General features: G+C 46.3%; 2 protein-coding genes and 1 non-coding gene across 5 annotated transcripts in view; 2 read left to right on the top strand and 1 right to left on the bottom strand.

Moving 5' to 3' along the window:
- Window positions 1–1,239, top strand: part of INPP5J (inositol polyphosphate-5-phosphatase J) — a 12,154-nt gene extending 10,915 nt beyond the window's left edge. Inside the window, exons 12-13 of the mRNA XM_038762584.1 lie at window positions 15–119; window positions 326–1,239. Of these exons, the coding sequence (XP_038618512.1) occupies window positions 15–119; window positions 326–892 (672 nt within the window). The 3' untranslated portion in view covers window positions 893–1,239. The remainder of the gene's footprint in view (window positions 1–14; window positions 120–325) is intronic.
- A 27,195-nt stretch (window positions 1,240–28,434) lies between these two features.
- RPH3A (rabphilin 3A) lies at window positions 28,435–166,624 on the bottom strand. Of its 3 annotated transcripts, XM_038762832.1 has the most exons (20): window positions 166,537–166,618; window positions 129,815–129,891; window positions 120,143–120,238; window positions 116,082–116,093; window positions 106,975–107,118; window positions 87,228–87,357; window positions 85,868–85,954; window positions 84,244–84,409; window positions 75,116–75,283; window positions 69,372–69,455; window positions 62,534–62,770; window positions 59,362–59,441; window positions 52,810–52,884; window positions 50,400–50,509; window positions 49,186–49,312; window positions 41,143–41,199; window positions 40,056–40,210; window positions 34,657–34,738; window positions 34,096–34,192; window positions 28,435–30,546 (listed from the first exon to the last, which is right to left on the bottom strand). In XM_038762832.1, exons 3-20 carry the CDS (start codon window positions 120,217–120,219, stop codon window positions 30,416–30,418), a joined length of 2,019 nt encoding a protein of 672 aa, XP_038618760.1. In that variant the 5' UTR covers window positions 120,220–120,238; window positions 129,815–129,891; window positions 166,537–166,618; the 3' UTR covers window positions 28,435–30,415. The 3 variants fall into 3 exon arrangements, with proteins under 3 accessions (XP_038618760.1, XP_038618761.1, XP_038618759.1); XM_038762833.1 differs by lacking the exon at window positions 129,815–129,891 and having other exon boundaries at window positions 40,056–40,207; window positions 166,537–166,624; XM_038762831.1 differs by lacking the exon at window positions 129,815–129,891 and having other exon boundaries at window positions 166,537–166,624.
- LOC119943128 lies at window positions 116,814–116,951 on the top strand. The gene has a single exon (XR_005455606.1). It is a non-coding gene; the product is annotated as a small nucleolar RNA SNORA7 (small nucleolar RNA).
- Window positions 166,625–288,358: the final 121,734 nt, after the last annotated feature.

Below are 288,358 nucleotides of genomic sequence, written 5' to 3' on the forward strand. Positions count from 1 at the left end.
ACTGGCACTTGCAGGTGACCTTCAGTGAGGAGTCTCTGCCCAAGGGCCGGGGCGAGTTCATCCTGGGCTACTACAGCCACAGCCACAACATCCTCATTGGCGTGACAGACCCCTTCCAGGTCAGGGGGAGGACCGGGGTTTGTCGGGGGGTGGGGGCACTATGAATGAGGAGGCACTCTTGGAGAGGGAGGAGCCAGGGTTTGGGATGAGCGGGTCCCAGAGGCAGGGCTGGGTGCAGAGGGGTCTGGGAAGGCTGGCAGCCCCTACCTGCACCCTGGTCCACTGGCCCCTGAGCCCAAATCAGCCACCGTCCCCTGACCCACAGATCTCCCTGCCCGCCTCAGAGGAGGGCAGCAGCCCCACGGACAGCTCTCGCACCAGCTCGGATGGGGAGGACAACAGCACCATGGAGCTCCTGGGCCCCAAGTCCCGCAGCCCCAGCCCCGGCAAGATGAAGAGGCAGCGGAGCCGCAGTCCGGGGCTCGCCAAGTTCCCCGGCCTCATCCTCCGGGCCTCCTCCCGGGAGCGGGGAGCCAGCCGTAGCCCCTCCCCACAGGGCCGCACAGGCCCTCTCAGGCCAGCCCGGGGCCAGGAGCGGGGCCAAACCGGCACCGCCTGCCAGGATGATGGAGCCGGTGGGCTTGAGACCCCACGCCCCTTGAACTTCTCTATCCCTGCCTCCCTCCCCCGCCCTGTTCCCCACAACCTAGGGCTGCTGCCCGCCTTGAGGCTGGAGACTGTGGGCCAGGTCATGGGCCAGTGGCGCGGTGAGAGCCCGGACCAAGACTGCCACATCAGTCCCAAGAGTCCTAATGCTCCGGCAGGTAGTCTGTCTCCCAGCCCCAAGGGCGGCTGGGGAAAAAGCTTGGGAAATGGAGGCTTGAGCCCTTAAGAGACCCTGGGGGTGCTGCCATCCTTCCTGTCAAGAGAGCTTGCTGTCTGCCTGCATCTCTGGAGCCTCCGCCTCCTCACCTCCGGGCACTTCCCTGGCTCTGCCCGGCCCCAGGCTCTCCCCAAAGGGCCTACAGCTGGCCTGCCTGTGTCACCTGTTGGCTGGATTCTAAATACGATTGACTGATTGCAGCCAGAGAGTGTCAGCCTGGCCCTTGGCAAGGGCTCTGCGGCCACCCCAGCCCCTGTGATAATCAGTCCCTTCTAGGAGACTGCAGTGGGGCTTGGGCAGAGGGGGAGCCTGCCATCTTGGTTGTTATTTATCAAGAATTAAACCCCTGAATCTCAGCCCCAGAGCTGACCTCTCTTCTTGCTGTCCAGCCCTGCGAGTGTGACAGGGAGAGACTCTGAACCAGAGGGGACCCTGAATGCTGCTGGATGCCATGGGGTTACCCCATATAGTCATCCCAGGGCAGGTCAAGCAGCTGGGTCTGGGGCCGTGAGGGGATTGAGAGGGAGGCAGGGGGAGGGAAGACAGGAACAGCTGAGCCTGGGCCGAGGTAGAAAAAGAAAGAGGCCGAGCAGCTGAGAGGGATCACTGGGAGGGGAGTGGGCTCTCCTGAAAGTCTAGTCCTCAGGGACCTCCTGTCCTTGGGGCTCCCAGTTCCCTGAGGCTCCAGACATCAGCTTGTTCCTGGCTCAGGCCAGGGGCTTGGGTGGGCAGTCGATAAAATTAGGAAAGTCATCCTTTCCTTTCCCCAAGCTCAGGTGGGGGCTACTGGTGCAGAGACCTGCCTGGAATAGACTGTCCTCCAGACTGTAAACTCATCCTCTACTCATTCATTCAATCGTATTTTTTGAGCGCTTACTATGTGCAGAGCACTGTACTAAGGGCTTGGGAGAGAACATTACAATAATAAACAGATACTTTCCCTGCCCACCACCAGCTTATAGTCTTGATGGGGGAGACAGACATTAATATAAATAAATTACAGGTATGTACATAAGTGCTGTGGGGCTGGGAGTGGGGAAGAACCAAGCGAGCAAGTCAGGGAGATTCAGAAGGGAGCGGGAGAAGAGGAAAGTGGACAGAGGAAAGGCTTAGTTAGGGAAGGCCTGTTGGAGGAGATGTGCCTTCAATAAGGCTTTGAAAGTGGGTAGATTAATTATCTGTAGGGTTTGAGGAGGGAGGGCTTTCCAGGCCAGAGGCAGGATGTAGGCGTGGGGTTGGCGGCGAGATTGGGGAGATCGAGGCAACTGTAAACTCACTCTCTCGAGCGCTTAGAACAGTGCTCTGTACACAGGAAACACTCAATCAATATGATTGACCGAGTACTGAGTAGAAGTCAGGGAGGCTGAAAAGTTTGAGGGCAAGGCAGGTCTCCAGAGAGAGAGGTACTGACTTGTGCTCTTGTGGGCAGGAGGAGAGAGGAAACTATGGAAAGTGAAGGAGACACTTTATTTGAGAAGCAGCATGCTCAGTGGAAAGAGCACGGGCTTGGGAGTCAGAGGTCATGTGTTCTAATCCCGACTCCGCCACTTATCGGCTGTGTGACTTTGGTCAAGTCACTTAACTTCTCTGTGCCTCAGTTACCTCATCTGTATAATGGGGATTAAGATTGTGAGCCCCACGTGGGACAACCTGATCACCTTGTATCCCCCCTGTGCTTAGAACAGTGCTTTCCACATAGTAAGTGCTTAACAAATACCATCGTTATTATTATTTGGGCATCTTGAACAGGGGTTGGCAGAGCTTCCCTGCCCAGGGCCACCTCTGCTCTCCCCATGCCCAATCATACAAAAACTCTAAAGCTCCCACGCTCACCATCCAGGAGAGTGATACTAATAAATTACCCACCCAGGGCCCTGCCTCTACCAAGGGCATTAAATATATATGCCCGGGAGTGGGGCAGGAATGGGACCTGGGCCCTGAGAGTGTGGAGTCTCGGTGCAGTTGGGGGGATTCAGGTTAAGACTCCTGCTGCCTACGGTCTCGGCTCAAGCCCGAGGCCTGGGGCTGGTGTCACGGGAGCGGTGGTGGCTGCAGCAGCAGGAGGGAGCAGGTGATGCATTCCCGAGAGCCGGAGTCCAGCTCCCAGGATCCAAACTGCCCAGGAGTTGGCCCTGGGGAAGGGGACTACCCATCCTATCCATGGTCACCTGGCTTTTCTGAGACCAAACACAACTGAGGGCAGCTTTCCAAGCTCTTTGTCTATGGCCTCTTCCCCTGGGCAGTATCACAGCCCCACCCCAGCTCCAGGTCAGACTGTGGGCCGAAGGCATTGACTAGGAGGTTGCTGCTCTTTCAGTAATGGCTGGCCTGTCCCGGGTGGGGGCCGGGGGCAGAAGAGGTGGAGCTATGGCTTTAATGGGGGCCCCCTGGGCCAGGCTGGGAGTCAGGGCTGCTTGCCACTTCCCCTGCCATCCTCCAGGCCTCGCCAGCCCCCACAGCTGACACCCTTTGTCTCAGAGGGGAACCCCCCCGTCTTGTGGCTACCATCTGCAGACATTTGTTGAACAACTTCCCTGGGACCTGGAGCTTTTGCTGCCGCCGCCGCCTCTTCTCCTTGGCCTTCTTCCACTCCAGGCTCTCTCCCTGAATGTGTGGTTGCTTCCTTCTCAGCTGCTGCAGGTGCCACGCGGGCATCAGGATGGCCAGGAGACTTTCACTGCAGCTGAGAGAGAGGGGAGAGATGCTACCATCAGGCTACCTGCCCTGCCCTGGTTCCCCAGAGCTCAGGCTTCCCCAATGCTCGGGCTTCCCCAGCCCTCAGACTTCCCCAGTCTCCAAGTCCTTCACTCCATGCCAATGCCCAGGCCCTGGTTCCCCTAGGTTCCCAGTTTCCAAGTCCTCCCAGGCCCCAGGTTCTGCCAACCTACTGGCAGGCTGGGAATGCTTGCTCTTAGGAGGGGACCACAAAAGGTCACCTGGTCCAGCCTCCTACCTCCAGGGAAGTGAGAGCTTAAACTGTGCAGGGTGGAATGTTTGTTTTTCAGAGACCTCAGGGATGGAGGCTCCCCTCCACACACCACAGCAGTCCATTCCAGTGCTTTTTTTAAAAAATATGGTGTTTGTTACACAATTACCAGGTGTCAAGCACTATACTAAGTGGTGGGGTCTGTATAAACTAATTAGGTTAGACACAGCCCATGTCCCACGTGGGGCTCACAGTCTTAATCCTTGCTTTATAGAAGAGGTGCCTGAGGCACAGAGAAGTTAGGTGACTTGCCCAAGGTCACACTGTGAGCAATAGTGGAGCTGGGATTAGAACCCAGGTCCACTGATTCCCTGGCTCATGCTTTATCCATTAGGCCATACTGCTTCTTGGTACTTTGTCCCTAGGATGGTCTAGCCTCCCTTCCCTATCTCCAACTGGAGCCAACTACCTTGCTTCACTTAAACACTTACAGGCCATCAACAAGTAATCCCTTAGCCTTCCCTTCTCCTGGCTGAAAAACACTACCGCTTTTCCGCACTTGGATTTGCACTCTTCATTCAACCCCTCCCTCAGCCCCACAGCACTTATGTACATACCCATAATTTATTTATTTATATTAACATTTGTCTCTCCCTCTAAATTGTAAGCTCACTGTGGGCAGGGAATGTGTCGATCAACTCTGTTACTCTCTGTGCCCTCCCAAGCGCTTAGTACAGTGTTCTGCACACAGTAAACGCTCAATAAATACAAGACTGTCTCTATATGTTGCCAACTTGTACTTCCCAAGCGCTTAGTACAGTGCTCTGCACACAGTAAGTGCTCAATAAATACGATTGAATGAATGAATGAATGAATTGATTGATTGATCCAATCGAAATTGCCCCAGGTTTTATTTGCCTCTGAGACAGTCTGCCCTCACAGGCAGGGAGCCACCCCCTTCCAATCAGGGACCCCTTCCACTCTTATAGCCTTCTCTTCCTTCCCTCAGCCTTCCCTTCTCCAGGCTCAACAGCCCTACTGCCTTTAATAATAATAATAATAATAATGATGGTATTTGTTAAGCACTTACTATGTGCAAAGCACTGTTCTAAGCACCGCGGGGATATAAGGTGATCAGATTGTCCCACGTGGGGCACACAGTCTTAATCCTCATTTTACAGAGGAAGGAACTGAGGCACAGAGAAGTTAAGTGACTTGCCCAAGGTCACACAGCTGACAATTGGCGGAGCTGGGATTTGAACCCCTGACCTCTGACTCCAAAGGCTTTAGCCTTTCTACCTACGTCCTGATAGCCTAGGAGCCCTAGCAGACAGTGGTATTTATTGAACACTTCCTCTACTCAGAACATTGTACTAAGCACTTACGAGAGTACAGTAGAGTTGCTAGATATGATCCCTGCCCACTAGGAGAGGAGTAGTCTACTGGGAAGACAGACGTTGAAATAAACACAGATTGGGGAAATGGCAGGGTACGAGATAGGTACAAAAGTGTAGTGGGGCTAAGGGTGGGGTGAATATCAAATATTTAAAGGGCATAGAGCTACACCCTCTCTTCTCCAAGGGTTCTCACCCAGGACAGGGGTCACCTAGGTAACAGCCCCTTCCTCCTGGTCCTCCATTTTCCCACCTTGTCCTCTGCTGTGCACCTTCCTCCCACGGCACCCTTGCTCCTGGCCCAGGGCTTGCTGGTGGGCGAGCCAGGTCTGAGGTTGTTGTGTCTCCAATTAGAGCAAGGCTGCCCCCACCACAGGTGGACCGGGGGCACCCGCAGGCCCTACGAGGATCAGAGCCGAGAAATGGGCAGGGGCCCAGCCTGGGTCTCGTGCTCACCCAGAGGCCAAGATTTCCTGAGCCCCCCAAGCTCACTCACCTACTGCCTGAGGCGCAGTCCTCTGCGGGCACCAACTCGAAGCAGGAGGTCGGAAGCAGGCCCCAGAGCCCATTAGACACTTCATTGAGGCCCTTGGACTTTCGCAGGAACCGTGCCAGGCTGCAGGGGCACATATGTGGATTATGTGGGCGGGGGTCCCAGTCCTCACAGCTACCCTCCATACTCTCCCTTCCTCTGCCCAGAGCCCTTACCCCCCCGTCCCCACTCCCCACTGACTGGCCCAACCCGATCAGGGCAGTCTGATCCTGGACTGCTGTCCCCGTGTCCGGCCTGGGCCCGGCCTGGGCCCACCCTCACCGGCGAGTACAGTTGCAGTGGTAGAGGGGATGGCTGTTTGGGTTGTGCAGCTGGAACTTGCTCTCCCTCGGCCTGATCCTGTTCTCACACTGGTCCAGGCGCTGATAGCAGTGGCAGCTCTTTTCTAGACCTTAATAATTGTGGTATTTGCTAAGTAAAACACTTAATAACAATTGAGGTATTTGTTAAGCGCTTACTACTACTACTACTACTAAAAATGATGGCATTAATTAAGCGCTTACTACGTGCCAAGCTCTGGGGAGGTTACAAGGTGATCAGGTTGTCCCACTCGGGGGCTCACAGTCTTCATCCCCATTTTACAGATGAGGGAACTGAGGCACAGAGAAGTGACTTGCCCAAAGTCACACAGCTGACAATTGGCAGAGCTGGGATTGGAACCTACGATCTCTAACTCCAAAGCCCAGGCTCTTTCCACTGAGCCACGTCACTATGTGCCAAGCACCATATTAAGCGCTGGGGTAGATGCAAGATCATCATGTTGTACACAGATCCTGTTCCTCACAAGACTCACAGTCTCAGGGGGAGTGAGAGCAAGTGTTGAATCCCCATTTTACAGATGAGGAAACTAAAGCCCAGTGAAGTTAAGTGATTTGTCCAGTGTCACTCAGCGGGCAAGTGTCAGAGCTGGGATTAGAGCCCGAGTTCCCTGATTTCCAAGCTCCTGCTCCTTCCATTAGGCCACACTGCTTTGAGACAGGGAAGGGCAGGGAGGGGACCATGTCCACCATCCATCAGCTCAAGCCTCCATAAGGGTACACAAATCCTCGCCCACCCTTGTCTGCCATATGTATTTAGTAAGGCATAAACCACAGACTTTCACTCCACACACAACCACACCCATACACAACAATCCTCACATTCATGGTCAGAGGCACATAAAGCAGCCCATCCCCCACCCTACCATCTCTGGTAGTGCCCTCACACTCATTGTGGCAGGTGGGCTCCACTCCAACCTCCCCTCCACCATCCTCCCCCAGGGTCTGCCCAGGGCCCTCACCCTGATGGTCCTTCCTCTTGCTGGGCAGGTGAGGTAGGGAAGTTGTGCTGTTGCTCCAGCTGGGGACCAGGGTCCCTGGCGCTCTGGGTCCTCCATCTTTGGAGCTCCCCTTGGCATGCTGCTGCTCCCCAGCTCTGTGGGGCACTCCATCTTTGTTCTTCTGGGGGTGCCAGCCTGTTGGCTCTTTGAGAGGGGCCATGCTCTCAGGAGGGGAGGGAGATCCTGCCCACCCAGGGGTGGGGGTGGAGGCTGGCCCAGAGGTTGGGTTGCTTGGAGGGGTAGGCAACGTGCCAACTTCCCACCTGTCCAGGGACCTGGGTGTTCCCTGGGCTGGCAGGGTAGGAGCCACACTCCCCACCTCAGTCTTCCCCAGAGGAAGGAGCGGCCGTTGCTTCCTGGACTCCTTCTTCCCGAGGGGCGTCTTCTGGCTCCGCTGCCCTTGAGGGCGTGGGCTCAACCGGTGATGGTAGCTCTTCTGAGGCCTCAGATGGGCCCGGGGTAGAGAGCCATACTTCTTACACCTGAGTAGGGCGAAGGCGGTCCGGATAAGGGCTGGGCCCAAACCCAGCACTGTTCGTGGGAGCTTGGGCTGGGCGTCACATAGACAGACCGGACAGCTGGTGGCTAGCAGAGGTGTGAGAGGAACCAGGGAGACGGGATGCTCACCACCCCCACGGCCCTTCCCGCAGCTTTTTCCACCCTGCCGAATGCTCCTGTTTCTGTTGTGCCAGACACTGCTTCTCCCTGGAGCATCTGCTACCCTCCACAACCAGCCCCGTGGCCCGCAGAGCCAGGCTGGGCCCCCTCCAGCAACCTTTGGCTTTCACTAACCCTTGTCATGACCTTAACAGGAGGGACGTGGGCAGTGGAGGGGCTGCCTAGGGGTTGGGCCCCAGGAGGTGGGACAAATAGATGAAGACAAATGACAAGCAGAAGGACAGGCAGATGGCCTTCCCTCTGGGAGCAGGGGGAAGGCAGAGGAGGTGGATTAGGCCACTCTGGGGTGAGGAGTGGTAGGCTCCCCCCCACCACCCTCCAAGGCCAGCTTCCCGTGAGGTCTGGAGAGGAGACTGGACAGGACCTCCGACTTGTAGGTTATGGACGCGGTGCTGGAGGCCCAGGTCACAAGCAGGCAGAGGAGAACATCCAGGACACTGGAGATTCCTAAGGGCCCTCCCCAAAGCCCACCTGGCCACCCTGGGGTCTAAGGAGCCAGACAGGGTGGGTCCCCACCACTGACCACAGCATCCCGCAGACCCTGAAAATGTAAGGTTGGATTTCTTGCACATACTCTCTTTCTCATGACCCTTGTTAAGCGCTTACTACACGCAAAGCACTGTACTAACCACTAGCGTAGATAGAAGATAATCAGGTTGGACGCTTTTCCTGCTCCACATGGGCCTAACAGCCTAAGGGAGAGAGTAGGAGTTTACAGATGAGGTAACTGGGGCACAGAGAAGATAAGGGCCTTGCTCAAGGTCAAAAGGCAACATGGTTTAGTGGCAAGACCACGGGATTGGGAGTCAGAGGATGTGGGTTCTAATCCCAACTCTGCCACTTCATCATCATCAATCGTATTTATTGAGCGCTTACTGTGTGCAGAGCACTGTACTAAGCGCTTGGGAAGTACAAATTGGCAACATATAGAGACAGTCCCTACCCAACAGTGGGCTCACAGTCTAAAAGGGGGAGACAGAGAACAAAACCAAACATACTAACAAAATAAAATAAATAGAATAGATATGTGCAAGTAAAATAAATAGAGTAATAAATATGTACAAACATATATACATATATACAGGTGCTGTGGGGAAGGGAAGGAGGTAAGATGGGGGGGATGGAGAGGGGGACGAGGGGGAGAGGAAGGAAGGGGCTCGTCCGCTGTGTGACCTTGGGCAAGTCACTTAACTTCTTTGTGCCTCAGTTACCTCATCTGAAAAATGGGAATAAGACTGTGAACCCCACGTGGGACGATCTGGTTACCTTGAATCTACCTCAGTGCTTAAAACAGTACTTGGCACACAGTAAGCGCTTAACAAATACCATGATAATTATTATTATACTAAAGACAAGCTGTGGAGCCAGGTTTGGAACCCAGGTCCTCTGACTCCCAGGCTTGAATTCTTTCCAGTGGGACACGTTTTTTCTCTGTCTCTAGGAATGGGCTTGGGAGGGGCAGGATGAGGGTGGGGCAGGGCAGTGTGGGCGGGATCTGGGGCTGGCTGAGCAGGCTCGGGGCGGCCAGCCTTACCCGCTCCACCAGTGCCACTCCACGCACTCCTCCTCCTTCTTGAGCACAAAGCAGGGGATCTGCAGCAGGTTGAAGAAGGTGACGCCCACGATGTCAGAGACAGAGTCCCGCAGCCTCTGCAGGCATCGCCTGAACCTGCGGCCCAACAACAACAACAACAACAACAACAACAACTGTGGTATCTGTTAAGCACTTACTGTGTGCCAAGCACTGCACTAAGCGCCGGGGTATACACAAGCAAATCGGGTTGGACACAGTCCCTGTCCTGGGTGGGGCTCACAGTCTAAATCCCCATTTTTCAGATGAGGGAACTGAGGCCCAGAGAAGTGAAGTGACTTGTCCAAGGTCACACAGCAGACATGTGGAGGAGGCTGATTAGAACCCTTGACCCTCTGAGTCCTGGGCCTGCGCTCTATCCACTACACCATGGCCAGGGGCAGACTTGGGAATGGGGAGAGGTGGGGAGGGTGATCCATAGGGGTGTGACCCAGTGGGGGAGGGACCCAAATTGGTGGGGGGTAGAAAGGAATCTAGAAAGGTAGAGCAGGTGCTCAGATCCCAGAGCCTTTAGGCACGCCATCCTGTCCACAGTCTCCAACCAACCCATTCTGTCATTCATTCATTCATTCAGTCGTATTTATTGAGCACTGACTGTGTGCAGAGCACTGTACTAAGCAGCGTGGCTCAGTGGAAAGAGCACGGGCTCTGGAGTCAGAGGTCAGGGGTTCGAATTCCGGCTCCACCACATGTCTGCTGTGCAAGACAATGGGCAAGTCACTTCACTTCTCTGTGCCTCAGTTCCCTCATCTGTATAATGGGGATTAAGACTGTGAGCCCCACATGGGACAACCTGATCACCTTGCATCCCCCCAGCGCTTAGAACAGTGCTTTGCACATAGTAAGCACTTAACAAATGCCATCATCATCATCATCATCACTTGGGAAAGTATGATACAGCAATAAAGAGATACAATCCCTGCCCACAGTGAGATCTACAGCCTCCAGACTCTTCATTCTGCCCACAGCCTCCAGACACCTTCCTGGGAAGTGGTGTTCCGGGGGTAAACTCCAAGGGGTGCGAGACCACTCAGGTGTCCATCCCTTGGTCCCTGCCTCCCTGACTCAAAGCTTCCATCCCCTGTCCCCGCTGGCCTCTGGCCCCCAACCTCTGTCCCCTCTAGCCCTCAGGACCGCCATGGCCCTCAGCCTCACCACAACCCTGGCCCCGCCGCTCCCCTGGGGCTGACCTGGTATCACAGTGGCAGTGGGAGATGGTGTGCAGGCGGTAGTTGCGGATTCCATAGTTGAACTGGAAAGGGCCAATATTCTGGGCGCAGTTGTCATGCTCCCGGCAGCACTGATCTGGGCCTTGGAAGAATCCTGTGGGCAGGAGGGAGGGGACACAAATGGAGCCCTCCCCACTTGTCCTTGGCCACGGTCCATGCCAGTTCCCTCTGACTAGTGTGGGTCTGAGGCCGCAGCAGCCTGGGCTCTCAAACCTTCCCCTTGCCCGTGCCCAGATGCTCTGGACTGGCCTACCTGAAGTGATCCTGGTGCCCAGTGCGCCCTCCTCCCTCTCCACACCCAACTCCGGTTCTTACCCAGATTGCTGGAGTTCTCTGCGGAGTCACCGAAGCCACACCAGAGCGTTCCTGGCAGAGTCCAGCCCCTTCTCGCCCGCCGGTGCCTATCCGCTGGTGCCACCACGTGGCCCTGGGACTTCTGGCTGAGAGGCTCTTCCCTCGTGCTCCGGATCACCCGTTTCCTTCTGGCTCCTGCCCAGAGCTCCCAGGTTCCACTGCAGGCTGGCCAGGATTCCTGGAGGGCTGACAGGGCTGCCAGCAGGGCAGGGTTTGGGGCACGGGCAAAGGGGCTACTGTTTCTGACCATCGCACTGGTCCCGCTGGTGGAGTTGTGGCCCAGCTCCTGGACACAGGTGGTGTGGTACAAGAAAGTGATGGAGGCTTGGTCCTGGCGGGCACACTCCAGCAGGCGCCCCTCCCCATCCCAACTGGCATGAAAGAGGCCCATTCCTGCAGGTCCCTGGCTCAGGAAGCTCAGATACCTGAGGCCAGCTGCCGGCCTGGCCCCGGGCACTGCCACATGACAGAAGGAGCTATCCCAGGTCAGGGGGTGCCAGGGCTCCGGGGGCTCTCCCGGCATCAGGGCCAGAGGGGTCAGTGCCCCCAGTAGACCCAGCAGCAGCAGCCGTGCTCTCTCCATCTCGCCCTCCCACAACAGGCTGGGCTGCTGGAGCCTGTCCTCTGGGCAGTGGGGCAGTGGCGGGGGTGGTGGAGGATGGAGTGTGAATGGAGTGACTGTGGACTGTAACCAAATCCTCCGGCGAGGCCGGGCCTTAGAGAGGCCCCTGATTGGCCTGGGAGTTTACAAACCCACCCAGAGTCCGCCTCTACTGGGCTACGTGCCCAGCACCGCCTGTTCTGCTTGCTCTCCTGGGGTGCGGTGGGGTGGCGTCACCCTGTGACCCTTGCCAGGGTCTCCCAGCCAGAGCCCGGAGAATCTCTGGCCCACTGGCCCTCTCAGGACCCACTCCAGCTGTCCACCTGGAAGCTGAGCCAAGCCCAGGGTAAATAGCACTCTCCTCCCTGGCACTTCCTCCCCGGCTCCCAGCCAGAGACACAGGGAGACCAGAGTAGGTGAACTGTGGGCTCAGGCTAGTAGTTGTAGCAGTAGTAAATAGTACTTACTCAGTGTTCCCTGTGTTGGGAAAAAAATACACAATAGGGAGTTGGACACCATTCCTGATCCTCAGGGGGAGAGAAGACTGGTGACAGACACATAGAGAGGTGACAGGCAATTACTCGCCCCCCACTTCAAAATCTTATCGAAGGCACTTCTCCTTCAAGAGATTTTCCCAGGCTAAGCCCCATTCTTCCTCATTTCTAGACTGTGAGCCCGTTGTTGGGTAGGGACCGTCTCTATGTGTTGCCAACTTGTACTTCCCAAGTGCTTAGTACAGTGCTCCGCACACAGTAAGCGCTCAATAAATGCGATTGAATGAATGAATGAATCTTCCACTCCCTTTTGCATCACCCTGACTTGCTCCCTTTGCTCTTTCCCCGGCTCCCAACCCCAAGCTCTTCCGTATATATCTGTAATTTTATTTATTTGTATTGATGTCTGTCTCCCCTTCTCTAGACTGTGAGCTCTTTGTGGGCAGAGAATATCACTGGTTAGCGATGTATTTTCCCAAGCGCTTAGTACAGTGCTCCGCACACAGTAAGTGCTTAAAACATACGATTGAATGAATGAATGAAACAAAACACTGAGACAACATAAAGACTGAAACCCCCATGATCTGGAAGGAGTTGTCTGGCTGGGGGTTTGAGGTAGCCTGGTATGGTTGGAGCTCCAAAATGCCCCAGTGTGACCAGTTGGCAGAGAAGTGTTTCACTGGCAGACCCTGCTTGTGCCCTTTCCCCTGCCCTGCCTCTTCCCCTCTTTCTTCTTGGCTAACCGGTAGTTTCCCTCCCCACCCTGTGAGGCTGAGCCAGGAACTCTTACCTGGAAAGCCAGAGCTGGCCTCTTTCCTGTGAAACACTTTCTGGGGTTCTGAGTCTTTTTCATTTTTTTTTATGGTAACTGTTAAGCACTTACTATTCGTCAAGTATTGTTCTAAGCACTGGGGTAGATACAAGTTAATCAGGTCATATACAGTCCCTGAACCACATGGGGGCCCACAGTTTAAATAGGAGGGAGAACAGGTATTTCATCCCCATTTTGCATTTGAGGAAACTGAGGCACAGAGAAGTTAAATTCAATTGTTCATTCGTATTTATTAAGTGCTTACTATGTGCAGAGCGCAGTACTAAGTGCTTGGGAAAGAACAATACAAAAATAAACTGACATTCCCTGCCAACAACAAGCTCACAGTTTGGGGTGGGGAGTGGGGGAGACTTGCCCAAAGTCACACAGCAGGCAAGTGGCAGAGCCAGGATTAAAAGTCAGGCCTGTGCTCTTTCCACCAGACCATGCTGCTTCCTAGGTTCCCGTGTGTTTTCCAGGTTGGCAGAGACCTGAGTGGGGAGCAGGACTGCCATGTATCTGGGATCTCTGAGAACTGTGGGCCCCTTTGATGGGAGACCCCAGTGTCCCCACCCTCGGACAGGGTGGTATGCCCACTTCACCCCTCATGCCCTCTTCTCCCATGTCCCAGGAAGAGCTGGCCACTGAGAAGCAGAGCTGACCATTGAGGGGCAGGACTGTGTGTGAAGATGAAAAGCAGCAGGGCCTAGTGGAAAGAACACAATCCTGGGATTCAGAGAGGACCTAGGTTCTAATCCTGAATCTGCCACTTGCCTGCTCCGGGCAAATCACTTAATTTCATTGAGCCTTAGTTTCCTCATAACAATAATGATGGCATTTATTAAGTGCAAAGCACAGTTCTAAGCACTGGAGAGGTTACAAGGTGATCAGGTTGTCCCACGGGGGGCTCACAGTCTTAATCCCCATTTTACAGATGAGGTAACTGAGGGCCAGAGAAGTTAAGTGACTTGTCCAAAGTCACACAGCTGACAATTGACGGAGCAGAGATTTGAATCCATGCCCTCTGACTTCAAAGCCCGTGCTCTTTCCACTGAGCCATGCTGCTTCTCTAATTCCCAACTAATTCCTCATCTATAAAATGGGGATGAAATACCTGCTCGCCCTCGTACTTAAATTTTGAGCTCCATGTGAGACAGGGACTATGTCTGACCTGATTCTATTGTATCTACCCCAGCTACTAGTACCAGTGCTTGACACATAGTTAGTGCATAAGAAGTACATAATAATAAAGAACAATATTATTATATTAATAATATTCCTCCCCCACCCCCACCCGGGGCTGCATGGACTGGGAGGCAGGAAGAAGACCTAGGCATCAAGTTCTTCACCCCCAGACAATGGAAGGGGAGGAGGAAGAAGAGGGGGTGAGGTAGATGAGAACCTGGGCAAGAAACAGCCAAAGTTCTTTAGCATCAGGCCCCAACATTTGGCAGTCACCCTTTTTTTTTTTTTTTTTTTTTTAATGGCATTTATTAAGCGCTTACTATGTGCAAAGCACTGTTCTAAGCGCTGAGCACTGTGGGGTTCTTTCCCAACAGTTGAAGATGGCGGGTGGGTGGCAGGGATCCTGAGCTCCCACTCAGATGACCTTCATGAAAGGGGGCGGGTTAGAAGGACCCAGATGAGCTGGGTGCCAGCCACCAGGACTCCTACGTAAGACCCAAGTCCTGCCAAGGCAGTGAGGTGAGCCCAACTCCTCTAGACTATAAGCTCATTGTGGGCAGGGAATGTGTTGTATTGTACTCTCCCAAGCACTTAGTACAGTGCTCTGCACACAGTAAATGCTCAATAAATATGATTGACAGACTGACTGACTCCTGGGTTTGCTGCCCAGACCCTCCAATGGTGGCCCCATGGGTACTGCCTGTCTCTGAGCTCAGTTGCCCCAGCTGAACAGAAAGAATAACTTCCCCCACAAACCAACCCCAGCCTAGGCCCCCGTGGACCCACCAGCAAGAACAGAGTTTGAGGGGCTCTTAGGCAGCCTCAGAGCTGTTGTGGCATCTCAATCCTGGGCCTTAGGCACCAGGGGACAGCAGCTTCTGGCTGCAGACAGTCTCTTTCCTCTTGGCTGTTCGGGCAGCCTGGGGTGCCCAGCCTTTCAGGGGCTACTGGGATGTCCTATAGGACCCTGGCCTGGACTCTCCCTTGGCGCTCCTGGCCTGGCCCTGGGGAAACACCGGACAGGTCCCTGGAAAAGGGCAGCAAGGAGGAGCGAGGTAAGAACCCTTCTATCTTGGAGTTATGGGTCCTGGACTGGGCAGGAGCTGGGAATTGGGGTGGTCAGTATGGGGCAGGGGGCTGCCCGTCTCTCAACCTTTTTCCTCCACTCCACTCCTCTCTGATCCTCTTGTATCTGCTGCAGAAGGACCCGATTTCTCAGCCAGGAGAAGTCGAGACTGAGAGGTGGGGTTGGTGGCTCAGGTCGGGGTCTGGGGGCTGTGCTCAGGGAGCATCCCATCTGCGAGTTGAGGGGTGAGTCCTGGGATAGCCCGCTGGCAGATCCCCCAATCAGTTCATCTCCCAAAAGAGCTGAGGGAGGAGGGGGAGGAGGCATTTTTTGTCCTGAGTGGTGTGGGCAGCCCTCCTTGCCCTTAAGGGTCACTCAGGCATCTGTCCTCAGTTCCTTTACCTCCCCCTCTTCCCTCCCTCACCTACCCCGGGGCTGTCATTGGCTGGGAGGCAGGTAGAAAATTTAGGCATCAAGTCTTCAGCCCAAGAAAATGGATGGAGAGAAGGATGTAGGGGAGGTGGAGAAGAGATGGATGGGAACGTGGAAGGGCAAGAAACAGCCAAAGTTATTATTATTGTTATAATAATAATAATAATAATATTTAAGTGCTTACTATGTGCCAAGCACCGTTCTAAGTGCTGGGGTAGATACAAGGTAATCAGATCGTCCCACGTGTGGCTCACAGTTTTAATCTCCATTTTCACGTGAGGTAACTGAGGCACAGAGAAGTTAAGTGGCTTGCCCAAGGTTACACAGCAGACTACTGGCAGAGCCGGAATTAGAACCCATGTCATCTTACCCCCAAGCTTGTCCTCTTTCCACTAAGCCATGCTGCTTCTCAAAATTCTCTATCCTCAGACAGCTGGCAGTCACCCTTTTCTCCCAGAGGTGCTCTGCTCTCCCTCAGGGTTCATTCATTCATTCAATCGCATTTATTGAGCACTTACTGTGTGCAGAGCCCTGTACTAAGCACTTAACTAACTAAGCACTGTACTAAGCTTGCAGGGTTGCTAGCGGGGGAGATCCTGGGTTCCCACACAGTGGAAAGTTGGGCTTTTCAGGGGAGAGCCAAGGCCCTCTAGGGCTTCAAGGCCCTACTGAGAGCTCACCTCCTCCAGGAGGCCTTCCCAGACCGAGCCCCCTCCTTCATCTCCCCCTTCCCCCACTCCCCATCCCCCCCGCCTTACCTCCTTCCCCTCCCCACAACACCTGTATATATGTATATATGTTTGTACGTACTTATTACTCTATTTTATTTGTACATGTTTATTCTATTTATTTTATTTTGTTAATATGTTTTGTTTTGTCCTCTGTCTCCCCCTTTTAGACTGTGAGCCCACTTTTGGGTAGGGACCGTCTCTATATGTTGCCAACTTGTGCTTCCCAAGAGCTTAGTACAGTGCTCTGCACACAGTAAGTGCTCAATAAATACGATTGAATGAATGAATGAATGAATGAATGAATGAATGAATGAATGAATGAGAAAAAGGAAGCTGAGGAACCTGGAAGAGGAGGTTGGGGTGGAGCCATTGGAGGTGCCCCTCTAGAGAAGTGCAGGAGAGTCCTGTTCTCAGAGAGCTATCTTCAGGATGACAGGCGGTGGGCAAGCCCCGGTGAGAGGGTGAGAACTTCAGGATCCTGCTGAGGAGGGGATAATTCTGACCCAGATAGGGGCAGGCTGGGACCTGTTCAGGCTGGGGGGAGAGGAGAGCAATTGGGGTGCTGCCAGCGGATCCAATGATGCAGGTTTTCCTTTCCCAAAATGCTCCAGTTAGGACAGAGACTGTGAGTCAATGGGGGAGGAGGTTTGAGGGTGGTGGAGGTGGGGAGACAGAGGTCTCGGTGACCCACTGCTCCAGGCCCCCTACCCCCAGGGAAAATACTCACCCCCATCTCAGGGCCCCAGGGGACAGCGCTTTGGATGTGGAGCCAGCAGGTACACTGTGTGGGAAACGGGAGCTGGAGGAACAGGTTGGTGATTGCCCTTGAATCTCCAGACGATACGGGGCCTGAGCCTGAGAATCCCAGGATGGGAAGGGGGCCAGGTCGGCTCCTAATCTGGGAGAGTCACTGGGAGAGGTTGCCAGGTTGGAGACCCCACATGGAGGAGCAGGTTGAACTAGTCAGGGGAGCTAGTGGAGCACTGCTTCAGCTCCCTGGGTCACAGGAGGCATCGGGTGGAGAGGGGACGGTGGGAGAATGACATGGGGGTTCTCCTTGTTGGGTTGGTAGGAGCTCACCCTCTGACACTGACTTGACTGTGAGGAGAGGGGAGCAGATATAAGGCCACACTCTAAGGGAGCAGGGCCACATCTGGGGAGGGAAGGCAGACGGGGGGATGTGGGTAGATCATGGTGACTCCCAACCTACCCTAAAACAATGGCACTGCTCAGGACACTCCAGGGTTCCCCGATGCACGGGGCCACTTAAAGAAGCCCAGGTTAGAGTCCAGGCAGGGTGGATCAGGGGAGGGGGACTGGCACCCGGGAGGAGCTCTGTGCTGCAGCAGCCAAACCTGGAGTACAGTCCTGGGTGAGCTGGTGGGTAGGGCTAATTCCCAGGGGCCTGGAGATCTACTGATCACCTGGCAACTCCCAGAGAAGCAGAGGCAGCATGGCAAAGTGGAAAGAGCACGGGCCGGGGGTCAGAAGGTAATGGGTTCTAATCCTGCCCTTGCCACTTGTCTGCTATGTGACCTGGGGCAAGTCACTTCTCTCTTCTGGGCCTCAGTTACCTCCTGTATAAAATGGGGATTGAGACTGTGAGCCCCACGTAGAACAAGAACTGTGTCCAACCCAATTCTTGTCTGCTGTGTGACCTTGGGCAAGTCACTTAACTTCTCTGTGTCTCAGTTTCTCCATCTGTAAAATGGGGATTAGGACTGCAAGACCCACATGGGACAACCTGATTACCTTTTATCTACGTCAGTACTTAGTGCTTGGCACATAGTAAGTGCTTAACAAATACCATTATTATGATTATAATTATTCACCCTAGCACTTAATATAGTGCCTGGCACATAGTAAGCACTTAACAAATACCATGATTATTGAATGAATATTATTATTATTATTATTATTCTCTGCCCTTCAGTGTGGGTAGAGCATGGGCCTGGAGGTCAGGAGGACCTGACTTCATCATCATCAATCGTATTTATTGAGCGCTTACAGTGTGCAGAGCACTGTACTAAGTGCTTGGGAAGTACAAGTTGGCAACATATAGAGACAGTCCCTACCCAACAGTGGGCTCACAGTCTAAAAGGGGGAGACAGAGAACAAAACCAAACATACTAACAAAATAAAATAGAATAGATATGTACAAGTAAAATAAATAAATAAATAGAGTAATAAATATGTACAAACCTGGCTCCTTCATGTGTCTGCAGTGTTACCTATGGCAAGCCAGTTAACTTCTCTAGGCCTCAGTTACCTCATCTGTGAAATGGGGATTAAGGCCGGGAGTCCCACGGGGGATCTGGACAGTGTCAAACCCGATTAGCTTATATCCACCCCAGTGCTTAATACAGTGCCTGGCACAAAGTAAGTGCACGATCAATAACAAATAAAAAGCCAAAAACCAAAACCCACCCTTCCTTCAGCCCCTGGGAAGCCTGCGGGGCTCAGCTCTCTCCTGAACAAACCTTTAGCTGTGGGTCAAGATTGGAACAGGACGAAGGGGACCTCGGCCCCTCCTGGCTCCGCTGGGGGAAGCCCAAAGCACAACCTTCTCTGGCAGCACAGAGAGGAGTTTGGGTTGGGGTTTGTGTGAGTGACAAGGGGAGATAAGGGTGAGATGAGGCCACCACCCCGCCCACAGACTCTGACCTTCAATCTTCCCTTCTGATCTTTGCCAAGCATTCAGCCCCACCCGCAGGACTCCCTTCGGCTTCTCAGAGTCCTTGGCAGACTGTGATTCCTTGAAGTGCCAAATCACTGCCAAGCAGCAACCTCAACCCTGAGTTCCTGGCATGCTCTCCTGTTCGTGCCCCACCCCTGTTGCCAGCTCCCCAAGCAGGCCATTCCCCTGCCCCAGTGAGAGGGGAATGAGACAGGGAAGTGCAGGCCAGTTTAATTCCCACCTGCTTAGGCTCCAGGCCAACTGAATGGAGGCGGTTTGAGTTGCCCTTGGGAGGAGAGGGAAGGTGGAGGGCTTAGTCAGGGAAGGCCCCTTGGAAGAGATATGCCCTCAGTAAGGCTTTGAAGGTGGGGAGAGTAATTGTCTGTTGGCTATAAATCACCTTGACCCCTCCTACCTCTCCTTGCTACTCTCTTATTACAATCCAGCCCCCACACTTCGGTCCTCAAATGCCAACCTTCTCACTGTACCTCCACCTCATCTATTTCGCCATTGACTCTCGCCCACGTCCTGCCTCTGGCCTATAACGCCCCCACCCCCACCTCTTTCATATCTGACATATAATTATTCTCCTCACCTTCAAAGTCTTATTGAACGCACATCTCCTCCAAGAGGCCTACCCTAAGCTTTCCTTTTCTCTTCTTTCATTCTCTCCTGAGCTGCCTTGACTTGCTCCCTTTATTCAACCCCCCTCCCAGGCCCACAACACATTATCTGTCATTTTATTTATTTTTATTAATGTCTGTCTCTCCCTCTAGATTTTAAACTTGCTGTGAGTAGAGAATGTGTCTGTTACACTGTTATATTGTACTCTCCCAAGGGCTTAGTACAGTGCTCTACACACAGTAAGCACTCAATAAAGTATGATTGATTGACTGAGGAGCAAGCGTTCAGAGAGACCTTTAGTGGTGGCTCTGGGACAGAAGGGAGGCAGCTCAGTTTCCTCCTCCAGCGACTTTCATCTCCACTCGGGGATCCCCCTGGCACTGCCCCAGATGACATGAGGCCCGGTTAGATCTCTTGGCCCAGAACCTTCCCTGCCCACCTTAGCCCCAGGTGGGCACATGGACCAACACTGCTCCTCACCTCCCCACACCTATCCCAAGTCTGACTGAAACAGCAAGTTCATCACTTAATCCTTTCCCTTCCCTCCTCCTTCCTCCTCTCCTAACCCTCCCACTTTCCTTCCCCTCCTCCTCACCTCCCTCTCTCCCCTTTCTTCTCTCTCCTTTCCTCTTGCTTCTCCTCTGTCCTTCCGTTTCCCTTCCTACCCACTCCTTTTGCCTTCTTCCCTCCCCTCCCCTTCCTGTTCATTCATTCAATTGTTTTTATTGAGCACTTACTGTCTTCTTTCTTACCCACTCCTGTTGCTTTCTCCTTCCCTTCCCTCCCCTTCCTGTTCATTCATTCAGTTGTATTTATTGGGCACTTCCTATGTGCAGAGCACTGTACTAAGTGCTTGGGAGAGTACAATACAGCAATAAATAGACACATTCCCTGCCTACCATGAGCTTACAGTCTGGGTTGTGTGTGTGTGTGTGTGGGGGGGGGGGGGGGCTGTTCAATCTATAACTCTAATTAATGCCTGTTTACTTATTTTGATGTGTAGCTCCCCTCTTATAGACTATGAGCCCATTGTGGGCAGAGATTGTCTCTCTTTGTTGCTGAATTGTACTTTCCAAGCGCTTACTGTACACAATAAGCGCTCAATAAATATGATTGAGTGAATGAATGAACCCCAATCCCATCCCCTGCCCCAAGATGATGGGGAGTAAAGAGTGTGAGAGAAAGAGAGAGAGAATGAGAATGTGAGAATGAGTGGATGAATGAAAATGTGCACATGCCTCACCCCAATCCAGTCCTGCTGCAGCCGTCCTGGCCCAGCTTTCAACTGGGAGGTTTTGAGGGAATCATGAACTCTGTGTGTCTGCAGTGGTGTTGGCTGGCCTCTCTTCACCCTCTGCCCCACCATCAGGTTTCCGAGGAAGATGGGATCCGACTGGGTCCGGTTCTCCGGAGCCTGGAGGAGCCGGGAACCAGGAGCCAGGAGCCGTGGGGTGGGCCTGGGCCTGGGCTTGGGCCTGGGTCTGGGCTCTGGCCTCGGCCGCCGCCTTATGAGCATCACTGCATCCCGCACCGCCTCCCATGGGCCTCCCTCCCAGCCCCCAGACACCTGAGCTACTTCCTCACTGCCCTCTCCAGGGGCCTCTGGTGAGCCAGCAATGAGGAGCCCCTGTGCAAAGAACAAAGGGACAGCAGGAAGGAGAAAGGGAAAGGAAGAGGGGGCAAAGTGGCAAGAAGAGGGCAGGGGAAAAGGGGTGAGGGGAGAGAGGGGCAAAGTGATGAGGGGAGGAATGGGGCAGAGGGGCAAGAGGAGGAGAGGGGAAAAGGGGTAGGGGGAGGAGAGGGGCCAAGTGGTGAGAAGAGAAGTGGGGTAAGGGGGTGCCGCCCCTGCCGCTGCTTCTGCCCTGTGGTGACGGAGGAGATGCAGTCAAGCTGGACCAGGCCCTCTGGGATCAGTGCTGCTGCTTCCTCCAGGCTGTGGGGAGGTGGTCCTGGCCCGGAGTCCTGGTCAGACCCAACCATATCTGCAGGGCTACTGTGCTGGCTCTGTCCCCCAGGAAAGATCTCGCTTTGCAGTGTACACAGCTTCGAAAGGCCTAAGGGCAGGGGTAAAACCCTCCCGCCCCCCTTCAAAGGGAGGGAAAGGGCAGCCGACCTGACCCCTCTCATCGTTGGGTTTCTGGGAAGGTCTGGAAGTGCTTAGAACAGTGTTCTACACACGGTAAATGCTCAGTAAATACAACTGAATGAATGAATGAATCTGAGATCAGGACCTCTGAGCGCCCTGGGAAGAAATCCCTCCCAAACACAGTAGCCATCAATCAGTGGTATCTATTGATCACTTAGTGTGTGCAGAGCAATGTACTAAGTGTTCTGAAGAGCACAATACAGTCAGCTGATTGATCCCTGCCTTCAGGGAGCTTTCAATATGGAATTGATTTCCAGGGTCCTTATTAGGGATGACCCACTACAGTTCTGGACTGCTCCAGCAGGCAGAATTGGCCAGGACAGCCCAGTTCTCCCACTTTGCCCGCTGGCTCAGCCCTCCTGGGTGGGTCATTCCCCCAGTACTCTTTCATCTCTAGCCAGCTTTCCTCATCTCGTTTTTTTTCTCAGATGGATTGGGTGCTCTGCCTGGAACACCCATCCTTTCAGCCCAGCCCGCGCCCTCCGCTCCTCTGCCACTAACCTCCTCACTGTATCTCGTTCTCGCCTGTCCCACCGTGGACACCCAGCCCACGTTCTCCCCCTGGCCTGGAATGCCCTCCCTCCACCCATCCACCAAGCTAGCTCTCTTCCTCCCTTCAAAGCCCTGCTGAGAGCTCACCTCCTCCAAGAGGCCTTCCCAGACTGAGCCCCCTTTTTCCTCTCCTCCTCCCCATCCCCCCTCCCTACCTCCTTCCCCTCCCTACAGCACCTGTATATATGTTTGTACAGATTTATTACTCTATTTACTTAACTTGTACATATTTACTATTCTATTTATTTTGTTAATGATGTGCATTTAGCTTTAATTCTGTTTGTTCTGACTACTTGACACCTGTCCACATGTTTTGTTTTGTCGTCTGTCTCCCCTTTCCAGATTGTGAGCCCGTTGTTGGGTAGGGATTGTCTCTATATGTTGCCAACTTGTACTTCCCAAGTGCTTAGTACAGTGCTCTGCACACAGTAAGCGCTCAATAAATACGATTGAATGAATGAATATCCAACTGACAATTATTCTTCCCTATTTTCGGATCTTTTTGAAGACATATCTCCTCCAAGAGGCCTTCCCTGAGCCCTCCTTTCCTCTTCTTCCACTCCCTCTGTGTTGCCCTGACTTGCTCCTTTTATTCAACACCCCTCCCAGCCCCACAGCACTTAGGTACATACCTGTAATTTCTTTATATTAAGCTGTCTCCTCTTCTAGACTGTAAGCTCGTTGTGGGCAGGGAATGCATCTGTCATATTGCTATATTGTACTCTCTCAAGCACTTAATACAGTTCTCTGCACATAGTAAACACTCCATAAATATGGTTAACTGACTGACTGCTCTGTGCTGCTCCAGTCGTGCTCCCTGAGGATGAAACCTCTTCCAACAGTGGAAGCTGAGACTCTAAGAAGCTCAAAGCCAGAGGTGCTGGTGCCCCATTCATTAATTCAATTGTATTTATTGAACACTTACTGTGTGCAGAGCACTATACTAAGTGCTTAGCACTGTACTAAGCTCTTAGTACTGTACTAAGCACTTACCCCCCCACCCTGATAATAATGAATAATTACGGTATTTGTTAAGCACTTACTATGTGCCAGGCACTGTGCTAAGCTCTGGGGTCAAGACGAGATAATTGGGTTGGACACAGTCCCTGTCCCACTTAGGGCTCACAGTCTTAATCTCCATGAGAAGCAGCATGGCCTAGTGGCAAGAGCCCAGCCGGGAGTCTGAGGACATGGGTTCTAATCCCGGCTCTGCCATTTTGTCTGCTGTGTGACCTTGGGCAAGTCACTTCACTTCTCTGGGCCTCAGCTACCTCATCTGTAAAATGGGGATTAAGACTGTGAGCCGCACGTGGGACGACCTGATTACCAGTATCTACCAGTGCTTAGAACAGTGCTTGGCATGTAGTAAGTGTTTAACAAATACCATTATTATCAGCACTTAAAGCAGTGCTTGGCGGATAGTGAGCTCTTAACAAATATCATCATCATCATTTTACAGATGAGGGAACTGAGGCCCAGAGAAGTTAAGTGACTTGCCCAAAGACACAGAGCAGACCAGTTGGGGAGTCAGAATTAGAACCCATGACCGTCTGATTCTCTGGCCTTTGCTCTATCCACTAGGCCACCCTGCTTCCCTAAGAAGCCACTGATATTTTCAATCTCTCTATATTGTAATCTCTCTCAATGAGTTGAGGCTCTTCCCTTGGGCAAGCAGTGGCACAGGTCACTCCCAGTGCTGCGATGGGTCCCTGGGATGTTAAAGAAGCAGTGTGGCCTTGTGGATAGAGCACGGGCCTGAGACTCAGAAGGACCTGAGTTCTAATCCTGGCTCCGCCACTTGTCTGCTGTGTGACCCTGGGCAAGTTGCTTAACTTCTCTGGGCCTCAGTTCCCTCATCTGTAAAATTAGAATAAAGATTGTGAGCCTCGAGTGGGACATGGATGGTGTTCAACTGATTAGCTTGTATCTACCCCAGCACTTAGTACAAGGCCTGGCACATAGTAAGCACTTAATAAATACCATAAAAAAAATCAGGCTGTGATACACGCTCTCTCTCTAGCCTCATCAGACAGCTGGCGGCACCAGGTTCCTGTTTTTTCAACAGAATGAAGATTCCATCCCAGTACTCTGCAGAGTGTAGAATCCCACTCCAACTTTAAAAATCACCCAGACTCCCCCTGATCCCCTTGTGGATAGGCCTTTCTTCTGAACTTCATTTTTGCCAAATTTTGTTGAGGCCCCAGACTCATTTTCTCCCCACCGCACTCTTCCTTCTCCTTCCCAGCTTTGATTTCTGCAATAGGGTGGAGATATTTTCAGCCACTCTTGGGAAAAGGACAAGTTGGCGTGGAGTGTTGGGATGAGGCAGATGAAGGCCGAGATGTGGCTGAGAACACTCACTTTTGTGTGGAGGCAGGAGGGCAGGTCAGCCTCTGGTGCTGGTGGTTGTTTATGGGACATTCGGGTCATGATTTAAAATCAGAAACACCAAGGCTGTTTGTGTTTATGGCTGAGAAGCCTGAAAGAAGGTGAGGAATAACAATAATTACTGTGTGCCAAACACTGTCTTAGGCTCTGGGCTAAGACACAAGATCGTTTGGATGCATTTTAGGCCCACAGTCTAAGGAGGGAGAAAAGGTGTTGAATCCCTGTTTTGCAGATGAGGGAATCAATGAATCAATCAATCATATTTATTGAGTGCTTACTGTGTGCAGAGCACTGTACTAAGCGCTTGGGAAGTACAAGTTGGCAACATATAGACAGTCCGTACCCAACAGTGGGCTCACAGTCTAAAAGAAAAGGGAACTGAGGTGCAGAGAAGTTAAGTGACTTGCCCAAAGTTCACAGTAGGAAAATGGAAGACCCAGGATTAGAACTCCTGTCCTCTGACTCTTAAGCCCGTGCTCTTTCCACTAGGCCATGCTGCTTCCCAGGTGTCACGCAGGAATGCAGATGGTGCATCCACACTACAACAGAAGCAAGTTTGGCCCTTTTGATTACATGACATCTCTTCCATTCTGACTCTGTGCCAGGTCTTACTGGCCTAGGTACTAATCGAGGCCTACTGTTGAAATAACTGGCATGGATTTGGGGGCCCATTTGTCCAGTTTTCAGCTGGTTTGTCTTCCTCTCAGGACCCAAGGGCTGTCTGGTACTCTCGAAGGCCATCAGTAGCCATCTTAACTGAAATGCCACTGAGGGAGTTGCGACTAAATTGGATTTAAAAATACAATTACAATCCAAACAGTGATTTTCTGGGAGGGTCTCAAGAAACAGAATGGGGTCACTTCTTCCCTCTTTCCCTACAAGAACAACTGCATGGCGGAGGCCGGGGGGGCTCCCCCTCTCCCAGAACCTCCCAGTCCAGCTCAGCTGCAGAGAGAAGGGAGCGGGACGGCAGTTTGGCAAGGCAACAAAGAGAAATGAAGAGCAGGGACTTCTGTGAGAGTTTAACTTTATTGGCTACATCACACAAAGAAGGGGAATGGTTCCATCTGCATGCAACGGAAGACGCAAGTATTTCTAGTTTGTGTGTTACAGGTTTCTTAAAATATTTGTAAACTGACAGTTGCTGTAAAATCACTGCATGCTAATTAGAATGCAATCACCGGGATACAAGGCTTTGCATCATTCCCAATCCATATGTGCATGCTTCTTCCTAAAGGAAAACTAAGGAGAGGTTCAAGTCACAGAATGCATACAGGTAGACCTAAGGAACTGGAGGAGGGCAATGTCCACTTGCTAAACTTGGATTACACGATACTTATAAAATGGGTTTGAAAATGACGTTTTGGGGCCAGTACATGGCTGGAGCTGGATATCATCCCATGTGGTGGTGAAGAGTGAGGTGAAAGGTCAGGGGAAGGTTTCAGCCTGGCGGTGATGTCAGGAGGGGTCTCGGAGAAGGACCCCTGGGAGAAATGAAGTTAAGCATGCTTTTCCTTGTTCCGAGTCTCTTGTGGGGCAGAGCCTGCTCTGGGGCCCGGGGTCCAGTACCTCTATTAGAAAGGCGGAGGGTCAGTCCCCTCCCCCTCCACCCGGTCAATCCCCAGTGCCAGCCTCCTTACGCTGAGAACGTGTAAGTGTGAGAGAGTCAAAGCTGCAGGCCCCACCAGGCTTGGTGTCCTGGGAGCCCTATGGATGGTTTGGGGAGCATGCCAGTGTGGCTTGGACCCTGAAGGCCTTAGTGTGCCTAATCTCTGAAAAGGGGCTGGGGGGAAAGGACAAACTGTACCGTGTCTGGATGGGAGCACACAAGATGTCCCGGCCACGAGCTCAGCAGCTGCCGAGGAGAAACCACCAAAGCCGCAAGAGACTTGAAGAGGGAGAAGTCTCTCATTTTGATGAATCATGATTCTGGACTCCATAGAGCTACCCTGGAGCCCTGGGCTGGTGGCATCAGTCAGCAGATGCTGGAAGAAGAGTCATCTTGCCCACCCTAACAGTGGATTTATTTCAAATACAAGAGGCAGAATCTTATGGTTTGAACCTTCTGAGGAAGAGGGATCCAGACACTATTATTTGAGTTGCAGGGCTCTGTCTATACAGAGAGGGGCCAGGGCACCAAAAACTGGCCCACTGACTCCTCTCCCAGTGACTGGCCAGTTTTCTGGTGGGACGGATTCCACAGGTGGCCACTTGAAGAGGAGTCGGAAGAGCAGAAGCTCCATCGCTGTGAGCTGCCTGCACTCTCATGCAGCTCTGGGGTGCCCATCTCACCCATTAGCCAGGGGCTCGGGCAAGTACTGCTTAGATGGACTAGTCCCTTATTTGCCCAAGCAGGGCCAGAGCAGCCTGAAGAGAGGAAGGGAAAGGAGATGGGAAGGGGAAGAGGTGGGAGGCCTGTGAAGGATCAGCGTTAGGGATCCGGGGACCCAGCATTCCTCATCATCAGGAGTCAGCTAGGGCCGGGAAGTACAGTTTTGGGCCAGTCCAGCAGCCACAAGAATGGGAGTAGTGGCCCTGTGTGCCCTGGGGTGCTCTGGGCTACTCCTCCCTCTCTCCCTCCTGTCTCTCAAGTGTATCTCCACACTCCAAGCAAGTATACTCCAGATTACTTTTAGTGAACTAGAATTGTACTCCAGAGTGGGGTGTCATCCAGAAGACACATTTATAATAATCATGGTATTTGTTAAGCACTTACTATGTGCCAGGCACTCTATTAACCACTGATTTGGAGGGGTAGAAGACTGGGATCTCAAGTGCCAATTCAGAAATACCTAGCTCTGGGGCCCCAGACTGCAGTTCTGAGGGCAAAGGACCTGGAGGACAGGCAATGCAGGTGGAGCAGGGCTATGGGCAGCTTTTCAGTGCCAAATGCTCCCTTGAGCCCAGCTTTAAAGAGCCCAGGATTTCTGGACCTCTCAGGGCATGGGAAAGTGTGGAAGGGCTAACATCTTCGTGTGTGTGTGTGTGTGGCGGGGGGGGGGGTGGTCCCCAGGGCAGGAGGACAATCCAGTGAATCAGTGAATCCATGGATCAATCGGAGGAATGTGCTTCCATATCCCTTGTTGCCAGGTTTTCCCAATGCCACTTCCGCACCTGGAAGAACAGCGGGCCACTGACTGGAGAGAACTGGTGGGCAAAAAGCTCCACCCATCCAGATAGAGAGAGATGCCTCCACCTCCCAACCCAGTTTCTGGCCAGGACACCCCAGACCCAAGGTGGCAGAGGGCATGGTACTCCAGGGCATTACTGGGCTTGGCAGCTTCCCCAGCACCCCCAAGCCTCCCACACCACCTAGCTCCTACCCCGTGCTCTGAGGGGAGTCAGGGGTCAGGGACAAGTGCAGAGGCAGCTGCTCTGGGCTGGAGTAGGGAGCAGTAGGAGATGGGGAGCAACTTCCAAAAAAGCCCCCTTTTGTCCCCCTCCTCCAGCCAGACATTACTGTGAGGTCCAGCAAGGTGGCCAAGGAACAGATAAAGCCCCAGGAGCTCCCTGACACAAGAAGAGACCATCACCTGCAAAGGGACCATGGGAGGCAGCATTGCCTAATGGAAAGAGCAGAGGGTCTGGGTTTTACTCCCAGTTCTGCCATCCACTTGCTTTGTGGTCTTGGGCAGGTCACTGGACTTCCTGAGCCTTAGTTTCCTCCTTTGTAAAATGGGAATTCAAAACTGTTCTTTCTCTCTTACTCTTGTGATGTGAGCCCCATATGGGATAAAGACTGTGTTGATCTGATTATCTTGTAAAGATTGTCTTGTATCTACCCCAGTGTTCAGTGTTCAGTACAGGGGTAGATACAAGTTCAGTTCAGCACTTACCAAATATCACAGTTACTATTACTATTAGTATTTATTATCCCTTGGTCCAGGCAGGCATGGAGGAGGGAGTACCACTCACCCAAACCCTCAAAGCTGAAAGGGACCCCACCCAGCACGAAACCAAAGGAGGGGTTCTGCTAGTCTTCTAGGGGGGCTAAGTTCTACAAAAGGTGAGGCCATTGAGCAGAAATGAGAAGGTCCTCACCATCAAGGGAAGAGGCCAGGCATGTATGGTGGGCTGGAATAGGCCTCAGGGTCACAAGGCTATTGGGTTCAGCAGAAGAGCAGAGACTAAGAACACAGCCTAGGGTTAAGCCACTGAAACCTTCACTGAGGACTGGGCAGACGCCCTCATGACCATGGAAGCTGCAGTGGATATGTGTGTGTCTGGCCCCAGAAGTGGGTAACACTCTGGATATCCACGTGAGAGGGAAAATAACGACCCCAAATCTAAAGCTATGGTTGGAGGGGAGGGAGGGCTTATCAAAGCAGAAGACACCATCACCATTACCATTGCACAAATGGGCTAGCTCACCAACAAAGCATGAAACAAGATACTACTTGAACGCACTAACTGCGTTCCCAAATGCTACTAGCTTGAGTCCAGCCATCTTGCTAGTCCTCAACCTGGAACATGGGCAGAGCAGTGGATGTACTGAAATGGCCCCAAAGGCTTAACATCAACTCTCCTTTGGCCGATGGGAAAAAAAAAATGTGATGGAGAGGCTGGGCATTGGCAGGAAATACTTTTCTGTCTGTCTGCCCAAGAAGAGCAGGAGAAACTGGAAGACCGTTGAGCATCCTAGATGTAACTAGGGTATATGGTGGGTTTCCTAGGAGAAGAGCTTTTGGAGCCCTGTTCACCTTGAGGCTAAGGGAGGGTGGCACACTGAGAAAGCATGAGACATAGTCTAAAAATCCACATGGGAAAGCAGACACAGTTGCTCGGTGAAACATATGTGGTAAGTACGTGTGCAGTGGCAGCCCATGGGCCACTTGTGAGTTTCTACAGTACAGGCTATTGGTGACTCTCTGAGGGAGTTTCCTTAACTGCCAGGCCTCCTTGGCTCTGGGAGGGGGGTTTACAGGCAGTAGGATCCAATGGGATCCTGGCAATAGCCTGGCCCCATTCTTAGGAGCTACCAGTCTCTCCTGGCAGCTCAACAAGTGTTCCCGGAATGGGTCCCATAAGTGGTTAGTGCTATTGGTGCTCAGCGATCTTGGGTGGGCTATAGGGCTCTGCCCACTTGGCTTGATCTGTCGGAAGGAGTCTCCCACCCAGTGCCAGGCAGCCTCAGTCCGGTCACAAAGACTGTTGTCTATGGGTGAAGGCCCAGGTGGGAGAGGGCGTCTGAATGCCAAGTTCAGCCAAATTTCACTCATTCCTCTGGCAGTATGATAAATTTGTCAGGTCCCCTCCCAAAGCACCAGACTGTGCCCTCAGAGGTTCCCCCCTGCTGCTGGAGGGTTGAGTTTGGCCTCAGAAATGAGCAGGCCTCAGTGGTCAGGATGCAGGGCAGATCAGTGAGGGACATGGGAGAAGGAAAGACAGGCTGGCAGGGGGTTCAACACCACCACCTTGGGCACATACACAGGAGAAGCCATTACAATGGCTGGGGGGTCAGAGATGTGGGTGTGTGGCAACCCGGCTAGTAGCCCAGACCCCATCCCCCAGGTGTGTGAGTGACCCTGGAGGTAATTCAAACTCTCAAATGAAAACCCAAAGAGGGTGGAATGGTGCAGATGTGGGTTGGCCATTGGGATGAGTTATGCCTGTCAAGGGTGCCAAGAGACCAGGCCGGTTTCAGAGAGGCTGAAGCAGGAGGGGGAGCAAGAGCTGCAGGTAGGAGGGAGCAGATTCAGGGTCAACAGGAGGGAGAATGGACATAGAAAAATTGACAGTGAATTGGTGCAGAATGGGGACTCCTTGGGGACTGTGGATCAATTCAGTCACTTGCCACATGGTTTTCATTTTGTAGATTGTGCCAGCGCTCGATTTTCTTATCCTTGTTCTTCAAGCATTCGTACCAGTGTTTCAAGCGCTCCCCCTTGGCTGTGATGCCCAGCTGACAACCACCTGCAAAAGAAAAATTGGATATTGAAGATAACCTTTCATTCATTCATTCATTCAGTCAGTCATTCAGTCATATTTACGGAGTGCTTACTGTGTGCAGAGTACTGTACTAAGTGCTTGGAAAGTACAATTCAGCAATAGAGACAATCCCTGTCCACAGTGGGCTTACAGTCTAGAAGGGGGGGAGACAGACATCAAAACAAGAAAACAGGCATCAATATAAATAAATAGAATTATAGATCTATACACATCAAAACAAACAGGCATTAATACAAGTAAATAGAATTATAGATATGTACTTATATATACAAGTGCTGTGGGGCAGGGAGGTGGAGTAGAGCAAAGGGAGTGAGTTGAGCTGACTCGGATGGAAGGGGAAACTGAGGTAAGGGGGGGACTTAGGCTGGGAAGACCTCTTGGAGGAGGTGAGCTTTCAGTAGGGCTTTGAAGGGGGGAAGCGTGATTTTTGGCGGATTTGGGGAGGAAGGGCATTCCATGTCAGAGGTAAGACACGAACCAAGGGTCGATGGTGGGACAGGAGAGAATGAGGCATATGTGAGAAGGTTAGCACCACAGAACTGGAGTGTGAGGGCTGGGATGTAGAAGGAGAGAAGGGAGGTGAGGTAGGAGGGGACAAGGTGATGGAGAGCTTCGAAGCCAAGAGTGAGGTGTTTCTGCTTGATATGGAGGTTGACAGGCAACCACTGGAGATTTTTGAAGAGGGTGTTGACTTGCCCAGAATGTTTCTGTAGAAAGACAACCTGGGCAGCAGAGTCAAGCATGGACTGAAGTGGGGAGAAACAAGAGGTTGGGAGGTCAGAAAGGAGGCTGATGCAGTAATCCAGTCGGGATAGAATGAGTGATTGTACTAATGTGGTAGCGGTTTGGATGGAGAGGAAAGGGTGGATCTTGGTGATGTTGTGACATGGACATGGAGTGGACATGGGAGTGGCTGGTAGAGAGAGGTTGGGTGATTCCTCTTCTTGGAAGGCTCAAAGAGAACTGTGAAGATGTATCTAAAGGCAGGGGACAGGACCAGATAGTTCTACAGATGCCTTCCAAGGTTGGGACTCTATGATGGAAGGCACCACCATTGTCCCGGGAAACCACGGACCACGGGAGTTTCTCCTTCTTAATCTAAAGTTCTGCTGCTGCTGTTGCTGCTGTTCTGGCCATCCCACTTGCCTATTTGCCCTCCTCTCCTCCTCTCCCTCCTTCCTTCCTTCAAAGGCGAGCCGGCCCACTGAGTTTAAAGCTCAGCTCCAGATGGACAGAAGTGGTTGGGGTTTTCAAACCAGCCCCGCTGTGCTGCCCAAGCAGAGCAACTGGGAGTGCAAAGGGGGCCTACGTGAGAACAATGGAAACAAGTATTTTCTCCTTTCGGGATTTATGGGAATCTGTTACGGATAAGGGGTTTGAAATTGCAACTGAAGCTCAAGAGGAGCATGATTGGAAAGGACTGGGAGGGCTGGCTGATCCAGCCAAGTGGAGACTACCTCCCCTGGCCCACGTCCTACCTCTGGCCTGGAATTCCCTCCCTCCTCAAATCTGCCCAACTAGCACACTTCCCCCTTTCAAAGCTCTACTGAAAGCTCACCTCCTTCAGGAGGCCTTCCTGGACTAAGCCCCCTTTTTCCTTTGCTCCCCTTCCCCTCTCCATTGCCCAAATCTCCAGTGGCTAGCAGTCAACCTACGCATCAGGCAAAAACTCCTCACTCTCGGCTTCAAGGCTGTCCATCACCTCGCCCCTCCTACCTCACCTCCCTTCTTTCCTTCTCCAGCCCAGCCCGCACCCTCCGCTCCTCTGCCACTAACCTCCTCACTGTGCCTCGTTCTCGTCCGTCCCGCCATCGACCCCCGGCCCATGTCATCCCCCTGGCCTGGAATGCCCTCCCTTCGCACATCCTCCAAGCTAGCTCTCTTCCTCCCTTCAAAGCCCTATTGAGAGCTCACCTCTTCCAGGAGGCCTTCCCAGACTGAGCCCCCTCCCTCCCCTCCCCCTCCCTCCCACCCTACCTTCTTTCCCTCCCCACAGCACCTGTATATATGTTTGTACAGATTTATTACTCTATTTATTTTACTTGTACATATTTACTATTCTATTTATTTTATTTTGTTAATACGTTTTGTTTTGTTGTCTGTCTCCCCCTTCTGGACTGTGAGTCTGCTGTTGGGTAGGGACCGTCTGTATATGTTGCCAACTTGTACTTCCCAAGCGCTTAGTACAGTGCTCTGCACACAGTAAGTGCTCAATACGATTGAATGAATGGATGAATGAATACTCCCCTCCCTGTCCCATAGCATTTGTGTATATATATACATATTTATAATTGTATCTATTTTATTAATGATGTGTATAGACCTATAGTTGTATTTACTTATGTTGATGCTATTGATGCTTGTTAACTTGTTTTGATGTCTGTCTCCCCTCTTCTAGGCTGTGAGCCTGTTGTGGGCAGGGATTGTTGCTGAATTGTTGCTGAATTGTACTTTACAAGCACTTAGTACAGTGCTCTGCACACAGTAAGTGCTCAATAAATACGATCGAATGAATGAATGAATGAATGAGACTGGGGTAATGGAAGATTCCAGCTTATCTGTGGGAGGCTTGTAGAGGCCATCTCTGGCCCAGTGATCCCTGACTGGGCCTTGGGTCTGCAGAGTCTGTCTGATGGCCATCTTAATGTATGTCCCTGATCACTGGTTCTGGTGACCCAGGAAGTCAAATTCCCATACATGAGGGCTCTTGTATACATGAGGATCCAAATGATGCTTGGTACAGTGCTCTGCACACAATAGGTGCTCAATAAATACCAGTGATTGATTGATTGATTGATTGATGAGGTTAAGTTTAGCCCAAAGGAAGGACCCATCGTAACAGGGGCAGAAACTAGATTTCAGAACCAGATGGCCAGAGTTCTTCTCTCCCTCTGCACCCCAGGGCTGGCTACCCAAAAGGAACATTCCCTCACAACTGAAGATGCAACAGCTTTTCCTAGGAAGTAGTCATTTGGGACTCAAATACCAGCTGAGGAAGGCTTCCCATCAGGAAGTACCATCATTGAGGCCTTGACTGGGAAGCCAAGAAGCAGCAGAGTCCTGCAAGAGTTCTCTGTCAATCGGTCAAGAGGGTGATTCTCCAGGGAGGCTGCCAGAGTCACTGGATAATTGCCAAGGCCCGTGGGTGGGAGTGAGGGTCATGCCAAAATTCCCAAGGCCTGGAGGCAAAGAGCCACAGAGTACCGTGGGACCCAAATCTGACCAGTTAGATAATAATAATAATAATAATGGCATTTATGAAGCGCTTACTACGTGCAAAGCACTGTTCTCCCAGTCTACATTCTCCCAGCTCCCCATTTTGAATGCCGACTCCCTTCCCGATAACTCTCGGATCCAAGGGGCTGGAAAAGGGTCCCATATTATCAGAAATGTTTCCCAGAACCACTTCACCCCTGCAGAGCTCAGAATGAGTCCAATGACTCTGAGTCCCAGCTTAAAGTCTTACCGGCCCTGGGCGTGTAGATCTCTAATGATAATGAAACAACCACTTACCGATATAGTCATTGGATTTTCCAATGTCATAATCCCAGACAGAGATGTCTAGCGACTTCTTAGCCAGATCGCTATGTTTTATGTCATAGAAAAACTCCTGCAGGGGAAGAAAATACAAACAGCCACACAATCACCTTCTGCTGCGGCTCTAGAAAAGCCGCCACAGTGAGTTCTGATTCATGTGATGCTGAGGGCCAGTTCCCACTGCTTAACTCTCCGGCTGACCTTTGGACCGACCGTCTCACAGACAGCTGCTTACAGGACAGAGGTTGGTCAAGGAATGGAGGCAGCCTTGGAGTCTAGTTGAGGAAGTCACTTTCCCATAGAGTCTTGCCCCTTCATAACTCAGCCCAGGTGGCACATCAACATTGTTCAGCAATGCTCTGACGAGTCTCAGCCCCAAGCTACTTCAGGAAATAACTCCAAGAAGGCTGGGGGACAAAAAGAAAACTTGTGCAATTGGTCACCATTTCCCCCACCTCTACTCTCAATTTTTCTTCTCAAAATTTTTGCTGAGCACAAGAAAAAAAAAACAAACTCCGAAGATTAGGCCTTCCTTACCTCGTTAAACTCAGGATTCAAGGTTTTCTTTTTAATCTGCGTCTTGTGCTTGGCTTTCTTCCCCATGTCTGGTTTCAGCCAACTGAAGGGCAAAACAAATGCCTTTGAAATGACAGCTCATTTAAATAGACATTGGCCCTGTAGGCATTCAGAATCCATACTGAGATTATAGGGGACCACAAGAAAGGCAAAACTCTTCCCAGAGCTGAAGATGATGGGCAGAGAAAAGCCTCCTCTCCACTCATGAATCTGGGCCTTAAAATTGAAGCTCCCTGGGGGCAAGGATCATGTCTACCAACACTATTTTATTGTACTTTCCCAAGTGCTTAGTCTAGCGCTCTGCACACAGTATATGCTCAATAAGGACCTTTGATTGATTGATCCCTGATGGGGAAGGCCCCTCTGCCCCTTTAACCGGTCCTCAGGGCTGTAAGATTACGGTGCTCATCCCATCTGGACGTCTCAACCCCTACTTCCAGGGCAAAGGAAGAGCTTTGAAATCAAACTGATTTTAATTGTCTGTAATGATCACTTGGATTTGCAGAGGGCTTCACCTTCTACCTGGTCCAAGTGCCCTCCCTGCTTCTCATTAATTTTGATTCCTACCTCAAGATGATCTCATTTGACCTTCTTAAGATCTCTTGCCATAGGAAGAGGCTGGTATTCTTATCCTCATATTGGTACAAGCAAAAGAATCTAAGACCATAAGCGATGCCGTTACTAAGTCAGCCTAGTATTCTGTCTCCGACAGAGGCAATGAGTTGCTTGGAGAAACCATGTGAAGTTTCCCTCAGTGACATTCAGGATGGCTGGATGTGCCCCCCCTCTGGGAGTCAGACTTTAGGTTGCCAATGGTGGCACCAGCTGGCCCTTTCTTGAAATTTGGGTTTTTCCATTTTCTGGCCTAATTCAACCCTGCTGGAGGCGAAATAAAACTTTTCTCTCCTGGCTTTCCACTCACACTTCTCAGGGAGACCAAGAAGGGACAGAGGAGGAGAGGAGGAAGAGAGAAGAGGAAAAGGGAGAGAAGAGAAGGAAGAGAGGAAGAGGGAAACTGCCTCCCAGTAGCCCCCCATTTAAGTTGCTTCCTTGTTCCTCTGCAACAGAGAGGGCAGCTGCCATGGTGAGGTGGCTATGGGTTCAGGGCCCCACAGGTGTCCTCATGGCAGGGATAGCACCAGGATAGGGAAGAAAAAAATTCATCCCAGTGGGTCCAGAATCAGCAGTCATCAAAAAGCAACAGAAAAAAATTAAAAAATGCCCATCTCAGAAAATACCTGCCTCAGCCTTCCAATATTACAAGCAGGTTCCTGGGTCAAAAGCGACCATCTTGGCAAGCTGAGCTGCACCCAAATCCTCTTGAGAGTCCAGTGTCCCAGCCCCACCACCATCCCACGTCTTAGGACAGTCCTGGCCAGGGAGGGTGTCCGATGCCAGCATGGAAAGACTTGGGCAGGCTGGGAAAGTATCACCTGCTCAGAATAGGCCTGATTTTCCTGTCACTGTAGACAGCACCACTATCCTTCCTGTCTCACAAGCCTGTAACCTTGGCATTATCCTTGACTCATCTTTCTCATTCAACCCATATATTCAATCTGTCACTAAATCCCGGGGATTCAAACTTCACATGGCGTAGTGGATAGAGCACGGGACAGGGAGTTAGAAGGTCATGGGTTGGGTTCTAATCCCAGCTCTGCCACTTGTTTGCTGTTTGATCTTGAGCAAGTCATTTAACTTCCCTGTGTCTCAGTTGCCTCATCTGTAAAATGGGGATTGAGACTGTGAGCCCCAGGTGGAACAGGGACTGTATTCAATACAATTTGCTTGTATCCACCCCAGTGCTTAGTCTATGATTGGCACATAGTAAGCCCTTAATAAATACAATTATTATTACTATTATTATGAATAAAATTCATCCTTACCTCTCATTCTAAACTGTTACCATGTTAAGCCAAGCACTTATCCTATCCCACCCTGATTACTGTATCAACTTCCTTGCTGACCTCCCAGCCTTCTGTCTCTCCCCACTCCAGTCCATACTTGACTCTGCTGTCCAGATCATTTTTCTATAAAGCTTTTCAGTCCTTTTTTCCCAACTCCTCAAGAACCCATCCACCTCTGCATCAAACAGAAACTCCTTTCCATAGGCTTTAAAGCACTCAGTCACCTTGCCCTCTCCTACCTCACCTTGCTAGCCTCCTATTACAATCCAGCCTGCTCACTTTGCTCCGCTACTGCCAATCTATTATTCACTGTACTTCGATCTCATCTATCTCATCACTGACTTCTCACCCACATCCCGCCCTCTGGTTTGGAATGCCCGCCCTCTTCATATCCAACAGACAATCACTCTCCCCATCTTCAAAGGCTCTTTGAAGGCATATCTCCTCCAAGAGGCCTTCCCTGGCTAAGCCCTCATTTCCTCTTCTCCAGTCCCTTCTGCATTGCCCTGATTTGCTCCCTTTATTCATCCCTCCCTCAGCCCCAGGGCACTTATTTACATTTCCATAATTTATTTATATTAATGTCTATCTCCCCTTCCACACTATGAGCTCATTGTGGGCAGGGAATGTGTCAATAGCTCTGTTACACTGTTATATTGTACTCTCCCAAGTGCTTAGTACAGTGCTCTGCACACAGTAAGCACTCAATAAATACTATTGATTGATTGAGCTGGGTGTTGTCCTGGACTCCGTGGGGTAGCCATGTGTGACCCTCTTCCCTGGACCCCCAGAAACACTCTAACCTCATGGGAAACTTGAGCCAGGAGTGCCAGATGTGGTTCCGAGCAGGGTCCCCTGGCTGACCCTTGTCCTCAGGCTCCCCATGCCCATTCTTGCCTTGTCCCAGTGGAGGTGACCTGCCAGGCTGTTTAGATCAGTTACAATTGCCCAGCCTCAGCCTCATCTATGGATAGCAGCAGTCAGTCATGCCTAGAATCGATTTCAAGCCTCTTATTTGGATGGTGTTATCTTTCGTTTATTATTCTTTGTAATTGATTGTGTTGCTAATGATTTATTTTTACTCTTTTATGTGTCCATTCCCCTGCACTTAGATTGCAAAACCCCTTTGGGTCAGGGACTGGATTTTAATAATTTCTCTTGAATTGACCCCAAGTGCTTAGTACCAGCTCTGGATACTAATTATATAATAGATACTTTGATGAACTGGACAGTATAAATACATGTGTTCAGAGAAGCAGCATGGCCTAGTGGATAAAGCCCAGGCCTTACAGTCAGTAGGTCCTGGATTCTAATCCTGGGTCTGCCACTTGTATGGGACCTTGTCTTGCTCTGGGACCTTGGGCAAGTCACTTGACTTCTCTATACCTTGGTTACCTCATTTATAAAACAAGGATTAAGACTACGAGCTCCCTATGGGACATGGATTGTGCCCAACCTGTATCTAGAGCTTAATACAGTACTTGGTGGGGGGGGGGGGGGGGGGGGGGGGCGGGAGAGACAGAGAGAGAGACAGAGAGAGAGAGACAGAGAGAGAGAGAGACAGACACACACACATTTATATTCAGTGATCCAAGGGGTTAACTCAGTGTTATTCAGGTGAATGAACTGTCTATCCCAACACTCAGAACAGAAGGAAAACAGTATCCTACAATTGCCACCCTCTACAAAGGGCCGCAGTATGGCTTGACAAAAAATTAATCTTCTTTTTCCCCTTCTGAGGGTTATTTTCTATTTCCTAACCTCCATAGCCAGCTGCTCAGCTCTACCTCCCAAGCCACACATTTAAAGGGTGAATATGTTACTACTGACTGACCTGTAAGGATTTAAGGGAAAAATATGAAAGAAAATCAATTTGCTCTTAGCCAGGATTTAATGAAGTGCAATCTGACATCCTGAAGAAGTTAATTTTTCTTGTACTTTATGGGGAAAAAATCACTAGTTTGATGGGAAATCACCTTGGAACTGGAGAGCTTATATTCATTAAACCTTCATTAAAAGTGAATTAGGGTGAAAATCTCCATAAAATTTTCAGACTCGGTGCTGGTTTACAAGGACCGTCTCGCTTGTTTCCCCACGGATGATTTCAGAACTTGACCACGGTAGGATGTTTTCATTGATGATGAAATAAAGAGCTATATGGCACAAAGGCCATGGGCCAAAAATCATTTCAAATTCGGGAGATAAATCTGAGTTTGGCCCTCGGCCTACAAATTTTTTTAGTTTCCTTCCCTCTAGAAATGAGGACCACCTGGAGTTGTTGGATCAGGGCTCCACCTCCCCCAGGGCCATCTGGTCAAGGGAACCCACAAGAACCAGAGAGCCCTTAGGCAGCTGGGGGTTGGTGGGCAGGATCAGGGTGTGCTGATTGCTGATCTGTTCGGGTTGCTCTTCCCATTGTGAAAAGAATCAGGTCTCAGCTTCCTTGGGTCTTCCCAGTCTCATTGCACACTCTCTCTGCACATCACAAACTCAGACCTAAGTTTTCCAGAATTCCAGTCCCCTTAAAAATTGGATTGGGTGGGGCGGGGCACCCAAAAGTGGGTGGAGACAGAGGGTACCAAGGAGAAGGTGGGAAATGAGAGAAAGAAAGAGGAGAGGGAGAAAGGAGGGAGAGTCAAGAGTGAAGCAGCATGGCTTAGTGGAAAGAGCATAGGCTGGGGAGTCCGAGGATCTGGGTTCTAATCCAACCTCTGCCACTTGTCTTTTGACCATGGGCAAGTCACTTAACTTCTTGGTGCCTCATTTACTTCATCTGCAAATGGAGAGTAAAACTGTGGGACACGGACTATGTCCAAACTGATTAGCTTGTATCTACCCCAGTGCTTAGTACAGTGTCTGGCACATAGTAAGCACTGAACAAATACCATTTTAAAAAAAGAAGAGAGGGTGAGAGGTAGAAAGTGGAGAGGATCCACACTCTCTGCCTCTTTGTCCTCTTTCACCGTCTCTGCCATCGCTGTGACCACCGAAGCGACAGCCCCCACTGTAGCCTGGCCCAGATTGGGCCAATTGGGCTGGTGTGTTTCTAGGGGCCCGCAGTTGTTATTGCTTCCATTTGGGTGGCAGTGGGGGGGAAGGGTGGAGGTTCTGGTTCAGTGAGAGCCAGGACCATGGAACCTGGGGGGCCTCGTCCTCTCTCTACTCTTCCTCTCCCTCACCCATCCAGGAAGGGAGAGTCATGCTGACCCTGGCTTGCATCTCCCTCCCTAGATCACCCCTGTTGGCTCAGAAGTTCTTGCACCTCAGTCAGCCATTTCGTTGTTTGTTTTTTTTTTAACCAGGTGGGGAGCTTTAGCTTTTTCAGGCAGGAGGGGCAGCTCTTTGGTTTCAGGGCTGGGCCTCTCCAAAATCAAGACAGGAAGGCCAGCTCAAGAAGGACCCTCTAAGATGCCTGCTGGGTGTCTCCTCCATCCTCCGGGGAGCTGTGATACTTACAGTTTGACAAATGGGTCCGAGTAGCCGTTGGCATCCATGGCAGCTAAGTGGACACAGCGCACAATGCCAACAATGAGGCCGCCCTGCTGGGTGCTGTACATGAGGGACACCAGGATCTTCCCTCGCTCCTCAATCTCACCCGCGCGGTCCACCTGCTTCAGAACAAACAGACTCGGGTGAGACGGGGAGGAGAGCCGGCTTCCCTGCCTTCAAGGAACCAAGTGGAGTGGGCTGGAGCCAAGCTCAGAGCTTGTGGGGAGTGGGAGGATCTTGTGGTGCAGCTGAGAGGAAAACGGAGGGCACCATAACAGTACAGGGATGGGTGGCGGGGGGCAGAGGGGTTCCAGTAGCTCAGCCACTCTAGCGAAGAGCCTGACAGTAAAGTGTGGCTAAGAGGAGGGAAAAACCAGGCCCCAGAGGAGTGTACCACACAAGCAGTGAGGTGGAAATTTGAGCATTGTGGTAGATTGGATCCTGGAGGGATTCCTCAGTGACTGTTAGATATTTAGGCCATGTAGAAAACGTAAGTATATTAGTGATATCCATATCAAATGAATAATTTAATTAGGCCCTATCTACACTGTACAAATAATCTGGATCATTTGTGAAACAATCCCAACTCTCTGGAATGGGCTACTTGAGAATGGGTTCCAAAGGATTCAGGCGCTTTGGGAGGATGGCAATTAGAGATAGAAAATTATGAGTTTTCTGGCTTGTGCCAGTGGCCCAGTGTACTTGTACTCCAGGCTGCCTCTGACAGTTTTATTGGCTTGGTGCCGTGGGGATCCAGAATTGGGAAGTGGATTCCGGTGCCATCCTCTCTATATTAGATGTAAGGGGGTTGAGCTGCAGCAACCTATCAAGCCAATCCGGGTCCAGAGCCAGATCCTGTGGCTTTGGTTCTCAGTGTGGGCACTGGGGAAGCGAGCCCCGCAGGTCGCCCTTCCAACTGCCTCTGGCCAAATGGCCATGACAAGTTTCAGGGGGAGGAGTAAGGAATGCTGGGAGTGCAGCCTTGCCCGGACGAGGCACGGTCTGAAGTAGTGGTGCCATGGCCTTCCTTGGGCAGTGCTGGGACGGATCTTACCTCCTCTTCGTACAGCGCCATTCCTCGGGCCGACCCTGTTGTCCCAGCTCTCTTCATCTTGGGACAGAAAGACAGCAGACATTTCCTTAGTGTGGTGGCTCGTGGTCCACGAGCCCTTGGGCTGGGTCACGAGACATAAAATCATCCCCGGGCGATTTGGGCCCAGACGCTCGATTGGTGCATTTCCCGGGTCCCTGGCTTCTTTCCCCTGTTGTTCTGTCGTGGGTCTGTCGCTGTCCCGCAGCGGCTACCAGACAGCAGAGCAGGGCCGAGTGAGCTTCAGAATTGCTAGCCAGCCCGGTGACAGAATGGGAGGTTTTGGGGGGCGATCGGGAGTGGGGAAGGTACGGCCGGGACCCCGTGGGGGCTGTGGACTGACTCGGATCCCCACCCTCCCTGGACGCCTGCCCCCCAGAACCAAGGCCAAGTTAAACAGCATGGCCTAGTGGATAGTGGATGGGCCTAGGAGCCAGAGGGACCTGGGTTATAATCTAACCTCCGCCACTCGTCCCCTGTGTAATCTTGGGCAGGTCACTTAACTTCTCTGTGCTCAGCTCCCTCAACTGTAAAATGGGGATTAAGTCTGTGAGCCTTATATGGGATGGCACTACCATCCTTCCCGTCTCACAAGCCCGCAACCTTGGTGTCATCCTCGACTCCGCTCTCTCATTCACCCCTCACATCCAAGCCGTGACCAAAACCTGCCGGTCTCAGCTCCGCAACATTGCCAAGATCCGCCCTTTCCTCTCCATCCCAACCGCTACCCTGCTCATTCAAGCTCTCATCCTATCCCGTCTGGACTACTGCATCAGCCTTCTCTCTGATCTCCCATCCTCGTGTCTCTCTCCACTTCAATCCATACTTCATGCTGCTTCCCGGATTATCTTTGTTCAGAAACACTCTGGGCATATCACTCCCCTCCTCAAAAATCTCCAGTGGCTACCAATCAATCTGCGCATCAGGCAGAAACTCCTCACCCTGGGCTTCAAGGCTGTCCATCACCTCGCCCCCTCCTACCTCACCTCCCTTCTCTCCTTCTACAGCCCAGTCCGCACCCTCCGCTCCTCCGCCGCTGATCTCCTCACTGTACCTCGCTCTCGCCTGTCCCGCCATCGACCCCCGGCCCACATCATCCCCCGGGCCTGGAATGCCCTCCCTCTGCCCCTCCGCCAAGCTAGCTCTCTTCCTCCCTTCAAGGCCCTGCTGAGAGCTCACCTCCTCCAGGAGGCCTTCCCAGACTGAGCCCCTTCCTTCCTCTCCCCCTCGTCCCCCTCTCCATCCCTCCATCTTACCTCCCTCCCTTCCCTACAGCACCTGTATATATGTATATATGTTTGTACATATTTTTTTACTCTATTTATTTATTTATTTGATTTATTTGTACACATCTATTCTATTTATTTTATTTTGTTAGTATGTTTGGTTTTGTTCTCTGTCTCCCCCTTTTAGACTGTGAGCCCACTGTTGGGTAGGGACTGTCTCTATATGTTGCCAATTTGTACTTCCCAAGCGCTTAGTACAGTGCTCTGCACATAGTAAGCGCTCAATAAATACGATTGATGATGATGATGATGATGACAGGGACTGTGCTCTACCTTGCATCTAGTCCAGAGCTTAGAACAGTGCTGGCACATAATAAATGCTTAACAAATACCACAATTTTTATTATTAGAGCAAGGGCCAGGGAGTCAGAAGGGAATCTGACTAATTCTGGCTCCGCCACTTGTCTGCTGTGTCATCTTGGGCAAGTCACTTAACCTCTCTGTGCCTCAGTTACCTCATCTGTAAAATGGGGATTAATAATAATGATGGCATTTGTTAAGCTCTTATTAAGTGCCAAGCACTGTTCTAAGCACCGGGGGCCATGCAAGGTAATCAGATTGTCCCACTTGGGGTTCACAGTCTTAATCCCCATTTTACAGATAAGGTAACTGAGGCACAGAGAAGTTAAGTGACTTGCCCAAAGTCACACAGCTAAGTGAAGGAGCCGGGATTTGAACCCTCGACCTCTGACTCCCAAGCCTGTGCTCTTTCCACTGAGCTCCAAGTAGGACATGGACTGTGTCCAAACTTGTATCTGTCATTATCATCATCATCAACATCATCATCAATCGTATTTATTGAGCGCTTACTGTGTGCAGAGCACTGTACTAAGCGCTTGGGAAGTACAAGTTGGCAACATATAGAGACAGTCCCTACCCAACAGTGGGCTCACGGTCTAAAAGGGGGAGACAGAGAACAAAACCAAACATACTAACAAAATAAAATAAATAGAATAGATATGTACAAGTAAAATAAATAGAGTAATAAATATGTACAAACATATATACATATATACAGGTTCCCAGCCCTTAGTATAGTGCCTGGCACATAGTAAACACTTAAATACACACACACACACACACAAAGGTGGACACTTGAGGCTTGCTGCAGGAGGGAAACTAAGGTGGGATTGTTGAGTCTCCCCTTGTCTCTCCCTCCTCCATCCTCTGTTGGCTATATCCCTCAATCCCAGAGCTGACAGCTGCTCTGTGAGAGAGAGGGGGGAAGCAGAGTCAGCATGGACCCAGAAGGGGAGTGAGGGCCAGGAGAGTGAGGTAGCAGAGAAAAGAGAGCAGGAGGAGCGTCACCTTTGCCAGCCCCGGGTCAATTTATTGAGCACTTGCTAGGTGCAGGGCACCATACTAAGCACTTAGGAGGGTACAATACAACAGAAATAGCAGACATGTTCCCTGCCCATAATGATTTTACAATCTACAGCGTTGCCCCCAATCTGTGCCCCTTCCTCTTCTCCCAACACTGACAGGGAAGGAGCATCTGGGCACATGACTGGGTGTAATACTGCAGGCTGGCCACAGACTCCTCACCCTGGGCTTCAAGGCTGTCCATCACCTCACCCCCTCCTACCTCACCTCCCTTCTCTCCTTCTACAGCCCAGTCCGCACCCTCCGCTCCTCCACCGCTGATCTCCTCACCGTACCTCGCTCTCGCCTGTCCCGCCATCGACCCCCGGCCCACGTCATCCCCCGGGCCTGGAATGCCCTCCCTCTGCCCATCCACCAAGCTAGCTCTCTTCCTCCCTTCAAGGCCCTGCTGAGAGCTCACCTCCTCCAGGAGGCCTTCCCAGACTGAGCCCCTTCCTTCCTCTCCCCCTCGTCCCCCACTCCATCCCCCCATCTTACCTCCTTCCCTTCTCCACAGCACCTGTATATATGTATATATGTTTGTACATGTTTTTTACTCTATTTATTTATTTATTTATTTTATTTGTACATATCTATTCTATTTATTTTATTTTGTTAGTATGTTTGGTTTTGTTCTCTGTCTCCCCCTTTTAGACTGTGAGCCCACTGTTGGGTAGGGACTGTCTCTATATGTTGCCAATTTGTACTTCCCAAGTGCTTAGTACAGTGCTCCGCACATAGTAAGCGCTCAATAAATACGATTGATGATGATGATGATGATGATGACTCCCAAGTCACCCGCTGGCTGGTAGCAACCCCCTCCTCTTCTCCCCTGTTCTCTGCCCTTGTGCCCCTTTCCCAGGCGGGGGCTGTGCTGCTCTGGGCCCTGGCTCCACTTACTCCCGGAAAAGCCATGAGAGGAGCAGGATGGTGCCAGTGGAGGAGAATGCATGTATACTGGCACCTCTGCCTTGGGAATGAAATGTTCTCAGCCAGCCACTGGATGGCCACATTGGGATGCACATTTCCTTTGTGATGCAGAAGTCCTGTAGTGGTGTCGATTGCTCATTCCTCCTCTCAGTGGCCAACTTGGCTCTGACCCAGCTTCTAGGCAGGCTGAACACAAGCTCTTCTCAGAGGAGTGGGGACCAACAGCCAGTGGATGAGGTCTTGAGTCCTGCCACGGTCCTCCCTTAGACATGATCTGAAACCCCTCCAGGGCTGGAACCTGAATGGTCTCCTCGGGAGAAGGGGCAGGGTCCTGGGGACCTGGTCCTGCATCACTTTGTTGGCCTTTACCAACTAGATTCTAGACTGTGAACTCATTGTGGGCAGGAAATGTGTCTGTTTATTGTCATACTGTACTCTCCCAAGTGCTTAATTTAGTGCTTGCACACAGTAAACCCTCAATAAATACGATTGACTGACGGACTGACTTTGCCAGTTTGGCCAAGAGGATAGAGCACGGGTCTGGGAATAAGAAGGACCTGGATTCTAATCCCAGCTTTGCCACTTGCTTGCTGTGTGACCTTGGGCAAGTCACTTCACTATTCTGTGCCTCAGTTCCCTCTTCTGTAAAATAGGGATAAAGACTGTGAGCCCCACGTGGGACAGCCTGATTACTTTGTATCTACCCCAACTGAAGGGCCATAGAGCAATTCTTGCATTCAACTGCATGTGCCAACTTGCACATGGCAGCATGGCATAGTGGACAGAGCAAAGGCTTGGGAGTCAGAGGGTCATGGGTTCTAATCCTGGCTCTACCACTTATCAGCTGTGTGACTTTGGGCAAGTCAATTAACTTCTCTGTGCCTCAGTTACCTCATCTGGAAAATGGGGATTAAGACTGTGAGCCCCATGTGGGACAATCTGATTACTTTGTTCCCTCCCCAAGGCTTAGAACAATGCTTGGCATATAGTAAGTGCTTAACAGATGCCATCATTATTACTATTATTACCCCAGTGCTTAGAATAGTGCTTGGCACATAGTAAGCACTTAGCAAATACCATTATGACTATTAACTGCTTAACAAATACCATTATCATTATTAGTATTATTATTAATTAATAAACAGTGGCCCAGCCCTGGAAGTGCCACCTTCGTATATACACAGCTGGCCAGGCATGTCAGCAGTAGAAGTATTGATATTATTAAGCACTTACTATGCACAAAGCACTGTACTAAGTACCGGGAAAAAAATACACCAGTGGGAAGTTATCCAGAGAGGGCTTTTGGTTCCAGGATCTGGACCGCTGTTGGCTTCTGTCCAGGATGTCATTAGGGAGTTAATTCTAAACCTTTCCCAGAATTGCTGGGCTTGGGGTTGTGGTTTATTAAATAACTTAAGTTTCACAAAGTGATTTCTCTTCCCAAAGCACAAAGGGCCCCAGTTGGAAAGTAACTTTTGCTTCAATGTGTGCCCTCTTCAGAGAATAAAATTAAATGAAAAGCAGGTGTGAAACCAGCAATTATCTTGCAAAAATACATGTAAGAACATATAATTCCCTTGACTTTCGGTAATTATTTGTTTTGAGGTCTGTGGCATTCGGTGTTATTTTTCCCTGCAATTTTCCTTGTTTTGTCTGCTTCTGTTGGCCTGTGTTATAAAAATATTATGCCGTGCACACAAATAATCCATCTTGAGCAGACCATCTGGTAGGAGGAGGCTGTGGCCCAGGCCCATCCTACCTCAGTGCAGGCTTCCCAACAAGGAGACAGTGAGCGGCTGAGCGGGAAAGGTTGGAATAGTATGGGCAGGAGCAGGAAGCTGGTCTTATGGAGGAGGGAATCTCGGGTCACAGCCTACTGGTTCTCCTTCCCCCATAGACTGTGAGCCCCATGTGGGACAGGGACTGTATCTTATCTGATACAGTGTGTGTCTGCCCCAGTGCTTAGCATAGTGCTTGGGGCAGAGTAAATGCCTAACAAATGCTGCAATTATTATCATTATTTTTGATTGTTGTTATCTGGCCAATTCACCTGCTTCTACCAAAGGGAGCAACTACCCATTCTAAATAGGTGGGCCTCTTGATTTCTCTTCCCTCAAAACTATCCCAGACTGTTTCCTTCCCAGGAGGGGTTTAGCCAAAGGAAGAGGGAAAACTCCCTGCTGGGAAGCAGTGCCTACCTCCCAAGCGTGCTTAAGTACACATTGATTTTCCCAAAATCCCAGCCCTGGATTTCACCTTGAGTTGGACTGATTGGCTGATCACCTTCTCCCCACAACCAGCCCACCCCTAGAAGCCAGGGATCAGGGCAGAAGAGCCTCTTATTAAGACAAAATGGTGAAATGTTGTCCTGCAGTTCATTTTCATTAGGGGAACAGGTGGCTGACCGGACACTCTGGGCAGGAACTGTCTCTGTGGGTCAAAGCATGACACTGTGGCCAGCCTGGAACTCCGAGTTGTGTCGCAGGGTCCAGGCGAGCAGGTGGTGGGCACTAGGGTACTTCTCGGCAGATCCATCAACAAGGGACGGCCCAGTGGTTAGAGGCAAGCCAGCTGGGGAAGGGTCACTGGATATTCCATGCCTCAGGCTCAAGCCAGGCCCTAGGATGGATCTGGGAGAACGGAGACCTGTGGTAGGAACCTTTGGGGCCGATTCAATCAGATATTCACCCTCACTCCGCTAGATAGCTAAGATCTTACCAACAGCAGAGTCATCTTCAAAACCAAAGGGTAGATATAAATACATTTACAGGGTTTGGGGCCTGGCAGAAAGAAATTCAAAATGACCTTTTGGTCTCCAAACAATTATTAGCACACCACAGGTTCCCCCAGCCCCAGGAAGGTTCTACCTTCTTCCTGGCTCCAATTTGCAATTCCCAGGACTCAACAAAGGTGGACTTGGTTCACCTAATAATAATAATAATGTTGATATTTGTTAAGCACTTACTATGTGCCAAGCACTGTTCTAAGCTCTGGGGGGATACAAGGTAATCAATGTTGTCCCACGTGGGGTTCACAGTCTTAATCCCCATTTTACAGATGAGGGAACTGAGGCACAGAGAAGTTAAGTGACTTGCCCAAATTCACACAGCTGACAAGTGCCGGAGCTGGAATTAGAACCCATGACATCTGAACCCCAAGTCCGTGCTCTTTCCACTGAACCACGCTGCTGACCACTGCTGGATGGGCTCTGCCTCTGCCCATTTTAGTTTGTTGGTTGTTCTCTCAATACTCTCTGACTGGATGGCTGTGTTTGCTCAGTACACTTTTTTTAATGATGCTTGCTAAGTGCTTACTGTGTGTTAGGCACTGTACTAAACGTTGGGGCAGATACAAGATAATCAGCTTGGACAAAGTCCCTCTTCGACAAGGGACTCAGCCTTAATTCCCATTTTACAGATGAGGTAACTGAGGCGCAAAGAAGTGAAGTGACTGCCCAAGGTCACACAGCTGACAAGTGGTGAAGCTGGGATTAGAGCCCAGGTCCTCTGGCTCCCAGGTCTGCCCATTAGGCCACGTTGTTCCTTACATCTGGGGTGAAGAGGACAGCCTGCTCACCATCCCTGACTTTTCAATCTTTCTGGTAGTCCCCCTCCTCCCTTCTTTGCCAGCTCCATATGGGTGTGTTTCTGGCCCCACCCTATGCTCCCCACTCTTCCAGCTGCTATATTGACAGCTTTAGCTGGGCAGTGGAGAATAGCATTGGGGGAGGGAGGGAGGGAGCAAGGACGGGGACCTGTTTGGAGTGCCCTGATTGCATCCTCTTCTCCCCTTTTCGTGGTGTGTAATGCTCTACCTACTGCATCCTTACCTCAAAGTGGATTTTTTGAGGTCTTGTTGATCCAGTGGTCTCCACTGCCTGGAGTCCCTCCGCTAGTGGCCCCTGGTTCGTTTTGGCCATGCAGATGTGGCCCCTTGGGAAGTCTCAGGCAATAGCAAAATAGGTCTTAGTTCGGCTGTAGGCTCCCTCTCTCAAATATCTCCTTTTCCTCGCCCCTCTGCCATCATCAGGGAAGGGAAGGGAGAAGAAGAGGACTGAAGAAAGGAGGGGAGAAGCAGGGGGCCACTCTTACACTTCACTGTGGTAGCTCTGACTGTGCTGTGGCTGCAGCCTCTTGCCATTACCAACTAGTTCTGTTGCAGGAGCTATCACTACAGTTGCGGCTGCTTTGGTGCAGTGGAAACAGGCTGAACACCAGCCCAGCAGGGGGATTCACCATCTTCATGTAGTCCTGCCATGGCTTCAGCTTTGTCTCCTTCCTCCTCCTTTCCCTCCCCTGACCCCTGCCATTTTCTTCTGCTATATAGGCGATTCTCCAGCACCTCAGGTCTCATGGACGAGGGCCTCCATTTAAAAACATTTAAGCTAATTAGTTTAATGGCACCAAGTCTCGAGAATGAGGAAACTCACCGGAATGACTCTCTCCAGGCAGATGTTGAAGTTCTTTTTCTGGTTGGGTTTCAGTTTCTTCAAGGAGAATCTTGTTTCACCGATAAATTCATTGTGGCCAAACTTGTCTTCGTCACAGACAGAGATCCTGTGCACAAGAGGAAGCATACATCTCAGCTGGGGAATAGGACTGGGGGCTTTCTTAGCTTCGTGCCAGGAGAACAAACTAATAGAAATCCCCCCTTCGAGATGCCTGGGGATTCTCAGGACATCACATATGTCTGTTCTCATAGATTGTGAGCCCATGGAGGGACAGGGTCCTAGTCTAATTCCACCTGTCTACTCTTTCCCAGCACTTAGTACAGGGCTATGCACACAGTAAGTGATTAATAAATACTATTGCTACTATTCTCCCCATCTCTTACACTGTGAATCCCATTGGGGACAGGGACTGTGCCCAATTTGATTATCTCGTAGCCACCCCACACTTGGCTCAGAGCACTGTGGAAGTGAGGAAAGAAGCATATCATATAATAAGAATAATACTGATGGAAACATCATCTTACTAAGGGAAGATAACTACCCCTTGGGGATAATGGGGAGGTGCCCTGACTTCTGTAGGCTTGATGGGTGCCATTTGGTGCTCAGGAATATGAATTAATCATTAAATAGGAGTCCATTGGCCTGCAAGATTTGATGTCACCACTGTCTCCTCTGCCCTTCTCCCTGCCCACCACTCTTGTTCTGGAGCATACGGTGGCAGCAAACAGGTCCATTTTACCTTCAGAGGGGCAGTCTCTCTTCAGAAACTCTGGTGTATATCCTTACAGGCCTCTAGACTGTAAACTCCCTTTGGGCATGGGACATACCTATCATTTCTGCTGTACTGTACTCTCCCAAGTAATTAGTACAGTACTTTGCACCTAGTACATGCTCAGTAAATATCACTGATTGATTGAGCCAGTCACAAGCTACTCATTAAGCCCCCAGTGTCATTGCTGAGGTGCTAAGCATTGTACCAGAGTAAATCCAGAAGCTTATAGTCTCTAGGCACTAGCCTTGAAAGAGCCATCTCTGGTCCAGAATCCAAGGATGAGCATTCCCGAGCCTCCACTGAGAAGTCTGAATTTACCAGACCCTAATCCCAGCAGATGTGGGTAGCTCTGCTTCCTCCTCTCCTTCCTCTTCCTCCTCCTCCTCCCCTTCCTCCCCCCAACCTCTTCCACACACCACACCTCAGGGTTTTCCTCTGCATGTCCTCATCGGTAATACCGTGGTAGATCAAGGTTTCATTCCAGACAGGGTTCCGTGTGTTCCTCAAGGTCTTCGTTCTCAGTTTGTTGGACTGTTAATGATAAAAAAGAAAAACTCAACCACTGGACCCTGAGCTGAGCCTACATTTCATAGAACCAACTCTCACGGTTGGTTTCTTTAACAGGCCTGAATGGCTTCCTGATAAGAATCGTTCAAGAGATCCCAGGCTCCTATCTCTTCCAGAAGGAGCTATGCTGGCAGCACAGGCACTACCCAAATTATTGTTACTAACATCTATGAAGCATTTTCAGTGTGCCAAGCACTGTGCCAAGCTGGGTGATTTCAAGAAAATCAAGGCATCTGGGCTGCCCCTCAAGGTGTTCACAATCTAAGCACAATCTGGGAGGACAGAGAGAACAAAAGGCTAGAAGGCAAAGAAAGCAAAATACAATTCAACAATAAAAACAATTAACTGTGAAAAATGGTGGCTGGTAAACTCTACTCTGGAGGTTGCAACATGTGGGTGCCTCATGGCTCCAGGGAAGTGGTCCTTGCTTATGTTTGGAAAGTTGGAAGGGCAGGTAGGTCTCCGTTTGTGCCAGGAGTGAGTGGAGGGAAGACTGTCCTCTGTCCTGGGTGGCTTCTGCCCACCCTGAATGCCACCAGGGGTGTCGTCAGGTCCTGTGGTATCGGGGGAAGGTAACTGAGGAGCTTAGAGGGCTGGGAATGCCCAAGAAATTACCTCAAGCAGGGGCCTCACATGTATCTCTAACCTCAGAAGTTTCAGTTTTTCACATCTTCAGCAGAATCTAAGAAGAAGAGCCAAGGTTTCTTTAAGAAATACCTCTCAACTAGGACTAAGGAGGCAGAGATGAAGAACCAAAACCACCAGGGAAAGAGAGGAGAGGAAATGTGTGTGTTTATATTATCAGTGTGTTTATATGTGTGTGCCTTCTTCTGGTCACCCCTTTTCAGGACAATAAGCTGTCACCCCAACCTGACTGCTCTGACCAACACCATGATTGGTGAGTTTCCATTCCCAATCTAAATTGGAATTCCAGTCATTTACACTCTCAGTGATTTGATAAGAGACAAAGTCTGAAAGCCCCAAGATATAAAGTCGGGAGGACCCTGGGCTGCACCGTGACAAGGGTTCATATGGAAAACTGACTCTTTGCTATATTTTGTCTGGATTGCCAGAGATGGAGATTAGAGACATTTTTTTTTTGTGGCCACAAAGTAAATAGGAAGCCCTCTCAGAACTGGTAAATATTTTTCCCAGCTTTAATTAGAACATGGAGAGCCTTCAAAGCAAATTGATCTTTCAGATGTTTGTGATAATGAGATTGAACATCAGCTGCTTCGAGTGGCATTGGCAATGTCACCTCTGCAGCTCCTCTCGGCTGCCGACTCAATTTCAAGATGACCTGCCTGATGTAATTATTCAGGGCTAGAACAGACTCTGTTACTGCCAGGTGGAAGGGCTGGAAAAGAATTCCATTTCTCTGAGGAGAGAGCACATCATTTCGTACCAAGGTCATTTCTTTTGAACATCCAGAGGTTTGAACCTACTGCCATCCAACATGGGGCCAGTTCCCTGAGCATCGGTGTCAGGGAGAATTATCCAAAAGCCTCTTGGGTAATCTGTGGGGTGAGGACATGTTCACCAACCCAACCCGTTGAAGACAGCCATAAAATAAGCACTGGCCCACAAGCCCAGGGCTTTAATCAATCAGGCGGGAGGCTTCAAAGAAATTTAGTAAAGTAGGCTCTACCTCTCCTTTCGGTTCTCCTTGTGTTTGAGGGATTCAGTGTTTGCTGCAGGCAGGTGTTTGTAGTCCTGGGGCCCAGAGAAGTGGGGAGCTGCAGGAGGAATATGGGATGTCTAGGAGGGGGAAGGGCTGGCCAAGGGATCATAGGGGCGGGACTAGTGCCAGCTTTCAAGAGAAAAGCCTCCTCCACAGGCTCATGAGCTGCAAGGTGGATTGGCCTCACTGTGAGTCAAGGAGAGAGCAGCTTGGACTCCAAGAGTAGGCTGTGCTACCCACGCTTCAGGATATGGCTTTCCAGTTGACACACATTCATTAGCCTCTTCCAGCTGGAGACTCAGGAGCTAAAGCCTCAGGAGCCAGAACCTGGCCTTTACAGTCCTTCCTGACCACCCCTCAATAGGGTGGTCAAAACCGTACTTGAATTCCCCATCCGGTCAGAGATCCAGACCAGACAGGGCTAGCCTCTGTCCCTGCAGGACAGCTTCCCACTGAACCCGGTACAGTGATATCTGGGAACGCAGGAGCTCACACATGGAAACCCCAAATCAGCAGTAATTTGATCTGCAGCCCTCACCCGTCGGCCAGAGAGGTCTGAACATGATACCCAAGGATACGTTACCTTGCTGGCTCCTGGTAAGAGATGCAGCTTCACATAGGGATCAGCCAAACCATTGGAATCCATCGGCTTTAACCCCTGTAAGAGAAGCCAGGGGAGCACATGAGAACCACGACTCTTCCATTCGGTCTCCCTAGTTGGGGAGTAACCTTTCTGTGGGCAGAGACTGTGTCTTTTTGCTATTCTGCACTTCCCAAGTGCCTAGTACAGTGCACCACCACAAGTGCTCAATAAATGTTACAGCTACTACTTCCTGCTTTAGAGAAGGATGTTTAGCAAAACTCACTCCAGACAGAAACATAGAGCAATCCCCTCCTGCAGGCCCCCCCTGGAGGATGTCCCTTTCTCCCCCTGTCCCTCCTTCAGCTCCACATAGAGGGAAGGATGCACACAGATCTGGTCCATCTTACCTCCTTCCCTTCCCCACACCACCTGTATATATGTATATATGTTTGTACATATTTATTACTCTATTTATTTATTTTACTTGTACATATCTATCCTATTTATTTTATTTTGTATGTTTGGTTTTGTTCTCTGTCTCCCCCTTTTAGACTGTGAGCCCACTGTTGGGTAGGGACTGTCTCTAGATGTTGCCAATTTGTACTTCCCAAGTGCTTAGTACAGTGCTCTGCACATAGTAAGCGCTCAATAAATACGATTGATGATGATGATGATGGTCCAGCTGAACTGGGAGAACCCCATGTCACCCCCACCTCCCCAACCCTACTCCAGGAAGAAGCTCTGGGCCTGCCTAGGTGCTATGAGGTGCCGTGCTTGCTATGCTGCAAGCTGTCCCTTAGGCTGTGAGCCCCAGGTGCACAGGGACTGTGTCCAATCTGCTTATATTGTATCTACCCCATCGCTTAATACAGTGCTTGGCAAATAGTAAGTGCTTAACAACGAACATTATGAGAAGTAATGTGACAATGGAAAGAGTGGAAAGGGCTGGGAGTCAGAAGGACCTGGGTTCTAATCCCAACTCTACCACATGTCTGCTGAGTGACCTTGGGCAAGTCACTTAACTTCTCTGTGCCTCCATTCCCTCATCTGTAAAATGAGGATCAAGATTGTGAGCCCCATGTGGGACAGGGACTATATCCAGCCTGATTACCTTGTAACTACCTCAGTGCTTAGAACAGTGCTGGACATATAGTAAGAGATTAACAAATATCACAATTATTATTATTAATAAGGACATGGGTTCTAATCGTAACTTTGCCACTTGTATGCTGTGGCCTTGGGCAAGTGACTTGATTTCTCTGTGCCTCAGTGACCTCTTCTGTAAAATGGGGATTAAGACTGAGCCTCATGTGGGAAATGGACTGTGTCCAACCTGATTAGCTTGTATCTACCACAGTGCTTCATACAGCGCCTGGCACATAGTACACACTTAACAAATACCATTAATAGGCAGGGGGCTAGCCGCACAGAGCCTGGATAATGGGGAGCAAGAAAACACTCCCCTCCCCTTCCGCAGAGGATCTGGGCCTGCTCTAAGGTGCAGCAGATCGGCCGGGATGATTCCCAGCTGTTGACTTGTCCTGGAGAGCAGGGCTTCTGGACTGTGCTGCAGGGGAGGAGGGGGGCACTAGCCTTTCTCAAGTGGCATGTGTTTTTGAAAACGTTTTAAAGACATGGTAAAATAAAGCCTCAGACAATATTGTATCTCAGCTGAAAACTGGGAGTTAATCCCTGACGATGGATCAGGGTGGCTCACTGCCATCATGAAAATAGGTTAAAGAAGTCTCCTTGCCAATCTGGGATTTAATTTGAGCCACAGTGGGAGGTTTTGAAGAGTTTCAAGAGGATTATTGTTAGATTTTTTTTTGCTATCTTCCCCAGGTGTTATGTGGTAGGGGACTAGGCAGAATCCCCATGGAGGGTTTTGAGCACCCCCTTTTAAAGGGTAATCCATTTTAAGGGATAGTGGCCAAATTGTATTTTCCAAGTGCATAGTACAGTGCTCTGCACAAAGTAAGTGCTCAATAAATATGATTGAATGAATGAAAGGAATAGCTCTCTTCAAGGAAAAGCTTGGTAAGGAAAGAGGCACTGGAAGTTGGAAGACCTGGGTTCTAATCTCAGTTCTGCCACTTGTCTGCTGTGTGACCTGGGGCAAGTCCCTTAACTTCTCTGTGCCTCTGTTACCTCCCCTGTAAAATGGGGATTAAGGCTGTGAGTCCCACATGGGACAGGGACTCTTGACTGTAAGCTTATGGTGGGCAGGTAATTTGTCTGCATATTGTTGTATTGTACTCTCCCATAAGCTTAGTACTGTGCTTTGCAATACTGTAAGTGCTCAATAAATAGGATTGACTGAATGAATGAACATGGACTGTGTCCAACCTGATTCTTGATCAACTTCAATCTACAACAGAGCTTAGTAGAGTGCCTGGCACATAGTAAGCACTTAACGAACACCATTAAAAACACCAAACATAAAAAACAAAACACCAGTGCCAGGGGCTGAAAACATTAAGCATAACAATATAAGAGACAGCCTTTTTGTGTGCACAATGAGGCTGGGACTTGGGTCCTGCATTGGCCTTCCCAGCCACATAAACAGTCAGAGGTGCATTTCAGCATAACTGGGGTCTTCAAAGGACAACTTTATATAGTATTATTTAGGTTTCTACATTTTCTAGCAATCCTTGAATCCTTTGAACACAGGTAAACATTTTTCTGCTTCTGACCTTGGTCCTCCACCCCCAGGGATGCTCACCCTACCCCACAATCTAGGAATGCCCTAAGGAGATCATGCAACCCAGCCATCATTTCTTCTTTTGCTCTCCATTACCCCAACACTGGAGAAGTAGGGAGCCTGGTAACATTAGGGGCTTCTGGTACAAGGAAGCCCCTGATCACGCACTCCCTACCTCAAAAGCAAATACCAGGGTAGCCTTTGCCCCTTTGGGATCAATCAATCAGTGGTATTTATTGAATGTTTACTGTGCTCAGAGCACTGTACTAAGTGCTTGGGAGAGTACACTAACAATCAATCAATATCAATCAATCATATTTACTGAGGACTTGTGTGCAGAACAATGTATTAGGCATTTGGGAGAGTAAAAAAATAACAGATGATAGACACTCTCTAGACTGTAAGCTCAGTGTAGGCAGGGAATGTTTCTGTTATATAGTACTCTCCCAAGTGCTTAGTTTTGTGCTCTGAACACAGTAATTGTTCAATAAATATGATTGACTGACTGTTCACAAGGAGCTCACAATTTAGAGAAGGAGCATGGCTTAGTGGATAGAGCAGGGGCCTGGAAATCAGAAGGACCTGAGTTCTAATCCCAGTTCCGCCACTCATCTGCTTGTGTGACCTTGGACAAGTCACTTCATCTTTCTGTACCTCGTTTACCTCATCCATAAATTGGGGATTAAGATTCTGAGTCCCATGTTGGAGACGGACTGTGTTCAGCCTGATTAGCCTGTATCTACTCAGTATTTAGTACTTACGGTGGCACATAGTAAGTGTTTAATGAATTCCATTAGAAAAAAAAAAGAAGATAGAAGAGGCCGGCAGAGTCCTAAGGGTTTTAGAAATGCTTCTCCTTCCTCTCCCCTTTCTCCCCAACTCACCTGCCCAGGTTGCAGCCCCAGCCAGAGACATCTCTTTTCCTCTGGGAGGGATGGAAGACATATCCTCTGGGCCTGACGGTCTCACACTCCCCCTGCAGCCAGGGGTACCCCGGAGTCCCATCTGGGCTCAGCCCCTTCCTCGGCATGCTCATTCTCCTCCTCTCCTTTTCCCACCTGCAGCCTCTGAAGCCACGACTGGCAGCTGTTCTGCTTCTCTTTCTACTAACAGCTGTAGGGCAGGGAGACTGCAGCAGAGACAGTATCTCACACAGCCAATCCTGCCCTGGGCAGCAGCTGGGGGCCCCATGGCCACATCCATAGGGGCTGGCCCTGTGCAAAAACACTCTCCCCCAAAATCAACCCTTGCTTTGTGGCTTGGCCCCTATTTCCAGCGCAGCCTAGTCCCCGCTGAGCACAGCTTGCACGGCTGGAATACTGGCAAAATCCTGCAGCCTCTTCATCCATCCTCAAAGCAATTTGTAAACCCCAGCAGGGTAAGCAGGCAGCTCTCTGTGGACACAGGCAGAGCCTGGAGGTGATAGCAGGTGAGAAGATCATGGGAGAAATGCAAATCAGTTTCCCAGGGGAAGTCTGGGCTTGAAAATTCCCCAGAGAAGTGGTTCTTTGCCCCTCACCCCTGCTACCACCTGCTCCCTCCACCCCCATGTTGTTGTAGGAACAAAAACTGTGTCATAAAGCCCAGAGCTGTTAAGGTGGTGCTTTTGGCACCTTGGTGAGAACCCTCTAGATGTTGTGGGCAGAAAATGTGCATGTTTATTGTTCTAGTGTACTCTTCCAAGTGCTTAGTACAGTGCTCTGCACACAGTAAGTGCTCAAAAAATATGACTGAATTGAATGAATAAACTGTTGCCACTGTTCTCTCTGGAATCCCTAGCCAAGATCACCACCCAAACAAGCTGGGCTTTCTGTTGCTTATAGCACATTTTTTGAACTCCAGATTTAGAAGTTTCTCCCTGTATTTGCTGCCTCTTTTTCAGCCTCCTCTTCCTCCTTGGCCAATCTCTTGTCCTCTCCACAGTACTGTGAAGAGTCCAGTTTCTCTGCATGGGGGGATCCAAGGGACCAGGGGATCTCCAGGCCGCCCTCCGTGAGAGTCACAATGCAGGTGTTTCTGGCTCACACCTCCCCTCTTGACTATAAGCTCGTTGTGGGCAGGGAACATGTCTGCCAATTCTGTTTTATTGCACTCTCCCAAATGCTTAGTACAGTGCTCTGAACACAGTACAGGGCCATGGTCCACTAGCTTCTATTCATTCATTCATATTTATTGAGCTTTAACTCTGTGCAGAGCACTGTACTAAGCGCTTGGAAAATACAATTTGGCAACAGGTAAAGACAATCCCTTGCCCAACAATGGGCTCACAGTCTAGAAGGGGGAGACAGACAACAAAACAAACAGGCATCAATAGCATCAAAATAAATAAATAGAATTATAGATATATACACATCATTAACTTTGGGAAAGGTGCAGCGGGTTAAGCAGGGATGTTTGGCAACTGATGTTGCTAAAAGCCCAAACCCTGGAAATGGCTTTTTCCCTGTCAGACCTGGGGCCTTGGCCTGAGGCTGGAAGAGATCCCCAGGGAGGGGGCTGCAACACTGCAGCAACACAACAAGGTAGTTGATGCTGAGAAAGAACTAGAGGACAAGGTTGCTAACCAAAGAAATGCATTTGCTCCTACTCTCAGGCAAAAACAAAGAATAAAACCCTGGGGACTTTTCTTATCAGATTCAAACAAATGGATCTCCAGATCCAATCAAGGTAATTCTGAATGTCTCCCTTAACAAGCCCACTGAGACCAATCGGGGAGGAATCAGCTTTTAATAATTTTCCTTCCTAGCCCCTCAGAACTCCAGACCAATTACTCCTGCTCCTGGTGGGGAATCAAAAACTCTGATCATCAAAGCTCTGCTCCCAGGAGAGAAGCAGCAAGGCCTAATGGAAAGAGCCTGGGCCTGAGTAGGAGGTTCTAGGTTCTAATCCTGTCTCTGCCACTTGTCTGCTGTGTGACCTTGTGCAGATCACTTAACTTCTCTCTGCCTCCATTTCCTCTCCTGTAAAATGGGGATGAAATGCCTCTTCTTCCTAGTTCTTAGACTGTGAGCCCCATCAGGGAGGACTGTATCTGACCTGACAGTGCTTGGCACATAGTAAGTGCCTAACAAATGTCATCATTATTGTTATTATCACCATCATCATAGATGGCTGGAAAGAATCTATCCTAGAGGGTAATTAGACTGTAAGCCCCGCCAAGGGACAGGGACCATGTCTAATTCCCACTTGTGAATTCTCTCCCAGAGCTTAGTACAGTGTTCTGCACACAGTAAGTGCTTAATAAATACTAACACTACGTAAGCTCAGTTTGGTCAGGGAATGTGTCTGTTTAGTGTTATATTGTACCCTCCCAGTGCACAGAGTAAGGGCTCAATAAATACGATTGAATAGATACTAATAATTAGAGATTGTCAGGAGGGCCCCTAAACTCTCTTCCAGTAGGATTCAGGTCTGCTCAGTCCAAACTTGCCTCCCGTTAGAGTTGGGTCACCAGAACCCCAGCTGCAAACCCCCCCGGAGAGAGCGTCGTGGCCAACTCTGAGTTAAACAACCCGTGTCTGAGGCAGGACAGCCGCTAAACACCTCCTTGCTGAGCAACCCCCAGGGAAATAAACAACAAAGATTCAATTTGGTCATGCCTTGCTCCACGCATATGAATCCCATCATCTCACTGAATTTCTATCAGATGGGAAATGACAAGTCAGATAATAGGGCTGGCTTTCCTTTCCCCACTCATCTATAAACTGCAGGCCTGCTCAATGTCCCAAGGTGAACCTGACGAGAGAGATAGCTTTGTCATCTTGGCTGAGAAAATCCCTCCCCATGTTGATGGCTCAGACGCCCACCCTCTGCTGCAGAGCTAAAGACTGCAGCTGGTGGGGACCCCTTACCTTGGCCTTGATGATGGTGCACTGCAGGGAGCTGTTATCCTGGTCATAGAGAAGGCTGAATTCCAGGGCTCCCAGAGTAGCTAATAGAGGCAAGAGATGATAATCAAAAGCAAGTAAACAACACTTGGCCGGAAAATCCCTGCCCTGCCCCAGGTTAAGCTTAGGGCCCCATACTTCATGCCAGAAACCTAGTTATCATCATCATCATCAATCGTATTTATTGAGCACTTACTATGTGCACAGCACTGTACTAAGCGCTTGGGAAGTACAAATTGGCAACATATAGAGACAGTCCCTACCCAACAGTGGGCTCACAGTCTAAAAGGGGGAGACAGAGAACGAAACCAAACATACTAACAAAATAAAATAAATAGGATAGATATGTACAAGTAAAATAAATAAATAGAGTAATAAATATGTACAACCATATATACATATATACAGGTGCTGTGGGGAAGGGAAGGAGGTAAGACGGGGGGGATGGAGAGGGGGACGAGGGGGTGAGACACTAGTTTTTACTAGTGTCTGGGGTTAGGACAGTGGGAGAGCAGTCATAGAGCTCTGGCATATTGACACCAAAGCCTCAGTCCCCAGGGCATTTTCCCAATCTCCAAAGCTCAAGTCATCATTTTATCAATAAATATTTCACAATTCACAAACACCCCTTCCGAATCAACTTGCACTGTGGTTTTATCCAAAGGACGACAAAACACCTGCCCCATACCTCCCCCACGGCAACACCCCAGTGAAAGAGCCTTAAACTGTCCTGGCTGCCAAGGCCACAGAGGTCACAGAGCTCAGAGGTCACCAGATAATAATAATAACAATAATAAAAATGATGGCATTTATTAAGCGCCTACTGTGTGCAAAGCACTGTTCTAAGCACTGGGGAGGTTACAAGGTGATCAGGTTGTCCCACGGGGGGCTTACATTCTTCATCCCCATTTGACAGATGAGGGAACTGAGGCCCAGAGAAGTTAAGTGACTTGCCTAAAGTCACAGAGCTGACAATTGGCGAAGCTGGCATTTGAACCCATGACCTCTGACTCCAAAGCCCGTGCTCTTTTCCACTGAGCCACACTGCTTCTCCTGCACAATTCCTTCCAAGACTGAGTCTTTGAACCAAGGAAAGTTTCTGTCTCTATGTGGTCTTTTTTTTAATTGTATTTGTTAAGAGCTTACTGTGTGCCAGGCACTGTCTTAAGCACTGGGGAAGGTAGAAACTAATCAGGTTGGACACAGTCCACATCCCACATGGGACTCACAGTCTTAATCTCCATTTTACAGAGGAGAGAACTGAGGTACAGAGAAGTTAAGTGATTTGCCCAAGTTCAAACAGCGGACAAGGGGTGAAACTGTGATTAAAACCCAGCTCCCTCAGACTCCCAGTCCCACGCTCTGTTCACTAGGCAACACTGCTTCTCTTGGGACCTAGGCAGCCATTCTGGGCGATGTCATAGGGATGCACAGATTAAGCATGTGCTTAGTAACCCGGCTCCACTTCTTGCCAGTTGCGTGACCTTGAGTAAGTCACCTAACTTCTCTGCGCCACAGTTTCCTTATCTGTAAAACTGGGATGAAATACCTGCTCTCCCTCCCACAAAGTCCGTGATCCCCATTTGGGGCAGGAACTGTGCCTGATGTGATTGTCCTATATCTACCCCAGTAATAATAGTGGATTTTAGTAGTAATTTTGGTGTTTATAATAAAATATCCCAGTGCTTAGCAGTGCTTGGCACATAGTAAGCACTTGACAAATACAACAATTACCATGGTGTGGTTGAGACTGTGGGCCTTTCATAATCCTTTTTAGTCACACATCCAGTGCCCAGAAGGTAACTTCACCACCCGTGGTATCTTCTTCTAATGAGAGATCAAGCTATGAGTGTATTTACACACACACACCCACACACACCACACACACACACACCCAGCAGCAGCAACCAAATGCACTCCACAAGCCACTCAAAAACTGCTTTTGGTGCTTCCCATCTTCCACTTTTGCTAGTGTTTGAGATTCTGCTGCTCTCTAATATCAAATTTGTCCTTAGGAACATTCAACTTTGGAGTCAAAAGGGTCAAGCAGCCTCAAAGTGACTTTCAGTGCTTGTGGATTAGAGGGTACCAAGCCCATCTCTCCCCTCTGAAGGCTGGAGTTGAGATAGCTCTGACACAGTGAATACCTCTCTGCCCTTCAACTGCTCCACCCAGACAGACACATATGCCTGACTGTTGCAAAGTGCTGTTGGAATCGCTGCAGGCTGGAGGCTGGATCTAGTGGAATTCACGTCTGAGGAACCTGCTTTGCTTGGGCCTGAGCAGAACTGGGATGTGGGTTCCAGTGGTTTCCCGTATCTGAACCTCTTATGCCCCTTTCTGCCCTGCCCACACTTCCTGCTGGGTCCGAGGGGCCCTGGCTTTCTCTGAATTTCTCTTCTTAAAGTTTGGAGAAAGTTACATTTAAAGGCTAAATAATTCAGGGTGGCCAAAACTGGGTTGTGCTTTCAGGTTTATTATTTACAGATGAAGAGAAATGGCATCTTCACTCAGCCCAATTCCTTCCCTGATTACTTATTTAGTGGGTGCTAAAAGCACTTAGAATCTGGAGAACATGACATGGGCCTCAGTGGAATGATGCTCGGGTCCTTGACTGCGGGCAGGACTAATTCCACCGATTCCCTCCTGGATAACCTAGGGTTGCTTCTAGTTAAAGTAAAAACACAGAGCTCCTTACAAGACACCCCAGCCTCTGTGTACATGTTACACACACTCAACCCCACACAAAAACACACACACACTTCCACACATACCCTTTCCCATAAGAAGCTGAGCAAATCATGGCATGTGGAATGCTTACCTTTATGTTCTTTGGGCCATACGGTGGAGCTTTGCTTTCAACTAACCCAATCTTGGGGTGTCCACTCAATTCAACATCCTTGAGAATGGTATTCACCAACTCCAGTGCCTCCCCCGCCAGAGGTCAGGGTATGGTGAGGCTGAATCTAGCCTGCTGCTACAATAGCCCTGGGGACCAAACCCGACAGATCTCGAGGCACGAGGGCAATGACCCTCCCCCCTGCATTTTTTGTGGGCATCTCTTTCTGCTATCACATGTCCATCAGTGCCACTTCCTAAATCTGATCCAGACCCGGATGGCACTGGCACTACCTACTTGCTTCGTCAGAGTCATAGCTGTTGGCCTCCTCTTCCTCTTCATCCGGGGGCAGCGGCTGCTGTCGGGCAGGGGCCACCATGGCGGGGGGAGCTGCAGCTTGTGAGTAGGGTCCTGGCTGGCGGACCACCCTTTCCTCCTTGACCCCAGGCCCGAAGTAGGTTCCTGATCCCCCTGCTCGCTCTCCTCGGGGAATGGTTGGATAGTCAGGGTCTGCCGGGACTGCATCTGCTGGGGCTAAAGAAAAAAGTGGAACATGACATTAGGGACTGTGGTGACGGGAGGGCAGAGGAGGAAATAGATGAGAAACAGAAAGTGGTCTCAATGTTGAGGAAGAAAGGAGACGACCAGACTTCCAGCTGCTTCTCTTCCACCCAAGAACACTGGACAGCTGGCCTCTGTTAGAAAGTGATTTCCTGTAGTATGGACCAGGCTCAGAAAAGCCCCCCAGAGATGACTAGAGCAAGTCAAGTGGATCTCTCCCTATGCCAGTGGGATTACTTCCCATCCTCAGGGTAGGGGCAGGAAAGCCTCTGGTTTACTGGGAGACCCTGGGGCTGAACCGTCATCATCATCATCATCAATCGTATTTATTGAGCGCTTACTGTGTGCAGAGCACTGTACTAAGCGCTTGGGAAGTACAAGTTGACAACATATAGAGACAGTCCCTACCCAACAGTGGGCTCACAGTCTAAAAGGGGGAGACAGTGAACAAAACCAAACATACTAACAAAATAAAATAAATAGAATAGATATGTACAAGTAAAATAAATACATAAATAAATAGAGTAATAAATATGTACAAACATATATACATATATACAGGTGGGAGGAGAGTCCTTGGGGAGCCCCTCAATCTGAGCTAGGCCACTTTCAGACCTCAGGGCTTCAGAGGAAAGCAGATCAGTCTTGAGTTCAATCAGCCATCAAATGAACTACATTTACCTCCCTGTTGGGCAGTGCCAGGGAGTTTCCTATCACCTCATTATCAAGGCCAGTTTCTGGCTGAGCTCTGACAGGGAGGGCCCAGAGGGTCTGCTCCCACTGACATACCCCTGCATCAAATCCATTTGACCCACCATGTTGTCTCATGGTTGATCAGAAAGAGGCATGAGGCCTAAACCTAGAGTTAAATCACTAGTAGTTGTAAGTCAGTCAATTGTATTTATTGAGCACTTACTGTGTTCAGAGCACTGTACTAAGCACCTGGGAGAATACAATATAAAAATACAACAGATGCATTCCCTGCCCAAAAAGAGTTTATGGTCTAGAGAGGAAGACAGACATTAATATAAATAAATAAAATTACAAATAAGTACATAAGTGCTGCGGGGCTGGGATGGCATGGCTTAGTGGAAAGAGCATGGGCTTGGAAGTCAGAAGACATGGGTTCTAATCCCAGCTCTGCCACTTGTCTGCTGTGAGACCTTGGGCAAGCTGCTTAACTTCTCTGTGCCTCTGTTACCTCATCTGTAAAATGGGGATTAAAACTGTGAGCCCCCCATGGGACAACTTGATTACCTTACGGCTATCCCAGTACTTAGAACAGTGCTTGGCACATAGTAAGCACCTAACAGATACCATAATCATTATTATTATTATTGGGGATGAATAAAGGGAGCAAGTCCAGGAAGTTCAGCAGGGAGCGGGAGAAAAGAAAAGGAGGGCTTAGTCAGGGGAGGCCTCTTGGAGGAGATGCGTCTTTAGTAGTTTAGTAGTAATAGTAGTTGTAATAATACGAAGTAAGTGCTTACTGTGTGCAGAACATTGCTCTAAGCACTCACACACCTGCTCCAGTTTGGTGCCAACCTGGTGATACTTGTAAATTCTGTGGGGAGAGTTTCAGGGTTTGCATAATGAAACAGCTCCAAGCATAGTCTCTCTGAAAACTGTTGTTGTGACTAGAACAATATACCAAAATTGGGAACCGCCAAAGCATCGCAACATTTCATGATGCTCCAAGACTATTGCCAGAGCCAAGTCCAGTGCTTAGAACAGTGCTTGACATATAGAAAGTGCTTAACAAATACCCTAAAAATAGGTCAACTTTTCACCAATGCTACGTGTTGAGAACTAGCAGAGATTTGTGGTGTGAATAGCAACCCAGGGACTGAGCAGAAGGAAAGAGCCAGACCCACCTTGCTCCATCCCAGTGGGCAGAACAGAAGCAGCAGTAGGAATATTTATGCCTCTATAAAATGCAGAATTTTGGGAAGGTCGCAGCCATGGCGGTAGCTGTGGTTATGACTTGTAGACAAAGCCGCAAGGAGTCTGTAACTCTGCTCTTCTAGCCGCAGATCCCTATGGTTTTTACTTTCTTTTTGTATTTATCCCCTCCTTAGTCTTCTACATTGTTTTTGTGTTCTTATTGTTTTGTCTTTCCTTATGTTTCTGTCGCCAGTGCCCTTTCCATCTCAATTCTCAGACTGTGAGCCCAATTCTCTGTCATGAATTCTTTCCCATTGCTTAGTTCTCCTTAATAAATATTCCTACTAAAACAGAAATAGGGAGCCAGACTCCCTAAGGCTCTGCACTCTTTGCCAAACTTATTTGTTCTTCTGAAACAGATATAGTGGCATATCATCACTAATGGCAGGACCTTAAGTTGGAGCACTATCTGCCACTGTTATATATGTGGGTCAGTAAAGATGCAACTGCTACCAGAAGGCTGAGCATTAAAACAAATCCAGGGCATTAAAACAAACTGTGCCTCAGTTTCCTCATCTGCATAATGGGGATTCAATAACTCTTCTCTCTCTACTTAGGCTGTAAGCCCCATGTAGGACAGCAACTGTATCTGGCCTGATTAACTTGCATCTACTATAACACTTAGAACAGTGCTTGACAGTAAGCACTTAATAAAGATCATAAAAAAAATCCAAGGCAGAACTGGTTAATCTGGCCTGATTAATTTGTATCTATCCCAACACTTTAGAACAACGCTTGACACATAGTAAATACTTAACAAATATCATTAAAAAATCAGGACAGAACTGGGCGCTTGGGGATGGGTACGGAAAGGTAAGATTTTCCTTTTCCAGTAGGTGTGTCTTTGGCAGAGGGCAGAACTGAACTACATGGGGGAACAAACCTGCTGAGAAAACCAACACCGCTTGCCAATTTGGTAGTAACAAAAAAGAAAACAGCAGGAGATACTCCAACTACACAATTACACAAAGGCAGAGGGAGACTGGATCTGCTTGCCATCATGAACCCACCTCCCGTCCCCCATTCTCTGTCCTGCGGAAACACCAAATGAATGCTCCTTTTGGGCAGGGAACATGTCTACCACCTCTGTCATACTTTAATCCTCAAAGCTTGGATTCTATTTTGGAACAATGACACCCTCAACCCATTGTATAGGCCAATCTCAGTTGGGTTCCCCCTGCCCTACCACTAAGGCACTATGGGAAAATTATTGGTGCTTGACCAGACTCGGTGGAAGACACACCCCCGGCTTGAATTCTGGCTTTAGGAGTGTGAACATGCCAGGCTCACCACGATCCTGGCAGTAGCCCCACAAGATCTTTCTCTTTTATAGGATTCTTACAATGTCAGTTCTCACCCCAGGGCTGGAGATGCTACTGAGCCCAAGTAGACACAGCCTCTTCCAGAGAAGACTAGATAAGTCCGAGGCCAAGGGCAAGGGCATGGACTGCTGGGGGCTGAAGCTAACTACCCCAATACCCAAAGCATCTGGAGATGGCTGAGGTTAGGCAGGACTCCAGGGACTGAGAGAGTTAGAGACCAGGCCAGGCTAATGGATGAAATAATCCACTCAACTGATTTGGCAATAAAGACTGAAAAAGGAGGAGCCATCCAGGGCTCGGGACCCAGAGGCAGGGGCATCTGAATTGTCCTAAGATAGTGATAAGAACAAACAGATGCTCTGGCAAAGGAAGAGATGGAGAGTTATCTGACTGTGGATCAGGAAACTTGCCATCTGGTCCTGACTTACCTCTACCTGTGGCACCTACAGGCCAACAAGACAGAAATTTTATGGTTTACAGTAGGGATGGGTGAAACAGCCACTTGCTTCAGAGCTTGAAAGTCACCCAGAGCAGGTCACTTGGAGATCTCCCTCCATTCTCTGACCTGGGGCTGTTTGCTCTTTTACCTTTCTTCAGGTACCATTGATGGTAATATCAACATCCACTTCAACCACATACAATTCACCTTCAGAAATTATTTTTATTCTGTTAGACTGTAAATTCCCTCTAGACTTTAAACTCATTATGGGTAGGGAAATGTCTGCTAATTCTGTGGTATTGTACTCTCCCAACTGCTTAGTATAGTGTTGTACACATAGTAAGCACTCAATAAAGACACTGAATAAAAATTGCATGGATCCAGCAAGGATTCCAAGTTAGTGCTTCTCTCTCTCTCTCTCTCTCTCTCACACACACACACACACACACACACACACACACACACACACACACACACACACACACACACACACACACACACACACACACACACACACACACACACACACACACACACACACACACACACACACACACACACACACACACACACACACACACACACACACACCCCCCCCCCCCCCCCCCCCCCCCCCGGCACTGGGCCTTGGGCCTCCTTCCTGAGGAAATAAACTCAAGCAGGATCTCCAGACAAAGCAACATGTCTTGGGGGTCTAATCCAGGCATCCAACAGGCACAGAGTTATAGTGTCCTGGGATCATCCGGATGCATTGCTGACAAAGAAATTGTGTGTAATAGTGAAGAAACTCAATAATGGGGAGGTTTGCTGAGTATTGGAAAGATGAGAAGAAAAGGAGTCAAGTGATCCAATCTAACCCATCAGTATCAAACCTGAAAGAAAAGACAATATGCCCTTGAAAATTAAATGCTCAAATTCAAAGGAAACATTCTTTTTATTCATTCATTCAATGGTATTATTGAGGGCTTACTGTATGCAGAGCACTGTACTATGCACTTGGGAGAGTACAGTACATTACTTCATCATCCCCCTCCTCCTTCTCCTTCCAAAGTTGACTAATTGGATGTTATTGGATACGGATCACGGGTGTCAATGGAGGCTATTGTTTCCAGTTTTTTTGAACTGGAATCCCAGCCTTGCTCATTTCTGATCTCTGACAAAACCAGAGTATTTCCAAAATGGTAACATTTTGTCTGCTAGTTCTTTGAAGTTTACCATTCCCACCCCTGTTAAAATCCTTGTCCCTTTTTCACTCACAGTGAAAAGTTAACACCTGTGATATGGGCCATTTTCACCTCATTATTTTTGAGGATGAACAAATCATTTTCTGCTCTTCTGACAAACACCTTTTTCACTTCTTTAGTTCATATCTTGATCTTGGAAGTTAAGCAAGTTTGACACCCATTAAACAGTGTCACTGTCACAAGTTCTAGGTACGGAGGTGATTTGACATCCCATTTCCTGTGGCCAGTGGAATAAAGTGGGGTCATATAATAGGTCCAGTCTTACCATACAACATGCCATCTTTGAATAAAAAGGACTTCTGACCATTGGCTTCAAGGCACTCAATCAGCTCACTCCCCACTTTTTATCCTTGCCCCTCTCCCACTACACACCAGCACACAATCTTTACTCCTCTCAGGCCAACTCATTCCCTGTGCCTCATTTCTGCCTTTCTCAGCCAACTTCTCACTCATACCTTGGCTCCTATTTGTAATTTCCTCCCCCTTCACATCTGGCTCTCTCAATCTTCAAAGCCCTTCTGGGATCACTTCTTCTCCAGGGGGCCTTCCCATATTAATCTCTCAACTCCCAACCTTATTTCACCCTCTTCTGCCACTTCAGTGCATCCATTCATTCACTCAGTTGTATTTATTGAGGGCTTACTGTGTGCAGAGCACTGTACTATACAATACAACAATAAACAGACACATTCATTGCCCACAATGAGCATATGTCACTTAAGCACTTGGGGAATTCACTTCTCCCAGGCCCTCACCTCCCCTTTCCCGCTGTGAAGTACTTATATATGTATCGTTAAACTCTGCTGTTTCTTTCTACCTGTAACTTATTTTGGTATGTCTCCTTGATGGATTGTAAAATCCTTCATTCATTTATTCATTCCATCATATTTATTGAGTGCAGAGTACTGTACTAAGTGCTTGGAAGCATACAATATAACAATAAACAGACACATTCCCTGTCCACAATCAATCAATCAATCGTATTTATTGAGCGCTTATTATGTGCAGAGCACTGTACTAAGCGCTTGGGAAGCACAAATTGGCAACATATAGAGACAGTCCCTACCCAACAGTGGGAGGGACTTGAGATCCTTGAGATGGGGGTTTATGCCTACCAACTCTAATGGACTACACCCACCCAAGTGCTTAGTAGAGTGTGATGCACAGAGTAAGTGTTCATAAATTTTGTAAGTGTTTGAGAAACAGCATGGCATAGTGGATAGAGCACAGGCTTGGGAATCAGAAGATCATGGATTCTAATCCCAGCTCCTCCACGTGTCTGCTGTGTGACCTTGGGCAAGTCACCTCACTTCCTCTGTGCCTCAGTTCCCTCATCTGTAAAGTGGGGATGAAGACTGTGAGCCCCATGTGGGACAGGGACTGTATCTAACCCGATTTGCTTGTATCCACCCCAGGACTTAGTTCATTGCTTGGCACGTAGTAGGCACTTAACAAATACCACAATTATTATTATAAGTATTACTGATTGATTGATTGATTGATTGGTCATTTAAAAATACCTCGACCTCTTGGACCAAGACACTGACATGCCCAGATTTGGGTTAGGAAGTTGGTCTGATTTCTTCCCAAAGAAACAGAGCCGAATTCCGGAACCAGAACCATACCTCGCTGAGCCGGCTGGACCATGGCACCTTGGCTTGATGCCGGAGGAGGCCTGGAAGCCTGGACTGAATTAGCACGTCTCAAACCTCGAAGGAAGAAAGGAGAAAATGAGAAATGGAGGGTCCTGGTGAGGCCTTAGGCTTACCACAGGTTTAAATGTTGATACGGAGATGCAGAGGTCAGTGTATCCTTAGAGATAAAAGGCAGCTTGACAGTGCCTGAGAAGGGGTGTAGGGGAGGAATCCAGGTGGAGAGAATGAGAAGCAACCGTTTAGGACTAACCCCAGACATAATGCTCAGAGGATTTTTTGAAACAGCCTGTCAGGGATATTTATTGTGGGCTCTTACTATGTTCAGAACACTAAGTGCTTTGGAGAGTACAGTGATCCAACTGGATCTTTAGGGATTAGAGTCCATGTTCAAAACAGAGGATTAGATACAGATTAGACTAGGGATTAGAACCAGAGACAGGGACCTTGCTTAAAATGACTCTGCCAGTGAATGCCTGCTAAGGGAGTCATAAGCCCATTATCCTCTATCTCTGTGTATTCTTTCCCAGCACTTAGTCCAGGGCTTTGTACACAGTAGGCTCTTAGTAAATACTTTGAGGAAGATGACTACTAATTCTAGTATTACTACAACTATTACAACAACAACATGGGTTTTCCTTAAAGTAATCTCATCTCATCTGATCGTGACGACATTACAAAAGGTAGGAGAGAAGCAGGAGCCCATACGTCAGAAGCCAGTTAGGGTAGGATGTGAAAGAAGCTCTGATCTGACACCTCTCTTTATTTTATTCCTTTAGTAAGTAATAAGAATAATAATAAATAAATAATAGCACTTACTATGTGCCAAGCACTATAGTAAGCATTGGGGTAGATCTAAAATAATCAACTTGGACACAGTCTGTGTCCCACATAAGGTTCACAGACTTAATCCCCATTTTACAGAGAAGGTTACTGAGGCCCAGAGAAGTTAAGAAACTTGCCCAAGGACATGCAACAGACAAGAGGCAAGCAGTTTAGAACCATCTCCTCTTTTGATGGGCATAGGGGAAAAGGTAAGGAAACATTCCGTAAATCACCACAGGGGCTGAAGTTGCATGCCGTAGTGGAAAGAGCATGGGCCTGAACATCTGCGTGGCTCAGCGGAAAGAGCCCAGGCTTTGAAGTCAGAGGTCATCGGTTCAAATCCCGGCTCTGCCACTTGTCAGCTGTGTGACTTTGGGCAAGTCACTTCACTTCTCTGGGCCTCTGTTACCTCCTTTGTAAAATGGAGATTAAGACTGGGAGCCCCATGTGGGACAACCTGATCACTTTGTAAATTCCCCAGTGCTTAGAACAGTGCTTTGCATATAGTAAGCACTTAATAAAATGCCATTATTATTATTATTATTATTATTATTATTATTATTATTATTATCTGAAGACCTGGGTTCTAATCTCAGCTTTGCCAATTGCTTGCTGTGTGACCTCAGGCAAGTCATCGTGCCTCTGTTCTCTCAAATGTAAAATGAGGATTTAATAATTGTTCTCCTTCCTACTTAGACTGTGAGCCCCATGCAGGATGGGGACTGTGTCCATCCTAACTAACTTGTACCTAAACCAGTGCTTAACAAGTGCCATAAAAAGGGGGAGAGGGGAAAAGGTCATCCTTCACCCTCAAGAAGGTTTGACTAAAAATTTATGTCATCACAGTCATACAAACTAATGATTGAACAATTATAAGATACAGGAATCAATTCTTTCCAAGATAATTGTCAGGCCCTTTGGGTGGGATGAGACACTCCTTCCTGGAGTTTGTGCATTGGCACAATAACTTGTTCTCCTGAGTGCAGAAATAAGGCTCCAACATGCTCAATGTACATCCCCGGTGGAGGTGACTGCCTGACAAAATTTAAGCTCTAGTATATGTGAATAAATGGTTGTAGTGCCTCATTGCTGCTACCGATGCACTTGCAGGCTGGCAGTGTCTTCCCTTACTAACCCAGGGATTATTAAATAGATAATGGACCTGCACAATCATTTAATGTGGAACAGAATGTTCAAAAGTCATAACTCATCCACAGCCTCTTCAAATGTATTTAGCCTAAGGATTACTCCATTTCATTATACATGGCTTATGATGCACGACTCCTACTTCTATAGTAGAACAAGTCATCCCCATAACTCTTCCTTGTTAAATCCATGTTTCCTCCAAGAGGTCTTCCCTAATTAGGCCTTCCCTGATTAAGCCCTCCTTTCCTCTTCTCCCACTCCCTTCTGCATCACCCTGACTTGCTCCCTTTATTCATCCTCCCTCCCAGCCCCCACACATGTACATATCTGTAATTTTTTTATTTATATTAATGTCTTTCTCCCTCTCTAGACTGTAAGCTCATTGTGGTTAGAGAATATCTGTTGATCATTATATTGTACTCTCCCAAGCACTAAGTACAGGGTTCTGCATACAATAAACACTCAACAAATATGATTGAATGAATGAATAAATTTCTTCACTGGCAGAACTGGAAAAACTGGCATTGTCCTTCCTGGAAATGTCCAACCAAGAGTTGGAGTGGGAGCAGTAGAAATATCGTAGGGATGGTCTGGCCCACCTTCAAAGCCTCACTGAAGGCACAGCTCCTCCAAGAGGCCTTCCCTGACTAAACCCTCCTCTCCTCATAAGCCCTCCTGTGCTGCCTTGACTTGCTCCTTTTATTCATCCCCCCTTCCAGCCTCATAGCACGTATGTACATATCTGTAATTTTATTTATTTATATTAATGTCTGTCTCCCCCTCTAGACTGCAAGCTCATTGTGAGCAGGGAATGTGTCTGTTATATTGTTATATATTCTCCCAAGTGCATAGTACAGTGCTCTGCACAAAGTAAGCACTCAATAAACATGTTTGACTGACTGATTGAAAGGATGCTATCCAGTGATAACCCAGACTCAGGCCTGCTGGTATAACCCAGGAGATATTCAGATGCCTGCCTGGTGGCTGAAGGAACAACCTTCAATGTTTGCACTTTCCTAAAGTAGAGTTCTGCTCCTAACTCTGCCTCTTAGTGATGTCCTGTAGGAGGTCATCAAAATCCCAGAAGCCCTCTGCCTGGATGCTGGGAATCACTGCAACTTGCCTGGCCTACTTAATGCGGGAAATTTGTTCCAATCTGAGAAACAAAGGGCAGCAGAGCTCAGGAAAAACATGGCAGACGAGCCCAAGCAGTGGAGGATTATAGTCAGAGGATGAAGAGTTCATGGAGGTTTTAGAAGAAAGCAGGGGTCCTCACTAGGATTTTCTTAAGTGATAAAGCAGTTACAGGAGCTGTGGCATATTTGCGTGTAACCAAACCCTCTTGTTTCTTTCTCAGCCTGCTATTGCCAACTCGGATGCCTGGTACCCACTTAGGCATTTTTGGCTGAGCCAGTCAGATGCCAGAACTGAGAAAGGATGAAGAAGCTGAGGCTTCCCTAGATGTTCCTGCTGGGCTCTAACAGTCCCAAGACCCCGACAGGGAGAACAGAGAAGGAAGTTGAAGAAAATGCAGAGTGAAGAGAAGATTTCAAAGCCAAGGCAGTAAAATCATAGATAAATTTATAGGAAACCAGAAGGATACCCAACCCCCGGGAAATTAAAACTTCCCAAGACACAATCTACAGGACCACTTGAGGAACAACTGGAAAGGGCCGGGTGTCCTCAAATAATAATAATTATGGTGTTCGTTAAGAACTTACTATGTGTCAGGCCCTGTTCTAAGCATTGGATCCCGAACCAGGGGTCAGGGTCCAGGTGGCTGGACTCACATCCTATTTGTGTCCATAAAGAAGCAGTCAGGGGAGTCTTGGTAGCTACCACGAGGACCTCCTCAGAATATTCCAGAATGTAGCTTTAAAAAGATTTGACCTTTGACTTTGAGTTGGAGGTTTTGCGTCTTTTCTGATCTTAGTTGTTTTCATAAAACAATGGAGGGGAGACAAAAACACACACTAAAGCATCTGGGGCTTGATCTCTGCCTCTCTGCCAAATCAATATGGAAAAGAGGCTCAGAGGCAGCATGTGGGAAATACACCTTTGGTGTGAAAGGAAGGAGGGCAGGGTCCTAAAAGACGTATCAACAAAACCATGATAGAAAGAGAGAAGGAAAGTAATTGAGGCAGAGGCCCATCACACTGTTAAATTATTGAGAAAGGATGGAAGTTGATGGGATAGAGGGTGAAAGCAGAATTGAATGGACAGGGACAGACCAGAAGACCCTGAGATTGCTACTGAGTCTTCATATTCAGCCTGTCAGATTCTTATGTGAACTCATTTCAACACAAAATAGAAAGCTGAGCTTCCATCTGGAGTGAGACAAGAGCCCTGTGTGATGAATCTCTCCAGGAGCCTTCTATTAACTATTCCTTTCATATTCAGGGATTAAAGATGACTCGGATGCTTCGTCGGCAGCTAGGCTCTCTCGCCGAGGAAACACACCAATTCAGCAACCAGCTGAAGCTCTGGGGCCAGAGCTTCCCGTCAGTCAGGATGGGAAGAGGGGCTAGAGTCTGGCTTGGCTGTCTATGAGCGGACAACTCCCTGTCGCCCTGAGCACTGTGATGAAAGGACCTGGAACTGAAAGTCGCCTGTTGCTGTAGCGAACCAAACTTGGTAAGGTCTGTTGGGGGTGTCTTGGCAGGTTCCTACTGGGTCAGGAGAGCAGAGCAGCCAATGTGAGGGCTCAAGAGAAGACTCTAGGAAACAGGCCTGGTCCGTTCACAGTTGGTTTTTTTAATGACATTTGTTCAGTGCTTATTATGTGCCAAACACTGTACTAAGCACTGGAGTAGAAACAAGTTAATCAGGTTGGACACAGTCCATGTCCCACATGGGACTCATGGTATTAATCCCCATTTTACAGATGAGGTAACTGAGGCACAGAGAAATTAAGAGACATGTCCAAGGTTTCACAACAGATGTGTGGTGGAGCTGGGATTAGAAACTCAGTCCTTCTGACTCCCAAGCCATTGCTTTATCCATAAGACCACGCTCTCTCTCCCCAGGTATGTCCCATGGGAAAGTGCATCGTGGGAGTGAAAAGCAAAGTCACCACTTGCAAGTTGTCCTTTCCCCCTTCCTGGAATGCCCTCTTCAATCCTTTCTGCCTCCACCACTGGGAAGCTTTTCTGGATTATCTCTACCGTTCCATTCCAATCGCAAAGGTAAACCCTGCTCACTTCCCCCTTTTCTCCCCTCCCCATCCCTTAAGTCATTATCATCTCCTCATCCCCAGATGTTTAGCCTGTCTAGTGTATATAACCCCTTACCATGGAAGTTGATTATTTACTGTTTGTGTTTCTTTCCAGCCTCCTGATGTTCTGCTCAGACTTTCAGGGAAAAATTTTAAGAGTGCAACCAGGAATCCTTTTGGTCCGAGATAACCCACCCTTTCTCTTCCAAGGGGGAATGTTTGCCTCAATAAGGAGGAGAACAGTAGCCCAGTCGTGTAGCCAGTTTGGAAGAAATGCTTCCTGGAGGAGAAAATCGAATACTGTAGGAAAATATTCTCCCTAGGAATTCAGCTCAGATCTGGGAGGCTGTCTTTCCCCTCCCTGTCTACTCTCCAGAAGCTTATCTTTGGAGGTTGCCATTTTCCCTCTACAGTGCCCCATTTCCCTCTCATCCAAACCCAACATTCGCCTCACAGAATGTCACTGTTAGGAAGGGGAAGTTCTCTGATATCAAGTCCTGAGCCCTCTCCCCAGTCCCGGAGTCTCCCTCACCTGCAGGACCCCGGCCGGAGTCGCTGGGGAGCCCTCCCTGGGCAGAGTCCCAGTGTTGTGCGTCCCCGCTGGGATAGTCACTGCCGCTTGGAGCCATACGAGCTTCTGAAGCCCGGCGCACAGGGGGGCCATAGCTTCCCCTGCCAGGAGCCGCAGCCAGCTCTGGACCTGAAAAGGAAAGTCAAATTAAAAGGAAGAAGACAGAAGGGAAGGAAGCAGTAATAATAATAATAATGGCATTTGTTAAGCATTTACTATGTACAAAGCACTGTTCTAAGTGCTGGGGAGGATACAAGGTGATCAGGTTGTCCCATGTGGGGCTCACAGTCTTAATCCCCATTTTACAGATGAGGGAACTGAGGCACAGAGAAGTTAAGTGACTTGCCCAAAGTCACACAGCTGACAAGTGGTAGAGCTTGGATTAGAACCCATGAGCTCTGACTCCCAAGCCCAGGCTCTTTCCACTGGGCCACGCTGCTTCTCTATGCTCTCCCATTCAATTATAAGCTCCCTGAAGGCAGGGACTTTTACTTCTATTGTACTCTCTCAAGCACTGAGTACAGTGCTCTGCAAACAGAAGGTGTTCAGGAAGTACTGATGAATGACTGAGTGATGAACACTAGGGAAAAAAACTTACCATGTGGAAAGGGTTATATCTTGAATGTAAGCTTGTTGTGGGCAGGGAACATGTCTGCCATATTTTTGTGTTGTACTCTTCCAAGTGCTTAGTAGTAATAATAATAGTAATAATAATGGTATTTGTTAAGCACTTAACTATATGCCAGGCACTGTACTAAGCACTGGAGTTGATACAAGCAAATCGGGTTGGACACAGTCCCTGTCCCATGTGGGGCTCACAGTCTCAATCCTCATTTTACAGATGAGGTAACTGAGGTCCAGAGAAGTGAAGTGACTTTCCCAAGGTCATACAGCAGACAAGTGGTACAGTGCTCTAGATTGTAAATTCATTGTGGGCAGGGACTATGTCTGTTTTTTGCTATACTGTACTCTCCTAAGTGCTTAGTACAGTACTCTGCACACAGTAAGCTCTCAATAAATATGATTGAATGAATGTGTCTGGTGTTTTTAGTTTTGAAAGCTCTTTCAAGCTACTTAGCTCATTTTGTCCTCACCACATCCCTGAGGGTAGGGGATTATCATCCCCATTTCATAGATAAGGATATTGAGGCTCAGAGAAGCTAAGAGAGAGTTTGAGGTCCCATAGCAGACCAGTGGCAGAGCTGGGACTGCAACCCATATCTTTTTACTGTCAGACCCATGCCCTTTCCAGGGTTTAAAGGACTCTGAAAAAGCCTTCTAGGATAGCAGTTTTACTGTTTCTAACAATCATGTTTATGAAGCTACTGTTGTAGCTTTATCGGCAGCTCTGAAAATCCTCCTTTAAAAGCTGGGAAGTGAGAGGATGGAGAATTGCAGATACCATGGAAAGAAAATCTGGAACTAGCTAAAAGAAGAAAAAACAAACCAGTTAGTCTGTTCCAACCAGATTCAAACATGAAGACTCAAGGGAAGGCTCACAGCATCCTCAGAGCATAATCAGAGTAAAACCCCAATTTGCTGAGAAGATTTTTTTAAAGTTCAGTACTAGACCCAGCCAACTGTCAATTGCCCAGGGAACACCCACCATCTGGTCTGTGGATTATTTAGCACCTGGCTTCCCCTGATTCACCTTCTTTGGGACTTTCACTGCTTTTAATCCCCTCCACAAGAGCTAGGTGGGAACAGAAGGAAAAGGGGAAATCCTCATCAGACAACTGAGGTTGTGGTCAAACTTGGTGGGGCAGAACGATGGAACTATTGGCTTAAAGGTGGATTGCAATTATGCAGATAATCTTTGACCTCTAATTGCCTCAAACAATCCAGAGTTGTTCACGGCCAATGCTGCTACCAAACCCACCATGTTAAACAGTGCTCAAGCAGCTCCCTATTTCTTCATCTTCCTCATCAAAACAGAGCTGAAGATTATGCAATTAGTGGATTCATACCCAACTTCCCAAATGGTATGATTAAACGCAAGCCACCTTTACTTGAATCATCTAGTTGGGACAATGAGGCTGGATACAAGTTCATCTGACATGATCGTGCGAATGTCTACTTTGCTTGGGCAATTGAGTTTCCACAGCCAGGTTCCAAGAACAATGTTTAAGAGAATAAAATGGCCTTTAGGCTGAACACATCTGCCTCTAGGACAAAGTTCCATCGGTCAAAATGCAGGAAATTTAATTGAGTTCACTGCCTAAATCCAGACCGGTGGTTTAGACATGCATTTTGTCGCTTTATTAGACAGAGATAGCCAGAAATTAGACAACTCTAAAAAGAATAACAGCTGGATAAGAGTCTTACTTTACTTTCTTATGACATTGCTTAAAAGAAAAAATTGAGGTAGCAATCCCTAACCTGTTCCTGTTATCTCTAATTTATTGAACCATTAGTTCTACAACACAGGGGTAATGGTCTTGAAGAACGTTACATGGAGGAATCCTGGAGTGCTAGTATGCATGCCTTGACTAATGTCTTATATCAAGGTTATTTTTTTGGACATTGTACTATGTCCCTTCCTTTAAACACGGGTCCTGTTGTTTGGCAATAGTGGCTAGCCAAACTAGGCTGGAAAGCACAAATAATATGAGAACTGACCACATTAGGAGTGGCTCCAAACTAATTATACAAGGAAATACCCAAAACACCAATGACAAAGAAACCATACACAAAGGCCAAATATGAAGCGGGTGTAAATCTGACAATTTGTCGATTAAAGATAAACCATACTACTGTCAGTGTTACAGCTATCACCAAATTCTTCTCCCCATGCAGCATACCATCCAATAATGCACTCATAGGAAAAGAAGTAGGGATGGAAGCACTTATTAATAATAATAATAATAATATTTGTAAAGTGCTTACTACGTGCCAAGCACTGTTCTAAGCACTGGGGTAGATACAAGGTAATCAGGTTGTCCCATGTGGGGCTCACAGTCTTAATCCCCATTTTACAGATGAGGGAACTGAGGCACAGAGAAGTGAAGTGGCTTACCCAAGGTCACACAGCAGGCAAGCGGCAGAGGTGGGATTAGAAACTACATCCTCTGATTCCACAAATTGCATGATTTGGGGCAGAAGACTTATTAGAAACTATGTCCTCTGATTCCGTGAACTACATGATTTGGGGCAGAAGAGTTCCATGATCTCCTGATTCATTCATTCAGTCGCATTTATTGAGCACTTACTGTGTGCAGAGCACTGTACTAAGTGCTTGTGTTTGGCTCCTGATGACCACAGAGCCCTTGATTAACCTTGCTGGAGACTCTCCCTGAGGTTGCAACTGAAAACTAGCAGGGCAACTAATGGACACAACTTTGCCACTGAAAATGCTGGTGACCTCACCAACTGACTCTGTCACCCTTTTTGACCCTTGATCCCTCGGCACTTTAACAAATTCAAATGCCATAACTTCACCCAGGATTTAAGCACGTGAATATTCCTGTGGCCAGTGGGAGGGTCTCCCAATAAGAGAAGGGGGAACAGTTTCCTTGCACTGCCCCCTACTCTGCCTTTCGGGTACTTCCATTTCCCAGGCTTGGGAAAGACAGGGGATCTCCCTCTCTCTGTCTTCCAGTTATTACGTGAGAGATAACATGGCCTAATGAATAGAGCACGGGAATGGGAGTCAGAAAACTTGGGTTCTAGTAGCAGTTCTACCACCTATGGCCTGGCAAGTTCCTTAACTTTTCTGTGGCTCACTTTCCTCACCTGTAAAATGGGAATAAAATGCTTATCCTCACTTTCTCGTAGACTGTGAGCCCCACTTGGAACCAGGGACTGTGCCTGATCTGATTATCTTTCATCTACAGGGGTCAGATGACTCAGTACAGTGTTTGGCATTTAAGTGCTTAACAAATGCCACAGTTATTATTATTATTTTCTAACATTTTCCTGGACTGATAAATAACATATATACCTTGAGGAGAAATGACGCCTCCAGCTGCTTCCTCTTGGGGACCCTTGCCCTTCAACCCCTTGAGGTACCAGAGTGTGAGGGGGCAAAGTGTGACCAGCAAGTCAGAAAGAGCAATTCACTCCAATGCCCGCCCTACATTTTCCTTTTAAATAGGAACTCAGCCTTAGGAACTAATAATTCAGTTCATGATTACAGGCCTCAGAAAATAGTATGTTCCTAGAAAAAAATTTCCCTCCCACAGGCAAGTGGCATGCTATGCTTTTCACTCATCAGAAAAATGATTAACCACTCTCCTAGATGGCTTTGAGGTTCACTGACTTAGCATTCACTCTGGCCTAGAAAAAGAGAAGGCTAGAACTCCAAGAGCTTTCTTTAGATAAGAGGGGGGAAAAGTCAAGGGAACTGGTAATCACAAATCTCAGCCCAAAGTGGCCAATTTATTAGGATGAGAAGAAAGAAGTAATGTGACGAGGAAGTACCTCCAGCCGATGAGTGATAACAAACATTGGTGCACAGGTAGCCAATAGCAACCACCTGAGAACAAGCAGAAAAGTAGGCAGCCAGCTGAGTTTGGAGGAGAAAGTGTGCAAGCTTTGCATACAGAAGAGGGACAGGGGCTCTCTTCTGGTTATGGTAACTTACTGTCATGGAGTGGGTAGGTAAGGAGGGTGCAGGAGAGAAGGGAAATGAACCAGTAGTTTAGGAACCAACTTGATTTCCTCCCCTCTGCCTTCTTCTCAGTCACATGTAGGGGAAATGGAAATGGCAACATATGTGTGTAAGTGTTCCGTGTTTGTGTGTGTGTGTTCGTTGTGGGGGCAGCCACGGCCCACCATGAAGGGGATAACAAAGGCATAGCAAAAGGGTCCTGCAGTTCCTCCTGAGTCCCATGGAACTCAGGAGGGGACAAGGGCTTATTGGGCGGGCGCGAGGCAACCATCAGTACTGGCCTTGGGTCTCTAATAATAATAATCAATAATAGTGGTATTTAAGTGCTTATTGTGTGCCAGGCATTGTACTAAACATGTGGGTGGATACAAGCTAATTGGGTTGGACAAAGTCCCTGTCCCACATGGGGCTCACAATCTTCCTTCCCATTTACAGATGAGGTAACTGAGGCACAGAGAAGTGAAATGACTTGCCTGAGGTCACACAGCAGTTAATTAAGAGAGTCTGGATTAGAACCTATGAACTTCTGACTCCCAGTCCTGTGCTTTATCCACTCCAACATGCAGCCCCTCTTCCCAAGCCCTGTAGCCCAGGAAATCCCCACCAGCCCTCGATACGCCCTCCCGCACTCAGTCCCCAGGGAGCAGCCCTGGCCTCTGGGGACCCTCCTACCCCACTGGGAGTGAGGAAGCAGACCAAGGCTCATTCCCAATGAATCTACCTGCTACCCACCAATCTGTCTGCTGCCCTTGTACACCCAGCAGATGGGACCCTGGTCATGGTTTGTATGAGCCATTGAGTAGTGGCTGGATCTTGACAGTCCATGGATTCCCTCCCCGGCCCGAAATCCCACTCTAGCTTATCATTTCAACCTCTTAACCAGCAAACCTTTTAAAAGCAACAAAGCCACCTCATTTGATCTCCCCAGTTTCCCTGGCAGAGAGATTATTGAGTAGCGAAATGGCCACATGTAGGAGGGCATGAATAAAGTGAAACCGCGAGTGGTGGACCCTGGCTGGGCGCTGACTCTGCTGCCATGAGAGGAAATCTCTTTATCTCCAAGCTAGAAGGCTTAACTGAGCTCGGGACAATTACCTCCCTAGACTCCCTGAGAAGTGACCCTGCAAAAATGTGCCTTTTTGACCACAAAAGGGGTTTCAGATGGCATCCCAGATACATACAAATGAGAGAAACTCAATAATGAGGGAATTTGGCAGGGAGGGGATGTGCCGGGGAGACCCTCACTCCATCTCTTCTGCCACAGTAGTATCATTCTTTTCCTTTGTTCTCGGCTCTCCATATTCTGGATAAAAGATGTTGTTGGTCCTGGGAAATGCCCTTGGCAGCCCCCCAAGGGGAGGGAAACCAGGGTTAATAATAATAATAGGGAAAGCAGCATGGCATAGTGGATAGAGCAGGGGCCTGGCAGTTTGAAGGTCATAGGTTCTAATCCCAGCTCCACCACTTGTCTGCTGTGTGTCCTTGGGCCAGTCACTTCACTTCTCTGTGTCTCACTCATCTGTAAAATGGGGATTGAAACTGTGAGCCCCACGTGGGACAGGGACTGTGCCCAACCCAATTTGCTTGTATCCACCATAGTGCTTAGTACAGTGGCTGGCACATTGTAAGCACTTACCAAATACCATAATAAATAAATGAATAATAATAATAATAATTGTGGAATTTGTTAAGTGCTTACTATGTGCCAGACACTGTACTAAGTCCTAAATTAATCAGCTTGGACACAGTCCCTGTCCCATATGGGGCTCACAGCCTTAACCCCCATTTTACAAATGAGGAAACTGAGGCACAAAGAAGTTAAGTGACTTGCAGACAAGTGGTGGAGTCAGGATTAGGACCCAGGTCCTTCTGACTCCCAGGACCATGCTCTATCCACTAGGCCATGTGAGAGGGAACCGGGTGAGATGGGAGAGTGCATCACCACTGCAGAGTCAGAAAAGGTTTTTGACTTTGCTGTGGGAGAGGCTGCTTTACTCCTGGGGGTGTCATGGTGGGGATGAAGGGAGTGCTCACTTCTGCCACTCTTCTTTTAGCACCCCAGTTAATGAGGTCAAAAACCTACAGACCAAGGGAGAGGGCAGGGAGAAAGAGCAGATGAAGACGACAATAGAATGCTGGGGCTGAGAACGAGGGTCAGCTGTCAAACTATAAGCCAAGGCTTCCCTGGACATTACGTGTTGCAAACCACCTGCAGCAGGCTGGGCAACAAGGGGGTCTTGCCAGCACTTTCTGAAACCTGTTGCTCTCTCACTGTCTGCATTTTGGTCTCCAGCCAGCACAGCCTCTACTAAGAAGCCTAGTGAATGAGCCATAAGGATGGAGGAAACCATCGTCTTCTAAAAATGGCAACCTTAACTCTGTTGTTCCTCAAACCCAGGAGAAGCCTGATTCCAGTCAGGCCCCAGGTCAGCAGGAGCCCAGCCTCTGTTAGGTTGGAGGGATGGATGGACCTGCAGCAAAAGGTCATGAGAAGCTTTACTGCAGCTTTGTAAAGAGAAGTTCCATGAAGTGGTCAGTCCCCAAATCATTCGGCCAACCCAACCTCCCTCAGGGGGAGCAAAATTCAACAAAATCCCAATATTTCTCCTCTGCACTCCCCTTCCCCACAGGCCCAGAAATGGGATGCGGCGTTGCTGAGACAATAAATATAAATATTTAAATAATTAAAAAAAGAGCAGGGCAAGGGTGAACGGAGAGGAAAGGAGACTTATGTGGCAGTGAAGGTGGAGCAAAGACTACTGGAGTTTATTCTAGACTGTGAGTCCGTTGTGGGCAGGGAATGTTCCTACCAATTCTGTTGTACTCTCCAAAGAGCGCAGTACACAATAAGTGCTCAATAAATGATTGATTGATTCCATTCCTCCAGAAAAAGCATAAAATTGGAAACAGTTTGGCCCCAGCCCACTCTGTTGGGTTAGAATTTGCTTCTCTGCAGTATCAGCACTTCCCGAGTCTCTTCCTTGGTGGGTGCTGGATGCAAGCCTGTTCTAAAAGGAGTGCAGGTGTGTGTGTCATGCTGTTTGTTAGAGAGGCCCAGGCCCTTAGTGGTCTTTGGTGGAAGTTGCCTGCCCCTGCCTGACTGGGAGAATTGTGTGGGAAGAGGCAGGGGCAGTGAGAGTGGTCTGGGCTGGTTATTCAGCCTTATTGCAGCCTGGATTTAGCACAGATGCACAGGGTGGATTTGGAGTTTATAGTAAAACCAACTGAAGGCTTTGAAAAAAATCTATTTTAATCCCTCTCAGTTCTGGGGGAAAAAGTAGACTAAAATGTTTTCTCATGAAAGCACAAACCAGGAAGCGGGTGGGTTGAATTAGCACTCCTTAACTCATAAACTAACCCAATAGAATGCCCCCACTCCCTCTCAATTATCCAATGTGTGCTTCTTCTGGTCCCATGTCTGGGCTGGGACAGCAGATGTTTCAGGAGCTGCGTCAGAGGCTGGGATTCCTTTCAAACTCTTTTAAGGAAAGTTGCTGGCAGCTTTAACCAGGAGGGGGGAATGATGGCACATCCTAATGCAGGAAGTACCCAGGGGGAATCCAGAAAGGACCTGCCAACAGCCACAAGCCCTCCACAGGTCCATGGCTCCTTGCTCTCTGGGCCAATTCCATCTTGATGCTTCCCCACACCTGTGACCCTGTCACTGAATGACTTGGATCAGTCCGGAGGGGGCGACAGGGAGGGAGGTAAGAAAAAGGGAGAAGGGAAGGAGGGAAGGAGGGAAGGGAGAGGATAGAACTGCCAAACAGGAGCTCATTGAACCAGTCTAGGAGTCTGCTGCCACCCACTGCTACCCACCTGTGGTTGCATGGCTGATCCTCCACCGGAGAAAATGAGCATTTTTTTAAACCCCTTGTATTTCTCTGGCCCCTTCTGCCTAAGAACTCAAATCTCTCCTACATAATAATAAGAATAACTGGTATTTTTTAAGTGCTTACTGTATGCCAGGCACTGTACTAAGCACTGGGGTGGATACAAGGAAATCGAGTTGGAAACAGTCTGAGTCCCACATGGGGTTCACAATCTTAAATCCCCATTTTACAGATGAGGGAACTGAGGCACAGAGGAAGCGAAATGACTTGCCCAAGGTCACACAGCAGAGAAGTGGCAGAGCCGGCATTAGAACCGATGACCTTCTGCATCCATTCTCTCGTCTCATCAGGAGGCAAGCAAAGGCTGGGGCTATCACCCCATTTTATGGATGGAGAAAGTGAGGCTCGGCGAGGTGTCACACAGCAAACCCATTGAAAGTCTAGGACTAGGAAACTTCTCTCCTGACTCCTGGACCACTGCTTTCTACTCTGCCATTACGGCCCATCTGACCCATCAGGTGCATAGGGAGTCTGGAGGTCAGGAGTCAGCCCAGTGTGGTCTGCGTAGCCTGGATGAAGCATAGTTCCCCTCAGGAACCGGGATGGGGAGAGAGCCGTGGCCACCCCCGACCTTGGGACTGCCCTACCTCGGCTGGCGGTTCTGGAGTGATGTTTAGGCTCCGGGGCCGGGGGCTCGGGTGTGGCGGGCTGGCTGGGAGCCGTCTGGGGCTTGGTCTTTCTCACTGGCATGGGTTGAGGGAGCACCTGCTTCGGCAGGCCCTTGAAGAACCAGGCTCCAGATCGCTTCCAGACCTGAGGAAAGCCGAACAGTGAGATGCTGCTTCTCTTCCGGAGGCACGGCTTCCCTCTCCTGCCTTCGGGACTGGGCTCCCAGATTCATGTGGAACGTAGTCCCTGCCCCAGCAGCTGGGCCCCCCAACCATACCCCGCCCTGTCCTATGTTCAGGCAGATGACCACAGCCCAGTGGACTTGGTCAATTCCCATAATGTGACCTGGTGGAGTCTCCCTGGGCCAGAACTTTCAGGAGTTGGGAGCACCTGTGGATAAGTTGTGCTACAGCAAGTCCCCAGGGGTGAGGCCATGGGGAGCTATAGCAACATCTGGGCTCCTCTCTGCCTCCCCATGGAAGGTGGACTTCCCTAGTAGCAGCAGTGCATGTGCTGCAGGCCATGCAGCAACAGCAGTGGATTTAGCAAGTTCTAGCATTTCTGCTAGAGAAATGCTGGCTCGCTTCAGACCCAGCACCTGTCTATCACCTTATGCTGACACGCACAGAGGCCCTGGGCTCATTGGGGATCGGAGAGGGCTGACTAAGATGAGACTTCTCAGGATTCTGGACTTCAGTTTTTCTTTCTGCAGGACAAGGGTCTCAGCCGCAGAGAGTTGGAGAAAGGGTTCATAGGAAGGGGAGTTGACATCACTAGGATAGGATGTGAGAGAATGGGAATGGCAGCCTTCTATTGCCTCTCAGGATTGTACCTGGAGAGTTTCCAGCCTCAGCTATAGGAGGGAGGCATGTCCATTCCATTCCTACCTTAGGCAGTGGCTAGGGAGTGGAAGGCAATCTGCTACAAGTCAAAACTCACCTGTGCTGGGCAGCAGTGGCATGGGAGAGAGTTGAGGGCGGATACTCAAGTTTACAGAAGAAGGAAATGGTAAACCACTTCTGTATTTTTACCAAGAAAACTCTAAGGATACATTACCAGAACTATTGCAGATAGAGGTGGGGACCCCAGGGAGAGATGTGCCAGTGGTGTCACTATGGTTGGCGACGACTCAATGGCATAAGATAAGACAATGTGACTATTCAGGGCCAAAGTTCTGCCCTAATTAACCCCATCTGCTCCCTGATTTAGTCTCCAGAACAGAGGCCGGCAACTTACGGCTCTAGAGCCATAACTGGCTCTTCTTGTAACTAAATGTGACTCTCCAGTAGGGTCTTGGGTTAAGGGAAGGCCCTGGATGGCCACCAGCAGTGCTGATCCATCACTCCTCTCCTCTGCTCCCCCTTTCTCTCCTCCCTCCCTCTCCCCTTCTCTCCTTTCTCCCTTTCCCTTTCCCTCACCCATCCCTTCTCCTTTCCCCCTTGTGGGCAGGGAATGAATCTACCAACTCTGTAATGTACTCTCCCAAGCACTTAGTACTGTGATCTGCACAAAGTAAGTGCTCACTAAATTCCATTGATTACAATTGTTAATTGATTTTCCCATACGCGGTGGCAGATATGAGAGAGAGAGACCATCACTCACCTCCCTCTGTTCACTGCAGATTTTGCAAAGCCAGATGGGATGGGGTCGACTGTTGGAGGACTCGATGCCACATTTGGTGCAGACGTTCTGTAAAACAAAACAAAACCTGGGCTTAGGGCCAGGGAGCCACTGGACAAACTCAGAGGGGAGTAAGGGAGGCCAGGATCCCCAAGGAAGTGGGTCAGATAAGGCTAGGGTCCTGAAGGGATTGTGAATGGCAGGAGGCCAGAGTCAGCTTGGCTGCAGGAGGGCCTTGGGTGGGATGTGGGGACTGAGGAGGAATCAGGGGCCAGCTGGGCACAAAACCCCCTTGTCCAATCAGGCCGCTGGAGGAGAGTTAGGACACCCAAGACAATTATTTTCCTGCTGACTGTAAACTGAGAAGCAGTGTTGCCTAGTTGTTAAAGCACAGGCCTGGGAATCAGGAGGACCTGGGTTCTAATACCGGTTCTGCCACTTGTCTGCTGTGTGACCCTGGGCAAGTCACTTCACTTCCTCAGTTACCTCATCTGTAAAATGGGGATGAAGACTGTGAGCCCCACTTGTGACATGGACTGTGTCCAACCCGATTACCTTGTATCTACCCCGGTGCTCAGACTTGTCATAGTGTAAGCGCTTAACAAATTATTAAAAGGAGCGATTCTGCCAAGCGGAGTCTAACGGTGGCTCAACCCACGGACATCTCCCCACAATGGCGGGAGCCTGTTGACCGGATCTGGAGCAGGAGCTTGGCCTGGCTTGGCTTTGTTAGGGAGGTCATGGCTGCAGAGTGCCAGTGTCTAGAGCATGCGCTTTCTCCCTCTAAGGGCTCTTTTCCCACCCCAGCCAGCAGAGCCTCAGCAGTCACCTCACACAGACCCAACTGGCTGGCATCACTGACTCCATCCACTGGGCACGAGGGGAGCAAGCCCTGCACTACCCTGGCCCAATCCCCATTCTCTAGGGCTTTGAGGAAGCAGAGGCTGTGGGCCACGCAGCAACAGCAGTGGATTTAGCAAGTTCAACCTCTTGCCATGTTTTAAGGAGGTGTGGAAATGGGATTTGTTTTTTTCCTTAAAAGAAAAATAAAATATTCCTTCTGAACTTTGTATTTTAATTTTCCATTGCACCTCAGCTTCTTCCTTCCTGACTGCCTTGCAGCCAGGCAGAGTGAGGAAAGTGGAGAATAAACAGGAGAAACGTTTTTACCAAGTGTGAGCATTCGAGGGAAGGAAGGAGGCATTCTACTGGCCCAGTAGGTGAAGAGGGGGTTGTCCCCACCCGGCCCCTATCTGCAGTGCCCGCTTGCCGGGGTGTGGATGGAGAGGCGAGAGCCTTCCCGCCCCTGCCCAGCTCGTCCCAGCTGGAGGATGAGCCTTACCTTCTTGCAGTCCTCACACACCACGCAGTTGGAGCCGAGCAGCCCCAGCTGTTCCCCGCAGAGGATGCAGCGGTTCACCCCGTCCCCAGCCACGTTCTTGCGCATGGTCTCCAAGCGGTCCACCAGGCGCCTGGAAACCAGAGATGATGCGGGAGGGTCATGCAGCGGGCCTGGGGCCAAGAGGCTGGGAGGACCAGGCCCAGAGCCTGCTGAACTCACCGTGTCCTCCTCCCCAACAACTAGGGCAGCTTCGCCTTGTCCTATTGCAGAATCACAGCTTCTACACATCGGGCTGTCCTGAGCACCACAGACCTCAGCTGACTCCAGACAGTCACACAAGCATGGGTGCCCTTTTTCCCACCCACTGGCTGCTCCTGTCCTTCCAGAGGGATTGGAGAAGCTGTTGCTGCTGCTGCCTGAAACCCTCCTATTCCTGGTGCTTATAGGGGCTCCCAGTGGTGGGCAGCAACTGGAGTTTTCTGCTAGCCCTCTACCCCTCCCGTGCCCCAACCAGATTCCGGTGTGCCCCCCTCTAGGCTCCAACACCTCTCCAGGAACCCACTCCCTGCCTGAGGTATGGGCTTGGCCTCCATGGCCTTGGGCCAACTGGCCACACCATCTCCCTCCATTTACACCGGCCCAGATCAGCATTGGTCTAGGCCCCCATCTGAACTCATCATACAGTCGATAGGATAGCCCCAGTGGGATGAGGTGCTCTGTATGGCCACAGGGATTTGAGGCAGAGTGGCCATTTCTGTAGAAAATGGCAGAGTTCTGGAGAAAGGGAATCTGAACTATCAGATACCCCAAATGTTGATGGAAAAATAGGTCTGGAGGCCATGTGGATTCAAAATGTCTCAGGAAGTGCAGCATGGTCTAGTGGATAGGGCAGGAAATCAGAAAGACCTGGATTCGAATCCCAGCTCCACCACTTATCTGCTGTGTGACCTTGGGAAAGTCACTTCACTTCTCTGGGCCTCAGTTACCTCATCTGTAAAATGGGGATCAAGACTGTGAACCCCTTGTGGGACATGGACCATGTCCAGCCTGATAAACTTGTATTAACCCCAGTGCTTAGTACAGTGCCTGGCACATTGTGAGCACTTAAATACTGTAAAAAAGGCAAGCCCAACTACCTTCTAAAAGTACAGCAGGCACCAGGAGTGAGCAACACTATATTTAGGCTGGGGTCGCACCTCAGGCCTGTGGAGTGCCACTCAATGGCTTCTGAAGCTGGAAGGGATTCTTGAAGAACAAGTCAGTCCCTTGTTCCAGCCAGGGCTATTCTGAGAGTTTGGTGAACTAGAAATATGGCCCAAGTCTCTCGCTTTGTTCTGGAAGTTGGAGTGGTGGGGGGGGGGGTGTGTGGCTCTCTCTTTGGCCACCTGCTTCCAACTGTGCAGCTCCACTTGCCCTGAGAACAGCCAGAGCCGCCCCCAAACCTCTGTTTTCCCCCCATACACCATCCCTGACCTCAACCCTCCTGTTCCCTCCCCAAAGGGAAAGATGCAATCCTCTTCCTTCCCTCTCCTGGTCTTCTCTTTCCATGTCCTCCTGGTCTGCCTAGCCTCCCTTTGGCCCCGGGCTAGTCAGGGATTTGACTGCTCTATTTTTAAAGTCATCCAGTAACTTCAGAGATTTCACAGCCTCACTTGCAGCTAGTGTGTTTTTGTGTGTCTGACCATCTGCCTGGCCCATTTTCTCCTCTCACTCTGGTGATGTGTACCACCCCTCCAAAGGCACTTTCCATTAACCTGAAATATTCTTTCTTCCATAATTAACAGCTCTTAATCAACCCTTTGTCCCATCTTCAGGAAACAGCCTCAGACAGAGCACAGCCATGGCCCCACTTCTATTGGAGGATGTGTCCAACTGTGGAAGGTACAGCTGGCTGGGAAAAATCACAGCAAGAAGTTTAACAAAGCTAGGCAGAGGAGCATCCCCTAATTGAGCATCAGTACGTCAATGCTGCTGCATCTGCCAACAACCATTTTCCCCCCACCCACAGCCCCCTGACTACCGCAGGCATGATTTAGCTTTAAAGCTAAAAATAACATGAGGACACTTTTTCTTTCCATTCAAAAGAAACCTATTTCCGCTGGGAAGAATTTCTGAAACTCAGACCTGTGTGCTCTCTGTACAGTCCACCATGACCCAAATCTGACAGAACTCCTTAAGGCGGTGTGATGGAGCGATGACAGCTCTCCCTACCCACGCCCCTGCCCCCAGCTCCTCTCTGCCCACATTGCTGTGCAATGATTGCAGTTTGCCAAAGGAGACTCACTTGTTCTATCTGCATCCAAGTTCAGGCCCCTCGTTTGCATTAGGCCAAAAGCCCCAGATGAGACTCACAAAGGAGTTCAGCTAATACCACAGCACGAGACATGTTTATATAATAATAATAATGATAGCATTTATTAAGCACTTACTATGTGTAAAGCACTGTTCTAAGCACTGGAAAGGTTACAAGGTAATGAGGTTGTCCCACGTGGGCCTCACAGTCTTAATCCCCATTTTACAGATGAGGGAACTGAGGTCCAGAGAAGTTAAGTGATTTGCCCAAAGTCACACAGCTGACAAGTGGCGGAGCATGGATTTGAACCCATGACCTCTGACTCCAAAGCCCGTGCTCTTTCCACTCAGCCACGCTGCTTTGGCCTTAATTCATATGTGAAGTGCCTAGATCCTTTCCCAAAACACCCTCCTTCTCAGTCACTTGGAGGCAAGGCACTGGAAAAGATGAACTACTTAGCTTTCAGTTCTGTAACCCCTGAAACTCTGCATGCCCCTAGGGATGCTTCTTCAATAAACCAGACTGAGGCAGCCCTTTCAAATTTGAGCCTCCCTGGATCTGAGAGAGGTGTGGGAGCAGGTACTGTGTGGCCTCTGGTAAACTGGGTTAGAGAGTGTGCTGCAGCTCAGCTGTTTGTGTACAAACCATAGAAATCTCTAGGTACCTGCTGGGACTACTCGTCTCAGCAATTCCTGGGAAACACTGTATTTACCATATGCTTTGCCTGGATGTGTGTTCTTCCCTCCCTTTTCTCCCTTCACAAGAATTTGGGTAGGGTCTGGGTAATTGCCAGATTATTACAGACCCCACACTTCTGGGCTTAGGTAGGACAGGGCTTCAGATTTTCCACCCCAGGAAAGACTTGCCAAAATTTTCTGCAGGCAAAGTCTTATTGAAGGCAAATCTCTTCCAAGAGGCCTTCCCAGACTATCATCATCATCATCATCATCATCAATCGTATTTATTGAGCGCTTACTATGTGCAGAGCACTGTACTAAGCGCTTGGGAAGTACAAATTGGCAACACTATCCCCACTTTTCCTCATCTCCCACTCCCTTCTGTGTCACCCTGACTTGCTCCCTTTGCTCTCCATCCTAGCCCCACAGCACTTATGCATATTTCTGTAATTTTATTTATTTCTATTGATGTCTGTCTCCCCCCCGCTAGATTGCGAGCTCATTGTGGACAGGGAATGTCACTGTTTATTGTTGTATTTTACCAAGTGCTTAGTACAGTGCTCTGCACACAGTAAGTGCTTAGTAAATATGATTGAAAGAATGAATGAATGAATCCTGCCAGATATGGGCATTTTAGAAACCACGTGTGTCTGTGGATGGAGAGTGGATACCGTGATCCGGGACCTATTCATTTTCCTGACATTCTGCGATTGTGCCCTACTCCCATAGCCTGGAGGGTGCACTTAATTCCAAATACTCATGTACATATTTTAAATAATTTAAAGAGGAAATATAATTTCCACATGCACTAGAAACCAGTTCTCATACAACTCCATGCAACCCTGCAGATAAACAACGGCAAACTAGGTGTTTTGACAAGGGGCGGTTCAAAGTGCAATAGTACCCTAATTAAATTTGGCCCTAAGCAGTAATTTTGCTCTCCACTTTGTAGCTGGGATGAGCTTCTTTTGGGAAAAGATGGTCGGAAGGGATGTCCAAGGATTCCTCCGGTAATCTTTGGCTGGGAAAACAAGGCAGGGTTCAAGTGTGTCAGACCACACAAGAAGCAATGAACTAATGAACTTCACAGGCTGGAGAGAAGAAGCACTACCCCAAGTCTGGCTTCATTAAGTGAGATTAAAACCTTGCAGTTTGTCAGTACCTTTTCCCATGAGCGAAGTTCCAGAAGAAGGAAACACATGAGAGAAAGGGAGTAAATGGATGGGAAAACCATTTATATTCATCTGCTTCCAGCCCTGGGCTCTGAACAGTATTGCCAGGGGACTGTGAGGCTCAAGGTAACCTATGAGTTGCTGTGTTATGAGAGCTGTAAGTCTTCGTTCAGAAGCCTCAGTGCCCATTAAATTTAATTACTCTTCAGTTTGCATAATACTGGGACAACTGCTGAATGAGAACTGTTGTTCAACTCTATCTCCACCAGTGTGTGACTAAAGAAATGGGCACATAAATGCCCTGAGTCTGGGAAATTTAAGTCTTGTTTCCCCATCTGTAAAACAGTAATAATTCCAGCATATTGGATTGATATTTTGCTTTCTTCTAAGGAGCTCCATGTCCTTCTCCATCATCAACCCAATCTCAGTAGAGTGGAAAGAGGAATAGTGGTGAAACCAAATTCCCAAGAAGTTGAGGATTTGCTCCAGATCAATTAATCAATCAAATAATGGTATTAACTGAGGGCTTACTATGTGAAGAACACTGTACTAAGTGCTTGAGAGAATACAACACAATAGAGTTGGCAGCCAAGATCCCTGCCCACAAGGAGCTTACAGTGTAGTTGGGGAGACGGGCATTACAATAAATTTCAAGTAGGGGAAATGACAGGGTATAAGGATACGTAGATATGTGCTGTGGAGCTGAAGGGGAGGTGAATATCAAGTGCTTAAAGGGTATAAATCCAAGTGCATAGGTGATGCACAAGGGAGAGGGGGTAGGGGAAATGAGGGCTTAATCAGGAAAGGCCTCTTGGAGGGGGTGGTGATTTTAGGATGGCTTTTGAAGGTGGGGAGAGTGGTGGTCTGTCAGATATGAAGGGGAAGGGAGTTCCAGGCCAGAGGGAGATTTGGGCAAGGGGTTGGCAGTGAGATGGATGAGATGGAGGTTCAGTGAGTAGGTTGATGTTAGAGAGCAATCACCTAATGAATCAGTGATGGATCCAGGCCTGGGATTCATTTTTCATTTCAAAGTACTGAATTTCCTATTGGGTCCCCTGCCTTCCAGCCTACCACACACCAAGCAGTGGGCACAGGAATGACTGTTCTGCAACAAGGGGGCTAATCGGTTTGGTAACTGAAGTTCTTTTCTCTGCCCAAGTCATAATGGGCCCTCCTCCTTCACAAGCCAGAGAGACTAGCAGCAATTCTCCTACAAATTCACCCCATAGCTGCTGTGTGCTGAGGCACATTCTAAATTTAGGCAGGGCCCTCTAACACATATACGATTCCAGGACTAGCTCATTAGTTTCCCGATTGGAGGCAAATGGAATTTAAACTTGGGCAAAAGATAATTATTCAGATGTCTTAACTGTGGGACTTTCTAATTACATCTCTTCCCCGGCTGATCAAGATACGGGCTGATGTCAGGGGGAAGATTTCTTTTGTCCAGGATTGAAAGTGAACATAGGCAGTCCCCTGCCGCAGTTCAGGCTGCTTCCTTGCTGAAGAAGGACAAAGTCCCCATGCAGTCTCTGATAACGGGTGGTAGTGAGAGAGTGACTTTAGTAACTCCCCAACATTCCCAGAACCCTCTCCTTTTGCTCCATCCAAATGGCCACCATGCTGAATTAGGGGCTTATATCCTGACTTGATTACTGCATCACCACCTTGCTGACCTCCCTCACTGTCTCTCCAGTCCATGCTTCACTCTGCTCACTAAGTGCTCAAAAACACCATTGATTAATTGATTGCCCCCGGGGCATTTTCTGAACAACGCTCTCCGAATTGCAAAATCTTCAAACGGCTGCCAATTCCTCTATACATTAAGCAAAGGTTCTCTTTCTCTCTCACTAAAAGTTCTCTCCCTCCTATTTATTCACTTTCTTCTCACACTACAGCTCAGTTTCTGACATGCCCTGGACCTACAGGCTCACAAAGGATTTCAACTTTAACAGCCTCTACAAATTTCAGAACATTGGCAAACACTGTGGCTTTGACTGGCCTCCAGACCATTGAGTGGTAGCACCCTGAAGCCCTTCCCTGTTGTCCCCCTTTACCACCAGTCAGTCAATAGTATTTATTGAGTGCTTACTGTGTGCAGATCACTGTACTAAGCACTTGGGAATGTAAAATATAACAATACTATGGACACAGTCTCTGCCCACAGCGAGCTCACGGTCTAAAAGGGGAAACCAACATTAATACAAATAAATTACAGATATGTACGTAAGGGCTGTGGGGCTGAATAAAGGGAACAAGTCAGGGTGACACAGAAGGGAGTGAGAGAAGAGGGAAGGAGGGCTTAATCAGGGAAGACCTCTTGGAGGAGCTGTGCATCCAAAAAGACTTTGAAGGCGGGGAGAGGAATTGTCTGTTGGATATGAAGAGGGAGGGTGCTCTAGGAGGAACACCCATCCCGTCTGAGAAAGAACTAGGCAAGAAAAGCTGGATGGATGGAAGACTGCTGGGAGAATGACTACTGGAGGGCACGACAGACAGGCGGGACCAGAGGGCAAAGCAGAAGAGCAGGGCCACCCTGCCCCATCCTGATAGACTCAATCTTTGTTTTTTATGTTGATTTTTAATTTATATTATTTCATCTTTCTGTCACCAAACACTTTCCCACTTTATTCTTAGATTGTGAGCCCTTGGAGGGTCAGGAGCTGTGTCTAATTTTTGTCTGCGTATATTTTTTTCCTGGGGCTTAGTAGAGGGCTCTGTACAGAGTAGGTAACTAATAAGTAGGTATTTAATCAAATAATCACATTTCTTCCAGGAGGCCTTCCCCGATTCATTCTAATCTCCCAGGCACAGCCCTGGGAATCAGAGGACCTGGGGTCTAATCACAGCTCAGTCAATTGCCTGCTGTGTGACCTGGGCTAGTCACTTGACTCCTTTGTGCCTCTGTTCCCTCATCTATAAAAGGGGGATTCAAGGCTTGTTCTCCCTCCTACTAAAACTGTGAGCTCCATGTGGGACAGGGACTGTATCGAATCTGATTAATTTGTATGTATTCCAGTGTTTAAAACACTACCAGAATGATTGCAGAGAAGTAGCATGGCTTAGTGAAAAAAACCCAGGCTTAAGAGTCAGAGGTCATGGGTTCTAATCCCTCCTCTGCCACTTGTCAGCTGTGTGACTTTGGGCGAGTCACTTCAGTTCTCTGTGCCTCAGTTACCTCACCTGTAAAGTGGGAATTAAGACTGTGAGCCCCATGTGGGACAACCTGATTACCTTTTACCTACCCTAGGGCTTAGAACAGTGCTTGGCACATAGTAAGCGCTTAGTAAAAACCATCACTATTATTATAATTATTAGTGCAGATGGAGGTGGAGCATTCTGAGAGAGATGTGTCCATGGTGTCGCTATGGGTCGAAGGCAACTCGACGGCATAAGACAAGAAAAGTACTTAATAAGTGGTGTTCTTATTATTACCCTCTTACCTTCCTTCCTTCTCTTAGGAGGCTACTAGGAGGATTAATGAGACTCTATTAGTCATGTGTTTTTAGTACTCTGCAAGAACAATCAGATTGTTAGAGTGTCTTTTTCTTATTATAAAAAACAAAACAACAACACCCACTAGCTAAAGCAATCGGGCACTCTGCCAGGACCAAGATCAACAAACAAGAGCCCAGAGGGAAAGTCTGCTTCTCCTCCTGGTGCTGTAATGAGTCAACTCTGGAATTGAACAACCCATCTCTTGCTCAGCCCTGAAGGAGAACATAATAGTGGACGTAAGGTCTTCTCGGTGTTGCAGACATGGCTTGTCTCTCCAATTTCTCCAGCCCACATAAATTAATCACCCAGTGAATCAACTGGTATTAAGTGTTTCTCGCACTGTAGCCACCGATCTGTGCATTTAAATGCCTGGTTAGTTTTATGATTAGCAATCCCATTTAGCCCTGTAGGATCACGTAAGCTTGTTACGTCTTGGGCTCTGGGGAATCTGCTCATTGGCTCATGGGTAAAGATGGTATTTTCCACTCATCCATCCCTCCCTGCTTCTGATGCCGTTGGCACTAGGGAAGGTCTCTTCCTAACTGGAGATGGCATGTAGGAGGTTTGTAACTAATAATAATAACTGTGGTATTTGTTAAGCATTTACTATGTGCCTAGCAACTGTACTAAGCGTTGAGGTAGATGCAAGATGGTCAGGTCCTACTTGGGGTTCACAGTCTAAATAGGAAGGAGAAGGGGTGTTGAATCTCCATTTTGCAGATGAGGGAACTGAGGCACAGAGAAGTTAAGTGATTTGCCCAAGGACACACAGCAGGTAAGTGGTAGACCAGGGATTAGAACCCAGGTCCTTTGACTCCCAGGCACAGGCTCTTTCCACACTGCCACACTGCTTCTTAGCCTTTCCTTTGTCAGTGGTGGAGCTTGAGCTGGGAGTGGAGAGAATGTGAGAATGGTGTGAGGAAAAGCATTTAACCCCAGAGAAATGATTTTTCGGTTACACCATGGGAGTTCTCATCATCAGTCATTCCTATTTCTATCACACATTCCTCACTGGCTCTTTGTACTAAGCCTTTTCCATCCTTCCATCCCATCTGACCCTGAATGGATAGTCAGTAATTTGAGAGTTTGGTTCTGAACCCCTACTTAGCATCCAGCTTTGGATGTCCTCACTGGCCTCTTCCATTGTTCCTGGAAGACTTGCATTTGTGGCTTTAAGATGTTCCTGTTGACAAGGGGAATCCATCCCTTTGTCTGCTGTGACTGGCGGGGCCAGAGAACAGGAAAGACTCCTTCACCAGGGGGAGGGGTAGTACAAGATGGACACTTCTGTTGCTACAGTTCTGGTGGAAAGGCAGCTAGAAACCAGACAGAGGGTAAGGAGAGGAATTTTGATCATCCACTTTCCTCCATCGATACACAAATGTATCTAGAAAGGTAGTTGACCAATTTCAAGATTCATTTCTTGTGAAGAATGTGTGACCTTGGATAAGTCACTATCTGTACCTCAGTTACCTCATCTGGAAAATGGGGATTTAGACTGTAAGCCCCACGTGGGACACGGACTGTGTCTAACCTGATTAATTTGTATCTATCTCAGCACTTAGTTCCTGGCACATAGTAAGTGCTTAACAAATACCATTAAAAAAAAAAGACCTCTCCACTTCTTTCTAGACCAAAAATACTTGGCATTTTGCCTATCATGTACTCTGCCTGCTGATCCATCTCCCTCTGCCCTCTCTGTGTTTTGCAGCAGGTAGCAGCAAGTCCAAATACATAAGAGCAATTGCACACCCAAGCAACCTCCTTTACCAAATTACTTTTTTGTCCAGAAAAGGCTGTCAGCACCAAGAGGAAAATCCAGTCACCTTTTATTAAGTGCTGAAGAGAGTTGGCATCAAAATATTCTTGCAAAAGTTTGTGAGTGTTTAAATATTTATTGCAGCTTTACAAAAATGAATTATGAAAAAAAGCCTAATAGGTGGAAAGGCAGCAATGAGAAGGAGGTTTAATGCAGCATACAGCATAAACTGAAGTAAAAAAAATGGAATTGCCAAAGATAATGGTTCTGTGCCCAGCCTCATGAATGAACAGGGACAATAATAATAATAATAATGATGGCTTTTATTGAGCGCTTACTATGTACAAAGCACTGTTCTAAGCACTGGGGAGATTACAAGGTTACCAGGTTGTCCCACTGCAGGGCTCACAGTCTTAATCCCCATTTTACAGAAGAGCTAATGGAGGCACAGAGAAGTTAAGTGACTTGCCCAAAGTCACACAGCTGACAATTGACAGAGCAGGGAGTTGAACCCATGACCTCTGACTCCAAAGCCTGTGCTCTTTCCACTGAGCTACGCTGCTTCTCAATGGCTGACAATGGCTGAGATGTTACATCTTTCCTCGATAGGTGAATTACGATGCTGTGGTGGAGACTTCAGAAAAGGGGTTGAGTACTGATTATGTAAATTCATAAAAAGGGCAGTCGATAGTATTTACTGAATGCTCATTCCATGCAAAGCACCATACTACGTGCAAGTAAGAGTACGGTAGAGTCAGTAGACATAATTCCTTGCCTCAAGGACTTTACACTCAACCTGGGGAGACAGACTAAAATAAATTCCAGGCAGGAGGAAGCAGTAGAGTATAAAGATCTGCACACAAATGCAATACTTAAGTTATGCAGAAGTGCTGAAGAGGCAGTTAGGGAAGAAATACAGTGGGAAGCCGGGAAATTAATCAGGGAAGCCCTCCTAGAGGAGTCGTGATTTACATTCATTCATTCATTCATTCATTCATCAATTCTATTGCATTTATTGAGCACTTACTATGTGCAGAGCACTGCACTATGGGCTTGGGAGAGAACAATGTAACAATAAACAGACACATTCATTGCCCATAGTGAGCTTACAGCCTAGAAGGGGCAGGATCTTGAAGGATCTTGAAGATATCCTTTAGAGCAAGGGTCTGTTTGAAGCAGTGTGGCCCAATGGAAAGAACACAGGATGGGGATGTCAGGAGATTTGGATTCTATTCTTGTATCTGTCACTTGCCTGCTGTGTGACCTTGGGCAAGCCACATAACTTACTTGGACTTCAGTTTCCTCATCTGTAATATAGGGACAAAATAATCGTTCTCTCTGCTACATAGACTGTGAACCTCATTTGGGTCAAGGACTCTGTCCAACCTGACTATTTTGTATCTACCCCCAGGGCTTAGTACAGTGCTTGGCACCTAGTCAGCACTTAACAAATTCCACCATTAGAAGGGAGTTACTGGTAGAAAAAAGTAAGTGAGCGAGCTAGGGTTAGGGTTAAGGTTAGACGGAATTAAAAGAAGGATTGCTGGGGTCAGAGGGCAGAGTGGAGAGCCTCTAGTCATGGGCAGGGAATGTGTCTAGTATATTGTTATATTGTACTCTCCCAAGTGCTTAGTACAGTGCCCTGTACACAGTAAGCGCTCACTAAACACGATTGATTGACTGCTTAACTCCAGTCTCTGGGATCAGGTTGTGTCTGGAAATGGGGCTGCTTCTGACCAGTCAGGCCAGTCCTGGACACCTGTGGGGAACTCGGAGGTGACCTGTTCCCCTAGTCACATCAGCCACCATACTGGAATCTATTGGAAGTCGGCCCTGGACCCAAGAATCAGATTGTAGGAAGTCAGGTTCATTTTACCCTGCTGTAGAGGGGTGGTAGAATGACATTCTTCCTCCACTTCCCCCAACCTATTCTCTTTCATCCTTCACCAAAACTGATGGAAGAAAAATAATCAGGGAGATTTTAATCAACAAGAAATCTTTCTCCCTCTCTCGGTCCTGTCACCAAGCCTGGTCAACAAGGTTAATGACTTCATTTCCATTGATTTTCCGCCATCTGCCATGGTGCTATTTGCATGTGACCGCGTGCAATTGGGTCACTGAACCCAAACGTGATCCGCCAAGGTTGTCTGTGTTTTGGGGGAACAAATTTATAACAATTTCCTCAGTGAGGTCCTGGCAATAGAGCTGGCTACCGGAAGGAAGGGATCCTTAGAAGTAGGAAGGATTTATTATTATTATTATTATTATTATTATTATTACTATCATCATCATCATCATTATTACTACTACTACTACTACAAATAATAATAACAATAGCATTTGTTAAGTGCTTACTATGTGCAAAGCACTGTTCTAAACACTGGGGAGGATACGATGTGATCACGTTGTCCCACGGCGGGGCTCACGGTCTTAATCACCACTTTACAGATGAGGTAACTGAGGCTCAGAGAAGTTAAGTGACGTGTCCAAGGTCATACAACAGACATGTGGGGGAGCTGGGATTAGAACCCATGACCTCTGACACCCAAGCCCGTGCTCTTTCCACTGAGCCATGCTGTTTCTAATGAGCCTATGCCATAAGGAGAGAAAAGCATGTAAATCTTTCTAAGTCAGAGTTCAGATTTATAATTTAGAGTATTATTGTGAAAAGTAGGAAAAAGTCTGAAAGAGGAAGCTGGCACCTCGCAAGGCCTAATAGAGCACTTGGAAAGGCAGTGGAACTTAAACAGTTAGCTCATTTTAGTGATCTTTTCTCTTTCTGGACTATAAGCTTGTTGTGGGCAGGGAATGTGTTGAACAATTCTCCCAAGTACTTAGTAGAGTGCTCTGTATACAGCAAGTGCTCAATAAGTACCATTTATTGGTTGATTTTGAACTCACTCTCAGCTTCAAGGCTGTCCATCACCTCGCCCCCTCCTACCTCACCTCCCTTCCCTCCTTCTACAGCCCAGCCCGCACCCTCCGCTCCTCTGCTGCTAACTTCCTCACTGTGCCTCATTCTTGCCTGTCCCGCCGTTGACCCCTGGCCACATCCTTCCCCTGGCCTGGAATGCCCTCCCTTCACACATCCCCCAAACGAGCTCTCTTCTTCCCTTCAAAGCCCTACTGAGAGCTCACCTCTTCCAGGAGGCCTTCCCAGACTGAGCCCCCTTTTTCTTCTCCCCCTCCCCATCACCCCAGCCCTACCTCCTTCCCCTCCCCACAAAACTTGTATATATTTGTACAGATGTATTACTCTACTTATTTTACTTGTATATATTTACTATTCTATTTATTTTGTTAATGATGTGCACATAGCTATAATTCTATTTATTCTGGCAGTTTTGACACTTGCTTACATGTTTTGTTTTGTTGTCTGTCTCCCCCTTCTAGATTGTGAGCCCATTGTTGGGTAGGGGCCCTCTCTAAATGTTCCCAACTTGTACTTCCACAGCGCTTAGTACAGTGCTCTGCACACAGCAAGCACTCAATAAATACGATTGAATGAATGAATGATTTCTGGTCACAAACACACTTGAAAAGTCTGCAACCAGAAAGTTACACTCCTCTTCTGGCTGGAAGAGTCAATTATTAAACAAAATTAAGTTGAGACAGGGACTGAGCACCTGGTAGCCTGGACCACTGGAAGCTTTTCTAGGATCAGAAGACACTCCTTTCTGGTAGGCAGGATGGGTGGAGAGAAGCAGCATGACTTAGTGGCAAGAGCCTGGACTTGGGAGACAGGGGTCATGGCTTCTAATCCCAGCTCCACCACTTATCAGCTGTGTGACTCTAGGCAAGTCACTTAACTTCTCTGTGCCTCAGTTAACTCATCTGTAAAATGGGGTTTAAGACTGTGAGCCCCATGCGGGACAACCTTGATTGCCTTGTATCTACTGTAGCGCTTAAAACAGTGCTTGGTTCATAGTAATTGCTTAACAAATACCATCATTATTAAATATATCAAGCTGGGAAGCCAGGGTGAGGCAGAGACTGAAAGGAGATAATTGTTTTTCCTTTCTGAGCATTCTCAGGGCAGTCTAGGTACATTTTGTCCCTCTACTGTTGGTTTCATCTCCCTGGCCACTGACCTCTTGTTCACACCCTCCTTTCTGCCTGAAACTTCCTTCCCCTTTCAATCTGACAGACCACTGTTCTTCTCATCTTCAAAGCCCTTCTGAAATCACATCTCCTCCAGGAGGTCTTCCCTGATTAATAATAATAATAATGGCATTTGTCAAGCACTTACTATGTACAAAGCACTGTTCTAAATGCTGGGGAGGATTTAAGGTGATCAGGTTGTCCCACGTGGGGCTCACAGTCTTATTCCCCATTTTAGAGATGAGTTAAATGACTTGCCCAAAGTCACACAGCTGATAAGCAGCAAAGCTGGGATTTCAACCCAAGACCCCTGACTCCCAAGCACATGCTCTTTCCACTGAGCCACATTAATCTCTCTGCCCTGTATCCTTCAGCACTTCCATGTCCCCTACATAGCTTGGAAAACAGCATGGCCTACTGGAAAGACCACAGGCTTGGGAGTCAGAGCCCTGGGGTTCTAATCCTGGCTCTGTCACTTGACTGCTGTGTGGCATTAGACAAGGTGCTTAATGTCTCAGTGTTTTGGTTACCTCGTCTGTAAAATGGGGATTCAATACCTGTTCCCCCTCCTATTTAGACTGTGCCCAGGGTACTTCTTGTCAGAAGGAACCCTCATGGACTGCTGCTTCTTATGTGGATAGTGATTGAAGAGGAGAGCGCTGAATCAGATCATTATGACTCTTTGGTCTGGTGGTGGTATGAGGAAGCCCAGAGAAATTGTCATTTAACCCAGCCACCTGAGGGAGTCAAGGTCAGCTCCCAAACAATCAATCAATCAATCATTCAATCATATTTATCGAGTGCTCAGTATGTGCAGAGCACTGTACTAAGTGCTTAGGAGAGTACAATACAACTGAATTATCAGACACATTCCCTGCCCATAACAAACTTACACTCTAGAGGAAAGAAAGATGGAAAGAAAGAAGAAGAAAAGAAGGAAAGAAAGGAAAGAAGGAAGGGAAGAATAAAGAAAAAAGAAGGAAAGAAAAGAAGAAAAAGAGAAAAAAGAAGGAAAGAAAGGAAGGAAAAAAGAAACAAATTTTAAAAAAGAAGAAGAAAGGAAGGAAAGAAAGGAATACCCAGATTGCTCTCCCGCTGCCCCCTCTCTGGGGGCTGTGGTGACCTCTCTCCACAGAGCATTTCTTGAATCTCGGTTTGAAGCATTCAATTTGCTCCACCTGTCTGTTGGTTTCTGAATCAATTTGAAGGCATTTGTGTTGGAAATCTATTAATGTTCTGTTTTTTTCAGGCTCTAACGTACTCAAGAAAATCACTTGTTCTATGTGCCTCTTCTTTTCCATGTAGGATCCGACAGGAAAATCAATGGGCATCCCATTAAGGATCAGAGGGACAATCAGGTTGTTCGGCATAAGAGAAACAGGAAAACCAAACCCACACTAAGCTTAGTGGAAAACCTGCAACTGGCGTTCATGCCCCACTCCATGCTCTGCATGCAGTAATCACTCAGTAAATATAATTGATTGAGTTCAGTAGAAACTCCAGCTGAAATTCCTTCCTCATCTCCCCTTTCTGACCACCCCCTGGCCCGGACGGTTTTCAGGCCAGAGATGAAAACTATCTCTTTGAAATGAACCAAAATCCAGGGTCTTTCCAAGGCAGAATCTTTTCTTCCAGGACACTGTCATTGTCACATCTCTGACCAGTTGCCAAGCCTGCTACCTCTTCCCAGGTCAGTTATTCAGGAGGAGGATGGAGAGCAGCAGGCGGAGGTGGGAAAGAGTGCATCTTTGATTAATGAGATGCTTGGGGAGACATCATCCTCAGCTTTCCCAATTCACATTGACACTAAGTCCTCTGCAGCCTGTGCTACTGTCCAGTCTGCATGTCCGTTTATTGTTGTAGTCTACTCTCCCAAGTGCTTAGCACAGTGCTGTGCACACAGTAAGTGCTCAAAAAATACAAATGAATGAATAGGTCTCTGCCAGAAGGGGATTCAGTCACATGACACAGGCAGCCTCGTAGTACTAATAGTAATAACAATAATGATAATAAGGTAGGAAGATAGTTATTTCCAGCTATATTTTTTAATGGTTTTGTTAAGCGCTTACTGTGTGCCCGTGCTGGGGTGGATACAAGTTAATCAGGTTGAACACAATCCCTGTCCCACATGGGGTTCACAGATTCAATCCCCATTTTACAGTTGAGGCACCTCAGGCCCAGAGAAGTGAAGTGACTTGCCCGAGGTCACACAGCAGGCAAATGGCAGAGCCAGGTTTAGAACCCATGACCTTCTGACTCCCAAATCCGTGCTCTATCCACAATTCCATGCTGCTTCTCATGGTCACCCTCTCCTACCTCATGAAGAAACAAGCCGTACAGTCTTCAAAACTATAGGGACTGACCCAGGTAGGAGACCCCTTTAATAATGATGGTGTTTGTTAAGCGCTTACTATATACGAAGCACTGTTCTAAGCGATGGGAGGGGTACAAGGTGATCAGGTTGTCCCATGTGGGGCTTACAGTCTTAATCCCCATTTTAAAGATGAGGTAACTGAGGCCCAGAAAAGTGAAGTGACTTGCCCAAAGTCACACAGCTGACAAGTGGCGGAGCTGGGATTAGAACCCACGACCTCTGACTCCCAAGTCTGGGCTCTTTTCACTGAGCCACGCTGCTTTAGTCATATATAGAATTCCATGGAGAAGCAGCGTGGTCTAGTGGAAAGAGCACAAGCCTGGCAGTCACAGGATCTGTGTTCTAATCCTGACTCCACCACTTATCTGCTGTGTGACCTTGGGTATGTCACTTAACTTCTCTTTGCCTCAGTTACCTCATCTGTAAAATGCGGATTAAGACTGTGAGCACCATGCGAGACATGGACTGTGTCTAATCTGATTACGTTGTATCTACTCCAGTGTTTAGTACAGTGCCTGGTGCATAGCACTTAACAAAGAACATTAAAAAAATATGGCTGGAAATGACTATCTTCCTACCTCCAGGGAGGACCCTCATTAACCAACCCAGACCACTGAGAGCTTACACCATTTATAAAGGTCCTTTAGGCAGAGTGCTTCACACCCCTTGTTAGAAATCCATTCCACTGTTAAAAGTTTTCCCTTTTTGAGACCATTCCCTCTTGCTCATTTCTTAGCAACCCATCATCCTCAAACTCCTTTACATAGTATTCCTGAAGGGGACTTCTAAATCTTCCACAGACTTCTCTATCAGTCCAGGCTCAACAATTTCACTCCCCTTCACTTTTCCCCTTAAATCCAGTTTCCCAGCCCTTGCACTGATTCCTTTGTTCTCTTCAGCACCTCAGGTTCCTGAGGGAGAACCAAAGTATTCCTTCCAGTACTGAGAGTGTCCGTTTCGGGGAGCACTGTCTATTGACTGATGTGGCAGGAGCATGTAGGGGTGAGTAGCTTCTGGGTCCCAGGGAACCAGAAATGAAATAATCTCTGAGGTGTTTGGGTCCTGGGTGGGCCCTGAATGTCTGCTCCCCTGGAGGCTTTTGACTTTTTCCTAGTTGAATGTCAGACCTGCAAATGTAACAGCTCTATTGCAACTCACTTTTGTTTTCTGGTTCCACCCCAGGATCTAATTTTGGCGGTCCTACAGGCATTCACCCCATCTATTTCCAATGAAGTTTAAAACCATGCCCAAACACACGCCATCAATCAATAGTATTTATTGAGCATATTGTTATTGTTACATATTATATTATATAACATCCACTACATTTTAATAATGTATTATATTATATTGTATTGTTATTATTGCAGAAGCAACATGGATAGAGCACGGGCCTGGGAATAAGAAGGTCATGGATTCTAATCCTAGCTCCACCACTTGTCTGCTGTGACCTTGGGCAAGTCATTTCACTTTCCTGTGCCTCAGTTAACTCATCTGTAAAATGGGGACTGAGACTGTGAGCCCCACGTGGGACAGGGACTATATCCAACCTGATTTGCTTGTATCCACCCCTATGCTTAGATAAGTGCCTGGTACATAGTAAGCACTTATAATTATTATTATTATTATTACTTTCATATTATTATATTTGTTAAGTGCTTACTAAGCCCTATTCTAAGTGCTGGGGTAGATACAAGTTAATCAAGTTGGACACAGTCCCTGTCTAAGTAGGAGGGAGAAAATCCCCACTTTACAGTAGAGGAAACTGAGGCAAAGATAAGTTAAGTGATTTGACCAAGATCACACAGCAAGCAACTGGCAGAGCCAGAATTAGAACTCAGGTCCTCTGTCTCCTAGGCCTGGGCTCTTTCCACTAGGCCACATTCCTTCTGCAGCTTCTCCAGCTCTACTGTGTGCAAAGTACCATACTAAATGCTTAGGAAAGCACATTACAACAGAGAAGGTAGACATGATCCCTGCCCACCAGGAGCTTACAGACCAGTGGACATCGCCTCCCCCACAAAACACCTACAGACATAGTTCCTCTCCCTTCGGCCTTTGGGTTTTGAATCACTTTCTGACCTGCCCTGTTAGAACCTATTTGCCTGGAGAATTTGGTGGAGGAGAAAAGCATTCATAGGAGCAACAAACAGGTTAAGATTTATCAGTTTCTGGAAACCTAGGGGGTCTGTTGACTGTTAAATTGTCCACAGGAACACAAATCAAACATTTCCCCTTCCTGTTTATTAATAACATTATTTTCCGTTATTCAATGCCTCATTAGCCACTAGCCACAGTATTCCTGCCACAGTGAACGAGCGATCAGGGCGCTCTGATGAAGAACGTGTGCACCAATCATAAGCAAATCACAGCAAGAGTTAACAAGCCAGAGTCAAGCAATCCAGAGGGAAAGGCTGAGGTTTGAGCTGATCTGTATTCTCCTGGGAAATGAAGCAGGGGCTACACATCACGAGAAGTCACAGATCAACAACAACAATAATAATAATTATTATTATTATTGGATTCACTAAGCACTAACTATGTGTCAAATTCTATTCTAAGTGCTAGGGTAGATACAAGATAATCAGGTTGGACCCAGTTTCTGTCTCACATGGGGCCTGTCATCTACATAAGAGGGAATAGGATTTAATTCCCATTTTACTGATGAGAAAACTGAGAGACTGAGAAGTTAAGTGACTTGCCCAAGATCACATAGCAGGCAAGTAGCAGAGCTGAGATTAGAATCCAGTTCTCAGGCCCACACTCTTTCCAGTAGACCACGCTGCTTCAGAAGGGGAGAGATGGGCAACTGAAGCACGATCAAGTCGATAAAGTGAAAGACATCCTCACCCCATCCTTCCATTCACTACTCTCTTTGCCCTGATATCTCCTTCTCTCCCCACCAAGATCCACAGCCAGTATAAGATTTCCCTCAGGCTCATTTAATTTCCCTGTGTCCTGGTAGAAACACTGCAGTGCAGTAGCTGCTGGCTGGAAAACTAGTGAAGCAAAACCTCACGGCTCCTCTTCGCTTGCTTTCTCTCTCAGCTTGCTCAGCCTGTGGCAATTCTTTGTGACTGGGTCACCAGACTGCATTTTGAGTTTTAGGCCTGTACTCCATAAGACTAGGCCCTGCACTCCGTGAGACCAAGGCCTGTACGCCCCGAGACCTAACCCTGCACCTCATGAGACCTACCTCTGAACCCCCGAGATCTAGCCTGGCACCCCAGTAGACCTAGGCCTGTACCCCTGGAGATTAAGTCCTCTACACCATAACATCTACTAGGCCTGTACCCCACAAGACTTAACCCTACACCCCAAGAGACATAGGCCTGCACCTCTCCAAACACAACATCATCAATCATATTTATTGAGCACTTACTGTGTGCAGAGCACTGTACTAAATGCTTGGGAAGTACAAATTGGCAACATATAGAGACAGTCCCTACCCAACAGTGGGCTCACAGTCTAAAAGGGGGAGACAAAACCAAACATAACACTAATATATAATAAAAAAACCCCACATACACACAGCTCCCTTGCAGGGAGATTGAAGTGAGTTATCCCATTCCCTCTGCTTAGGATTCCTGGGACAGGAGCACAAGAGCTCAGAATTCTTGGCGACTGTGCCAAGATTCCCCAGTTCCAAAGCCAACACCCCCTAGTTGTTGTAAAACTTTCCTTTCTGGACCTTTTGATCCTTTTCTTGAAATCCCAGTTCAGCCCAGTTTTCCTCTTCGGAAAGTCATAAAGAGCAGAAAACACCAACAGTCTTTGTTCTATCCTACCCAGTAGCTCCTGCTAAAAGCCACATGAGGGCTTTTATTCACATCTCGTGGGTTAATAAACTGATTAAAAGTGTCATTTCCTTACCCGATGCGTTCCTGCTCCATTTCTTCCATTTTCTCTGCTCGAGCTATTACTCTGTTGATAATCTCCTTCTCTTCATCTGTCAACTCTTCGTTCTTCCTTTGTCTCGCTGGCTGGTTTGGGTGGACTGACCATTCTGCAGGGAGTCTGAAAGGCAGGTGCATAAGCCATTAAGTAAGCGGACAATATCAATCAATCAATCAATCAGTGATATTGATATTGAGAAGCAGCATGGTGTAGTGGATAGAGCACTGGCTTGGGAGTCAGAAGGTCATGGGTTCTAATCCTGACTCTGCCATTTGTCTGCTGTGAGACCTGGGGCAAGTCACTTTACTTCTCTGGGCCTCAATTACCTCATCTGCAAAATGGGGATCAAGACTGTGGGCCCCGCGTGGGTCAAGGACTGGATTTGCTTGTATCCATCCCAGCGCTTAGTACAGTGCTCTGCACACAGTAAGTGCTCAATAAATACGATTGAATGAATGTAGTAAGCACTTAATAAATATGATCATTATTATAGAGAAGCAGTGTGGCTCAGTAGAAAGAGCACAGGCCTTGGAGTCAGAGGTCATGGGTTCAAATCCCAGCTCCGCCAACTGTCAGCTGTGTGACTTTGGGCAAGTCATGTAACTTCTCTGTGTCTCAGTTACCTCGTCTGTAAAATAGGGATTAAAACTGTGAGCCCTCCGTGGGACAACCAGATCACCTTATAATCTCCCCAGCGCTTAGAACAGTGCTTTGCACATAGTAAGTGCTTAACAAATACCATTATTATTATTATTATTATTATTAATCCTGGCTCTGCCACTTATCATCTGTGTGACTTTGGGCAAGTCACTTAACTTCTCTGAGCCTCAGTTACCTCATCTGTAAAATGGGGATTAAGACTGTGCACCCCATGTGGGACAACCTGATTACCTTCTATCTACCCCAGCACTTAGAACAGTGCTTGGTAGATAGTAAGTGCTTAACAAATGCTATTATTATTATTATTATGCCCTTAGAGCACTGTATTAAGCACCTGGGCGACTACAATACAGTAGCGTTGGTAGACATGCTCTCTGCCCACAAGGAGTTTACAGACTACAGGATGGGGTGATAAGGGAGAGTTCTCAGGCACCAAAAAGGGAAAAACCTTCTTGAAAAATCTTCTTTAAAATTACTGAAAGACAGAACTGGTTTTCCAGGTGGTTTTAAGGTTTAGTTTGTTGTCCAATACCCAGTCTCTGGCCAAAAAAAAAAAAAGCAGAGAATTGTGGAAGTTGTCAGAGTAATTCTGACGAAGAGCCTCCTTTTGCTCAACCCAGTAAGTGTTCAAGAATCCCCATGGTAGTCTGGGTCATTGAAAGGTATTCAGAGATGGGTCCCATTGACTCCTGGAGTTTATGGTGAAAAAGAACTCCTTGCTCTTTGAAAGAGACTGATAGGTATTTTTTCAGTGGCTTGCTTCCTTGAAACAAAATAAATCAAATCTGTAAATAGCTCTTCTCCAAGAGTTACAGCACCATTATTAGCTGACAGCATTTATCTTTTCCACACGTTAAATTGGACCAGCAGGCATGAAATTGGCTTTTGGCCCCTGAAATCAGAAAATCAGCATCATGCCTCCTCCCCAGCTCCCCCTTGCCCCTCTACCTTTCATGCCCCATCTTCTTCCTCAAAAGCCTGGTACTGGGCTCGACACCAGGTAGGGGTTCAGTGAATCCTGAGACTCTCTCTTTTTCTCTCAGCTGGGATGAGGCACTTCAGGAAGGGCAGAGAATTGTCCAGGCAATGGCTCAGAATGTCAAAGACCTCAAGGAGAATCCTTCAGCTGAAACCCAGCCCATCAAGAGGTGGGTTTCTCCTCTCCGGTCCTTGCCTTGCTTTCACACCCACACAGGAAACACTAAACTGCTGTGATAGTAGATTAAGCCCTTCCCACAGGATGCTAAATGATGGTCTTATTTCCGAACCTCCCCAGTACACCCCTGTCAAGAGGACTGCACAGCTGGATTACAGTCTCTAGACTGTAAACTCACTGAGGGAAGGGAACGTGTCTACCCATCTGTTATATTGTATTCCCCCCAAGTGCTTAGTACAGTGCTCTCCACTCGGTAAGCACTTAATAAATACGACTGATTGAGGGGGTGAGCTGATTGAGTGCTCTGCACATTATGATTGATGATTGATTGATTATAGATGGGTCCCACCCCCATCCTAAGAGATTGCTCCATCTTCTAAGAAGCCTAGACTGAGGAACCACCAGAATCTTGGGCTTCTCATTCCTCTTCAGCAGAGAATGACCTGTCAGCTGTACTTGGAGGAGATTACCTACCATCCAAGGAGCTCTGAAAATGGTTGATAGTGTCCATCACCATCAACAGCAGAATTTCTTTTCTGACATCAACCAGTTTCAGGCAATGGAGACCATCACTTCAATCCAGTCAGTGACATTTCTACTAGATTCAATCCCCAACCAAACATGCCTCTGCCTTTCCCCTTGAGCTCAGAATCCAGATATTACTAACAATGTTATAGGATGCACAGTTTGTGTTTTTGCCAATAGAAAGACATTAAGCTTCTCTGTGACCAGATTAATGATGATGTTGCACTTATCATTCAAGTGCTTGCAAGCTCAGGTTTCCAATTATATTTTCTGATTATTTTCTAAGTGCAACAGGGTGGATAAAAGCCTGTTCCCTTCATTAGTCATCTCCAGCCCGTTGAGTGGTCACTCTCATGCTCCCGGCCTTACCTCCCAGGAGCAGGAGAAAGAGGACAGAGAAGCAGAAAGACCTAGTGGATAGAGAATGATCCAGGGAGTCACAAAGTAATGGGATCTAATCCTGGCTCTGCCACTTGTTTGCTGTGTGACCTTGGGCAAGTCACTTCGCTTCTCTGGGCCTCAGTTCCCTCATCTGTAAAATGGGGATTAAGACTGTGAGCCCCGTGTGGGACAGGGACTGTGTCCAACCTGATTACCTTGTATCTACCGCAGCACTTAGAACAGTGCCTGGCACATAGTAAGCACTTGACAAATACTATAATTATTGGGTAGGGACTATCTCTATATGTTGCCAACTTGTACTTCCCAAGTGCTTAGTACAGTGTTCTGCACACAGTAAGCGCTCAATAAATACGATTGAATGAATGAATTATTATTATTATCATTACCCTCTGGGGACTTTTAAACAGATGAGGCAATCTCACCATGGTCAGAGCCAAACCAATCTAGGACACAAATGATTCTCAGCAAATCAATCACCCAGTGGTTTTTATTGAGCACTTGCAGTGTGCAGAGCACTATTCTAAGTGCTCGGTAGCGTCCAGTACAGTAGAGTTGGTAGACACAATCCCTGTCCACAATCAGTTGACAGCCTATACAACTCCAACAACTCTGCAAGTCTGTGTAACAGTGTCTCCTGGTCAGGGTTGCCCCTCCCTCCTGGAGAATGAGCTTCTGAGAACAACTCCCACTGCTGAGTGCTGTGTTTTCAGAAATGCAGAAAATTGGCAGCGTGGGAGTGGATGCTGCAGTATTTTACACTGTTCCCAGCCCCAACCAAGGATTCCCTGGGATTGGTCTCCCAGCCAATGGATGCTTTCTTTACCCATGTGACAGAACAACCCTCTGTACTTGGGTAAATGTCCAAAACGTTACAAGGGAGCCAAACTAATGGCCCTGTTGGCTCTGGCATGATCCTCATTAAAAAGAAAAAGGGTGAGAGAGTTGAAAAAAACTGGAGAGGAGCTGTGGGAGCCTAGGGTCCTTGTCTTGTGTTTGCTTCTTTGCAGAGGAGAATTTAGTTGGAGTCTTCCATGGGTATCTGTGCAGTAGGCATGGCAGAGGCTGGATGCCAAAATCAATTCTGTGCCTCATCTGTGTGCAGATTAATCCTGTTTCCTATTCAAAGTGTGTGTGTGTGTGTATGTGTGTGTATGTTTGCAGGCAGTCATGTGTATGGAAGTGTCTGTACATACGTACAGAAAACCTAATGCAGTTTTAACAATGCCCTCTCAGGGTAGCACTTGGAGAATTTCCAGTATATTCTACCAGTCTTAACTATGGGAGGCAGAGTCAAGCACAGGCATACCCACTCCTAGCTTGGGCAGTGGCTAGCGAGGGGACGGCATTCTGCTACAAGTCAAAACTCACCCATGCTGGGCAGAAGAGGCATGGGAGAGAGTCGAGGGTGGAGACTCAAGTTTACTGTGCCAAAGGAGGCAATGTAAATCCCTTTCGTATTTTTACCAAGAAAACTCTATGGATACACTACCTGAACAATGGCAGATGGAGGCGGGGTGTTCTGGGAGAGGTGTGTCCATGGTGTCGCTATGGGTCAGAGATGAGTCAACGGCATAAGACGACAAGTTTTAAGAATGGAGGAGTTCCTTGGACTCCCTCCCATGCCACTTACATTGCCTGCCATTCCAGCCACCCTGTCAATCAATTAATAGTATTTATTGAGTGCCTACTGTGTGCAGAGCACTTCTGAAGTGCTTGGGAGAGTACAACAGAATTAGTAGACATGATCCTTGCCCTTGAGGAGCTAACAATCTAGCTGGGAAGGCAGGAACTAAAATAGATTAAACGTAGGAGGAAACAATAGAGTAGAAGATATGTACATAAGTGCCACAGGGGTGTAAGTGCTTAGATGCCAGTGAGCACCTATATCCTGAAGAAACCTGCACTCATATGCGAATTTCACCGACAGTGAACTCCTCTTCAAATCCAAAGGACAACAATATCTACAGTTTGCAGATGCTCTTCGACCGTGGTTGGGTCAGGGATTGTGTCCAATCTGATTAGCTTGTCTCTACCCTGGTGCTTGGCACAGTAACAACTTAATCCCATCTTCTTCCTCCTTCTCCTCTTCAGAATGAACACTTGAAACCTGTTGGATTTGAAGGCAGAGATTCCAGCAGGCTCTCGCTCCTTAATCAATCAATGGGATTTTGAGTGTTTACTATGCGCAGGGCACTGTATTAAGAGCATGGAAGAGTACACTATAACAGAATTGGTAGACATGTTCTCTGCCCACAACGAGAGTGAGCAAAGATCTTGGCTCCAATGAGAGTTTTCAGTACGCTCTGGCTCTCAAACTGGCCCACTCGGGGTCATGGGAGAGAGCCATTCCATGCCAAAACTGCCCCAGGAAGTTTTCAGAAGGCCATATCTGTATACAAAAATGCCCCTCAAAAGTGGTTTACAAATCACAGAAAGAAATCCACATGTCCAAGTGGATAATGTTCCAAAAAGTTTCACCTGAGAAAGAGAGAATAAAAACTGAGTGTTTTTTAAAATGGTATTTGTTAAGAGCTTTCTATGTGTCAAACACTGTTCTAAGTGCTGGGGTAGGTACAAGTTAATTAGGTCAGACACAGTTCGTGTCCTGCATGGGGCTCACAGTCTAAGTAAAAGGGCGAATGAGAAGCAGCGTGGCTCAGTGGAAAGAGCATGGGTTTTGGAGTCAGAGGTCATGGGTTCAAATCCTGGCTCTGCCAATTGTCAGCTGTGTGAGTTTGAGCAAGTCACTTAACTTCTCTGGGCCTCAGTTCCCTCATCTGTAAAATGGGGATTAAGACTGTGAGCCCGCTGTGGGACAACCTGATCACCTTGTACCTCCCCAGTGCTTAGAACAGTGCTTTGCACATAGTAAGTGCTTAATAAATGCCATTGTTATTACTATTATTATGATTAAACTCCATTTTACAGATGGGAAAATTGAGGCACTGAGAATCAATCAATCATATTTATTGAGAGCTTACTGTGTGCAGCTGAACAACCTGCCCAAGATCACACAGCAAGGAAGTGATAGAGCTGGAATTAGGACCTAGGTCCTCTGACTCCCAAGCCTGTGCTTTTTCCATTAGGCCATGCTGCTTCCAAAAATAATAATAATAATAATAGCATTTATTAAGTACTTACTATGTGCAAAGCACTGTTCTAAGCACTGGGGAGGTTACAAGGTGATCAGGTTGTTCCACGGGGGCTCACAGTCTTCATCCCTATTTTCCACATGAGGTAACTGAGGCACAGAGAAGTTAAGTGACTTGCCCAAAGTCACACAGCTGACAATTGGTGGAGCAGGGATTTGAACCCATGACCTCTGACTCCAAAGCCTGCGCTCTTTCCACTGAGCCATGCTCCTTCTCACGCTAGTTTTGTATAGAGACAAGGGCAGATTCATTTACTCTGGGGTTGTCTTCCGAATTTCTAGTTCCACTAGCGATAGCTATAGATAAATTAGCCACTCCATTCCTCTTCTTCCAGCAACAAATCTGTATGCCACATGAGCACCTCATCACCTGTATCTTTCATTGTGTCACACCAGTGCCCACAGAGAGGAAGGAGTCATTTTCTTTGGTGAAATCTTATTTGTTTCCTATTTTTACTGTCAGTTCAGAACATCCCCTTTCAGAAAGGGCCCCTCTGGTCCCTCAGCTAAGGGACCACTGCAGGTCAGCTTGGACCAAGAAATAATAATTCAGGGGATGAACATGCAGAAAACGGCAGTCACTAACAACGCCAGCAACAGGAACAACCGCATTGGCCGCAGTAGATGAAGATGAGAGTGTTCGCTCTGTTGTAACCCAGTCATTTTCTGTGCCACCTGCTACCCGTCGTTTGCAGGATCAACGGACGCAGATTCAATCTATTCCTTCAGCTGTTATGGGGCACTCCTCAAGCCCTGTCCCCATCCTAGATACCTGGCTTTGATTCCAAATCCCAAACCATCCTCCCGGAGAGAACCGTGCTTTGCATTGCAATTACATTTGCTATAAATGTTCCCAGGCCCTAATGATAAATAATCAATGCAGCTCTGACAGAACTTGGGTTTGGAAGAAGATAGGTTATCTTTATTTCCTGAAACCCACTGGGCAAACTGCAGTTTGTCAGCCTGGTGAGAACATAAGCTCCTCTTGGGCAGGGAATGAGTCCCTTTGTTACTCTGTATTTCCCAGTTGCCCAGTACAGTGCACCACACCAAGTGGGTGCCCAATTAATACTGTCCTGACTTGCTCTCTTTGGTCTTCCCCCGTCCCAACCCCACAGCACTTTTGTATATATCTGTAATTTATTCATCTCTCTCCCCCCTCTAGACTGTAAAAGCTCATTGTGGGCAGGGAATGTGTCTCTTGTAGTGTACTCTCCCATGCGCTTAGTACAGTGTTCTGCAAACAGTAAGTGCTCAATAAATATGATTGAATGAATGCTGCTGGTAGCTACTACTACTATCAATCAATCTATGGTATTTATTGAGGAGATACTGTGTGCAGAACACTGTAACAAGTGCTCGGGAGAATAGAAGCTCTTAGAAGCAGGATGGCCTAGTGAAAGAGCATGGGCCTGAGAGTACGAGGTCCTGGGTTCTAATTCCGGCTCTACCACTTACCTGCTTTGTGACCTTGGGCAAGTCGCTTAACTTCTTTGTGTTTCAGTTTCCTCGTCTGCAAATGTGGATTCAATTCCTGTGCTCCCTCCTACTTGGACTCTGAGCCCCATATGGGACCTGAATATCTTGTATATACCCATTCCTTAGTACAGTGCTTGGCACAGAGTAAGCGCTTGACAAATACAAGAGTTTTATTTATTTATTTATTTATTTTACAATGCAACAGAGTTATGACTGCTGCTCTTGCTACTGCTGCTAGGTCAAGGATCGGTTTGACCTTTAAAGTTGGGAGGGGGGGCATTAAAGGGTGTGGCAAGCAAGTGGCCCTTGAACATTGCTTAATGTCTTCTAGCTGGGGAAGAAGAATAAGCTGTAGCAGTGATCTGGGCTCACCACCATGACTTGGTGAAGTTTACAACGCATCCACCTCGCCTCTGGTCCCAATTTGTGTACATTACACCCTGTGAGGAGGCAGTCACAAGAGAAGGCTCTGGGTCTAAGGACCCTTTAGTGGAGACATTAGGCTTGAAACTGAGATTGTGCATCTTTCTCTTCTCCCACCCCAGGGAAGCGGAGGGAACAGATAGACGGACTAACATCAGCCAGTCCTAGAGGCCACTTCAGGCTTCCTTCTAGCAGAGACCTAACAACCCCGTACTAAAGCAAATTAGTCCCAGAGAGATGATTGGAGTTCATTTCTTCCTTAAATCCTTCTAAGTTCAAACTCTGTGGCCTCCAGCCATGTGCCTGAAAGAAGGAGCAGCAAAGGATAGCTGAATAAGGATAAAACACGGCCTTTTTTTCCCCTTGGTCTCTCATTTCGCACACCCGATAGTAAAGCAATAAATATCCCACAGAATGTCTCTATTAATAAAATATGAATTTCATAGGAGTGAGTAATGGAAATGCTGTCAAGGCTTTAAGGCTCTAGGGCTTTTCAAATCTGGGGCCTGCAGAAAATGATTTCTTTAAATTATTTTTATTTCTCTTCCTTTGCTGCAGGAAGTCTCTCTGAGCAACCCGGTGCCCAAAGTCCTAATGAATCCTGAAGGAAAGGTAGCAGGAAGAGCCCACTATGCTTGCACCAGAACAGCTTTGCTTGCGTCTGGCTGAGAGCTTCCACAAATCAGCATTGACTGAACAGGCTCATAGGCAACCAGAAGTTAAAGCAGCATAAGGCAATTGAATTTCCTGGTTCCAAGACTGGGGGGACACCCTTCAAACTTGAACTCGGCAGGAAAATTAGATCAAGGTTGTCTTCTGGCCTTTGGGTGGATCTGAACAAGCCAGGGTGGCTAATGAAGCAGTAATGGGTTGCTCGTGTGGGGTCTCTCATTCATCATCTAGGCCATGTTAATGGGAAAGCTCCTTAATGTTGGCTGAGCAGGGTTAGTGGGACAGGGCCACTTCAAGGATGACAGCATGTCTACAGATTACTCAGTCAATCAAAGGTATTTATTAAGCGCATACTGTGTGCAGAGCACTGTACTCACTCAAGACTGTGAGCTCGTTGTGGGCAGGTCACACAGCACACAAGTGGCAGATCCTGGATTAGAACCCATGCCTGGGCTCTTTCCTCTAGGCAATGCTGCTTCTCACTTTTAGAAACCTGGAACTATTTCCAATATTATTTTAAAAGGACATTCTTTCCTCTATCTTTTTCTTTGGGAACATGCATTTTCCAGAGCAGAGGAAAAACAGAGTTGTAGAAAGATAAATGGAATTACTTACTGTTCCTTTTCACTGAGGGCAGGCAAAAATGAAAAGCAGAAAAGCAGAGTTAGAAAAAAACCCTAATTGTATTCTAATCATAGTAACTACGTTCAGTACAACAACCCCAAGAAACCACGGTCATCAACTACTTCTTTCTGTGATATCAGATTTCAAGACAGTCAATACTCTGGAGTTTGGCCCTGGAGAATAAAGACTTCTATAACCCACCTCAGAATTGCCAGCCTGAGATTATTCCTAAGCATTTTTATACTTTAAATGCATTTTAGGATTTGAGATTCCAGTGCAACAGTGGCAATGATCAATCTATTAGTTTATTGAATAGTTCTGTCATGTCCCATACATTTTAGTAAGAAAGGGAAGCTTTGCATTTCAGCTTGAATAAAAAATTACCTAGGACCAATATATCAACAAAGCTGAAATCCAGAAGGAAACCTAAGCTTCAGATTTCTATGATAATCTAGACTGGAAGTCAGGAGACCTGAGTTTTAATCGTTGATCGGGCATCGGCCTGCTATGTGGCTGTGGGCAAGCCCCTAGATTACTCTGTGTCTCACTTTCCTCACCTGCAAAATGGGAATTAAATACCTTTTTCCCTCTGCCTTAAACTTTGAGCCCTGTATGGGACAGAGCCCATGTCTGACATGATTGTATTGTATTTATCCCAGTGCTTAACACAGGGCTTGGTACAAAGTAGGCATTTAATGAATACCATAATTATTATTAATATTATTTCTCTCAGGGTCACACCTAGAGAGTTTCCAGTACTTCACCAGTCTCGACTAAGGGAGGGAGAGTCGAGCAGGGGCATATCCATTCCATTCCTAGCTTGGGTAGTGGCTAGCGAGTGGAAGACAATCTGCTACAAGTCAAAATTCACCTGTGCTCAGCAGCAGCAGCATGGGAAAGAGTCAAGGGCAGAGACTCAAGTTTACTGTGCAGAAGGAAACAATGCTAAATCCTTTCCATATTTTTACCAAGAAAACTCTATGGATATACTAACACAACGATTGCAGATGGAGGTGGGGCATTCTGGGAGAGATGTGTCTATGATGTCTCTCTGGGTTGGAGATGACTGGACAGCATAAGGCAAGAAAATATTATTATTATTATTATTATATTATAGGTTTCTTTGAGAGCAACAAGAGGGAGTTCACTGTGTTCATCTGGGAACTTAGAGATGAGAAGCAACGTGTCCTAGTGATAGAACATGTCTTGGGAGTCAGAAGGACCTGGGTTCTAATCCTAACTCTGCCACTCATCTGCTGTGTGATCTTGGGCAATTCATTTCACTTCTCTATGCCTCAGTTATCTCATCTGTTAAATGTTGATTAATTCTATGAGCCCCATGAGAGCCATGGACTGTGTCCAACCTGATTTGCTCTTATCCACCTCAGCACTTAGTAAGTGCTTAACAAATACCCCAATTTTTATGTGAGTCCTCAGGCTGCACTTAGGGACATAGGGCAGCTGCCTAGGCTTCCTGAGGAAGGCAAAGAGCAGGGTAACAAAACTTAAGCTTTGGAGTTTCTTGCGACCCTTTCACAGTCAAAGTGTGGCTCTTGGAAAACTCCCAGAGAATGTACATTTTGCAGCTCTTCACTTGACTTATCAGTTGTTGACTCCTTGAACAGTAAATTAGCTTGGGGGATGGAAATGATCACTGAACTGAGCAACTTTGGAAAGGCAGCATTACTTGTTGGAGGGTTAACATCAAAGAATGCAACTCAGGATTTGGCCTGAGGAATGCTGAGGTAAGACATGCCGCCTTGCTTTGCACTGCAACATGAGAAAGTTTGCGTGGTTTTCTAATGAGGCAGGAACTGGTCACAAGTCATCTTGTGTGACTTTGGGCAAGTCACTTAACTTCTCTGTGCCTCAGTTACCTCATCTGTAAAATGGGGGATTAAGACTGTGAGCTCCCCGTGGGACAACTTGATCACCTTGTAACCACCCCGGTGCTTAGAACAGTGCTTTGCACATAGTAAGTGCTTAATAAATGCCATTATTATTATTATTATCTAGTTTACCTAGTTGGAGAACCAGCCGTCACCTTTAGCCCCCTTTTGGTTAACCTTTTCTGTCTCTGTAAACTTGCTCTCAGTTTCTCCTCCTTAGAGGTCTGCTCAGCTGGATTCACACGTAGCCACTTGTCAGCTGTGTGACTTTGGGTAAGTCACTTAACTTCTCTGGGCCTCAGTTACCTCATCTGTAAAATGGGGATGAAGCCTGTGAGCCCTACAAGGGACACCCTGTTTACCTTGTATCTACCCCAGCACTTAGAACAGTGCTTTGCACATAGTAAGAGCTTAACAAATGCCACCATTATTGTTATAGTCTTGTAGTGTAAGATGCAGAATGGCAGAACCCCAAGGACATTTGAAATCACACAGGCAATACAAAAATAAGAAGAGAAGTAGAAGTTTTGATATTAACACAGCTCTCCAGGAGCAAAGCAGAGGTCTAGTATAAAACTCTTATTTGTCCATTATGGGGCTGTCCGTTGCCAAAATGACACTCTTGAAGTGTACTTGTGACTAAAGAAGAGTGTGACTTTGGGTAAGTCACTTAACTTCTCTGTGCCTCAGTTTCACAAATACCCCAATTATTATGTGAGTCCTCAGGCTGCACTTAAGGACATAGGGCAGCTGCCTAAGCTTCCTGAGGAAAGCAAAGAGCAGGGTAACTAAACTTAAGCTTTGGAATTTCTTATGACCCTTTCACAGTAAAGATTGTGAGCCCCACATGGGACAACCTGATCACCTTATATCCTCCCCAGTGCTTAGAATACTGCTTTGGACATAGGAAGTGCTTAACAAATACCAAAATTATTATTATTATTATTATTATTATTAAAAGGACCAATCTGTTCCTCACTGGAGGCATGAAAAATTGTTCTTTGAACTTGCTGAATAGATTGCTACCTCTGGTGTTTAATGTTGTTTTTAAATCTAAGTCTTGTTATCCTTAAATTCTCCTAGCCTCTGCTCAACGAAAGCAATCCCAGCCTGATTGCTGCATGCCAGGCTGGTCTGTCTTCTGCTCTAATCTCCTAGCCTTCTATTGTAGTACATTGTTTGAGATTGTTCCTCAATTCCCTCCTTGTTTACATTCTCCGTACTTTTGCTTCATCATGCCACAGTTGCTTGGGTATTCTGCTCTCAGCCATTCTCCTCACAAGTCCTACCCAGTGTTTCGTTATTGGTCATCATATAGAAATCTGAAGACTTCGAAGAAGTCTTGTTTTGTTTTGTTTTGTTGACTGTCTCCCCCTTCTAGGCTGTGAGCCAGCTGTTGGGTAGGGACCGTCTCTATATGTTGCCAACTTGTACTTCCCAAGCGCTTAGTACAGTGCTCTGCACACAGTAAGCGCTCAATAAATATGATTGAATGAATGAATTAATGAATATGAGTTCAGAGATGGTAGTTGATAAGACTTGTAGATTATTAAAATAATTTCAGTTGAAGGGCAGATTATTTGGCTTGCTATTTACTATGACAAAACTTAATGAATTAGGTTTAAATGAAAAAGATTTACCATAAGTACTTTGCACTGGAGGCTGGCTGGAAATAGTACACAACTGTATATTCTCCAAAGATGTACTATGTCTGGGGACCACGTGCAGTAGCTTTACTTTGCAAACATTCTTAGAGGTCATTCTTAATGCTAACAAAATTATATTTTCTGTAGTTTCTTGCCTGAGAGTTATAATTGTGAAATAGCCTCACTTGGGTACCAGATGTGACATTTAGTGGCTCTTGCAATAACAATGATTTTCGGCACTGACACTTGGCTTTCAATAAACTGGTACTAAATGTGCAAAACATTAGCTTGTGACTACATTGGTTCAATAAAGCCTACACTTCCAGGATTGCCTACATATATGCTAAATAACAATGAATGGCACAATCACCCAAAAAGCTAATTCTCATTTTTTTAGTTTCCATTTTTCAAAATGTATTGGTTTTTTTTATTTCAAGGAAGAAATCTCTTTGTTTCAACATAGGACTGTTGATCCATCCCCACAACAAGCCATAGCCAGAAATAAATGGCAGCTTACTTTGCTCTGAGGGCCATCGATCGGTCGTTTGGACACATCCAGCGATCAGAACTGTTGCTAAACACTGTATCTGTCATGGCTGAATCTTGGGAGAATCTGAAAAGTAACAGAAAAGACTGTAAATCACCCCATGTTGGCAAGACAAGAAAATATATTGTAAGAGAGTGGGAGAGATTGGAAGCAGGGCCTAGTGGAGAGAGCAAAGGACTGGAAATCAAGAGACCTGGGTTCTAATCTTGGTTCTGCCACTTGCCTGCTGTGTGACCTTTATCTAGTCATTTAGCTTCTCTGTGCCTCAGCTTACAGCTTATCTGTAAAATGGAAATGAAATGTCTGTTCTCAATCAATCAATCAATCAAGGGTATTTATTGAGCACTTACTGTGTGCAGAGCACTGTACTAAGTGCTTGGAAAAGTATGATAAAATTTTCATGTTCCTGGCTCACAAAAAGCTTACAGACTAGAGGGGGAGACAGACATTTAAATACATTAGAGGTGGTTGTGACCAAAGGGCAGTGGAAGTGGGGTGAAAATCATAGCGCTTAAGGACTACAGATCCAAGTGCATAGGTGATGCAGAATGGCAGGCAAATATCAATCAATCAATCCTATTTATTGAGCATTTACTGTGTGCAGAGGGCTTGGGAGAGTAGAACAGTGCTTCAGTACTTAGAACAGTGCTTTGTACATAGTAAGCACTTAATAAATGCCATCATTATTATTACAATATAACAGAGTTGGTAGACATGTTCTCTGCCCACAGTCACCTCACAATCTGGAGGGGGAGATAGATATTAATATAAGTAAATAAATTACAGGTAGGTACATGAGTTCTACGGAGCTGAGGGAGGAGTGAATAAAGGGAACAAGTGCAAGTGGAAGGGCAACACAGAAAGGAGTGGGGGAAGAGAAATTGAGGGCATAGTCAGGGAAGGCCTTTCGGAGATGTGCTGTCAATAAGATTTTGAAGGTGGGGAGAATGATTGTCTATCAGATATGAAGAGGGAGAGTATTTGAGGCCAGTGGCAAGACATTCGTGAGTGGTCGGCAGCAAGATAGACAAGATTGAGGTACAGTGAGTAGGTTGGCACTAGAGGAGTTAAGTGTGTGGGCCGGGCTGTAGTAGGAAAGCAGTGAGATAAGGTAGGAGGGGGTGCAGAGAAGTAGCATGGCCTAGTGGATAGAGCACAGGCTTGGGAATCAGAAGGCCATGGGTTCTAATCCCCACTCCACCACTTGTCCCTTGTCTCCTTCTACCAACCTACCCAGCCCGCACCCTCCGCTCCTCTGCCACTAATCTCTTCACCGTGCCTCGTTCTCGCCTGTCCCGCCGTCAACCCCCGGCCCACGTCATCCCCCTGGCCTGGAATGCCCTCCCTCCCCACATCCGCCAAGCTAGCTCTCTTCCTCCCTTCAAGGCCCTACTGAGAGCTCACCTCCTTCAGGAGGCCTTCCCACACTGAGCCCTCTCCTTCCTTTCCCCCTCCCCCCCATCCCCCTTGCCCTACTTCTTTCCCTTCCACACAGCAAACATATGTATGTATATATGTTTGTATGCATTTATTACCCAATTTATTTATTTATTTTACTTGTACATATTTATTCTATTGATTTTATGTTGTTAATATGTTTTGTTCTCTGTCTCCCCCTTCTAGACTGTGAGCCCACTGTTGGGTAGGGACCGTCTCTATATGTTGCCAACTTGTACTTCCCAAGCGCTTAGTACAGTGCTCTGTACACAGTAAGTGCTCAATAAATATGATTGATTGATTGATTGTTGCGTGACCTTGGGCAAGTCACTTCACTTCTCTGTGCCTCAGTTACTTCATCTGCAAAATGGGGATTGGGACTGTGAGCCCCATGTGGGACAGAGATTGTGTCCAACTCGATTTGCTTGTATCCACCCAGCACTTAGTACAGTTTCTGGCACATAGTAAGTACTTAACAAATACCATTATTATTATTATTATTATTATTATTATTATTATTATTATTTATTATTATTATTATCATTAAAGTTGATGGAAAGGAGTTTCTTTTGAGACTGAGCTCACTGTAGGCAGGGAATGTGTCTACCAAATCTGTTGTAATGTACTCTCCCAATTGCTTAGTATACTGCTATGCACACAATAAGCACTCAATCAATACAGTTGATTGAATGAATAATGCAGAGATGGATGGGTAACCACTGGAGGTTCATGAGGAGTGGGGAAACATGGGCTGAATGTTTTTTTAGAAAAATGATCCGGCCAGCAGAGTGAAGTATGGGGAAAGACAGGACACAGGGAGGTCAGCAAGGAGGCTAATACAGTAATCAAGGTGGGACAGAATAAGTGCTTAGATTAATATGGTAGCAGTTTGGGTGGAGAGGAAAGGGTGCATTTGAGCAATGTTGTGAAGGTAGAACTAAGGATTTAGTGACAGATTGAATATATGGGTAGAATAAAAGCAAGAATTCGAGGATAATGGTCATGGGCTTGTGAGGCAGGAAGGATGGTGGTGCTGTCTACAGTAATGGGAGAGTCAAAGGGCAGACAGGGTTTGGGTAGGAAGATAAGGAATTCTGTTTTGGACAAGTTAAGTTTGTGGTGTTGGCAGGACATCTAAGCAGAGCTGTCCGGAAGGTAAGAGGACATGCAAGACTGCAGAGAGGTTGTGAGATCAGGGCTGGAGATGTAGAGTTGAGAATCATCCACATAGAGATGGTAGTTGAATCCACAGGAGCAAATGAGTTCTCTGAGAGACTGGGTGTAGATGGAGAATAAAAGGGGACCCAAAACTGAATCTTGGGGGGCTCCCCCAGTTAGGGGGTAGGAGGCAGAGGAGGAGCCCATGAAAGAGACTGAGAATGAGTGACCAGAGAGATAGGAGGAGAACCAAGAGAGGATAGTCAGTGTCAGTATAGCCAAGGTTGGATAATGTTTCCAGGAGAAAGGGGCTGTCGACAGCATTGAAGGCAGTTGAGAAGTCGAGGAGGATTAGGATGGCAAGAAGAAGATCATTTGTGACTTTTGAGAAAGTGATTTCTCTGGAGTGAAGGGGTAGAAATCAGATTGGAGGGGCTCAGGGAGAAAACTAGAAGAGAGGAACTGGAGGCAGTGGGTATGGACAACTTGCTCAACGAGTTTGGAGAGGAATGGTAAGAATTAGTCAGTCAATCATATTTATTGAGTACTTACTGTGTGAAGAGGACTGTACTAAGCACTTAGGAGAGTCAGTATAACAATTATAAGAGATACTTTCCCTGCCCACAATGAATTTACAGTCTAGAAGGGGAGACAGACATTATTATAAGTAAATAAGATTATAAATGAATAAATAAATAAAATGGAGATGGGGCAATAACTGGAGGGAGCTGTGGGGTCAAGGGAGGGTTTCTTAGAGCAGTACCCAGGGCAAGCCAGGCAGATGGGGCTCAACAAGGAAGGGAGTCCAGGGATGAGTACAACAGCCCCAAATGGGTACTGTTGGGGCAGTGATGCAAAACATGGCTGGCCTTGCTCTGTGACACCTTTGAATCATACTTTCTGACTTGAAAAGGCTCAGTTGAACATTCATGGGCTCACATACCACTGAGCCACAGCACCTAGAAGGAACAAAGGTGAGCCACCTGGCGCTTCTCTGTTTGGCATGCCTCCCCCTACCTAGGCCAATGTCAACTCAAGGGCTTTTGGGCAACACAGCTCTCAAGTCCCCAAGGCCAGCATTAGCCTGTTTGCTGGCATGCTCAGAGCGTGAATGCTAAACAAGTCAGCAAACAGTGCTAAACAAATCTGCAAATGATAACTCCTCTACTGAGGCATGATGCTGAACAGAAGCCTATGCAATCCTGGGGCTTTTTCTTCCCACCCACCCTCCTCCCTGAATCACCCTGCTGACACCCGGCAGGGTCAGGAAAGCCTACTCTGCCTGCCTCAAGCAATTACCGTTCTCCATAAGATCGCACCAGACCTTGCTCTCCTGAAGAGGTCATTAATTACCAGCCAAACTGCTTTCCCGATTTGAAGTGTTTGTCTAGTAGGCTGTGGAGAGGAACACAGAGCCCCACTCCCTTAATGAATGGGCAGTCAGGCTAATTTCACGTCCCTCAAATGACGTGGGGGTGATATCACTGGGAGCACTGAGAGACATCTCTGCAAACTGATGTGGCCACCCCACACTTAAGGATTCTTCTGTGAACACAACTCATCTGAGCATTTCAAATGACCTAGGATGTATTCTTTCCAGGAAATCTATATTCTTGCCCAGGAGCCATCACTTTGATAGCACGGACTAAGCGGAAAAAGCATGGGACTGGGAGACAGGAGATTTGGAGTCTGATTCTCTCTCTGCCACTGGATATCCGTGTGACCTTGGATGAGTCATTGGCCCTGTGGATAGAGCACAGGACTGGGAATCAGAAGGACCTGGGTTCTAATCCCAGCTCCACCACATGTCAGCTGTGTGGCTTTGGACAAGTCATTTCACTTCTTTGTGCCTCAGTAACCTCATCTGTATAATGAGGATTAAGACTGGGAGCCCCATGTGGGACATGGACTAAGTCCAACCTGATTGGCTTTCATTTATCCTAGTGTTTCAAATAGTACCTGGCACATAGTAAGCCCTTAACAAATACCACTTAAGCAAAATAATAAGCAACCTCCTTGTCCCTCGGTTTCCTCATCTGTCAAAAGGGGATAAGATGCCTGCTCTCCTAACCTCTCAGATTGTGAGCCCTGTGTGGGAGTCCTATGACCGTCTTGTGCCTACATGCTTGGCACATAGGAAGTACTTAATAAATGTCAGAATTGACTAATGGTTGGCTGCCTGTAGCCAGACACTTAACTTGGCACTCTAGCAAGGCACTTCTGCAACTGAAAACACAGGTTTTGATACCTGCTATAAGTAATGATCCTTGATGTGAAATAGCTTTTTATGATATTTGTTATGCATTTATTATGTGCCAGGCATTATACTAAGCACTGGGATAGATATAAGCTAGTCAGGTTGGGCACAATCCATATCCCACATGGGGCTCACAGTCTTAATCCCCATTTCACAGAAGAGGTAATGGAGGCAAAGAGAAGTGAAGTGATCAGCCCAAGGTCACGCAGCAGATGAGTGGTGGAGCTGGGATTAGAACACAGGTCCTTCTGATTCCCAGGACTGAGCTCTATCCACCAGGCCATGCTGATTCTCTTGAGGCTCATCATAAGAAAGGCTGCTTACAAACACGAGCATTAGAATCACTACTGTCATTTCTAGGATGGAATTGTGACACTCCATCCCCTTCCATAGACAGCAAGGTGACTTGCTTGGCCTACGGGAGAATGTCAGGAATGGGAGAAGAATGAGGACTATGGAAATAAAAGCCTATCAGAATAGGCTGAAGATAGTTTAGTCAACCTGCACAGGTCTGTTCTGCCTCACCCTCTGCCCCCAGTCCAGAAGGCTGAGGTACTGTGGCCAAAGAGCTAGTTTTTCCAGCTGACCTGATCCCTGCGTGGTTCTGATATGTTACTGGAATTTGTTTTGGGGCTGGCTTTCTACTTTCTCCTTCCTCTGTGGATCCCGTCATGGAGTTCCATGCCCAGATGTAACAACAGAGTTCTCACAGTCCCAGGAGGGGAAGGCAAAGGCTCTGGGGCAGTTGAGAAGCTCTGAATCCTGGGAGAAATGTTCTAGTTTTGGACCGAATCAAGCAGACTTCTGCAAAATGGTGGTTGGGTGATGTCATCACTTCACCAGGCTTGCCAGCATAGCGTGTGTGATGCTATATGAGTGACAACATTTGTATTTTGAAGTCCGGCCACCCTAGGCTAAGGATCCCAGAAACTGCCTGCAACCAAGTACACTCAAGGGGCCCCTTCCCATGAAACCCAAACAAAAGCCAAAGCTCATTCAATTTGTTTGAAATCCATTGCCTAACTTCAGTCAGGCCTGCAACTTAATTGCTTTCAGGCTGGGGCACCACAGGCCCGTGCTAATTTGTGAGGCTGTAATAGAGAAGAAGTTATAATAATAATAATGACATTTATTAAGCACTTACTATGTGCAAAGCACTGTTCTAAGCACGGGGGGGGGGTTACAAGATGATCAGGTTATCCCACTTGAGGCTTACAGTCTTAATCCCCATTTTACAGATGAGGTCACTGAGGCACAGAGAAGTTAAGTGACTTGCCCAAAGTTACACAGCTGACAATTCGCGGAGTTGGGATTTGAATGGGATTTGAACCCATGACCTCTGACGCCAAAGCCTGTGCTCTTTCCACTGAGCCATGCTATATACTCACCCAGCTGTTCCCTGCTTTTAAAGACTGCAGAGAAGTAACCTGCTCTAATGGTTGGTCTGTTTGTGACCATGGAGATTGCAAGATGTTGCCTGGTCTGTCATGGGCCAATCCCATTCCAGTTTCTGAAGGGTCAGGGTGGGTGGAGGGCGGTTGGTCCTCTTTTTCTCCCATACTGGAGACCTTTGGTGGTTTTTAGAGAATTCTGTTTTAGAAAGATTATGGGTTGGGGCCAAATAGTCAGGAGACCTGGGTTATAATCCTGGTTCTGCCACGTGCCTGCAGTGTGACTTTGGACAGGTCACTGAACTTTTCCTTACCTCAATTTCCTCACCTGTAAAATGAGGGTTAAATATCTGCTCTCCCTCCCCCTTAGACTGTGAGTCCCATGTAAGAATCAGACTGTGTCCAACTTTATTATCATGTTTCTATCCAAGTGCTTAATGCAGTGTTCGGTGCAGAGTAAAGGCTTATTATTGTAATTATTATCATGGAATGTATTATTCAATAAATCATTCGTTGGGCACTTACTGTGTGCAGAGCCCTGTATTAAGCATTCATACTAAGCAATATAACAAACACCTTCCCTGCCCACAATGAGCTTAAAGTCTTGAGGGAGAGGCAGACATTAATTTAAATAAATAAATTACGGATGTGTACATAAGTGCTTTGGGGTGGGGGGCCGTGCTTAGAACAGTGCTCTGCATATAGTAAGCGCTTTACAAATGCCATCATTATTATTATAAAAGGAGCAAGTCAGGGAGACACAAAAGTGAGTGGGAAAAGAGGAAATGAAGGCTTAATCAGGGAAGTCCTCTTGGAAGAGATGTGCCTTCAATATGTCTTTGAACGTCGGGAGAATAATTTGCCTGTTGGATATGAAGAGGGAGAGCGTTCCAGGTCAGAGGTAGGATGTGGGCAAGGGTTAACAGTGAGATAGACGAGATTGAGGTAAAGTGAGTAGGTTGGCATTAGAGGAGTGAAGTGCGTGGGCCTCGTTGTGAGGTGAGGTGAGATGAGGTAAGAAGAACTAGCCTGGCTTAGTGGAGAGAGCACAGTCTAGAGAGTCAGAGGACGTGTTTCAGGATGTGTTTCTAATCCCGGCTCCGCCACTTGCCTGCTGTGTGACCTTGGGCAAGTCACTTAACTTCTCTGTGCCTCAGTTACCTCATCTGCAAAATGGGGATTAAGACTGTGAGCCTCCATGTGAGAGAGGGACAGTGTCCAACCTGATTACCTTGTATCTATCCCAGTGCTTAGAACAGTGCTTGGCACCTAGTAAGCACTTAACAAATACCATTATTGTTATTATTAGGGGGGGCAAGGTGATTGAGTGTTTTAAAGCCTAAGGTAAGGAGTTTTTGCTTGATATGGAGGTGAATGGACAACCACTGGAGAGTCTTGAGGAGCGGGGAAACATGGACTGAATGTTTTTGTAGAAAAATGATCCGGACAGCAGAGTGAAGTATGGGCTGGAGTGGGGAGAGACAGGTGTCAGGGAGTTATTATTGTATTTTCTAAGCACTTGCTATGTGTCAAGCACTGTTCTAAGCACTGGGATAGATAAAAGTTAATCAGGTTGGACAGGCCCCTGCCCCATTGGAGGCTTACAGTCTGAGTAGGAGAGAGAACAAGTATTTAATCCCTATTTTACAGTTGAGGAAACTGAGGCATGGAGAAGTTAAGTGAGTTGACCAAGGGCATAAAGCAAGTAATCGGCAGAGCCGGGATTAGTGCCTGGGCCCTCTGACTCCCATGACCGTGCTCTTTCCATTAGGCCATGCTGCTTCTCTGTACTTCAAAAATTATTATTTTGATATTTAGATGTTCAGAGCCCAAGAGAGTAATGAAAATTTCAGGATTTAAGGAAGGAGCACGTGGAATTTGTTTTCACCTTTTCTTTTAATGTTTGGCTCCAACTCTAGGCTGTAAGCTCCTTGTGGCAAGGGAACTGGTCTATGAACTCTGTTGTATTTCACTCTCCCAAGCGCTTAGTACTGTACTCTGCATACAGTGCTCAATAAATTCCATTGATTGATTGTAATGGGTGGCTTCTCAAGGAAGAAATAAAAGACATCAGAACATGTCTCTTGCTTGAAAGTACTAGCCTGGAACGGGTGAAAGAAAGCTACTTACAGAAAATCTGTCTCTTTTACTCACATTGGGTTAAACTACTGTTCCAGAATCCATGTGGGAGTTTCACTGTTTTCCCTCTAAACAGAAAAAAACCCTACTGTGATTGAAATCTGTTGATATGACCTATAGCATCTCATTAGCACAGGAGCCAAAAAGATGGGCAGTATTTCTAAAACCTTTCCCCAGTGCCCTCTCTTCTCTGACGGAAGATTGGTCAGCCACAGGCCTCGGGGGTTCTTCCGATAGGATCAGGGTTTCTTATGCTCAGCTCGGACTAAGGATGCCTGCATAGCTTCCAGCACCTGCATTTGAATTGCTTCTTCCTGGCTGCAGCAGCCCTGAGGGGCTCGGGCCAAGTGCCAGTCCAGCCAAGGTCCAGCAGTTGTGAGCAAGGGAAACGTAGAAAGACCTGCAGAACGCTCCACTCTCTCAATAACCTTTCCCACCAGTGGAAAAACCTCGGGCAAAACGGACCCTCCTTCTGGCGGGAAGGAGAGAATGGCAGAGAGCCTTCCAACATTTTCCCCACGTCCTGCAGAACAGGATAATCAATCAATCAATCAAATCAGTTTGTATATATTGAGGGCTTACTGAGGGCTTGGGAACATATGATAGAGTTAGTAGACTCCTTGCCCACAAGGAGCTTACTGCCTATGGGGGGAGACAGACATTGAAATAAATTACTGATAGCAGAAATGACAGAGTATAAAGATAGGTAATACGTGCTGTGGGGCTGGGGTGAGTATTAAAGTGCTTAAGGGGTACACAGCCAAGTGCATAGGTGAAGCAGAGGGGAGAGTGGATGGGGAAATGACGACTTGGTGGACTAAGAGGGCAAGCACCCTTGGCATTACCTCACTGGCTCACCCTGTGTCGGCAGGGTAAGAGGACAACGTAAGGGTAAGAGGGTAAGAGGATGCTTACCAAGGGTCAGCAGGGTAAGAGGATGCTTATTCCCATTTTTTGGGTGGAGAAACTGACTAATTTGTCCATTAGTCAAAATGAGGCTGTTGTAGGGGGAACCCTATCCCTGATAGTTTGCCTTTCAGCTCAGGATTAACCCTAGGATAGGATGGAGAAATTTGTTTCAATTGCCCAGCCAGGCAACAGGTATTATTCCAAAAGCTCTCAATCTTCTCCTCCTAACCAGCAGCCAAAAATACGCTTCGGACCTGTGTTTCCGACAAATCTCAGATGCGCAACCGGCAGCCCTGTAGCTTGCTCCCTGTTCTCTGATGCCCTCGTAAAAAAAAAATCCAGGCTGCTTACCAACATTTGAAATTTAACTGGAAGTACTGCACAAGTGACTCCTGGTGACAGGCTCTCTTTCTTGGTTCTTTTCAAATCTGTAGGGAGCGTTTAATGAACAGAAAATGGTGGCCTCTCCAGAAAGATGGCAGTTCAATTCCCTCCGGTCATGTGGTACGGTTGCTAGTGTTAGCTCAGGACCCCATTGTCTCAGGACAGTGGCAGCCTGCTCCATGCCCTCCCCCTTCCCATCCCCCCCCGCTTTACCTCCTTCCCCTCCCCACAGCACCTGTATATATGTTTGTACGTATTTATTACTCTATTTTACTTGTACATATTTATTCTATTGATTTTATTTTGTTAATATGTTTTGTTTTGTTGTCTGCCTCCCCCTTCTAGACTGGTAGCCCGCTGTTGGGTAGGGACCGTCTCTATATGTTGCCAACTTGTACTTCCCAAGTGCTTAGTACAGTGCTCTGCACACAGTAAGCGTTCAATAAATATGATTGAATGCTCCTGCTTGGCCAAAGCAGAACAGGAAGGAAGAACCTCCTTTTTCTAGTAGTGAGCAGTCTGACCTTGTGGAAAGAGAGAGGGCCAGAAGCCCTGGGTTCTAATCGTAGCTCCACCACTCACCTGCTGTGTGACCTTGGGCAAATCACTTAACTTCTCTGTGCCTCATTTTCCTCAACTGGATTCAATATCTGTTCTCCCTCCTACTTAGACTGTGAGCCCCATAGGGGAACAGATTGTCTTGTATCTACCCAGCACTTAGTACAGTGCTTGGTACATAGTAAGCACTTAACAAATACCACAATTATTTTTTATTAAGTCTTCACAGCTCCCACGGGGTCCCACTTTATTCACACTTGCAGTTTTGTGGGGAGAGCCCACTCATTTTGCAGGTTTGGCCTTTCCAGCCGATTCCCAGATCCAGAAATGAATCTGCAGCTAAAGCTCTGAGCCAACCTATGGTCCCTCTCCTTTCCCCTAAAAGCTCCATGCCTCCTGCCTGTTATAGTTTAACCAAAAGACCATTAAAAATTGCTTACTTCCTAGAGGAGCGGCAGGTGTCTAAATATGATTCGCTGCAAGTGTCCTGCCAGAGGTTTTATAAAGCACTTGAGAGGCTGCAGGAAGCCAAGAAGAAGGCATCTGCTCTGCATGAAGTCTGGCCGATACCACCGGTACATCACCTACACTACTTCCTGGAGCCCAGATAAATACGCCTCCTAGAAATACCTGCATGCTTGACTTAGGTAGCATTTCCACGCTCTCCCTCACTCCGCAAAGAAAGTCTCAGCCCAAAGTGAAGTAAGAAAGCAGGCAGTAGCTTCACATAATGATAATGATGATAATAATGGTCTTTGTTAAGCAGTTACTATGTGCCAAACACTGTACTGTAGGTACTGTACTGTATTATATGAGAAGCAGCTCGGCGTAGTATGTAGAGCATGGGCCTGAGAGTTAGAAGGTTGTGGGTTCTAATCCCTGCTCTGCCACTTGTCTGCTGTGTTTGGCATTGAGCAAATCACTTCACTTCTCTGTGCCTCAGTTACCTCATTTGTAAAATTAGGATTAAAACTGTGAGCCCTATATGAAACAGGGACTGTACCCAACCCAATTTCTTATATCCACCTGAGTGCTTAGTACAGTGCCTGGCACATAGTACGCGCTTAACAAATAGCCATAATTATTACTGTTACCCTTGCCTTCCTCAGGCCTGGGCTCAATGGCAGAGAGGTGAGTCCTGGGATACTTCCACTCTGGAGCCAATACTGGTGTCTGCCCCACCCCTTGCCCCCCACCTTTCCACCCGTTGTCCCCCTGCCACCCCCAATGCCACCACGCTGATGCCACAGAGCCCCTTGCCTCTATCCTTTGCTGTCATGGCTGTTTTTTCCTCGTTCCCTCCCCAGATCCAAACTGTGGTCTGAGTTGAACTCCATGTGACTTTGTCAGCTCGGCAGTGCAGAGAGGGTCAACCAGACCACCATGTCACCCCTGTGGCCTGGGGGGAGCCCAGCAACACAGAGAGGGGCCTTCAAGTTGGAGTCAAAAAGATTCCTTCCTCTCCCCATCCCCTCTCACCAGTGGCACACCCCGAGGGCCTGAGCCACCCTCGCTATGGAATGCCCCTGTGCATATCAGGGCTTCCATGCCCACACACCATGCCCCCCATCTCCCACCAGTCTCAGGGGTTAGCTCCATCTGCCCAGGCCCACCATCCCCTTCCCACACCCCCACACCAACAATGAAGGGCCATGGTGCATCCCCAGCCTCTCCCAGAGCCCAGCCCGTGGCATCTCCTGGAGTTGGTGCTGCTGCAGGACACCTCCAACACCGCCCCCCCCCCCCATTGCAGTTTAAGATTGATTCTAGTGCCCGTCTTTCCCCAACGCCTTAGTATTTTGAGGTTTCCTCCCACCCCCATCTCTAGGCCACGTGACACCAAGATGGTAGATTGGATCAAGAGGTGGAGATCAACAGGACCTTTAGAGAAAGGACCAAGAACAATGAAGTGGGACAATTGCAGACTGAAGGATGCCCATTTCCTGCTCAACCACCATCAAGAAGGCCCAGAACCTGACTGATAGCATGGGGACCAAAGATAATTTGTACTTCCAGGACAGGGGAGAATCATCCTCAGGAAGGCCAAGGGGAGCTTATCGTATCAACTAAGCCCAGAATGGATGTGATAAAACCCCTTCCAGGCACCTGGTGTTGTAGCAGTGTGCCAAGGCCTCTTGGGAAGGAATGGGATTAAATATGCCTGATTAGGGTTGAACTGTTGTCTCTTTGTTCTCTAGGCTACACTTCTCTGGGAGGGATAGCATACACTACCTGGCATAAAAACAAGGTAATTGTGTTGGACCCAGTCCCTTTCATACATGGGGCTCACAGTCTGGGAGGGAGAACAGGTATTGAATTCCAGTTTAACAGATGAGGAAAGGGAAGCACAGAGAAGCTAAGTAACTTGCCCAAAGTCACCGAGTTGGCAATTGATGGGTCCAGGATTAGAATTCAGGTCTCTTGATCTCAGTCCCAGGCTCATTCCACAAGGCCATATTGCTTCCCCATAAATGTCCTGCCTCATGTTGCAGCTGGTGGGCTTTAGTCAAAAGGAGCCAGCCAAGACCTTCAGAGATTTATGGCTGGGCAGAATCACAGGACTAGGTCTGTAGCTGGGTCACAGGACTGGAAAACACCTGGTGGGCTAGCCACCCTGAGGGCCAGTGAAGGCTGTGGCTGGCTCCGAGCTCTCAAGGAAGCTTGGTTCCTTTAAGCCATCCTGTTTTCTTTTAATGGGCTCTAGGTAAATAAGGAGTCACATAGAGCCATTTGGGTGAGTGGGAAGACCGAAAAAGCCCCTGCTCTTCAGGTAGCTCAATAAATTCTTTCAGGGTTTTCCAGCCCAAATTTTAGAGTCAGTCCAGCCTGGCAGGGAGATACCATCACCATTCTGCAGTCCAAGCTGATATTTTCTCCTCTTGTTCCTATGAGCACTGCTGGTTGCCTTGCCCTTCCTGTGGAGAGCTGCATTTGTTTGATTATCTAGCTGTATGTGGAAAACCAAGTGCCTACGGATTCAGCAGGGATTTGGGGAGAGCCCCACTGGAAGAGAGAGACAGACTTTTAATAAAACTACAGATAAGGGAAATGGCAGAATAAAAGGATATGTATGTAAGTGCTGTGGGGCTGTGGGTGAAGTAAGTATCAAGTGTTTAAATGGTACAGATTTGAATGTGTAGGCAATAATAATAATAATAATAATCATGGAATTTGTTAAGCACTTATTATGTGCCAGGCACTGTTCTAAGTGCTGGGGTAAATACAAGGTAACTAGGTTGGACACAGTCCCTATTCCACATAAGGTTCCCAGTCTTAATCCCCATTTTACAGATGAAGTAACTGAGGCACAGAGAAGTGAAGTGGTTTGCCCAAGGTCTCACAGCAGACAACTGGCGGAGCCAGAATTAGAACCCAGGTCCTTCTGGCTCCCAGAAGACATTGCAGGCAGAAGGCAATGTAGATGGGAGGATGAATAGGGGTAATGAGAGCTTAGTTGGGGATGGTCTCTTGAAGGAGATGTAATTTTAGGAGGGTTTTGAAGGTGGGGAGAGTGGTGGTCTGTTGAATATAAAGGGGAAGGGAGTTCCAAGCTTGAGGGATAATTTGGGTAGATAAAGTTTTGGCAGTGAGAAAGATGAGATCAAGGTACAGTGAGTAGGTTGGCATCAGAGGAGTGAAGTTTGTGGACTAGGTTGTAATAGGAGATCAATAAGGTAAAATAAGAGGGGGAGAGCTGATTGAGTTTCTTAAAGCTGATGGTAAGGAGTTTCTGTTTGATGCAAAGGGATGGGCAACCACTGGAAGTTCTTGAGGATAGGGGAGACGGACTGACACTTGCTGCCTCCTCCATATCCCCTGCTGGTCCAGCCACTATAGACTGGTTCTGGTATCCACCGAGAACCTTCCCTTAGTGGCTTTTCCAGGTGTGGTCCCTCATGGAATGGTCAATTCTGGGCATGAAGCAGCATCTCCTGCACATTCTCCCCACCTGCCCCAAGTCACCTTCCAGGAGCTGGGCTTCTAGTTGGAAGCCAAGTGCAAATGGAACTACTTGGGTCTCACCAACCAAAGGTGAAGGTCAAACAGGTTCTCTTCTGACTAACCAGTAGCCAGAGAGCTCCTCTCTTCCCACCACAGCCCAAGTCCCACAGGGATGGAGGGATGGGCTGGCAGGGACTAGGGGATCCTGAGCTCACAATCAATCAATCAATCAATCAATCAATCATATTTATTGAGCGCTTACTGTGTGCAGAGCACTGTACTAAGAACTTGGGAAGTACAAGTTGGCAACATATAGAGACAGTCCTTACCCAACAGTGGGCTCATTAATATTAGACTTTGCCATTGCCCCTATTTGTAATATACTTTAATGTCTGCCTCCTCCTCTAGACTAAAGAGAAGAGATCTGGGAGACAGGATACCTGGGTTCTAATCCCACTTCCGCCACATGTCTTCTGTGTGACTTTGGGCAAGTCATTTAACTTCTTTGGGCCTCAGTTTCCTCATCAGTAAAATATGGATTCAATATCTGTTCTCCCTCCCCATCAGATTATGAGCCCCATATAGGAAAGAGACTATCTATGATCTGATTAACATATACCTGCCACAGTGCTTAGTACAGTGCTTGGCACATAATAAGAGCTTAACAGATACCACAGGTATTATTATTACTACTAATAATAAAAAGCTCCTTGAGGGCAGGGATCATGCCTTCTGATTATTATATTGTACTCTCCAAAGTCCTTAGTTCAGTGCTCTGCACACAATAAGAGTTCAATAAATATCACTGATTAACAGTCCTATGAATTTTTTTCCCTTTTCTTACAAATCCAATCCCAGGGCTTCTCTCCCCTGACTATGGAGTCTCTTGTCAGGGATGCTGGCTAAGACTTGGTCCTGAGATTTCATGACCGAGAGAGCCAGAGGGGCAGACTTGATTATCGCGATGGTGGCTTCTGCAGCACCGCTCAACTTCTCTCAGGCTGCCAGGCATGTTCCTGCTGGGGCACGGTGTGTAAAAAGGGAGCAGGTGGGCAGATAGTGGCATGGGGAAGGCAGATTGCCAATGGCGAAGCACGTATGCCTTCTCTGCCCATTCTAGCCAGCTGCAGGAAGGACCGGGACTAGAATTCGGCTCTCTTGGGAAGCAGCAAGACAAAGTGGATAGAGCATGGGCCTGGGAGTTAAAAGGTCAGGGGTTCTAATCCTGGCTCTTTCCCTTGTCTGCTATGTGGACTTGAGTAAGTCACTTCACTTCTCTGTGCTTCAGTTACCTCATCTGTAAAATGGGGATAGAGACTGTGAGCCCTACAGAGGACAGTGACTGTGTACAATCCAATTTTCTTGTATCCACCCCACTGCTTAGTACAGAGCCTGGAACACAGTAAGCACTTAACAAGTAGCACAATTATTAATAAGATGATGATGCTTAGAGCGGCACCCTATCCACTGGACCAAAAGTGGGCTAAAAGAAGAGAGAGAGGGGGCTCCTGGAGTCTCCCTAGGGCTTCCCACTTAAGGATCTCAAAGCAATTTTCAAAAAAGCAGCAGCAGCCATGTCAATGACTATGGAATGAGCAGCCCCCAAGGCCAAGCTTTCCCTCCCAAGACAAGGACTCGAACCTTCCTTTCTGTGTTTAGGTGCTCTGGGAAGCTTCATTGGCAGGCAAACATTGGTAAGACACCTTAGGGTGGTCACTTTCCTCACCAACAGGTCCCCAAGGACTAGGCCCCCTGGATGCATTTGATATTCTCCACACTCCTAACCCCACAGCACTTATTACATATCTTAAAATTATATGTTAAAAATTATTTATTCATATTAATATCCATCTTCCCCTCTAGAATGTAAGCTCGTTGTGGGCGGGGAATTTGTCCGCCAATTCTGTTGAATGGTGCTCTCCCAAGAGCTTAGAACAGTGCTCCGCAGGTAGCAAGTGCTCAATAAATACAATTGATTGATTGATTGATAACCAATGTCAAGGTCCCAGAGACAGCTTGGCTGTTGGGAAGCAGTGTGGCCTAGAGGAAAGGAACATGGGTCTGAATCAGGAGACCAGGGTTCTGATCCCAGCTCCACCACTTGCCTGTTGTGTGATATTGGGCAAGTCATTTCACTTTTCCAGACCTCAGTTTCCTCCTCTATAAAGGGGGGATATGATCCCAGTTCTGCCTCCCCCTTAGACTGTGAGTCGCATGTAGGAAAGGGAGTGTGTCTGATTTGACTGTAGTTATTCCAGCACCTAAGTACAGTGCTTGGTGCACAATTAGTACTTAACAGATTTCACTATTATTATTACTATCATTGCTGCTGGTTCAATCTCTCATCCTATCCCGACTGGATTACTGCATCAGCCTCCTCTCTGATCTCCCATCTTCCTGCCTCTCCCCACTTCAGTCTATACTTCACTCTGCTGCTCTAATTATCTTTGTACAGAAATGCTCTGGGCTTGTCACTCCCCTCCTGAAAAATCTCCAGTGGTTGCCTGTCAGCCTACGAATCATGCAAAAACTCCTCACTCTCAGCTTCAAGGCTCTCCATCACCTCGCCCCCTCCTACCTCACCTCCCTTCTTTGCTTCTACAGCCCAGCCCGCACCCTCCACACCTCTGCCGCTAACCTTCTCCCTGTGCCTCATTCTCGCCTGTCCTGCCGTCGACCCCCGGCCCACATCCTTCCCCTGGCCTGGAATGCCCTCCATCCACACATCCACCAAACTAGCTCTCTTCCTCCCTTCAAAGCCCTACTGAGAGCTCACCTCTTCCAGGAGGCCTCCCCAGACTGAGCCCCCTTTTTCCTCTCCTCCTCCCCATCCCCCTGTCCTACCTCCTTCCCCTCCCCACAGCACTTGTATATATTTGTACAGATTTATTACTCTATTTATTTTATTTGTACATATTTACTACTCTATTTATTTTGTTAATGATGTTCATATAGCTATAATTCTATTTATTCTAATGGTTTTGACACCTGTCTGCATGTTTTGTTGTCTGTCTCCCCCTTCTAGACTGTGAGCCCGTTGTTGGGTAGGGACCGTCTCCATATGTTGCCAACTTGTACTTCCCAAGCGCTTAGTACAGTGCTCTGCATGCAGTAAGCACTCAATAAATACGATTGAATGAATGTAATGGAACTACCTTAAGGATAGTAAGCCTAGAAATAGCACATCCCAAAACAGTACAAACAGAAATGCACCAGTCAGAAAAATCCCCAGTAAATCAGAATGCTTTCTCCCAGTCATAGCCAACAGCCTCTGGAAAGAGAAATGAGCCCAAGGGAAGATGGGAGCAGAGGTTCAAGTTCTTGGGAGCTTCTGGGTGTCTCCTTGGTTATTCCTGATTGATTGATTATTCTCTGTTTGGTTCAGCCAGATCCCTGGCACCGCCCTGCTGGGCTGTGTGCTGGCAGTGAGCTGGGCAAAAGGGCTAGGAAATAAAATCTGCCAGGCACAGAGGGCATGGCAGGGGGTTTGGGTTCATTTGCTTATAGGTTAGTTTAGAGATCCCAGCACTTGTCCATCTGCGTAAGTCAGATTGCAGGCCCTAGGGCAGAGTCCCTGTCCCCTAGTAACTGGGGGCCTCAGCAAATGTTAAATAACCTATCCCTCTCTATCTATCTATCTGTCTATCTCTCTAATCTATCTATCTCTCATCCTATCCTGACTGGATTACAGCATCAGCCTCCTCTCTGATCTCCCATCTTTCTGTATCTCCACCCTTAAGTCTATACTTCACTCTGCTGCCCTGATTATCTATGTAAAGAAATGCTCTGGGCATGTCACTCCTCTCCTCAAAAATCTCCAGTGGTTTCCTGTCAGCCTACGAATCAAGCAAAAAGTCCTCACTCTTGGCTTCAAGGCTTTCCATCACCTCGCCCCCTCCTACATCACCTCCCTTCTCTCCTACAGCCCAGCCCACACCCTCCACTCCTCTGCCGCTAACCTCCTCCCTGTGCCTCGTTCTTGCCTGTCCCGCCGTTGACCCCTGGCCCATGTCCTTCCCCTGGCCTGGAGTGCCCTCCCTCCGCACATCTGCCAAACTAGTTCTCTTCCTCCCTTCAAAGCCCTATTGAGAGCTCACCTCCTCCGCGAGGCTGTACCAGACTGAGCCCCCTTTTTCCTCTCCTCCTCCCCCTCTCCCCCTCCCTACCTCCTTCCCCTCCCCGCAGCACTTGTATATATTTGTACAGATTTATTACTCTATTTATTTCATTTGTACATATTTACTGCTCTATTTATTTTGTTAATGATGTTCATATAGCTATAATTCTATTTATTCTGATGGTTTTGACACCTGTCTGCGTGTTTTGTTCTGTTGCCTGTCTCCCCCTTCTAGACTGTGAGCCCGTTGTTGGGTAGGGACCGTCTCTATATGTTGCCGACTTGTACTTCCCAAGAACTTAGTACAGTGCTCTGAACACAGTAAGCACTCAATAAATACGATTGAATGAATGAATAATGCTCCAGATTCCCCTGAGGGTACTAACCCAGTTCCTGGCCAGACATCCCTGCTGGGCTCCCAGGCTGAGACTTTTGGCAGTGAGGTGAGAGTAAAAGACCCCAGATCTTCTTTCTTTTCCCCACCTTCCCCCTTTGGGGCCCTTCCACACTCCACAGCAATCAATCTCAGGTGGGAAGAAGTAGCCCTTGAGAAGTGGGGCTTTTCTTGTCAACCACTGAAGCTTCACTTCTCTCCCCTCTAGACTTTAAGCTTGTTATAGGCAGGGAATATGTCTAATATATTGTTGTGTTGTACTCTCCCAAATACTTAGAACAGTGCTCTGCATACCATAAGTGCTCTTTCACCTAAGCCACTCTACTTCTCAACCACCCAGCCAACATACACTTCATTCCTCTAATACTAATCTACCTGTACCTTGATCTCCCCTCACTGTTGCCTCCTTGCTCACATCCTTCCTCCTGCCTGGAATTCCCTCCCCCTTTATATTGAACAGGCAATTACTCTCCTCATCTTCAAAACCTTACTCAGGGAAGCAACATGGCTTAGTTGATATAGCACAGGCCTGGGAGTACCGGCTCCACTACATGTCTGCTGTGTGACCTAGGGCAAGTCACTTAATTTCTCTGGGCCTCATGATCTCATCTGTAAAATGAGGATTAAAAGTGTGAGCCCCATGTGGGACAGAGAGTCTGTCCAAACTGATTAGCTTGTATGTACCCCAGCACTTAAAACAACGCTTGGCACATAGTAGGTGCTTAACAAGTACCATAATTATTATTACTATTATTCTAATCATATCTCCTCTCAGAAGTCTTTCCTGGCTAACTTCTCATCTCCCCATCCTAGTCTCTCTCCCTTTAATCATTGCTTATGCCTTGCAGTCCATATCTACTAAGCAATTTGATACTCACCCAATGCTCAAAGCACTTTTGAACCGTCTTATACTCCACTGTTTCCCCTACTTGAAAGTTATCTCAATGTCTTGTCTCCCCTGGTAGATTGTAAACTTTCTGCATGCAGGGATTGGGTCTACTCAATCTCTTGTAGTCTCCCAAGAATTTAGTATACTTGAGGCCTTTGGGCTGTGATGATAGTGAGATTGGGTATTCTGAGGTGGGAGCATTACATTCCTCTGAGAAGGGAAAATTCTGAATTTCGTTGAAAATGCACCTCAGAACTAGGGCCTGGGGGAGAGTCTGGTCTACTGTGAGGGTGAGAAGGGGGCAGGGTGCCTCCCTCCATCCACGCTTAGCCTCTAAGCAGCAATCTGGACCATCTCCCCAGCCTCCCATTCCCCATTTTCCATCAGCAGAACTTTACATCAGCAAAATCCTCCGGGCTGGGTCAGAAGGCGGCCCACTCCTCTGCCTGGCCCACTCCTCTCCCTTGCTTTCTGCTCCAGCTCCTGGAACCACTTAGGGCATCAACACTTCCCTCAGAGTGGCCTGGGAACCTGAGCACTGCACCCTTGACTCGACCTGCCTGGTTATTGTCAAAAATCAAGCAGACGCGGACTTTCTGCCCTTGTGTGTCTCAACTTTAAAAATAAGAAAATTGGCATTGCTGTCAGTTGTGGACAAACTGGAATGAAGAGAGAATTGGTTGCCCCCCATTGAGCACACACACAAAGCACTTTGCATTTGCAGAGGACTTAGCTTTCATCTCTCCTACTGGACCTCACAGCAACACCCCGGGGACAGGGTGGCATCACCTCCTCCATTCACAGATGAGGCAACTGAGGCACAGAGATGGAGAAAGACTCCCTGGATCACCTAGCTCACCTGTGACAGGAAGGGATTAGCCCTCCTGAGAGCTGTCTGCCACTCTTTATCTTTCAGGGTCTACAACAGTTACCGGAGTTACCCATCCCTAGGAGCCCCTCTCCTCTCCCAGACAGGATTTGGTGCAACTCTGGCTGGGAAGGACAGACGATGGAAGCTAAGATTTTTTTCTAAGCCAGCGGGGCATTGCCCAGACAATTAAGGCTCAGCAATAATAAACAGCACTAATTAAAAATGAAACTAAATACTTAGAGAGACAAATGAGGCAGTAGCTTTAAGAGCTGGGCTGAGAGAGCTGGTATTAATTAAAATGAAGGGACTTTTTTCAAGTCCAGCCATTTCATTCTTTGAGGGAGCCATTTAGCTTTCCTGGTCTCTATGGCTAGATTGTGCACTCCGCACACAGTAAGTGCTCAATAAAGGTTATCCATTGATTGACTGTGCTCCATGGAGTTGAAGGAACATACGTCAAGCTTGTCAGAAGTCCTTGGGGCTCCCCAAAGGACTCTTCCTCTCAGTGACTTTGGAAGCTTTATGAACAAAGGGGTCCTTAGAAATAATAATAACAATTATAATTATGGTACTTGATGAGCTCTTACTATGTGCCAAGCACTGTTCTAAGCACTGTTCTAACTCATATACGAGTTGGCCACAGTCTCTGTTCTTAATCCCCAGTTTACAGAGAGGTAGCTGAGGTCCAGAGAAGTAAAGTGTCTTGCCCAAGGTTATACAGCAGACAGGTAGCGGAGCTGGGATTAGAACCCAGGTCCTTCTGACTCTCTTTCCCCCACACACCTGGTCTGCAACCCTAGCTATGGGTCTGCCTTCAACTGGGATCTTAGGAAGCAGGTGGGATCCTGTGAGCCCAAGGGACCCTGGATCAAGCTCCACTTCCCCCGCCACCCAAATACACACACCTAAAATGCCCCTGGGTCCTTGGCCCTGGGCACAGTTGGTGTTTCAGGGGCAGTGTTCAGAGCCAGGTTTAAAGAAGATGTAAAACCTCTTACTACAGGTTTTCCAAGTGAGTTATTGGATGCAGCCCAGCCACAGCTGCTGCAGAGCTGGGTGCACTTAGAAGAAGGAAACTGCTTCTGCAAGGGGGTGAAACTGAGCCCAGGGCAGAGAAATGCAAGCCCGGAGGGTCCTGTCAGGCTGAGGTCAGGTGGCTCACCCCAGGGCAGGTGTGGCTGCTGCTGTCATCGTCACCACCTGTCAAACAGAAGCTCCTGCCTCAGTCATCTGGGGAACAGGTGAAGTTGGGGGCTGGGGGAAGTGGCCCCAGAACCCCCTTGAGGAACCTGGACACTGAGATGCCCTGGGCATCTCAACCCTCTAGTTCAGAGATGCAGCATCAACAGACTCTGGGAAGGCTCTCTCCAGTGTTCCCAGGAAAAAGGCAATTCTGGTGGAAAAAGCCAGTTTCCTTGAGAAAATGTAAATGTTTTCCCAAGGTCCCTGCTCTCACCTCAGCATCTGCTACATTATTGTGTTTAAAAAAAAAAAATTGATTTTTTTTTCAGAATAGGAAAATGTGATTAGTCAGGTCCCTTGCTTTAAAACAAATCACTTAGCCTAGCAGACTTTGGCTCCCACTTAGATCCACACTGCAGCAAAACTCAGGCCTACTAGAATTTTATATGTGTATGTGTGTGCGCATATGTGTGTATGTATTTGAAGAAGCCACTATCAACACTGAAATTCACTAGAGAATGACTGCATGGCTGAAAAGGGAAAAGCAGGAGCCACAATCCTGGCCACATTGTGCACACAAAAAGTGGCAGCCAACTCATTTCTATTAATAAGGCCACAGAATTACTGGGTAAGGAGAGACCAGGTCATCCCCCTGTCTCCAGACCACAACATGTTAAGCATTTCAGCATTCCAGACAGACGAGCACCAGTACTAGCATTTTTCATCCCAACCCCGCAGACCTTAAACCAGCCATGAAAGCCACAGAAAACCCTGGAAACCAGCAGTGGAACTAAAAGGAACATTAATATCCTCTGCTTTTTCCTTTTTATGCCCTTTAGTGGATTTTTTATGGAAATATTGGTTAATGAGGGCCCCAACACTGAATGGGTTTGCTGCAGGTAGGCACTTCCTTGTGTCATAGTGGAAGGAGCAAAGGATTAAAAATCAGGAGACCTGGGTTTTAGTCTTGGCTCTTACACTTGCCCGCTGTGTAACCCTGGGCAAGTCACTTAACTCTTCTGTGCCTTAGGTTCCTCATCTGTAAAATAGGGATGTAGCATCTGTTCTCCTGCCCACTTAGACTGTGAACGCTGTAGGGGACAGGGACTGTGGCTGATCTGCTTTGTACAGTGCTTGGCACAAAGTAAGCACTTAATAAATGCCATCATTAAAGAAGGGGAGATGTGGCATTGGAAAATATGGGGGAACAGGGGCAATTTTTTGGAAGCTTTTCCTCAGTTATCACTGACTATGCATGTAGGCTCAGCCCTGCAAAGGAGTTGAGTGAATAAAAGGAAAGGAAAGAAATGGAAAACTCCACTATCATTCTATTCTTCTTCCTTACCTGATACAACATGCCACCTACCCTCAGGCCTGGAGCCTAGAATTGTGCACGGAAATCAAGGGCCAGCCTACTAGCTCTGGAGGAAGAAGCAGTGTGGCCTAATGGGAAGAGCACAGGCCTGGGAGTTAGAGAACTTGGTTTTTAATCCTGGCTCTGCCACTTGTCTGCTGTGAGGCCTTGGGCAAGTCACTTAACTTCTCTCTGCCTCAGTTACCTCATCTGTAAAATATGGTTTAAGACTGGGAGCCCCATGTGGGACAACCTGATTATCTTGTATCTAACCCAGCACTTAGTACAGTGCTTGGCACGTAATAAGTGCTTAACAAATTCCATTTAAAATGCTTATATAAATATAGCATGGCAAAAACTGGTGAAGATGATTAAAGCTAATGGAAAAGAGTTTTAATTTGATACTGAGGGAGTTGGGCGGCTCTTGGAGATTTCTGAAGGGTGGAGCCAGGCATGTATTGAAGAAATTTCAGGAAGATAATCTGAATAGCAACATAGAGTATGAACCCAAATAGGGAAAAGTGGGAAGCAGGGAGACCAGTCAGTGCACTGATCAATCAAGCAATAATATTTATTGATCACTTAGTATGTGCAGAATACTGTACCAAGAGTTTGGAAGAGTATAATGCAACAGAGTTAGTAGACCCTTTCCTCAAAGATCTTAAAGTCTAGTGATTCCCATCTCTTAAACATCTTTCTCTATGAATTTTATCTTTAGTCACTTTTATATTGATCTCCACCTTTTCCTTCCATCATTCGCTATTGAATCCTGTTTAGCATTCCCAACCACATCACCACAATCGTAAAGGGATCCTGCCCCTTTCTCTGTTTTGTTGCAGCGAGCTTGAATAATTTGTAGGGCACTATCTTGACAAAAATAGACTGGCACTTTGTATTATTGAAAAGAACAGTTTTTAGAGATTTTTTTCCTGAAAAATACCTCCTTTTCTCATTCAAATTTGCCTCTCTGAGATGGGGCTTACACAATCTATTGAGCCACTGAGCATAGCTCTGTCAAATGACAATACGTGATCAAAAACATGTCTACCAATTCAGTTGCACTGTACTCTCAAGTGCTTAGCACAGTGCTCTGCACCCAGTAAGTGCCCAGAAAATACCACTGATGATAAAGAAAAAGGTAAAGAACAGTTCTGAACCAGAGTTTCGACACAGGCAAGGTCCTTAGGCTGCCTAGGCCCCCATTAGGCAAAGCCAGGCAACGTGGGATAAGAAGCCAGGCCATCGATGTGACCTGGAGACCTGGTCAGAGTTCACAAGCTAATGATGCTCTGGCAAAAGCAGGTGAACCCTGAGGCCTAAGCCCAGGTGATGATGATGGCATTTATTAAGCACTTACTATGTGCAATGCACTGGGAAGGTTACGAAGTGATCAGGTTGTCCCACGGGGGGCTCACAGTCTTAATCCCCATTTTACAGATGAGGGAACTGAGGCACAGAGAAGTGAATTGACTTGCCCAAAGTCACACAGCTGACAATTGGCAGACCTGGGATTTTTGACAGAGCCAGGATTTGAACCTATGACCTCTGACTCCAAAGCCTGTGCTCTTTCCACTGAACCACGCTGATAATCAAGATCCCACAGACAACTCCAACAGGGATGCTCTATTGGTTTCTCTCCAAGCCACTTGCTCCATTCTGATTCATCCTTCCCAATTAGTAAGCAAAAAGCAGTGGCAGAATTCAAAACCTTCCCCAGGCCAAATGCACAGCTATCCACCTGGTCCCCATTTTAGGAATATCTCTTCTCCACAGCTCAGCTGGGAAAGTACCAGAGAGGATTTGAAACTCTAAAGGAAGAGTCAGAGAGGAAGACCAGAAGCAGTATGGCCTAGTGGAAAGAGCACAGGTCTGGGAGTTAGAGGACCTGGATTCTAATCGGTCAGTCAATCATATTTATTGAGCACTTACTGTGTGCAGAGCCTATTCTGAGTGAGTATTGGGGAGAATAAAATATAACAACATAACAGACACATGTTGGCTCCATCACTTGTCTGCTGTGTGACATTGAACGAGTCATTTAAAGTCTCTGTACCTCAGTTTCCTCATCTTTAAAATGGAGATTAAGACTGTGAGCGCCATGTAGGACAGGGACCGTATCCCATCCAGTGTCTACACTAGTGCTTAGTAGAGTGCCTGGAACATAGTAAGTGCATAACAAATACCACAGTAATTATTATTATTATTATTATTAGTAGTAGTAGTAGTCGTAGTATTATGACCAATGACTTCTAAGCTGCACTTCCTCAAAAGATTTGCCCCTCACTGCTTCCCATTACCCTCCAAAAGAATGTCCATTTTCTCCTGCAAAATAGTAGTAATAACAATCGGTCATTCTAGAATGTGAGCCCACTGTTGGGTAGGGACCGTCTCTATATGTTGCCAACTTGTACTTCCCAAGCGCTTGGTATAGTGCTCTGCACACAGTAAGTGCTCAATAAATACGATTGAATGAATGAATGAATGGTATTTACTGAGCACTTATGTGCAGAGTAAGGTACTAAGCATCTGGGAGAGTATAATACAACAGTATTAGTGGACATGTTCCCTGTTTATAACGGGCTTACAGTTTAGAGGGGGAGGGACATATTAGTAATAGTATTTACTAGGTGCTTACTGTGTGCAGAACATTGTTCTATCAATCAATCAATGGTAATTATTGAGCACTTACTGAGTGCAAAGCATTGTACTAAGCATTTAGGAAAGTAAAGTACAATAAAGTTGGTAATGATATCTGGGAGAGAATACGTATGAAGCAGTGTGGCCTAGTGGAATAAATATGGGCCTAGGAGTCAGAGGACCTGGGTTCTAATCCCCACTCTGCCACTTGTCTCCTGGGTGACCTTGGACAAGTCACTTAACTTCTTTGTGTCTCAGTTACTTCATCTATAAAATAGGGACTAAAACTATGAGCCCCATGTGGGACATGGACATGGACAGGGTCTGGCCTGATTATCTTGTATTTACCATAGCGCTTGGTACAGTGCCTGATAGTAAGCACTTAACAAATACAATTTAAAAAATACACGGGTGGGAAATATTGGAGGCAGGCCCAGGATGTATTTCAAAGGCCAGGCCCCACCCCAGTGGGTTAGGGCTCCGAAAGCCAGTGCAGTCAAGGGCCTTCAGCCTGCTGCTGCTCCAAAGATGGCAAACCCAGTGCTCTACACTCTTCTTTTTTCTTTAGAACAGGAGAAAGCATGAGTGGCAGAAGTTGGGGAGAAATGCCTTTTCCCTGAAGTGGTAAGATGGGGCAGAACTCTAAGTTCAGGGAGGGTTTGTGATGGAGTAGCTGATGAAAGGTGTGAGAGATGCCAACCCAACCTCTTTGGCTGCCCTTACCTGAGCTCAGTGGCAGAGATGAGCCCGGAGATCATGGGAGGGCAGGAGGCCCATTGACAGACCTCATGAACTGTGGACAAGGAGATGTATGGGACAGAACCCGCCTTACACCAGCTATCCTGACTAACAGGATACCTTCTGGGCTCCATTTTGTAGATGAACTCTCAAGTTGGGCCGATCCTAAAGCCTACCTCCAAAGGGACCCTGGACTTCCACATTTGCTCCAGAGTCATTGCATTTCCAGCGTTCAGTTCCATGTGAACTCTGGCCCTGCATCAGAGCTGTGGAACTCAATGGCAGGAGTCACCAGAGAGGGAGGCTTCGTTCCTGCAATTCATAATCCAGGCACAGGAACCCCATGTTCCGATTCAGTAAGGGGACAACTGAAAGCCAAGCTGCTCAGTATAAATCCAGGCAAATGGCCACTTATGAAGAAAGTGTTACACATTCTCAAGAAGGGGTAGGAGGAGCAGGGAGTTAAGCTTTATTCAGGATTCTACTGCAGCCCAAATTTGATTATTCAAGCATTTGGGGGCAAACACTTCAGGTCTTTAAAAGTTTGCGTTCCTATTGCAGAACATACATACTTGGATCTGTTCCCTTTAAGCACTTGATATTCACCCCAACCTCAGCCCCACAGCACTTAAGTGCATATTCATAATGTATTTATATTAATGTCTGTCTCCCCTTCTAGAACATAAATTCCTTGTGAGCAGAGAACATTTCTAGACTGTGAGCCCACTGTTGGGTAGGGACCATCTCTGTATGCTGCCAACTTGTACTTCCCAAGCACTTAATACAGTGCTCTGCACACAGTAAGCACTCAATAAATATGATTGAATGAATGAATGTCTATCAACTCTATTGTACTCAGGGCTCAGGGCAATGCTCTGCACACAGTAAGTGCTCAGTACCATTGATAGCTTGACTGTAATTATATCTATAATTTATTATATCTGTAATTTATTTATGTACTTATGTATATCCCAAGCACTTAGTACAGTGCTCTGCACACAGTAAGCGCTCAAAAATATGATTGAATGAATGAACAAATATATGTCTGTCATCCTCTAGACTGTGAGCTCGTTGTGGGCAAGGAATGTGTTTTTCTGTTGCTATATTGTACATTCCCAAGTGCTTAGTACAGTGCTTTGCACACAGTAAGCACTCAATAAATCACATTGAATTGAATCGAATTGACTGATTTGGAAAACTGAACGAAAAGGGGCTTGATTGTCACAACTCCTTGACCAATTTTGTTGGGGTAGTTGATGTTTTTTTCCAAATTTTGTGCACCAATTCGCACTTTGAATAAGTGGTATGTTCAGAGAATCACCACTCTACTGGACCACTGAGAGAGAGATATCAAAGTCAGCATGAGGCCCATGCAGTTCAATAAATGCCCTGAGCTCAGAGCTAACTCTGCACTGAGCCAGTTTGCAGTCTTCGGTGATAGTGCAACCGTGTCCAAAAAGAGAGGAGTCCGGAGGGAAAAGGCTATTTAAAAATCCTCCATTTTGAAGCAGGAGTCAGAATGCAACCACACAACCTGGGCTATTTACCCTCGTGTCAAACTGAGATCCCAGCCAGAATCCAGCTCCCAATTTGCCTGCTCATATGTCCAGTTTCTCAACTCTGCAATGCAGTTTTCTTAAATACTGAATAAGTCTGCTGCCTCTACCAGCTGTAGGTGCCAAAGCTGAGGTCATTTTTTTATTGACAAAAGCCTAATGTGATTAATCTGGGGTTAAAAAAAACTTCACATCTTGGCTAGGAATATTCCTGACACCTTTTACAAAAATGATTCTTTCTAGTTAGATGGTCCAGTGAATTAGCTAGGAGAGTTTGGGGTTTTAAGCTCAAAGATCATATGTAGTGAGCTTTCAAAGTGACCACTTGAGTCAGGTTACAGGAGAGGGACTAGGGTGACCCCCTTAGCAAGAGTTCATTTGGGGATCAGAGGGGTTGGAAACAGCTCGATGGCATAACACAAGAGAAGGAGAGCCAGGAAGTAAATCCACAGAGAAGCTGGTGGAGTGAAACATGCAATCAATCACATTTATTGAGCACTTACTGTGTGGGAGACTACACTGTAACAGAGTTGGTAGAAACATTCCCTGCCCACAGTGAGTTTACAGTTTAGAGGGGAAAAGAGTCAGTGGACTCCCCCAGGCAGAGAGCTATTCAACAGATGTGGTCTGGAGGAAAGAGCATGTGGCTAGCGGTCAGGAGACCTGGGTTCTGGTCCTGGCTCCCTTATTTGCCTACTCTGTGACTTTGGGCCAATGACTTAACCCCTTTTGCCCTCAGTTTCCTCATCTGTAGAATGGAAATATGATTCCCACTCTCCCTCCCTCTCAGACTGTAAGTTCCATGTGGGACAGGGGAGAAGATGTTGCAGAATAGTAATAATAATAATAATTGCTAAGCACTTACTAAATGCTAAGCACTGTACTAAGCGCTGAGGCAGATGTAAGCTTATCAGGTTGGACATAGCCCCTGTCCCACATAGACCTCACAGTCTAAATAGGAGGGAGATGGGGTATCCTGCCAACAGAGTGAACAGCACTACCTCCTACATAGTTCTCTGTCTTCCGGCTACCAGCTCTAACCCCTTTGGGCACTGATTAATGTAACTCTGCTCTCCATCCCTTTTCTCCCTTCTTTCTCCTCCCCCTCATCTCTCCACTCCCCGCCATCAGCCACAGACATACACTGGTTGAGCCCCAAACTGCTTTGTAGGCTAGAGCCTAAAAAAGGGTATTTCTGCAGCTTTCTTCTGATTAGCAATCAAATAGTCTTTGTTTTACAAGTCCATCCACCAATGCATCTCAATAAGGATTTAATCCCATCAGCACCCTGCATCCTATTTTAAACAATCCAATCCACTGAGCTTCCCTAGCACCGTGACATTTCCCAATTAAGACCGCAGCTTGGGCTTGCCAGAGCCCCAAACCCTCCGAATTACCAAAGGAGAGCAAACTGTTTCAGGGAGATCGGTAGACATGGAAACAAACAGTCCAAAGGTTTGCTTAGAGCCCAAGCCTATGCAGGCTCACGGATCAGATATGAAGCCAGATGTGCCAGTGTGCCACTTCCTTAGAGATGCCACATCTTTCTCCCTGCAACACAGCAGGCTCAAAACACATAACCTATTTGTAATAATCAGGTAACAAATATTCAGCTCACCCAACAGTAATCCAAATTTTCAAAAGTGCACTCTGCTGTAATTTCTTTTTAGATGTAAGATTTCACAAAATCAGTTCCCAGCACATTGAAAATGCCACTTGCTCACACTGAAAAAGCCCGCTGCTCTCCAGCTCAGAATAACTACATTATAGCCTTTATCCAAGGGCAGATTCTCATCCCAGAAAGCATCATAAAAGAGCATCATCAGCATGTCTAGGGGAAAGAGCATACACTTGGGAGTCAGAGGAACCAGGTTCTAGTCCCGGCTCTGCCACTTACCTGACATGTGACCTGGGACAAGTCACTTAACACCTCTGTGGTTCAGTTTCTCGTCTATAAAATGGAATTCAATACCTGTTCTCCCTCCCTCCTTGACCATGGGCCCTATGTGGGACAGGGACTGTACCTGACCAGATTATCTTGTATCTATGATTTATTAAGTGTCGCTGACTCATTTCCAATTCATAGTGACTCCATGGATATACTTTCTCCAGAATCTCCTGTCCTCTGCCATAACTGGCAACCTTTCTAACGGTTCTTCCATTATCATTGTTATGGTCTCTATCCTTCTAGCTCTGGTCTGCCTCTTCCTCTTTTTCCCTGGACTTTTCCTAGCATTAGTGTCTTCTCCAGAGAATTAGTCTTCCTGACTATATGCCCAAAATATGCTAATCTAATTCATTTGGCCTTCCAAAGACCACTTGGGCTTAATTTGCTCTAAATTCCTTTTATTTGTTTTTCAGATAGTCCATGGTATTCGCAAGAGCCTTCTTCAACACCACATTTCAAAAGAATCAATGTTCTCTCTATCCTGTTTTTTTCACTATCCAGCTTTTGGATCCATACATTGTCACTTATCTTCCCCAATGTTTATTACATTGCTTGGCACAAAGTAAGCACTTTAATACCGCTATTATTATTATCATCAGCACGAGCCCCCAACATAACTTTCTGATCTTCTCCTGCCTATTTCTCCTTCTAGAGCCTTTCAGGTTAGGATACACCTTCCAAGGGGATACTTAGTCCCATTCAGAATCTCTCTTCCAAAGAACTAAGAGGCATTTTTGGTTGGGGGTGGGAGCGAGTCAGAGAAAGTCTCACTGGAAAGAGGTCACGTGGCCCCAAAACCGAAGCAGATGCTACTGGTGACTTTCAAACTCCTGTGCTGCTGAGTCAACTTGCTAGGTTTATATTCCTGCTTGTCCCCAGTGGTTTTATTCGAGAGCTCCCACTCGACACCCCCCTCCCCAGCCCGCCCCAGAGTCCACAGGGGTGGAGTGGAAAGGGACCTATAAAAGAGGTTTGAATTTCATTTCCTCAGCTTAAGTTCCACCCACTACTGGAAAGGAAGTTGAAAAATGGCTCTTGTCCAGGGGGTTTGGTCTCTCCTGCCCCCAACATCCTCTCTTTCAAATCAGAAGAAGATGAGAGAGATGGAATTTCATCCTGTTCAACTCTGGGTTTTATGCAGTTCAATCAATCAATCAATCAATTAATCAATCAATCATATTTATTGAGCATTTATTGTGTGCAGAGCACCTTATTAAGTCCTTGGGAGAGTAGAAAACAACAGACTCCGCTAAGAGTCGGAGACCGGGGGAGAAAACAGGTACTGAGGCCTGTCCACCTCTCCTCTCTCTGCTTTATAACATGATAACAGAATAATGGACAACAAAATTTATAGGTTCTTGGGATATACCACTTTCCTCCCTGGTCCGCTGCCAAGGCAACCCCAGCCATCATTTCTGAGCCCAAAGTTTGACTCAGCTGGCTGCGGTTGGGAATTTTAAGCCTAGATGTAAAGAAAAGGGTTACGGTTTTCCAGCACCAACAAACTTCCGGCTCTGGGCTTTCTGCAGCAGGCTGTCAGGGGTTTTCTTGTCACTAATTTGAACATCCACTTAAAGGTCCTCGAGAGTTCCAAGCAGTTTCCACCGGGCTACCGCCACCTTATTAGCCTTTCATCCACTCAAGTCTCTGACAGAACCCAATCCGGCCTAAATTGTGTTTTCACAGGTCAGATGAGAAAAATCAAAACTCCTCCAGCTGGACTCTGCAAGGCAGTGATGTAGTCATGCTGGCCAGATGGTACCCCCCTTCAGAAAGGAAGGGCCCTCGATACAAAAGAAATCAAACCCTCCCCTGCTAAGGGTAATTGGCTTCCGAAGAGCCTTCCCTCTTGCTTATACAGGGTGCCCTTTCCAGCCTCTGTCTGCTGCCTAGTGTCCAACAAATTCAGGAGGAATCGGATATGGCTGGGAAGCTGGAGCTTTCCCCAAGTGCTTTGCAGCTAACTCTGTTCAATGTGGCGTGACTCTCGCCAGCGGACGTTGATCCCCAGTTTAGGCCCAGTTTAAGAGATGCTGCCCCAGATTCAGCTCCTGTGCTGCTCTGTGCTGGTGGCAACTGACCAGCAGCCCTGAAACCTTGTGGGATTTCCCAACCTCCAAGAGCCAAGGAAAGCCAGGACACTAAGAGTTGCAAAAAGATAAAGAGGAGGGGGCTGCAGGATCTGTGACTCATCCACTCTACCACGTTAATACAATCACTCATCCAATCCCACCTAGATTACTGCATAAACCTCCATGCTGACCTCCCAACCTCCTGTTTCTCCCCACTCCAGTTCGTACTTCATGCCGCTGTCTGGATCATCTTTCTACAAAAACGTTCAGGACATGTCACACCCTCCTCAAAAATCTCCAGTGGTTGGCTATCCACCTCGGTATCAGACAAAAACCATTGGCTTTAAAGCACTCTATCACTTTGGCCCCTCCTACCTCCCCTCATTTCTCTCCTACCTCCCCCCATTTCTCTCCTACAACCCAGTCCACGGACTTCACTCCTCTGATGCTAACTTTCTCACTGTGCCTCGATCTCACTTGTCTCTCCACAGATCCCTGGCCCATGTCCTGCCACTAGCCTGTAACACCCTTCCTCCTCAAATCTGATGGACAATTACACTCCTGCCCTTCAGAGCCTTACTGAAGACCCAGACTAAGCCCCACTTTTCCTCATCTCCCACTCTTTCCTTGTCACTCTAACTTTCTCCCTTTGCTCTTTCTCCTTCCCCCAGCCCCACAGCACTTACGTATATATCTGTAATTTTATTTATTTGTATTGATGTCTGTCTCACTCCTCTAGACTGTGAGCTCATTGTGGGCAGGGATTGTCACTGTTTGCTGTTGTATTGTTCTTTCCCAAGTGCTTAGTACAGTGCTCTGCACACAGTAAGCGCTTACTAAATACAATTGAATGAATGAATGAATCCACCCACTCAGCCTCCAAAGAGCTCAGTGCTAAAATTATCAGCTCAATTGATAATAATAATAATAATAATAACAATAAACTTCTCCCCATTCCTCAAAACCTTCAGTGGTTGTCCAGTCATCTCTGCAAACAGAAACTCCTTCCCATCATCTTCAAAGCACTCAACAGCTCCTCCCATCCCATCTTACCTTGCTGATTTCCTGCTACAACTCAGCCAGCACATTCGGTTCCTTTAATATCAACCTACTCGCTGTACTTCTATCTCTTCTATCTCACCAGCAACCCCTTGCCCACTTTCTCCCTCTGGCCTAAAACTCCCTCCCCCTCCACTTACGGCAATGCACCTCTCTCCCTGCTTTCAAAACCCTCCTAAACTTACATCTCCTTCATGAGGCCTTCCCTAATTCCTCATTTCTCTTACTCCCTCTACCTTTTGTGTCACCTATGCATTTGGATCTGTGTCCTTGAAGCACTTGATATTCACCTCACTTTCAGCCCCACAGCACTTATGTACATATTTAAAGTTTATTTTAGTGCCTGTCTCCCCCTCTAGACTGTAAACTCCTTGTGGGCAGGGACTATGTCTACCAACTCTTCCTCTCCTAAGTGCTTAGTATGGTGCTCTGTAAACAGTAAGGGTTCAATAAATGCCATTAATTGTTGAAAAGAATAATAGTGACATTTGCTAAGCACTTACTACATGTCAGGTGCTGGGGTAAGTTCAAGACAGTCAGGTTAGACACAGTCCCTGTTCCACATGGAGCTCACAGTCTAAACAAGAAGGAGGGCATGTACTGAATCCCCATTTTAGAGATGAGGAAACTGAGGCACAGGGAAGCGGCAGGGTCAGGATTAGAACATAGGTTCTCTGACTCCAGCCTGTGTTCTTTTCACTAGAGCACACGGCTTCCCAATCAATGATATATATCAAGTGCTTATTTTGTGCAGAACTCAGTACTGACCACTTGAGAGACTACAATACAGTTGGTATACATGATCTCTGCCCATAAGGAGTTGCTCTGGGGAAGTAAATATGCCAAGTTAGAAATGTATTTTCAATTAAATGAAAGCAAAACTTTTATCTCAGTTTGAATTTCTTCCTCCGCCCACCCCACCTCTTTATAATATTTGTTAAATGTTTACTACGTGTGAAGCAGTGTTCTAAGCACTGGAGAAGATACAGGTTAATCAAGTGGGATGCAGTCCCCATCCCACAGGGGATTAACAGTCCAAGTAGGAGGGAGAACAGGTATTGAATCCCCATTTCACAGATAAGGAAACTGAGGCTCAGAGAAGTGACTTGCCCAAGTCACAGAGCAGGCAAGTGACAGAACTAGGATTAGAACCCAGGTCCTCTTTCTCACAGGCCCATGCTCTTTCCACTCAGTGGAAAGAGCCCAGGTTTGGGAGTCAGAGGTCATGGGTTCTAATCCCAGCTCCACTGCTTGTCAGCTGTGTGACTTTGGGCAAGTCACTTAACTTCTCTGTGCCTTGGTTACCTCATCTGTAAAATGGGGATTAAGACTGTGAGCGTAACGTGGGACAACCTGATCACCTTGTACCCTCCCCAGGGCTTAGAACAGTGCTTTGCATGTAGTAAGTGCTAAACAAATGTCATCATCATTATTATTATTATTACTAAACCCTGGGGAAGAAAGCAATAAGGGACAAAGAAGATTGGCATCTGGCCCTCAGAGGGATCCCAGTCTGAAACTGTGTAAGCTGCACGAGTCTACTGATTATATTGTGCTGTACTCTCCCAAGTCCTCATTACAGTGCTCTGCCCACTGTGAATGCTCAAAAAAGACAATTGATTGATTGGCAATCACTGGAGTGATGGCTACTGCAGTGTTTTTCTTCTGAATTATTATAGCAAGGGTGTTGATTGGTTGCCAGGGTTTTCTGTCCAATCAATGATTATCCTGCCACTCCCCTCAAGTACCTACAAAAGGGCTGGGAAGGCAAATGGTTTGGGGCCTGAGGGGGCTTTAGGAAGGAGGAGCAGAGGAGATTGGGAGAAGTTCAGCCATGTCCCCATGTCCTCTGCCTGGGAAGAGGCAGGCTTTGGCAGGCTTCCTATGATAATGATGTCCAGGAATGTAATCTGTCTTCCAGCATCTAAACTATGTTCACCTCAGTACTGCTATGCTGGAAAGAACAGGGTACCCAAAGAGCTCCTGTGTGAAGAGCTGAATCCGGGAAACTGAATGCAAAGAGGGCAGAGCACACAGTGAAAAAAAGCTTCAGGTAATGCTACATCCCAGGTGAAAACTAAGTGTCAGTTGAAGAGGACAGACCTGCAAGGTGCACCACTATTGTAAAGGGAATAGTTCTTTTCATGTTTCAGCTTAATAAGGAACGAGAAAAAAAGGAGCTTAGAGAGAAAAAAAAAAGTGGCAAGTGCAGTAGACATTAAACAAAAGAACACAAGAGGAAATCTTTTTGTGTGCCCAGTGTGGCCTGGCATTGGCCTTTTCAGCAGTTCACACACTGTCACTCTTATTTTTGAATAAGAAGGACAACTGTGTGTGTGTGTGAGTGTGCATGAGTATCTTCTCCCACTCCCCAAAACTCATAGGAAAGAGGGAAGAGTTGGCCTCCTCCTTGCCCCACAATGTCCCTTGCACATCATCCCTTCCTTGACCACCTCTTTCCCTTCCTTTAAAGCCTATATTATCCATTTTCTCCACCCACTCCAATTACCTTTCATTGTCATCTACTACCTCCAGCCCTTCACCAAGTCCCACCTTCAACTTTTTACATTCTTTCTCTTTCCTTCCCTATAATGATCCTTGGGGGGCTTCAATATCCATGTGATGACCTTTCTGCTGCCTGCTTCCTCTCAGTTCCACTGAATTCCTGCTCCACCCCACCTCATCCACTCACCAATGGAGACACAAACTTGATTTCAGCCGTTCTAGTCACTGAACAATCTCTAACCTCAACAACTCTGAAATTCCACTCTCCAACCACAACCTCCTGACCCGTCTTCTCTCCCACGCACACCTCCCCACAAATCTGTCCTGTTCCCCAACAGAGAGCTCCAATCTTTTGACCCCCTCCTGTTAAAGTTGTCATACCCCATTTGGTCTCTATATCCAACCTATCTTCTCGACATGCAAATCCACACCTTCAACGTCACTCTCTCCGCTAAACTCAACTCCCTTGCTCCTCTATCCCTTGGTTGGTCTCACAAAGACAACATGCAACCCTAGATCATCTCCATAGTATGCCTCCTCCATTCTTCTGCTCAAGCTGTGGCGTGCTGCTGGCAGAAATCCAGTCACAGGTCTACCTCTTCCATCTCAAACTCATCCTCACCGACTGCAATTATGTTCTCTCCGCCTCCTAGCAGTAATTCTTCACCATCCTTATTGACTCCCATGCTCACTGCCCATGGCAGCCATTGCTGAATTTTAACTCCCTCCTCAAGCCCCCGTCTACCTTGTCTCTTTCATCTCTTGCTCCTAATGACCTGGCCTAATACTTCATCAGTAAAATTGAAGCAATCAGGCATGACTTCCCTAAAATCTCCTCTGCTATTTTCCAGCCCCACCATTCTCCCACTTACTCTTTGACTTTCCTGTCCTTCCCAGGAGTATCTCAAGAGATCACCGAACTCCTCTCAAATTGTACCCTTTCCACCTGTACCACTGACCCCATCTTTTTGCACCTTTTCAAAACACTTGTCCCCTCCCTTCTTCCCTCCTTGACCCCCATCTTCATCATCTCACTTTCTACTGGTTCCTTCCCCGCTGTTTTCAAACATGCTCATTTATCCCTACCCTAAAGAAACCCCTCCCTTGACCCCATGGCTCCCTCCAGTTAATCACCCCACCTCCCTCCTACCATTTGTCTCCAAATTCTTTGAGCAAGTCGTCTTCACCCATTGCCTTCACTTCTTCTCCAGTTCTCCTCCAATACCATTAATTGTTTGATTAATCATGAGGCGGAATTTCTTGGAGGGCAACCCTCACCTGCTTCTTCAAACCTTCCTTGCTGTCCCTGTTGGAGGCTGATGACATTTCTCACATTTTATGTTTATGTTCCAATCCCATGCAAGAATCTGAAGAAAAAGGTTTTAAAAAATAAAATAGAAAAGAAAATGCATTCCTGCCCACTGCAACCTCTTTTATCAAAATCTTCCTGTTAAGCCTCATGAAACAATTTTCTTTCAGTAAGCCCTAAAACTCTGCCAGAGCAGCAGTGGCTAGCACTAAAATACATTTACATAATATGTTATATATTGAAAGCTGCTTTCATTCATGAGTTGCTTGTCATTCTGTAGGCACTTTTTTAAGGCAGCTAAATTGTCTTGCACAGCAGATTATGCTCGAGAGATGCGGTGAGATTTTTTTCAAATAAATCCCTGACAAACCAAACATCATTACAGCGCTGTCAGATGAGTTTCTTCCAGTTGATTAATTGCAAGGAAAACAAAAACCGGCTCCTGTTTATGTTCCCTCTCTCTGATTGCTAAGCCTCAGCTCTCTAGCAAGGCTATGTTACAATGCAATTTGAGCAGGCATTATATCATTAAACCTAATGACAGCAATACAATTACTTATAGGAAGCAATTGTGATGCTGCAGACTGTGGTTCAATGTCGGCATTCGGCTCTCTGCACTGCTACACTGCATTCTCCTGGACTGCTGGTTTGATGGTTTGATGGGAAGAGGGATTAGCCTAGAGAATTCATTTATTCAATTATATTTATTATGGGCTTACTGTGTGCAGAATACTGTACTAAGCGCTTGGGAAAGTACAACAATAAAGAGTGACATTCCCTGCCCATAGGATGGTTGGGGCCAGCTTACTTCCTGGCCTCCGATAACTGGCTGACTCCAAGCTGGGGCTCCTTGCCTTGCCAATATAACAGGCACCTTAGCCCAATCCACTTATCCTGATTCTCTGACTCCTCAGATTCCCCCGGTTCCTAATCCCCCATGCAGCTAGGGAGAGGTTCAGGCTGAATCCTTGCCAATGCCAACCTCTCCAGAGAACACCACCTGGCGAACCGAGGTCCCTTAGGTCCTGTCAGAGAGATGTGCCTCCTGAAGTTCCCTGAGGTTTTCAGGTGGGCAGCTGCTGAGAGTTACCATGCCCAGCTTTGCTAGAGGTATAGGACTCCTGGCTTCTGTGAGAAGTGAAACAATAGACACCATCATCATCATCATCAATCGTATTTATTGAGCGCTTACTATGTGCAGAGCACTGTACTAAGCGCTTGGGAAGTACAAATTACTTCCAGCCTGGAGGGGGCAGAGACTACAAATGGAATTGACAATATAAATTAGAATCCCCATTTAATCAGGCCAGAAGCTTCGCCCAGTTGTGGACAGTGCCACTACACACCCCAGAAAAGCCCACATCAAGTGTAGAAGGCTTTCATTTTATACAGCTCAAGAACTGGATAACCTTAATAATGGTAATAATAATAATAACAATGATAACAATAATATTTTGTTAAGCACTTACTGTGTGCCAAGCACTGTTCTAAGCGCTGGGGTAGATACAATATAATAAGGTCTCACAAGGGGTTCACAGTCAAAGTGAGAGGGAGAACAGGTATTAAATCCCCATTTTGCAGTTGAGGGAACTGAGGTACAGCGAAGTTAAGTGCTTTGTCCAAGGTCATACAACAGGTATGTGGCAGAGCTGAGATTTGAACCCAGGTCCTCTGGTTCCCAAGCCCATGCTCTTTCCACTAAACCATGCTGCTGTGCTGGGGTGGGGGTTGGGGGAGAAGATCCATTGAGGAGAACAAGGCTCTGAGCCTGAGAAAGGATTTATAGCTTCCTCAGTCAATCAATCAATCAATGGTATTTATTGAGCACTTACTATGTGCAGAGCACTGTATTTAACGATTGGGAGAGCACAGTATAACAGAGTTAGAAAACTTGCTCCCTGCCCACAACAAGCTTACCGTCTAGAGTCTTCAGATCCCTCCTTCTAGAAATATTTTATTAATAATAATAATAATGGTATTTATTAAGCACTTACAATGTGCAAAGCACTGTTCTAAGCCCTGGGGAGGTTACAAGGTGATCAGGTTGTCCCACGGGGGGCTCACAGTTTTAATCCCCATTTTACAGATGAGATAACTGAGGCACAGAGAAGTTAAGTGACCTGCCCAAAGTCACACAGCTGACAGTTGGCAGAGTCAGAATTTGAACCCATGACCTCTGACTCCAAAGCCCGTGCTCTTTCCACTGAGCCACACTAATTCCTTGGAGGTAGATCCAGCAAAGAGACACAGGCTGAAGAGACCCTTCCCAGCATGCTCCCTTCATAGAATGGGCAGAGGAAGGAAGCTTCCTTCACCTGCACATGCCGGAGTTGCTGAAAGCTGAAGAGGACAGTGACGGTGATTTCATCCATGAAGAATTACCAACACCTCTTCCCCTTCTCATTGCACACATCCCATGCAGAGCTTCTGAGCAGAGACTGACAGGTTAGCTTCCCTCAACAGCCACTTATTTCCCTTCTAACCAAGTCCAGGTTGCCCAACAGATTTCCATAAATGGCAGGCTGGAGAAAGTAAGTCTTCTAGGGTTTAGCGACATCTTCTAGGTTTTCACTAGGTTGGGGAAGGGGTTTTGCTTGGAGTCCAGTTCCCCACAAGAGTTAATTCACTCTTTCCCAGGCCCCCAAGGAAATAGGTATTTCCTTGGTGGGCATGCCTGACTGTGGGGAATGGGGAGGGAGAAAGAAGGCTAAGGAATGATGCTACTAGACAGAGCTCTGCTCCTTAAATCACCCCAGTCAAGACCCTACAATTCCATGGGTCCCACCCAGGATTTTTCCTCCTGTTTGGAAGTTTCTGGAAGTTAGCAACCCCAAGTGAGTAAAGTTCAGGCTCCCCCTCAAGGTCAGGGTTCCAGGCAATTATCCTGCCTGCTCCCCTCATGCAGTCCTGCCCTAGGGAGTTTCCAAAACCCTCCCAGTCCCTTAACACAAAGGTAATTTCAGGGATTGTCTCTCTTTATTGCTGAATTGTACATTCCAACAACTTAGTACAGTGCTCTGAGCACAGTAAGTGCTCAATAAATATGATTGAATGAATGAATGGGTCCCGGATCTCCCAAAGCAGAGCAGATAAACAGGCTGCCGGCCACGAGAAACCAGGAGCTGAGAATGGTGGGGGGGGAGAGGGTCTAAAAATGTTGCAGCTCTACCTCAGCCTCAAAGTCCACACCACCTCCACTTGGGCTCCAGTGACTCAGCTCTCGCCTGCAGCTTCACCCAGCCAAATCTGGTTAGTTCTAGGAATAAGTAGAGAAGCAGCTGTGGCCTAGTGGAAAGAACCCGGGCCTGGGAATCAGAAGGACCTGGGTTCTAATTCCAGCTCTGACATTTTTCTGCTGTGTGACCTTGGGCAAGTCACTTCACTCCTCTTGTGCCTCAATTTCCTCAACTGTAATCGGCGAGCCCCATGTGGGACAAGGGGTATGTCCAACCTGATGATCTTGTGTTTACCCCAGTGCTTTAGTACAGTGTCTAGTACATAGTAGGTGCTGAAAAAATACCAAATAATGTATCTTTGCCCATTAGGATCAGAGGTGTTCATTTGCATTTCCCTTATTCCACTTCACCATTAGACTGTAAGCAACTTGAAAGCTAGAACCACATATTCTTTCTCTCCAACTCCCCACTGCTCTGTGCTTTGTGGGTATTCCCAGAATGTTCTTGGCTGCTGACACCAGTGGGCTACACCCAGGGTGAAAAAGAGAGGGGACCACTGAGGCTGAATACCATAAAAATTACAGTTTCAGAGCTCACTTTTCTCCAAGAAGGCAAAGAGCATTCTAGCACTTGGGAAGCTCTCACCTCCAGAGGAGTGGATGGACAAAATGTGACCAAATGGAAATCTTTCTTTTTCCTGGCTTGCATCCTTTGGGATCATTTCCGATTGGTGAGAGACTGGAAGTCTTTGATTCAGCCCAGATACACCTAAGAAGGACACTGAGCCCCCACGTGGAACAGGGTCTGTATCTAATCTGATTCTTTTCCCGGTACTTGGTGCAGTTGCTTGGCACATAGTAAGCCCTTATTATTGTTATTATTATTTTTGTTGTTGTTGTTGTTATTGAGCTTGAGGGGCAGGCATGGATATAGTGCTTGCACCAGGGTTTCCCTGCTCAGACTGAAATCCCGGGGGTTCAATAAATACCACGGATTGATTGATTGATTGATTCAATCTAATGCAGATGAGTTAGGGCAGCCCTACAGAGGCATTAATAGTGGCTAGCAGAAAGTTTCACCCCATCAGCTCACGGGACTTGATACCAAATTTACTGTTGGCAGTAATGCCAGGACTTTCAATCCTGAGTGGAGGCTGAATAATTCAAACCCATCAACTCCAGCCCACCACTGTGCAAGCATGGGGTCTATTTTTAACCTAGGTTACAGCCAGAGCTCTTAACAGAAATAAACTAAAGCGTTTGCTTGTTGTCACCTTTATGTCATTTGCTGATCTGTCTTGCACTAAGAAAGTCTGCTTTCACCTTAGCTTCACTCTTTCTCAACTCTCCACCCCTTTCCCACTTCTCTCCCCCATGCCAGAGCAATGTGAGGCCACTTGCCCGCCTCCAAAGTATCTCTACTTCTCTTTAGTTCAACCAAAGTGACTCCCCATCTTAAACTGTTTGGCTAAGCAGCAGCTGAATCATAGCCCTGGGTTATTCCCATAGGGAATAAGATTTTTCACATATATCGAGAGTTTACCGAATGCAGACCACTGTACTCAGTGCTTGGGAGAATACATTACAACAATATAACAGAGTTGGGGTCCGCGTTGGGGTGAGGCAATTCCACCAGCCTCCGTAGCTTGTTGTCCTACCCTCCTTCTGTTCAGGGCTGCTTCATTTTAATGCTGGGGGTGGGAGGGCAAGCAGCAGGTTGGAGTTTCCAGGGCCCCTGGTGCCTCTCACTTTGTCTGAAATGCAAGTGAGCAATGGAGTCGCAGGAAGGAAATGGAGCATCAGTCGACCTCTGGCCCTCTGGCTCACCCCATGTTTCCAGGAATTTAGCAATACTCTCCCAGTGGACATTTTCCCCTCCTTTTACTCCTCCCACATTGTGTACCCACCCCCCAACCCCCCTCCACCTCTCCTGCCCACAGTCGGGGAGCCCACAGCTTTGCTGGATTTGTACTTCTTAAACTGCTTGGTTTGAGGCCAGAGCAGAGTGTGAGGGGCAAGGCTGTGCAAAACAGCAGAAGGACTGACAGGTCCAGGCTTTTTTTGGAAAACCAAGGAGGATCTTACCTCCTGCTGAGATCAGCTCCCAAATTTAGACCCCCAAACCGTTCCCCCGGCCCTAATGCACCAGGCTTCACTGATTTGGACCGGCGGCTGGCAAACTGGGGATCTGAGCCTCCGGAGGGAAGGTGGGAGAGAGAAGAGACAACACACTTGCCAACCTACCCTGCTTGCCAACCTGTCCTGCCTTCTACCACCTCTCTGGTACACTTGGCTTGACCCAGTGCCCCCTCCTCATTCCAGTCCTTTCATTCTAGGACCTCCCAACTTCCCCTACAGCCGCAAACTCTCTAAGGAAAGTGAGGCCGGCGAGAGTCCCGACGTCTCAAGAACATGCAACGAGACACTCTTGAACCTGGGCAAAGAAGCCGGAATTCTGACCCACAGTCCTTAGCGTTCCCTGTGGGTTGTAATTTATTTGTATTTATTTATTTATATTAATGTCTGTCTCCCCTCTAGAATGTAAGCTCGCTGTGGGCAGGGAATATGTGGACCAGTTCTGATATATTGCTGCATTATACTCTTCCAAGGGCTTAGTATAGTGCTCTGAACGTAGCTAGTGCTCAATAAATACGACTGAATGATTGATGGATTGGATCTCTTGAGTCAGTGGGAAAGAGTGGGCAAGGATCTTTCTCCCAGGGAATTTTGTCCTTAAATGCAAAGCCTTAAAGGGCTGAGTGTGCTCCTTCCTCCTCCTCCTCCTCTTCCTCCCCCTCCCCCAATCCTGCTCCTGCGTTATGTGGAGGAAGGGGAGGGAGAAGCACCAACGAGCAAATGCTAAAGTCGCTCAAAATAGCCATTGATTTCTAGGGTTGGTTTTAGAATGGGGAGGGGGAGGAGGGACCCCGTTATGACAGAGAAGCAGCGTGGCTCAGTGGAAAGAGCACGGGTTTTGGAGTCGGAGGTCATGGGTTCAAATACCGACTCCGCCAATTGTCAGCTGTGTGACTGCGGGCAAGTCACTTAACTTCTCTGTGCCTCAGTTCCCTCATCTGTAAAATGGGGATTAAGAATGTGAGCCCCCCGTGGGACAACCTGATCACCTTGTAACCTCCCCAGCGCTTAGAACAGTGCTTTGCACATAGTAAGTGCTCAATAAATGCCATTATTATTATTATTATTATTATTATCTCCAATTGGTGCAAAAAATAAATTAAAAAATAAAATGAACCAAGAGAACTGCTCTTTCTCCTCTTGCACCCTGGAGACACGTTAGAGCTCAGGGACCGTGCTCGCTCGACCGAGATCGCCCAGCTCGCCAAGATCCCGCCGGGACCCTCCAGCTTCGTAGCCCCGAAATTCAAGCAGGAGGGTGGGATAACCTCTCGCTTTCCCTAAACCTAGTCATTATCCAGTCTCCCCCTGCCCCAAGAGCCGAGCCCAGTGCTCTGCGCCCAGCAAGGGCTCAGAAAATTCCATCAATTAATTGATTATTATTATTACTTAGAATAATAATAACTACTACTTATTACTAATTTCTAATAATTACTACTAATGATAATGGTATTTATTAAGCACTTACTACGTGCCAAGCACCGTTCTAAGCGCTGGTGCAGATACGAGGTAATCAGGTTGTCCCCATGGGGCTCACAGTCTCAATCCCCGTTTTAAAGATGCTCTAACTGAGGTCCAGAGAAGTTAAATGATTTGTCCAACGTCACACAGCAAAGTGGTGGAGCCAGGATTATCAACCACCCAAGCCCGGGCTCTTTCCACGAAACCACGTTGCTCCTGACTGGTCGCCTGGGAGCAGAAAAGGGAGGGATCCCCCCGAAGGAGAATTTTCCGGGGTCTCTTGCTCTCATGCATTCATTCAATCGTATTTATTGAGTGCTTACTGTGTGCAGAGCACTGTAGTAAGCGCTTGGGAAGTACAAGTCGGCAACATACAGAGACGGTCCCTACCCAACAACGGGCTCACAGTCTAGAAGGGGGAGACAGACCACAAAACAAAACACGTAGACAGGTGTCAAAATCGTCAGAATAAATAGAATTATAGCTATATGCACATCATTAACAAAAGAAATAGAATAGTAAATATGTACAAGTAGGTGAGTCCTACTGAGAGCTCACCTGGCCCTACTGAGAGCTCACCTCCTCCAGGAGGCCTTCCCAGACTGAGCCCCTTCCTTCCTCTCCCCCTCGTCCCCCTGTCCATCCCCCCCATCTTACCTCCTTCCCTTCCCCACAGCACCTGTATATATGTATATATGTTTGTACATATTACTCTATTTATTTATTTTACTTGTACATATCTATTCTATTTATTTTATTTTGTTAGTATGTTTGGTTTTGTTCTCTGTCTCCCCCTTTTAGACTGTAAGCCCCCTGTTGGGTAGGGACTGTCTCTATATGTTGCCAACTTGTACTTCCCAAGCGTTTAGTACAGTGCTCTGCACACAGTAAGCGCTCAATAAATACGATTGATTGATTGATTGATTGATTGAATAAATTAAGTAATAAATCAGCTTTCCTCCTCAGCCAGGAGCCAACCGCTTCTTTGTGCTCCTTGCCTCCCCCATGCCCCTGATTCTGCAAGCTCTTAGTACAGTGCTCTGCACACAGTAAGCGCTCAATAAATATGATTGAATGAATGAATGAGTGAACTTCCACGACGAGTGCAAATTCTCTCCCGCCCCACGGGGGTCCAGAAAGGGGGAAGCTTTTCCACTTAGTTGGACTGTAAGCTAGACTGTAACGTCGTTGCAGGCAGGGGCGTACCTGTTAATTCTGTTGCATTGTACTCTCCCAAGCGCTTAGTAATAATAATAATAATAATAATAATAATAATAATAATAATAATAATAATAAAGAAGCAGCATGGCTCAGTGGAAAGAGCACGGGCTTGAGAGTCAGAGGTCGTGGGTTCTAATCCCGACTCTGCCACTTAATAATAATAAATAATGAAGGCATTTATTAAGCGCTTACTATGTGCAAAGCACTGTTCTAAGCACTGGGGAGGATACAAAGTGATTAGGTTGTCCCACGTGGGGCTCACAGACTTAATCCCCATTTTACAGATGGGGGAACTGAGGCACAGAGAAGTCAAGTAACTTGCCCAAAGTCACACAGCTGACAAGTGGCGGAGCCGGGATTTGAACCCATGACCTCTGACTCCAAAGCCCAGGATCTTTCCACTGAGCCACGCTGCTTCTGGTCAGCTGTGTGACTTTGGGCAAGTCACTTAACTTCTCTGAGCCTCAGTTGCCTCATCTGTAAAATGAGGATTAAGACTGTGAGCCCCACGTGGGACAACCTGATCACCTTATATCCCTCCCAGCAATTAGAACAGTGCTTTTTACATAGTAAATGCTTAACAAATGCCATTATTATTATTATTATTGTTATTATTATGTGCAAAGCACATTCATTTATTCATTCCATCGCATTTATTGAGCGCTTACTGTGTGCAGAGCACTGTACTAAGCGCTTGGGGAATACAATTCGGCAACAGAGACAATCACTACCCAACAATGGGCTCACAGTCTAGAGCTTAGTGGAAAGTGGGAAGAGCTTAGTGGAAAAAACGTGGGCTTGGGAATCAGGGGTCATGGGTTCTAATCCCGGCTCAGCCACTTGTCAGCTGTGCGACTTTGGGCAAGTCACTTCACTTCTCTGTGCCTCAGTTACCTCATCTGCAAAATGGGCATTAATCAAGCAATCATTCGTATTTATTGAGCGCTTACTGTGTGCAGAGCACTGTACTAAGCGCTTGGGAAGTACAAGTTGGCAACATTAGGACTGTGAGCCCCGCGTGGGACAATCTGATGACCTTGCATCCCCTCCCAGCGCTTAGAACGGTGCTTTGCACAGAGTAAGCGCTTAACCAATCCCATTATTATTATTTATTATTAGAAACCAGTGCTCTGCACCCCGGAAACTCTCGAGAGATACCACCGATGGATTGATGGCTTGCTTGACTTCCCAGCTCTCGACTGACAGTCCATCTGGCAGCTCCCGGGGCCACCAGGGATCATCATCATCAATCCTATTTATTGAGCGCTTACTATGTGCAGAGCACTGTACTAAGCCAAGGGATGGATGGAATCCATCCGGTCCTATTTACTGAGCGCTTACTGTGCACCGACGAGGCTCGGGAGACGGCAAGAAAGAGTGGCAACCCCTGCCCACAGTCCCGAGGATGAAATCCCACGTTGGACGCTTAGCCCAGCGCTCTGCACCCGGGAAGCGCTCAATAAATACGATTTAGGACGGGTGGACGGCCGCCCCCCAACCTCCCCTGCTAGGGGGTCCGCTTGCAGCCCCCCACAGCCCCCCCCCAGAGAAGAGGAAGGTTTTACCTGGAGACACGAGGGATGGAGCAGCAGGTCCGGGGCCAGACTAGACTCCTTGCCCACCCCGACTAGGATGCTTTGGGGGTCTTCTCGGCTTGGAGAGCCGGCGGGGAGCCCCCCACCCCGTCCCCTGCAAGAAAGATTGACAATTCCCCCCCCAGACCCCCGACACCTTGCTGGACTTTGCAGAAAAGGCGGCAGGAAAGGCTACTCTACATCTCTGGCCAGGAGGAGCTGTCAGGGGGTCGACAGGGACGGTCTGGTGGGAGGGCAAGACCCTCCCCTCGGGGATGCGGAGCGTGATGGACGCCCTCTCGTCGCCAGCCAGGACCGGCCCTGGCTGCGGATCCTTCTCCCCGGGGCTTCTCCTCCCTGCTGCGGCTGCAGAGTCCCGTCGGATGGGCTGGAGGGGCCCAGCGGTCCTCTCCCCACCGGGCCAGTGAGGGACAACCCTCTCTCCCACCGCTGATTTATTTGCGAGGTTCCTGGGGAAGGGGAGGGGTGGGGGTGAGGAGGGAGAGGAGGAGAGAGAGGAGAGGTTGGGCGGAGAGAGAAACACACAGCCAGCCAAGAGGAGTTCAACGGAATCCAATTAGCCAACAATCGCGGGAAAGGCCCAATAAAACCAGGGAGGAGGAGGAGGCGAGTGGCAGGGAACAGTTTGGGGAGGGGTGGGGGTGAGACCCATCCCCAGACCCACACTCACTCAGTGAATGACTTGCTAACATCAATCAATCAATCAGTGCAGAGCACTGGACTAAGCGCTTGGAAAGTACAAGTCGGTAACATAGAGAGACGGTCCCTACCCAACAGCGGGCTCACAGTCTAGAAGGGGGAGGCAGAGAACAAAAGCAGACATACTAACAAAATAAAATAAATAGAATAGATATGTACAAGTAAGATAAATAAATAAATAGAGTAATAAATATGTACAAACGTACATACATATATACAGGTGCTGCGGGGAAGGGAAGGTGGTAAGCTGGGGGGGATGGAGGGGGGACGAGGGGGAGAGGAAGGAAGGGGCTCAGTCTGGGAAGGCCTCCAACATCATCTAACATCATCTCTCAGTCAGTCAATCGTATTTATTGAGCACTTGCTGTATACAGAGCACTGTACTAAACACTTGGGAGAGTACTATATAACGGACACATTCCCTGCCCACAACCAGCTTCCAGTCTAGCAACTCTGTGGTGAGGCAAAAGAGCTGTGCAAGGGTACTGGTCATTCTGCCAGTTGCTTTTCTTCACCCCTCTCCCCTTCCCCCAGCTGGCCATTTCCTCTGGTTTTCCTTAGGGAAATGATTCCCAGTGGAGTCAGAGTCGACAGTCCTGGCCCCTGGAAATCCCACAGGGACACTAGCCCCAGGCTTCAGTCTCCTCTCCTCTGGTTTGCAATCTCAGAGGACCGTGTTTCAGCCTGTGCCCAAGGACCCTTGCTTTTTGGGACCCTGCAATGCAGAGCAGCCAAAGACGGGGGATTAAGAAGGGGGATTGTAAAATGGGGATTAAGACTGTGAGCCCCCCGTGGGACAACCTGATCACCGTTTAACCTCCCCAGCACTTAGAACAGTGCTTTGCACATAGTAAGCACTTAATAAATGCCATTAAAAAAAGGCTGCATTGTTTAGTACAGTGCACTGTACACAGTGAGAGCTCAATAGGTGCCATGACTGATTGATAAGCGGGTCAGCCTTGACCAGTGTTCTGAGATTCTCAGGACTGAGAGGAGAGTTGGACAAGAGAAATTGGGGATGGGGGGTGGGGGGATGTGGCTTCCCTCACTGACAGGATGGGCACACACTCAGATGTGCAGAATCTGCATAGTCAAGCCTGAGGAAGTAAGACTGAGGCAGCTTGTTGGCATTTGGATAAGCCTCCTTCTTTCCCAGGAATGGTCCATCATAATGGGTGGACATTTATTTTTTCAAATAGTGAAATAAAAACTTTATCTACCCTGAAATAATTAGCCCTTACAAGTGTTCAGCAGTTGAGAAATTTAGATCAGCCACTAAATGAGAAGAGGCCAAGGGCTTAAAAGATATCAAGCTGAATCCAAGAGAAATCTCATGCTGCAACTATTTAGTTTTTTGTTATTTCCCTTAATCTCATTCCTGGGTGAGTCTTCCCTCTCCATCCTGCATCTCCAAGCCTTCCTAGCTGCTGATGAAACCACTAGTAATGTATTTATTTAGATTCTCATTGCTCACATCAGATGCAGAGACTCCTGAAACTTAAGCAGTTCTTGCTTTCTACCACAAAATCATAAAAATAATGATGATGGCATTTATTGTTTACTATGTGCCAAGCTCTGTGCTAAGCACTGGAGTAGATACAAGATGACCAGATTGGACATTGCCCCTGTCCCACAGGGGGTTCACAGTCTAAGAGGGAGAGAGGCAAGGATCTTATTCCCATTTTACAAATGGGAAAACTGAGGCCCTAAGAAGTTAAGTGTCATTCAAATTCACCTAGCAGGCAACTTGCTGAGCCAGGACTAGAACCCCTATTTCTTGATTCCCAGAACCATGGATTTTCCATGAGGGACAAAAAGGGAGGGACAAAAAGTCTTTGAACCAGTGGAACTGTTGGATATGAGCCTGAAAATGAGATGTAGGATCAGGGGTGAGGGTAGGATTCTACAATAACTTTGGTCTAGAAGACTGGAGGTTGAGAGCTCTCAACATTGGTTTTGGAGGTAGCAGGGGCAGAGTGGTTATTTAACTCTCTCAATTTAGCTTTTCCTAGTTTAGGTGCTTACTCTTCCTGTTGAAACTATTGGACTGTAGAGGACTGGCTATCTGTTTCTCCCTCCCCTGCTGAAAAAGATACTAGAACTCCACCCACTGTTTCCTAAAGAACAAAAAAACAAAGCCCTACTGCTACATAAGGGAGAAATGGGGAAAATTTTACAGACCATTAAAAGCTTTTTAGGGCCTAGAGATTTCATTATTTATTTGCAAGCTAGTTTGAGGTTTAAGTGTTTCATTTCCCTGTCAGCATCCTATCCTTGGAAATTGGAAGAACTGTTGGAAAGACCTGTGTGACCCCACCCAGTTTAGAAATTGTCTCTGTGATGCCGTCTGCTGTCATCTCCTGGAGGTTGTTGGTCTGTTCTGTTCCCCAGAAGACAGATCTTGGAGGATGGAAAACCAGCTCCTGTCAACTCATGCCAATGTCATGTTTGCAGGAAACGGACCTTGGCATAACCCGGCCTTGGCCCTCCAGCTGGCAGGAGTTCCTGTAGTGCACAAAGATGGTGCATTTTGGTAAATAGCGCTTAGAATTTAGAGGAGCAAAATTCAGATGTTTGGATCACTGGTGCTCACCCACCTCACCTTTTGGCCTGCACCCAGACAAAAGCCCCAGGAGGCACCAATCCTTCCTCCTGCCTGGGAAGAAAGCTGAATTTGAAATTGAAGCAACTTGCTGCCTCTTTAAGATCTGACACCCCCTCCCCCTCCCAGCCCATTGCACTGCAGCTGGACGAGATACCCACTTGGATGCTGCAAGAGAAAACCTCTGCTACATAACAGATCAAAAGGCTGGTTATGGTACTCCTTCTTTTTCGCTCCACATTCCTCTGTAGCTGCTTAAACTCCTTTCTAATCCACATCGAGGTCTAATTAGAAGACACACAACACTGGAAACAGATCTCTAAGTCTGTGGACTCGCCATTCCCAATTTCCCACCAGAGGCCTCCGATCCATCACACTGTCACATCACGGGGAGCCACTGGCAGGCCATCAATCAATTCATCAATCATATTTATTGAGTGCGTACTGTGTGCAGAGCACTGCAGTAAGCACTTGTGACAGTACAACACAACAGCTGGCAGACAGATTCCCTGCCCACAACATGCTTACAGTCTAGAGGGGGTGATAGGCATTAATATAAATAAATGAATTATGGATACGTACATAGTGTGAGGAAGGGTAAATAAAGAGTGACACACAAGTTCAAGAGGGAGGCAGAAGGGAGAGGGAGAAGAGGAAATGAGGGCTTAGTCAGGGAAGGCCTCTTGGAGGAAATGTGCCTTCAATAAGGCTTTGAAGATGGAGAAAGTAATTGTCGGATAGGAGGAGGGTCAGAGGCAGGAAGTGGGTGAGAGATGGTGGAGAGATAGACGAAATAGAGGTGCAGTGAGTAGGTTGGCATTAGACGAGTGATGTGTGTGGGCTGGGTTGTAGAAAGAAATCAGCAAGGCAAGGTAAATGAGGACAAAGTGATTACGTGCTTTAAAGCCGATGGTGAGGAGTTTCTTTTTGATGAGGAGGTGGATGGGCATCCAACGGAGGTTCTTGAAGACTGGGGAAACATGGGATGAATGTTCTTGTAGAAAAATGATCTGGGCAGCAGAGTGAAGTTTGAACTGGAATGGAGAGCGACAGGCAGCCGGGAGGTCAGCAAGGAGGATGATATAGCCTGTTAACAGTTTGGATGGAGAGGAAAGGGCAGATTTTAGCAATGTTATGAAGGTTGAACAGAAGGGATTTACTGACAGATTGAATCTGTGGGTTGAATGAGAGGGATGAGACCAAGATAACACCAAGGTTAACAACTTATGAGACAGGCAGGTTGGTGGTGCTGTCTACAATGATGGGAAAGTCACGAGGAGGACACGGTTTGGGACGGATGGTAAGGAGTTCTGTTTTGTACGTGATAAGTTTGAGAGGTTGACTGATTGTAATAATGATAATAAAAATAATGGTACTTGTTAAGTGCTTACTAGGTGTCAAACACAGTTCTAAGCGCCGGGGGAGATACAAGTTAATCAGGTTGGACACAGTCCCTGTCTCCATGGGGCTCACACTCTAAATCCCCATTTTACAGATAAGGTAATTGAGGCCCAAAGAAGTGATATGACTTGCCCAAGGTAACATAGCAGACATGTGGCGGAGCAGGGAATAGAATCTAGATTGAACTCCCGTGGGAACAAATTCCATATGTTTATCATTCACAAAGTGAATAAGTGTTCCATTAGACCTGTAATCTCCTCAGGGACAGGAACCATGTCTTTCTTTCTATGGCACTCTCCCAGTGTGCTCAATACAATGGGCTTAATAGGTGCTCAGTAAATATTATTGATTGATTAATTGATATTGCTTTGAGCCTACTACTTCAAGCCTTAATAGATGCCTCTTTGCTCTGGTATTGTTGGATGTGGTGAACAACAGTTCAGCATTCGGAATGGTCCGTGTGAATTTTACCTACTAGATTGTTTGCTCTTTGAGAGCAGGGATCATGTCGACTAACTATTATACCCTCTCAAGTGCTTAGCACAGTGGTCTATGAAGAGGAAGCACTCAGTAAATGCTATTGATTGATTTTGCCTACCTCAAACATGTCATGTCTCATCTTTTTGGTTTGTTTTCAACATGTAAGTTAGTCTTCCCCTTAGAATTATATTCCTGGTGGGCAGGAAATGTGTCTACCTAGTATTGTACTCTTCCAAATGCTTAGTATAGTGCTCTGCACACAGTAAGTGCTCAATAAATACCACTGACTGATTGATTAATTATGAGCTTCCAAAAGTCTCTTCCCTTTTTTGATCCTAGGTTCTGTGAGGTTGGTCCAAAACAGAACCCAGGGTTGAGGATTTAAGTAGATAGACAGAGAATAAACAAAAGAAAAGGTGGCATTTGTACTGAGCTCCCCTCAGAACCACATGAAAGATTCCTGCCTAAAATATCACCCTATTTGGTGCTTAGAGATCCTGCAGTTGTTTCATTCATTCATTGTTTCAGAAGAAGTATGGCATAGTGGATAGAACATGATAGCAGTTTGAATGGAGAGGAAAGGGCAAATTTTAGCAGTGTTGTGAAGGTTGAACAGGAAGGATTTAGTGACATTGAATATGTGGGTTGAATGAGATGGATGTGTCCAAGATACCACCAAGGTTAACAGCTCATGAAACAGGCAGAATGGTGGTGGGACCTTCTGGGAGTCAGAAGGTCATGTGTTTCAATCCCGGATCTGCCACGTACCTGCTGTTTGACCTTGGGCAACTCACTTCACTTCTCTGGGCTGCAGTTACGTCAGCTATAAAATGAGGATTGAGCTCCACATGGGACAGGGACTATGTTCAACCTGATTTGCTTGTATCCACCCCACGGCTTAGTACAGTGCCTGGCATATAGTATGTGCTTAGCAAATATCATAATAATCATCATCATCATCATCGTCCAAAGGTATTGAGAAGCAGCATGGCTCAGTGGAAAGAGCACGGGCTTCGGAGTCAGAGGTCATGGGTTCAAATCCCAGCTCCACCAATTGTCAGCTGTGTGACTTTGGGAAAATCACTTAACTTCTCTGGGCCTCAGTTTCTTCATCTGTAAAATGGGGATTAAGACTGTGAGCCTCCCGTGGGACAACCCGATCACCTTGTAACCTCCCCAGCACTTAGAACAGTGATTTGCACATAGTAAGCGCTTAATAAATGCCATTATTATAATTATTATTTATTGAGCACTTACTAGTGCAATGCACTGTACTAAGTGCTTGGGAGGTACACTATAACAATAAACAAACACATTGCCTGCTCATAATGAGCTTAGTCTAGAGACGAGCTTGTGTTTGCAGTAATACTGGTTATTGGGTGCCTAAATAATTAATAAAGACTGTGGTATTTGTTAAGTGCTTACTATGTGCCAAGCACGATGTAAGAGTTGCAGTAGATACAAGATAATCATGTCAGACATAGTCCCTTTTGCATATGAGTCTCACTATCTAAGAGTGAGGGAAAACAGGTATTTAATTATTAACAGCTATTTATTTACGAGAAGCAGCATGGCCTAGTGGAAAGAGCATGGTTTTGGGAGTCGGAGGTCATGGGTTCTAATGCCAGCTCTGCCACATATCTACTGTGTGACCTTGGGGAAATCATTTTACTTCTCAGTGCCTCAGTTACTTCATCTGTAAAATGGGGATTAAGACTGTGAGCCCCATGTGGGACAACATGATTACCTTGTATCTACCCCAGTGCTTAGAATAGTGCTGGGCACATAGTAAGTGCTTAACAAGTACCATCATTATTATTATTTAATTTCAGTCGCGAGCCCCCGGCTCGTAGCAACCAGTATCTTCCAGGATCGGGGGAGCCTCGGTGACCCGTAGTACAGTCAAATCACAACTCTGATCACCAAGGCTCCTGTGGAAAGTTTTTTTACTTAGTTTTACCAACGTGCAAGGGAGTGACACACACACTCACTCCACTCCACCAAGGGTCCAATACCGGTCTGCTGGTCAAGAGCCCTTTCTGCTGATGCTTCTTCTTTCTGCTTCTGCATGTGCTTTCTGTGTGCCCTTTGCATGCCTCTGCTCTTCTGTGCTGCTTGCGTGCTTCAGCGTGCCTCTGTACTACTTCAGTGCATGCTTTCTGTGTGCCTCTGTGCGATTCAAAACGACCGCCTTTTATCTGCCTTGGGAGTCACAGCTGTGACTCTACATGACAGTCACTGATAAGTCCAGGCCTGTTACTGGGTACAACAGGAAGAGAAGGCCAAGCCTCCCTCCATGTTCCGCCCCCACAAGCCAGCAATCACCTGTCCTCAGGTAAAGCCCATCAGTGACCTCACAGTCTCTTTCTTCTTCTTGTTCACGGGATCACAAACAGTCGCTAATAAGACAGCTTATTGTGGGCTCACCACAATTCCCACTTTACAGAGAAGGAAACTGAAGTAAAGTGGCTTCTTTAAAGTCAAGCAAGTGGTGTAGCTGGGATTAGACTCAAGTCTCTTGACTCCCAAGTCGGAGCTCTTTCCATTAGGCGGCACTGCCCTAGGCGACCTCCTCAACTGATTGTTTCCAAAAACCATTTCTCTAATGCTTGCAGAGACCATGGTACACCCAGAAGCCAGTGAGGTGCCTGGAGTCTTGAGGAAGAATATATTGTTATAATAATAACAATAATAACGGTGGTATTAAGCGCTAACTATGTGCCAAGCACTGTTCTAAGTGCTACGGGGGATACATGGTGATCAGGTTGTCCCACGTGGGGCTCACAGTCTTAATCCCCATTTTACAGGAGAGGTAACTGAGGCACAGAGAAGTGAAGTGACTTGCTCAAGGTCACACAGCTGACCAGTGGCGGTGCCGGGATTAGAACCCATGATCTCTGACTCCCAAGCCCAGGCTCTTTCCACTGAGCCACGCTGCTTCTCACTTCCTCTTGCTAGACATTGCTCACTATTACCTTCTCTGTGAGCCACACGTGGGACAGGGATTCTATCCAACCTGGTTATCTTGTAACTATCACAGCGCTTTGCCTACAGTAAGTGTTTGACATATAGGAAGCACTCAACAAATACTATAGTAATTATTACGATAGGCAGGAAAGGACTCTGATAAGAATGTTTCAGAGGTAGAGCAAGCCAGTTCTGGCTGGTCAGCTGCAGTAGTTGTTGGGGTAGGATCCGATACTCCCTCTGGAGTCTCATCTTGTGCCTTCAAGATGGCCTTGGGAAAGTTATTCATTTAAAAATCAAACACAACAGTGTCAAACTGCAGAACACACTGATGCGGTTGTGTCCCAGGCTCTTGTTCCTTCCATTTCTCTCATGCTCCCCTTCTGGTACAAATGACACCTTTTAATAACTTCACCCTCCAACCAGAAACCAAGCTGGAGACTGGGGCAGAGGGAAGACAGAAGTGAGAAAGGAGGAAAAAAAATAAAGGAAAGAATCAGCTGTTAGGTTGGCTGTAAGGTATCACTATAGATACTGCACCACCAGGCCCATCCATTCACTTGGAGGGAATCCTAAAGTTAAGATGTCTTGAAATGAAAGTTATGTAACCATTCTAATGGCAGTCAGTTAGTTTCAGAGTGACACACCAAAGTTGCCTACTATAAGAGTAGGGCCCCAGTGGGTGTTACCTCCAAGAGGCCTTCCCTGACTAAGCCCCCCTTTCTTCTTCTCCTACTCCCTTTTCTCATCCACCCTCCCAGCCCCACAGCACTTGTATACATATCTGTAATTTATTTATAATAATGTCTGTTTTCCCTTCTAGACTATAAGCTCATTGTGGGCAGGGAATGTGTCTGCTTATTGTTGTATTGTACTCTCCCAAGTGCTTAGCATAGTGCTCTGCACACTCTAAGCGCTCAATAAATATGACTGACTGACTGACTCCTACCAAGGTGAATTTGTGTAGGAATCCTTTGTGGAGATCTAATTTCTAGTTTCAAAACATCATTCCCTTCCTGGAAAAGTTGAAGTGCAGTGATAGTTTTGGTTGCCCCTATGATTCCCTTCCTTACTAGGCCCCACCTATTAGGTACCTTCCAGGTGGCAGTCTCACAAGTGTGTTTTCCAAAACGTCTAGCAGAAACTCCTCTCTTGGATCTCAAAAGACTTAAGGAAGTGCAAAATTAAGTGAGATGGGGTGGGTTTTGCAGGGCAGGATTCACCCTATAAAAATCTATCTTTTCTAGGTTGAATCCCCCTAGGAAATAACAGATTTTCCCCAGTAATTGAGGAAGGAGAATGGGGGATGACAATTCAGGGAGGAGTCCCCAGCCCCCTCAGAGTAGCAGGGAGGAAGCGGGGAGGAGACTCAGCACCAGGTCCCTTGGCACCAGATTAGCTCATTTATAAAAGCCAACAAATGCTCACACGCACACCCAACTCACATAGGCAGCAAAGGGGATATCTTAACGTATTCTTTCTAGCACAGAAGGGCAAGGATGGAAATTGGAAATGTCAGCTCCCTAGCCAGAGGGCACAATTTAGTGAACGCGGTTGAGAGCACTGAGGGAAGGGGCAAAGATTCTGCTTTCCTCCACCATCTTCCCTCCCCTGACAAACAGAAACTCATAAATGCCAAAGACCCAGCTTTCCCTGGATCGGTTTCAATTTCTCAAGCCTTCTTCAGCAGACAGAAGGTTGAGACAGTCCCTGATGAGTCTGAGGACCCAGGGCCAGTGGGAAGATGTCTTTATGTGGTTTTATATCCTAGTGGGCTCTCTTCAGTTACCACATAGTTAGGTTTATTATTAAGTAAAAGATTGCTTGGTTTCAGGAACCTGTGAGGTCATGGGCTTGCTACTGAGGCAGATGGTCTGGTCTTGAATTTTCTGATGACATCTAGGAGATGATTTTCTTGTTCCCTGATCCCATCTCGAGTGGTGGGGGAGGTGGAGAGTGTGAAGGAGAAGTTTCCAGAAAACAAGTCTGGGAACGAAAAGCTGGCTGTTGGGTGGTCGAGGTTCTTTTCCTGGAGTCAAAGTGGACAAAACATGGGGAGACACCCACGGCCTTCATTTCCCCATCTGTCACAATCCGCCCAAAGGGGAGAGGAATCTAGCAGAGGCTGGTGGGGAGGGGGCTGTTCCAAGTTGCCAATCAGGAGGGGCAGTGGGATTTTGGGCGAGGAGAGGAGGAGGAGCCTGGAAACCTCAGTCAGCCATCTGAGGATGGCTCAGAGCTCTCAGAATCCTGGGGTTGGCTCTAATCAAACAGGCGTATGAGTCAGAAACTGGGTAGGCAACTTGAAGAATGTCTGGAAAGGAGTGAGATAATGTAGAGCTCCTTGCCGTTTGCAGAGAGGAGGTGGAAGAGGAGCTATCAATCCATCAGTGGCATTTCTTGAGCACTGACTGTGTTCAGAGTTCTGTATTAATCAATCAATCAATCAATTGTATTTATTGAGCGCTTACTGTGTGCAGAGCACTGTACTAAGCGCTTGGGAAGTACAAGTTGGCAACATACAGAGACGGTCCCTACCCAAGAGTGGGCTCACAGTCTAGAAGGGGGAGACAGACAAAACAAAACATATTAACAAAATAAAATAAATAGAATAAATATGTACAAATAAAATAGAGTATAAATACGTACAAACATATATACATATATACAGGTGCTGTGGGGAGGGGAAGGAGGTAAGGCGGGGGGTATGGAGAGGGGGAGGAGGAGGAGAGGAAGGAGGGGGCTCAGTCTGGGAAGGCCAGTGCACCTGGGAAAGTGCACTACAAAAATGTTTGTCGACATAATCACTCTGCCATTTCCTCTGTCTACAAAGGAAGACAGACGTTAAAATGAAGGGAAATGGCAGAGTTATGCAGAGTTATGAGTCACTTCAATTCTCTGTGCCTCAGTTACATCATCTGGAAAATGGGGATTAAGACTGTGAGCCCCAGGTGGGACAACCTGGCTCAGTGGAAAGAGCCCAGGCTTTGGAGTCAGAGGCTGTGGGTTCAAATCCTGGCTCCGTCACTTGTCAGCTTGGGGATGAAGACTGTGAGCCCCTTGTGGGACAACCTGATCACCTTGTATCTACCCCAGCGCTTAGAACAGTGCTTTGCACATAGTAAGGGCTTAACAAATACCATTATTATTATTATTATTACCTTGTATCTACCCCAGCGCTTAGAACACTGTGGAACAGGGACTGTGTCCAACTTGATTTGCTTGTATCCATCCCAGCGCTTAGTACAGTGCCTGGCACATAGAAGGCACTTTACAAATACCACAATTATTACTAGGAACAACAAGGATTTAGTTAGAGAAGGCATCTTGGAGGAGATATGATTTTAGGAGGGCTTTGAGGGAGGTGTGTGGTAGTCTGTTAGATATGAAGGTGGAGTGAGTCCCAGACTAGAGGGAGGATGTGGACAAGGGGTTGGAGGTGAGAAAGATGAGGCTGAGTTACAGTGAGTAGGTTGGCATTTGAGGAGTGAAGTGTGTGGTTTGGATTGGAGTAGATAAACAAGATAAGGTATGAAGGGGAGAACTGATTGAGTGTCTTGGAAGTTTCTATTTGATGCAGAGATGGATGGACAACCATTAAAGGTTATTGAGAAGGGGGGAAATGAGGACTGAATGGTTTTAGAAAAGTGTTCTGGGCATCAGAGTGAAGAATGGACTGGGAAAGGAGAGAGACAGGAGGCAGGGAGGTTAGCAAGGAGGCTACTGCAGTAGTCATGGAAGGGTATGAAAAGTTTCGGGATCATCATAGTATCCTTTTAGATGGAGAGGAAGATGCTAGCTAGACACCTTGCATGTGAGAAGCAGCAAGGCCCAGTAGAAAGAAGCAGTGGCCTGGGATCAGAGGACTTGGGTTCTAATCCCAGCTCTGCTATTTGCCTGCTCGGTGACCTCAGGCAGATCATTTAACTTCTTTGGGTCTCAGTTTCCTCATCTATAAAGCAGAGATTCGATATGGGTTTTCCCTCCCCCTTACGCTCTGAGCTCCAGGTAAGACAGGGACTGCATTTGACCTGATAATCTTATATGTACTTCAGTGCTTAGTAAAGAGCTTGACATATTAAGTGCTTCCCAAATACCACAATTATTAATTATTATTATGTGTCATTTTTTATGCTTGCTTTTGGCCTAATCCAGACCATCACCCAGGTAACGAAGATTTAAAGAGGGGAAATGCACTCCTAATGAGAAATAAAAGCCAGTTTGATTTTAAAGCAGCTTTTCAAATAAAGAAAAAAAATCCCACAATTAGGTTTTCTAAATATATAATGCTTTCATTCTACAGAATACCTAGACAGTTGATTTCTAAATATAAAACAAGAAAATCTGTTTGATTTTTGATGAATCATAAACACATTCGCTTTGGCAGCTCTTCTATTGCAGGAAGGCATTCCAAAAGGAGGATTTTGAGGGGTTTTTTTAGCTTTCTGATTTATTTTTAATATGATGGTCTCCACTAAGAATTCTGTTTTTATCCCCAAACTTGGGTGAGCTTATGTTCCACTGCTAATTTCTGTTCTCTGCCTACCACTTGGAATGGAAGTCCGATGAAGGTACGAGAGGTCCCTGGGGATGATTCCATTTGCCACGAAGGAAAGCATTTCCTTCAGATATTTTATTTGCTGCTTGCTTGTAAACAGGAGCTCCAAATGAGACAGCCCTGATACAGCTGTTTCCCTCTTGACTCAATGAATCAGCATCTATGATGGGAGAGAATAGATGCTAAATCATCACCCTGCATCCCGTTGCAAGGCAGCTATTCAATACCTGGTCAAGAGAGCAAAACGGCGGTATGTGACACTCCCACTCAAGGGTAGTCTTCCCTCTTAGAAAAGCTCATTAAGTGTACTGCTGTAAACAGCATGAACTCATTCAACAGCCCTTTAATACTGTGACTGAAGTGACTGGAAATGGAGAAGCATCAAAGAGTAGATCTTTCCATACCAATCCCGGCATCGACTTCCAAATCCAGCCTTAAGGGGCGGAGGGTCAGGGAGGAAAACCTAGCAGGTCTTCCTTTAAATAGATTGCTGCCTTTATTTCTCTGATTTTGGTCATTCCAGTGCAAAAAAAAATGACAATCAATCATATTTGTTGAGCATTTACTGTGTGCCGCGCACTGTACTAAGTGCTTGTGGGAGTATAATATAAAAGAGCTAGTAGACACGTTCCCTTTCCACAACAAGTTTACAGTCTAGAGGAGCCCGACATCAGTGTTTGAGAATCTAGGAGTGCTCCCATTGATGGCTTGCCTCAGAATTAACAAGAAAGTAGCATAAAATGCTGGGAGTGGATATGCCCAGCCACTTGGGCCCTCCAAATGTCAACAAGTCAAGACTTAAGCAAGAAGTTGGGGAACAAAGGTGTGAGTTGGTGATGATTCAAGATTAAGCCATTCCCACTAAATACGGAAAGCCTCACCCCCTGATGAATGCAGCTATCCTCCTACTACAACCCAGTCTGCACATTTCGCTCCTCTAATGCTAATTTTCTTACTACCTCAATCTCAATCTCATCTACCAGCCTCTCTCCCACATCCTGCCTATGGCCTGGAGCACCCTCCCTTCTCATATCTGACAGAAAATTACCCTCCCCCTCTTCAAAGCCTTACTGAAGACACATCTCCTTCAAGAGGCCTTCCCTGACTAAGCCCTCCTTTCCTCTTCTCCCACTCCCTTCTGTGTCACCCTGACTTGCTCCCTTTATTCATCCCCACTCCCAGCCCCACAGCACTTATGTATCTGTAATTTATTTATATTAATGTCTGTCTCCCCTTCTAGACCGTAAGCTCATTGTGGACAGGGAATGTGTCTATTTACTGTTGTATTGTCTCTCCCAAGTGCTTAGTAAAGTGCTCTGCGCACAGTAAGCGCTCAATAAACATGTTTGTCTGACTGAATACCTTCAGGAACAAAAAGAGAAAAAACACCTAAGCTAACAAAGCCACCGTGGCCCAGACCAGCAACGTGGCTCAGTGGAAAGAGCATGGGCTTTGGAGTCAGAGGTCATGGGTTCAAATCCCAGCTCCACCAGTTGTCAGCTGTGTGACTTTGGGCAAGTTACTTAACTTCTCTGGGCCACAGTGACCTCATCTGTAAAATAGGGATTAAGACTGTGAGCCCCCCGTGGGACAGCCTGATCACCTTGTAACCTCCAAAGTGCTTAGAACAGTGCTTTGCACATGGTAAGTGCACTTAATAAATGCCATTATTATTATTGAGAAGTAGCGTGGCTCAGTGGAAAGAGCCCAGGCTTTGGAGTCAAAGGTCATGGGTTCAAATCCTAGCGCCACCACATGCCTGCTGTGTGACCTTGGGCAAGTCACTTAACTTCTCTGAGCCTCAGTTACCTCATCTGTAAAATGGGGATTAAGACTGTGAGCCCCACAGCCTGACCACCTTGTATCCCCCTAGCGCTTAGAACAGTGCTTTGCACATAGTAAGTGCTTAACAAATGTCATCATATCATTATTATTATTATTATTATCACAGCCCCAAGCCACTTGTGTGTGCTCACTCTCAGCTCATGAAGGGTAGGAGGTGATAGGTGGATGGAGCCAACCTCACTTTCGAGCTGGAATGTATGTAGCAACACCTGAGCCTCACCTGCAGATATGGAGCCAGTCCCCCGCTGCCCCAGAGGGGAGGGTCTCAAGGGCCAGTTAAAGGGTGAATAATAATGTAATAATGGTATTTGTTAAGCACTTACTATGTGTCAAGCACCATTCTAAGCTCTGGGGTAGCTACAAGCTAATCAGGCTGGTCACAGTCCTTGTCCCACATGGGGCTCGCAGTCTTAATAACAATGGCATTTATTAAGCACTTACTATGTGCAGAGCACTGTTCTAAGTGCTGAGCACTGTTCTAAGCACTGATAATCCCCATTTTACAGATGGGGTAAATGAAGCACAGAGAAGTGAAGGGATATGCCTAAGGTCATACAGCAGACAATCAATCAATCAATCGTATTTATTGAGTGCTTACTGTGTGCAGAGCACTGTACTAAGTGCTTGGGAAGTACAAGTTGGTAACATATAGAGACAGTCCCTACCCAACAGTGGGCTCACAGTCTAGAAGGGGGAGACAGAGAACAAAACCAAACATATTAACAAACATAAATAAATAGAATAGATATGTACAAGTAAAATAAATAAATAAATAGAGTAATAAATATGTACAAACATATATACATATATACAGACAAGTGGCAGAGCCCTTGTCAATAGCCTTCATTTTGTGCAGAGTCCTGTACTAAGCCCTGGGGAGAGTACAGAGTATTTTTTAGACACAATCCCTGCCCTACAGTGTAACAGAATAGATGTTATTTAAGGAGGACTGAGCCACAGTTTCACCCCATCACTCATGTATGGCACAAAATGGCTTTTAATTTCAATATTGAGTAGTGTGGTCAGTGCCCAGGTTTTCTTTTTTAAATGGTACTTGGTAAGCTCTTGCTATGTGCCAAGCACTCTCCTTAGTGCTGGGGTAGATACAAGATAATCAGTTGGACACAGTCCCTATCTCATATGGGGCTCGCAGTCTCAGTAGGAGGGAGTGGGATTTAATCTCCATTTTACAGACGAGGTAACTGAGGCAGAAGAAGTTAAATGACTTGCCCGAAATCGTACAGCGGATAAATGGCTTAGCTAGAATCCAAGCCCTCTGACTCTCAGGCCTGTGCTCTTTCCACTAGGCCATGCTGCTTCCCAGCTGACCCATTAAGATGAGCTGCCCTTAACCGTCTGAATTTTTCTCCTGACCAGAGACCTCTGGTGTCTGCTTACCTCCTCTCTTTGCTTAAGGGTCATTCTTAGTGCATTCCTTCTTTTAAAAAAATCCCTCTTGCTCTTTGAACCCAATAAAGTTAGGCCATTTTGAATAACAGATTTGGTTCCTTACCTTGGCACCTTTCTTATCCCTGGTTCCTGTTATTTACAAATAATAATAATGCCTTGCATTTATAAAGCACTCTTATTTTCACATCAGTGATCTCACTCTACCCCCATAACATCACAGTATGTAAGGAGAGGCAGGTATTATTGTGCCCATTTCACAGACAAGGAAACTGAAGCACAAGAGGCAGAGCTGGGACTAGAACCCAGGTCTCAGCTCCCAGCCCCATGCTCTTCCCACTGGTCCATGTTGCTTCTATAAAGCAGAATTATTCATTCTGCTCATTGGGTTTTACCTCGTGGCTACCTCATCCCATCCTTCACTCACCACACCGTGTGAGACTAGCTTGGTGGGTGGAAGTAGCAGGAACTGACCTAGAAAAATAAAAGACAACTCAGTGGCAAGAATCATATCAACATGAAGATTCAAAAACCCTCTTTATGCTCTGAAAAATTCTCTAATCTTTCTTTTCTGGGGATTAAAGTATCTTAAAGAAGTAAATGAATGAAAACTCCCTTAATCTCACTATTCAAACAGGTTTCGTGATTGAAAAAAACAAACAAACTTCAACAAACCTCTAAATTACTGTGTTGGAAGGAAGAAGGAAAAAATAAAATCAATTTGTACTGGCAATCAGAATTTGAAAGCCAGGGTTGAGTCTCAGTAATTGGAAAGGAGAGGGGAGAGGGTTTGTGTCGGGTCAGTGAGCAGCCCCCGCTCAGCCCAGTAGCCGCAGTCTTGTTATGTTTTCCTTTCTCTGTTTCTAGGAGAAAGCTGTTATTCACTCGCCCCCACCCACAGACCTGGCCCTCTGTGCCTGGGAGATGAACATGCCTGGGAGATGAACACCTCAAAGGACAATAGCCAAGTGAAGTGACTTCTGAGATAATTCCACAGCAATGATCCTTAATAATGCTGGTGTTTAATAGAGATTTTCTATGTCAATCAATGGTATTTACTGAGCACTTGGAGAGTACAGTACAACAGAGTTGGTAGACAAGTTCCCTGCCCACAACAAACTCACTGTCTAGATAGGGAGACAGACATTAAATAAATAATATATAATTTATAGATATATACATAAAAACTATGGGGCTGAGGATATTCATTCATTCATTCATTCATTCACTCGTATTTATTGAGTGCTCATTGTGTGCGGAGCACTGTACTAAGTGCTTGGGAAGTACAAGTTGGCAACATATAGAGACGGTCCCTACCCAACAGCGGGCTCACAGTCTAGAAGGGGGAGACAGACAACAAAACATTTTAACAAAATAAAATAAATAGAATAGTAAATATGTACAAGTAAAATAGAGTAATAAATGTGTGCAAACGTATATACAGGTGCTGTGGGGAGGGGAAGGAGGTAAGGTGGGGGGATAGGGAGGGGGAGGAGGGGGAGAGGAAGGAGGGTGCTCAGTCTGGGAAGGCCTCCTGGAAGAGGTGAGCTCTCGGTAGGGCTTTGAAGGGAGGAAGAGAGCTAGCTTGGCGGATGTGTGGAGGGAGGGCATTCCAGGCCAGGGGGAGGACGTGGGCCGGGGGTCGATGGCGGGACAGGCTAGAATGAGGCACGGTGAGGAGGTTAGCAGCGGCAGAGGAGCGGAGGGTGTGGGCTGGGCTGGAGAAGGAAAGAAGGGAGGTGAGGTAGGAGGGGGCGAGGTGATGGACAGCTTTGAAGCCGAGAGTGAGGAGTTTTTGCCTGATGCGTAGGTTGACTGGTAGCCACTGGAGATTTTTGAGGAGGGGAGTAACATGCCCAGAGCGTTTGTGCATAAAGATGATCCGGGCAGCAGAGTGAAGTATAGATTGAAGTGGGGAGAGACAGGAGGATGGGAGATCAGAGAGGAGGCTGATACAGTAATCCAGTCGGGATAGACTGGTTATGCCAAACCCTATGTTTAAACCCTGGGGTTGATTCAGTACAATCAGATCAGACCCAATTCCGGTCTTACACAGGGCTCACACTCTAAGACGGAGGAGAACGTGTGTTTTATACCCCTTTCATGGAGGAGGAAATTGACACAACAAGAAGTTAGGTGACTTGTGTGCCTAAAGCCACACAGGAGGCAAGTGGCAGAGCCAGGACTCATAAGCTTCTTGATCACACAATCATGTGCTCCCACTCTATTTGTAGTATGATAGCACTTAATGCAATAAGCTCTCAACAAATAACAGTGATTGATTGATTGATTAGACCTCTGGTGTCCTGGTGTCTTTCCACCAGGGGCCTCCCTCTGCCAAACACTCACTGGAGGAAACTCGGCAATGCTTTCAATTCACTTCAATTCAGTCATATTTACTGAGCACTTAACATGTGCAAAGCACTGTACTAAGCTCTTGAGAGAGTACACTATAACAATAAACATAGTCCCTGTCGACAGTGAGCTTACAGTCTAGAGGGGGGAGACAGATGTTAATCTAAATAAATAAATTAGATATATATATAAGTTCTGTGGGCCTGGGAGGGGCCATATTAAAGGGAGCAAGTCAGGAAGATGCAGAAGGGAGTGGAAGGAGAGGAAAGGAGAGTTTAGTCAGGGAACGCCTCTTAGAAAAGATGCACCTTCAGTAAGGCTTTGAAGAGTGGGAGAGTAATTGCATGTTGGATGCTGCTTTGAGCTGAAGCACTAAGAGCAGGGGCTCAAACTGAAGAGATAACTAGCTGATCGCCTTAAAGAATGACAGGTGCAGGGAAAGGAATCCCAACCCCTGCCTCACACCTGATCCTAGGGGCGGCTCACTGATCAGAGAGGATGGAGGCAGACAAGTGGCTCACTGATCAGAGAGGATGGAGGCAGATGGGAAAGTTTGCAACCAGGCATTACTTGGGAGATAGTTCTTTTATGCTCTGCTGTAGTGCTGTAAATTCTCATCCAGGTTAGTTAAAAGAATTCATTTCAAAGCTCCCCAGCTGAGATCAAAATACAAATGAGCTTCCTACTTGGCTTTAGAAAACAAATTTCATCACCATGAAGAGGTCGGCAATTTTTTTTAACAAAGACTTCAGTTCAAAGGGAAGACTGTATCTAGATAATTAAACGGAAGAATGACATTTCACAGAACAGGTCTGCTTCAGGGTGAGGGAAGCTGAAGTCCCTCCTCCCCTCCCAGACTTCTAGATGTGACTCTGCCTAGGCCTGTCTCCCCAAGATAACTCTAGATCTCTCCAGATCCCTTGGGCCGAAGGGCCGAAACATCTGTGAAAGCCTTGGATCCTGAGTTCTGGGATGGTGGAATACATTCCCAGGATTCCCCAGAACTTCAGGAAATCGGTTGATTTCTGAAGTGCAGAAAAAAATTCTCATAAATGCTGCAATAATGATAGTATTTATCAAGCGCTCTCTATGTTCCCAAGCATTGTGCTAAATTCTGGTGTATATTGAAGATTATCGGATTGGACCCAGCCCCTGGGCCTCATAGTCTAAGAGGGAGGGAGATTATCTTATCCCTGTTTTACAGATGAGGAAAATGAGGCACAGAGAAGTTAAGCAGTTTGCCTAAAGTCATACAGCAGACAAGTGGCAAATTTGGGACTAGAATCTGGGTCCCCTGGCTCCTAGTCCTGGGCTCTATCCACTAGCTCACTCTGCCTCCCTCATTTTTTTTACGATATTTGTTAGGCACTTACTGTGTGTCAAACATTGTTCTAAGTGCTGGGGTGGATACAAGTTAATCAGGCTGGGTTCAGTCTCTGTCCTATATGGGGCTCACAGGCAAGTAGGAGGGAGGACAGGTATTGAATACCCATTTTGCAGTTGAGGAAACTGAGGCACAGAGAAGTTAAGTGACTTACCCAAGGTCACACAACAGGCAAGTGGTGGAGCCAGGATTAGAACCCAGGTCCTCTGGCTCCCAGGCCCGTGCTTCATCCCCTAGGCCGTGCTGCTTGCCCTGCATTTCCCAGACATTCACTTACAGACAGAGCCTATTAAAATGCTGGTACCGTACAACATAAGGGCCCTTAATTACTTCTCTCCAAACCAGTTTTCAGCAGTAACTACTATTGCCAACTGTATCACTGTCTCATCATCTGACAATTACTCTGTCCCTGCCACAAAGGGAGGGTCAAGGGGGAGCCTACGACCAGGGGAATAAGAGCTTTAGATCCTTGTGTACAGAGCAGCATCAGCACAAACAGTCCTTCCATGTCTCCTCCAACTATGCTTCTTGTGTGTTCAATGCTGGAATCCTTCTCTTTGCTACCCAACCTCCAGCAGAAAACAGTTTAAGTATCCATAGTGCTCACCCCTACATCTACATCACCTAGATCAGGACTCTTCTACCTAATACCACTGGTGGTACTTCAAAGCACCCCAGGTAGTACTAATAATAAATAAATATATAAAGATGGTATTTGTTAAGCGCTTACTATGTGCAAAGCACTGTTCTAAGCGCTGGGGAGGTTACAAGCTGATCAGGTTGTCCCACGGGGGGCTCACAGTTTTAATCCCCATTTTACAGATGAGGTAACCGAAAAGTTAAGTGACTTGCCCAAGGTCACACAGCAAACAAGTGGTGGAGCTGGGATTAGAACCCATGTCCTCTGACTACCAAGTCCATGCTCTTTCCACTAAGTCACACAACTTCTCTGATTAACCTCCCTAAATAGACTAATGGAGGAGGAGGAGAAGGAAGAGGAGGACAAGAAGGAGGAGGAGAATGAGGAAGAGGGTGAGGAAGAGGAGGAGAATGACAAGGGGAAGGACAAGTACAACAAGGAGGAAGAGGAGGAGGAGGAGGAAGACAAAAGGGAGGTGGAGGAGGAAGAGAAGGAGGATGAGCAAGAGGGAGAAGAGGAGGACAAGGAGGAAGAGGACAAGAATGACAAGAGGGAGGAGGAGGAAGAGGAGGGTGAGACAAAAGCATTTTTGAGCAATGGTTTGGTGGATGCAATGTACTAGGGAAATACAGAATGTTACTTTTTTGTTTATTTCAGGCCTTCTTTTGATTCCTAGCATTTACCGCTTGCTTTACCCTTGTAAGTGTTGTTTTAGATCTCCATTCTAACCTCCAAGCTTCAGTCTCCCTCACTAGATTGTAAAGTTCTTGTGGGCAGGGATCATTTCTATCAACTCTATTGTATTGTTCTCTCTCAAGTTCTCAGTACAGTGCTTTGCAAAAAGTGAGTTTCCAATAAAAATTAAGGATTGATTGGACAATCTGCCGGGTGGTCCCCTCCAAAAATGGTTCAAAAGCTCTGATCTGGAAACTTTGTTTTGATTTTGGCATCCAGAAGTATGAATGCAAGTGTGTGCGATCATACCTAGATTCAGGAAGCCAGAGACTCTACTTCTCAGCTACAGAAAGATTCCAGGTTTATCTGGTTCATTTCATCTGGTCCGGTAGGAAATTTCTCAACAAAACCTAACGTCTGTTGCAGGAGTCATTTTCCGTCAATCTCTGCCTTCTCAGGAGGTCTAATTCAGCTCTTATTCAATCAGTGGAGCAGGGCAATCCAGTCTGAGTCAGCACCTTATAATGTATGGTTCTTCAAATATATCTGCGGCTGGCCGTTCCTGGCCAGCTTTTTAAACCTGATTTATTTGAGCTGAGGGAGCTGGGACAGGCATCAATAGGCATGAGGAGCTCCAATTCAGATCCTGGCGATAAGGAAAAATGAAAAGTAAATACGGGTTTTTTTGAAAACATATTTTGTATCTTTATATATATATATATATATATATATATATATATATATACATCACTGCCTTGTCAGGGCCAGAGTGAGAAATGCTGGAAGGGGCTGTGGGTCAGTAGTTAGCCAGGAAGTGGATTAGAAGGAGCCTGTGAGGACACTGAGAATTCTCTCTCTCTAGACTGTAAACTCGTTGTGGGCAGGGAATGTGTCTACCAACTCTGTTATATTGTACTCTCCCAAGCACTTAGTACAGTGCTCTGTGCACCATAAGCACTCAATAATTACAATGGATTGATTGATTAATTCTACACAGTAGGTAGCTAACATTCCAACACAACCTTCCCTTGAGTGGATCTAATTCCTCATCTTCCTGGACTGAGCATTCCCCAGATCCCTCTTCCAGTCTCCCCCCTCCTTTTCCCTGCCATCCCCTCTCTCTCGGCACGGGGAGCTCCAAGAGGGACCACGAATTAGCAGTTCCACATATTCTGCTTACTGGACACTAAAGCATCATGATAGAGCACAGGCCTGGGATTCAGAAGGACCTGGATTCTAATCCCAGCTCCACCATTTGGCTACTGTGGTACCTTGGGCAAGTCACTTAACTTCTCTATGCCTCAGTTACCTCATCTGTAAAATGGGGATTAAGACTGTGAGCCGTATGTGGGACAGGGACTGTGTCCAATCTCATTAGCTTGCATCTACTCCAGCACTTAGAACAATGATTGACACATAGTAAGCTCTTAGCAAATACCATTATTATTATTATTATTATTATTATTATTATTATTATTATTAATATCAGTGCCCTTGGGTTCTGGGCCCATGAGACCCAGGGACGTCAGCTCATCCACTAGATGAGCAACCAGCTAACTATCCCTTCATCATTCTTGCCAGTTGGACCCCTATGCTGGGCTTGTCGCAAGCCTTCTTCTGCAAGGAGATATCGTCTGGCACCAGAAAGTCCGTCCACCCAGGGGGAATTTATGATCTAGTGACTTGTGCAGGGAGGCAGGCTGAATGGACAAAGCTCCCTAAGCTTCAGTCCCGGCTTCCTCAGTGCTGTTTCTCCTGCCACCGGGGCAGCGATGAACATTCGCATGTCAGGTCCGCGCCCTCCACGAGCTTCCAGGCTAAGATGGTGTGATACACTTTGCACGAGCTGTGTATGTAACGCACATGCCAACATGTCTGAGGGCCTGAGGCACCTCCCTGAAACATCTTTTGGCCTCACTTACTTGCTGGGTCTGCAACAGTTCCTATTTCCATCCCAGCTTGAAGTGCCTGCATATTTCAAGAGCAGAGAATGGCTGAGAGCAGTGCCCGAAATGATCAAAACCCAAATATGGCATCTCTGTCTACCAGGATCTCTGGGGATTCTGTGAAGACACAAATACGCTCATCCCATCTCTTAATTCTCCCATTCCCCTAGGTCTGGCTCTTTAAGGCGCAGAGATGGAAATGGGTTTGCTTTGTAGCAAAACAAGGGACTTACTATAAAGTATTCCAGCTGATTTTCTTCCCAGAGAGACCTGCACTTTACTCCTCACTCGGGCTGTTCTTCCCGGAAGAACAACCGCAGTGGGAAAGCAGGGAGGAAAGTGGTGTTTGCAGGGATTAGAAGGCCAAAAGGAGTTACGGATGGGAAGGTGAAAGAGGGTGTGGGGCAGAAGTACAGTGTCAGGGTGAGAGGCAGGAGACCCAAGACAATTAGATGGAGCCAGTGTCTGAAGGCAGGGAACTGGAATTCCAGCACCAAATCGGGCAGTAGCTGCAGGGACCTGGGCTAGGAGGAAGGCAGGATTTCAGGAGCAACAGGATGTGCCTGCCGCAAGTGGATCGAGGCCTGGGACCAGCTGGTGGGATGCGGGGCTGGGGCTGGGCCTTGGTTAGTTAGGCAGCCAGTAGAATCTGGTCCTTGGGAGGCCTGGCAAGAGAATCTGAGATGTGCTGGAGGATGAGGAGGGAAAGACTGGGGCAGAGTTTGAGGGCCAGCTGCCAGGAAGAGTGGCTGAATTAGCCGGGCTCATCTACCCTGGAAACTTGGATAGGGTGTGGAAAGGGTGGGTTAACTCTCTCTCCTTAGGACTGGCTTTTTCAGGCTTACGCAGTGAAGACACTGTGTGGGGATAAGGAGCATCATCATCATCATAATGGTATTTACTGAGCGCTTACTTTGTGAAGAGCACTGTACTAAGAGCTTGGGAAAGTACAACAGAATTGGCAGACATGTTCCCTGCCCACAGTGAGTTTACAGTCTAGAGTAGGGGGACAGACATTAATATAAATAAATAATTACAATATGTAATTTACAGATATGTACATAAGTGCTGTGGAGTTAAAGGTGCGACTAATATCAAAAGCCCAAATGTCAAAAGATCTGAGCGAGGCCAAGTAGAAGGAGCATGGGCTTGGGAATCTGAGGAGCTGGGCTCTAATCCTGTTCTGCCACTTGTCTGTTGTGTGACTTCGGGCAAGTCACTTAATTTCTCTGTGTTTCAGCTACCTCATCTATAAAATGAGGATTAGGACTGTGAGCCCCATGTGGAACATGGATTGGATTCAACCTGTATCTACTCCAGTGCTTAGTACAGTTCCCAGGACATAGTAAGCACTGAAAAAATGCCATTAAAAAAAAAAAATAAGGAGAGGGAGACAGGGAAAAGAGGGCTTAATCAGGGAAGGCCTCTTGGAGGAGATGTGACCTTAATAGTGCTTTGAAGGTGGGGAGAGTGGTGGTCTGGCCAACATAGAGGGGGAGGGAATTCCAGGCTAGTGAGAGGATTTGGGAACAGGGTCAATAGCAAGATAGACAAGATCAGAGTACAGTGAGTAAACTGGTGCTAGAGGAGCAAAGTGTGTGGGCTGGGTTATAACAGGAGATATTGAGGTAAAGTAGGTGGGGCAAGGTGATTGAGTGCTTTAAAGCCGATGGTAAGTAGTTCTTGTTTGATACGGTAATGCATGAGCAACCACTGGAGTTTCTTGAGGAGTGGGGAGACGTGGACTGAATGTTTATGTTGAAAAATGACCTGGGCAGCAGAGTGAAGTATGGACTGGAGTGGGAAGAGATTGGAGGCTGGGAGGTCAGTGAGGAGGCAGATGCAGAAGTCAAGCAGAGTTCTCAAAGTCAATTATTTCCTCCCCATTACATCCTGGGTGGCTTCCCGTATTGCACAGCCTTCTGGGCATTCACAATTGCTGTAATTGGGGCCATCAATTTATGTGCATTAGAAAGCAGCTCACTGAGAGGGGAGCAGGGAACCTCCTAAAAAAACATGAGGTACGCACAGCTAAACTAGAAAGACAGAGACAGGAGCCTTTAAAAACGGACTTGGCCCATCCAGTTTATATTTAATTTATTCAACTCTAATGGCATTCTGTAACTAAACTATAATTCTTGTTGAGGCAATGAAAAGAAGACTTTCCTCCAAAGACTGCTCACATTCACTTTTTAGTTAGCGTGATAAAAAGATTTAATCTTCAATTTCTCTCCTGTTAATGGGATTTGTAGTATAATAACTTATTTACTGATTTAATTAATTGTTATATAGCCTGGCATAGCTCTGTTCAGCCTTTGCAAATGACTGATTCTATCAGGAACAAACGTGTGTGCGGCTTAGTTTCAGTACTATCCAGAAATCGAGTCTCACCTCAGAAACATTCCTTTTCAAGAATAGTGCGGAACTCTGAGTAGAGGCTTGGGATTGTAAGTCCTGAAGGGTTCCTAGGAGGGAACCAAAGGACAGAGGTGCGAGGGTGACAATGTTCCGCCTTATGATGCCCATAAAGTAGCACCATGGAATCCAAGTGTACTCCTGTGCTCACTGTCCAGTATGACACTTGTGCCCCAGCCAACCTCACTGGGAGCCACCCCTAGCCAGTACTGTGGGTTGGCCAACTTTTGCTCTACCCTTGCAGACTTTGAGTTCTCTGCAGGAAATATATTTGTCATTCATTCATTCAATGGCATTTACTGAGCGCTTACTGTGTGCAGAGCACTGTACTATATGCTTGGGAATGCACAATAGAACAATAAACAGACACATTTCCTGCCGACAAAGAGCTTACAGTCTAGAGGGGGAGACAGACATTGTCTTATGTCATCAAATCATCTCCGACCCATAGCGACACCATGGACACATCTCTTCCAGAACGCCCCACTTCCATCTACAGTCGTGCTGGTAGTGTATCCTTAGATTGGTATTTTTTGGTAAAAGTACTGAAGTGGTCTACCATTGCCTCCTTCCACGCAGTAAACATGAGTCTCCACCATTGACTCCCTCCCACACGGTTGCTGCCCAACACAGGTGAGTTTTGACTTGTAGCAGATTGCCTTCCATCATCAATCGTATTCATTGAGTGCTTACTATGTGCAGAGCACTGTACTAAGCGCTTGGGAAGTACAAATTGGCAACATATAGAGACAGTCCCTACCCAACATTGGGCTCACTGTCTAAAAGGGGGAGACAGAGAACAAAACCAAACATACTAACAAAATAAAATAAGTAGAATAGATATGTACAAGTAAAATAAATAAATAAATAGAGTAATAAAATAAATAAATAGCCACTGCCCAAGCTAGGAATGGAATGGATATGCCTCTACTTGACTCTCCTTCCTGTAGTCGAGACTGGTAGAGTACTGGAAACTCCCCAGGTGCGACCCTGAGAGGGGAGACAGACATTAATAGAAATAAATAAATTACAGATATATACGTAAGTGCTTAGGGGCTGTGACGCTGCTATTGAAGAACCTTCAGGAGGTTCTTGTGGGTAGCGATCTTGTCTACCAACTCTATTGCACGGGAAGCGTGGCTTAGTGGAAAGAGCCTGGGCCTGGGAGACAGAGGACTTGGGTTCTAATTCCAGCTCTACCACTTGCCTGCTGTGTGACCTGGGGCCAGTCACTTAGCTTCTTCGTGCCTCAGTTTCCTAATCTGTAAAAGGGGGATTAAAACCTACTGTTTCCTACTTAGACTGTGTGCCCTACGTGGGACAGGGACTGTGTCCAGGCTGATTATCTTGTATCTACCCCAGTGCTTAGTACGGTGCATGGCAAATAGTAAGTACTTGACAAATACCGTAATTATTATTGCATTGTACTGTCCCAAGCGCTTAGTAGAAGCAGAATTGCCTAATGGATAGAGCACAGGCCTGAAAGGCAGAAGGACCTGAGTTCTAATTCCAGTTCCACCACTTGTCTCCTGTGTGACTTTGGGCAACTTACTTAACTTCTCTGTGCCTCAGTTATCTCATCTGTAAAATGGGGATTAGGAGCATGAGCCCCATGTAGGGCATAGACTATATTCAACCTGAGTAACTTTTATCTACTCCAGAATTTAGTGCTGTGCCTGGCACATAGTAAGCACGCAAAAAATACAATTTTTAAAAAAATTTAGTACAGTGTTCTCCACACAGGAAGTGTTCAGTCAGTACCATTGATTGATTGAATGAACAAACACATGAGGGAGCTAATGAATGAATGACTAGAACACATGATTTGGGTGGATGGGATGGAGGGAGGCATCATCAGCCCATGCAAATCCTCAGTACCGGAGAGCACTTCAGGGTCTCGAACCCCAGGACTCAAACTCTTAGAGCAGAGATTTGTTTTCCATTTGTGAATGTGTCTAATTTTTAAGCAGCTGGAGTTGGGAGAGTGCTTGTTGAAATAAATAGATTTGGTGGGCAGAGCTGTTTTAAAGGTTTTGTATCACACAATAGGCTAAAAAAAAAGAACCCTGTGGCTGGCCTGCATGTCTCTTCCTCTTGTCGGTGGATAGGAAAGTGAGGATCTCTCTATTGTTGTCTCATCTCCTCCTCCTCCTCCCTGTTTCTGTCCCTAGACAGCTCCAGCTCCACATATTTCCAGTGACCAGTTTGATCACTGGAGTCACCGGAGCTGGTCACCCACCCTGTGGCCCTCAGAATTCATCGGTCCCACACCAGCCCAGCTCAGGGGTTGAGTCTAAGGCCTGCAGCCAAGGTCCAATCAACACACTGGTGGCTTTATTAATGTCGATCTCCCCTGTTAGATTGTAAGCTTATTATGGGCAGGGAATGAGAAGCAGCAAGGTCTTGTGGATAGAGCACAGGCCCGGGAGTCAGAAGGACCGGAGTTCTAATCCCAGCTCCGCCACTTGTCTGCTGTGTGACCTTGGGCAAGTCACTTAATTCTCTTTGACTCAGTTACCTCACCTAGCCCACATCCTGACTCTGGCCTGGAATGCCTTCCCTCCTCAAATCCAACAGATCACTCACCTTCCATTCGAAACCTTATTGAAGGCAGATTTCCTCCAAGAGGCCTTCCTAGACTAAGCTCCACTTTTCCTCATCTTCCACTCCTTTCTCCTTCGCCCTGACTTGTTCCCTTTGCTCTTTCCCCCTCCCAGCCCCACAACACTTATGCACATATCTAATTTGTCTATCTAGTCCCTTCTCGACTGTGAGCCCACTGTTGGGTAGGGACTGTCTCTATATGTTGCCAACTTGTACTTCCCAAGCGCTTAGTACAGTGCTCTGCACACAGTAAGCGCTCAATAAATACGATTGAATGAATGAATGAATGAATAATTTTATTTATTTGTATTCGTGTCTGTCTCCCCACCTCTAGACGGTAAGCTCACTGTGGACAGGTAATGTATCTGCTTATTGGTGTGGTGTAGTGTACTCTTCCAAGCACTTAGTACAGTGAAGCAGTGTGGCTCAGTGGAAAGAGCACGGGCTTTGGAGTCAGAGGTCATGGGTTCAAATCCCGGCTCCACAACTTGTTAGCTGTGTGACTTTGGGCAAGTCACTTAACTTCTCTGTGCCTCAGTTACCTCATCTGTAAAATGGGGATTAAGACTGTAAGCCCCCCATGGGACAACCTGATCACCTTGTAACCTCCCCAGCATGTAGAACAGTGTTTTGCACATAGTAAGCGCTTAATAAATGCCATCATCATCATTATTATTATTATTATTATTACAGTGCTCTGCACACAGTAAGCACTCAATAAATACAATTGAATGAATGAGTGGAGATGAAGACTGTGAGCCCACATGGGACATGGGCTCCGATTTGCTTGTATTCATCCCAGCGCTTAGCACAGTGACCAGCTCCAATGGGCTCCGATTTGCTCGTAGTCATCCCAGCACTTAGCACAGTGCCCAGCACATAATAAGTGCTTAACAAATATCACAATTATTATTACTATTATTATTATTAATGATAATAGTATGTATACCAACTCTGTTATATTGTACTCTCTCAAGCCTTTAGTATAGTGCTCAGCACACAGTAAATACTCAATAAATATGATTGATTGAACACATCAGGTTCTGAGTTTCACTGACCCCCAGGGAAGAATTCCATTTAAGTTATCTGCTTCCCTCCAGGCTAGAGAGAGAGCTTTGTCCTTGAATCTGAATTTGGCCCTGGGTTTTGAATCAAGGCAGTGCCCGTTCTTTCCTCATGTTGACTCTTTGGTTTGGTAAATATTTGAACTATTAGAATTCTCTTACAGCCAGCTATTTTTCCCGACACAAAGGAACTTCCTTAATTGAGACATTAGGAGCATCTGTCTTGGCTAAAACCCAGACCAGTGATGAGAATCATTTATTCAGGACACCAGACTCCTAGAAGCTCTAAGGGATTCAAATACAGTTTGCCCTCTACCTGAGTAGAAAGCTTTTTGACAGAGACACCTGCGGAACCAAACAGCTAGTTCCTCTAATTCCCTGGTTCCTGTGTGCCAAAGGGAAGACCCAGAAGGAGCACAAGCCTTTCCCATTTTTTGAAGGTTAATAAATCCACATGCCACCTCAGCCTTCTGCCCCACCAAACCACTAAGGAACACTATTGGGAAGCCCCACCATGCCATCCTGGGACTTGGCTCCCAATCTGCCCTATTCCGGTAGGAACAGGAAGTTTTCCAACATTGGCAGCCACAGACCTCCACAAATTGTCAAACAACGGGAAGGCCACTCCTATGGCTGCCATGAATTTGGACTCTGAACCATAAGGAGCCTGAAACTCTGCAACTCTACTCCTCGAACCACATTACCCTTTCTCATGGCATTTTTCATTATCTTTCTCCTTTTTGTTGCTTTTGTTGTTTCATTTCAAATGCTGGTCACCAATCCTCCTCCCTGATATATTGTGACCAGGGTCAGTATTTAATTCATGCCCGTATACCTTTTCCCCTCAGTGTTTCATACAGTGTTCTTCACACAGTAGGGACATTTTAAATACTATTCACTCAATCATTCAATCGTATTTATTGAAGCAGTATGGAGTAATGGATAGAGCACAGGCTTGGGAGTTAGAAGGTCATAGGTTCTAATCCCAGCTCTGCCACTTGTCTGCCTCACTTCACTTCACTGAGCCTCAGTTAGCTCATCTGTAAAATGGGGATTGAGACTTTGAGACCTATGTGGGACAGGGACTATGTCCAACCTAATTTTCTTATATCCACCCCAGGGCTTAGTACAGTGCCTGGCATATAGTAAGAGCTTAATAAATACCACAATTATTCTTATTATATGTATGATTAGAGCATTGCCTCCCTCTCCCCACTTTGACTGTTCTCTGGTTATCATCACCTTGCAAAGCAGGACACTTGTTGAGCATTCAGAAAGGAAAGGAAAGCAGGCTTAGATCTGCATGTCGGGTGTGAAATTCCATAAAGAGGGACATAAATCTGTTTGTCTCTTGGGGAGAAATCCATAGTTCCCATATTTACAGGAGTAGTGGGGGGACTTTCTATTTAGAACAGCACCAGAGGAAAACACAGCTGTTAATTCTATATTCATCCCACAATTCTAAATGGCAAAACCAGCCACAGATGAAGAATAATGATGCAAATACCAAGTGTCTGACTTACAGAGCTCCTTGAAAATATCTCAGACTGCCCAGGATCGCTGGTTGGGGTTCCAGAAATCCCCTTTAGGGATTCATCCCTGCCAAGAGTTCACCAAACCAGGAGTGGCACAAAATGCCACAACTTCACAGACAATCAGCATGTCCTAGTGGAAAGAGCACAGGTTGGGAGTCAGAGGACCTAGTTTCTAATCCCAGCTCAGCCAGTTGTCTGCTTTGTGACCTTGGGCAAGTCACTGCTTCTCTATGCCTCAGTTACCTCATCTGTAAAATGGGGATTAAGACTGTGAGCCCCACATGGGACAGGGACTGTGTAAAACCTGATTTGCTTGTATCCACCCCAGAGCTAAGTACAGTGACTGGCACATAGTAAGTGCTTAATAAATGCCACAATTACTAATTATTAATCATTATTATCATCAAAATAGAGATTAAGAGTGTAAATCCCATGTGGGACAGGGTCTGTGTCCAACCTGATTAGCCTATATCTATCCCATTGTTTAGTACAGCATCTGGCATATAGTATGGGCTTAACAAATACCATTAATAATAACAAAGTGACATTTTCATGAATCTGCACACTGTGCTTTGTGTTACAGATGTGAGGATTCATCAGAAAGTAAGCCTTTTCTACCTTGCTGGAATTCCTTAAAAAAAAAAAGACTGAAAATAAAGCCCCAGCCTCCTGTTCCCCAGTATACTACGTAGAGGTTTTCCAGAGCAAAAGGGATCCAGTCTAACATTTCTGACCCTATATCTTCTCAACAGATAACAATCCAAACTGAAAGCAGAGTAATGGGTCTGCCTTCCTGATAAAATGGAGGCATCACCATGAACAAAATGGCTGGGATGGATTGATTTTCATCAGCCACTTTCCATGAGCCCCATGACAGACAGGGACTATGTCCCATCTGATTATTTTGTACCTACCCCAGTGCTTGGAACAATGTTTGGCACACAGTAAGTGCTTAACAAGTACTGTGAGAAAAAAAGGAACTCTGAGCGGGGCACTCAGGATTTACTGAGCATTTTTTAAATTTTATGGCATTTTTAAATTTTATGGCACACTTACAATGTGCCAGGCACTGTACTAAGCACTGGAATAGATACAGACTAATCAGGTCAGACAAGGTCCATGTCTCTCATGGGGCTCCCAGTCTTAATTCCCATTTTACAAATGAGGTAACAGACACAGGGTGACTTGCCCAGGGCCACACAGCAGACAAGTGGCAGAGCTGGAATTAGAACCCAGGTCCTTCTGGCTCCCAAGCCCATGTTCCATCCACTAGGGCATGCTACTTCTCTGAGTATTTAACTGGAAACTAATGGGTGTGAACCTGTTGGGACGGGAAGAAACAAAATCTATTTGAGAAGCTGCATGGCCTAGTAGAAAGAGCACAGGCCTCAGAGTCAGATGACTTGGGTTCTAATCCCAGCTCTGCCAGTTGCTTGCTGCGTGACCTGGGGCAAGTCACTTAATTAGCCTGTGCCTCAGTTTCTTCAACTGGGGATTAAATACCAGTTCCCCCTCCTACTTAGACCATGAGCCCCATGTGGGACAGTGACTATGTCGAAGCTGATTAACTTGTACTTATTGCAGCGCTTAGACCAGTGCTTGACACATAATACAAGCTTAACAAATACATTTTTTTAATATTAAAAAAAGAGCACTAGTTCCCTTAGTGGGCCATTTGGGAAATCTCTTCCTACAGCTCACTAATCAGTCTAGGAAGGAATCAATTGCCTTCCCCAAAAGGAGTGGGTTTCCTTTCTTCTCATTAAAAGGCTCAGATCGAAACTACTAGAGGCAACACTTCCTGGACGGGTGGATGTTATAAGTGGATTGACTGAAGCCCAGAATCATGTGCTTGGTCAGGTGAACCTTGCAGTCCAGATAAAGAGGAAGAAGCCTGGGTCCATAATAGAATGAGACCTTCCTAGAAAGAAAATCCTTCAAGAGAGGAGATTTGGGAGAGAGTTGTTCTAGCAGATGTTCTATCATGATGCTATTATTATTATTATTATTATTATGGTATTTGTTAAACACTTACTATGTGCCTGACTGTATTAAGTGCTAGGGTAGACACAAGCTAATTAGGTTGGACACAATCCCGATCCCACATGACAGTCACAGTATTAATTCCCATTCTACAGATGAGGTAAATGAGGCACAGAGAAGTCACTTGCCCAAGGTCACACAACTGACCAGTGGCAGAACTGGATTCAAACCCAGATCTTTCTGATTCCCAGGCTAGTGCTCTATCCACTAAACCATGCTGTGCCTATTTGGGATTAATGACAAACTAAGGATGAGAACATTAACAATTCTAAACTGGCTTCTCTGTTTATCTGTTACGTGACCTTGGGTAATTCACTTAATTTCTCAGTGCCTCAGTTCTTCATCTGTAAAATGAGGCTTTAAACTGAGAGTGCCATGAAGGACATGGACTGTGTCCACCCTCATTATTTTATATCTACCCCAGTGCTTAGTATAGTGCATGGCATGTAGTAAGTGCTTAAAAAACACCGTTTTAAAAAATGAGTTCCAATCAATTTATTTATAGGCTCTATGCAAATTGATAAAGGCCTGTGTCTTGGGCTACTCTTAGAAAATAAATGAATTCTAGGTCTTGGCTCTACTGTGAGTGAATGAAATTTGTGCAAGACAGTCTGCAAGTGGTCTAAAATTAGCAAACAATCTGATGTGTTGACATTTGGCATGAGTAACTAGAACTGTGAGAAGCAGATTTATAAAATCAGCAGGCATTTTATTACCCTCACATGAAGGATTTTCAAAAGAGCAGGAAGATTTCATTCAGCACTCCTCTGGCGCCCACAAAATCTGAGCCACATCCACTTTCAAGATGTCTCTATCTCCTTCAAAGTGAATCTGAGTGGCCAGTCCCACAAAGGAAGACAAAAGAAGGATCCTCTAGACCTTTGGAATGAACCCCAAGGTGGTATAGGTTGCTGGGACGATTTTCCTGAGGCATTAATGTGCAAACCTTAGTCCAAATCCTTTAAGATAAATTTCGGACTTATTGATTAACTACAGATGCAGTTATATTGTTTAAATGTCATCCAAGTTTGATCCAGGATCTCTCACGCAGGACTGGCCCTTTAACGTGATACATCCTTTACATTGAGGCTTGCGTGAGGCAGGTCCAGAATTCTGGAGTTAAGCTGGATCCAGAACCAGACTGAGAACAGGTGGGTCTTCCTATAAAATTTATAACACCACCATTGTACCCATCCTGGAAGCCTGTCATTTCAATGTCATCTTGGACTCCTCACTGTCTTTCAACTCTCACATTCTGTCTGTCCTAATCCCTGCTGAGTTTTCCTCCCAAGGACATTGTGGATCCAGTCTTTCTTCCCCGTCCCCAGGACCTCCACCATGGTGGTCCCTCTAGACTGTAAGCTCATTATGGGCATTATGAGTTTCTGCTCTTTTAGCACTCCCAAGCACTTAGTACAGTGCTCTACACATAGTGAGTGCTCAAAAGATACCACTGATTGATTGATTTAAACTCTTGTTATAGCAGAACTAAACCGCTGTATCAGCTTCTTTACTGGTCTCTCTGACTATAACTTCTCCCCTCTTCAGTCTAAATAGTAATAATAATTGTCATATTTGTTAAGTGCTTACTACCTGCCACACTCTGTACTAATCACTGGGGTAGATAGTCCCTGTCCCACATTGGGCTCAAAATCTTAATTCCTATTTTACAGATGAGGTAACTGAGTCCCAGAGAAGTTAAGTGACTTGCCCAAGGTCACACAGCAGACATGTGGCAGAGCTGGGATTAGAACCTTGGTCCTTCTGATTCCCAGGCCTGTGCTATGTGCTGTTCTCCACCGTTCTCATTGTCCAGCACACTCCCCATGCCTTTCCCTTCTCTTTCCTCCTCTCCCCACAACATCAAGGCTTAGTGGAAAGAACACAGGCCTGAGAGTCAGAGGACCTAGGTTCTAATCCCAGCTCCACCATTTGTCTGCTGTGTATCCTTGGGCAAGTCACCTAACTTCTTTGTGCCTCAGTTCCCTCATCTGTACAATGGGAATTTAAGACTGTGAGCCCCAGATGAGACGTGGGCTGTGTCCAATCTGACTTTCTTTTATCTACCCAATATAATTCCTGGCACATAGTAAGAACTTAACAAATACCATTAAAAAAAATTTCACCTGGGACTGATTTCAGACAGGCGGCGGCTCTGAAGTTGGGAAAAATTTGCTGTCTCCTGTTCCGTATGATGTCAAGACGTTTCACTGTGTGTGTTGCCCTGGATGCACTGTGATGATGTCATATAGAAATCTAGCAGCATCTAGAGTGCTTCAGCAGGAAGCACTCTCCTTGACTCTCACAACTCACAACTCTCTCACTCTCACAACTCAAGCTCGTTGTGGGCAAGGAATGTATCTGTTTTTTGTTATATTGTACTCGCCCAAGTGCATAGTACAGTGTTCTGCACACAATAAGTGCTCAATAAATATGATTGATTGAATGTATGAAGACCCCCAACCCCTCTGGCCTGATGCTCCAAAGCCACTGTGTTCTCCTCCTTAATTCCTGTTAACCCAGGCATTGCTTCTGATTTGGAGGTGGATGCCTTCAAATCTCCTGCATTGTCCCTGCGGTGTAACAAGGCATCCAACTCACTTGCTTCCCCTCTGATGTAGCCCCTTCCCCCTCCCCACCTCCCAGACTCTGCTTGGTTTGGGCCAAGTAGGAGCTGGAATTGGCCAGACCAGGGGTCTGGAGCAATTTGAGGACTCAACCCCCAGGAAGCTAGCGGCAGAAACAGAGAACTGGGAACTTAGGGAAAAGAGTTCTTCTGGTGCTATCTTGAGACCTGCACAGGCCGGAATTTGAGGCCAGCCCAGCTAGGTTCTCCAGCCCGATCCAGTCTGAGCCTGAGAGTATCTAGAACAAGAGTCCTGGGTCCAGTCTGATGCTCAGTGCTCACCTGTCTACATGCTTTGTTTCACCTGTCTGCATGTTTTGTTTCACCTGTCGACATGTTTTGTTTTGTTTTGTTGTCTGTCTCCCCCTTCTAGACCGTGAGCCCGTTGTTGGGTAGGGACCACCTCTATATGTTGCCGACTTGTACTTCCCAAGCACTTAGTACAGTGCTCTGCACATAGTAGGTGCTCAATAAATATGATTGAATGAATGAATGAATATTTTTCCTCCCTGCCTCCATCTCCCAGGACTCCACTTGGGGGTGTAAACCCAGTTTTATTGTCCCTGGTGTCCCTCCCTTCCTCCCCTCCTGTCCCACCCCTTCCCTCAAGATTGCCTCTAGTATATTCTCTCCCACTGCTGGAGACAGAACAGTGCAGTGCTGCAGAACAAATGTTTAGGGAAGCTCAAAATCTGATCTGGCCCCAAGCTTGCCTCCGGCTTTGGTTAGCTTTTAAGGCCTGCCAAAGCCTGACTCACAGCCCTGTCTGGCCTGAATCTTGCAGGACGGACCTGGGTCTGGCCAGACTTCTAGGTCAGCCAGGGCAGTCCTGAAGCAGCTGCATTACAGTGGGCTTTGAGCCAGTGCAACTGATGGTGGACAAATGGCAAAGAACATTGGCCTGCTTTAATGAACTAGCTGGGGAGTAGAGTCCTGGTACCTGGTGGAGGGACGTGGCAAAACTGGCAAGATGGCAAATGTTCAGTCCTTAAGGCCGTTTGGGTGATAGAGCAAAGTAGGGTGAGAGGCAGTGTGGCCTAATGGAAAGAGCACAAAGGACTCTGTGGGAGTCAGAGGACCTAAATTCTAACCCCGGCTCTGCCCCCTGCCACTCATCTGCTGTGTGGCCTTGGGCAAGTCATTTAACTTCTCTGTACCTCAGTTCCCTCATCTGTAAAATGGGGATTAAGACTATAAGCCTCACGTAGGACAGGGACTGTGTCCAGACTGATAATCTTGTGTCTACCTCAGTGCTTAATGCAGTGCCGGGCACATAGTAAGTGCTCAGCAAATACTATTAAAAAAATAGCAAAGACTGGTGTGACAAACTACATATATTTGAGAGACTGGATCCAGTGACAGGTGCCACAATCAAACCAATTTATCAGTGGTATTTATTGAGAGCTTCCTGAGGCAGAGTACTGAACTAAGCACTTGGGAGAGTACAGTGTGATTAAATTGGTTAACACAATCCCTGACCTCAAGAAGTTTACAATCTAGTGGGATAGAGAAGGATTAAAATGAATTACCATTAGGGGAAGCTGACAAATATAAGGATCACATTTCCTCCAAGAGGCCTTCCCCAACTTATAATAATAATAATAATAATGGTATTTGTTAAGTGCTTACTATGAGCCAAGCACTGTTCTAAGCACTGGGGTAGATACAAGGTAATCAGATTGTCCCAAGCGGGGCTCATAGTCTTAACCTCCATTTTACAGATGAGGTAACTGAGACACAGAGAAGTTAAGTGACTTGCCCATGGTCAACCAGCAGACAAGTGGTGGAGCCAGAATTAGAACCCATGACCTCTGACTCTCAAGCCCGTGCTCTTTCCACTAAGCCATGCTGCTTCTCCCTCAATTCCCCTACTCCCTCTCCCTTTTGTTCATCATTCAAACATATTTACTGAGTGCTTACTGTTTGCAGAGCACTGTGCTAAGCGCTTACACTTGGATTTGTACGCTTTATTCACCCCACCCTCACCCACACAGCACTTAAGTACATATTCTATCTGTCTCCCTGCTCAGATCGTAAACACTGTGAGCAAGGAACTCTTACCGACTCTTATACTGTACTTTTCCAAGTGCTTAGTACAGTGCTCCGCATATAATAAGCACTCGATAAACACGATTGATTGATATGTACATAAGAGCTGTGGAGGTGATCCCAGTGTATAGGCAAACCAGAGGGGAGGGAGAGTGGGATGGAGAGGTGAGAGGCTAATGACGGAAGCCTTCTTAAACTTTCTCAACCGCATCAGGCAGTAATCATAGTAATAATAACTGTGGTATTTGTTAAGTGCTTACTATGTGCCAAGCACTGTTCTAAGTACTGGGGTGGATACAAGATAATCAGATTTGACACAGTCCCTTTCCCACATGGAGCTCACAGTCTTAATCCCCATTTTATGAATGAGATAACTGAGGCACAGAGAAGTTAAGTGACTTGCCCAAGATCACACAGCAGACAAGTGGCGGAACCGGAATTAGAACCCACGTCCTCTGACTCAAAGGCCCATGCACTTTCCACTAGGCTATGCTAAACAACATGTCAGCACAACATGGCCCAACTGGGGAACTGCATTGTCCTTTCCAGCCCCCACACACCTAAGAGGCAAATTCCAACATCAGTGGCATCTTCTGTTAGTAAGGAAACTCTATGTACAGTTCTAGTTGCTTGGGATTTTCTGACTTCTATTTCAAACATTGCTCCAAAATGGCTCAGTTTCCCATATTGTGCCCTTGCTTTCCCCTTTATCAGAAAATGAGAGTAGAAGTGAAGTACCCAAGCTGGATTATCCAAACAAACATGCTACAGGAGGTCCAAATTGGACTCAATAATCCTCTGTGTAGAAAAGTACCAAGGAAGTGGAAGCTTCTATCAGTATTATTAAACATGCGATATGGGTGATGGTTTGCTCCAGAACAGCTTCTCAGTTCTGTCATTTGCAAGAGGGAGGGAGGGAGGGATGGAGGGAAGGAGGGAGGGAGGGAAGGAGGGAAGGAGGGAAGGAAGGAGGGAAGGAGGGAAGGAAGGAAGGAAGGAAGGAAGGAAGGAAGGAAGGAAGGAAGGAAGGAAGGAAGGAAGGAAGGAAGGAAGGAAGGAAGGAAGGAAGGAAGGAAGGAAAGATTGTGCTAATTCGCCGAGAAAACATTCAATAAAATTGTTCTCTATTCCTGGAATACCTGAAGGAGCCCTGGTTTTCCAAACTGCCTGAAAATTCCACCTATGGGTCCGTGATTGGCCGAGTCAGAATTTCCTCCTGTTCTGGGTGGCAGAGGGATAAACTCAGTTAAAATGCCTTTTTTCAATAGTATTTGTTAAGTGTTTACTATGTGCTAGGCACTGTTTTAAGCAATGGGGTAGTTACAAGGTAATCAGGTTGGACACAGTCCCTGTCCCACATGGCGCTCACACCCTTAAACCCCATTTTACAGATGAGGCAACTGAGGCACAGAGAAGTGAAGTGACTAGTCCAAGGTCACACAGCAGACAAGTGGCAGAGCCGGGACTAGAACCCAGGTCTTTCTGACTCCCTGGACCGTGCTCTAACCACTAGGCCATGCTACTTCTCTGCATGGTGAAGGATTATGGATAGACTTTATGGTTCAGGTGGAGGAAGGTCTCAGCTCTGGAGGCTTTTCTATTGTTTCTTTGGGCTACTCAGGGAGTGAAACAATGCCCCATCAACTAAGAGGGAAGTGAGGGGTATAGGCTACCACTTCTAAAGCCCACATCACACTCCTCTACAATTTACACATTTATTTATGTGCATTCTTGGCACTTGTGTATATATGTAAATTCCACTTTCCATTCAGTTATTCATTCTGATCACTCTGTAAATTCATTCATTCATCCATTCAATCGTGTTTATTGAGTGCCTACTGTGTGCAGAGCACTGTACTAAGCGCTTGGAGAGTACAATTTGGCAACAGACGAAGCAGCACAGAGAAGCAGCGCAGCTCAGTGGAAAAAGCCCGGGCTTTGGAGTCAGAGGTCATGGGTTCAAATCCTGGGTCTGCCAACTGTCAACTGTGTGACTTTGGGCAAGTCACTTCACTTCTCTGTGCCTCAGTTCCCTCATCTGTAAAATGGGGATTAAGACTGTAAGCCCCCCGTGGGACAGCCTGATCACCTTGTATCCTCCCCAGTGCTTAGAACAGTGCTTTGCATATAGTAAGCGCTTAACAAATGCTATTATTATTATTAACAGACACAATCCTTACCCAACAAAGGGCTCAAAGTCTGGAAAAGGGAGACAGACAACAAAGCAATACAAGTAGACAGGCAACAATAGCATCAAAATAGATAAATAGAAGTATAGATATATGTACATCATTAATAAAATAAACAGAATAATATGTACAAATATATACAAGTGCTTTGGGGCAGGGGGTAGAGCAGAGAGAGGGAGTAGGGGCGATGGGGAGGGGAGGAGGAGCAGAGGAAAAGGGGGGCTTAGTCTGGGAAGGTCTCCTGGAGGAGGTGAGCTTTCAGTAGGGTTTTGAAGGGGGGGAAGTGAGATACTTTGGCAGATGTGAGGAAGGAGGGCATTCCAGGCCAGAGGGAGGTTGTGGGCCAGGGGTCAATGGAGGGACAGGTGAGAACGAGGCACAGTGAGGAGGTTAGCAGCAGAGGAGCCGAGTGTTTGAGCTGGGCTGTAGCAGGAGAGAAGGGAGGTGAGGTAGGAGGGGGAAAGGTGATGGAGAGCTTTGAAGCCAATAGTGAGTTTTTGCTTCATATGAAGGTTGATAGGCAAGCCCTGGAGATTTTTGAGGAGGCGGGGTGACATGCCCAGAGCGTTTCTGTAGAAAGATAATCCGGGCAGCAAAGTATAGACTGTCACCCTTAGAGTGGAAGCTCCTTGTGGGCAGAGAACGTGTCTCTTGCTTCTATTTTACTTTCCCCAGCACTTAGTACAATGCATGACATACAATTGGCACTCAGTTAATTCTATTATCTGTGCCGCTCGATCTTCAATAATTCTTAACGCTCATGTTCAAAGAATTAGGATCAAGAAAGGAACACTGAGAAATAATCAGGCAAGACCACAATTATTTCCATCTCAGACATAGAAACCTGCTGTGAAGACATTCTGCAACTTAATACGTGAGCCCCAGGTAGGACAGGGACTGTGTCCAACCTGATTAACTTGTGTTTACCCCAGCACTTAGAACAGTGCTTGACACACAGTAAACACTTAATAATAACTTCCCCAATAACTCAATCCAGTGCCTAATAACCTTTATTGACACATAGTTTTTCCTTAAATCTAGCCTAAATCACGCACGCTGCCATTAAACCCTTTCCTCACAATACACTGGACCAAAGCACATCCATTGTTGGACAGGAGACTTCATCATCATCAAACTGTTTCCAGAAATTGAATGGAGGACTAGGGAAAAAATCCCAAATTTCCAACAGAACTGTTGACTCTCAAGGGCCTTGTTCAAGGGAACAAAGGAGAAGAGAATACAGAGAAACAGAGCTTCTGTTTTATTCCAAAAAAAAGGAGAAGCCTGAGAGGCAGAAGAGGAGACGTCAAATACTCTGGACAGAGACAGCATGGAGACTAGAGCCTAGGCATTTCTGAAATAAGTGGGCAGCTCTACCTTTCCAACCCTTGTCTGACTGCCGTTCACGTCTTTCCCGCCAAATGACTGTCTTCCCTTTCTTTCCCGCCAAATGTCTGCCTTTCCTATTGGCTCTTCTCTCTCCACCCACATTCTTCCAACCCCCCCAAGGGCTTGTATTTTCTCTCTCACATCTGGAAGTTCTCAGAATTAGTTTCAAGGTGATTTGGGGTTGTCGTCTCTTGATTTTTGTTGTCCTGAACAATGAGGTAGCAGGATGTGAGGCAGCCTCCAGACATTCTCCATGGTGACTGCCAGAAAACCCGTGAGTGCTGCTGGGGAGCTCCAGGGACTGAAGTCCCAAGAGTGACTGCAGCAGCACAGGCTCTGGGCTTGTCAACGAGTTTCTCAAACTAACCCAGTTCCAAAGTTCCAAGCCATCGAAATGGCATAAACTTTCCGAAGGGATACCAATGGGCCAACAAGTTGCACGGACCTACCCTGTGGGTGAGCATGAATTAGCATCTCTAATGGCTTGGGGGTTTGTTTATTTTTAACAGCATTTGGTAAGCACTTACTATGTGCCAAGAACTGTACTAAGCCCTGGGTTAGATACAAGCTATTGAGGTTGGACACAGTCCATGTCCCATGAGGAGCTCACAGTCTTAATCCCCATTTTTCAGATGCGATAAATGAGGCATAGAGAAATTAAGCGACTTGCCTAAGGTCACACAGCCTACAAGTGGCAGAGCCGGGCTTAAAACCTAGGTCCTTCTGACTTCCAAGCTGCTAGGTTTTTCATTTACCTGGATTCCCGGGGTCAGTGGTTTCAATTGCAAGCTCCTTGAAGGCATAAATTGTGATCAATATCATTACTGTACCCTCCAAGTACTTAGTACCATGCCCACACACAGTAAGAGCTCAATAAATACTACCGATTGATTTTCTCATCGGTTTTGACTTGCATGCACAAGCTCCATGTGAGCCTTTGACACTTTCATTCTTACTTAGGTTCCACATTCCACTTTCTTGTGGACTAATAATAATAACTGTGGTATTTGTTAAGCGCTTACTATGTGCCAAGCACTGTATTAAGCACCGGGGCAGAAACAAGCAAATCAGGTTTGACACAGTCCCTGTCCTGCATGGGGCTCACAGTCTTATTTCCCATTTTACAGTTGAGGTAACTGAGGCACAGAGAAGATAAGTAATAATAATAATAATGGCATTTGTTAAGCGCGTACTATGTGCAAAGCACTGTTCTAAGCACTAGGGGGGATACAAGGTGATCAGGTTGTCCCAATTGGGGCTCACAGTCTTCATCCCCATTTGACAGATGAGGGAACTGAGGCTCAGAGAAGTTAAGTGACTTATCCAAGGTTACACAGCAGACATGCGGCGGAGCCGGGATTCGAACCCACGACCTCTTACTCCAAAGCCTGGGCTCTTTCCACTACACCATGCTGCTTCCTATGATACTTCCAAATCAATAACCCACACAGGACTGGAGCTGCCAAGGTGTCCTTATCTGCCCCGTCCACAGTTCCCCCAAGGCATTGCCCAGAGAATGCTAAGCTTTCAGATTTCTAGTCCCCCATGGATCCAAATATGAACTGGCAGTTCATGGCCATCCCAGATTCTGCCAGGCACCAATCCAAACAGTAATTAGCCTCAACAGGCAAAGCAGCAACATACAATTGCCCTTCACATGAAATCCAGAATCTCATCGGCAACAAGGGGATGATTTTCCAAATCCTCCTGTCCCCTCAGGGCTTCATTGTCATTAGTACTGGAGCAAACTTTTTCTCAGCTTCCCCAGAGAGTAAGGAAACTGGAGCAGATTCCAACACCAGTTTGCCCTCACTAGTAACCCCAGAGGCTCTTAAAGATGTTTCAAAGGTTCGGCCCAGAAATGTTCATGCTGCCTTTTTTTATTGTTTACAGCCACTTAGGAGGCAAAGCCCTAATCAGAGTCTGGATGCCCTACCTCAAACCCCTGCAGGTTTCCAAACCAAAGAGAAGCTGAGACCTTAACCTCTCAGGGAAATTATGACATCGGCTCCCCCAGAACTGCTACCTGAACTGATGATGTCTTGGCTCTCAGACCCCAATTTTGATTTCTCAGAGCAGCATTTACATTCTGCCCTAGCTCAATCTGCTGTCAGTGAGAACACCTCTCCCCACCCCTAATAGACTAAAATAAAATTGGGGGGCTCAACTTTCTCAGATTGCCTACCTGTCTTACCTCCTGGATCCAGGATTTCTGATCTGGATATTTTGCGGGTTTTTTAATAGTATTTATTAAGTGTTTACTCTGTGCCAGGCACTGTTCTAAGCACTGGGGTAGATAATAATAATAATAATTTTGGTATTTGTTAAGCGCTTACTATGTGCCAAGCACTGTTCTAAGCGCTGGGGAGGATACAAGGTGATCAGGTTGTCCCATGTGGGGCTCACAATCAATCCCCATTTTACAGATGAGGTAACTGAGGCACAGAGAAGTGAAGTGACTTGCCCAAAGTCACACAGCTGACAAGCGGCGGAGCCGGGATTTGAACCCATGACCTCTGACTCCAAAGCCCGGGCTCTTTCCACGGAGCCATGCTTGGACACTGTCCATGTTCCACATGGGGCTCACCATCTTAACCCCCAATTTACAGATGAGGTAACTGAAGCACAGAGACGTTAAGTGACTTTCCCAAGGTCACACAGGAGACAGGTTGGGGAGCCTGGATTAGAACCCAGGACCTTCTTACTCCCAAACCCATGCTCTATCCACTAGGTCATGCTGTTTGGGGAAGACCTCAGTCTGGATGCATTGAAAATGGTCTGGTGGAGAGAACATGGGTCTGAAAACAACAGACTTGAGCTCTAATCCCAACTCTGCCATTGGTGGATTAAGTAGCCTTCAAGAAGTCACATAACCTTGATGACCCCTTTTATAAAATGGGGCTAATAATGCCTGTCTCTTCCTATTTCACAGGGAGGAGAGGGTACCATGAGGTAGATGATGGGAAAGTGCTTTGGAAGAACAAAGATACTCACTAATTCACAATTCTGTATTTCTACAATTAGTGTAAATTCAATATTTTGGGATAATGACTGAGGTTGTAATTTTAACAACACAACTACTAGGCAAGCTGGGTCATCTTGTGAAATCTGGCCGTGTCTTCCAGGAAAGCAGCAGGCTGAAGTAAGCTTCATATAAAACTATAAGAAGCACTAGAGAAGCAGCATAGCCTAGTGGGTAGAGCACTGGGAGTCAGAAGGACCTGGGTTCTAATCCCAGCTCTGCCTCTCATGCATTGTGAGACCTTAGGCAAGTCACTCAACTTCTCTGTGCCTCAGTTACCTCATCTGTAAAATGGGAATTAAGATAGTGAGCCCCATGTGGAACAGGGACCATGTCTAACCCAATTTGCCTGTATCCACCCCAGTGCTTTATATAATGCTTGGCACATAGTAAGTGCTTAACAAATACTACAATTATTATAAGAGCAAAAAAAGATGCCTTTTCACCCAGCCATGCTATGGGATAGTTTGCAATATTTGTATTGGTTTTCCCTACCCCAGGCCCTTAGAGGGCCAGAGGGCCTGTCATCCCCACGTTACTAGTAAGAAAACAAGGCCCCTGGCTAGGAAAAATGACTTACCCAAAGTCACCAACAAATTAAAGTCAGTCCACTGCTTGGGGATTTATCCTGTTGCTTAGATACTAAACCACTGTAGGAAGAGTATTAATAACCCCCAAGGAGAATCCATTTCTAATGGTGGGGAAAGTAAGGCTGAGACAACAGCAATAGCCTGCTGCCCCAGAGCCTAAGGTTTCCCAGAAGTTTAAAATTCCCCCACCTCAGGCCATCTTCCCTGGGCCATGTTCCAGAGACGCATACCAAGACACCTAATCAAGTCTCTTGAAAGGTCGTGTTGCTAAAAACACTTATATCATCTGTGATTGGTAGTTGGTCAAAAGGTTGTTATAAAAGGAGTCATTACCACACTGATAATGAGAGAAAAGGGCTGTTTAATCAAATTTGTTTATCTGGTAGAACTGTCACAGCATAAATGAACGCAATCTTTAAGATTCTATTGCCTACTGAAAATCCGTAAATAAGTAACCAAACACATATGATGCAGCCCGTTTTTAGAGATAATTCTTAACACATTGCACCTTTTAGGGGAGAAGAAGGGGAGAGAGGCAGAGAAATAGAGGCAGAAAAGGAAATAGGAAAGGTGAAAGAGGGAAATACAGGGAATTCAACTCTGATTGAAACATCAGTTGTCTTTGGAGTCCAAAAGAAGCTTTTCTCAATAATTAAATGCCACTTTTACGGAAGAGTTAATTAGAAAAGCTTCAAGGAAACAAAACTCTGAAAAGGTAAGGCACAGTGCTCTGGTCTGAGCTACTAAATGAGATCTAAGAAATAGAGGGGATGAGATAGTGAAAGAGTCACACTGGAACAGACCAAAAGAAAAAAAGACATTTGAGAGTGCCAGAACCTCTGCAGAGAAGGAGGAAATTAAGAAATTCCTTCCTGATAACACCGCTCGCTCTGGAAAATCCGAAACATGTATTGGATTAGTATTTTGAAAGTCAGATGTTTCCCTAAATAAAATGGGTGACTGTTGGGCATTTGTTGAAAATCAACCGTTGCATAATAGCCCATATTCTTTAGTACTCCACTAGCATTTACTTGACATAGCTAATGAAATAAACAGAACAGTTTGCCACCATCTGACTGCTTAAAGTATGAGGTGTAAATTCCTTGGAAAGGTCCAGAGTTTAGGTCACCCATCTATGCCTGTCAGCAGCGTGGTTCAATGGAAAGAGTACGGGCTTTGGAGTCAGAGGTCACGGGTTCAAATCCTAGCTCTGCCAATTGTCAGCTGTGTGACTATGGGCAAGTCACTTAACTTCTCTGTGCCTCAGTTAACTCATCTGTAAAATGGGAATGAAGACTGTGAGCCCCACGTGGGACAACCTGATCACCTTGTAACCTCCCCAGCGCTTAGAACAGTGCTTTGCATATGGTAAGCACTTAATAAATGCCATTATTATTATTGTCATAGATCTCCAATGGAGAGAGAAAATTTCAAAAACCGTGTCATCACTGAAACCATCTCTCAAGGTCGTTTTCCTGCTCTAAAGACCTCTTCTAGACTGTGAGCCCACTGTTGGGTAGGGACTGCCTCTCTATGTTGCTAACTTGTACTTCCCAAGCGCTTAGTACAGTGCTCTGCACACAGTAAGTGCTCAATAAATACGATTGATTGATTGATTGATACCTCTGATACTTCAGTTGAGCCTTCACAGCATTGCTAAAATCTGCCCTTCCTCTCCATCCAAACTGCTCTCACATTAGTCCAAGCACTTATCTTGCCTTGATTACTTTAGCAGCCTCCTTGCTGACCTCTCTGCCTTCTGTCTCTCCCAACTCCAGAGAGACACTCCACTCTGCTGCCTCAATCATTTTTCTACAGAAAGATTTAGTCCCTGCTTCCCAACTCATCAAGAACCTCCAGATGGACACCAACTGTTGTTATCCATCCAACTCCCCATCACACAGAAACTCCTTACCATCGGCTTTAAAGCGTGCAATCACCTTGCCACCTCCTATCTTACCTTGCTGGTTTCTTACTACCACCAAGCCAGCACACTTCACTCCTCCATTGTCAGCCTACTCACTGTACCTCAATCCCCTCTAGCTTGCCACCAATCTTCTACCCTCATCCTGCCTCTGGCCTGGAAAACCCTCCCTCTTCATGTCGGACAATCACTCTCCTAATCTTCAAAGCACATCTCCCAAGAGGCCTTCCCTGACTATACCCTCAGTTCCTCTTCTCCAACTCCCTTCTGCACCGCCCTTGAACTTGGATTTGCCCCTTTTATTCACCCCTCCCTCAGCCCCACAGCACTGATGTACATAACCAAAATGCATTTATTTATATTAATGTCTTTCTCCCTCTCTAGACTTTAAGCTTGTTGTGGACAGGGGACATGACTACCAACTCTGTTATTGCACTCTCCCAAGCACTTAGTACAGTGTTCTGCACACAGTGAGTGTTCAATAAATGCAACTAATTGATTGACACAAACACCAACTCCAGGCAAGGAATTTCTGGAATACTAATGGTTGCCTAGGATCAATTATGGAACCCTGGTCTTCTATACTCTCAGAAGAGAGGGCAGAGAATTTGGAAGTTATCAAACCTGCAGTATAGCCCTGTGAATTAGCAATTCAAAACACCTGAGCGCTCACTAAACCATCCTGACCTCTCCCAATAGACTGTAAGTTCTTTGAATGCAGGGAATATGTCTACCAACTCAGTTATATTGTACTCTCCCAAGTGCTTAGTATAGTGCTTTGCACACAGTAAGAGCTCAATAAATATGATTGATTGACTCTTGGATAAATAGGCATCCAGACTTAAGAAGTCCCATCATCCAGGTTCCCCCCAGATAGAAGTTAACGCTCCTGCTTATCCCATTGCCAGTGGGTGATTGTTCTGTGCAGGGGGAAGGAAGTATCTGGAAGAGAGCGTGCAAACCTCGGCTGCCCCAACCAAGTCAGCTTTGTCGATTCGGAAATTCAGCCCTCTTCTCTCCCGATGCAAATTATTTCTATTTCCTGGAAATGTACTTAATGGAATGCAAATTTGAGTTTCTTTTCTTAAATCAAATGTCTAGAATAGGGCCAGAGAAGATAGTCCTTTGATAAATTCAAGGCATTTCAAGTTTTATTATTTCTCTGTTCGGAGACTCAGTAGGTCATTTTTTAATAATGTGTGAACTGTCCCGGGTTCTGAAATTTCCCACTGGTTTAATTTCCCTTCGCACCCGACTTCCCTTCTTCTCTACCAATTTGAGTAACTTGTTGTGGCTGGGAGGTTTGCCTCAACCTTGCATATTATCTAGAGAAATCTATCACCTACCAAAAATATCATTGCTTGAAAACTTCTTTCTTGGATCTCCCAGCTTATAAATAGGATGAGACCTCTAAGAAGCAGTGTGGTCTAGTGGAAAGAGCATGGGCCTGTAAGTAAGAGGACTTGGGTTCTAATTCTGGTTCGCCCCTTGTTTACTGTGTGAACTTGGGCAAGTTACTTCACTTCTCTGTGCCTCAGTTACCTCGTTAGTAAAATGGAAATTAAGACTTTGAGCCCCACGTGGAACATGAATTTATTCAGGGCCAGGATAGGTATGGCCTAAGTAGGCAAAGCATGGGTAGCTTAGTGGTAAGAGCATGGGCTTGGAAGTCAGAGGTCGTGGGTTCTAATCTGGGCTCTTCCACTTGTCTGCTGTGCAACTTTGAGCAAGTCACTTAACTTCTCTGTGTCTCAGTTACCTCATCTGTAAAATGGGGATTAAGACTGTGAATCCCACGTGGGACAACCTGATTACCTTGTATCTACCCCAGTGCTTAGAACAGTGCTTGGCACATAGTGAATGCTTAACAATTACAATTATTATTATTATTATTGTTATTATGGGATGGAGTGGGGACACCAGGGTTCTAATTCTGGCTCCACCACTGCTTTTATGACTTAGGTAAGTACAACCTCCCTGGGAATCTGCTTCCTCATCTGTAAAATGGGGATAAGATAAATTGTTAGTCCTGTCTGAGTTCTGGACTGGGTCTACTTTGAAAACCTTGTATCTACCCCAGCTTTTGGCACACAGTAAGCATTTAATAAATATCATTATTATTATTGTCATTATTTGACTCCCCAGAGTTGGGGAAAATAGGCTACCCACTCTGATTCTGTACAATACCATTACATCCCACTGAATGCACATTTAAATAAGCATAGAGACATCACATGTATGTCCATTCAAATGTCCAAACCTAAGTGTGTTTCTGGGGACCAACATCCCCAGTTTCAGAGCCACTGCATTCCTCTCCTACCTGTTCACACAAGCATCTCCTCTGATGGGAAGGTGCTTTAGCATGGCATAGTGGATAGAGCATGGGCCTTGGAGTTAGAGGGTAATGGGTTCTAATCCGGACTCCACCACTTGTCTGCTGTGTGACCTTGGGCAAATCACTTCACTTCTCTGGGCCTCAGTTCCCTCATCCACAAAATGGGGGTTGAGACTACTGTGAGTCCCACGTGAGACATGGGCCGTATCCAGCCCAATTTGCTTATACCCACCCCAGCACTTAGTACAGTCCCTGGTACAAAATAAGTGCTTAACAAATACCAGAATAATAATAATAATAATAATAATAATAACAAACTGTTTAATTCCTGCCTCTCTGCAGCCATCTCTCTCCATCACCCCAAAGCAATTTCTTCACTCAGAGGCCAACCAAAGCCAGGTCTGCTCTTACGTAGGCAGAACCTAATTTCTATTATTTGGGATCTGATTTCTTTCTTTCAAATACCAATTTGAATAGATGGGCTATGTGCCTAGGTCTCCCAAGAACTTCAGAAAGGAAAGAACATGTTCTCTCTGGAAACAGGCTACCAACCATCCTGCTATTCAATGCCACCTTTGATAGTTCAGTGGTCAGTTCAGAGTTGAAGGCAACATGAGCAAAGGAAAGGAACTAGAGCAGAAAAAAGAAGCAATACCAAGGCCATGGGGAGAAACACTTAGAATGTGTTCAAAATAAGTTCTACTGTATGGGAAAAAAGTGAAATATTCCTGGATGGAGCCCAATCAGTCCATCACTCTTTAAAACAGACTCCATCTAGGAAGACTAGTAGGAAATTTAGAGTTAAACCTATAGAAAAATGTATTTTGATCCTAGGATAGTTTGGTGTTTTTTCAAAAAACTGAGGAGTGGTCAAAATAGGGTTCATGAACTCATAAAATGCATCCAATAAATGTCTATAACCAACTATATTTTCTTATTAACCCCATTTAGCCATAGTTGACTTGGCATAACAACACTTAGTTCGGCCATGTCTTGAAATAAATATTAAATCCAAAGCCATATTTCATGAGACCCCACTGAGAGTAGCAAACCCTGTCAATTTGCTGAGTTATATAGAGTTAATTTTTCCCCAAAAACAGTTCTCATTTAAATTCATTCAATCATATTTATTGAGTGCTTACTGTGTGCAGAGGACCATACTAAGCACTTATATATACTCTTTCTACAAATATAGGCATGCCAGGTGATTTTATTCTTGGTTTTATTTGAAAAGGGAATACAATTGCCTAGAGTGTTAGAGCAACATGATTAATCTATTTAACTAAAACAAATCCAGCAGTGTTAGCTAATAGAATCTTTAGTCTACAAGAGTCTCAATCTGCCAATTCCTTCTGTTTTAGTAAAATGTTGGTGTCCTTAATTACTAATCATTTTTGCCTTTCTACCAACCAAATTACAGTTGAACTCTCTTCCTTGCTAAGGGTAAGAACTTAAGGTGTGTTCACTTTTTGAGGTCATTGGAGTATTATTAAGGGAAATAGGACACTAATTTACTAACTGGTGGTCATGACCAGAAAGAGTTTTGAAGAATCTTTCAGAGTGCTTAACTTACATCAAAAGAATACCTTGCCCTCCCATAGGTCCTGCTGACCCACTGCATCATTAATAATACTACTAATAATAATATTTTTAAGTGCTTACTATGTGCTAGGCACTGTACTAAATTCTGGGGTGAATACAAGCAAATAGGGTTGGACACAGTCCCTGTCCCACATGGGGCTCACAGTCTCAATCCCCATTTTACAGATGAGCTGACTGAGGCTCAGATAAGTGAAGTGATTTACTCAAGGTCACACAGCAGACGAGTATCGGAGGCAGGATTAGAACCCATGACCTTCTGATTCCCAGGTCCCATGCTCTACCCACTATGCCATTGATTCCCTTTCTGTTGCACAAAATTGCCGTATCAATTCATCCTCATCAGTTAATATTCATCCAACACCCACTGTGTATCATGTGCTGAAGGGAACATACCCAAGACATAATTCCTGACCTCCTTGAGCCAGTGTCTTCAATCTTTTTAGTCCCGGCTCATTTGTCTTTATATTCAGATGTGGGTTTTGAGTATCTTCCTCTTTAGTCTGGCCTTTGCCTCTGGCCAAAATCAATCTGTTACCACAGAGCTCATCTTTCAGGAGTGAGCAAGCAGCTTCCCCAGATCTTGGCTGCTGAGGAAATCGGCTGGGGTGGTCAAAGCTGGACTTAGAAATAACCACTTGGGACTCCTGAAAGGAAAAGTGTGGCTCCAGGTGGCCAGTGGAGAATGCACGTTGTGCAGTGACCCACAGGTTAGTTCCTGGATCCCAGCCAGGTTCATCATCATCCCAGCCAAAAGTAAACCCCCAAATCTCCCTAACAGCCCTGCCCATAACCCTAATTTTAGCTCTGCCCTTACCCATTACCTAGACTCTTACATGTGGACCCTAACTAATATGGTGAAGGTAGCCAGGAGGAACAGGGGAGTGAATGTAGGAAAGTGGAGCAAGTCACTGCAAAAGAAGGATAATAATAATTATAATAATAATAATTGTGCTGTTCATTCAATCATATTTATTGAGAGCTTACTGTGTGCAAAGTACTGTACTAAATGCTTGGGAGAGTACAATATAATAATAAAGACACATTCCATGCCCAAAACAAGCTTATTATCTAAGCTTGTTAAATGCTTACTATGTGCAAAGCAATGTACTAAGCGCTGGGGCACATACAAGATAATCAGATCCTACATGGGGCTCCAGTTCTAAGTAGGAGGGAGAACAGGTATTGAATCCCCATTTTGCCGATGGGGGAACTGAGGCACAGAAAAGTTAAGTGACTTGCCCAAGGTCACCCAGCAGATATGTGGTGGAGCCAGGATTAGAACCCAGGTGCTCTGACTCTCAGGCCTGGTTCTTTCCACTAGGCCACACTGCTTCTCATTGTGAATACCATCTGCCTGCCCCTTATCAGAAGCAAGAAATTCTGGCTCATTTGGAGGCTTTTTTTTCTTCAGCACATTTTTTGGGGGAAGAGAAAAGGAAAGGTTCATTTCAGATCCCAAAAAAGGTCTCTTTAAAGAGAAAGGGGTGCGAGTGGAAGGATAAATGGAGGAAGAAAAGCAATCAGTTATATTTATTAAGTGCTTACCATGTGCAGAGCACTGTACTAGATGCTTGGGAGAGTACAATACACCAGAGTTAGGAGACCTGCCCCTGGCCCACAGGGAGCTTACAGTCTAGAGGGGGATACAGGCATTAGAATTAATTACAGATCCAGGTCTGCTCTGCTGAATATGAAGCCCATATGCTACATATCTCACCACAAAGAGGAGGACACTAAATATAAATAGACAGAATTAAAAGATGCTGTTTATTCAAGATTCTGGAAGCAACTCCTGGCCAATCCCTTAAATAAAATAAGTTTTCAAATAGAAGAAAATACTTCCCAGACTGGCAGCCCCATTTCCAAGTAACCTAAATAACAATTAGAAGCTGCCACGGAAGGCTTAGGGAGTATTCTTCTTCGGTAACTGCAAGTCACACCCTAATTTCTGGCCATCATTCCAAGATGTCTCAAATGGGAATAAGGTGGGTAGGGAAGATCAATGGGATTGGGATGGCAAAACCAGATTCATTTGTGTAATGGTGTTAATGATCCACATATACCTTGTTTTCATCAGTTAAGGTATCTTCCAGTCCTCAGTATAATGGCACAGTGGATAGAGCATGCACCTGTGAGTCAGAAGGTCGTGTCTACTGTGTGATCTTGGGCAAATCACTTCACCTCTCTGGGCCTCAGCTACCTCATCTGCAAAATGCAGATTGAGACTCTGAGCCCCAAGTGGGACAGGCATTGTGTCTAACCCAATTTGCTTGTACACATTCCAGCACTTAGTACAGTGCCTGGCACATAGTAAGTGCTTAACAAATACCGTAATTATTATTAGTATTAGTATTATTCCATATTTTCCCTTTAAGAAATCTGAAGACTATTGGTTCCATATTTTCCCTTTAAGAAATCTGAAGAATATTGCTTCTGCACAGTCCAGCAGTGAGTTCAGCTTTCTTCAGGAATAAATGAAAAAAAATCCTATTAAGAAACTGTTGCAATTAGAGCATTTAAATATATTCTCCATAATGAGAGTTGAGTTATGGATGTTTAGAATGAATAGATCAACACACACATCTTGTTAACTGAAGACAAACCTTTACAGAGCTCTGTGCGGGGAATCAGTTCCCAGTCCCTGCTCTCCTTGGGAAAACAATGAACTGATTTAACCATCTGAAAGGTCCCTGTGGTTATCTTTGCATGTTCTGATTGATGCAGAAAGTGGAATAGAATAGTGAATGCACAAACCTCGGGAATGAAAACCTGGCTGGGAGAGAAGGAGTCTAATTAAAAGCCCAGTATAATTCCCGGAGAAAGTGTTTGACTTTGCGTGTGGTCTTAGTTACCATTCATAGAAATGACTGACAGCTACATTCATTTAACAGAATAGCAGCAACTGGGTTTAGGAATAGAAATTTTAGACTAAGGGTTTTGATTTACATATGAGTTTTTATTGACATGAAAAACTTTCCCAGTGAAGGAATTCTTCTATAGAGGAAAAGGCCTTTAAAAATCGCCTTTTTGCTTAAGGGGCATCTAATTCTCCCAATATAATGAACTCAGGCTAGTTTAATCCACTAATATACCCCATCAACATCAATCAGACCTGTATGAAATCATGTTGATAAATTAAGAATGAGAAGGGATAAATATTTTCTGCGGAGTTTGGGGAGGATGGACAGGTGAACATGGGAAATGGAAGTTTAATTCATGAGGCTATGGCCCCCTTTGCATGCTGAAGTGATCTTCTTTTAGCATCATTCAGTTCTCCCCTTCTCCCACCCACCTTCTCCTCCTCCTGTACCAATTGATTACTCTCCTGTAAAGGGATCAAGGCTTATATAGTTCTCTTGATATTTAAGGCCCTGGGTTTTAAAAATCTAGGCACTCTGGTGTTTTGTTTTGTTTTGGTATTTGTTAAGCTCTTGGGAGATAACAACAAATGTACCCATTATCTGCTAACAGTGAGCTTACATTCTAGCTCATTAAGTGCTCATTAAACACTAAGCCCTGTTCTAAGCACTGCGGAATTTGTTAAGCACTTACCATGTGCCAAGTATTGTATGAAGCTCTGAGATTGATACAGATCCCACCTGGGGCTCACAGTCTTAATCCCCATTTTACAGGTGAGGTAACAGAGGCACAGAGAATTGAAGTGATTTGCCCAGGGTCGCACAGCAGAAAAGTGGCAGAGTCATGATTAGAACCCAAGTCCATCTGACTCCCAATCCCGTGCTCTATCCACTAGGACACACTGCTTTGGTGTTCCAATTCCTGTCCACTCTCAGTCACAGAGTTTATGTTTAGTTTCAGATTATTTTGATAGTCTCAGCTTCTGCTGTTCCCGTCTTCTGAGTACCAAGGTATTTTGCCCTTCAGGGGCATTAAGCTCTTCTCTTCCCCCTCTGTGTTCCCCCATTCCCCTCCACCCCCACCACTGAACTCTAAGGCACTTTTTAATAATAATAATAATAACAATGATGTCATTTGTTAGGCACCTACTATAGGCAAAGCACTGTTCTAAGCACTGGGGAAGATACAAGGTGATCAGGTTGTTCCACGTGGGGCTCACAGTCTTAATCCCCATTTTACAGATGCGGCAACTGAGGCACAGAGAAGTTAAGTGACTTGCCCAAAGTCACACAGCTGACAAGAAGCAGAGACAGGGTTTCAAGCCCATGCTCTTTCCACTGAGCCATGCTGGCTTTCTAGTACAACTCCACCATTCTTTATGCTGCTAACAAGTCTTCTTTACAGTCTGAAGTATTTCCCTTAAACTAGGGGGTGGGCTTGCTTGGCCATTCTAAATGATGCTTGGAAATTTGTAGAAATTGCCAATAATGGCAAATATTATCTTCACCATGGTGTAAGTCCTAACTTAAGTTAGGAGCAGTGCACGGAATATTTGCTCTGCTCCCCTGGCAGGACTGTGGTAAATACAATTGAATCTCTTTCAGTGCAAGAGTTTTCCAAAGTCTTAGTGAAACTAGTTTTAAGGGAATAAAAACCCTTGAAATATGAAAGCATTTCTTTTCCTCTGTGCTGCTGGCATTGTTACTCATCCTTTGACACCTTGATCAAAATAATAGATCATTCCTTTCCCAATCTTCTCTAATGAGCTTTACAGTGTCTGCTTAAACAAAATGCAGAAATGTGATGCCCTGATTAATCCAAAATCAACCATTCCGACAATTCTGTTATCATTAATTAGGTACCCAAGAAGATCTTTTTCCTCTGACTTCCAATTCACTGTGGTTATCAGAGGCAATAATTAAACTAATTTGAAAGCGAGACAGAGCATGTGAGAAAATCATAGAGCACAGCAAATGAATAAATAAGTTTCCTTCTCTACTATCCATCATATCCTCTCTGAATACGTGTTAACAGACCATACTTTCAATAAACTGAAAATTTGTTATTCTCAATCAACTTGAGGTTAAATAATTGCATTTATTCATACTAAGTGCTTGGGAGAGTACACTGTAACACAGTCAGTAGACACACTGGTGGACACGTTCCCTGCCCACAAGGAGCATAATAATAATAATCATTATTATTATTACTGGGTTCCAGGCACTCTTCTAAAAGCTGGGGTGGATACAAGTAAATTGGGTTGGACACAGTCCCTGACCCATGTGGGGCTCACAGTCTCAATCTCCATTTTACAGATGAGGTAACAAAGGCCCAGAGAAGTGAAGTGAAGTGCCCAAGGTCACACAAAGACAAATGGAGGAGCCAGGATTAGAACCCAGTCTAGAGTGCGATTCAGACATTAAATTACAGATAAGTATGTGAAGCGCTGAGGATGAAGTGTGTATCAAGCGCACAAAGGGTTCAGATCCAAATTTCTAGGTGATGCAGAAGGGAGAAGAAGTTGGAGAAAAGAGGGCTTAATTGGGGAAGGTCCTTTGGAGAGGTGATTTTAGTGAGGCTTTAAAGCTGGGGAGAGTGGTTGTCTGGAAAAAATGAAGTGGGAGAGAGTTCCAGGCCAGAGGGAGGATATGGAAAAGAGGTCCAGCCACAAGATAGATGATACTGCAGCACAGTGAGCAAGGTAGCACTAGAGAAGCAAACTGTGTGAGCTGGGTTGCAGCAGAAATTCAGGAATTTAAGGTAGGAGGTGGGGAGATGATTGAGTGTTTTAAAACCAGTGGCAAAGAGTTCATTCATTCATTCAGTCGTATTTATTGAGTGCTTACTGTGTGCAGAGCACGGTACTAAGCACTTGGGAAGTGCAAGTTGGCAACATATAGAGACGGTCCCTACCCAACAGCGGGCTCACAGTCTAGAGTTTTTATTTGATGTGAAGGTTCTTGGAGAGTGGAAAAATGTGGACTGAACTGTTTTTCGAAAAATGATCCAGACAGCAGTGAAACATGGACTGGAGTGGAGAGAGACAGAAGTCAGGGACACCAGTGACGATTCTGATGCAGCAGTCCAGGCAGGCTAGGATAAGTGCTTGGATCAGCATAGTAGCAGTTTGGATGGAAAAGAAAGGGCAGATTTTTGTGATGTCGCAAAGGTAAAACTGACAGGATTTGGTGGTGAGTTGAATACATTGGTTGAATGAGAGAGAGGAGTCAAGAGTAGTGTCATGGTTGTAGACTTGTGAGATAGGAAGGATAGTGGTATTGTCTACAATGATTGAAAAGACTGGAGGAGCACAGGATTTGGGTGGGAAGATGAGAAGTTCTGTTTCTACCAACTCTGCTATATTATATTTTTATATATATGTCCAACCTGATTTGCTTGTAATAATAATAGCGGTATTTGTTAAATGCTTATTGTGTGCCAAGAATTGTACTAAGTACTGGGGTGGATACAAGCAAATTGTATTGGACACAGTCCCTGTCCCACATGGGGTTCCCAGTCTCAATCCCCATTTTGCAGATGAGGTAGCTGAGGCTCAGAGAAGTGAAGTGACTTGCCCAAGGTCATACAGCGGACAAGTGGCAGAGCCGGGATTAGAACCCATGACCTTCTGACTCCTAGGCCTGTGCATGTCTACTTGAGTGCTTAGTTCAGTGTCTGGTACAAAGTAACTGCTTAACAAATGCCACAATTATTATTATTATTATTATCATTGATAATAATAATAATAATTTTTATCTTCTGTCTGTCAGGCCTAAAAGAAACCTTGACCTAAAAAGAGTCTAAAAATTTTAATGATGAGTTATTAGAACTAATTTAAGGTGTTCACAGAAACCTCAGTTGCTACTAATGGCAATTTTCAAAAAATGTTTTTTCCTTGTACAAAACGTATTAAAAAAAAATAGATAGCAGTGCCAGTGTTAGCTTCCCACGTTAGCCTCCCAGAAGCTATTTTAGGTTGTTCGTTCATGTTTCCCACACTGTGAGACTTATTTCTAACATTTTCCATTCTATTTGCTGGATCCCCCTAGTTTAATCTTTAATTGGTCCACTGAGCTCCCAGATAAAGACTGCATTTTCTGCCCACATCAGTCAACCAGTGGCATTTATTGAGCACTTACTGTGTGAAGAACACTTTAATGAGCCTTTGTAATAAGCCTCAGTGCAGTAGAGTTGGTACAAATGATCCCTGCCCACAAAGCACTTATGTTCTTCATTTACACACATCAGGGGAAAATGCAGTCAGACAAGGCTGTATTCGCAATAGAGCTGGGCTCTTGAAGCCCTGCTTCAGTACCTCAGAGATGATTTAGGAAACTGACAGGGAGATGGCAGAAGCAGGAAGATAAGCAGAATCAGCTTCCTTAAATTCTTTCTGCTTATTTAGAGGGTAGCAGTTGCACTGGATACCTATCTTCTTATGCTGCAAGAGAAAACAGGCAGAATCAATCAGTGGTATTTATTGAGCTCCTACTGTGGGCAGGGCACTGTGCTGCATTTGGGGGAGAAAGAGGAAGGGAAGAGAAAATGAGAGAGAGAGAAATAGTTCATAAACCTATTCCCTGTCCACCAGAAATTTATGATCTAGGGGGGAAAACAGCAGTTTAGCCCCCTAGTCCTAAGAAGAGTGACCATAGCTTTCACCATAGCTTTCATTGACTTTCCCTGGGAGCATTCAAAGCTTCAGAACCCGGGCATTCACTGGCATTGCTCATAGGTCCAGTTGGCACAGACCATCCTGGAATATGGACAATAGGCATGAGAAAAGCCACAAGCCTCCTACTAGACAGCAGATAGTTTCCATTCCTGCCGACATGTCACTGGCCTTTCCAAGAGGAGGGTCAAGGACCCAGAATAAGAGAGCTTACGATGATCAGAGTTGGTGGTGAGGCAGGCTCAGGAAGGGGGATGGACCAGAGGCATCTCAAGGCCCTGAGTTTGCTTTTGGTCAGCAAAAAGATGCATTTTTCCAAGTCCTCTGCCAACCACATTCATCTGCAATAGCAGCAGAATATTAACCGTGTGATGGACAGAATGTTTGGCTACCTCAGCATTAATCTATTAAGGTCTTTTTCAAGGTTTAACCATACCTAGGAACAGCAGCATCTTAATATGGCAAAAATAAAAAGTAGTTGATCGTATTCCAGTTGGAACAGCTTCACTTAAGCTATAAGGTAGGGAAGAAAGGCTAAGTGTGCCTAATTATCCCCAGGCAGGCCCATGGCTCCTGGTCTCCCTTGTAACTCACTCCAGGTCAGGAGCCACCCAGCCTGTCTGCGATCACCCACAATAGCTACACTATAGGCCCTTCCTCTTCTTTCAGCAGCAAATGCACCATACAGACCATGGCGAGAGGGGCACAGCCTACAGAAAACATGACTGTTATTCATTTATATTAATGTCTATCTCCACCTCAAGACTGTAAGCTCATAGTGGGCAGGGAATGTATCTATTTATTGTTCATTCATTCAATCACATTAATGAGCACTTACTGTGTGCTTACTGTACTAAGCACTTGGGAGAGTACAATATAGCAGTAGCTGCATTGCCTGCCCACAAGAAGTTTACAGTCTGGAGGATGAGCTCATTGTTATATTGTACTCTCCTAAACGCTTAGTACAGTGCTCTGCACATAGTAAGCTCTCAATATGATTGACTGACTGACTGACTAGGTTTTGACCCAAAGCAGCCTGGCCCTCCCATCAGAGCCAGACCAGAGCCCTCTCTGGGTTGGAGAAAAGCAGCTCTTCTCTGGTGGTACTAATAGTACTTATTGTGGTATTTGTTCAGTGCTTATTACGTGCCAAGCATTATTCTTAGTGCTGGAGTAGGTACAAGATAACCAGGTTGGACACAATCCCTGTCGCACAAGGGGCTCACAGTCTTAATCCCCATTTTACAGATGAAGGAACTAAGGCACACAGAAGCTAAGTGGCTTGCCCAAGGTCACACAGGAGATGAGTGGCAGAGTTGGAATTAGAACCCAGATCCTTCTGAATCTTAGAACCCAGGAAAGAGCCTGGGCCCATGCTCTTTCCACTAGCCGTGTTGTTTCTCTGGTGGTCATAAGTCTTCACCCCAAAAGGCCACTTAAATTCAGAATTAGGTCATTCTACAGATGGATCAAGATCATTAGTACATTTTAACATGAATTGAGTGTCAACACCAGGCTAAAGCACTGAGATAAAGTCTTCTTGCTTGACTGTGATGACCACTGTCTGACCTGAGTATCTTTTTTTTTCTACCCCAGAGCTCAATCCAGTGCTTAGCACATACTAAGTGTTTCTACCATAGCTGTTCATTCCAACACCGTCAAATAAAGAGCAGCTCCATGATTCCGGCAGACAATGATTCCAACTCCATGAGGGTAATGGAGGTGATGGTTCCTCCACAACAGCTTTCTGAACTGGGGTCCTATTCCTCCCTGTTCCCCAGCCTCTGACAAGACCTGAGAATTTCCAGTCGGGGCTGAGAAGACCCAAGATGATGGCTTTCTTGGCATGTTTGCTCTTTGAAGCTGTTCCCTCCAAATTCCCACTCTCGCCCTCAAGATCCCTACCCTCTTACCACTCACCTCAGGTACATGTTTTCTTGTTTTTTTTTCTCTCTGTTCTCTCTCTCTTCCCCCCCCCTCCCCTCACCATATGGAGCCAGCATAAACTTTGCCCAGTAGCAAATTGCCTGAGCCAGAGAAGGAAAGTGTGCTGGTAGCTAATCATTCAAAGCTGCCATATTTACCCAAGTTCTCCTCACATCCACAAGACAATATAAATCCCAGAGAAAGGCTGAAACAGAAGCCAGCACTCATCTGGGCCATTCTTAACATTTGTCCTCTAAACTTTTCCAGACACAAACAAAGCTTAGTTGGTATTCAATGGAAGCAAAGCTGGCTAACGCGTTGTGGGCAGAGAACATGTCTGCTCGGTCTTTTATATTGTACTCTCCCAAGTGTTTAGCAGAGTGCTCTGTACAAAGTAAGTGCTCAATAAATACCACTGATAGACTGATTCCTTCCCCTCCCCACAGCACCTGTATATAGGCATATATGTTTGTACGTATTTATTACTCTATTTATTTCTTTTATTTGTACATATTTATTCTATTTATTTTATTTTGTTAATATGTTTTGTTTTGTTGTCTGTCTCCCCGTTCCAGACTGTGAGCCCGCTGTTGGGTAGGGACTGTCTCTATATGTTGCCAACTTGCACTTCCCAAGCACTTAGTACAGTGCTCTGCACACAGTAAGCGTTCAATAAATATAATTGAATGAATGAATGAATGATTAATAACGCCATCCAAATCGTTCCCCAACTGGAATGCCCTAATTCCTTCCCTCTTCATGTGCCACCTATCTCCCCCCACCCCCCAAAAAAATTTGTTTCTGATTAACAGTGCTTGCACGTGTTTTGCTACAGCAGCAGTTTTCTGGTTTTAGCTAAATGAAAACATGCACACTTGAGTAATCTGGTCCCTTCCCTAAAGGGAGAGTTCATTCATTCATTCATTCAACTGTATTTATTGAGCACTTACTGTGTGCAAAGCACTGTACTAAGTGCTTGGGAAGTACAAGTTGGCAACATATAGAGATGGTCCCTACCCAACAACGGGCTCACAGTCTAGAAGGGGGAGCCATATAACAAAACAAAATACATTAACAAAATAAAATAGAATAGTAATAGTAAATATGTACATGAGTTGACACCACTGCAGTCTGTCTAGAAGATACCATGGTCATCGTCAATCCTTGTCATGTGTTTGTGGTGGTATGAACTCCCCACCTGTCATTTTGATATTAGCTTCCTGCTCCCTTAGTGGCCTGGCCATCCCATCATTCATTCAATCGTATTTATTGAGCGCTTACTGTGTGCAGAGCACTGTACTAAGTACTGGGGAAGTACAAGTTGGCAACATATAGAGACAGTCCCTACCCAACAGTGGGCTCACAGTCTAGAAGAGCCATCAGAGCCAGACCAGGTTCCTCTCTGGGTTGGAGAAAAGCAGCTCTTCTCTGGTGGTACTAGTTGTACTAACTGTGGTATTTGTTAAGCACTTACTATGTCAATCAGTCAATCAATCAATCAATTGTATTTATTGAGCGCTTACTGTGTGCAGAGCACTGTACTAAGCGCTTGGGAAGTACAAGTTGGCAACATATAGAGACAGTCCCTACTCAACAGTGGGCTCACAGTCTAAAAGGGGGAGACAGAGAACAAAACCAAACATACTAACAAAATAAAATAAATAGAATAGATATGTACAGGTAAAATAAATAAATAAATAAATAGAGTAAGCCCTGGGGAAGGTATAAGATAATCAGGTTGGACACAGACCCTGTCACACATGGGGCTCACAGTCTTAATCCCCATTTTGCAGATGAGGGAACTGAGGCACAGAGAAGTTAAATGGATTGCCCAAGGTCTTGCAGCAGACAATAATAATAAAATTATTATGGTATTTGTTAAGCACTTGCTATGTGCCAGGAACTGTTCTAAGCGCTGGGGTAGATACAAGGTAGTCAGGTTATCCCAAGTGGGGTTCACAGTCTTAATCCCCATTTTACAGATGAGGTAACTGAGGCCCAGAGAAGTGACTTGCCCAAGGTCACACAGCAGACAAGCGGCAGAGTTGGTATTAGAACCCATGACCTTCTGACTCCCAGTCCCGTGCTACAAGAACAGGAGGATAATGACATGCAGAGTCATGATGTTCATTAATTATATTTAAAGAGCTAGGATTTCAAAAAAAAAACCCACCAAAAACTCATTTTTCAATTCCAAGATTTTAAAGATAGCTAATCAGAGGAAAAAAATTTCTTAACCTGCCCTCCATGCCCTCAAATATGACACCAGCAGGACAAAACAGCTGTAAAGTCCACTTTACTTAAAAACTTAAAATTGCTTTTTTCAAAAACATTGCTCCTACGAAACAAGATTTTTTGCCTTACTGGAAGAATTCACCACTTACAACCATTATGAAGAGTTCTTTCCTCTGGAGTCGAAGCTTATTTTTGAATATGCAATTTTTTGGGGTGGGTTTTCAGGCTGGCATGCAGGCAGCCCTGCCCAGCTTCTCAGTCTCAAGTTTATGTTCCCACTGACACAGCACAGGAGGCGTTTTATTTCAGGTGGCAAAATCCTACATGAACTTTGTCCTCCGGCAGAACTACATTTTCTGGGTCATCCAAATCGCTATCTTGAGGCTGGGTGTTACTTTATTCTCTTTTCCTTTCAGCAAACTGGACTTTCTAATCAGGGAACTTGATCATAAACCAAGCAAAGTGTGCAATTTCCTTTGGGAAAATAACATGTGAATGGATCACAAAAATGGGTTAACTCTTTGGAGGAAAGGGAGTTTCTACCACCTCTTGATGGTATTAAGTTTTCATCTTAGTCCGCGGATGTTGCAATGAAAATAGAGCATAGCGTCGAAGGCCACGGGATGACAGTGGATACTCGGCAAATATCTATGGAGAAACTAAAGGCTTGCCCTAAAAGAATGAAGCTCAATGGTTATTGTTCACTTTGAACTAGTCAATAACAATCTTGACTCTCTACTCCCGCCTGACAAAAGGCTATCACTTCTCTGTAATCTACCAAAGTCACACACAGTTGCCCTTGCTATTTCACTGGTTTTGTCATTATTGACTTGATTCCATTCATTTAAGTTTCCCTCTGAGCTCCTTCGGAATGGCTCGGACTCATGCTTGTTGACTCCAAGCTGCTTAATCCCAGGCTCGGGGACAGTAAATTTAGTCATGGAAAGAGCAACAATCTCTTAATGACTGTGCATTATCTCCATATGTTGCAAAATCAACTCAATTACCACAAGTCATGTTTAATGGTATTACAGTAATCCAGACTGAGAACAAGCAGGTGAGCCGAAGACAAAGTGGACATGGAATTTGAGGGTTACAGCTAAAGGGACTCTTTTAAATGTGATAAGTGAAAGTGATCAATCTCCCCTGACAGTGGTGCATCCTTGTAGCCTTTAGCTTGTGGAGTTTATCCAGGCTTTTTTTTTCTGTCAAAAAATCAATTGTTCCCACTGTTGAAGGGTATCCACTTTTTTTCTTTTCCCCAAAAGGCACCTATACATCATCCTAAATTTATTTTCCGGGGATCTGGATTTCCTCTCCAAACCCACACCCAGCTCCAGTGATTATGGAGATTCATTCAATCGTATTGAGTGCTTACTGTGAGCAATGCACTCTACTAAGCGCTTGGAAAGTACAATTCGGCAACAAATGGAGACAATCCCTACCCAACAATGGGCTCATTCATTCATTCAATCGTATTTATTGAGTGCTTACTGTGTGCGGAGCACTGTACTAAGCACTTGGGAAGTACAAGTTGGCAACATATAGAGACGGTCCCTACCCAACAGCGGGCTCACAGTCTATGCAGTAGGCATAACAAAAGGAAAACTCTCTAGCCATTTGTCTCCCAATGATTCCCACCCCTCAGCAGTTTATTTTGCTCAGTAGTCTACCCTGAAGCAGGGAAAGTGAGCTGTGACCATCAGCAAAGGGAAAGCTTCAGGGGTGTACCCTGAGGATTAGGGAGGGGACGTATGCCCCAACTCAGGTAGAGGTTAACTAAGTCCAACTCCAGGCTGTAGCCTCAAAAAGGGATATGATAATAATAACAATAATAATAATAAGTGTGGTATTTGCCAAGTGCTTACTATGAGCCAGGCACTGTACTAAATGCAGGACTAGGTACAAGATAGTTGTGAGTTGGACACAGTCCATGTCCCACAGAGGGCTCACAGCCTTAATCCCCATTTTACTGATGAGGTAACTGAAGAACAGAGAAGTGAAGTGATTTGCCAAAGGTCACACAGCAGACAAGTGGCGGAGCTGGGGTTAGAACCCGGGTCCTTTTGACTCCAGGGCCCATGCTCTCTCTACTAGGCCATGCTACTTCTGATTGTATAATGTCAGATGCCATGATCCTGGAATCACCATTTTCTACATAGAGGAAAATAGCATTCCTGGTGACTACCATGGTCCTTGGGGCTAGTGGAATGTTTCTGACCCCAATTGTTGGTTGTTTTTTGTCTTTTGTTTAATGGTTTTTAAGTGCTTACTCTGTACCATTCACTGTACTAAGCGCCGGGGCAGATACAAGGTTGTCAAGTGGGATCGAGTTCCTGTCCCACATGGGGTTCACCATCTCTATCCCCATTTTACAGATGAGGTAACTGGGGCACAGAGAAGTATAGTGACTTGCCCAAAGTCACACAGCAGACAAGTTCAAGCCGATGCCTGCAGTGGAAGGAACCCATCACCTCTGTTTTACCCTCACTGAGCCCCAACCATGTAAACATGGCCCACCCCAAAGGAAGAGTGGGGACATAAGGATCACTCTCCATTTAGAACTATCAAACATCAAACACAGTACTTACTGTGTGCTGAGCACTGTCCTAAACACTTGCGAAAGTACTGTAGAATTCATGCACTAAATCCTGCTTTTAAGGAGCTAGAAGGGGAGAGATTCATCCCTTCTACATCCAAACAGAGGAAAATTGGGACTCTGGACTTGGTAAAGCATAAACCATGCATGACTTTCCCCTAACCCTGGCCTTTGAGTTTTATGTTTGATCTTATTTACCAGTACTGCTTGGTTGGAAAGATGCTTGTTTTTGTTTTTGGGGTGTGCTGTGAAAGGTCTTGATGTGCCCTGAGTTTACTTCAAAGTGGATTGCTCCTTTCAATATATTTTTGCCCATAGAAATGTGCATGTTCCTTTCTTTACTGTCATTAAGCTTCTTAAACTCCCACCTCTGGTCTGTAAGCTCGTTGCTCATTCTTTCAGTCGTATTTACTGAGCTCTTACAGTGTGCAAAGCACTGTACTAAGCTTTGCGGGCAGGGAACATGTCTGCCAACTCTGTTATAGTATACTCTTCCAAGCGCCTCGTACAGTGCTCTGCACACATTTTCATTTCTTTTCATTTTTCTTTTTTTTTTCATTTTTTACTGTAAGTCCAATATGGAAGGCCTAGATCTTTTTGGGGGTGACAGTGCAGGAAGACTAAGATTGATTTGTCTATTTGATACTGCTAACTAGTAGTCTAAGGAGATCACCAAACCTCAGAACTCGCTTAGAAATCAGAAATAACTGAGTAAAGCCCAAATGGCTTTTTTACATTCAACTGGTAAAGGAAGAGTGACTTGGCTCCCATCTGTTCTGACTCTGCTTTATTCAGTCAGTGGTATTTATGTAGCACTTATGGAGCACTTAGTGCAGAGCACTGTACTAAGCACTTACAGTAGAGTTGCTAGAAATGATTCCTTTGCCCACAAGGAGCTTACAGTCTAGAGGCAGAGACAGACATTAAAATAAATTACAGATAGGGGAAACAACTTAAATGCTGAAGAACTGAGGTGAATATCAAGTGCTTAAGGGGTATAGATCAAAGTGCATAGTTGACATAGAAGGGGAAGGAGAATAGGTGAATTGAAGGCTTAGTCCGGGATGGCCTTTTGGAGTTGTGATTTTAGAATGACTTTGAAGATGGGGAGAGTGATGATCTGTCAGATATGAAGGGAAAGGGAGTTCCAGGCCAGAGAGAGATTGTGGGCAAGGGGTGGAAGGCAAGACACATGGAGATTGAGGTCGAGAGAGTAGGCTGGTGTTGAAGGAGCAAAGTGTGCAGGTTGGGTTGTGAATAGATAGCTAGGCAACATAGGAGAGAGCTGGTTGAGTGTCTTAAAAGTAATGATGAGAAGTTTTTGTTTGAAGCAGCGATGGTTGGGTTTTTGGAGGTTTTTGAGTGGGGAAACAGGGACTGAAGTGTTTGCGTTTCTTTTAGAAAAATTCGCTGGGGAGCAGGGTGAAATATGAACTGGAGAGGGGAGAGACAGGAGGCAGGGAAGTAGATGAGGAAGCTTATTCAGTAGTCAAAGAAGGATGTAAGTACAAGAGAAAAAGGAAGTGGACTATTTATGCCGAACACACAGAGAAGCATCTTAACACATGGGAAAGCCCTCTGGAAGCCATGGAAGGATTCAGCTGGGAGTTGGAGGAGTGGAGCATCACCAGAGAGCTGACGATGTGTTCTACTGGTCTCTGTTAGTCCTTCAGAAAGTAGGAGAGCCCTTCCCCATCTCCAGGATTGTGGATATCAGGTCTGAGGGGACTAATGCTGTAAAACTGTAAGCTCACTGTGGGTAGGGAATGTATCTGTTATACTGTTACATGGTATTCTCCCAAGTGCTTAGTAGAGTGTCCTGCATACAGTAAGCATTCAATAAATATGAATGAATGATTGATTAATCAATCAATCAATCAATTGTATTTATTGAGCGCTTACTGTGTGCAGAGCACTATACTAAGCTCTTGGGAAGTACAAGTTGGCAACATATACAGACAGTCCCTACCCAACAGTGGGCTCACAGTCTAAAAGGGGGAGACAGAGAAAAAAACCAAACATACTAACAAAATAAAATAAATAGAATAGATATGTACAAGCAAAATAAATAAATAAATAAATAAATAGAGTAATAAATATGTACAAACATATATACATATATACAGGATTAATGCTTGGGGCCCTTAAGGACTTACAAGATGCATCAATCATCAATCTCACTGTACTAAGCACCTGAGAAAGGAATAATAATGGTGGTATTTGTTAAGGGCTCACTATGTACCAAGCACTGTTCTAAGCTCTGGGGTAGATACAAGGTTATCAGTTTTTTCTATATGGGGCTCACAGTCAACCCCCATTTTAGAGTTGAGGTAGCAGGCACAGAGAAGTTAAGTGATTTATCCCAAGTCACACAGCTGACAAGTAGCAGAGGTGGGATTAGAACACATGACCTCTGACCCCCAAGCCCGGGCTCTTTGTTGAGTACAACACAACAGAATTGGTAGACATATTCCCCATCAAGGTAAGAAGATCAGGGTCTCTTGAGAACAGAGGTGGAGAGGTCCTAATGCCAGGCTGTTTGTAGAACAAAGGGCAGACACTTGATAAATACTGTAGATAGGTGGAAGAGATGGGATTAGGATCCTGGTCAGCTGGCTCCTAGGTCCCTGCTCTTTCCACTAAACCACACTGCTTCTCTCAGTCATTTTAAGAGTACCTCCTCTATTTCTCCTCGGGCATACAATAGGCATCAGTGATCAGGCTCATTAAAAGCCTGTGGGGACCCATAAAGCAGAAATATGATAAACAGCTGCTCTCAGCAGCTGTCTAGCCATTCCCATTCTGGATTCACCTGCAGGATCCGTGCCCAGGGCACTCCGTGCCTTGCAACTCTAGTGAGCTGGGACGTGCAGCCTGCCTCGACTGAGAAGAGAGCCCCGACACCGTCCCCTCGGCCCCCTCTGACCAGGGAAAACTTGGCTCTCTTGGGCCCCAAAGCAGGCCAGGGCACCAGCTCCAACAACGACAGACACTTCTTGGTGTCCAGAGCATGAAGCATGGCATACAGGTCTGCGAGGTCATGCGTTCTAATCACGACTCCACCACTTATCTGCTGTGTGATCTTGGGCAAGTCACTTCACTTTCCTAGGCTTCAGTTACCTCATCTGTAAAATGGGGTTTGAGATTGCGAGCCCCATATGGGACAGGGGCTGTGTCCAACCCGATCTGCTTGTATCCACCCCAGCGCTTAATACAGTGCCTGGCACATAGTAAGCACTTTACCAATACCACAATCATTATTATTATCATCATTATCCCAGTACCAGGGCTCCAGGACACTGCTGCAGCCCTGGCTCAACTCAGAAAACTAACTCCAAGCTCCGGCCCCAGAGGCAGCTAAGGCCTACCTGGGATTTGATGTCACTCTGTTGGCAAATAGCGGTGTGGGAGCAGATCCAACTCCAGAGAGAGCTCGATTAATTAACCATATTTATTGAGTCCGTACTGTGTGCAGAGCACTGCACTAAGTGCTTGGGAGAGTACAGTACAGCAGTGGAACAAACACATTCCCTGCCCACAATGGGCTTACAGTTTAGAGAGGGAGCTTTCAGTCTTGGGGGACACATTTCCTGCCAACAATAAGCTTACAGTTTAGAGGGGACAAGTTACCTGCCCACAACAAGCTTACAGTCTAGAGAGGGGGATCCAGTTCCAAGAGCAGAGGAGTGGGGCTGTTCCCTCATCAAGGAAAGGTTGAAAGTAGAGGGAAAAAAACCCATCATCATCAGTGGTATTTATCAAGCACTGTACTAAGTGCTTGGGAAAGTACAATACAGCAGCACTCACAGTGCCCAGCAAATAAGGGTTTGGAGAGGAGGTGGATGTGGGCAGATCACATCTACCAACTCTGTTGTATTGTACTCTCTCAAGTACTTAGTTCAGTGCTTTGTACACAGTAAATGCTCGATAAATACCGTTGATTGACTGATTGAGTCTGCTTCGAGGAAGGGGGAGCTTGGTTTGAATGGAGAGAGCTGGGATTCAGTGCCATCAGGTGAAGAGAGATGGTGACTAAGAAAGGAGGTGGCCAGCAGGCAGAGGGCCTGGGTCATAAAAGCAAGACCAGGCTGAGGACACGAATCCTCTACTGTAGTAGTTAGCCTTGGGTTAAATCACCATTCCCTCCCCTGGCCACTGTTTCTTTCTGTAAAATGGGAATGATCTTTCTTCTTACCTCCTTTGCCCAAGAGGAACAGTGCAAATGTGAAAAAATAATTGTTCTGTTACTGTGTAGATCCAGATCCCTGAGACCTCCTTGCAAATGGCCTCCCTAGGTCAGTGGCCTTGCTGGCAGACCAGAGCAGGATAATTTTTCTGGCCAGTGCCAAGCATTCACTGGGCATTCAAGAGAAGTAGTAGCATTTATGGAGTGCCCCCTAGAAGCAGTGCACTGTGCTCAGAGCTTGGGAAGTACAGAATAACAAAGTGACACTTTCTCTGCACACAAGAAACTTGCACTCTTAACAAAGGAGGCAAATGTAAAAATATTAACAATTGGAGAGGTCAAAATCTCAGCTTTGCCACTTGCCTGTGGTATGACCTTGGGCAAGTTATTTAATTTCTCTGTGCCTCAGTTCCCTCATCTGTAGAAAGAGGATTAAACCCTATTCCCTCGTACTTTGACTGGGAGCGCCACATGACCTACTGCAGGTAGAAATCAAGATATGACCCCTTGCCCACATCCTCCTTCAGGCCTGGAACTTCCTTCCCCTTCAAATCTGACAGTTCACCACTCTCTCCACACATCTCCCCCAAGAGACCCTTCCAGACTAAGCCCTCATTTCCCCTTCTAACTCTCCCCTGGGTCACCTATGCACCCCTTAAATATTTGGATACCTACCCCAGTCCCACAACACATATGTACATTTCCTTATACTGTACTATTTCCCCTATCTGTAATTTATTTTACTGTTCATCTTCCTCTGTAGGGGGATCATGCCTACCAACTCTATTGACCCACACTCTCCCAAGTGCTTAGTATGGTAGCTTGCACACACTAAGCTCTCAATAAATACTACTGATTGGTTTCTTAATCTGGTAGCAGTGAAAACAATTCCAGCTCAACTGCCTTTCTTTAGATCTAATACTTTTCTCCTCAGGATACTCTGTGCTTTCCTAGAGGCTTCCCTGAACTCATCCCCCTCTGGTCCCTCCCCCTCTTCTCTTTGGGGTGCCCCGTGTTCCAGTTTTGCTCTCAGGCCGTGTCACCCCAGTCCTCAAGAACCTACAATGGTTGCCCATCCACCTCTGCATCAGAAAGAAACTCCTTATGATCAGCTTTAAAGCACCCAATTCATTCAATCGTATTTATTGAGAGCTTACTGTGTGCAGAGCACTGTACTAAGTGCTTGGAAAGTCCAAGTTGACACATATAAAGTGTAATCACTTTGCCTCCTCCTACCTCACCTTGCTACACTCCTTTTACAACCCAGCCTGCACACATCCAGCACCTCCTTCTCATAGCTAGCGAGCAAATTCAGCCGTGGTCAGAAAGCCAAAGGCCGCTGTGGTGATGGCTACTGGTGCCACCACTGAGTTTGCCTTCTTCCACCTCCTTGTCTGTAGTGGCATCAGTAGCTTCTAGTAGTTGAGGCTACAGGTAAGCAGATGTGTCTTGTGCTTCTGTTGTGCTTTCCCAAGTGCTTAGCACAGTGTATTGCACCTAGTGGGTGCCCAATAAATACCACCGCTGGCTCTGACCACCATGCTGTAGTTGTTACCTTAGCAGCATACTATACCATACCATTAGACTGTAAACTCACTGTGGGCAGGGAATGTGTCTGTTTACTGTTATTTTGTACTCTCCCAAGCATTTAGTACAGTGCTCTGCACACGGTAAGTGCTCAATAAGTATGAATGAATGAATACTACTTCAACCTAAAGTGCAATCTAGAATAAATCCTATGTCAGGCTGAACAGGGAAGGACTCCCACCCACGGATTGGGATTTTTGGTCACCGGAGGGAACACGGCTAGCTGCAGGGTCATTTTTGCCCTGGGGTGAAAGTTCTACGGGGAAAGCATCATGGCATGTGGGAAGAGCATGAACCTGGGCGGTGGAAGACTTGGGCTCTAATTCTTTCTCTTCAATTTTGCCTCCTGTTTGACCATGGGCAAGTCACTTGATTTCTCGGGGCCTCAGTTTTCTCACCTATAAAATGGGGATTAAACACCTTCTCTCCCCTCTTCATTAGACTGTGAGCGCCATGTAGGAGAGGGACTGTAAATTGTATCTACCCCAGAGCGTAGGACATAGCAAGCACTTAAGTATTATAATCATCATCAAAGCAATGAAAAATTTTTCCCAGATGTGTGACAAATCACAGTTCCTCCTCCCCAAGTTGCCCCTGGCCCTGAATGATGAGGCAAAGTTCCCTGCTTTGCAGGGGGTGGGTGGACCTAGTCCCCCATGATCCTGGCTTCTCATGCACTCCCATCCAAAAGGGCTGGGTAGCGGATCTTTCAGAGAGACAGGCTCAATAGCTCGGCAGGAGCAAGGTCGGTGTTACTTTGCTGAGAATAATTATTGCTTTTCCGGTTGCTTGCCTTCCTTACTGCTGCTGTGACCAGAGTTTTTAAAAGGGCCACAGAGCTCTTAATGTATCTGTAAGGAGGACCCAATAAAGAGGACAGATAACACTGCAGTGGCAATTACGCAAAAAGGAAAATGACAAAAACCGGCCCAGGAAGACTTGGGGCAACTCCCTCCTCAAAAACCTCCAATGGCTACCAATCAATCTGCGCATCAGGCAGAAACTCCTCACCCTGGGCTTCAAGGCTCTCCATCACCTCGCCCCCTCCTACCTCACCTTCCTTCTCTCCTTCTACTGCCCAGCCCACACCCTCCACTCCTCCGCCGCTAATCTCCTCACCGTACCTCGTTCTCGCCTGTCCCGCCATCGACCCCCGGCCCACGTCATCCCCCGGGCCTGGAATGCCCTCCCTCTGCCCACCCACCAAGCTAGCTCTCTTCCTCCCTTCAAGGCCCTGCTGAGAGCTCACCTCCTCCAGGAGGCCTTCCCAGACTGAGCCCCTTCCTTCCTCTCCCCCTCGTCCCCCTCTCCATCCCCCCATCTTACCTCCTTCCCTTCCCCACAGCACCTGTATATATGTATATATGGTTGTACATATTTATTACTCTATTTATTTATTTATTTATTTTACTTGTACATATCTATCCTATTTATTTTATTTTGTCGGTATGTTTGGTTTTGTTCTCTGTCTCCCCCTTTTAGACCGTGAGCCCACTGTTGGGTAGGGACTGTCTCTATGTGTTGCCAATTTGTACTTCCCAAGCGCTTAGTACAGTGCTCTGCACATAGTAAGAGCTCAATAAATACGATTGATAATAATAATAACTCCCTCTCTCTCTTTCTCTCTGCTCCTCCTCACCTTCCCTCCCCATCTTGGCCAGCAGTCTCTTTACATGCTCTTCCCTCTACTCCCTCCTGTGACGCCTCTGAGGAAAGGACGCAGTGAAATCAGGACACACCTTCTGTCTTGCCTGTCATCCAGCTGGCAGCAAGCCATCCCTTTCCCTTCTCAGCTCTCATTAACCCACGTTCCCGCATTTGCTGGGAGGAAAGCAGGCCAACACGCTCCTAGCCCCATTAGCACCCCTGAATAATTTACTGCCCCAAAAACCTTTCCGTGTTCCATTTGTCTCATAGAGTCACAGTCACTGCAGCCAGCTGCGCTCAGCTTCCAACACACTGGACTGAGACTTCTTTCTAGGTCCCCCTCCCCATCTCCTAAGCTCACCCCTGACAGACACTTAATAGCCCAGCCCCAGACCAAAAACCAGGCTCCAAAACAAGGGGAGATGGCCCTCCTGGCTCTACCCTACTAAGCAAGTCCCTGGGGCCCCCAAGTTGGGAAGTTCTAGGTTCCATTCCTGTTTCCAGAGTGGCTTCAGGCCCAGTGACTCAGTTTGCAGAGAAGCAGTGTAGCCTAGTACAAAGAGCATGGGACCGGGAGTCAGAAGGCTTGGGTTCTAATCCTGGCCTGCTTTGTGACCTTGAGAAAGACACTTAACTGCCCTGTGCCTCGGTTTTGTCACCTGTACAATGGAAATTAAATACCTGCTCTCCCTCCCCTGCAGACTGTGAGTTCCACGTGGGACAACAATATCTCACTTGCAAGTACTGTATATACCCCAGCGCTTAGCACATAGTAAAGGCTTAACAAATACCACAGTTGTCACCATCATCATCATTATTATTAACCCATCTGAGAAAGGAAGGAGGATCATAGTGGCATAAGCCTTCAAAGGAAACCTGTGAGAAGCACTGTAATTTCCAAACCCCATTCTTCATTGCCAAGACTTCCCTGTGTCGCAAAGAATATGCTGAGAACTCGCTCCACACAGACTCTTGACAAAAATCCTCTTATGTGTGTGTGCGTGTAAACCAGACCTTCAGTTATCTCTCTCTCTCACACACACACATACACACCAGAGTTCAGTTTCATTTTCTTTAGTTGCCATCCACCACAGATCTGAAGACAGCATAAGAAATAAGAAGAATAGCCTCTTCTGCCTGTCAAAATATTGACCAGCAGACATAATGCTTCACCATTATGCCCAAACTCATAACCTTTTGTCAATCAACTGTCTGTCTCCCATCTGAGTGGGAGAGAACTTCTGAGGGTGGGAATAAAATGACAACAGCCACTGCAAAAGGAATCTCAGGCTACTCGTCCAGTTGGAGAGGTTGGTGATGGATGGAGATGGAGAAGGGGATGGTTGTAGAAAAAGTCATGATTATTTTGGCCCCCTTCTTCCGACAGAGCCAAGAGGAGCCCAGTACAATGGCTCAAAGGTACAGTGTCTGACCTAATATCAGACCCTAATGTCCACCCCACCCCACCAGGGAGCAATGGATAAGAGATAGATCCTTTCCACGAAGGGCAAAGCGCAAAGGGCACTGGAGTCAGTTCATCATCATCAATGATATTTATTGAGCATTAACTGAGAGCAGAGCACTGAACTAAGCACTTTAGAGAGTATAGTACAGTAGAGTTGGTAAGTATGTTTCCTGCCCAAAACAAGCTTAGGAGCACCTTCTTGTGAGTGCTTGGCTGTCCAGCACAAGTGAGAGGGGATCTTCAAAAGCATCCTCTTTAAGACACGGTGGAGATGGATTCCAAACCTTAACTAACTCTTCAGAGCATCATAGGGCTGGAAGGTCAACTCCAGCTGCCTTCACCAAGAGGAATCTCATCTGAGGCCCAACCCAAGTCAGCATCCACATTGAGCCGTGTCCATGGGACAAAAGGCTCTGAGCGATCAAAAATATGTCTGCGGTTGGGAGTCATTCCTTAAAAACCTTTTAAACTGTTTCTCCAGTCTAGAGGGAAGCCCCGTAGAACACCACAATGGACTCAGATAACTTATGGGTTTATTTCTTTTTAGTGCAATGGATGAATAATTGGAATAGGTGATGATTTTGGAGGTGGTGGCTGGGAGGCACCGAGCCATAGCATTTTCTTTACATCGGCACTTCCCAGTGTGGCTTTACCTTTAACAAGGATAAGGGAAAGCAATTTCTCTTAAGCCCCTGCAAAGCCCCTCTAGACTAAGTTTGTTGTGGGCAGGGAATGTGTCTGTTAATTATGTTGTACACTCCCAAGCACTTAGTACAGTGCTTTGCACACAGTAAGCACGCAATAAATATGATTGAAGGATGGAAGAAAGAAAGTCATCACAGCAGAGACGCTGTGGGTTTTCAGCAGGGCAGGGATCTTCTCAGGCAGGCCTTTCCTCTCCAAATCCTTTATTTGGAAGAGGCAATGCAACTAAACTGGAGAACCAGCTCTGGCTGCTTGCTCACTTGACATTCAAAAATAAACCAGGAAAACCTCTGAAAAGGAGACTGGGGCGGGTGAAAAATAAAAACTATCTTAGGCCGATATCTTTATAGCAGCAGCCAGTAGATTAGAGATTATGTTAGGACAGCTCTTTTACTGGGTTTTAAATTAATCTTTGGATGTTTGAATTTCAGAGATGGTGAGTTCAAGTTATTATCTAAGGGTTCTCTCTGTCCTCACACTGGAAAAAAAAGCAATCAGGGGACACAACATGACAAATTTATTCAGTCTACCTCAGTACTACCCAGTTTGGGTCTAGCTGCATATTAAATGGCCCCACCCTGGGTTTCCTTTGGTTGGGTGAGGGGCTCTGGGGAGGAGAGGCAGGAAGGGCTTTGGTCTTGAAAGCACAATGTCTCTGCCCCTTCTGCACACATGGGAGACCCTGTGCCCTCAGAAAGAACCATCCAGATGTGCCTAAACACACACACCATCCAAATCCACATTCTTGTAGTGTAGCCTAGTGGAAAGAGCACAAGCTGGGAGCCAGGAAAGCCATGTTCTAATTCCAGCTCTGCCAACTAATAATAATAATAATAATAATGGCAGTTATTAAGTGCTTATTATGTGCCAAACACTGTTTTAGTGCTGAGGTAGATACAAAGTAATCATGTTGTCCCACGTGGGGCTCACAGTCTTAGTCCCCATTTTATTCATTCATTCATTCGATTGTATTTATTGAGTGCTTACTGTGTGCAGAGCACTGTACTAAGCGCTTGGGAAGTACAAGTTGGCAACATATAGAGACGGTCCCTACCCAGCAGTGGGCTCACAGTCTAGAAGGGGGAGACAGAGAATGAAACAAAACATAACAAAATAAAATAAATAGAATAGATGCTTACAAGTAAAATAGAGTAATAAATAAATAAATATGTACAAACATATATGCAGGTGCTGTGGTGAAGGGAAGGAGGTAAGGCAGGGGAATGGAAAGGGGGAGGAGGGGGAGAGGAAGGAGGGGGCTCAGTCTGGGAAGGCCTCCTGGAGGAGGTGAGCTCTAAGTAGGGCCTTGAAGGGAGGAAGAGAGCTAGCTTGGCGGATGTGGGGAGGGAGGGCATTCCAGGCCAGGGGGATGATGTGGGCTTTCCCAAAATCTGAAAAAATTCACCAAATCAATATAAATATATTTTGAAAATGATAAAATCTACATGAAATGTAGTTAATAGTGTTAACATTATTCATTAAATTTCATTGTGGAATATATGCATATGATGAATTATAAATTTAAATTAAATGGTAGCATATTTATATCTTTAAATATCATTTTACAGATGAGGTAACACAGGCACAGAAAAGTGAAGTGACTTGCCCAAAATTACACAGCTGACAAGTGGTGGGGCCGGGATTAGAACCCATGACCTCTGATTCCCAAGCCCATTTTCTTTCCACTGAGCCACACTGCTCCTCTCTCTGCACCTCAGTTTCCTCATCTGTAAAATGGAGTCTAAATACCTGTTCTCCTTCCCCCTTAGACTGTGCCCAAAATGATTATGTTGTATCTACCTCAGCACACAGTACTCAGCACATAGTAAGCATTTAAATACTACTATTTGTTAGTGACAAGGATAATTTCAAAAATTCATACAAATATGCTAGCATCGGTTCATATAATAATAATAGTGGTATTTGTTAAACACCTGCTATGTGCCAGGCACTGTTGTAACCACTGGGGTAGATACAAGCTAATCAGTTTGGACACAGTCCCTGACCCACACAGGGCTCACTGTCTTAATCCCCATTTTATAGATGAGGGAACAGAGGCACAGAGAAGTTAAGTGATCTGTCCAAGGTCACACAGCGGACAAGTAGTGGAGACACGATTAGAACCCAGGTCCTTCTCCTCCCAGGCCCTATGTTCTATCCACTAGACCACAGTGCTTCTCTGATTTTTGTCACATGTTTATACCACTTCAGAATATCAGCTTTCCAAAGGCAGGGACTACATGCTTTACCTGATTATGTACTCTCATAAGCACTTAGTACAGTTCTCTGCAGTAAGTGCTCAATAAATACTATTGATTTATTGATCTTGTATACTACCCAGACTAACACAATGTACACAGAGACACTTTAGTGCTTAGAACAGAGCTTGGCACATAGTAAGCACATAGCAAATACCATTATTATTATTAATTTGTTACCATCTTCCAAAAGAACTTAAAACCATTAACTCCATATCCTCTCTAACAGTATCGTATAAGCCAGGACATCCTTGTCACGGGAGGGAAATCAGGATAACAATTTGCAAGACAAAGAGGTTAGCTCCTACTTGATTGCTTTCCTTGCCCTTTGGTGTCTCAGAACTGAAGGATGACATGTTACCTGAAATTTACAAGAATTCCTGTGCAGTGCTGAGGTAATAGAGCTGAGTGCTTGAACTTTAAACTGGGAAATGATATGGCCCAAACTTCCCCTTCACTCTGGTTGAACATTGAACATTTCAGGAATGTCTCAGGGCCCAGCAACTGCAAGTCAAAGCAGGGAAAGCCAAAATCGGCAGCCTGAGAAAATGAGCTCTTAAAGGGTGTAGACTGCAAAAAGTGTGTTTCTGCTCCTCCTGAGCAGACCAGCACTTGATGCACCAAGGTCGGAAAATTCTGAATTCTGCACACAGCTCAAGGATTCAGATCGCTGAAAACGAGGATCGTGCTTGTTTGAAGGCCTTTAGATTTTCAATTGAAGCCTTGGATGACTATAATTAGCAATTCCCCGTCTCCCCTAGTTCAGCTCCAGCCCAACAAGCACAGATACTCCTCTGTGGCCATTAATTATTCTCAATGAGGTGAGCTATGAAAGCTACAAAGGAGGAAAGATGGTCTCTAGCCCCGAAGTGCCATTCAAGCCAGAAAAAATGCTAGCCAGTAATATAAGACTAAGTTCAGAGGCAGTTAGGTAGTGTGCCATGGACTGCTATATTAGAGGGCAGAGAAAAACATTCTACCGGCACAGGGAAGCAGGGACAATCCAGTTTGTCAAAGTAGTAAGGAACGGGACTGGATATCAAATAGTGGAACAGCATGGCCTAATGGAAAGAGCACAGGCCTCAGAGTCAAAGAACCTGGGTTCTAATCTTGGCTCCGCCATTTGTGTGCTGTGCAACCTTGGACAAGTCACTTGACTTCTCTGGGCCTCAGTTCCCCCATCTGTAAAATGGTGATTCAATTGGCAGAGCCAGGGTTAAAACCCAGATCCTTCTAGACTGTGAGCCTGCTGTTGGGTAGGGACTGTCTCTATATGTTGCCAACTTGTACTTCCCAAGCGCTTAGTACAGTGCTCTGCACACAGTAAGCGCTCAATAAATGATTGAATGAATGAATGAATGAGTGAATAGCTGCTCTCCCTCCTCCTTAGACTGCGAGTCCTATGTGGGATCTGATGATCTTGAATCTACCCCAGTGCTTAGTAATGCTAATGATGTATTAAGCACTTAATGTGTATCAAGCACTGTTCTAAGCACTGGGGTAGATACAAACTAATCAGGTTGGATACAGTCCCTGTCCCACATGGGGCTCACAGTCTTATCCCCATTTTACAGATGAGATAACTGAAGTGATTTGCCCAAGCTCACACAGCAGACATGTGGCAGAGTGAGGATTAGAACCCACGACCTTCTGACTCCTAGGCCTGTGTTCTATCCACTATGCCAAGCTGCTTCCTAGTACAGTGCTTGACACATAGTAAACACTTGAATACCACAATCATTACTAGTTTGACTCTTTTTCAGGTCAAAGTCAGCCCTCTTCCCCTGGAGATCTCTCCCTGCCCCTCCATCCCAGAACACAGGTAATAATAATGATAGCATTTATTAAGCGCTTACTATGTGCAAAGCACTGTTCTAAGCACTGGGGAGGTTACAAGGTGATCAGGTTGTCCCAAGGGGGGCTCACAGTCTTCATCCCCATTTTACAGATGAGGGAACTGAGGCCCAGAGAAGTTAAGTGACTTGCCCAAAGTCACACAACTGATAATTGGCAGAGCTGGGATTTGAACCCATGACCTCTGACTCCAAAGCCCATGCTCTTTCCACTGAGACACGCTGCTTCTAGTAGTGATAACAGTGATAATAATAGTATATGTTAAGCACTTACTATGCATTCATTCACTCATATTAGGTGTTTACTGTGTGCAGAGCACTGTACTAAGCACTTGGGAGAGTACAGTATAGCCATAGTGACAATCCCTGCCCACAACAAGCTCACAGTCTAGAGGAGGGGAGACATGCATCAATATAAATAAATAAAATTACAGATATATACATAAGTGCTGCGGTATGGGGAGAGGGGAGAAGAGCAAAGGGAGCAAGTCAGGATGAGTCAGAAGGGAATGGGAGATGAGGAAAAGTGGGGCGTAATCTGGGAAGGCCTTTTGGAGGAGTTGTGCCTTCAGTAAGGCTTTGAAGGGGGTAAAGTAATTGTTACATACCAAGTATATATCAATCAATCAATCATATTTATTGAGCACTTACTGTGTGCAGAGCACTGTACTAAGCACTTACATGTATCTATATAGATAGTATGTACATACCAAGGAGTGCACATCTATCCACTGGGTTAAATACAAGATAATCAGGTCACACACAGTCCTTTTCCCACATAGGCCTTACAGTTAAAGTAGGAGGGAGAATAGTATTGAATCCCCATTATACAGATGAGGAAAATGAGGCACAGAGCAGTAAAGTGACTTGCCCAAGTTCACACAGCAGGCAAGAGGCAGAGCCAGGATTAGAACCAGGTCCTCTAACTCCTGGGCCCAGGCTGTGAGCCCCATGTGAGACCTGATTATCCTTTATCTTCTCCAGTGCTTAGTACAGTGTTTGGCATAAGTGCTTAGCCCAATACTCTGCACATGGTAAGCACACAATAAATGCATCTGAATGAAATACCACAGTTATCATTATTAAGATTAATTTCACCACACCATAGCAGCTATTATTATTATTATTATTTTGAACCCCTGAGAGCACAGCAACATGTTGCACATACAACAGCTGCAACCACCTTAGAGCAGTTCTGATCAGACTCATGTGGGGCTGCCTCTCTGTTCACTCTATTATATTCTCCTAAGTGATTAGTAGAGTGCCTTGCACATGGTAAAACTATCAACTGACTGCTTGATTCAGTCAGAGCTGGGATTTTCTCTTTTAAAACAAATATCTGTTCTTAAGAGATATTTTCCGCTGCTGCTATGGTAGGCATGATCCCTGTTCACCAGAAGCTAATTTTAGAACAGAAGATAGACATAAAAATAAGTTACTGGAAAGGAAATGAGAAGAGTACAAGGTTAGGTGCATAAGTACTGTGGGGTGAATATAAAATGTGTAAGAGGTACCAATCTTTACGTGCATAGGCAACAGAAAAGGGAAGGTGAAAAGGAAAAATGAGGGTCCATTTAGGGAACGGCTCTTGGGAAAAATATCATTTTAGCAGGGCTTTGAAGCTTAAGAGAGAGGTGGCCTTTTGGATTTTAAGGGGAAGGAAGTTTCAGGCCAAATGAAAGAGAAGGGTAAGGGGTTGGCAGTGAGAGAAATGTGATGGAGGTGGAATGAGTAGCTTTTTTTGGTATCTAAGTGCTTACTATGTGCCAAGCACTGTTCTAAGTGCTGGGGTAGATACAAGGTAACCAGGTTGTCCCACATGGGACAAATAAATAAATAAATAAAATTACAGATATATACATAAGTGCTGTCGCATGGGGAGAGGGGAGAAGAGAAAAGGGAGCAAGTCAGGATGAGGCAGAAAGGAATGGGAGATGAGGAAAAGTAGGGCATAATCTGGGAAGGTCTTTTGGAGGAGTTGTGCCTTCAGTAAGGCTTTGAAGGGGGTATCCTTCATCCCCATTTTACAGATGAGGGAACTGAGGCCCAGAGAAGTTAAGTGACTTGTCCAAGGTCACACAGCTGACAAGTGGTGGAGCCTGGATTTGAACCCATGACCTCTGACTCCAAAGCCTGGGCTCTTTCCACTGAGCCACGCTGCTTCCCGTAGCCACGCTGCTTGGAGCTAAGGGAACAGAGTGTGTGGATTGGGTTGGAGTACTGATGACATGGAGTTGGTTTGATGCAGAGGTAGATAGATGGCAATCGGAAGTTTTTGAGGAAAGGGAAAGGTGTAGACTGAAAGGATTTTTTAGAAAATAATGCAGGCAGCAGAGTGAAGTATGGCCAGGAGGGGAGAGACAAGAGGCAAGGAGGTCAGCAAGGAGGTTGTGGCAGTAGTTAAGGCTGGATATAGTAAGTTCTTGGATCAGCATGGATGAAGTGGAAAGGGAAGATTCAAGAGATGATACAAAGGAAGGAGCAACAGGATTTGGTGACAGATTGAATGTGGGGGTTGAAGGAGAGAAGTGAGAAGCAGCATAGCCTAATGGATAGAACACAGGCCTGAAAGCCACAAAAACGTGGGTTCTAATCCCATATCTGCCACCTGTTTACTGTAAAACCTTGGGCAAGTCACTTTATTTCTCTGTGACTCACCTCAGCTGGTAAAGTGGGAATTAAGACTGTGAGTCTCATGAGGGAGATGGAGGGGGTCCAACTTGATCAGCACTTATCTACTCCAGTTCTTAATACAGTGCCTGGCACATAATAAGCACCTAAGGACCCTAAAACTAAGAAAACAAAAACAATGCCCATTTTCTAGACATGGGAGAGGAGAGCTTTAGTTAGCTCCACTACACAGAAGAAGGCATGCAATTCAACGTGTGTTCAAAAGCCCAAACACACTACCCTAAGAAGAATTCTACTTAGTCATGAACTAGTAGCAAACAACACAGCCTGACATACACACACTCCTAGCAGCATCCTTTCCTCCCACTTCCCTTGCTCCACCCCTGGACCTTTTAACCTTCACCCCCTTAAGACTTGCCCCTGCCCCCAATCCACTGTGAGCTTTCCATAATCTGGTCACCTAATGCCACTAAGGCAGCATCTTTTTTAGGAAGCTGTAAATTTGGGGCTACTTGAAGACTTACCACATGAAACAAAGATAACCTTGGAGATAAAAAGCACTAAGAGCACTGAACCCTGTCTCTTCCAAACATCTTTGGGGGTGGGGCAAGCGCCCTGGGGGACAGATGAAAAGAAACTTTGGAGCTCTTGGGGACACTTAGGTCTGCAGACATTGAGGAAAATAACTCTGAAGAGCAGACATTTATTTTAAATGAGAAAAAATCCCAGCTCTGAATGTATCAAATAATAATTAATAGTTTTACCATGTGCAAGACACTCTACTAATCACTTAGGAGAGTATAATAGAGTGAACAGAGGCAGCCCCACATGAGTCTGATCAGAACTGCTCTGAGGTGGTTGCAGCTGTTACATGATAATAATAATAATAATAATTACAGTAGTTGTTAAGCACTTACTGTGTACCAAGCGCTGAAGTGGTTAGAAGGAAATTGAGTTGAACACAGTCCCTGTCCAACGTCGGGATCACAGTCTTCATCCCCATTTTACAGATGAGGTAAATGAGGCAGAGAGAAGTGAAGTGGCTTGTCCAAGGCCACACAGCAGACAAGTGGCAGAGCGGGGATTAGAACCCATGACCTTCTGGCTCCCAGGACTGTGCTCTATCCCCTATGCCATGCTGCTCCTATTGGGGAAAAAGTTGGGCTGAACTGGAGACACCCATTCACCCTCCTCCTCCCTGTCACTCACCTCTGGGTGAGTTGTCCACCCTAAAGATTCTGGGTGAGGCCTCAGGGTGGGGACTGTCTCTATATGTTGCCAATTTGTACTTCCCAAGCGCTTAGTACAGTGCTCTGCGCATAGTAAGCGCTCAATAAATACGATTGATGATGATGATGATGATTAGCTCCTTGGTGTCTGACTATCCAGCCCAGTCAGTCAGTGTCATTCCTTGAGTGCTTACTGTGTGTTGTATGGCCTAACGGGTAGACCACAGGCCTAGGAGTCAGAAGGATCTGGGTTCTAGTCTCAGCTCTACCACTTGTCTCCTGTGTGACCTTGGGCAAATCACTCAACTTCTTGATGCCTCAGTTACCTCATCTGTAAAGTGGGGATTAAGATTGTGAGCCCCATGTGGGACATGGACTGTGTCAAACCTGATTACCCCAGTGCTTAGACCAGTGCCTGTCACATAATAAATGCTTAATAAATGCTATAAAAAAAGCACTTGGCAGAATACAGTAGAGTTAGTCAAAATGATCACTGTATTCAAGGAACTTACTACCTAATGGTACTAGACAAGAATTCCATTGCCTCAACTTGTTTACCCAGTACTCGCTCTGGCTCCTTTACAGCTCAGGATTTATGAACTACTTTTCAACCTCTAACAAATTAGAAGGCCCACTCAATGCAATTAAAAGTAGACTGGCCTTTTAATTTAATTTCCTTTATTTTTTCCACTGAAGGAAACTTGGAGGCATGGAATGCCTTATGAAGTCACACTTAGACAAGCTCTGTAAAATCTGTGCACAATCTACTTTAAACTATTTTCACCAATATTGGTGGGGATATTTGCATAATTAAATTCCTCTGATCGCTAGGAGATCAGGGACCCCTCAGAAGCTGACATTCTGGGCTCTGGGGGTGTTTTCAGCTGAACTGTTTTCTAACAACTTTAGCCAGTGCCACCAGGCCCTGGTGGGCAATGAAACTGGGAGAAGGTTGATGGGTTAAATTAGCATGGCTAGTAGAAGTAGCATGGCATAGTGGATAAAGCATGGGCCTGGGAGTGAGAAGGTCATGGGTTCTAATTCCAGTTCTGCCACTTGTCTGCTGTGTGACCTCGGGCAAATCACTGAAATTCTCTGGACCTCAATTACCTCATCTGTAAAATGGGGATTGAGACTGAGAGCCCCATGCGAGACAGGGACTGTGTCCAATCCAATTTGCTTGTATCCATCCAAACGCTTAGTACAGTGTGTGGCACATTCATTCATTCATTCATTCAATTGTATTTATTGAGCTCTTACTGTATGCAGAGCACTGTACTAAGCACTTGGGAAGTACAAGTTGGCAACATATAGAAACAGTCCCTACCCAACAGCAGGCTCACAGTCTAGAAGGGGTAGACAGACAACAAAACAAAACATATTAACAAAATAAAATAAGTAGAATAAATATGTACAAGTAAAATAGAGTAATAAATATGTACAAACACCATGATAATAATTATTATTATTAGAAATACTGCAGCATGACAGAGCCTCCTCCTGTCATTAGCAACTGTAGTAGCAGCAGATGTGTCAGATAGAAATTTCCTTTAGGTCTTGTACCCAATGAGGTACAAGATCTGGAACTCAGTCATACTTATTGAGTATTTACTGGTTTTTAATGCAGTTTTTATGGCATTTTTAAAAATACTTACTATGTACCAGACACTGTACCAAGCACTGGGATAGATACAAACTAATCAGGTTGGGCACAGTCCCTCTCCCACAGAGGGCTCACGGTCTTCATCCCCACTTTACAGATGAGGGAACTGAGGCCCAGAGAAGTTAAGTGACTTGCCCAAGATCACACAGCAGACATGGGGAAGAGCTAGGATTAGAACTTAGGTCCTCTAACTCCCAGGCCTTTGTTTTTCCCAGTAGGCAATAATGCTTCTCACTGTGTGCAGAGCACTATACTAAACACTTGGGAAGAAGGAAATATAACAGAATTGGTAGAAGGGAACATGTACCCTTCCCACAGTGAGTTTACAGTCCAGTGGGGGAGACAGATAATAACATAAATGAATAAATAAATTACAGATATGTAATAAGGGTGCAAGTGCAGAATGGAGTGGGAGAGAAGAAATAAGGGCTTAATCAGGGAAGGCCTCTAGGAAGAGAAGTGCTTTTAATAAAACGTTGAAAGTAGGAAGACTGATTGTCATATTTTCATTCATTCAATCGTATTTATTGAGCGCTTACTGTGTGCAGGGCACTGTACTAAGCACTTGGGAAGTACAAGTTGGCAACATATAGAGACGGTCCCTACCCAACAGCGGGCTCACAGTCTAGAAGGGGGAGACAGAGAACAAAACAAAACATATTAACAAAAATAAAATAAATGGAATAAATATGTACAAATAAAATAAATGAACAGTAATAAATACGTACAAACATAACCAGGCTCTGCCACTTGTCTTCTGTGTGACCTTGGGCAAATCGCTTAACTTCTCTATGCCTCAGTTCCCTCATCATGTGCAAGAGGGAAGGAGTTCTGAGGTAGAGTCAGGATGTGGATGAGGATCAGCAATGAGATACAAGTGATGGGGACCCCATGCACCATGGAAAGGTTGCAGATACTGTTTGAATGTATGCGGTCCTGTTGCCTATTTGGTATGGGCCTTAGCCCCTGCAGACCACTGGCTGGGTAGGGGAACCAAACCAAATAAGAAGGTAGACTCTGCCCAGCTCTGCACCAAATCTGTACGAAATCTGCACCAATCCAGTACCCGCTGTTTCAAATCTGTACCAGTCACTGTGATCAGCAACAGCAGTATATAAGCTCATTGAATCGGGCCCTCGGGGACTTTTCCTTTAAGGAAATGAGCCCGCCGGGCGCGTTACCCACTATTCGGTCTTTGGCCTTACCAATCAAACTTTATTAAAACTTTTGGCAGTCACATGCTGACTAATTCTTTAGTCGCCCGGCAACCTTGGTGGCCATCCAGAACAACCGCCGCCATCAAAAGTACAGTAAGTGGGTTGCATTAGAGGAGTGAAGTGTAAGAGCTGGATTATAGTAGAGCTGTTGGGGGTGGAGGGGGGGCTGTAGGAGAGGACAAGGAGACTGAGTGATTAAGAGTTTAGAGTGAGGAGTTTCTGTTTGATGCAGAAGTGGATGGGCAACCACTGAGAAGTGGGGAAGCATGGACTGGAAGGTTAGTTAAACTTATTTACTTAAATTGATTTATTCCTTTATTGAAGCTCATTTAAAGTGTGCTGATATGCTGACCCAAATAGCAAAGTAGTTGTGATTCTGTTGCTTTAACCACCCTCCTGAGGGGCAGGAGGTTGAGCATCGCATGACCAGCTGGGCGCTCAGGTAGGCCTACTTGGGGCTAACTGGCTGGGGAGTGTATAAGCCGCTGAATAGAGGCCAGAAGAGGAAACTCCCAAAGAGCTGACTCTTTGCAGGGAAGGGGCCAGTTTGAGAGATAGGGCAGCAGAGGGATCAGAGGGAAAGAAGTGAGTTACATGTAAGTTTGAGGCTCTGCCATTTTAGGAGCCTGGAGAGAGTTGTAACTTCTACAAAAGGACTTTGCTCAGAAAAGCTATGGGGCCTGATTGCAGAGCTCCACCTGATGGCTAAGAAAATCATACTGAATCTGGCTACTGCTCAGCAAATTCATGTGGATGGTGGCAGGCCACGGTAGTAATAATAATAATAATAGCATTTATTAAGAGCTTACTATGTGCAAAGCACTGTTCTAAACCCTGGGGATGTACAAGGTGCTCAGGTTGTCCCACGGGGGGCTCATAGTCTTAATCACCACCATTTTAAAGATGAGGTAACTGAGGCCCAGAGAAGTTGTGACTTGCCCAAAGTCACACAACAGACAAGTGGCGGACCATGGATTTGAACCCATGACCTCGGACTCCAAAGCCCGTGCTGTTTCCACTGAGCCACGCTGCTTGCTTATTGGGTGAAGGGCACTGTACTAAGAGCTGGGAGGGAATTCTTAGTCAACTAACTGTATTTATTGAGTTCTTACTGGGTGAAGATCATTGTTCTAAACACTTGGGAGGGTAAAATAGTTCAATCTTTCATCCTATCCCGAATGGATTACTGCATCAGCCTCCTCTCTGATCTCCCATCCTCCTGTCTCTCCCCACTTCAGTCTATACTTCACGCTGCTGCTCAGATCATCTTTGTGCAGAAACACTCTGGGCATGTTACTCCCCTCCTCAAAAACCTCCAGTGCTACCAGTCAACCTATGCATCAGGCAAAAGCTCCTCACTCTCGGCTTCAAGGCTGTCCATCACCTCGCCCCCTCCTACCTCACCTCCCTTCTCTCCTTCTCCGGCCCAGCCCGCACCCTCAGCTCCTCTGCCGCTAACCTCCTCACTGTGCCTCATTCTCGCCTGTCCCGCCGTCAACCTCCAGACGACGTCCTCCTGCTGGCCTGGAATGCCCTCCCTCTGCACATCCACCAAGCTAACTTTCTTCCTCCCTTCAAAGCCCTAATTTAGAACTCACCTCCTCCAGGAGGCCTTCCCGGACTGAGCCCCCTCTTTCCTCTCCCCCCACATCTCTCCCACCCTACTTCCTTCCCCTCCCCACAGCACCTGTATATATGTTTGTACAGATTTATTACTCTATTTTACTTGTACATATTTACTATTCTATTTTTGTTAATGATGTACCTCTAGCTTTACTTCTATTTATTCTGATGACTTGACACCTTTCCACATGTTTTGTTTTATTGTCTGTCTCCCCCCTCTAGACTGTGAGCCCGTTGTTGGGTAGGGACCGTCTCTATATGTTGCCAGCTTGTACTTCCCAAGCACTTAGTACAGTGCTCTGCACATAGTAAGTGCTCAATAAATACGATTGAATGAATGGATTTGTTAAAAAATAATAATAAAATGTGGTATTTAAGCACTTACTATGTGCCAGGCACTGTACTAAGTGCTGATGTAGATATAAATTTGTCAGGTTGGACACAGTCCCTGTCCCACATGGGGATCACAGTCTTAATCCCCATTTTACATGTGAAGATACTGAGGCCCAGAGGAGTGAACTAATTTGCCCAAAGTCATACAACAGACAAATGGCAGAGCTGGGTTTATAACCCATGACCTTCTGACTCCAGGCCAGTGTTCTATCCATAGCAGTTGGCAGACTGGTTCCCTGCCCACAAAGAGCTTACAATCTAGAGGAGGAGACAGACATTGATATAAATAAATTACAGATGCATACATAACACACAATTGGGAATTAGATGCAGTCCCTTGAGGGAACGGGGAAAAACATCCATAATCTAGCAACCTAACTTTCTCTTCAAAAAGCTGACTGGGCTTACTGCTTGCCGACTGTTGAATTTCTTAATCAAAGGTATTTTTTGAGCACCCAGGTTAGTATCACCATACAGCTGAGATCTCCAATGGGGTTCCAATGCTAATGTAGATCAGTGGTGAAAATTCTGCACACAGTAAGTACTCAAGAAATATGATTGATTGTGTCCAAACTGATAACTTTGTATCTACTCCAGGGCTTAGAACAGTACTTGGCACATAGTAAGTGCTTAACAAATAGTATTAATAATAATAATAATAATTGGGAGTGTTTGCAGAAAATTGGAATTAAATATCTAAAATGAAGTTTAAGCCAAGAGAAAGTGCCTTACAGGCTTTAGTTATCCAGGCACCAGTGCATCTTTTGCAGGGCTGTAAATTCTTCAGAAGAAAATACACCTAACATACTAGCCAGCTATGAGAAGATGTGGTACTACTCGATCACGGTTGTCTTAATGATGGCATTTATTAGGCGCTTACTACATGCAAAGCCCTGTTCTAAGTGCTGGGGAGGTTACAAGATGATCAGGTTGTCCCACGGGGGGCTCACAGTCAATCCCCATTTTACAGATGAGGTAACTGAGGCACAGAGAAGTTAAGTGACTTGCCCAAAGTCACACAGCTGACAATTGGCGGAGCCGGGATTTGAACCCCTGACCACTGATTCTAAAGCCCATGCTCTTTCCACTTTAAAAAACATTTTTAAAGTAAATGTCAGGATTGCTTTTCTGGGGCCTGTCTCAAAGGTTCTTTCAAGTGCTCATTATTTTGGTGATAATTATTGAAGCCCACAGCTGACCTCCTTGGGTCAAATCCACCCAAAAAAGATAAGAAGCCCTTTAGTTTCACATGTGAGGCTTCTTGCTTGCCATTCAGGACCAGTGGTTGTGGTCAAAATGAAGACAGCCCCGTCTGATGCAGTACCTGGGTGACAATTGTTATCAGTCCATTCCTAAAAACTGCAGGTGCTTAGGATGAGAATGTAGAAGTTCTCAGGAAGTTCCTTAAACAAAACAGCCAATGGTGAATATGGAAGGAATTGCAATAATAATAATGATGGCATTTACTAAGCACTTACTGTGTGCAAAGCACTGTTCTAAGCGCTGGGAAGGATACAAGATTGTCAGGTTGTCCCACGTGGGGCTCACAGTCTTCATCCCCATTTTACAGATGAGGTAACTGAGGCACAGAGAAGTCAAGTGACTTGCCCAAGGTCACACAGCTGACAAGTGGCAGAGCGGGAATTAGAACTCATGACCTCTGACTCCTAAACCCAGGCTCTTTCCACTGAGCCACGCTGCTTCTCACACATTCACTCTACTTGTGTGAACTACACAATCCACCTTGAAAGAACATAGTCAAGTCTGAATATATCGTCATCTATTTAGGAAACATCATAGAAAAAGGATCTTTCAAAGCTCCACCTTTTATAATCCATAATTCCCCAGGTTCTGATGGGCATTTTAGAGAACGATTGTTGCCATAGAAACTATGTCCTGTGGTCCCGTGGAGTGAAAGCTGAGCTTAAAGGTGAACACTCAACATCTCACTTAGTGACTCCAAGCATCAGAGTGAAGTGTGGACTGGAGTAGGGAGAGACTGGAGGTTGAAGCAATGGTCAAGGTGGGATATAAGTGCTGAGATCAACGTGTTAGCAGTTTGGGTGGAGAGGAAAGGGTAGATTTTAGGTGACTGGAGTTGGTGACAGGTTGAATGAGAGAGATAAGTTGAGGGCAATGCCATTATTGCAGGCTTGTGAGATGAAAATAGTGGCGTTGTCAAAAGTGACTAGGCAAAAGTCTAAACCCCAAGCCAACCTTGTTCACTTTGAGTTTATCCTTTCCTGCCTTAACTCTGCCCTCTCCTGTGCCAGGCAAAACTATTTCTCCTCCCTTATTGACACCGATGCCCATCATCCCCATCAGCTCTTCTTTACATTTAACCCTTCTCAGGCCCCCTGTTCCTCCCCCTCCTCCATCCCTCACCCTCAACTATTTGGCCTCTTACTTCATTAGTAAAATTAACTCCATCAGGTCTGAGCTCCCCAAAGTCATCCCTCCCCCTTCTCCATCCCCTCCGCTCTCAACCCTCTCTGCTGCTCTCCCATCCTTCCCAGCAGTATCTTAAAATGAGATCTCCTCCCTCCTCTCAAGTGCTACTCCAACCACCTGTGCTTCAGACCCCATTCCCTCTCATCTTATGAAATCTCTCTCCCCTTCCCTCCTCCCATCCTTAACTTCCATCTTCAACCACTCACTCTCCACTGGTTCCTTCTCCTCTGCCTTCAAACATGCCCATGTCTCCCCCATCCTAAAAAAACCCTCTCTTGACCCCACTGCCCCTTCTAGTTATCGCCCTATCTCCCTCCTACCCTTCCTTTCCAAACTCCTAGAACAAGTCGTCTACACCTACTGCCTCAAATTCCTCAATGCCAACTCTCTCCTTGACCCCCTCCAATCTGGTTTCCATCCCCTACACTCTACCAAAACTGCCCTCTCAAAGATCACCAGTGACCTCCTTCTTGCCAAATCCAACAGCTCCTACTCTATCCTAATCCTCCTCGACCTCTCAGCTGCCTTCAACACTGTGGACCAGCCCCTTCTCCTCAACACACTATCCAACCTTGGCTTCACAGACTCTGTCCTCTCCTGGTTCTCCTGTTATCTCTCTGGCCGTTCATTATCAGGCTTCTTTGCAGGCTCCTCCTCCCCTTCCCATTCCCTTACTGTAGGGGTTCCTCAAGGGTCAGTTCTTGGTCCCCTTCTGTTCTCTATCGACACTCACTCCCTTGGTGAACTCACTCACTTCCACGGCTTCAACTATCATCTCTACGCTGATGACACCCAAATCTACATCTCTGCCCCTGCTCTCTTTCCCTCCCTCCAGGCTCGTATCTCCTCCTGCCTTCAGGACATGTCCATCTGGATGTCTGCCCTCCATCTAAAACTCAGTATGTCCAAGACTGAACTCCTTATCTTCCCTCCCAAACCCTGCCCTCTGCCTGACTTTCCCGTCACTGTAGACGGCACTACCACCCTTCCCGTCTCACAAGCCCATAACCTTGGTGTCATCCTTGACTCCACTCTCTCGTTCACCCCACACATCCAATCCGTCACCAAAACCTGCCGGTCTCACCTCCGCAACATCACCAAGATCCTCCCTTTCCTCTCCATCCAAACCGCTACCTTGCTGGTTCAATCTCTCATCCTATCCCGACTGGATTACTGCGTCAGCCTCCCCTCAGATCTCCCATCCTCCTGTCTCTCCCCACTTCAGTCTATACTTCACCCTGCTGCCCAGATTATCTTTGTACAGAAACGTTCTGGGCCTGTCACTCCCCTCCTCAAAAATCTCCAGTGGCAGCCGGTCAACCTACAAATCAAGCAAAAGCTCATCACTCTCGGCTTCAAGGCTGTCCATCACCTCGCCCCCTCCTACCTCACCTCCCTTGTCTCCTTCTCCAGCCCAGCCTGCACCCTCCGCTCCTCTGCTGCTAACCTCCTCACTGTACCTCGTTCTCGCCTGTCCCGCCGTCGACCCCCGGCCCACGTCCTTCCCTGGCCTGGAATGCCCTCCCTCAAAACATTTGCCAAGCTAGCTCTCTTTCTCCCTTCAAAGCCCTACTGAGAGCTCACCTCCTTCAGGAGGCCTTCCCACACTGAGCCCCCTCTTTCCTCTCCCCCTCCCCATCCCTCCCACCCTACCTCCTTCCCCTCCCCACAGCACTTGTATATATTTGTACAGATTTATTACTCTATTTATTTTAATTGTACATATTTACTATTCTATTTTTGTTAATGATGTGCATATAGCTTTAATTCTATTTGTTCTGACAATTTTCACACCTGTCTACATGTTTTGTTTTGTTGTCTGTCTCCCCCTTCTAGACTGTGAGCCCATTGTTGGGTAGGGACCATCTCTATATGTTGCTGACTTGTACTTCCCAAGTGCTTAGTACAGTGCTCTGCACACAGTAAGTGCTCAATAAATATGATTGAATGAATGAATGACAGATATTGAGTGGGAAGGTGAGAAGGACTGGTTTTGGACATGTTTAGTTTGAGGTTTTGGTGGGACACACAAATAGGCAGGAGAAAAGGAGAGACTGCAGAGGAGAGAGGTTAGGGCTGGAGAGGTAAACGTTGGAATGATCCATCTAGATGTGGTTGTGTCTACGAATGCTATTGTACACTCCCAACCACTTAGGGTGGTCTCTCCCAGTGGTGATTAATTGCTAGTAAGTTTGGTGGCTTTTGACCTGGGACTCCACTGGAGCTCTGGGCTAAAGGGAACATTCAAAAAAAATAAAAACGGAAGAGTTTAGTGATAGTTAATGACCATGAGTCTGCTGTGGCAAGGGCCTGGGTCAGTATGAAGCAGCACAAAAATCATTCTTTTAAAGGGCTAGATTGTAAATTCCTTGTGGGAAGGGGTAGTGCCTATCAACTCTATCGTATTATACTCTCTCAGGGGCTTAGTACAGAGCTCTGCATATAGAAAGTGCTCAAGTACCACTGAGTACTAAAAAATGCCTGTGTCTCTAAGGAGACAGATCTTCATTCAGTTGCATTTATTGAGTGCTTACTGTATGCAGAGCACTGTACTAGCACTCGGGAGAGTACAGTACAACATAGATACATTCCCTGCCCACAACGATGCTCTTCAAAGCCTGAACAAAAGTTAGAGTCTGATTCGCCTAACCAAGAAACAACCGATTAAAGTCTTCCGGAGGATTTTTCTGGGGCATTGCTGACCTTTGCTGATACAGGCCTTGTTGTCAGTGTCGGGATAGAACATGGTTAGAAACTAGTCCTTATGTCCCATCAGCAGATGGAGCAGGTGAAGAATACCATCCCATCCCATGAAGCGGTCCTGATCACCATAGCAATGTACCAACCGAATGAGAGCATGAAAGACAGTCTTCAAAAGACAGATTTAAAAGCAAGGCAGCAATGCTTCAAAGATACCTCTCATATGTCCAAGAGGTTGAATTAGAAAGGGGAAAGGAAGATAACCCTCCTTTCACAGGAACCTAAGAGACAACATTGTTCAATCCAGAGCAGAGAGCATGAGCAATCTTTAGAAAAAATCCAGAGCTGATGTGAACCAGTTCAACACTGTGAAGATGTTGGATTGTGGTTAGAGAATTGTTTATGTACAAAGGGATACAATTGACCAATCTAGGGCATGTTGCTACACAGTTCTGACAGAAGTGTTTGCCAAGAGCTCTGGCAGAGCAAAATTCACTGTATTTTGTCATGAGTACCATTAATCAAGAAGAGCATGGAGGATACTTGACATCTACATCCCTGGGCGAAAAAACAAAACAAAAATTACATCAGAATGCTTAGGATTTGATGGGGAAAGGCTGCCTGCTGAAGGGATGGGTCTTGGGACAGTTTCTGAATCCTTACATAGTGGATAGAGCATAGGCCTGCAAATCAGAAGGTCTTGGATTCTAATTCTGGCTCTGCCACTGGTCTGCAAGTCACTTCACTTCTCTGGGCCTCAGTTCCTTCATCTATAAAATGAGGATTAAGACTGTGAATCTGTTGTGGGACAGGGACTGTGTCCAACCCAACGTGCCTACACTCCTCCCCCAGGGTTTAGTACAGTGCCTGGCATATAGTAAGCACTTAACAAATTCCACAATTATTATTATTATTGCAACCTAACAGGGGAAAAGATGAAGATACAAATGGCTTCTGCTGGGACAAGTACTTGTTGCTCATATGCAATAAGCAAGGATCTTTTTCATCACTTTCAAATCAAGGAATAGGTGTGTATGTGGGTCCGGGGTTATGTGGTGACTTTTAGGGAAGAAATAAAAACCATATTTTCCTTCTAGAAAATGGTTGTTTTTATTTGTTCCAGTGTAGTTTCTGATCAAAAATCATAGAATGGGGCATGACTAAACATTCTTGGTCCTGCTGATTGAGGTTTTATGATTTACTTGGTCCAGCTGCTTGAGGTTTTATGATTTGGACAAGGATTTTATCTTTGACAAAGAGCATTGCCATACAATCTTTCTAGCCAGGGGAGTCAGGATGTGTGGTGAAAGCCTGACTGAAAGATAAATCTTTACCCCAAGTAATCCAGAACAAAAAACCTTGAGAGACTCAGCTGATGGAAGATGACCTGTGTCGCTCTCTATGTTGGAAGGGAAGATGACTGGCACTTTCATTTAAAACATCAGAAGGCTTTTAGAAAATATCCATTCCCTGTCAACTGTCTCTAAGAGTAAAATTAAAGCTTCCTTAGCCTTTGTCTTAGACTAAGTCAATGGTTTCCAGGCTGGCTGTATTGTGCTGAGGAACAGGAACTGTGTCCAACCTAAATAGTTTGTACTTACCCCAGCACTTAGAAAAGTGCCTGGTACTTAGTAAGCAATTAACAAATACCAAGAAAAAAAAAGAATGGACCACAGAGCGTATCATTAGGGTAGTCATTTGTCCAGAGCCAGACCAGCCCATCCAGTTTTCAGTTTCTCTTACCTGATCAGAATACTTCTCTAATTTTAAGGGCTCAGTCTCCTTCTGCCTTGAACGTTGCCACTGAACCCAGTGGCCTGGAAATAACAGCCAAGGGCACAGGGACCTGGGAGGGGGACATGATGGTTCTGGAGAGGGGCGTTCAGGGATTCCCCTGAGGGCATTATGCCAAACTGTTTAGTCTGCAAAACATCTGATATCTGAGGACCAGCATGGCCATCCTTGTTATCATCCATCTAATCACCCGTCACCAGCTGGGTGCACAAAATTGTCAGTAGTTCTGTGTCCAGGATCAGAGTGCCCCAAAGACAAACCATCAAACACTCAAACAACTGTGAGCCCATTGCGCGCAGGGTTTCTCTCTCTTTATTGCTGCATTGTACTTTCCAAGCACTTAGAACAGTGCTTTGCACACAGTGAGCACTCAATAAATATGATTGAATTAATTAATTGTTCTTCCAAAGATACACTCTATGGAAGGCTGCAGATCAGCTCAAATCCTCAGTGGGAAGGAAGAGACACTGCATGAAGTGAAGTCCTCTTACGTCATATAAAACCCTTTCCTAATCAAGACGGGAAAATCCTTTTGAAATCACAAACCTGCCATTGGCCCATCCTCAGTTGAGAGCCAGATCATCCCTCTAGACTGGAAGCTTGTTGTGGGTGGGAACGTATCTGCCAACTCTGTTGTAGAGTACTCTCCCAAGCACTTAGTAAAGTGCTCTGCACATAGTAAGTGCTCAATAAATACTAGTGATTGACTGCCCACAACATTGATGTGCACAGGGATTATTCTGCACAATGGTGCAATGTAGGATAGTGATCACAAGGACAAGCGAAAATGTCTGGTTCTTGTGCTTTTCGCAGAACCACAGGAGGAGGGAGGGAGAAAAGTTGCATAACAAACAGGAAGTGATGTTGATGGAATCTCCTGAAAAGAACAACCATGGAAGGTCAGTCCTGAGACTTGAATCTGGGCTAAGAAATTTTTTAAAAAATATGGCATTTGTTAAGCTCTTATTATGTGTCAAGCCCTGTTCTAAATGCTAGGGTAAATACAAGTTAGTTTGGACACAGCCCCTGTCCCACTTGAGGTTCACAGTCTAATTAAGAGGGGGGAATGGGTATTAATCTCTATCTTACAGCTGAGGAAACTGAGGCACAGAAAAGCTAATTGACTGCCTAAGGTCACGCAGCAAGTAATTGGCAAAACTGGATTACAACCCAGATTCTCTGGCTCCCAAGTCCAGGCTCTTTCCACTAGGCCTTGCTACTTCTTGTACAAAGGAATTGATTATAGTGCTAGGAGTTTCTGCAAAGTTAAACATACTCTCTCTTCCTTGCCTGTCAGATCTCTGCTGGGAGGGAGGTGAGCAAGTCAGTGGGTAGGGGTGAGGAACAGAGAAAATATTTTTTTACATGCATAACCTATTTATGGTCAAAGTGAGCACAGCATAATGCCAGTGCTATTCCATAGGGCCATAGCCCAGCCTCGGTAGCTATGGAGGTATTCGTTGCCCATGGTAACTGGCTATTTTTTCCAGGTTCCTGCTGGACCTGTCCCCCTTGCAGAATGCCATGGGTGCTTCTTTGTTTCCAGCCTGCTGGAGTTGCAGGTCGAAGGAAAGGAGGAAGCAGTATGGCCTAGTAAAAAGAGCACAGGTTTGGGAGCCTCAAGGACCTGCTACTAATTCTGCTCTGCCACTTGCCTGCTGTGTGACCTTGGACAAGTCACTTAACTTCTCTGTGCCTTAGTTACCTTATTTGTAAAATGGGAATTAAGAGTGTGAGCCTATGTGGGACAGGGACTGTGCCCAACCCAAGTATCTTGCATATACCCCAGTGCTAAGTACAGCACCTGGCACATAGTAAGCTATTAAAAAAATACTATAAAGAAGGAGCTGTGGATGGAGTATATCCATGGAGGACTGAAGGACTGATTTATGGGGCTCCTAGAGGCCATGAGGGGCACGTTTCTGAGGCCCATTAGGGGACCTAGTGGCATGACTTCCAAGAGAAGGGTCTTGTCATCTTCTAAGTCGACACACAGGCCTGTATCATTTCTCAGCAGCCATCCAAATCTAACTCTTCCCAGTCAATCAATCGTATTTATTGAGCACTTACTGTGTGAAAAGCACTGTACTAAGTGCTTGGGAGAGAACAATATAACAGATTTGGTAGTCATGTCCACTGCCCACAACGAGCAAAGAGTCTAGAAGTTGGGCTTACAGCTTCCCAAGTACACTGGCTCCCGTGTTTCCCTGTTCCTTTTTTAACCCAACTTCTATGAACAAGATAACGTGCGTAGTGGGCAGTGGCTCTGGACAGGTCAAGAAGAAGGAAAGTGGTAGGGGGATTAAAGAGCACCAGGGGGAGCAGATTTTTCAGGAAATAATAGACTAGACACAGGGAACAAGATAAGCTGCTTCCCCAAATGTCATGAGCAAAACAAAGCAAGCCCTCTTCCGGCCCCCAATACCACAGGGATAATAGGGTCTCAGCTTCCCCTTGCTCACTTTCAAATCAGCAGGTGCCAAGCAGTTTCATCCTTTGTTCTGGCCAGAAACTATCCCAACTAGATTTCCCTTCCAAATAGTTAATCTCTGAAGCCCTAGCAGCCCAGGGAAAATGAGCATAATAAGGTTTCTAAATCCTCAGTTTCTTGGTTGTTGGAAGAGACCAAATTCAACAGCAGGTTTGGTGAGAGGCAGGAATTAAGAGGAATAGATGAGTTACGAGAAGAAATCAAATCCACGATGGTGGAGAGTAATAATAGTAATGGTATTTGTTAAGCACTTACTGTGTGCCAAGCACTGTTCAAAGCACTGAGTAGATACAAGGTAATCAGGTTGTCCCACGTGGAGCTCACAATCCTAATCCCCATTTTACAGAGGAGATAACTGAGCCACAGAAAAGTTGAGTAACTTGCCCAAAGTCACACAACTGATAAGTGGCAGAGCCGGAATTAGAACCCATGACCTCTGACTCTCAAGCCCGTGCTCTTTCCACTAAGCCATGCTGCTTCTCCACAAAAAATAATAATAACTGTGGTATTTGTTAAGTGCTTACTATATGCCAGGCACTGTTCTAAGTGCTGGGGTAGATACAAGATCATCGGATTGGACCCTGTCCCACAGAGGGTTCACAATCTTAATCCCCATTTTACAGATGAGGTAAATGAGGCACAGAGAAGTGAAGTTACTTGCCCAAGGTCACATGGCAGACAAGTGGAAACGCCAGGACTAGAACCCCCTTCTAGACTAAGCTCGATGTGGGCAGGGATTGTCTCTCTTTATTGCTGAATTGTACTTTCCAAGTGCTTAGTACAGTGTTCTGCATGCAGTAAGCGCTCAATAAATACGATTGAATGAATAAATACGATTGAATGAATGAATGAATGAACCCAGGCTCCTCTGACTCCCAGGACTGTGCTCTATCCACCAGGCTTAGTCTGGGAAGGCCTCCTGGAGGAGGGAAGCCTTCAGTAGGACTTTGAAGGGGGGGGGAAGTGTGATTGTTTGGCAGATTTGAGGAGGGAGGGCGTTCCAGGCCAGAGGTAGGACAATGGGCCAGGGGTCGATGGCAGGACAGGTGAGAATGAGGCCCAGTGAGAAGGTTAGCACCAGAGGAGCAGAGTGTGTGGGTTGGGATGGAGAAGGAGAGAACAGAGGTGAGGTAAGAGGGGGCAAGGTGATAGCTTTGTAGCCAATAATGAGGAGTTTTTCGTTGATATGAAGGTTTATAGGCAACCACTGGAGATTTTTGAGGAGGGGGGTGATATCCCCAGAACATTTCTGTAGAAAGATAATCCGGGCAGCAGAGTGAAGTATGGAATGAAGTGGGGAAAGACAAGAGTTAGAAAGGAGGCTGATGCTGTAATCCAGTCGAGATAGGATGAGTGACTGTACTAACACGGTAGTGGTTTGGATGGAGAGGAATGGGTGGATCTTGGCGATACTGTGAAGGTGAAACCAGCAGGCTTTTGTGATGGATTGGATACGTGGGGCGAATGAGAGATTGGATACGTGGGGCGAATGAGAGAGTGGAGTCAAGGATGACAAAAAGGTTGAGGGCTTGTGAGACAGGAAGGAGGCTTGTGCCGTCCACAATAACAGGAAAGTTAGGGAGAGGACAGGGTTTGGAAGGGAAGCTCTGTCTTGGACATGTTGAGTTTTACAATCAATCAATCAATCAATTGTATTTATTGAGCACTTACTGTGTGCAGAGCACTGTACTAAGCGCTTGGGAAGTACAAGTCGGCAACACATAGAGACAGTCCCTACCCAACAGCGGGCTCACAGTCTAGAAGGGGGAGAAAGAGAACAAAACCAAACATACTAACAAAATAAAATAAATAGAATGGATATGTACAAGTAAGATAAATAAATAAATAAACAAATAGAGTAATAAATATGTACAAACATATATACATATATATACAGGTGCTGTGGGGAAGGGAAGGAGGTAAGATGGGGGGATGGAGAGGGGGACGAGGGGGAGAGGAAGGAAGGGGCTCAGTCTGGAAGGGCCTCCTGGAGGAGGTGAGCTCTCAGTAGGGCCTTGAAGGGAGGAAGAGACCTAGCTTGGTGGATGTGGGGAGGGAGGGCATTCTAGGCCCAGGGGATGATGTGGGCTGGGGGTCGATGGCGGGACAGGCGAGAACGAGGTACGGTGAGGAGATTAGCGGTGGATGAGCAGAGGGTGCGGGGTGGGCTGTAGAAGGAGAGAAGGGAGGTGAGGTAGGAGGTGGTGAGGTGATGGACAGCCTTGAAGCCGAGGGTGAGGAGTTTCTGCCTGATGCGCAGATTGATTGGTAGCCACTGGAGATTTTTGAGGAGGGGAGTAACATGCCCAGAGCGTTTCTGGACAAAGACAATCCAGGCAGCAGCATGAAGTATGGATTGAAGTGGGGAGAGACACGAGGATGGGAGATCAGAGAGAAGGCTGATGCAGTAGTCCAGACGGGGTAGGATGAGAGCTTGAACGAGCAGGGTAGTGGTTTGGTTGGAGAGGAAAGGGCGGATCTTGGCAATGTTGCGGAGCTGAGACCGGCAGGTTTTGGTGACGGCTTGGATGTGAGGGGTGAATGAGAGACCGGAGTCAAGGATGACACCAAGGTTGCGGGCTTGTGAGACAGGAAGGGTGGTAGTGCCGTCAACAGAGATGGGAAAGTCAGGGAGAGGGCAAGGTTTGGGAGGGAAGACAAGGAGTTCAGTCTTGGACATGTTGAGTTTTAGGTGGCGGGCAGACATCCAGATGGAGATGTCCTGAAGGCAGGAGGAGATGCGAGCCTGGAGAGAGGGGGAGAGAGCAGGGGTGGAGATGTAGATCTGGGTGTCATCAGCGTAGAGATAATAGTTAAAGCCGTGGGAGCGAATGAGGTCACCAAGGGAGTGACCTCAAGGTTACAAGGTGGGAGGACATCCAAGTAGAGATGTCCTGAAGGCAGGAGGAGATGCAAGCCTGGCGGGAGAGAGAGAGAATAGGAGAGGAGATATGGATTTAGGTGTCACCCTCATAGAGATGATAGTTGAAGCTGTTGGCGTGAATAAGTTCTCCAAGGGAGTGAGTGTAGCTGGGTGACCTTGGGCAAGTCACTTAACTTCTTTGTGCCTCGGTTTTCTCACCTGTAAAATGGGGACTAAGACTATGAGCCCTAAGTGGGACAAGGACTGTGTCCAACCCAATTATCTTGTATCCACTCCAGCATCATTTCAGTGCCTGGGACACAGTAAACACTTATAAAACACCATATAAAAAATCAAAGACCAAGTGCCTGGGTGGGCCTAGTGCAACCCTCTATATATTCAGAGATGTTTATTTCAAGATACACTTTTCTCCAACACTGTTCATTCAGGTTTTCTCTCTGTCTCCCCTTCATTATAAAAGCAAGAACGATTCTCATAATCTCAGCTGTTTGGTGACCAAAGCCCCAGCCATAGCGACCTCTGACAAATTGCTTAGTTAAATCTATTCGGCAAACTGCTGCTACCCCCCACTGAGGGTAATAATCCCAGAGCCTCATATCAGTCTGAACAATGACACATTTGCTAATTAAACTTTAAACCTCTTCTAATTCGGGGAAAGTAGATTGAGCAGAAGGCTACAGTGGAAAAGGAGGCAAGGTGAATGAATGAGTGAGCCATGTAATGACTGAGTTGGCTGGAAGGAGAGGGGAGGAGGAGTGTCAGAGTGTGGAGAAAGGAGGAATATTTTTCTTGCAGTAAAAGGGTATTGAAATAGATTGAAAAGAAAAGGATGTGAACGTCACCTCACCTCATTTACATAATAGATTCTAAGCACATGGAGAACCGAAGAGAAAGAAAACTTCCTGAATTAGAGCAAAGTAAATACCTTTCAGAAACTGCAGAATAACATTCAGATGCTTCATAATCTCATCTTCCTGCTGAGATCCTACTGTAATTGTGTCTCAGTCAGAGGAAAGCAATTTTGTCCCCATTGTATAGAGAGAAGATGATCTTTGCTTTGATGTGCAAACATGATAGATAAAGTGTTAAACTGCTGAATTTGGCTAGCTACCCAAAATGGATACTTACTGGAGAGTTGTTTCAAAAGTGGTGGGGAGAAAAATGTGTTGCTTTCAAAAAGCCAGAAATCGTCATCAGTGGTATTTATTATTTATTTATTCATTCATTCAATTGTATTTATGGAGGGTTTATTTTGTGCAAAGCACTGTACTAAGCGTTTGGGGGAGTACAATATAACAGTAGTCACATACTGTGCATAGAGCACTCTACTAAGCATTTGGGAGATTTGGTAGGCATGTTCCCTGCTCAAGATCCCCTTCCTTAGAGAATTCAGTACACAATACAGACAATTACTCTCCCCACCTTCAAAGCCTTATTGAAGGCACATCTCCTTCAAAAGGGCTTACCTAAGCCCCCCCACTTTCCTCTTCTCCCACTCCCTTCTGTGTCGCCCTGACTTGCTCCCTTTGTTCTTTCCCACATCCCAGCCCCACAGCACATATGTACATATCTGTAATGTACTTATTTTTATATTAATGACTGTCTCCCCCCATCTAGACTGTAAACTGATGGTGGGCAAGGAACATGTCTGTTTATTGTTGTATTATACTCTCCCAAGCGCTTATTACAGTGCTCTGCACACTGTAAGCACTCAATAAATACTTTTGAATGAATGAAAAGTTACATTTTGTATAAGTGAAAAAAAAATTGCTACCCAGTTATGCCATTATCCCCATTTTTCCGCACAAAAACTCAGAATTATCTCCTTGGTATGTTTAAGCTCTGAACTGAATACCAAGGACAGAGGAAATAACTCTAGACTGTGTCTAGACTTCTAGACTGTGAGCCCGTTGTTGGGTAGGGACCGTCTCTATATGTTGCCAACTTGTACTTCCCAAGCGCTTAGTACAGTGCTCTGCACACAGTAAGCGCTCAATAAATACAATTGAATGAATGAATGAATGAACTCATATGGAGGGAAAGAAGAGTCCATGGGGAAAATAGAGGAATCACAGCTAGTTCCTAATTATTTTCTCTCTAGGAGGAGGGTGCAAGCTTATCTTTCAGGCTGACACTTCTGCAGTACTCTTCTGCAGAAGATTTCACAGCAAAATTAAAAGAACCACATGGGCCCCTGCTATTCACAAAAAAGATGTGTTGTCATCTTTTCCCATATTTCCCTTCCTCCTCCTTGTCATTTTACATGCTGATAAAATGAACCCCCATACTTTGGGTGACCAGCCCACAAACACTAGTGGCCAGTGGATTAGAGTGCTGTTTATGATCCAGAGGATGATTTGGGCTGGGTAGATAACCAGGCTGGCTAATCCTGGCCTCAAAGAGGGTTATCTGGCTGCCTACATTGCCAGAGCTTGCTAGCCAAATTCAATCTTTCTTGGCAATCTGTGTTGAGTAGATCTGGCCAGTGAGTTAGTGGTTGGTGGAACTGGGACAATACTCAGGAGACCAGTCCTTTCTATAAATCGGCAATGATGTGCGCTCGAATGAATGAATGTAGGGTGCTATCATCTCTGCACTCATCTTCACCACAACTAAGAATATATGACCCCAGCAGCATTTCAGATGTGACCCTGATGGTCTTTCTGATGTGATCCTGGCAGTGTTTCAGATAATAATAATAATAATAATAATAATAATAATAATAATAATAATAATAATAATAATGGTATTTATTAAGCACTTACTACATGCCACACACTTTACTAAGTGCTGGGGTGGGTGACCCTGACAGTGCTTCTGATGTGAACCTGGCTGGATTTCATCTGTGACTCTGAGTCCTTCTGAAGTGTCTGTGGCAGTATTTCACATGTGATCCTGGCTAGTCAGGGGAACGATTTTACCCCAAGAAATCAACACTAAAATCCATAGCATTTGCAAACCTACCTTACATACCCCATACTTAAGCAGTACGCTATACTAAGCGCTTGTAAGAGATCATTGTAATTATCTTTCATACATCACATACATAGCAACTTTTTCCTTCCTCCTATCTGTAATTTATATTAGTATCAGTCTCTTCCAGTTCTAGAACAGAGGCACTGTCTTCTAACTCCTTTTTACTTTCCCAAGTGCTTAGTACAATGTTCTGCACCCACTAAATGCTCAATAAGGGAAGTAGAGTGGTCTTGTGGAAAGAGCCTGCACCTGAGTCAGAGGATCTGGGTTCTAATTCTGGCTCTGCTACTTGTCTGCTGTGTGACTTTGGGCAGATCAGTTCATTTCTCTGCGCCTCAATTACCACAACCGTAAAATGAGGATTAAATCCTCTTTGTTCCAACTTCTAATATGAGCTCCATGTGGGACAGAGACCCTGTCCAACCTATCTTGTGTCTATTCCAATCTTAGAACAGTGCTCTGCACATAGTAAGCACTCAATCAATAAATACTATTGATTGATTAATTAGCAAATATCATAAAAAAGACATTGGTAGTTTATGTTAATGTGTGGTGTTCATTTTTTTTCTCCCTGGAGAAGTTGAAGTGAAATGGTCAAATGGTGAGATATTTTCTCAGGCAGGTAAAAGATAATCTTCCCTAAACTGTTTAGATGGATTTCCATCAACTCCGTTCATTGTTTACCAATCCAACAGGCTTTTAAAGTATGTTGTGGGTAATGAGGCACAATGTGGGAAGATTAAGTAAATACCAGGCACAGGTTTCTAGGAGTGATGTTGTGCCATATTTTAAGTGTGCCGTATTTCAAAGGGAGTGCCACCCCAAACAGATAAATATTCTGATTAATGTTCACACTTTATCCCTCTCAGGCAGATTAATAAGTACCACTTGGCAAACTCCCCTTAAGTGAGAGTCTACAGGATGACTCAATTTCCTTTTGCTTCTGTCTTTGCGAGACAGAGGAAGCTCATGTATAAGAGGCAGTTTCCCATTGCCATTTTTTAAATGGTATTTGTTAAGCTCTTACTAAGGTGCCCGGCACTATACTAAGCACTGAGGTAGATACTAACTAATCAGGTTGGATACAGTCCATGTCCCATGTGGGGCTCACATTCTTAATCCTCATTTTACTGATGAGGTAAGAGACACAGAGAAAAGTGACTTGTCCAAGGTCCTCAGCAGATGAGTGGTGGAGGCAAGATTCATTTATTCATTCAATCGTATTTATTGAGCGCTTACTGTGTGCAGAGCACTGTACTAAGCGCTTGGGAAGTACAAGTTGGCAACATATAGAGACGGTCCCTACCCAACAGCGGGCTCACAGTCTAGAAGGGGGAGACAGACAACAAAACAAAACATATTAACAAAATAAAATAAATAGAATATATATGTACAAATAAAATAAATAAATAAATAAAGAGGCAAGATTAGAATTCAGGGCCTCTAACTCCCAGGCTTGAGTTATTTGCATTAGGCCACTCTGCTTCCCCAGATCTGATTCTAATTTTGTTCCAGGCCCTTTCAGGTGGGTTTCGTTCAAACCTGACACATCTGACTGTTCACTTTCATCCATTAGGGAAAAAAATCCACACAATCGGAGCCAATATTTACTCCTCATTTATCTAAATTTTGAAAATGGATAGCCTTTCTGATCTTTTCAAATCTAGAACAAATTCACTAAAGCATTCTACTGGGTTCTCAGAAGAAACTTATTCACTGCCGTTAGACCCTGGCTGCCTTATGGTCAGTTTTGGGTGAAAGCAGTGTGGTTTCAAAACATCCAAAGATAAGGATGGCAAGGGAGTTGTTGAGAAGGAAAAGAGAAATTTCTCAGAATTCCAAGGAGCTGTCCCATTGCCATTTGGCAACACAGTACAGTGTGAACCTAGTTGGGCCAATGCCCCAGAGTTCTCTTTTTGGAGGAGGGGAGAGAGGAGAAAATCAAAATCCCTTTCTCTTTTTTCAGTGCTGGTGCAGTAAAGAGGGACTTCATCTAGCTCTGCAGAGCAGGCTCCATGAGTTCACAGTCTAGAGGGAGAGACAGACATTAAAATAATAATAATAGTAATGGAGGTATTTAAGTGCTTACTATGTGCCAAGCACTGTTCTAGGAGCTGGGGGAGATACAAGGTCATCAGGTTGTCCCACATGGGGCTCAGTCTTAATCCCCATTTTACAGATGAGGGAACTGAGGCACAGAGAAGTTAAGTGACTAGTCCAAAGTCACACAGCTGACAAGTGGTGGAGGCGGGATTAGAACCCGACATCTGACTCCTAAGCCTGTGATCTTTCCACTGAGCCATGTTGCTTCTAAAAGCCTACAGCACCTGGTATTCCCAGGCGGTCTTCCATCCAAGTACTATCCAGGCTTGATCCTGCTTAGCTTCCAAGATCAGACGAGATTAGGCACGTTCAGGGGAATAAATTACATAAATGTACATAAGTGCTGTGGGGCTGAGATAGGGGGTGAATAAAGGGAACAAGTCACGGCGACACAGAAAGGAGTGGGAGAAGAGGAAAGGAAGGCTTAGGGATGGCCTCTTGGAGGAGACCTTCATTCCTTTTGAAAACTTGGATTGGTGAAGGGCTCCTAATGCTTCTTATTCTAGGTTTTCTTTTATAGTATTTGTTTTAGTGCATAATATGTTCCAGGCACTGTACTAATCACTGGGGAGCTCATTGTGGGTAGGGAATATCTCTGTTTGTTGTTATATTGTATTCTCCCAAGTGCTTAGTACAGTGCTTTACACACAGTAAGTGCTCAATAAATACGAACAAATGAATGAATGAATGAATACAAGCTAATCACATTGGACACAGTCCCTTCCCCACACTGGCTCACAGTCTTAATCCCCATTTTACAGATGAGAAAGCTGAGGTACAGAGAAGTTCAACCAACCTATTCAATTTATCACTAAATCCTGTCCATCCCACCTTCACAACATCACTAAAGTCTGCCCTTTCCTCTACATCCAAACTGCTATTACATGAATGCAATCACACATCCTATCCCACCTGGATTACTGTATCAACCTCCTTGCTGACTTCCCAGCCTCCTGTCTCTCCGCACTCTGAGCTCAACACCAAACAGTCAAGCAACTTCATTCCCTTCAATTCACTTCTGCCCAACCAACTCAGTGCCCTGAATTGAAAAACATCAATTCACAGACAGCTGTGATCTAGCCCTGTCACACACAGCCTCTCCCATCACTCTGCTGCCCAGATGATTTTTCTACAAAAACTTTTAGGAGGTGTCATTCCACTACAGAGAAAACTCCAGTGATTACCCATCCACCTCTGCATCAAACAAAAACTCCTCACCACTGGGTTTAAAGCATTCCACCACCTTGCTTCCTCCTACCTCACCTCGCTTCTCACCATCCACAACCTGGCCCTCACACTTCACTTCTCTGGTGCTAACCTTCTCACTGTGCCTCGATCTTGCCTATCTCGCCACCAACCCCTAGCTCACGTCCTGCCTCCCTCCTCAAATCCGACAATTACTCTCCCCTCCTTCAAAGCCTTATTGAAGGCACATTTCCTCCAAGAGGCCTTTCCAGATTAAGCCCCCTCTTTCCTCTTCTCCCAGTCCCTTCTGCATCGCCCTGACTTGCCAGAGAAGCAGTATGGTGTTGTGGATAGAGCACAGACCAGGGAATCAGAAGGACCTGGTTTCTAATTCCTGCTCTGCCACTTGTCTGCTGTGTGACCTTGGGCAAATCACTTCACTTCTCTGCACCTCAGTTACCTCATCTGTAAAGTGGGGATTGAGAATGTGAGCCCCCATTTGGAACAGGGACTATATCCAACCCAGTTTGCTTGTATCTATTCCAGTACTTTGTACAGTGCCTGACACAAAGTGCTTAAATACCACAATAATAATAACTATTATTATTTCCCCCTTCCAGCCCCTCAGCACTTATGTATATATCTGTCCGTAATTTATTTATTTATATTGATGTCTTGTCTCCCCCACTTCTAGACTATGAGCTCATTGTGGGCAGGGAATGTGTCTGTTTATTGTTGTATTGTACTCTCTCAAGTGCTTAGTACAGTGATCTGCACTCAGTAAGTGCTCAATAAATACGATTTAATGAATGAATGAAAGTGACTTGCCCAAAGTCACACAGCACAGACAAGTGGCAGAGCCAGGATTAGAACCTAGGTCCTTCTGACTCCCAGCCCATTCTCTATCCACTAGGCCATTCCGCTTCTCTAAGGGTTTATAGCAAGGTGGGCCCTGACTCACAAAACATGCCAGTTCAACAGCTCCCGAAGTGACTGGGGTCAAACCAATGTCTTCTTAGCATTCTCCTGCTCCTCGAAGAAAATGCTATCGGGGGCAGAGAGAATCTTCGTCAATGCAAACTCATGAAGCGCCGGAAGATGATGTGACAGTCTGAGAGATGGTCTGTTCCCAACCACTGAAGAATGGAACTCTAACCATGGAAAAAAATGCCTTGGGACATTTTCTGAGAAACTTGGAAATTTGACTTATTGTACATTTTCCTCAAGACCTAAAATTTTTCAGCCACTTTGAAGACTGCACTGCAGTGTGCTTTTATGGTTCAGGAAGCTTAATTTTTGCAAAATTTGCTCTTCTAAAATGACCTTTTCAAATTTTGACGATGCACTTACGTACAGTAACATGATGGCAAGCGGTCCACTCAGTCTGGGTCTGAGTCCAGTTCCTGGAGCCAAAATGTAAAGTGAATTAAAAAGCTTGGCATTTTTGGCAATCACCATTCTTTGCTCTTCTTGCTCTCCTTTTCATAGTTTTCCCAATGACAAGCTTCCGCACTACCGTTCCACACCGTTTGTCTGAAAATCAAGATCTCCAAACAATTTCCATGTTATTTCTATTCTGCTTCCTGTCCTGAAAACTACATTCGAATTACAAATTAATTCAGAGAGCAGCTGTTCTGCCCAATAATTTGTGATTTGGATAGACTGGAAGCAATCTCAATCTGCTAAGAACTCACAGAGACATTCTGTAGATATGCTGAGAAAGCACAGTCAGAGAGGCTTGAGCCCTAACATCGGGAGTTAACGAACTGGTAGCCAAGATGTGAAATTTATGGAATAGAATTTTCTACACTTACACCTGAGTTTATCCCCTGCACTTCAGGGAGGTTACAATTCCAATTTAGCACTCATGCTCCTTGCCAGTTTATCATGTGTGATAAGAATCTTGAAAGCCAAATTCAAGCATCATGCCTCCTTGTCAATTCCTAGTGCTTGCCCTTCAGAGGACTGTGAGGTTTCTTGACAGGGAATTGAGCCAATCCATAAAGCCCCTAGATGACAAGTTTCCAGATAGTCAAAGTCTCAAGAAGAAGTCACAGAGATAAGACTGTCATTTGTCGAACAGCAAAAGAGGCTGGCTTGGCTTGGCTTTATGGTCCCAAACCGGCAAAACTTTGATGCAAACCCAGGGCCCAATAATGCTACGTGATTTGCAATAATGTGGTGGTGCAATATGGCTGAATAATTATGATACATTACCTTTACCGGGACTCTGTCTTTCATGAAGTTCAATTTGCTTTATTTCAAAATCTCTACTAGCCCTATAGATGTCTCAGGAGGGAGAACGTTTTTCCTCTTGTCTCTGGGCAGAGGGTTGAGGCGAAGAGGACGCAAGGTTTGGGGTGAATGTGACATTGAGCAATATGCTGTTGAAGTATTTCTCTGCCTCATCCTGAGATAACCCAGACTAAAGTCTTCCCAGGATAAATTGGGACTCTTGCCAAGCCAGAACATCAAACACTGGCCTCTTCAGCCTTTCTTCTGGGGTTCATCCTGAGGCCCACAGGATAGGCGGAGAGGTGGACGAAGTGCTTCCCACCACTCTCTTGGGAACAGAGAAGCAGTGTGGCCTAATGGAAAGAGCAAGAGCCGGGAAGCCAGAGGACCTGTATCCTAATTCCAGCTCAACCAATTGCTTGCTGTGTGGCCTTGGACAAGTTGCTTAAGGTAAGTCACTTAACTTCTCTGCATCTCATTACCTCATTTGTAAAATGGGGATTAAATCCTCCTCCCTCCAATTTAGACTATGAGCCCCATGTAGGACAGGGACTATGTCCAACCTGATAAACTACCCCAGCACTTAGAACAGTGGTTGATGCATAGTTAAATGCTTAACAAATACCATTAATTTTTTTAAAAAACCAACAGAATGTGCAGCCTAGTGGACAGAGCAGGGGCTGGGAGTCAGAAGGATCTGGGTTTTAACCTAAACTCTGCCACTTGTCTACTGTGTAGCCTTGGGAAGGTCACTTAACTTCTCTACACCTCGGTTATCTCATCTGTAAAATGGGGATTAAGAGTGTGAGTCCCATGTGGAACATGGCCTGCGTCCAATCTAATTACTTTGTATCTACCCCAGTGTCCAGAACAGCTCCTGGCCTATAATAAGTGCTTTTAAAATACCATAAAAAAGAGTGAACTTCCCTTCTCCTCTGTTTCCTAGGGTCCAGAGACACCTGTCATGTTAGCTTCCCTCCTCTGCAAATCAGAGTTAAGGAAAAATTCAGCACCACCTATTATCACTGCAAAAGAGACAAAAATAATTTTAGTCTCCACAACCCCTGTAAAGTGAACCAGGCAAAAGTGTTATTTTTTTCAAATGGATAATCACCATTTGCTTTCATGAGGCTACAGACTCAGCAGCCAGGGACTGTTTCCAGTCAGTCAGAAAGTCAATCGTATTTATTGAGCTCTTAGTGTATGCAGAGCATTGAACTAAGCACTTGGGAGAGTACAATGCCACAATAAACAAGTACATTCCCTGCCCACAACGAACTCACAGTCTAGAGTGGGAGACAGACATTAATTCCACTGGAAAAAATGTTGTTGATTCTTGTTGCCCTTGATTTTTTAAGAATTCACTCATCCAAATATATAAGATGAAGTTGCTTACCTGCTGCAGGATGATTGATTGATTGCTGCAGGCTGCAGGACTGCTCTTTGCAAAGAATAATTGTGGTATTTGTTAAGTTCTTATTATGTGCCAAGAACTGTACTAAACTGTGGGGCAGATAAGGGAGCAGCATGTTGTAATGGATAAAGCATAGGCCTGGGAATCAGAAGGTCATGGGTTCTAATCCCTGCTCTGCCACTTGTCTGCTTGTATGACTTTGGGCAAGTCACTTCTTTTCTCTGTACCTCAGTTACCTCATCTGTAAAATAGGGATTATGATTGTGAGCCCCATGCAGGACAGGGACTGCATCCAACCCAAATTGTTTGTATCCACCACACCACCTAGTACTGTGCCTGGCACATAGTAAGCACTTAACATATACCACAATTATTAGTATTATTATTACAATTTAAGTAGATCCCACACGGGGTTCTCAGTCAAAGCTTGAGGCTTTCTAGGTGAGCAAACAGAGACATAGCGAATTTAAGTGATTTTCCCCAGGTCACCCAGCAGTTAAGTGGCAGAGCTGGGATTAGAACCCAGGTCTCCTGATTCCCAAGCCCAAGCTCTCTCCACTAGCCCCCTCTGCTCCTCAGAATGAAATGTTTCTTGCGTCCTTCCCCCAGAGGCCAAGGGGGGGTTCTAGGAAATCATTTGAAGATGAAAACAATGGCTTCTCTAGGAATGGAGCTACAACATTTTTGCAGAAGAAATTGAAAAAAAAAAAAAACCCAGCCAATTCAAAAGTGTAGCTGAGCTCAAGTGTTTGCTTGAAAATCCAGGTTGGATCTGAGGGAGGGTGAGAAGAGGAGATGACGGAGGGTTGGGCGGATGAAAGGGGAGAGAGGGAGAGGAAGATAAAGAGGGAGGGAGAGAGGGAGAGGGAAAGAGAATGTGAAGGCGCACACTTACATTTGGATTGCAAAAGCAGCTGGTACAGAGTGAGGGGTGACTAAGCTGGCTTGCAGTGGTACATCACTAGGCAACCTGTATGATGTATAAGTAGTCATTTCCCTGGAAAAGGAAGGAAATTTGATCTCTTCTGAGCTCAATACCAAATACTCAAACATCCTCATTCCCTTCAGTTCACTTCTGCCCAACCAACTCATTGCCCTGAGTTGAAAAACATCAATTCACACACAGCTGTGATCTAGCCCTGTCACACACAGCCTCCTCAGCCCCTCACCTAGCAACAGAGGAGTTAGGGAGAGGAGATGGCCCCAACCACTGGCATTTTTACTCTCTAGATTGTTTTGAGTTTAATAGAATGGAAAGGATAGCTCAGCATAGAAGGCAAAAATCAAACACTGACCTTTTTAAAATTTGCTTTCTAAATTGCCTCTGGTTTCTGGAAGGCAACAATCATGTCTTATTATCAGAGTTACAAGAGAAATCCTAATACCCGGAAAATAGAATGGCCCATACTGAGGCTGATCCCAGACCACTGTTCAACAGATAATAATAATGATTGTGGTATGTGTTAAGGGCTTACTATGAGTCAGGCACTATATTAAGTGCTGGGCAAATACAGGCAAATCAGGTTGGACACAATCCCTTTCCCACGTGGGGCTCACAGTCTCAATCCCTATTCTACAGATGAGGTAACTGAGGCCCAGAGAAGTGAAGTGACTTGCCTAAGGTCACACAGCAGACAAGTGGCCAAGCCAGAATTAGAATCCATGACCTTCTGACTCTCAGACACATGCTCTCTCCACCACACCATGCTGCTTTTCCCTCACCCCCTTGCCTTTCTGTTCTCCAAGTCATCCTGGTGCCCACCCCCATTACTCCAACTGTGTAAGATACTCTCCTGATCATCTCATTCCCTGCCCAGGGCTTTGCCCGGAGCCAATACCAATGTCTGAGGACAGACTACAATTGCCTTCACCTGATGTCTCCACCCGTCTCTTCTCCCAGCTTGAACATTTGGAGGGAGCCATTAAGATCTGCCAGTGGAAGTCACCTTCTGCTGACTGAGAACACCCCCCTCCCCTCCCCCAGCCCCCGCTGCCAGCTTCCACTAGCTCAGATCTTTCTATTCCATCTCTCTCCCAATCCCAACACCTGTTTATTGAACCAAAGGGCTTCTGCTTCATCCTGAAAGATTACTGTCCTCCTCCTCCCCAGTAGGAAGTTGGAGAGGAGAAGCAGGGCTTAGCGGGAGTCAGCCACATCATCATCATCAGTACATTCCTCTTTGTCCCCATCCATCTTCTGGACGTGAACAATCCCTCCTGCTGACGGTTCAGTCACACCCACACAGATAGCAGGAGGACTTGAGACATAGACTGTGAGGCTACCCGATCAGACTAGCATCCCTTAAGAAAAAAATGCATTGAATCCAAGCCTTACCCCTGGGCATACATATGTCAATTATTTCTAAATTCAATTATTTACTCAACTATTTCAATGTGACCCATTTGTGCTACCGCTTGTTACAACCTGGTTATTATGGTCCTTGTTAAGCATCTACTATGTGCCAAGTACTGTTCTAAGTGCCGTTCTTTAAGTTAATCAAGGACACAGTCTCCATCCCACATCAGGCTCCTAGCATTAGTCCCCATTTTACAGATGAGGTAACTGAAATAGAGAGCGTTAAGTGACAGGGTCCCAGAGCTGAGATTAGAACCCAGATCCCCTGACTCATGCTTTTGCCACTGGTCCAGGCTATGTCGTGGTCAAAAAGAGGGAATCTCACGGAATTTTGGATGCAATAGCTTTTCTGATGAGATGAGTATGGGAAGAAGGGATTAGGGAGTGCGCTCTTAGCGAGCAAAAGTGGGGGTGGGAATTGGAGAAAATCTAATGTCAATCAATCAACCAATGGTATTTGTTGATGCATTTTATGGTATTTGTTAATAATAATAATGGTATTTGTTAAGTGCTTACTATGTGCAAAGCACTGTTCTAAGCGCTGGGGGGAATACAAGGTGATCAGGTTGTCCCACATGGGGCTCACAGTGTTAATCCCCATTTTACAGATGAGGGAACTGAGGCACAGAAGCAGCATGGCTCAATGAAAAGAGCATAGGCTTTGGAGTCAGAGGTCATGGGTTCAAATCCCGGCTCCACCAATTGTCAGCTGTGTGACCTTGGGCAAGTCACTTAACTTCTTTGAGCCTCAGTTCACTATCTTTAAAATGGGGATTAAGACTGTGAGCCCCCCGTGGGACAACCTGATCACCTTGTAACCTTCCCAGCGCTTAGAACAGTGCTTTGCATATAGTAAGCACTTAATTAATGCCATTATTATTATTATTATTATTATTACAGAGAAGTGAAGTGACTTGCCCAAAGTCACACAGCTGACAATTGGCGGAGTTGGGATTTGAACCCATGACCTCTGACTCCAAAGCCCGTGCTCTTTCCGCTGAGCCACTTAGTGTGTATCAAACATTGTTCTAAGCACTGGGGTAGGTACAGCTCAATTAGGACAGGCACAGTACCTGTCCCACATGGAGCTCACAGCCTAAGTAGGCGAGAGAACAACTATTGAACCCTCATTTTACAGTTGAGGAAACTGAAGCACAGAGAAGTCAAGTGACTTTCCCTAGGTCACACAGCAAGCAACTGATGATGTGCTGTCGCAGGCTGTCAATTTGAAACTCATTCCAGCCCTCCTGGACTTTTGTAACTATCTTAGTACTATATTTTTTCCTCTATCTGAAATTAATTTTCATGTCTGTTGCCCCTTGAAGACTAGAAGCTACTGGTGGGCAGGGATTGTTTCTATAAACTGTACTTTCTCAAGCTCTTAGTACAATGCTCTGCACACAGTAAGCACTCAATAAATACCACTGATGATTGTTTGGAGAGAGAAAGGGGAACTGACAAGATGCCAGGAATGAAACAGAAGTACAATATTGCCAAGACCAATCCTGAAAAGTTAAAGCGAAAATGCATTCCCAAATCATTCCAAAATCCAAAAACCAGTACAATGCCATAGAAGTCAGGAATCATGGTAAACTATATCTATAAGACTTAGTGGCTCCCAAAGGAGACATTAAATCCTATAGGGGAAGAAATGGCTTTTCCTCACTTTTTCAGTAACTTTAAACTCATTCACAGGAAAGATGGCTAACTTGTTGGACTCCATCTTTGGAAAGAGAAAATTCCCAAGGTGATCAAAATGACCAAATGATATCAAATAATCATTTATTTAATAGGTAATAAAAATTCTGGTGTCGATAAGTGTGGCTTAGTGGAAAGAGCATGGGCTTGGGAGTCGGAGGTCATGGGTTCTAATCCCAGCTCTGCTGCTTGTCAGCTGTGTGACTTTGGGCAAGTCACTTAGCTTCTCTGTGCATCATTTGCCTCATCTGTAAAATGGGGATTAAGACTGTGAGACAATCTAATTACCTTGTATCTATCCCAGTGCTTGGCACATAGTAAGCGCTTAACAAATACCATCATTATTATTATCAAAATTATGTCTCCAGGTTCCTTTTTGGTGCTTGATGAGTTGAAATTATTTTTGATTTGTTGTATGCAGCCAGGCATACTCAGCCATCTCATTCTTGTCCTGAACATTGGGATCGAGAAACAGAAACTTAACAAGCATTGTTATTGGCGTCTGACAACAAAGCAAAAAGAGGAAATGACCAGGTAACCAGCAACATAAAATGGCAGAGGACCTGAGCAGCCACCTTGATGTGGGTCAATCCCAGCTGTGCCATGGGCAAATGCCACCATTGCCCCACAGCATTCATCACCAGGAGGGAGCTCCCATTTCTCCTGCTGGGCCAGGGAGGAAGTATGCTTTGCACATAGTAACCGCTTAATAAATGCCATCATCATCATCATATGACCTAGGAGGGCAGCAGACAAGAAAAATCTAAATCAGTGCCCAACTTTTTCTTGAGATAGTCCAGAAAAGGGGGAAGACTTGGAAGTTGTCCTCCCCCTGTCCTGGAATGCCCTCCCTCTGCCCATCCGCCAAGCTAGCTTTCTTCCTCCCTTCAAAGCCCTACTGAGAGCTCACCTCCTCCAGGAGGCCTTCCCACACTGAGCCCCCTCCTTCCTCTCCCCCTCCTCCCCCTCCCCATCCCCTACCTCCTTCCCCTCCCCACAGCACCTGTACATATGTTTGTACAGATTTATTACTCTATTTTACTTATACATATTTGCTATTCTATTTATTTTATTAATATGTTTTGTTTTGTTGTCTGTCTCCCACTTCTAGACTGTGAGCCGGCTGTTGGGGAGGGGCTGTCTCTATATGTTGCCAACTAGTACTTCCCAATCGCTTAGTATAGTGCTCTGCACACAATAAGTGCTCAATAAATATGATTGAATGAATGAATGAATGAAGTTTCTAGAACCTGGACCGTGCTCAGGACAAAGCTGTTTGGCATGGGATGTTAAGCGCTCTCCTGGTGACATCAACTTGGACCTCAACCAATTATAGGGGAAGAATTGGCAATGAGGGATGAGCTAGAAAAGTGGAGGAAAATTCTTGATCAGGAGATCAGACCCTGCCACACTTCCAATAAGGAAGGAAGCATGTGGCTGGGGTTCTCCAGGAAGACAAAAAGAAGCAGCGTGAGGCCCTACTGAGAGCTCACCTCCTCCAGGAGGCCTTCCCAGACTGAGCCCCCTCCTTCCTCTCCCCCTCCTGCCCCTCTCCATCCCCCCCGCCTTACCTCCTTCCCCTCCCCACAGCACCTGCATATGTTTGTGTGTGTTTATTACTCTATTTATTTATTTTATTTGCACATATTTATTCTATTTATTTTATTTTGTTAATAAGTTTTGTTTTGTTCTCTGTCTCCCCCATCTAGACTGTGAGCCCACTGTTGGGTAGGGACCATCTCTATATGTTGCCAACTTGTACTTCCCAAGCGCTTAGTACAGTGCTCTGCACACAGTAAGCGCTCAAGAAATACGATTGAATGAATGAATGAATGAGAAGCAGATTGGTTTACTGGATAGATAATGGGCCTGGGAGTCAGAAGAACCTGAGTTCTAATCCTGGCTCCACCACTTACCTGCCTTGTGACCTTGGGCAAGTCACTTAACATCTCTGTTACCTCAGTTGGCTCATCTATAAAATGGGGATTAAGACTGTGAGCCCCAGTATGGGACAGGGACTGTGTCCAACCTGATTAGATTGTGTCTACCCCAGCGCTTAGTACAGTGCCTGGCCCATAGTATGCTCTTAACAAATACCACTGAAAAAAAAAGCCTGAGTGTCAGCGGAGTGAACTACCAGACAAAAACTTGTGGAGCTCATGACCCCAGAGGCGCTGTTAAGATGAGTATCATGATGTTTTAGGACAGAGGGAACTCTGGGTTTAGATTAAGAACAAGTGCCAGATAAAGAATAGATAGTTTTCCTCGATCTAGTTGAAGATTGTGGTGAAAAACTTTGGCTTTTTCCTGGTTAACGTTCTTAATTAGTTCTGTGGAAACCGAGTGTTACCAGAAAGAGTACTAAATGATGTAAAGCTGCCCATATGAAATAATGTAAAATCCATTAATGCACCCCAAACCCCAAAAATATATGTCAATATACTAAGAAAGTGATTAAAAACAAAATAAACATGGGGGTCTTGGGGTGCACTAGCATGGAGTCCCAAAAGAGTCCTCACCCTGGCTGTGAAGAACTAGGCATTCGATCTCAAAGGTGACAAGACATGGCACACTGTCCTATCCTAAATTGAGCCCTGCATCTCTTTTCAGGTACCAGGAGGTTAAATTAAAGCTAGTCCGTTTCCTCAGGACGAGGCTCACCATGACTCAGCTGGGCAGCAGCCCTAAAACAAGGAATGGGAATTGTGCCATGGGCACCCAAATGCCTAGTCAATCCTTCAGTCAAGACAAGGGGTCAAGAGTGGCGATAGATTGGCCCATAGCAAATTGGGACAATATGCCACACCCAGAGGGGAACATTGCTAGAGAGTGAGGAGGGGAATTAGCCTCCAAGTTCTCCCACCACCTCACTGTCCCAGTAACACCAAAAGAGACACCCTGACTACTCAAATCTTGGGGGAATTAGCACCAATCTCATTTATTTGGGAAACAGGGTAGAAATCTTATAAAAATAAAGAGTGTAAGCTGCTTGAGGGCAGGGAACAAGTACTTCTGTTGGACTTTCCCAGGCACAAAGCACAATGCACTGCACCCAGTGTGTGCTCAATAAATGCCATTTAGAATAGTTTCTAGCACTTTGCTCCCAAGAAGCTTCCCAGCTGTAGCACAATTTCCCTACCCTAGCTCCTGGGTGCCTTGGCTAGGTCAACACTTTTCTTGGGTGTCACTAACTTGCTGTTGTGTTGACAGACAGCTCAGCTTTGTAACTACTGATCCTTGATAACCCTTCCCCTTGATAAAGTGCCAGGAATGCTCTCAATCCTACAAATCAAACAGGGACAACTTCTTTCTTGGTAAACTAGCTAGTTAGCTAGCTCAGAACCTGACATGAAAGGCTTTTTTCCCCTCTTTGGCCCTTGATAAGGATCTTACCTGCCCTCCCCAGGTGAACACCATGTGCTCTTTGTAGACCCGACACCAGGCTTTTCTCTCTGCATGCTATCAGCCCCAGGCTTCCCCTAACTCTGGCATTTCAACTTGGACAGGAAGACTGTAGTAGAAGAAAGTCTCCATGGCAACGGTTTCAGGGGATACTTTGGCTAGCTAGGAAATAGAGCTGGGAGAGGGAAAGAGGGAGAAAGAGGCAGCAGTGGGGAAAAGTGGCGGGCAGCAAGTGGGAGGCAGAGACAGGAGGGCAGAGAAAGGAGCAAAGAGAGGAGCAGAGAGAGAGGGAAGAAAGAATGAGGGGGGGGGAACAGATAGAAAGGGGACAGAGAGAGGGAAAAGAGAGAAGGCAGAGAGAGAGAGACAGAGTGAGAGATGGAGAGAGTAGCAGAGAGAAGCAGAGAGAGTCCTTGAAGGACGGAGACTGTATTGAATTCCCACCTACGTATCCTCTCTCAGCATTTAGTACAGTGCCCTGTATTCATTCATTCAATCGTATTTATTGAGTGCTTACTGTATGCAGAGCACTGTACTAAGCGTTTGGGAAGTACAAGTTGGCAACATATAGAGACAGTCCCTACCCAACAGTGGGCTCCCAGTCAAAAAGGGGGAGACAGACAACAAAACAAAACATATTAATAAAATAAATAGAATAAATATATACAAGTAAAAAAGTAAATAGAGTAATAAATACGTACAAACATATATACATATATACAGATGCTGCGGGGAGGGGAAGGAGGTAAGGCAGGGGAATGGGGAGGGGGAGGAGGGAGAAAGGAAGGAGGGGGCTCAGTCTGGGAAGGCCTCCTGGAGAAGGTGAGCTCTCAGTAGGGCCTTGAAGGGAGGAAGAGAGCTAGCTTGGCGGATGTGTGGAGGGAGGGCATTCCAGGTCAGGGGGATGACGTGGGCCGGGGGTCGACGGCGGGGCAGGCTAGAAGTAGGCACAGTGAGGAGATTAGCGGCAAAGGAGTGGAGGGTGCGGGCTGGGCCAGAGGAGGAGAGAAGGGAGGTGAGGTAGGAGGGGGCAAGGTGATGGACAGCCTTGAAGCTGAGGGTGAGGAGTTTTTGCCTGATGCGTGGGTTGATTGGTAGCCACTAGAGATTTTCGGGGAGGGGAGTAACATGCCCGGCGTCTTTCTGCACAAAGACGATCCGGGCAGCGGAATGAAGTATGGATTGAAGTGGGGAGAGACAGGAGGATGGGAGATCAGAGAGGAGGCTGATGCAGTAATCCAGTCAGGATAGGATGAGAGATTGAACAAGCAGAGTAGCATTTTGAATGGAGAGGAAAGGATGGATCTTGGAGATGTTGTGGAGGTGAGACTGGCAGGTTTTGGTGACAGATTGGATGTGAGGGGTGAACGAGAGAGCGGAGTCGAGGATCAATCAATCAATCATATTTATTGAGCGCTTACTGTGTGCAGAGCACTGTACTAAGCGCTTGGGAAGTACAAGTCGGCAACATATAGAGACAGTCCCTACCCAACAGTGGGCTCACACCAAGGTTATGGGCTTGTGAGACGGGAAGGGTGGTAGTGCCTTCAACAGTGATGGGAAAGTCAGGGAGAGGGCAGGGTTAGGGTTTGGGAGGGAAGATAAGGAGTACAATCTTGGACATGTTGAGTTTTAGATGGCGGGCAAACATCTAGATGGAGATGTCCTGAAGGCAGGAGGAAATACGAGCCTGGAGGGAGGGAGAGAGAGCAGCGGCAGAGATGTAGATTTGTACACAGTACACTGTACACAGTAAGCACTTAATAAATACTATTACTACAACTAGAGAGGCACAGAAGCATCAGGAGAGGCAAGGAGGGAGGGAGAAGCAGAGAGAGCTCACCAGAGAGCTTGCCAACATGCAGTGGCAGATTATCCAATTGGTTGAAAGGCAAATTTGGGGGAAGGGGCCAAGGGAAGGGCTAGCAGTCTTTCAAAAGATATAAAATGCCCCATAGATGAACAATAATGATTCTGTGTGTATTATGCTCTCTTAACAATTCATGACCTACACAATATCTCAGCTGGTTGCCCCCAACTAAGTATTTGGATTGGCAACCTTTACTCTTCACCCCTCCCTCAACTCCTCAGCACTTATGTACTTATCCGGAACGTATTTATTTATATTAATATCTGTCTCCCCTCTAGACTGTAAGCCTACTGTGGGCAGGGAACATATCTACTAACTCTGTTGTATTGTATTCTTCCAAGAACTTAGTACAGTGCCCAGCACACGAATGATTGTTCTTTAGAAGACCCCAAGGGGTGGTCTTGGAAGATGCCTAGACACGCACCAGACAGAAGGGCCTTTTTAAAAATATGAGCGATGGAAGAAAAGGTTGTGGGGAGCTCAAAATAAAAAATGGAACAAATGGCCAGAGAAAAATGTGACAGGGAAAGATGTGGAGGGATTGCTGTCATCAATTTCCAATGACACCAAAACTGAAAGGCAGGCATAAGTTGGGTTGTGCAAATGTCAAAGTCAATTCATAATATATTAGGCACATTTCATAGGAAGCAATACTTTTATCATTATATCAACTTCATAATTAATAAATTAAGGCAATGCAATTTCCTCGGTCTCTCTGAGCACCCAAATGATAAACCTGCCCTTGCCAAAATGGGTCAAAATCCCAAGCTTTGATCTGTCGGTGTCTGCGTCCCCAAGGTGACATAGTAGCTGATCAAGGTGGGCGTCAACTGGAAAAGCTGGATTTTTGGCTTTTGCTTTGAATCTCACCACCTCTTCTGGGTAAGGAGCATGTGAGCAGCGAATTGCCTGTTTAAGGGAAAGCCTTTGGAAGTACTGCAGCATAAGCCGGGAAAACGAGGCCCAGGGCCCTAGCAGCAGGGGAACAGCAGGAGTTCGCATGAATTCACTTTAGAGAGTTGACTCCTACAAATAAATGAGTTATTCATGTCATAAATCACCTCCCAGTGAAGGTGAATGATGTGGCTCATGAATGCCGAGTAGTCGTCCTAGCAGGTTCCTTTCTCCCTTGAGATCTTGAAAAAAGGTTCTTGGCCATTGTATCAAAGGCATTTAATTTGGCTTCCAGAGTAGCCTTCTGGCCAGTAATTTTTTTCTGTTTACATGTGAGGGACCATCCAAAACTTGTATTTCCTAGTGAATTGTTTGGCCCAGTGATGTGTGCTGTATGTCCTAAATGCCTAATTTATTCCTTTTAGTTCACCTGGGAGAACAGGTTTCATCAGATTGTAAGCTCCTTGAAGGCTGGGATCATGTCTACCAACTCTATTCTACTCTTCCTCATGCTAAGTACAGTGTTCTGCACATGGTAGGTGCTCAATAAATACCACTGGTTGATTGACCAGTGAACCACGCCTCAGACAGCCACATTCGATCCCCAAACCAGGAATTCAGCAGGTGTTTTTCACAGAGGGAGAGTGGAGGTCAATGAGGTTCACTTGCTAAATAGTAGAGACCCATGTTTCGGGGAGCCGCTGGTTGCAGACAGTGAGACCCCCACCCCCCCACACACAAAGGTGGTAATTCCTCCTTCTTCAACAAACCAGGGAGTTTATCCCCAGGCTGCCCTCCATCAAGCTCAGCCCTGGTCCCCAGGGCCAGATGGAGGCTCCCAGAGTCCTGTACCACACAACCATCATCACCAATCGTATTTATTGAGCACTTACTATGTGCAGAGCACTGTACTAAGCGCTTGGGAAGTACAAATTGGCAACACATAGAGACAGTCCCTACCCAACAGTGGGCTCACAACCACCCTGGCACTGGGCTCCTACAATTTTCACCCAATCCAGGTGGTCCTGGATCTTTCTCCTGAAGGCCGGGCCCTGGGGGTGGGTGGCTTGTCCTTCTTGCAGCATGTCCAAGAGTTGGTTTCTGATGACCTTCAGCTCCTACTTGATTCTGATTCTCAGTCAATTAATCAGTTAATTAATCATATTTATTGAGCCCTTACTGTGTGAAAGCACTGTACTAAGCGCTTGGGAGAGTACAATACAAGAGTTGTAGACACATTCCCTGTCCATTTCAAGCTCACAAGCTTCCTGCCCTCTTCCCAAAGGACTCTGGGTTGGCTGCAAGTGTTAGCAGGGATTTTGCCAGGTGTCACTGTGCTGAGTTTCGGGGTCTACATTTGGCAAAGCATCATGGCCTAGTGGAAGTAGCACAGGCCTGGGAATAAGAAGGACCTGGGTTCCAAACCCTGCTCTGCCTCTTGTCTGCTGGATAACCTTGGGCAAGTCGCTTCACTTCTCCGTGCCTCATTTACCCCATCTGTAAAGTGGGGATGAAGACTATGAGCCCCATGTGGGACAGGGACTGTGTCCAACCTGTTTACCTAGTATCTACCCCACTGCTTAGGCACATAGTAAGTGCCTAACTAACATATTACTAACGACAACAAGGGTGAACCCATTGACATTCAGCTCTTTTTAGTGCTCTGAGACACAGATCACATCAATTAAACAATCACATTTATTAAGTGCTTTACTAGTGCAAAGCACTGGAACGGTACACTACAACAGAGTTGGTAGACACATTCCCAACCCACAAGGAACTTTTCACGCATAAATGTGTGCGTGCACACACACAAGAACACATATGCATACACACACACACACACACACACACACACACACACACACACCTCCACCAGAAACACACACACCCCGCCACCTCAATCTGAGCAGTCTACAATCAAGCAAACCCGTGTGCTGCTTAATGGCAGAGAGCATCATATGTAGTTCAAATTTCAATTCAGTGAAGGGTCCAGTGCTTCACGAGGGACTTCTTTCACAGAACCCTCGACTCTCAGGAGCTGCCTGGGAGTCAGAAGGACCTGGTTTCTAATCCAGGCTCTCTCCCACTTGCCTGTTGTGTGACCTCGGGAAGGTCACTTCACTGTGCCTCAGTTTACCTCATCTGTAAAATGGCGATGAGAACTGTGAACCCCATGTGGAACATAGCTTATGTTCATTCATTCATTCTGTCTACCCCAATGCTTAGTACAGTATCTGGCATA

Source organism: Tachyglossus aculeatus, chromosome 21 (assembly GCF_015852505.1).
Source record: "Tachyglossus aculeatus isolate mTacAcu1 chromosome 21, mTacAcu1.pri, whole genome shotgun sequence".
NCBI classification, from domain to species: domain Eukaryota; kingdom Metazoa; phylum Chordata; class Mammalia; order Monotremata; family Tachyglossidae; genus Tachyglossus; species Tachyglossus aculeatus.

Bases quoted from the DNA above. Each gene is read 5' to 3' on its own strand.
- RPH3A (XM_038762831.1), bottom strand. From the start codon at position 120,219: ATGACAGATACAGTGTTTAGCAACAGTTCTGATCGCTGGATGTGTCCA. The intron at 50,510-52,809 runs GTAACGTATCCT...TATCATTAACAG, and splicing joins TCTTACCAGGAGCCAGCAAG to TCCAACAAACTGAGAACGAA. The intron at 34,739-40,055 runs GTAAGTATCACA...TTTGCCCTTCAG, and splicing joins TCGGACCCATTTGTCAAACT to TTGGCTGAAACCAGACATGG.